At 46.2% G+C, this 284,974-nt stretch overlaps 8 protein-coding genes, 4 non-coding genes and 1 pseudogene across 24 annotated transcripts; 5 read left to right on the forward strand and 8 right to left on the reverse strand.

Annotated features, from left to right (window-relative positions):
- The first annotated feature begins 29,015 nt into the window (after positions 1 to 29,015).
- On the forward strand, positions 29,016 to 29,087 carry Trnac-gca (transfer RNA cysteine (anticodon GCA)). The gene has a single exon. It is a non-coding gene; the product is annotated as a tRNA-Cys (tRNA).
- An 8,136-nt stretch (positions 29,088 to 37,223) lies between these two features.
- On the forward strand, positions 37,224 to 37,295 carry Trnac-gca (transfer RNA cysteine (anticodon GCA)). The gene has a single exon. It is a non-coding gene; the product is annotated as a tRNA-Cys (tRNA).
- Positions 37,296 to 39,268: 1,973 nt separating this feature from the next.
- Positions 39,269 to 39,550, reverse strand: LOC124991911 (small ubiquitin-related modifier 2-like; annotated as a pseudogene).
- Positions 39,551 to 42,704: 3,154 nt separating this feature from the next.
- Positions 42,705 to 42,776, reverse strand: Trnac-gca (transfer RNA cysteine (anticodon GCA)). The gene has a single exon. It is a non-coding gene; the product is annotated as a tRNA-Cys (tRNA).
- A 3,295-nt stretch (positions 42,777 to 46,071) lies between these two features.
- Trnac-gca (transfer RNA cysteine (anticodon GCA)) lies at positions 46,072 to 46,143 on the reverse strand. The gene has a single exon. It is a non-coding gene; the product is annotated as a tRNA-Cys (tRNA).
- A 5,809-nt stretch (positions 46,144 to 51,952) lies between these two features.
- On the reverse strand, positions 51,953 to 68,834 carry LOC124990442 (zinc finger protein 777-like). 2 transcript variants are annotated; one of them, XM_047560564.1, is made up of 7 exons: positions 68,641 to 68,834; positions 65,730 to 66,083; positions 64,796 to 64,922; positions 63,636 to 63,740; positions 60,271 to 60,375; positions 58,809 to 59,420; positions 51,953 to 56,774 (listed from the first exon to the last, which is right to left on the reverse strand). In XM_047560564.1, the coding sequence occupies exons 1-7, from the start codon at positions 68,662 to 68,664 to the stop codon at positions 56,755 to 56,757; spliced, it is 1,347 nt and encodes a 448-aa protein (XP_047416520.1). In that variant the 5' UTR covers positions 68,665 to 68,834; the 3' UTR covers positions 51,953 to 56,754. The 2 variants fall into 2 exon arrangements, with proteins under 2 accessions (XP_047416520.1, XP_047416519.1); XM_047560563.1 differs by lacking the exon at positions 51,953 to 56,774 and having other exon boundaries at positions 58,162 to 59,420.
- A 317-nt stretch (positions 68,835 to 69,151) lies between these two features.
- Positions 69,152 to 80,516, reverse strand: Znf783 (zinc finger protein 783). Its single transcript, XM_047560565.1, has 7 exons — positions 80,276 to 80,516; positions 76,761 to 77,159; positions 76,550 to 76,676; positions 76,270 to 76,398; positions 74,361 to 74,489; positions 73,207 to 73,317; positions 69,152 to 72,051 (listed from the first exon to the last, which is right to left on the reverse strand). Exons 1-7 carry the CDS (start codon positions 80,297 to 80,299, stop codon positions 71,216 to 71,218), a joined length of 1,755 nt encoding a protein of 584 aa, XP_047416521.1. The 5' UTR covers positions 80,300 to 80,516; the 3' UTR covers positions 69,152 to 71,215.
- A 4,368-nt stretch (positions 80,517 to 84,884) lies between these two features.
- On the reverse strand, positions 84,885 to 102,846 carry Znf212 (zinc finger protein 212). 3 transcript variants are annotated; one of them, XM_047560567.1, is made up of 6 exons: positions 102,716 to 102,846; positions 91,328 to 91,714; positions 91,080 to 91,206; positions 89,436 to 89,540; positions 87,987 to 88,658; positions 84,885 to 86,510 (listed from the first exon to the last, which is right to left on the reverse strand). In XM_047560567.1, the coding sequence occupies exons 1-6, from the start codon at positions 102,737 to 102,739 to the stop codon at positions 86,485 to 86,487; spliced, it is 1,341 nt and encodes a 446-aa protein (XP_047416523.1). In that variant the 5' UTR covers positions 102,740 to 102,846; the 3' UTR covers positions 84,885 to 86,484. The 3 variants fall into 3 exon arrangements, with proteins under 3 accessions (XP_047416523.1, XP_047416524.1, XP_047416522.1); XM_047560568.1 differs by having other exon boundaries at positions 84,885 to 86,585; XM_047560566.1 differs by lacking the exon at positions 84,885 to 86,510 and having other exon boundaries at positions 86,603 to 88,658.
- An 8,598-nt stretch (positions 102,847 to 111,444) lies between these two features.
- Positions 111,445 to 134,112, reverse strand: LOC124991799 (zinc finger protein 282). Its single transcript, XM_047562592.1, has 8 exons — positions 133,833 to 134,112; positions 131,222 to 131,641; positions 124,620 to 124,746; positions 124,031 to 124,150; positions 121,968 to 122,087; positions 120,167 to 120,280; positions 118,997 to 119,110; positions 111,445 to 113,915 (listed from the first exon to the last, which is right to left on the reverse strand). The coding sequence occupies exons 1-8, from the start codon at positions 133,995 to 133,997 to the stop codon at positions 113,038 to 113,040; spliced, it is 2,058 nt and encodes a 685-aa protein (XP_047418548.1). The 5' UTR covers positions 133,998 to 134,112; the 3' UTR covers positions 111,445 to 113,037.
- A 1,921-nt stretch (positions 134,113 to 136,033) lies between these two features.
- On the reverse strand, positions 136,034 to 171,127 carry Znf398 (zinc finger protein 398). 6 transcript variants are annotated; one of them, XM_047561508.1, is made up of 7 exons: positions 170,673 to 171,127; positions 167,929 to 168,324; positions 153,577 to 153,703; positions 152,971 to 153,084; positions 146,411 to 146,524; positions 143,961 to 145,080; positions 136,034 to 136,369 (listed from the first exon to the last, which is right to left on the reverse strand). In XM_047561508.1, exons 1-7 carry the CDS (start codon positions 170,694 to 170,696, stop codon positions 136,357 to 136,359), a joined length of 1,908 nt encoding a protein of 635 aa, XP_047417464.1. In that variant the 5' UTR covers positions 170,697 to 171,127; the 3' UTR covers positions 136,034 to 136,356. The 6 variants fall into 6 exon arrangements, 3 of the variants coding, with proteins under 3 accessions (XP_047417464.1, XP_047417465.1, XP_047417462.1); XR_007109844.1 differs by having other exon boundaries at positions 136,035 to 136,369; positions 143,784 to 145,080; positions 170,673 to 171,030; XR_007109846.1 differs by having other exon boundaries at positions 136,291 to 136,413; positions 143,784 to 145,080; positions 170,673 to 171,030.
- Positions 171,128 to 176,858: 5,731 nt separating this feature from the next.
- On the forward strand, positions 176,859 to 187,075 carry Znf425 (zinc finger protein 425). Of its 2 annotated transcripts, none has more exons than XM_047562826.1 (4): positions 176,859 to 176,936; positions 179,679 to 179,805; positions 180,602 to 180,739; positions 183,060 to 187,075. In XM_047562826.1, exons 1-4 carry the CDS (start codon positions 176,919 to 176,921, stop codon positions 184,988 to 184,990), a joined length of 2,214 nt encoding a protein of 737 aa, XP_047418782.1. In that variant the 5' UTR covers positions 176,859 to 176,918; the 3' UTR covers positions 184,991 to 187,075. The 2 variants fall into 2 exon arrangements, with proteins under 2 accessions (XP_047418782.1, XP_047418783.1); XM_047562827.1 differs by lacking the exon at positions 176,859 to 176,936 and adding an exon at positions 177,066 to 177,199.
- Positions 187,076 to 189,606: 2,531 nt separating this feature from the next.
- Positions 189,607 to 203,081, forward strand: Znf786 (zinc finger protein 786). Of its 3 annotated transcripts, none has more exons than XM_047561309.1 (4): positions 189,607 to 189,712; positions 195,029 to 195,155; positions 197,878 to 198,027; positions 199,470 to 203,081. In XM_047561309.1, exons 1-4 carry the CDS (start codon positions 189,695 to 189,697, stop codon positions 201,536 to 201,538), a joined length of 2,364 nt encoding a protein of 787 aa, XP_047417265.1. In that variant the 5' UTR covers positions 189,607 to 189,694; the 3' UTR covers positions 201,539 to 203,081. The 3 variants fall into 3 exon arrangements, with proteins under 3 accessions (XP_047417265.1, XP_047417267.1, XP_047417266.1); XM_047561310.1 differs by having other exon boundaries at positions 189,628 to 189,752; XM_047561311.1 differs by lacking the exon at positions 195,029 to 195,155 and having other exon boundaries at positions 189,612 to 189,712; positions 199,532 to 203,081.
- A 7,646-nt stretch (positions 203,082 to 210,727) lies between these two features.
- Pdia4 (protein disulfide isomerase family A member 4) lies at positions 210,728 to 231,710 on the forward strand. 2 transcript variants are annotated; one of them, XM_047560382.1, is made up of 10 exons: positions 210,728 to 211,024; positions 219,806 to 219,980; positions 221,491 to 221,696; positions 222,858 to 222,995; positions 224,805 to 224,942; positions 225,129 to 225,287; positions 226,471 to 226,622; positions 228,777 to 228,933; positions 229,379 to 229,612; positions 230,950 to 231,710. In XM_047560382.1, the coding sequence occupies exons 1-10, from the start codon at positions 210,937 to 210,939 to the stop codon at positions 231,363 to 231,365; spliced, it is 1,863 nt and encodes a 620-aa protein (XP_047416338.1). In that variant the 5' UTR covers positions 210,728 to 210,936; the 3' UTR covers positions 231,366 to 231,710. The 2 variants fall into 2 exon arrangements, with proteins under 2 accessions (XP_047416338.1, XP_047416336.1); XM_047560380.1 differs by having other exon boundaries at positions 210,735 to 211,024; positions 222,858 to 222,996; positions 224,820 to 225,025.
- Positions 231,711 to 284,974: the final 53,264 nt, after the last annotated feature.

A 284,974-nucleotide genomic window follows, 5' to 3' on the forward strand; every position in this document is an offset into this window, starting at 1 on the left:
GGGTTTCTTGACTGCCCTATTCCTTTAAGGTCAGTTAGTGATGAGGTGAGGGGCCATTCTGATGGCCAATATTTTTGAGAAATAACTGTGGCGTCCGCACCAGTATCTAGGATCCCTTGGAATTTCTTTCCTTCAATAAATAAGGTAAGAGTGGGTCTTTTGTGGGAGATAGGTTGGACCCAATACACATCAGAGGAACCTAAAGAGGCTGTGTTTCCTGGTGAATTTCCTGAATTGAGGGGAAGGAGTATTAATTGTGCAATTTTTGTTCCTGCAGGAATGGCAGCTACTCCATTAACAGCTGTGGCCAGTATTTTAATTTCTCCAGTGTAATCATCATCAATGATGCCAGGGAAGACCTGAACACCTTGTAAGGTGGTAGGAGCTCTCCCAAGAATAAGAGCACACATATGAGGTGGAGGGGGGCCTACAACCCCAGTGGGTATATTTGGGGTCCTTGCATAGAGTCTAATATTGTATCGGTGGAGGCACAGAGGTCCAATCCTGCGCTGCCTGGGGTAGCACGTTGGAGGGAGGTGATTGTGGAGAAGGACAGGGAGCCTGGATTGGGTTGGGAGTCTGAGAGGGAACAAACCTTATTGCCCCTGGGTTTGTTCTGGGGGTGGTCGGGGCCAGGGGCTGGCCCCGAGAGGAGTTTCCCGAGAAGTTAGAGGGAATAGGCTGTCCAAGGGCATTGGTCTTGGATCTACACTCCTTGGCCCAGTGGCGACCTTTACCACATTTAGGGCAAAGGGTGAGCGGAGGTGGTTTAGTCCCTGTTTGAGGAGATATGGGTCCTTGACCCAGTCTCCCTGTTGGGCAGTCTCGCGCAAAATGGCCAGGTTGTTTGCAAGTAAAGCAAGTACGTGGGCCAGGGTGGTGAAGGGCCTTGGTGAAGGCGGCACCAATGGCGAGACCCATGGCATGGGCTGTTCCTACCCCGGCACACAGCCTAATGAAGTCAGAAAGGTCCCCTTTATCTTTGTGGGGCCGAAGAACATCTTGACATATTGGGTAGGCATTTTCAAAGGCAAGATATTTTACAAAGGAGCTCTCGTTTTCACTTGGTCCAAGTAAGCGCTCCGCAGTTAGATTAAGCCGGGCAACAAAGTCACTGTAAGGCTCGTCAGGACCCTGATGAATTTTTGCTAGGGAGGTGGTGGCCGAGCCCTTTTGAGGGAGCCGTCTCCAAGCATGCAAACCAGCAGTTTGAACCTGTGCTAGGAGCCCAGTAGGAAAGCGTGTCTGTTTAGGGTTAGTATCAAATGGCGCATTACCCACTAGTTTAACATAGGTCCAGGATTTAGAGGAAGCCTTGGTTGAATTTTTTTGGGCAGTTTCCCGACAGTATTCCCTAACGTCTGCGTTCCACAACAGGAAGTCACCCGCACTGAGGGTGGCTCGGGCCAAAAATTTCCAATCATTAGGGGTGAGCCACTGTGTACTATGGTTCTCTAGCAAGGCCAGTGTATAAGGTGCAGTGGGGCCATACTGTGTACAAGCCTTTTTAAGTCTTTCAAGAAAGCGGAGGCTCAGCCTTTTATAAGAACCAAGGGCTCCACTCTGTCCAGAGGTGGGCTCCTCCTCATCCCCTGATTCCTGGTCCTCCTCTTGTTCCCTCTCTGGTTCTACCTCTTGTTCCTCCCCTGATTCCTCTTCCTGACTTCCTTTTAAATTCTCTGCTTCAGTTTGTGCGGGCTGATCTGCTTGACTGCGAGTGACTGGAAAAGCAAGAACAGGCTGACCACGTGGCTTCACCTTACGAGTATTGAGGGGTCTTGGGCCAGTTTGTGTTAACTCCGTGCCCAAGGCCAGTGAGCGAAGCTCGGCATCAAGGGCTTTTAGTTCTTTTAAAAGTTGGATTTGTTCCCACCTATGTTGGAGAGACTCGCGTAAAGGGGTTAGATTAGGCAAGGGAAGTGGGGAAAAAATGTCTGGGGGGGCAGTAGGTCCCTGAAGGGCGGAGCACGAAAGGCAGGGGGTGTATAAGTGGGAAGTGGATTTTTAAGAGGTGGCGGGTCTGGAGAATGGTATTGAGCCGCTGCCTCCTCCAAGGTAGCCTCCTCCTCTGGGGTCACGTCATCATAGGGATTTAAAACCAGATAAATCTTAGGGGGACTTTTAGGGGACTTTTTTGGTAAGGTGGGGTCTGGGAGGTTCCCGGGGTCTGGGTCCCAGGATCCTGAGAAGGCTGAGTAGGGGGCATTTGAATACTAACCGAAGGGCATGCCGATGGGGAGTGAGAGGTGGATTGCATTGCCTGCTCCCCAATCTTTACAAGTTTTAAAGTACCACTGTCAAAGGGTGAGCTTTTAAGAATCTCATTAATTAAATTCCAATAAGAAAAGGCAGTGACAGGCACCTTTTGAGGACCAAAAGTCTCATAATAATCTTTGAGGCAGTCTCCTACTCTGAGCCACCTTTTACCATCAATTGACCCCTCGAGGGGAAACCAAGGACACAAATCCTCTATGTATGAAAAGAATAATTTTAAGTCCTTTTTCTTAACACGCGCTCCCCGAGTCTTGAGGGGAGTCCTTGAGACCCGACAGAAACAAATCATGTGACGAAACTGCTTGTCCCATGGTGCGTCACTCACCTTGCGCTGGCCTCACTCTCCTCCTGGATCTGACTCCCGGTCGCGTCCACCGAGGCGATCTCGAATCCCGCTTGGCCAAGTCTTCCCCAGAGGGCAGCGTTCGCTTCTCAAACAAAGGCTCGAGCCAACCACGTTGGGCGCCAACTGTCCCGACCGCGGGACATCAACGCGGAACGGCAAACCTAAGAGAGAAGGAATGAAGGGACAAGAGACGCAGGGAGAGGCAGCAAGACAGGAATTCTGATCAAGCTGCAAATTTTTATTGTTCTCACGGGTATTTATGCTGAGGGAATGAGGGGTATGACGAGGTGCAGCCTGGTTGGTTGTATTCTTCTGCTGGGTTCCTGATAGGGTGCAAATTCGCGCTGGCGGGAAGGTGAAGTTCGCGCCGGCGGGAAAGTGTAGTCCCAGAAGAGAAGTCGTGGGCGCCATAGGCGCCATACTGTCAGAATTATCAGCCGGGGGGGGGGGGGGGGGGGGAGGGGCGCTGCTGTTTATTGTAAAGGTCAGAATGTTCTCAGAATGAGAACTTCTTGGTCCCTGACATTGTCAGTTCCTCAAACAGGGCTGGGTCTCTTGTCTTCTCAAGGTAGCACTGTTGCCGAAAGCTTGGTCCTTGTCCCCAGTGCCAATCCAATAACAAGGACACAGTTTTGAGAAAAAGGAAAAAGGTTTATTGCTTTGCTAGTAAGGAGAAACACAGGGGACTCCTATCCCAGAGGCTATGATTCTGCCCCCCTGTCCCAGAGGCTGTGATTCTGCCTTTCTGATTGTGCAGGAACAGGGGACTTTTAAAGAGGTGATTCAGAGAAAATGAGATTAGGGAGGAGAGATCAAGAAGATCAGGGAAAAGAAGACCAAGGGGAAGGTCAGGGAGAAGGTTGGGAAAGAGGAAAAAAATCATGTTAAGTCTCAAAGCCACCAGGGATAAAGTCAAAGCATCTCGTGAACCCCACTCCTTCACTCCCTTCACCATGACCTTCTCTGTTAGGTTTTTGGAGTGAGTGGCCAGACCTGATTTGTTGGATCTTCAGAGTCAGGCCTCTGGCCAGTGAAGGGTTATAGAAAATAATATTCCTGTAAGATAACTCCCCAAGAAAATGGAGGGATGGTGTGGCTCGGGGGAAGGGGAAAGGAAATTAAACCTCTCCCAGTGCATTCCTGGTAACAATGGGCCCTAAAGGAAAGGGGCGGATATGGAATGCCAGGCTCTAACCCTTGGCCTTCCCCCTGTCAACGTAGTTCTGAATGACAACAAGCAAGATTTGAATACTCATCCTTGGGATCTAACCCATACAACTAGCCCCTGATGGTCAAAACTGCACTACACGATGATTACATCACCCTCCTGGTACCCTATAAAACCAGAATCCCCCTGTAACTGGCGGCCATTTTCCCATACGGAAAGTGGACCCTGATGGCGTCTGAGTCTGCGAAGGAATCGAAGCTTCTCTGAATCCATGGAGGTGAGCTTCCCGTCCTTTTGTGCTTACAGCCAGGAACTCGGGTGACAGTCCAGGAAAGACTGAGACTAAACATTAGCAACATGTGTACAGATCATCTAGACTAAAGCAAAAGAAGCTGCCAACACGGGTTTCCCAGGAGTGGGAAAGGAATGTGAGGGAGAATTTCCACTGCACATTTTTTTGTTCCTTTTGAATATCGTCTCCTGTGAACTTTTGTAAATTCAGAATTCATTTTTTTTTAAATAGAATTGAAAATTGAACTGCATTAGGTCTCCCTGTAACAGTGGGTCCCCTTTATGTTTTGAATATAACCCTTGCTGCTCGGCCACTGCAACTTACTTTTAAAATGGACATGTTTCTTTCTCTTCCTCTCTCCCTGCTCCTCCCTAATCTCTCCTCCTCCATAATCTCAGGGAAACAGGATTACCTTTCTTCCCCATCTAGACCAAGTTATCAGTTCCTGAGCACACACCCACCATAGGAAGGCAGTAATCCAGACTTTGGGGAAGGTACCAGAAAATCTCAGAAATGACTGTCTCCCAAATTAACAAATGAATTACGACTCCAAGGAGAACATGTGGAATGTCACCTTTGAGTCACCTCTTTAAAAGCCCCCTGTGTTTCTCCTTTGCTAGCAAAGCAATAAACCTTTTTTCTTTTTCTCAAAACCACATCTGCATTATTAGATTGGCATCAGGGACAGAGAACCCAACTTTCAGTAACAATATAATCCCAATTTTTGGTTCTGGTGTTAGACGATGTGGGTTAATGAATTTCTCTCCACTTTGTCCTTGTTTGTAAATTGGGGGCAATCAGTACACATCTCACCGTGCAATTCCTGGAAAGCAGTTAGGAAGCCAGTCCCATAGGCACTGTTCTGGGAAGGATAGAGAGTCCTAGGGGAGGGAGAGAAGACACAGAGAAACCAGGCAGGAAGATGGGTCTTCCTGCCATTGGGGTAGAGCAAGGTCATGGACTAAGGGTGTCTGCCCCCTTGGGCTGCTCCCCCACCTCCTCTCCTGCAGCCAGCCAGGCAGGTCTTGGGTCTCTAGCACCAGAGGGCAGGGATGACACTGTAGAATGCAAATCATCAGTGCTTGGCTTTTAAGTCCCAACAGGCTAGTGGTGGGGATTCAGGGAATCATGGTTGGCGTGGAAGCAACCCAATGTCCTTGTATGGCAAAGCCATCTGGGCACAGCTGGGAGCACCTGAGGAAGGGACACCATGAGTTCAAGGCAGCAGGAAAACAGAAAAGCCATGCCTACAGGGGCTGGGATGATGTGGGGGGCAGGGCCATCCCCATCCCCACTGCTGTGACACACTAAAAGCAACTTCAGGATTGTGGTGCAGCACGTGGGAAATATTGGGGGAACCCAGAGTGAAGTCATTACACTTTTTATTTATCAATTATCATTTTTATTTTTTGGTGCCAGGAATTGAATGCAGGGGCACTAACCACTGAGTGACATCTCCGGCTGTTTTCACTTTTTTTTTTTTTTTTTTTTTTTTCAGTGCTGGGGGTTGAACCCAGGGCCTTGTGCTTGCGAGGCAAGCACTGTACCAACTGAGCTATCTCCCCAGCCTGTATTAGAGACAGGGTTCCACCAAGTGGCTCAAGGCCTCACTAAGTTGCTGAGGCACCTTTGAACTCTTGACCCTCCTGCCTCAGCTCCAGAGTCGCTGGGATTACAGATGTGTAGCAACACGCCCACCCAGATCATTACATTTCTGCCATACAGCTGGGCGCAGTGGCCCATACTGTAATCCCCGCAGCTCAGGAGGCTGAGACAGGAGGATTTCGAGTTCAAAGCCAGCCTCAGCAATTTAGTGAGGGCTTTAGCAACTCCGTGAGACCCTGTCTCTAAATAAAATACAAAAGAGGGTTGGGGATGCGGCTCACTGGCTAAGTGCCCCTGGTACTAAATAAATAAAAATTCTGCCCTCCAGCAGAATGGGACTTCAATTAGAAATCAGCTTGTTTTGTAAAAGAATAAGTCTATATCCTCCATCCCTCAATTTTACCTCACACAGCAGATCACAGGGCCCAGACACTAACAGTGACAATAATGTATAAATCCAGGGGGCCCATTGATATATAGGGATAAGTGGGCAACACTGAGGTTTCGGGTTAGCGGATGTGAGTAGGTATTCTGGCCCCTAGGGAGAGGACAATATTTTGGAACAAGAATCATTGATAATAATTTTCCACAGCCTGAGAAAACAGTCTCAAGAGCATCAATTCCATTTGCTCTGATTGCAGCCTCCCTAAGCAACCTTGCTAGCTAATTTGGTTTCCCAGGTAACCTGAAGGGCATTCTGGTTCATTATGGATCAGTCTCTGAGAGCCTAATTAGGAACATCTTGAGAGCCTGGTCAAATCAGGTTGCAGCTACCACTGGAGGGGTCTGTTCTGCAAATGGGAAGCTCAAGCCCCACATCTTGATGCCTAGGCTGAAGGTCTGCTGGCTCGGGATTTCTGGGTGCCCTTTTATAGCTAATTATTAGTACTTGGGTGAGGATGACGGTGAGGGGCAAAGTGACCATCATAATCCAGCAAGTACCATGGAGGCAGGGCTACCCCATGGGGACTACCAGAGATGGAGAGACCCTTGAGACTCGCTGTTGAGAACCGTGTTAGCGAGCGGCGTCCTCAGACCCTGCTACTTTCACTTTTAGGAATCAGTAAAATAAATAAATAAGATAAATAAATAAATAACCGCTTGCCCACGTTCTGAGCTTTCATTCCCTGTCCCCCTCTTCCTCTTCTCCCGGGATGGCAAAACTCCACCTGGGAAAATCCAATGACACTCTTACTCTAGGGGAAGACTCAGGTCTTGCCTATTACTGAAAAAAAAAAAAAAAAAAAATTACACAGTCCTGGTATGTTAGTTTGCCAGGACTGTCATAGCGAAAAATCACAGACTGGGTGGTTTGAACAACAGGATCTTAGTTTCTTTCAACTCTGGAGGCTGCAAGTCTGACATCAACGTGTTGCAGAGTTGGCTCCCTCCCAGGCCCCTCTCCTTGACTTATGGCTGACTGTCTTCCTCCTGTGTCTCCACACAGCTCTGTGAATGTGTGTCTGTGCCCCATCTCCTCTTCTACCAAGGACACTAGTCAGAGTGGACGAGGGCCACCTCATGACTGTGTCCGTGTGTGGTGCTGGAGATGGACCCCAGGACTTTGCATGTACTAGGCAAGTGCTCTCTACCACTAGCTACATTCCCAGGTATTTTTCTAAATTTTTAAAGGATTTTTGAGACAGAATCTCACTAAGTTGCTGAGGCTAGCCTCAAACTTGGGATCCTCCCACCAGCCTCCCAAATAGCCGGGATTACAGGCATGCACCACTTCACTGGCCTAGTGACCTGATTTTAACTTGCTTACCTCTGAAGAGACCCTGTCCCGAAATACAGACACACTTGGAGGTCCTGTGGGGTTCGGATGCCACATGTGATCCCCGGGGGACACAGTGCAGCCCATACCCCTGATAAGTAGCCCTCAAATCGTGAACTCGGCTCTCCACTGGGACACATCCTCAACCCTTTTAGTATTTTTTTAAACTTTTAAAATTTTTTAACTTGTTCCGATTGGTTATACCTGACTTTGACACATCATACATAAATGGAGTCTAACTTCTCCTTCTGCTTGTTCAAGATGTAGAATTACACTGCTCATACAGTCATATATGCACATAGGGTAATAATGTCCCATTCATCCTACTATCCTTCCTACCCCACTGCCCCTCCCCTCCCTTTACTCCCCTCTACCTAATCCAAAGTTACTCTAGTCTTCCCTAGCAGGTCCTCACCAAGTTGCTGAGGCTGGTCCCAGACTTGGGATCCTCCCGCCTCAGCCTCCCAAATCTCTGGAATTACCGGCGTGCACCACTGCACCCAGCTTCCTTGACGGTTTTGAGGAGTACAGCTTAGGTATTTCATGGAATGTTCCACAACTTGGATTTGTCTGATGTTTTTCTCATTACACTAGAGTGATGGGTTTGGGGAGAAGGGTCCTGGAGGTATAGGGTCATTCTAATGTTTATATATCCCTGCTCCTTATGTCGCCATATCCTTAGGTATCATCAACACACAAATGTTTACCTCAACCACCTGCCTTTCCATATTGGAAGGAAGTTGCTATGAACAGTTTTCACTTAAAGGAGTGAAGTTACATAAGCACATAAAAGTACCTGCATAAATCATTTGCAATTCTTCTACCCAGGAGACTATTCATCTATGAGACTATACTCATCTATTCTCCCCTATTCATTCATTCGATCATTTATTTATGCCATAGATATCTATTTTATACTCTGGGTCACAGTCTGATGCTATTGATTTCTTGCTTGCTCCCTCTGGACTCCTACAGGGACTCTGCACCAGTGCACAGCACAGGTGGGGACCACAGCCAGAGTGCCAGGCCCCTCAGAGATCTGCCCAGGAACACACTACCAGTGACCAGTGACCAGTGTGTTGTCACCTCCTCTCACCATAATAATGCAGAAGACAGATTTTATAATAGATTTTCTGTTTATTTTCAGGTAAAGGCTCCAATTGCTCTGGGAATCCAAACCTCAAATGTGGAGCCAGCACAGAGACAGCCCCAGAAGCCCCATGGGGGATCCCTGCGAGGTGAGCACCAAGTGAAGCGGGTAACCCAGGCGGGGCTGTCCTGCATCCAGGCTGGCACATAGAGGATCCACCCAGGTACCAGCAGGGCCCTGGACCACGGCAGGGTGCAGTAGCACTGTTAGCGCTGAGATGGAGGAGACCCCTTGGCCAGGCCTGTATCCTAGCCTTGTCTCATGTGCCATCCCAAACCCCGCTCGTGACCTGTGCTGAAAACAAAGCAAGTCACAATTCAACTTTCATTGCTTGCAAACCAGAAAGGGACATTTGCAATTCAAGGAATGGGCACTGCAGTAGAAAACCAGGGCCCAATTTGGCATTGGGAGGTGGTAGACAACGTGGCACTCGGGAATCATGGTGGTCACCTTTCCCTGCCCTCCAGGGCAGGGGACACCTACAACCACCATCCCTAGCAAAACCAAGCTGTCTGTGCCGGTGGCATGGCTCTGTCTGCTGGGGGATTCGAGTCCATTAGTGGGGTCATAAAAGCAGAAGAGTGTGGCTTCTCGTGGCCTTTCATAGTGTCCGGAGCCTAAGTGCAAACCTTAAATAGCAAACACGTGGAGGCTGCAGTCACGATGTGTAACTGGGGTAAGTAGCACACTGTGAGGGGGACAGGCTGTGGGAACTGGCGGACTCCAGGGGTCTGGGTGGAGGACACGCCACAGGCAGAGTGAGGAGAACCCCACAGGCTGTTGCGAGGCCATGACGCGTGGCCACATGGATCCCCAACAAGGGAACCCAGATCAACAAGAAGGGACAGTTGCTGACATCCTTCCAGAAATCTCCTTTGTGCCGGGCTGCGGTTTTGTGGAATCACTTGCCATGGTTCCTGTTCTCAGGTGCCTGGGGGATGAGCCCCCTCTCTTCATGGCCTCCCCGCCCTTGGTCAGGGCTCCACACTGGATGTCCCACCATGCTCACATCTGGATCCCAGCAGCCCCTCCCCTCCCTTTACTCCCCTCTACCTAATCCAAAGTTACTCTAGTAACCTGGCCTTTCCTTAGTGGGTGCCATGTGTCATCACAGGAGCGGAGGAACCAAGGACTGCAGAGCGTCCCTCCCAGCCAGGTGGCTTCTCTGGTAAGAGGGCTCACACTGGCGCTGCCTGAGCCCCTCGGCCCTGGCTCTGGTGGCTGTAGGTTCTCCCTCTGGGCGCGGACCCTGGAGAGCAGGATTGAGGGCTGAGCCTGCAGGGCTGGTGTGGAGAAGGGCTGGGAGGAGCCTCACTCTTGGGACATGGCTGGGCTGATGTCCATCTATGGCCAGGAGTACCAGGGTTGAGGACTTGGCAGAGGTGACACCATTTGGACACCGTTTGCAGTCTGTCCCAGGTACTTTCTGACAGGGCCCACATATGTGAGGAGAGTGCTCTGCCCCTGAGCCGCACCCCCAGCCCCTGTACCACGGCTTTCTGGCCTTCAGTCAAATGCTGTCCTGAGCCATCCTCCTGTCCTGCTGTAACTTCGCAGTTGCCCCCTTCTTGCTATGGGGACACACCCAGGACTTCAGGCTTGTTGGTGGCAGCTGGCAGTGTTAGAGGGCCGGGGCCTTCGAGAAACTCAGGTAATGCAAAAAGCCCCTTTGAACCCAGTTCTTACAACCAAATCAGAAAGATTTCAGACATGTCGCTCAGAGTAACAGGAAGGAGACACGAAAAGGGAAAGGGGACACCCTCAGGGGAGAGAGTGGGTCCTCTCAGAGAGGAAGGGATGACATACCTCTTCTGCACTCCAGTTTTATTGGGGATCCCAGAGAAATTTCCGAGAGTCCTGCCCAAGTCCACCTCTTGACTTTTGACTTACAGTGGGATGACATCAGACTTTCACGTCCCCACTGTCATGGCAACTCTCCGTCACACTGGTCCGTGCTGACTGGTTCTAACTGGATTCTTCCCATACAGTCCTACAGATTTTACGATCAGGGGGAACTATCTTTATCTCTCTGAGTTTCAAGATCTGATCACAAAAGGCTCCTGGGTTCCTCCCATCAACATTATCTTGGGCCTGCATTTCTCCTGCAGGTAGGTTAGTTTACTGAAGAATGTGATCTACCCTGTCCACTTAGGCCAGGCAGGGCTGGGGGCAAATTGCTTCCTGGAAAAGGAAACATGTGGGGGTCAGCACAGTGGGCCCCGCTAGTAGAATGATCCTCTTGGCCTCGCGTTCCCACCATCCTGTTCCCTAACAGCAGCACACCTCTAGATACTGCTCTTCCTTCCTGCCACGAACTCTCCATCCCCGTCCTCACAACTTCTCCACATGCGGTCCCTCGGCCCCAAGCAAAACTCTGTGCACCCTGTGTGGAGTTTCAGGTGGAAAGGCCACGTGATGCTCCGAGTGAGCCTCAACTCTCTTGTTCTAGCATCTCCTGGGGCCCAGGCTCTGGAGAGTGCACACGCGGGCTGTCTGGACACTTCTGCCTGACACATACCCAGAGCCTAAGGGAAGTAGTTACCACACAAGAGCAGGTGTGCTGCATGGAGTTGCCAACAAAATGTTTTCTAACATTTTGAAGAGGGGGCTGGGGCTGGGGCTGGGGCTCAGTGGTAGAGCGCTCACCTAGCATGCATGAGGCCCTGGGTTCGATCCTCAGCACTACATGAAAATAAAATAAAGGTATTGTGCCCTCCTACAACTAAAACAAAATATTTTTTAAAAGCCACAGAAGAGGGAGAAGGCGGCTCAACCAGAAGGGTGGGAAAAGTCTTCAAAAAGCAATGGTTAGGTCACTTTGGACTCCAGGGGTGAGTGTCTGACCAGAGAGTTGAGTTGGCGACCTGTATGAAATAGCAGATAAAAAGATAGGAAGGTCCACACGGGCAGCACAGGGAGGCTGCGGAGCAAGCCTGCACTTGTAGCCTGGGGGGCGGGGACGCGTGAGGTGCTGATGCTGAGAAAGCAGATGTCCCAGCACTCTGAGGGGCCCTGGAGTTTGGCTGTGCTTGGACACCGCCATTTTAGATATTGCAGGTCTTCCAAGCATTTTATGCAAAACAACTATATGATCATATTGGTTTCAAATAGTCTTTAAATCATCATTTTAAATGAATCCCACATGTAGTATTTTTATTATCAATCAAGGTACTTTTTTTTCTTTTAATTTATTTTTATTGTAAACAAATGGGATACATGTTTCTGTTTGTACATGGAGTAACAGCATACCATTTGCATAATCATACATTTACATAGGGTGATGATATTTGATTCATTCTGTTATTTTTTCATTCCCCCAACCCCTCCCACCTCTCTTTTCCCTCTATACAGTCCCTCCTTCCTCCATTCTTGCCACCTCCCACCCCCCATTATGTGTCATCATCCACTGATCAGTGAGATCATTCACCTTTTGGATTTTTGAGATTGGCTTATCTCACTTAGCATGATATTCTCCAATTTCATCCATTTGCCTGCAAATGCCATAATATTATTATTCTTTATAGCTGAGTAATATTCCATTGTATATATATATACCACAGTTTCTTTATCCATTCATCAATTGAAGGACATCTAGGTTGGTTCCACAGTCTGGCTATTGTGAATTGAGCAGGTATGAACATTGATGTGACTGTATCTCTGTAGTATGCTGATTTTAAGTTCTTTGGGTATAGGCCGAGGAGTGGGATAGCTGGGTCAAATGGTGGGTCCATTCCAAGTTTTCTAAGGAATCTCCACACTGCTTTCCAGAGTGGCTGCACTAATTTGCAGACCCACCAGCAATGTATGAGTGTGCCTTTTCCCCCACATCCTCGCCAACACCTATTGTTGCTTGTATTCTTGATAATCGCCATTCTAATTGGGGTGAGATGGAATCTTAGTGTAGTTTTGATTTGCATTTCTCTTATTACTAAAGATGGTGAACATTTTTTCATGTTTGTTGATTGCTTGTAGATCTTCTTCTGTTAAGCGTCTGTTCATATCCTTATCCCATTTGTTGATTGGGTTATTTGTATTCTTCATGTAGAGTTTTTTGGGTTCTTTATATATTCTGGAAATTCGTGCTCCATCTGAAGTATGAGTGGCAAAGATATTCTCCCACTCTGTAGGCTCTCTCTTCACATTGCTGATAGTTTCCTTTGCTGAGAGAAAGCTTTTTAGTTTGAATCTATCCCAGTTATTGATTCTTGCTTTTATTTCTTGTGCTATGGGAGTCCTATTAAGGAAGTCTGATCCTAATCCAACAAGGTGAAGATTTGGACCTACTTTTTCTTCTATAAGATGCAAGGTCTCTTAGGGAGGGGGGCAAGAATGGAGGAAGGAAGGACTGTATAGAGGGAAAAGAGGGGTGGGAGAGGTGGGGGGAAGGGAAAAAATAACAGAATGAATCAAACAACATTACCCTATGTAAATTTATGATTACATAAATGGTATGCCTTTATGCCATGTAGAAACAGAGAAACAACATGTATCCCATTTGTTACAATAAAAAAAAAAAAGATGCAAGGTCTCTGGTCTGATTTCAAGGTCCATTGTGAGTTGATTTTTGTGCAGGGTGAGAGATAGGGGTTTAGTTTCATTCTGTTGCATATGGATTTCCAGTTTTCCCAGCACCATTTGTTGAAGAGGTTATCTTTTCTCCATTGCATATTTTTGGCACCTTTGTCTAGTATGAGAAAATTGTATTTATTTGGGTTTGTGTCCGTGTCCTCTATTCTGTACCATTGATCTACCTGTCTATTTTGGTGCCAATACCATGCCGTTTTTGTTACTATTGCTTTGTACTATAATTGAAGTTCTCATATTGTAATACCCCCTGCTTCATTCTTCCTGCTAAGGATTGTTTTAGCTATTCTGGGTTTCTTATTCTTCCAGATGAATTTCATGATTGCTTGCTCTATTTCTGTAAGGTACATCATTGGGATTTTAATTGGAATTGCATTGAATCTGTATAGCACTTTTGGTAGTATGGCCATTTTGACAATATTAATTCTGCCTATCCAAGAACATGGGAGATCTTTCCATCTTCTAAGGTCTTCCTCACTTTCTTTCTTCAATGTTTTGTAGTTTTCACTGTAGATATCTATTACCTCTTTGGTTAGATTGATGCCCAAGTATTTTATTTTTTTTTTTAAGCTATTGCAAATGGAGTTGTTCTCCTCAATTTCCTTTCAGCTGTTTCGTCACTTGCATATAAAAATGCTTAGATTTATGCGTGTTGATTTTATAGCCTGCTATTTTGCTGAATTCATTGATGAGGTCTAGAAGTTTTCTGGAGGAGGTTTTTGGATCCTCTAAATATAGAATCATGTCATCAGCAAAAAGTGACAGCTTAAGTTCCTCTTTTCCTATTTGTATTCTTTTAATTTCTTTAGTCTGTCTAATTGTTCTGGCTAGAGTTTCAAGGACAATGTTGAATAGAAGTGGTGAAAGAGGACATCCCTGTCTTGTTCCCGTTTTTAAAAGGAATGGTTTCAGTTTTCTCCATTAAGAATAATGTTGGCCATGGGCTTAGCATAAATAGCCTTTACAATGTTCAGGTATGTTCCTACTATCCCTATTTTTTTCTAGTGTTTTGAGCATGAAGGGGTATTGTATTTTGTTGAACGCTTTTTCTGCGTCAATTGAAATAACCATATGATTCTTATCTTTTATTCTATTGACATGATGGATTATGTTTATTGATTTACAGATGTTAAACCATCCTTGCATTCCAGGGATGAACCCCACTTGATCGTGGTGCACAATTTTCTTAATATGCTTTTGGATACGGTTTGCCAATATTTTGTTAAGGATCTTTGCATCTATATTCATCAAGGATATTGGTCTAAAATGTTCTTTCCTTGAGGTGTCTTTTCCTGGTTTGGGTATGAGGGTGGTATTAGCTTCATAGAATGAGTTTGGTAGGGTACCCTCTTTTTCTAGTTCCTGGAATACTTTGAGAAGTATTGGAATGAGATCTTCTTTGAAGGTCTTGTAGAACTCAGCTGAGAATCCGTCTGGTCCTGGGCTTTTCTTGGATGGTAGATTTTTAATGGCTTCTTCTATTTCATTGCTTGATATTGATCTGTTTAAATTTTGTATGTCCTCCTGGTTCAGTTTGGGAGGAGCATATGTCTCTAGAAATTTGTCAATGTCTTTGGTAGATTCTATTTGTTGGAATACAGATTTTCAAAGTAGCTTTTAATTATGTTATGTATCTCAGTGGTGTCTGTCATGATATTTCCTTTTTCATCATGAATTTTAGTAATTTGAGTTTTCTCTCTCCTTCTCTTTGTTAGTGTGGCTAAGGGTTTTTCTATTTTGTTTACTTTTTCAAAGAACCAACTTTTTATTTTGTCAATTTTTTGAATTGTTTTTTTTTTTGTTTCAATTTCATTGATTTCAGCTCTGATTTTAATTATTTTCTGTCTTCTACTACTTTTGCTGTTATTCTGTTCTTCTTTTTCTAGGGCTTTGAGCTGTAATGTTAGGTCATTTAGTTGTTGACTTTTCATTCTTTTCTGGAATGCACTCCATGCAATGAATTTTCCTCTTAGTACTGCTTTCATAGTGTCCCAGAGATTTTGATATGTTGTATCATCATTCTCATTGACCTCTAAGACTTTTTTTTATCTCCTCCCTGATGTTTTCTATTATCCATGTTTCATTCAATAGCATATTATTTAGTCTCCAGGTGTTGGAGTAATTTCTGTTTTTTATTTTGTCATTGATTTCTACTCTCAGTCCATTATGATCTGATAGAACACAAGGCAGTATCTCTATTTTTTTTGCATTTCCTAAGGGCTGCTTTGTGGCATAACATATGGTCTATTTTCGAGAAGGTTCCATGTGCTGCTGAGAAGAAAGTGAATCCCCTCGTTGATGAATGGAATATTCTATATATGTCTATTAAGTCTAGGTTATTGATTGTGTTATTGTGTTCTATGGTTTCTTTGATTGGTTTTTTGCTTGGAAGATCTATCTAGTGGTGACAGCAGTGCATTAAAGTCACCCAGAATTATTGTGTTGTGGTCTATTTGATTCCTGAAATTGAGAAGGATTTGTTTGATGTACAGGGATGCACCGTTGTTTGTGGCATAAATATTTACTATCGTTATGTCTTCCTGATTTATGGTTCCCTTAAGCAGTATGAAATGTCCTTCTTTATCCCTTCTGACTAACTTTGGCTTGAAGTCCACTTTATCTGATATAAGGATGGAAACCCCCACTTTTTTACTGAGTTCATGTGCGTGGTAGGTTTTTTCTCATCCTTTCACCTTTAGTCTGTGGATGTCTTTTTCTATGAGATGAGTCTCTTGCAGGCAGCATATTGTTGGGTCTTTCTTTTTAATCCATTCTGCCAGTCTATGTCTTTTGATTGATGAGTTTAGGCCATTAACATTCAGGGTTATTATTGAGATATGATTTGTATTCCCAGTCATTTGGCTTATTTTTGGTTTTTAAGTTGGCTTGGTTTCTCCTTTGAGTGGTTTTTCTCTAAGGTAGTTCCTCCCTTTGCTGACCTCCATTGTTGTTTTTCATTTCCTCCTCATGGAATATTTTGTTGAGAACATTCTGTAGTGCAGGCTTTCTATTTGTAAATTCTTTTAACTTTTGTTTATCATGGAAGGATTTTATTTCATCTTCAAATCTGAAGGTTAGTTTTGCTGGGTATAGGATTCTTGGTTGGCAACCATGTTCTTTCAGAGCTTTAAGTATGTTATTCCAGGTCCTTCTAGCTTTTAGAGTCTGGGTTGAGAAGTCTGCTGCTATCTGTATTAGTTTCCCCCTATATGTAATCTGATGTTTTTCTCTTATGGCCTTCAAAATCCTATCTTTATTTTGAATGTTAGGCATTTTCATTATAATGTGCCTTGGTGTGGATCTGTTGTGATTTTGTGCATTCGGTGTTCTGTAAGCCTCTTGTATTTGATTTTCCATTTCATTCTTCAGGTTTGAGAAATTTTCTGATATTATTTCACTGAATAGGTTGTTCATACCTTTGGTTTGTATCTCTGTGCCTTCCTCAATCCCAATAATTCTTATTTTTGGTCTTTTCATGATGTCCCATAGTTCTTGGAGATTCTGTTCATGATTTCTTACCATCTTCTCTGTTTGGGCAACTTTATTTTCAAGATTCAATATTTTGTCTTCATTGTCTGAGGTTCTGTCTTCCAAGTGGTCTAGTCTTTTGGTGATGCTTTCCATTGAGTTTTTTATTTGGTTTATTGTTTCCTTCATTTCAAGGATTTCCGTTTGGTTTTTTTTTTTTTTTTTTTTTTTTTTTTTTTTGAGACTCTCTATCTCTTTGTTGAAATGATCTTTTGCTTCCTGCAGGTGCTCTTTCAGCTTATCGGTATTATCATTCATTGCCTGCATTTGCTCTCTTATCTCATCCTTCGCTTCATGAATCATCTTAATCATGTATAATCTGAAGTCCTTTTCTGACATTTCTTCTAACATACTGTCATTGGATTCTATTAATATAGAATCGAGGTTTTTTTGGATCATTTTCTTCCCTTGTTTTTTCATGTTGTTCATGTATCTTCCTCTCTAGCAGTGCAGATCTAGGGTATTGCAGATTTCCCCCTATAGGCTTATAGTGGCCCTATAGGTTTCCAAAACCCTTTCTTTAAGGTGAGATCAATATTAGCAGTGCCCAATTCAGACACTATGCAATCCTAGACCAAATAACCCCTATGAGGACAATAACAAAATTATCATAATAAACAGAATGAGTTAAAATATTATCTTCAATAAAACAAACAGATTTGCAATAAGGTCTGCAGTTTCTAGTGGAGGACAAAGAGGATGCAGAGGGATGTAGAATGTGGATGTTAATGGGATAAGAAAAGATTATACAGAAGTTCTAGATAATAGAAAGGGTGAGAGTGTAATCAAAAGAAATTGGATGTTAGCATACAAAAAAGGGAGAAAGAAACTCTGAGGGAACAGGTAAACTAAAGGAAAAGAGAGCAAGAAAAAGTAAAGAAATAAAAACTTAAACTTTTCAATAAGGAGAAAAAAGAAAATCTACAGTATAACAGTCATATAGTAATGAAACCTCCCAGTGTTCAGCAGCCTGATGCATGAGAGGTACCTGACAATGAGCTTCAAGCCTCCAGCAGGCGTCTCAGGATGGGATTTGTCCCACCTAAAGATCGGAGCTAAGGCTTCCAGGACGATCCAAGATGGTCACTCTGGCTTCGAAATGTGTTGGCAAATGGGGAGCTGCAGCTCAGGGTGTGGCTGTGGTCAGCAGGAGGTCCTGGAGGCGGGATGTGGTTGGTCAGGCAGGGGTCCTGGAGGTCCGGTGTGTCTGGTGTGGTTGTGGGATCCTGGAGGCCGGTGCAATCAGTCGGTCTGGGGGTCCTGGAGGCAGGGAGCAGTCAGTCGATGTGAGGGCCCCAGAGGCAGGGAGTGATCGGTCAGGCTGAGGGATCCTGGAGACGGGGCTCAGTCAGTCGGCCAGGGGTCCTACGGGGCCTGGCTGTTGTCTCAAAATGGCGGCAGCCACGTGTAACCAGAGCTGCAGGTACTGTGACAGAGAACTTCCAGGCAACAGCAGGCAGCTGGTGCTCCACTAGAGGTCGTCAATCAGTTTGCTGACTGTTGTCAGATGATCGGGAGGTGAACCTCGTGCACTGGGTGATGGATAGGGGTAAGGTAGGCGATGGACCGGCCAGAGGCAGGCAAATGGCGGATGATAGGCGCCTGACAGTGAGCAATCTGCACTCATAAAAGGCGTCAATATGCTGGCAGACTGCAGGTGATCACAGCAGACAAATGGGGTAAACACCAGGGGATGGATAAGCAGCAAAAACTGCCTCACCAAGAAACAGATATCCTCTGCTTGAAACCGGAGTTACGGAGCGACAAGGAACGCAGCCTCCCTCTAGTCCACCATCTTGGATCCCTCCAAAGTACTTTTTAAAACTTACTTCATTATTCGAAGCATTATAGTTGTACATAATGATGGGATTTTTTGTGACATGTTCATACATAAACTTCAAAGCACACTCTCACTGAAAGTTTTTTTTTTTTTTTTTTTGCGGTGCTGGGGATTGAACCCAGGGCCTTGTGCTTGTGAGGCAAGCACTCTACCAACTGAGCTATATCCCCAACAGAAAGCACACTCTCAATTCCAAAGATTTCTTCTTTGACCCAGGACTTATTTAGCAATGTATTTCCTTACTTCACCTGCATGGGAATTTTCTTTTCTTTCTTTCTTTTTTTAAGTACTGGGGATTGAACCCAGGGTGCTTACCCACCGAGCCATAGCCCCAGCCCTTTTTTTTTTTTTTAGACAGGACCTCACTGAGCTGCTTAGGGCCTCGCTAAATTGCTGAGGCTGGCTTTGAACTTACAATCTTCCTGCCTCAGCCTCCCAAGACCCTGGGATTATAGGCATGCGCCACCGCACCCAGCTCTGTATGGGAAATATCTAAGCATTGTTTTGAAACTGATCCCAGCTTAAATGCACTGTGATGAGAGAAAATATTCTGTATAGTTTTAATCAGATTCAATATTTTGAAATGTGTCAAGATTTTCTTCATAGACCAGTAAAAAGCTATTTTTCAAAAATGTTTCGTGTGAAATTCAAACAAATGAATATTCTGTAGTTGTTGGATACTGTGTGCTATGTATCTATAAATTAGATTGAATTTATAAATATTGTTGTTTTAATCGTCTACATCCTTACTGATATTAGTCTGCTGTTCCATCCCTACTGAAAGATATGTCTTAATATCTTCTTTTATGATTACATGTTTGTCTGCTCTCCTTATAGTTCTGTAATTTTTTTGCTTTATACATTTTGATGGTGTGTTATGAGGTCCATACAAATTTAGAAAAATTATGACATCCTGAAGAGTTTAATCTTTTTAAAAATAATATTGCAAAATGTCCCTCTTCCTCTGTAATCTTTTTGCCTTGAAGTTGATTTGTCTCATACTAGTAAGCTGCTCAGCTTTGTTTTCATTAGTGTTGGCGTGACATGTTTTTCAAACCTTTTACTTTTGCTTTTACCTATTGCTTTGTATTTCCGTTTCAGTTTCTATAAGGAGCATATATCTGTCTATATCTGTATCTCTATAAATCTAGATAACTAGATGTAGATACATAGATATAGACAGATATTTTATAACTTTGCTTTGCCAAATTTTGTCTTTTTTTGTAGGGGCAGGGCGGGTACCAGGGATTGAATTCAGGGGCACTCAGCCACTGAGCCACACCCCCAGCCCCTTTTTGTATTGTATTCAGAGGTAGGGTCTCACGGAGTTGCTCAGCGCCTCGCTAAGTTGCTGAATCTGGCTTTGAATTTGGGATCCTCCTGCCTCTGCCTCCTGAGCTGCTGGGATTACAGGCCTGCGCCACTGTACCCAGCCCCAAATTTGCCTTTTTTTTTTTTTTTTTTTTTTCTTTTTATTGTAAACAAATGGGATACATGTTGTTTCTCTGTTTGTACATGGCGTAAAGGCATACCATTTGTGTAATCATAAATTTACATAGGGTAATGTTGTTTGATTCATTCTGCCATTTTTTCCCTTCCCCCCCTCCCCTCCCACCCTTCCCCTCCATCTATACAGTCCTTCCTTCCTCCATTCCTGCCCCCCTCCCTAAACCCAACTCCAACCCCAACACTAACCCTTCCCACCCCCATTATGTGTCATCATCCACTTATTAGCGATATCATTCTTCCTTTGGTTTTTTTGAGATTGGCTTATCTCACTTAGCATGATATTCTCCAGTTTCATCCATTTGCCTGCAAATGCCATAATTTTATCATTCTTTATGGCTGAGTAATATTCCATTGTATATATATACCACATTTTCTTTATCCATTCATCAATTGAAGGACATCTAGGTTGGTTCCACAATCTGGCTATTGTGAACTGAGCAGCTATGAACATTGATGTGGCTGTATCTCTGTAATATGCTGATTTTAAGTCCTTTGGGTATAGGCCAAGGAGTGGGATAGCTGGGTCAAATGGTGTTTCCATTCCAAGTTTTCTAAGGAATCTCCACACTGCTTTCCAGAGTGGCTGCACTAATTTGCAGCCCCACCAGCAATGTAAGAGTGTACCTTTCTCCCCACATCCTCGCCAACACCTGTTGTTGGTTGTATTCTTGATAATTGCCATTCTAATTGGGGTGAGATGGAATCTTAGGGTGGTTTTGATTTGCATTTCTCTTATTACTAGAGATGTTGAACATTTTTCCATATGTTTGTTGATTGCTTGTACATCTTCTTCTGTGAAGTGTCTATTCATTTCCTCAAATTTGCCTTTTAACAGAAACATTTAGTTGAGTTTCATTTAATGTAACTGCTGGTATGTTAGTTTCAAATTTCCCATTTTAGAAGGTGCTTTTGTTTAAGCTCAGTGTTCTATGTTCTTTCCCCCCCTTCTTTGGTAAAAGAAATATTATTTTTATAATTCTATCTTTTTCTCTCTTGGCTTGAAAGTTATATCATTGTGTTATTGTTGTTGTTGCCTTTTTAAGCTGGTGATCCCAGAGGTCACAGTGCATGTCCTTGGCACATCCAAACCCAACAGTGATGGTGTGTCCACCCTGTTCCCAGGACGTTGCGAGAACCATAAAGTAAAGCACTTTAATTCTACTCACTCCCACCGTGACCCAGGTGATATTGCTGTTTTTAACTATATATTTTAAACTCAGACATTATTATTGTTATTTTATACAATCAGAATTCATTTATATTTATACACATATTCTTTTCATTGTTTTTCTTTCCTTGCATATCCAACATTCCTTCTGTCTTTTCTGGCTAAAGAATATCCTCTGATATTTCCTTTAGGGTGGGTTAGCTGATCATAAATATTGTGTTTTCGTTTGCTCAAAAAAAATCTCTGAATCATCTTCAGAAAGCGGGAATACAGATATTCCAGCACTCAGGAAGCAAGAAAGAAAAAAAGAAAGGAAGATTAACGGATGTGTTTTCCTGTATTAGAGAGGATTTATACTGAAAGAACAAAGAGAATGGGAGTTAAAATAACAGGTATCAGCATGACTTTGGAGTGATGACTGATTTCACAGATCGGGGAAGCTGAACCTAAATGCCTTCATGACTAAACCCAAGTGAGGCGTGAGTACCCCACCCCGAGGAACCCCAGCAGGGCTCAGGAGCAGGAGCAGTGGGCCCAGCCGGCAGGCCTTCATGGCAGCTGGCAACAGGAGCACCCGTTGAAACTATTGCCCCTGCAGAGAGATCCCAGTCCCTCAGCCACAGAGGAACCTTAAGCGGCTGCCCTCCTCCCGCTCTGGCAGGAGAGAGGCTTGCCCTGCAGAGTCGGATCCCGAGGGAGTCAGGACTCTGCAGCATAAGCCAGGAGTGCTCAACCGAAAACAGGCTTCGCTCTGCTGGGTGTGCACAGTGCAGCTGCCAGGAACGCGTCCACAGAACTAGGCAAAACCAAGTCCCTGTCCTCACGGAGCTCACGCTCTAGAGAGGAATAAGGCGAAGTCTACATGATAAATTGTGAAACCTCTCCATCTCCTGCCCCTATTGATGGACCATAGCCCACTGCCAGCCCTAACCAGAGATGGGTAATATCATTTATGTGTGATCTGCAAAATTATTCTCTTCAATCTGTCCCTATGATGAAGCCATTGACCAGCAAGGGCCACCCGTACTTACAGAGAACCCAATCTGCATTAGATGCCTCGCTACCGGGGAGTGAACTCAGGGGACTCAACCACTGAGCCACATCCCCAGCCCTGTTTTGTATTTTATTTAGAGACAGGGGCTCACTGATTTGCTTAGCGCATAACTGTTGCTGAGGCTGGCTTTGAACTCATGATCCTCCTACCTCAGCCTCCCACCCACTTGATGCCTCACTCTTAATTGATGCTTTTTTGTTCTGAATGGATAATGGAAGATCCCCAGGCAACATCTCTAATAGGAATGACACAGAAAAAATCAACCAGAAAAAGAAAATGAGACAATACTGGGCGCCCAAGAAAACTTCAAAAATACACATGAATCATTGTTGTCCTCAGAGAGAGAAGGGAAGAGAAGAGTTCTGCTTGACCGGGTCCTGTCGCTGAGGGGAGTTAGCTCTCAGATCACTGCATGCATGAAATAAGAACACGGTACCAAACAAACAAACAATAAAAGACTTCAAAGAATAAGAAAGAAGGCTTAGAAGTTTAAAATATGACAAAAGAAATAAAAAATTCAATAGAAGGATTAAAAGAAAATTCATCCAGAAAGTAGAACAGAAAGATAATGAGAAAAATAGGAAGGGGAAGCAGATTTAAAAATTGGAGGATACATCTAGAAAATCCAACTTTCCAACAACAGAAGTCCAAAAGGAAAGAATTCAGAAGACAGAGAGGACATTTCCCAGTGCCCAGGGGGTGAGCTTGCAGATGGGAGCAACCAACACCAAGATGCTCACCAAGGGACCACATCCCTGAAATTGTAGAATCTTAAAGGCTTCCATGGAAAGCAAGAGGGAAAGGGCAGATTTGGAGGCTAAGGAATTAAAATCACATTGGATTCTCAATAGGAACACTAAAAGTCAGGGAAAACGGATGTTAGTCAGCTTTCATTGCTGTGATAAAAGACCTGATGAGAACAATTTAGAGAGAAATTTTATTTTAGTTCATGGCTTCAGAGATTTGGTCCATGGTCAGCCACTCCATTGCTCTGGGCCCAAGGAGAGGTAGAATATCATGGTGGAAGGGTGTGGTAGAGAAAAGCAACTCAGGACATGGCAACTAGGAAGCGGAGAGTGTACCACTTCTCAGGAACAAAACACAAACCCCAAAGGCATGCCCCCAGTGACTTACTTCATCCAACCACACACCACCTGCCTACACTTACCACCGAGTTAATCCATATCAGTGAATTCACCCACTGATTATGTTACAGCTCTCATAATCTAATAGTGTCACCTCTGAATGTTCTTGCATTGTCTTACACATGAGCTTTTGTGAGATGTCTCATATCCCAACCACAACAGGGAGAAAAATAATTACCAAATCTGGGCATGGAATTTCACATCTACTACCAACCCAACATGCTTTAGAAGAAGGCGTCTGCTGAGATCTCAGGTCCCAGGGAACCACTGGAGGGCATGCCTTAGCAAGCTGATGCAAGACCACGAAGGGCAGTGGTGGCAGAGACCCCCAGGCTGGGGGGAAGGAGGGTCCTGAGTGACAGCTGGCAGCAGGCCCGCAGACCAGGGGGCAGTTCAAGCAGGAAGATGGAGCACTTCAGGAGGTAAGTCTCCAGGAAATGAAATAAAAGACACGAGTAGATTAACTGATGAGCGGGGCAGTGTGAAAGGAGACTTCCTCCTCTGTCAGAGTCACCGGAATGATTCACTGAGTTCATAAAAAGCAGCGAATCACAAATCCCCAGGCAAATAGAGTTATGCAGAGAGAAAAAATGCTATGAAACTCAGCAGTAAGAAAGTACTGACATGGACCCAATATAAATACCAAATAGTGAGTTGGAGGAGAGGAAGTGTGTGGTGTATGGTGTGTGTGTGTGTGTGTGTGTGTGTGTGTGTGCTGCATACACAGAGGTATGGTACGTGGACACGTGTGGTATGCGTACATGTGTGCGGAGTGTGTTTGTCAGTGTGCAGTGCCTGTGTGGGAACAGGTGTGGTGTGTCTCTGTGTATGTGTGTGGTGTGTGTACATGGTGCCTGTGGCTGTGTCCATGTGTGTGGCATCCTGGGGACAGGGAGGAAAGAGGCGTATAGGAGAACTGAATTCTTCCACAATACAAATTTAGATAAGATTCAAAACTTAAGTCAGAAGCCTGCCCAGCCTGTTCTTCCAAGCTGGGGCGCCAGGGCGGGCAGAGCCAAGCAGCTGCCCTGGTGGCCCTCGGCAGGTGGGCGCTGAAGGCACCTTTCGGGTTTTTGCAAAACTCTTGTTCCCTTCTTTTTTTTTTTTTTTTTTTTTTTTTTTTTTGTCATTTTTGATAAAATAGGCCTAATATGAAAGTTGCCATTGTGACCATTCAAAAGTCCGGGACCCCGGGTAGGAAGCAGGCGCGATGGCGCCGCCGTCTCCGGAAGGCCCGGCTCCCGACAGAAGCTCGGCAGCTCTCCCGCCTCGCGGCCTTTCGGTGCTCTGTCCCTGTGCCCCGGACAAGGTGCGGCGTCCGTGGGGTGGGAGGGGACGGCCTGCTCGGGACTGGCTCCTGTCTCTGGGCACTCGGTCGAGCAGGTGCCGGCACGCGCAGAACGCCCGCCCGTCACTGTCGCTGGAGTGACCTGGCGCTCGGCAGGTGCACGAGGGGAGCTTCCTAAGTGACGCGCGCCGATGGCTTTACTGCAGACAAACCTCCGAAGGACGCTGCGGGTCTGTCCTTTAGGAATCAGTGGAAAGAGGAAGCCGGGGATCCAGGGCCAGATTTGGGAGAATTAAAAGTAAAGGCAAAGGCACTTTCCATCTCTCTGTTTGTCATTGAAGAGAGGTTGCTGGGCACATTTTTATTATCCAGTAGATACATAGGCACACGCCACAAGGAGGAGAATGGACGCGGGGCTCACGGAGAGTAAAGAAAGCCCAGGGGAAGCCAAGGCAGTGAAGGCCGTCCTGGGAGCGCCGGCAGGGGCAGCAGGGGCGCAGTCCCAACTGGGTGAATCTGGGGTGGGTTACAGGGCCGAATTCAGACGGAGCCAGAGAGCTGGATGGTCTTGAGGGACACCTGTGACTTGTGGGGTGGCTTGGAGGACTCTCCCAGGCTCAATCTGGAGTCCATCTGTGTGGACCCTGGATAAACAGGGACATCCTCTATGTCCTAAAGCCACCAGAATTACTCAAATTAGACAATCCAAGACATTTTCCCATGCTTTTCCCTTGCCTTTCCCTGGAAAACCCCAATAAAGACTCTGGTCTATGTCTTCCCCTTCCTCCTTCAGCCTCCTGATCAAAACCCATGACTCCTTGTGTAGCTCTGTGTTACATGGCATGTCCTCTTCTCTTGGAAAATAAAAGGAATAAAAATATGTCAGACGCATTGGCTTCTCTGCATTACTGTCCACATGTTAAAAAGGGACAAGCACAAGTGAGACAGGACTCCAGCTATGTCAGCTGGTCATCTCCCCAGGGTCTCAGAAGCTGAGACCAAAGTGTCATCCGGACTGCATTTGTGTCTGAAGCTGAAGTTCTCTTGCAAGCTCACCGGTTTTGGCAGAATTTGTTTCTCTGTGGTCATAGGATTGAGGTCCCTCTGTCCCTGTGTCAGGTTCAAGCCATGTGGTCCTCTTACAAAATGGCAGCTGAGCACAGGCCAGAACAAAGTCCAGCACTCCACGGAAACAGATCTACATCTAGTATTCAGTCCTCTTTGAAGAAACACAGCCAAACTCAGCACCCAATTTTATATTTACAACATAAAATTCAAAATGTCCAGAATGTAAATAAAAATGGCCAGGAATACGAAGAAAGAAGAAAATGCGACCATATTCAGCAAAACAGATGCAGAAGACAGAGATGATGGAGTCAGCAGAAAAGGTCTTTAAAGTAGCACTCTTATAAATACACTAAAGTATGAAGAAGAAACTAAAAATGAAGAGAGTAAAGATACAAAAAAGACTCAAATATAACTTCAAAAAATGAAAATTTTCATTTGTGATGAAATGAAAAATAGCAAGAGTAAATATTATAAAAGAAAAGATCATTGAACTTGAAGACATAGCAATATAAGCTACAAACGGAAATACAGAGAAGACAGAAGAATGGAGCACAGGTTTAGTGAGCTGTGAGACAAGAAGTTTAACATATACATATCTACAATACCAGAGGAGGAGAGCAAAAAGAAAGGGACAGAAATAATTTTTAAATAGCCCAAAGTCTTTAAATTATATGAAAACTAGAAATCCACAGGTCAAGAATCTCAACAAACACCAAGCATAAGAAACACAAAGAAAATCAAATCAAAGCACATCAATGATAATATTCCCAAAAGCAAGTGATGAAGAGAAAAATATTAAAGACAGAAGTGAAGGAAATACATTTCACACAGAGGAATGAAAAGCAGACTTCACATTAGAACCACACAGTCCAGAGAGGGGGAAAAAGAACATTTTTTTTTTTTAAATGTCATTCATTCTGTATCCAATGAGTTCTATACTCAGTGAAAGTATCTTTCACAATGAAGGTAAATATACATTTTTTTTTCCAGACCAACAAAAACTGAAAGGATTCATCACTAGTAGACCAGGAAATAAAGGAAGTTCCCAGGCAAAGACAAAAGTAATATCAGATGAAAATATGGATTAAATTAATTAAGAATATGAGAAATGGTAAGTAGATAAATATAATTTTTGATTTTCATTTTAAATGTAAATTTTAATTCCCATTTTAAATTTCTTTAAAAGATAATTGAATGTTAAAGCAAAAATAATAGCAATGTAGGTGGGGCTTATAGAACACAGAAGAAGTAAAATCTATGGCATCAATAACACAAAGGACAATGTGGGGGAAAGGGGAATCTATGCACGATTCTTTGGCTGTCAGCCAAGTGGCGTTACATTGTGTGAAGGTTAAATGTGATAAATTAAAGATGTTGCTGTAATTTTTAGTGGTTGAGGAACCACTAAAAATTATAAAAGAGGAATAGCTAATAAGCTGGTGATAGAGACAAAATGAAATCATCAAAAATACTCAATCCAAAGTTAGGGGGGAAAGAATAAAGAACATACTGAATAAACAGAACCTAAATAGTAACGTGAAAGATGCAAAGGCAACCCTGCAGACAGTCACGTTAGGCACAGATGGTATCACATTCCAATTAAAAGTCAGAGATTGCTAGGGTAGATGTTTAAAAACAACTATATGCTCTCTATAACAACACCCACTTTAAATATAAAGACATATTTTAAATTAAACGGGAGAAAAAGATGTGCTAAACAAACAATAACCAAAAGGAAGATGGAGAGGCTGTGTTATAACAGAGTCAGTAGACTTCAGAATAAGGGAAATTGTCCATAATGATGTCCATAATGAAATTCCATAATGATGCCAAGATCAGCTCATCCAGGAAATATAATAGTCCTCAAGGTGATTCATTTATTAACAGAGCTTCAAAATACATGAAGTCAAAACTACTCAGACCAACTTTTGGTCACTGAAATGGGATCTCCATTTCTGCCTCAAAAAAATTAGCAAGTGGGCTGGGGATATAGCTCAGCAGTGGGGTGTGCGCTTCCCATGTGCAAGGCCCGGGGTTCCCTCCCCAGCACCCCGCGAAGAAACCAGCAAACCTTCCAGTGGTCTAACTGAAAATCAACTGAAGAGACAAATGAACAACATAGTAAAGAAAAGACAGAGGGGCTGGGGATGTAGCTCAGTGGTAGAGTGCTTGCCGTGCAAGCCCAAGGCCCTGGGTTCAATCCCCAGCACCGCAGAAAAACAAAAAGCCAGAACATGCCGAAGTGAACTCTCACCGTGTAAGAGAATACTATGGACAACTGCATTCCACTTTCATACGGGAAAATAAATCAGTAAAAATGACCCACAAAGTGGGTCACCTGAGTGGACCAGTAACAATGGACACATCTAAAAGACGTGGAACGCCTCTTCTCAAAGCCACCACACCTGGGGCTTAACTGCCAAGTCTTCCCCAACACATAGTGAGGAACAGGTCACGCTCGTGTTTTATAGAAGATTCCAGAGCATGGAAAACTGTGGAAATCTCTCCATATTATACTAGGAAGTTTGCGTGCTCCTGATACCAAAAATCAATTAAAAGACCACATTCGAAGAAGAGAGTCACAGGCCAATCTTATCTCAGAATAATCTGAACAAAAGAGTGGAAACCTTATCCCATAGCAGAGTTAGTGCACCATGCCCAAGAAGGGCTCAAAACCAAGTACAGTCCATGATGGCTCCAGACTGGGCCATTTGCTACCGTCAGGTCCTAGAGGTTCTTTGAGTTCCAGGGCAAGAAGGCTAATGCTCAATGGCCTGCAGCTTTGCTGACATTGGAGTTAACCTTACACACTCCACTTCCTCCAGAAACCTGAGGCTGCCCCTTAATTGGCCTGATGCTTCAGTGGGGCCAGCTGTGCTCCTGAGAGCCTCCTATGGTCCAGGCCTTGGTCCCTGCAAAAAGAAACCAACCCGGGAGGAAGCAAAGGTTCTCAGATATTAAGTGATGTGGGGAGATACCCTTGTACCTAATAATAATAATAATAATAATAATAATAAATAATAAAGTGGTCTGGGGAGAGAGATGCTCAGGTGGGCACAGGTGGGAATATTTTAGAGAAGGGGAGCAGGTTCTGGCAGATGTGAGAGCGGGTGAGCAGAATAGCAGACTTGGGTAACTCCCAGAGACACTGGATGGCCACAGCATAGCTTGAGAATGACTGTAGTTATGAAAGTGTTTTATTAAGTGCAGACAGCAGCAGGGGGTATAGCTCAGGGGTAGAGCATTTGACTGCAGATCAAGAGGTCCCTGGTTCAAATCCAGGTGCCCCCTGTATTACCAATCCTTTTTCTGAGGAGAGGTAACTCATGTTATCTGGCAGACCCAGCCTCCCAACATCAAATCTTTCCAACATTGGTGAACACTGAAGTGTTCCTATTGTGATATTTTTCATATTTCATTTATAAGTCCTCAGTCATAATCATTTCCTGGAGAGTAGGAGTCTGCCCTAGGTTTTCTCTCTCCCTCCTGCCTAATTAGTACTTTCCTGATTTTATTTGTTTATACCAAGCTTCCTCTTTAAAGAATTGGATCTGAGTCAGTTTACAATAAAGACACAATAAAATTCTCAGCAGACAAATATGTTTAAGAAGGAAAGTGCTGAATGCCTAGGAAAGAAATAGACATTTATCCCAGAGAGTTTGCACGAGAAGCTACTACTACTGTGAACACAAAGCCTATCTTGTGATTTCCTGAAAATCAAACAGAAATTAAAACATCCCAATTCATCAACTGAGAAGCATATTTTATGTTTCTAAAAAAAAGCAGACATTCACATAACAGGTCTTTATAGATGGGACATCAGAAAGACGATGACTATTGACAGGATAGTCATGCACAGCCACAGAGGTTGTGCATGACACAACTTCGCCAATTACATAATAATGAAACATAGTGACTCTGGATCTTTGCCTATTTTATTTATGTTTTGCCAAAAAAAAAAAAAAAAAAAAAAAAAGCCAAATGATGCTACACATGAGGGCTGCAGAGTGAGAAATGCGAGGTACTCCTGCAGCAAGCCTCTGGCCCTCAGCATCATGGCCATTGCTTTCCAGCTGATTCCCAGCAGCTAAATATGGCTCCTAACTGCTGTGCACGACTCTCCTGGTTTGGAAAAGGTAGGTCTGTGGAGGACTCAGAAGAGTGGGAAAGGCAAATCTAGCCACCAGAGGAATTCATTCAGCATATCCTGTGGACCGGTGCCAGTCAGGGTGTGGCCTATGAACTGGGACCAGTCACCAGCTCTCTGCTGCCCATCTGCCTGTGAACCATTCAAAAATTGAGAGTCAGTAATTATAAAATCCAGGACAATCTGCCATGGTCAGCTCTGGTGCTGTGGTGAGTCTCAAAGTCTGAGAGTCCGATAGGCTAGTATTGATCCTTGATAGATTGTAAGAAAACATGAACAAAGCTGACTCTTCACCAGGGACAGTTTGAAGAGCCCTGCTCTACAGCCCTCTTGGAAATCTGTTTCTCGGTCTTCCATGTGGAGTAGTAGGCACCTCGAGATTCGGCTCCCTGTGTCAGTCAGGGCCCCTAGGAACCAAGACTGAAGCTAGAGGAGGGGGTGGTTATTAGAAAGCTCCTGGCAAGTTCAGAGGTGTAGAGTGACTCAGGCAGCCTTCCAGGAAGGACGCCCCACACCACACTGCCAGCTGGCTGGTGGAGAAAGAACAGAGGCAGCACCTAGCACTGGCTGCCAGAGACCACACTCCTTCCAGAAACCAGCCAGGAGCCTCCTGTGTTCCAGAACCCAGGCCCTGACAGCAGGACACCAACAACTCCGCCCTTGCAGGCCAAAGGGCTCCCGCCTTCCTCCTCCCCCTCCAAGCCTTGAAGGAGAGCACCAGCTCCCTGCAGCCCCGGGCCATTCATAACCCTCTGCAAGGGTCCTGGAGAACAAGGTTATCTGGCTTTTATTTTGAGAATGCTGGTCTTGTAAGGAAGAAATTCCCCCACAGTAGGGAAGGTATTCCAACCTTCCGCACAGTCAGAGCACGTGAAAAAGTCCTCAACATCAGATTCTTGAATGCTCATTACGAAAACATGTAAAATATCTTGTTACTATTTTTTATATTAAGTACATGATGTAATGATAATATTTTAGATATTTTTGGATTAGGTAAAATATGGAACTAAGATAATTTTAATTATTATTATTTTAATGTGTCTACTAGAAAACAAAATTACGTGTGACTCACACTTGTTTGCATTATATTTCTATTGGACACTGTTGCTCTAGATGAAGTGTGATCTCAGAATATTAAGACCTGGATGGTGTCACCAATCAGTGGGCAAACAGTGGACTCAATAAAAGTACTGGGTTAATTGTCTCAAAAAAAAAAAAAAATCAGCAAGCTGGAGGTGTGACTCAGCGTTAAAACATTTGCCTAACAATGTGTGAGGCCCTGGGTTTGATCCCCAGCACTGAAAAAAACAAACATGACAAATGATCCCTACCTCACTCCATTAAGAAGAATCCAAATAAAGACCTAAATATGAACTCAAACTTCTAGAAAACACACACACACACATACACACGCACGCACGCACACTCATCTATGCATACTATGAAAGAGAAAATTATTCAATGATACTTAAAGCATGGTAAGGAAGACTCTATTCAGGACCATTGAGATGGGTACACGGACCACAGCAACCAGGTCTTGCAGTGAGGAAAGAGAGACAGGTTTCGACTCCAACATGGAGTAGAAAAGCATGGACAAGTGAAAAGGTATAGCCAGGAGCAGGGCGGGGTCAGTGCTGGAAATTTACTAAGAGGAGAAAGTGGGATTCTTGCAAAACCAACCTAACAAGATTCCTGCTGGAGACAGGACATGGGACCAGATATTCCCTGGGAGGCAGTAGAGGAGGACAAGGAACTTGATCAGATACACAAGGCGATCAGATATCAAGGATGGTGGTTCGTGCTAGACTGACTTAGCAGGGTTCTTTGCTAAAAAGGGATTTCACCAGGAAGTACACAAATGGGCCTAGGAGAAGGTTCAGGAGCTGGATTGAAGTTTGGCCAAGAAGAGGATATTTATTTATTTATTATTTACATTCATAAATATGCCCCAGAGAAGAGTTTCTGAAACACAAATCATGAACTATAAAAGATCATTTTGGGTCCCACATGTTGGCCCAGGCCTGTAAACCTTGGCACCTCAGGAGGATCGTTGAATTCAAAGCCAGACTCAGCAAATTAGCAAGGCACTTAGCAACTCAGCAAGACCCTGTCTTTAAATAAAATATAAAAAAGGGCTGGGATGTGGTTCAGTGGTTAAGTACCCTGGGTTCAATTCTCAGTACCAAAAAAAAAGAAAAAAAAGATAATTTTACATCCTTATATAAAAGATAATTTTGATTATTTCAAAATTTAGATTTTACATAACAAAACATTTCCTAAACAAGAAACTGAATTTTGCAACACATATGTTGGGGAATGGATTTGCACCAGAATATAGGCAAGATGAAAAAGTTCTGGAGATTGGGTATATGTAATGAAGTGTACTTAACCTTGATGAACTGCACGCTTAGAATGTTTAACATGACTAATTTATATCTTATGTTTTTATAACAGTTAAAGATTTTTAAATTATTTTTTTAAAAAAATTCCTACAGATCAACCAGAAAAGAAAAATAGTTGAACCAGCAAAACAATGGACAAAGACAGTATTAGTATTCACAGAAGAGGTTATTGTCATGCCCAATACATTTATGAAAAGATGCTCAACATTCTCAATCAGAGAAATGAAAACTAAATACAGCAATAAAGAGGCAGCACTGTTTTTATTCAAGTCAAGAAAAATAAAGTTGCTTTTCTACCCCGCCCCCCCCCAAAGATAAATCAAGGATCAACTAGATCAAGAGCTGGGAAAGGGGGAAGCTGTGTTTTCATCTGTTAGCGATGGTAAATTAATGTTGGCCGATCGGGGCCTCCACTGTGGGGGAAATGGCAATGGGTCCCACCAAGCGAGTGTAAGACGGTTATCTGGTTGGAGGTTAGAGGGTATTGGTGAGGAACACTTGCCCCTACTTTTCCAGGGGAAAGAGTTGAGGTGTTTCCCCTCACTTTGAGCCCAGGAAAGGAGCTTCGGAGAGTCCCACCTCAGACCTTGGTCCACGTGCCCTGGGGTCAAGGTGTGTGATGGAGGGATGCCCAGCCCAGACGCAGGAAGGTCAACTGAGCAGAGGTGGCCAGTTCTACAGGTGGAGGGGAGCAGTGCCACCCTTGGAAAGGTCCTGTCTGCCAGGCAAGGTGGGGACACCTTCCTACAGCTCACACAAGGGAGCCATTCTGGAGCCAAGTTAAACTTTGTCTAAGAAGATGGGTCACAGACCCCCCACAGAGAGAATCTGTGTGACACAGACCTGGAAAGCCAGGGGCTCAGGTAGAAATATTAGGCCCAGAAAAGTGTGCTGCCAGTCATGGAAGCAGACAAATGTTCCCAGTAGAGGCCACTGAAGAGTCCCCATGGAAATGTCCAAGGATATTTTTTTTTTTTTTTTAGCTCTGGGGATTGAACCCAGAGGGGTTTAACCACTGAGCCACCTCCCCAGCCCTTTTCATTTTTTATTTAGAGACAGGGTCTCACTGAGTTGCTTAGGGCCTTGCTCAGTTGCTGAGGCTGGCTTTGAACTTGAGATCCTCCTGCCTCAGCCTCTTGAACCGCTGGGATTACAGGCATGTGCCACTGTGCCTGGCCCAAGGATAATTTTAAAGGCTTGCAGACCCAGAGAAAGAAAATCTGCCTTAATACAGAACCAGTCGGGTAAGGGCTTTCTTATTTTGCCTTTCCTGTCTAATGCGAGGGATGATGCAAGGAGGGGAAGGACAGAGGAAGGGCCTGTCCCAACTCACCCACTTGTAGGTGAGGAGAGGCGCTGACATGACTCAGGAGGACTGATCATTACACAGACTAGACGCTTGAATTCTGAATTCAGACTGCAACCACGGGACTTTCTGTTACTATGAATGTCAGTAGTCACCTGGAAAAAGCTACTGTGCTGGCTCACTTGCTTCCTTCATTCCTCTTTCCTTTCCTTTCTTTTCTTCTTAGTCTTTCTTTTTTTTTTTTTTTTTTTTTTCGAGGGAAAACCAATTTTATTCAAGGAAGAGAAACAGAGGAGACCTTTTTCTTCCTCACATCTCCGTCTTCAGGGACTCAGGGACAAGGAAAGCTTCTCTTAGAGCAGAGGAGGCAGAAAGTGACCAAAAGCAGGAAATACACCTGCGCAGATTTAGCTCGGCTGCGTTGACTGGAAGCAGGTCCGGGCCCCTGGGCTCGCTGGCTCTTCTTTCCTCTTTCCCAGCTCATCACGAGACACAGGCTTCTTCCGCCCCTGCGCCTGCCCGTAGCACACCGCTGGGTGGAGCTGGCTGTGTGGGAGTGTTTCGTTTCACCGGACTTGAGCAGATTTCAAGTGCCTGCAACAGACGTGGGATCTGAAGGGGAGGCGAGGGGTCATCTGGGTTCCACGCCATTGTTTACTGGGAAGTGATGTCAGCTGAAAGGCGGGCAATGAAAGGTCCAGTCCTTGCTCAGAGAGCAGCATCTCCCCTCCGGGCCTGTGACCAAGCCAGGCACAGACTTCATCTTCAGATGGAACCTTCAGTGACCTTCCAGGCTGGTGCCAAGAAGCGTGTCGTCTTTTTGCAAAAGGAGGGTGATTATGCCATCAGGAGGTCCATTTGCAGTTGGTCAGGAGCCCGGCGCTCTGCGGAGGAAGAGCGAGCACCTGCACGGCTGCGGCCGGCAAGTGAGGAGAGGGACGAACGGTACCTGCGCTCAATAAAAGGGGGCGTGGCTGGGGCCGAGCCTGGCTGCAGGTCAGGAGCTCCCTCATTCAGATTTGGGTGCCCTCTTTGAAACGCTTTTCCTCCTGAGCCCAACTGACAAAATCAAGTTTTACTGGACTGGAGGCCATTCCCTAGTCCCCCACTGGGCTGTGCTTCACGCTGTGCGGAAGTGTTCATGCTGTGCCCGGCCTGAGTTAGGCATTTTAGCAACAATTAGAATAACTTCACACCTTGTTTGTACAAGTAAATAACCACCATCGGTCCAGATCAACCATAAGGCACAGACTGGTAAATAATTAATTCATGTCAATAAAGTAATTAATAAAATTAAATCGGGAGTACATGGGCACTTGGGCATATCAAATCCTATCAGAAACGTCAGACGCAGGAGTTTCTCAGTCTTACCAGACATAACCCCTCACCTAAGGCCCAAAAGAGGCGCACCCTGAGACTGGGCACAGCAGCACAGGATGCCATCACCTGGCCAGTTGTCACAGTCTTACCCAGGAGAATCACCACGGTGATGAACTTCCCACTGTCCCTGGGCTTCAGCTCAGCAGTTTCTCCGGCCAGTGCTGACATGACCAACTTCAACACGACACTTAATGCAGACGTCTTGAAATTGCCTGCTGTCTGGATCTGAGGATTGGTTAGACCTTTATCTACCTACCTGTAGTCACGTTCTACATTTACATTTGCTCTCAGCCTCCTGAAACTCTGTGAGCACCTTAACCTTTCTTAGCCTTTCTGTAATATATATATATATATTATATATATATGTAATTATCATGTCACATGCCATTGTGTGATGTATGATGTGTGACTTTAATCTTATAAATATTAGTAATTACAATCGGAGCAGAGTAAAAGAACTTGTGATTGCCATGGTCTCCTCACCAAGTGAACCATGAGTCTTTGGTGAATTAAAGCTGATGAAATTGATGTAGTTTGCAAATTAATTGTTATTCAATAAATTCTGACTTTACGGAAGGACACAAACATGTCTGGTCTATGTCGATGGTACAGCTTGCTCACCACATGCCTACTGAACAGCGCCCTTGTGGCCATTCCCTAAGATTCAGGACCCACCCAGGCATTCAGTAGTGCCTGAACAACCAAGGACAAAACCAAATCCATCCCTAATGCCATCTTTGAGGATCTGTTTCCTGGTGCCCCACTGAGATTTCTCTGTCATCCACAGTCCAGTTTGCAGATAAAGGAGATAAAACCACACCAGTTATTTTAACAGAAAGAATTCAATACACATAATGGCCAGTCCACATATCAATTCCCACTGTCTTAACAGGGTACCACAAATGGTTGGGTTGAAACAACAGAAATACATTGTCTCACATTCCTGGAGAAATCTGAGGTCAAGCTGTGGGCAGGGCCTTGCACTCTCTGAAGGCCCTGGAGAGAAGCCTTTCGTGCCTCCTCCAGCTTCTGGTGTTTGTTGAGCGAACTCGGCCTTCCCGGGCTTGTAGATGCAGCGCTCCCATCTCTGCCTCCATCTTCACGTGGCCATCTTCCCCCGAACATCTCTTTCCTCTTCCTATTAGGACATCAGTCATTGGATGAAAGGCCCACCCAACTCTAAGATGATTTCTTTCATCTTAGCTAATTACATCGGCAGTGACCCTGTTTCCAAATAAAATCATTTTGTGGCACTGGGGGTTAGGACTTCAACATGTCTTTTGGGGACTGGAGAGAACTGGAATGAGAGAATGAGGAATGAGAGAACTGAATGGGCAAAGGGGGGAGACTAAACAGCATGGAGAAAGTCCTCCAGGGAGCTACTGCCATCCCTAGCTCAAGGTACGAGGAGAAGAGCTTGAACCTGTGGTCTTAGAGTTGTCTCCGTGGGCCGAGGGACCAGGGCCCCAAGGAGGTACGAGTGTGTCCGAGCACACATGACGTACGTAGCTGGTCCTATGAGCCCTAAGCTGCAGTCTGCAGTCACTGTTGCTGCCGGGACAAACTGTCTCTGCCAGGGGACACGGACAAGAACTAACCATGCAGTGGGGAGGAAGAGCTTCTCCCTGCTCTGCCATTCCGGTCCCTCTGCAGCCCTGTTGGCAGGACCAGCCAGGAAGCCAGTGGAAGGATAAGCAGGGTTCACAGAGTTCATTTCCAGATCCCAGATCAGAGCACAGAAGGGCGCACTTGAACTTTAGAGAAAATCACCTCTTCGTTTTTCTCAGAGGGTTCCTCTCACCGAGCAGATCAAAGGGCTGAAGATCTGGATCTCTGGGGCAACAGAAGAGAGGGTCCGCTGCATCCTGGGTTGCGGCTTTGTGGAGAGAGCTCTGACCTGGTGTCCAGATGACAGAGGCTCTGTCCTTGAGGTACTGCAGGGTTGGCCAGCCCAGTGGGCATTTTGCATCTCTGCTGTGGGGTGCTCAGCCTGCCCTCGCCCGGGCGGAGGATAGAGAGTCTCTAACGCCGTGGGGGCGGGGAAGCCTGTTGACTCCCTCAGGCAGAGAGATGAGTTAGCGGGGGATCGGGCCTGGCAACTCAGAGACACAGCCTGAATCGGCACCTGGGACAGAGGCACTGGGTGTGGCTGCCCAGGGAAAGGGTGCTAACTGGATCTCAGCCCCATTGCTGGGGGTATAGCTCAGGGGTAGAGCATTTGACTGCAGATCAAGAGGATCCCAGTTCAAATCTGGGTGCCCCCTAGGGTGTCAGCCCTTAAAGGTGGTAAAAAGAGTTCCAATTTCATGATTTTTCTTCTTTAGTCTGTTACTGTGGTGAATGACACTCGCAGGTTATTGTAAAATTAAACACATTGCATCCCGATATAAATTCAGTCTGATCACGGTTTTGGGGTTGCTTAGCTCTCATAGTTTCAGTCTGAGAAACTGAAACAGGAGACAGCACCAGGCATGAGCTAACAGCACCTACCTCATGGAGTCGTTATGAGGACGGAATACATCAACACTGGTAAAGCATGCAGGTTAGCGCCTGCCACGTGGAAAGTTCTTTCTGGTAACTAGATTTTCAATTTCTTTTCTACATATTTGTTAACTAGATTTTCAGTTTTGGGGGTACACTTATTTTTTTCAATATTCCATCATCATTCTTTAACTCTGAAATTCTAAAAAATCTGCAGTTCTTCATTTTGATTCCTGACATTAGTTATTTTTATCTTCTTTCTTATTCTTATCAGTCTCACTAGAGGTTAATCAATCTTATTTTTCATTTTAAACACCAGATTTTGGTTTCTTTAATCCTCTCCATTGTGTTTGTTTTCTATTTGATTCATTTCTGTTCGGGTTTTATTTTATTCATTTCTCCTGGTTCCCTTCACATGTTTGTTGTTTTCTAATTTCTTAAGAAGATTCTTAGCTCATTTATTTTCTTTTTCTTTTTTCTTTTCTGTTACAGTGCTCAAAACTATGAAATGTCCTTAAGTGCTGATTTAGCTGTCTCTTATCAATTATAGGATACAATATGAATTATCATTTGTTCAAATTATTTTTCTAATTTTCATTATGATTTTTTGATTCGTGGTTTATTTACATCCATTAATTTCTATACATATAGGAATTTTCTTATTACTTTTTTATGTTTGATATCTAGCCTAAGTGCTTTGTGACAAGAAAATATACATTATCTGTCAATCCTTTAAAAACTGAAACTTGCTTAGTTACTCAGTATGTTATCAACTTTTCTGAGTGTTCCCTGTTTTCTTGAAGAGTGAGTGACCTTCAGTTGTTGGACTTAGTGCTCATTTTATTGCCTTGGGTTCATTTTGTTAATGGTATTATTCAAATCTTTTAGATTGATTGTGATATTTTGTCTCCTGTTAATTAATGAGTAAACTATACAAAAATTTACTACTCTGAATTTTTAAAAATTTCTCTTGTTATTCTGTCAAGTCTTTGCTTTATGTATTTTGAGGCTATGTTAGTATGAACATAATTATTAAAAATTAGAAATGTTTATATCTTCCTGGTACATTCAGACTTTTAAGAGATATCTTCTTATGTCCAGTAATATGTCATGTCTTTTTTTTTTTTTTTTGGGTGCTGGGGATCGAACCCAGGGCCTTGTGCTTACAAGGCAAGCACTCTACCGACTGAGCTATCTCCCCAGCCCCTATGTCATGTCTTAAAATCTATTTTTTTTTCTCATAGCAACATGCATCTACTTTTCTGTGTTAATACCCTATAAGGAATATAGATATTCCCCTTCAAGGACATACACACACGCACACACACACAAATATTTACTTCTTGGTTGGTGTCAGGGATCAAACCCTGGGCCTTGCATGTATTTTTTCATCTTTTTACTTTCAATCCTTCTGTGTCTCTAAGTTTTAAATGAGTTCTTTGTTAACAGAATTTAGTTGTTTGATTGTTCTAACCCAATAAGATGATTTTTGTCTTTTAACCTTGGGTATTTAATTTACTTACTTTTAATGTAATTGCTGATGTATTTGTATTTAAATATGCCACCCAACTTTGTATTTTCAATTTGTATCACCTTTGCTTTTCTTTTTTTTTTTTTCCTGAGATTTTTATATTTTATTATTTTATTTCTCCTTGCTAATTTTAAAACTACAAATACTATTTTTTTCTATTTTGGTGGTTACACTAGAAATTCATTTTGCAGAGTTAGTTCTGAAGTAAAGTAGCAGGTCCCCTTTTTAGTAGACACCTCCTGTCTGCTGCTGGAACACATCCATTGTATCTTCATCCTCCATTTCCAACTGTGCAGGTGTGTCTGTTTCATTAATTGGCTGCCCATCAATTCGCAATCTGATGTGCCTCATCGACAAACCCTGCCCAATAGGCTTTCATTAGTTCACTAAGTGGTGTCTGCCTCTTCATCTTACCCTGCACCACAGACCATCCTGCCCCGCCACCTTCAAGTTAATATGATCGTCATTCTCAGTCTTGACTCCTTCCTTGGGCTTTTCATTGGCCATGGGGAGCGCTGGAGTCTCCTCAGCTGCTGCTTCACAAAAGAGGTACCAGGCCCACACGGAACGAGCACACAAGCAGCCCCAGGAGTGGCAGAAGAAGGAGGCCTCTGAGAGGTCATTTATTTCTCTTAATATACTATATTATTATATGGCCCAATCATCCCACAGACACACACACTGGGAATTGAACCCAGGGCATCACACACGCCAGGCAAGTGCTCTCCTTCTGAGCCACATCTCCAACCCTTTTCATTTTATTTTATTAAAATATTTTTTTTTATTTTTACAGGCTGCATTTTGATTCATTATACACAAATAGGGTGCAACTTTTCATTTCTGTGGTTGTACATGATGTAGATTCACACCATTCATGTAATCATATGTATACATAGGGTAATACTGTCTGTTTTATTCTACTATCTTTCTGTCCCCCAACCCTTCCCACCCCATTGTCCTCTACACCATCCAAAGCTCCTTCATTCTCTGAGAACAAATTTTTATGTTGAAATGTTGAAATGACAGTATTTCAGGGTATGCGATTCCACTGCTTTCTGACTCTCATTGTTGTTCTTAAGAACTTAGTTGTCAATCGAACTGCCACCTCACTGAAAGTAGTGGGGTTTTGTTCTTGTTTGTTTGTTTGGTTGGTTGGTTTTGTCTTGTTTTTCATGATGACAGTTTCTAGTGATCTCTGGCTTTCTGCAAGTTTGCTACAGTCACTCTAGGAATGGACTTAATTTTGTCCTTCAAGCTTGAAATTCATGTCTTCCATTAGTTGCAAATTAGTCTCAGCCATTGTCTCCTCAATCTTGTGTGTATTTATTCTCTTTCATTTCTTCTCTCAGGACTCCAGTGATGCGTATGTTAGACCTTCTCACTCTATCCTCTACATCTATCTCTTTCTCTTCTGTGTGGCTTCTCCTTGCTTTTTAAGGGATTGTTTTACCTTCGAGTTTTCTAGTTCATTGATTTTCTCTTCGGATTAATCTATTCATTACATAAAATCTAGTCCTATTCATTGAGTTTTAATTTTAGTTACTGTGTTTTTGAATACAAAATTTCCATGTTGCTTTCTTTTCAAAATTTCTTGGTTGCTTTTCTTGCTTTCCGATTTTCCATTGGACTTCAAACTTGGCACAGTTAGCATTATTATTTTACAGTGTTTCTAGTAGTTTGTTTATTTGTGGTATTGCGTATCAAACCCAGGAGGTAGGATCTACTTGTCACTGACCTGGGTAAGGCACATAAAGTGGTAGGAGAGAAGTAAGAAGGAAGAATCAAGTGTCTGGAGTTTGAAGTACAGGTGGCACTCTTGTGAAATTGCCAGGACGGAGACCCAGGGGTGCTTTACCACTGAGCTATATCTCCGGCCCTTTTTAGTTAACTATTTTTTGGAGACATGGTCCCCCTAAATTCCCAGGCTGGCCTCATACTTGCAGTCCTCTTGCTCAGCCTCCCAAGTCTCTGGGATTACAGGCATGCACCACTGCACCTGACCAGAGACTGCTTTTGACATGGCCTTCAAGTCATGACTGCTACCTCTGGGAAGCATGAAGATGCACACATTCCTCCCAAATGTCACAAGGGCAAGACAGTGGGACAGCTGCACCTGCTTTCTGGACTTTGCAGTGAGGTCAAGGAAATGGGATGTCGAGAGAGAAGGTGAAGTCCGTGTGGGTCATGGAGGGAGGGGGTCTCCAGGTACCCAAGGGCTGTGCGGCCTATTTTGAAATGTCGCTTTTCCTGGAAATAGTCAGGAGAGGGCAACCGGCAGGCTTCATATCGCTGCAGTGAAATACCTGAGTCAACTAACTTAATAAAGAGAATTTGTGTATGTAGCTCACAATCAGGGGGATTCAAGTTCAAGATCAGGCCTTCTCATGGGTTTGGGCCTCTGGTGAGGGTCCTGGATAGCAATGGCAGAATCACATGTTGGAGCAAAGGGTCTCAACTTGAGCCAGGAAGCCAAGAGAGAATTGTTAGGGCCCCAGAATTCTCTTCAGGGGTCTTCCCGTGATGACCTAAGGACCTCCCCCAGGGTATGACCCCCTTCCAGTAGTGCTACCCTAGGGACAAGATTTAAACGGGACTTTGGGGCACTTTCAACATCCAACCAACTGTAGGAAGATTCTTGGTGCTCGTCCTGTTCCAGACCCTGAACTGGACAAAGCACCGATACTAATTCAATGGTCCACTGTGGGAAGAAGCAGCAAAAATTCCAGCACCTACTTCAGTGATTAAAAGGGATAACGAGAAATGAAACACCTGGATTTGAACCAGGGCCTCTGGGTCTGCAGTCAAATGCTCTGCCCCTGAGCTATGCCCCACCCTGCTAAGATGCCCTCCTTAGCACCTTTCCACCCAGGCACCACACCCAGGCCGCCTGTGATTTGCGATCCACTGTTTCTCGGCATGTTCTAGGGTCAGCCAGCTTTCTCCACTGTAGTCTGCCCTCTTCTCTTCATCTCCAACCTCAACCAGTCCTCTTCAGATCCTCCATCTCTCAGACTAGGCTGGGGGCACCACCTTTGCACCTGGAAGGGACACCTGATTCCACTGTTTTCCTAAGTCCACACACAGTGACCAGACAAGAGCTGCTGGTCCAGGAAGAGCCTCCTCCACACTCCAAGGCCTCGCGGAAGGGGCTTGTTACTTCACTCCATCACTCATCCATTCAACACACACTCACTGAGCTTGCTCGATCCAGGGCCCTGTCATCCAGGCCAAGGGTACAAAGACACGGAAGGCATCGTCCTTGTTCCTTAAAGTGTCTTAGTCCAAGTGGGAGACTAACCCATGAACGAAATATCTCTACACAAGGGGCAGGAGTCTAAGCAGAGGCGGGAGGGAGGAGGGAGAAAGCAAAGAGTCAAGAGGAGCTTCCTGGAGAGGTGACGATTTGGAGATTTGCCAGAGCAAAAAACTGGACTCCTCAACCCCACAGACCTCTGAAAAGCTGAATGGCCACCCAGTGAGGGAGCCTTGTGATCACTGCCTTGGAGGACAGCCTGTGCCACAGATGACGCAGATGTGGCCTAAGCAGAACCCAGAGACAAGGTGAACACACGCGGTTCCTGCCTGAGACAGGCTGGGGAGAAGGGCCAATGTGGATGACATGGCCATTATGTGACCCTGGCATGTAAAAGAGACACTAGCAAGGGGGCACCTGGGCTTGAACCAGGGACCTCTGGATCTGCAGTCAAATGCTCTACCCCTGAGCTACACCCCCACATCTGTCTTTCTGACCTAATTACACCCATTGAACTGTGCAACTGACGGCTGTTTCTGGACTCTTCTAGCCAGTCTCCTGGGAGAGCAGCAGCCCTGTGACAGCCAGGTTCTCACGGGCCTGACTCACTCAGTGACACTGAAACACCTGCTGCCATCTTCCGCCGGCCAGGCCCGGCCTTTCTTACCCCAGCCAGCCTGCTCTGTCTGCCCTTGCAGGGGGCAGGAGCCAGCTTGGCAGCTGGGCAGAACCCTGCTCCCTCCTCTGCTCCTGCATGGGGGTCTGAGGGGCAGAGAGGACTCTGCATGGGTAGAGGAGGGGGTCTGTCATATTCCAAGAATTCCAATTCAGAAATTGGAATTCTTTCTGAGGTTGAGCTCTAGTGGTGTGATTTTGAGTTAGGCAAAAATGTCTCAGATATGACACCAAAATCTGTTGATAAATTAGACTTCATGAAAATCAAGAACATTAGCTTATTTGGGGAGGCGTGTTCCAGGGAATGAACTCAGGGACAGGAACACTGAACCACATCCCCAACCCTATTTTGTATTTTATTTAGAGACAGAGTCTCACTGAGTTGCTTAGCACCTCACTTTTGCTGAGGCTGGCTTTGAACTCTAGATCCTCCTGCCTCAGCCTCCCCAGTCGCTGGGATTACAGGCCTGCGCCACAGCATAGGCACACATTTGCATTTTGAAAGATACTGTTAAAAGAATTAAAAGATCAGACTGGGGAGAAACTATTTGCAAATCACGTATCTGATACAGTGCTATGTCAGGGTCTTAAGCCCCCTTGCTGTTCTCGACCAGCGGCGAGGGAAGGGGACACTCCCCAATAAGGTCAGACCGGGATAGGTAGGGCCGACTGACCATCCGCACCCAGCCCTCCAGGCGGAGGACAATCAGAGGCGTCAGGGAGACCAGTCACAGCAGGAACTTGTTTATTGAGGAGGTCACACAGCTTTTATGTAGGGTGGAGGCTAGGGGGGAACCAATCAGCTTAAAGGTCAGCAAGGCACAGGGTTCACGCAGGCGAGAGTTCCATAGGACTATATGGCAAGCACGAGCTGATCACATTCGCAGAACTGTTGTTAACCAATCCCTGACGGTGGTCCGATTCATCGTCATTAACCTTTGAAACCGCCTTTGAGGCCTTGATCTTGCTCACCCGCCAGGGAGTAAGGAGTCAGCCTGAGTTAGTTAACGTGTCATTAGTCCCAACAGTGCTAGGGCTTCTAACAATGTAAAGAAATTCCAAGACTCAATCATAAGAAAACAAACAACCCAAATTTTTAAAAAATGAACAAAAAGATCTGACCCGACACCTTACTAAATAAGACAGTGATAGCAATAAGCCCAAGAAACTATGCTCGACATCATTGACAATTGAGGAAACACAAATTAACACCACAATGAAATACGACTTTACATGTCATTAGAACATCAGTCAGGAAGACTGACCATAACAAGCGCTGCTAAGGATGCCCAGCAACGGAAACTAAAATGCTACGACCCCTTAGGAAAATGGCTGGCAGATTCTCAAAAGGCAGAACATCTACCGTGTGACCCAGCTTCTCCATTGCCAAAGTATTTAGCCAAGAAAAGTTGAAAGCTTATTTCCTGGCACTTGTGTGTGAGTGTTCACAGGAATTTGATTTACTAAAGCAAAATACTGGTAACAACTCAAATGTTATCAATAGGTGAAAGGACACACTGATCATGGTACGTTGGGTACAATTCTATTACATAAAATTTTAGAAAATGCTAGCTGATCTGTGGCACAAGAGCAGATCAGTGGCCACTTAGAGGGCTGGTGTTTTACCTGGAGAGAGAAGGCAGAGGAGTGGGAGACCCAGAGCGCCATTGCATCTCTCCCCCTCTCCCGCCCATCTCCGTCTCCAGCACCCTGTGATCTCCCATCCCCCGTCCTCCATCGGTTCTGCTGTACCACCAGCAGAACGTCTGCTGTCACTGCTGGAAGGGGTGTTAGTGGCTCCTGGTCCTTACCAGGGAGAAGTGAGGAATGCAGAACTTCTGATTGGCTGCCGCCCAGGAAGCCTGGCAGCTCTGAGATCCAAACCCACGTCTCCCGGCTGCTCAGTCTGCACGTTGGCCAGCACCCCCACCTCTGGGATCTGATGTCCCTCCCTCCTTCACCTGGCCCTGAGCCTCTCGCAAGAGGCTCCGAGGGGCGGGTCAGATGACAGGTGAAATTAGCAGCCTGTCATGGAATCTACACACAACCTCACTCCTAGCCTAGGTTCCCAGTGCCCGTTTCCCTGCGGGCTTCTCACCTACACCACCCCTTCCTGGGCTCATTGCTGTCACTGTGCAGCTTCCAGGTATCTCCTGGAAAGTTTCGTGTTCTTCTACATGTTCTCATTCCTCAAAGCCGACGCTCAGCACCTAGACTGCACATCCCCTGTGCCCACCCCATCCCTGAGCAGCTTGGATGAGGACTTCCTGGGCTGGGATGTGGCTCAGTGGCGCGTGCTGCCTAGTGGTGCCATCCTAAATTCAATCCCAGCCCTGCCAGAAAGAGGCGGGCTCTCTTCTCAGAACTAGACCTGAAGAGGTGGGGAGGGGTTAGAGAGAGTGGAGGGATTGTGAAAGTAACTGTGGAGGTGGCAGAGGAGGAGGGTGGGACGAGGAGGGGTGACTGGGTCGCGCGTTCAACAGACCTTTATGAGCCCCTCCAGTCCAGTCTGTGCCGGGGACCCCTAGCCGATGGAGACTTCACCCTGCACCCTGGGAGCTCGTGGTCCAGAGGATGGTCACCAGTGGGACGTATCTGCCAAGGACAACTTGTTCATTGTCCTGGTCTCAGGACTTCAGGTAAGGTTTCTGCACCCAAGGTCAATGGCTTATTTGAGTGGACCAACAAACAGAAATTATTTTCTTGATAATTTGAGAAGTTACTGCTCACCGCATAGAGAAGGAAATGGAAGGTTGTTGAGGGTGGTGGGGCCAGACCTCCAGGTGAGGCAGATTAGTGAAGAGGAGCTCTTTGCAAATGTGACTGTCTTCTTCCTGTCTTTTGGCAGAGACCAAGCCCAGGGCCTTGCACATGCTAGGCAAGAGCTCTGTCACTCCTGTCCTGTCCTGCTGGACCACTCTCCTCCTTTCGCGTTTCCATCTGACCTATCACTCCCTCTGGTGGACATCTGTTGATTCTGCTCACCCAGTATCCATTTCTCCAGCTCCCTAAGATTCTCCCATTTCCCCAATCTCACCACCTTTCCCCTCCTCCATACCACTGGACCCCAAAAAGCCTCCATCTGCAGGTACAGAAGGGAAGGGGGCACCCGGATTTGAACCGGGGACCTCTTGATCTGCAGTCAAATGCTCTGCCACTGAGCTATGCCCCCTGCTGGCCCTGGCCTGCTTACTAATATCACTTCACTTTAGAAGCATGCTGTATTAACACTGGCTGTAAGTGGCGGTGATTAAATTCCAACTGCTAGAAAACAAAAGGAGGTCATTGGGCCACAACAATGAAAAATCAGAGAAGCAGCTGACTGCCAGGAATTCAATGCTATCAGAATTTACCCTGTCCAGCGTTCTTCGGTTCCTCTTAGGTCAGTCATATGTGCCAAAGCAGCCTCTCCAGGCGGATCCTGACTCCAACATTTGCAGGCTCACATCTCCACACTTAGGCAGACAGAGAGAAAAGATTTAAGTCTGAAAAACCTAGGGAAGAACTCTAGTCAGTTTGATCTGGACCATGACCCACCCCTGCAACCAGAGGACTGGATATGCAAGCAGAATAGCCATTTTGAGAGTAAGAGTATACCTGTTTCCACTCAGAATGTGTCTATAGCTTGGACAGGAAAGGTGGTTCTCCTGAAGAAGACCAGGATGGCCAAGACGAGACCACAGGGGGCCATCCCTGCAACATAGTGCCTTCTAGTGGAGACCACCCTATCAAGGTAGACCAGAAGTCTACTACTTCTGCTGCACAGGATCATCAGAGCCCTGCGTGCCCAGATTCCCTGGTGGTTAGCATTCATTCCTTCACTCATTCACCCAGAAAGCCTGAATATTTGCCTACCATGTGCCTGGCCCTAGCAACCATGCAGTCCCTGGTCTCGGGGGCACAGAGTCTAATGGAAATGCCTGATGTGACAGGCATTATAATAATATGACATGATAATAGCATGGTGTGAGCAGGTGCTACGGGAACATGCAGGAGAGAGCATTAGTTATAAGTTTGACTGGAGACTTGGGTAACGATGTGGGTCTTGCACTTTGAGGAGCTTCCTTAAACAGGAGGTGGAAAGGAAAGTGGCAACAACAAAGGAATCTGGTGCAGTCGTGGTGTCAGCCCGAGGTGGGATGTGGTGACAAGGTCCAAGGCCTGTTTGTGATACAGAAGGGCCCCCAGGCGGAATCAGTCAGCACTGTGAGCCCTGAGCGTGACTCCCCTGGAGGACGGGCGCATCACACCTACCAATGTGCAGGTTAGGACACTGGACTGCAGGAAGTGGGAACTCAAGGCCAGGCGGTCGCTCCCTGTTCTGGCTTTCGCTGTGAGTGGCCTCATGCCTTATTCACATGATAACCTGCTTGGGAGTTGAATCTGCACTCAGGGGGTGTCTTCACTGTGTGTGTTCTCCAAGAAGCAAGGTCTCTATTACAGGCTGGATTGTGTCCCCTAAAAACACTGGCTGAAGTCCTAATCTCTGGTCCCTGCGAATGTGATCTTATTCGGAAATATGGTCTTTGCAGATGTAATCAAATCAAGATGAGGTCATTAGGGTGGGCCCTAATTCCCTGTGACTGGTATCAAGTGATATAGACAGACATAGAGAGAATGTCACATGATGGAGGTAGATAGGAGAGGCCCGTCTGTAAGCCACGGAATTCCAAGGAGTGACAGCCGCCTCCAGAAGCTGGAAGAAGTGAGGAAGGGTTCTACCCAGAGTCTGAGGAAGCATCTTCTTTTCAGACTTCATTCTCAAGAAGTGTGAGAGAATAAACACTTGATGTTTTGAGTCACTGGCTCATGGCACTCTGTCATTGAAACCTTAAGGAACAAAGTACCCATGCCAGGGGATATGTGGGTCCTGAGTCCAGGGCAGGGACTTGACCTGCCTCAGAGGGCACAGTGGAGTGGTCACGTGGGGCCTCGGTACCTCCAGAATGTTAAGCACCATCTTCTTCAACTTTGCCGACTAGCTTGAATGTGGGGCGCCTGGGATCGCTGGGGCTGCGGCCTGTCTGACCAGGAAATAGATTTCCCTGGAGACATTTACTCCCCAAGGTCGTGGGAGGACCAAGAGAGTAAAGGAAAAATTCAGCTCGGATGAGGAGAAAAGAAAGGACACCCACAGCCTGTGATGAGCTGTGGCTCCCTCCTGAGGGGACAGCCACCAACGCCCGTGGTCAGGAGTGCTCACCATGGGGTCCACCGCTCGCACACAACACAAAGCCCAGAGGGGCCCAGGTCCTCCAACTCCCGTTCACCCCGCCCACCTGCAGGAGGAGAGCAAGTGAGCAGGAGGCTGTGGTAGCCCAGGAGGATGGTGGCAGGGCAGGTCAGCAGGACCACGTCACCTCTTTAGGATGGCCACCACCGTGGCCCAGCTGGAGTGGTGTGGCCACATCCTAAGGCGGTCAGCTGCACCGTTGCTCTCTGACCTGTCTGGGCTTCCTTCCCGTCGTCTGTTAAATGCCAGAATGAAAGATGCTCCGATTCCTTGGATCACATGAGACCCTTCAGGGCAGGGACCGGCAGACCACGGCCTCCACGGGTGCAGCCCTGTGAAGGATGGGCTTTACGGTTTCGTTTTGTTTTTCCCAATTTTATTGGTGCCTTACAGTTGTACACAACGGTGGGATTACTGTTACGTATTCACACATACATACGATGATGGAATCTGACCGTACCACTCCCCTGCACTGTCAGTTTTACATTTTTAAGTGGTTGGAAGAGAAAAGAAGATGGGACCTCATGAAATTTTGGAAGAAAATAAATGAAAGTTTTTTAATGATACAGAGTATGTGCTCATATTAAATTTCGCCTTACAAAACTATTTCATGGCACAAGAAAATAACACGAAATTCAAAAGTCAATGTCTCCAGTGTCATTGGAACACAGCCACTCTTGTTCTTTTCTTCAGAGTCTACAGCTGCTCCCCTGCTCCAAGGGCAGAGGTGAGCGGTTGTGGCAGAGACTGGATGACCCTAGAATTTAAAAAAATACATGTATAGAATGGCGTTTCTCAGAAAGCGTGTTGTCTCTGGGCTTAGAGTCCAGCAACAGCTTAGCAAGCAAAGCGCAGGGTCACGAGAGCAGGGAGCAAGCTCAGCCCACTGGAGAGCACAGAGCGCCCTGACCCGGGCAGTTTCCCTGGCTTCCCAGCATCGAGAGCTGCAAACCGCACTGTGAGTCTGGGCCTCATTCTCCAAGACCTCCAGGGAAACACTCCTTTTAAGATGCTAAAAGCTACAATCTGACCGTCCACTAGGGTGGCTTGGCAAGCCAGAACAGCTGTTTCTGCAGTGTGGCGGAAGTGTTCGGGGACACAACCACAGCTGCATAAGACAGCTGGCAGTAGCTCTCACAATTATAAAAGAATGTAACTTTGACCCAACAATTACGCTTCTAGAAATTTAGAGGGATATGAAAACATTTGGGAAATCATGTTTGTGTAAAATTATTCCATGGTTACATAATTCTTAATTATAAAACATTGGAAAGAACCCAACTGTCCATAATTTTAGGACTGGTTAAATAAACTATGGTTCGGGCAGCCATTTAGAAAATGATGAGGGCTGGAGGCATGGCTCAGTGGTGGAGCTCTGGCCTAGCATGTGCAAAGGCCCCGGGTTCAATCCCGGCACCGTGTAAAGAAACAAACAGTGGTGATGCTGTTGATGTACTGCAAAGAACAGACTGCCAAGAAAGAAAGGGACACACACACATCAAGACAACGCTTATTCACCATAGCATGCTATCAAAAAGAAGAGAAATATATTTACTTATTTATATGTGAAAACACTCTGCAAAGCTACATAAGAAACTGGCAACGTTAGTTGCTCACAGGGAGGGGACATGAATGACCAGGGAACAGGAGGGAGAATATGCCTTGTTGTACCATTCAAATTTTGAACCATATAAACACATTATTTTTTTTCAATATGTTGTTACCTATCCCAAAAGGAAGAAAGTGTAACAAGAACAAAAATCTAGTACAGTCCAGGAAATGCCTCTTGTATGACATGGGGACTCCTTGTCCCCCTTACCTCTGCCCCCTCCCACTGGGCTTCCATACTCCAGTGCACATGCATGTTCCTTTAGTACAGGAAGTAAATACAGAGCCAGGCACAGTGGTGCACATGTGCGTTCCCAGCTGCTTGGGAAGCTGAGGTGAGAAGATCCGTGAGCCAGGAGTTCAAGACCAGCCTGGACAGCATAGATCCCATCTCAACAACAACAAAAGCAAACATAAAAGTCATTGAAACACACAAAATGTCTTAGAGACACTAGGAGTAAAACATTTCCCAAACCCGGTTGATCATAAATTATAATAAAATACAAGTTAAAACAAGATACATACTTGGAACTTCTAAGCGCTCTGGGTTGAATTTGCTGAGACACCGGCTCCCCTTGAGCGTAGTCATTTGTCTTTACAGGAACACCCCCTGGACCAAGCACCCCGACGGCCACCACCAGGCCTTCTTTGTCCGTGGGTCTCCATCATCTAACAGAGAGCTTGCACACAGCTCGGGTTCCGGAATCACGCAGGCCAGTCCTGGCCCTGGTGGAGAGGCCTCTGCCACCAACGAGCAGAGCAGGCACCTCCGACAAGCCCTCGGGAGCACGCCCAGGGAGCGGAGGCCTGCCACCCTCTCCTGCCAGCCTGCAGCTCACCTCACGAACATCCGCGCCTTACCTGCTATCAGAGTTGACTGAATCTGGGTGGCTGGACATCCAAGACCGAGGGGTCAGCAGTCTTCTTCTCCTGAGGCCTTTCCTGATGGCTGGCAGACGCCCCCTCCTCGCTGTCCTCTCGTGGCCCTCCCTCTGTGCATGTGCATGCCTGGGGTCTCTTCCTCCCCGAGAAGGCCACCAGGCCCATTCCACAGCCTCATTTTAACTTCATCACTTCTTTTGAGAACTTATCTCCAAATAGAGTGACGTTCTGCGGTGCTGAGGTTTGGGATTTTGACATGAGTTTGCGGGTGGGATACACAAAAGCCAACCTAAGAAATTACTCCTCATGCTATTGCCTTTCAAACTCTTAGTCAATGTCACGGACTGAATGTTTGTCTCCCAAAATTCATGTGGAAATCCTAATCCTCAAAGTGCAGGTATTTGAAGGCAATTAGGTTAGATGACTGTGGGGTTCCCATAAGATCTGTGCTCTCATTAGAAGAGGAAATACTAGGGCTGGGGAGATAGCTCAGTTGGTAGAGTGCTCGCCTCACAAGCACTAAGGCCCTGAGTTCAATCCCCAGCACCCCCCCCCAAAAAAAAAAAAAGAAGAGGAAATACTAGTGCCCTACTCCCCACCTCCTCTGGGGACGCAGAGGGTGGTCACTCGCAAGCCAAGAGGAGAATCCTCATGAGGAACCCGATCTGTTGGCACCTCGTCTTGGATTTCAGCCACCAGAACTGTGAGGAAGAAGAACTTCCACTGATGAAGCTACCCAGTCTACGACACCATTACTGCAGCCCAGGCTGAAGAATAAAGTCCACGTGGTCATTTCAGCTGTTGTTTGGTTTAGATTTTGTTTGTTATCCTGACTGATATTTGAAGATAACAAGGCTGGTGAAACGGGACTTCCCACATAGCTTCCCCTGCACATCCCTTCTGGAACACGACTTGGCAAAACCATATTTATCAATTGACTCAGCCATACCACTTCTGAGAATGCACTTCAAAGAAATAAACGAAGCTGGATGCAAAGGTCTGTCCCTGTAGCCCCTGCTGAGGTGGGAGGATTGCTTGAGCTCAGGAGTTCAAGACCAGCTGGGAAAAATAGTGAGACCTCTTCTGGGGGGGACTGGGGAAGACAGGATAAAGAAAGAGCCATAGAAAATAACAAATCTTCGTCACGGTATTATTTGTAATTTAAAATAGAAAAAAAAAAAAAAAAAGCCCCGAATGTCCTGTAATAGGAGAATGGTTAACAACATTCACTCAATGGAATGCTATGAAGTCATTTTACAAGATCATTTAATTTTTATTAAGTACCTGCTATATGCCAGGCACTATGCTAAACAAGACAGACACAAAGATAAGAAAAGCAATGCTTGTTTTCAAAGAATTTACATTGTCATTCAAAACAACAGAAAGAAACTCTCTGGAGAATCCTAAATTTATCTGGGAATAAGCAGGAATTATAAGCTGGGATCTGTGTGCCACGATAGATCATAGGCATAACCAAGGAGGCGAGAACGAGGGGGAGCTTTTTAAAGCAGGAAGAAGTTGGAACAAACTGGAAACAAAGTTCATTAGTCACGGAGGGTCCCCGCAGGAGCTGTTGATGACTCGGTGACTGATGGTTTCCCGGGAGGTGTCTTCACAGAAATGTTCCCTGCTGTCAGACAGTTCTTGTAATAGTTCTTACCACAGGCCTATTTGAAGAAGGACTTGTGATACAAGCATGAGACCTCCTCTCTCATGACCTCCTGGTTCTCTGTGGTTTGGGTCTGATGTGACTCCATCTTGTCATCAAGAGCTTTCACATTTTCCCCTTTGATCAAGATCTTTGCCCCAAAGCATCACCAATGGTTTAACTTGTGGTTAGGTTGTCCCTCATTGCTGAGATGGACCAGTCCCAGTTGGTCCAATCTGAGGTCAGGGGAAATGACCAATAGCTATGTTAATGTCAAGACCCTCTTAGCCAGTTTTGAGTGACAAGGAGTCTTAGAGGAAGTGGCTCTCAGGCCAAGTCTGCCTAGAATTTACTGTGAGGTTGAACTTTGCTCTATAGGCATTGTCTATCATCTCTCAGTGCTGGGCCAGCATTATTCTGTTAGAAGTTGTACTTCTACAACAATTTGACAGGCAACAGGTTTGTATTTCTACAGAAATCTGACAGGCAACAAAGTTTTAAAAGTAATACAAAGTAATAATAATTCTATGACAACCCAGATTGTATAATAGTTTTTACATCATCAACTCAAGCCTGAAGGAACTGACTAAACAAACCGAATGACCTTCGGGAACTGCGAGACTTATTAGCAGATATGAGGGACAACTAGAAGAATCCATCGTCTACCCAGTCAGGTGGATAATAACTCAAAAACAGTAAACACAGCTCCACGCTAACACAGTTTTCCTTTGAAACATAATTCTTCTGTCTCTGGTTCCCCGTGAGTGACTCCATCTTGGCATCAGCAGCTTTCACAGCATTTTAGTGGAAGGAGACGCAAAACATTTATTTAATCATTCAAATGTTCTGTAGATATCTGTTATGTGCCAGGCACTATTGTGGGCACTGGACAGGAACAAAATAAAAACCTAGTCACATGGAGCTGACTATAGGTCAAATACCTGTGAGAAACACAGGCAGAGTAAGGGGAATGCACAGGGCCAGGGAGGCAGGGGAGGTTGCTACTTTAGATCCAGTGGTCAAGGATGACATGTGGAAAACCATTGTTAAGTGCACAGGGAGCGAGCTGTGTAGACATCTGAGGCGGGAGACCAGTGAGGGCCAAGGCCCAGAGGCAGGAGCATGACTGAGGGTGACCAGGTAAAAAGGATGATCCCTTCATCCTGACCATAAGGGGGCGCTGGGCAGCAGACCAGAGAACTGCACAAGCTGGGCTGTGAAGCGTGATGCTGGACAACCGGGGTGGCAGCAGAGGAGCCAGGGGCAGTTGAGGACTAGGGCATTATTCACACAATGGGGCGTCAGCGGATATTCAAGCTGCAGGTAACATGTCACATTTCATTTCAACCCATCATCCTGACAGATATGTAAAGGAGGGAAGGGGGAACTTACGAGAAGAGCTTAAATGTGGAAGCACCTACTTTATATGTGCATGTGTAAAAACACGGGCAGAAAAGACTAGAAGAAATGACATCAAAATTACAGCAGTGATTGGATCAGATGTTGCATTTATGAATTTTAAAAAAAGATTTTTTTTCCATATGTTTTGTGTCACATTTATGGCTTATTTTTATTTTTTATTACTTATTGCTTTTCCAGCACAGGTGATTGCTTGGCAAGTGGTCCACCCCTGAGTTACACCCTAGCTCCATTAATGACTTTAAAAAGGCCTGTCCACTCTCCGCTACTTAAAGTACAAAACTCAAACTCCTAGGTTTGGCAAGCAAGGCCTTTCACTTAACCCGCAGCTGGCGACACAGAACAGCAGCTGTCTTTTCATTGTACATCCCCAGCAAACGTGTGAAGCAGCGAGTGTACCGCTGTCAGCACCCCGGGCGGGGGTCTTCCTCATGCCGTTCTCCTGCGGGCGCCCTGACCTCCTGCTGAGCACGCACCTCACAGTCACACCGCGTGGCTCTGACCCGATGCTCACTCCTGAGCGTCATGCTCCTGCAGGCACGTCCTGACTTGGCAGTTGGTCTTTTCCTCTTCCGGCTTCTCCATCCACGCATATTCCCTACTTGCTGTCACCACTACTGCTTTGCAGTGGATGAGTGTTTGGCATGTCACTTGCACACACACCCCTCAGAGCACGGTCCTCCCCACAGCATTTACCACCCCATCTTACTGCCGTGCTACACTGGGCATGGGAAATGTTACTGAGTACTTGAATCCATCAACCCCAATCCTCCAGATTGCTGTAACCTCACGTGAAGAAAAGGGACTCTGGGCTGCGGTTGTGGCTCAGAGGTAGGGTGCTTGTCTAGCACTGTGAGGCACTGGGTTCCATCCTCAGCACCACATAAAAAAATAAAGATATCGTATGTATCTACAACTAAAAATATTTAAAAACAAACAAACAACCAGGGATTTTAAACCCCTGCTCTTTGGCAGTGCTTGGAACAGGTGAGGGAAAGCCCTCTCAAGCACCCTTAGACTAGGACCACTTAGGCATGGATCTACTCGAGGAAGGGCCTTATTTGGCTTAGTGTTCTACCATCGCCATCTTGAAACTCGAGATCTTGAACTTGTGTTTGTTTAGCCTTACTCTTCCCCAGGTGTGCCTCTAAAACCTCACGCCAGGCCAATGACCAGTCACTTCCCCACCCCAGGAGGAAATGATGTATGTGTCAAAGAACTTTGGGACCTGGATAAAGTACCACAAACCAGGGGGCTTGCAACAATGGAAATTTATTCTCCCACAGTTCTGGAGGCTAGAGGTCTCAAATCACGTGTCAGCAGGGTCACGCCCTCCGAAGGCTTAAGGTGAGAATCTGCTGTGGTCATCCTCAGTTTCTGAGCTGCATTCGTTGGCTGGTAGACACATCACTCAAACTCAATCCATTGTCATGTGATCGCCGCGTTGTCTCCATCTTCACGGTTTTCTCTTCTTACAGGGACACCAGTCTTACTGAATTAAGTCTTATCCTACTCTGGCGTAACTTCATCTTACTGAGATCTCAATTAGATCTGCAAAGACCTTATCTCCAACTTGAGCCACATTCTAGGTCTTGGAAGTCAGGACTAGAACCTATCTTTCAGTGACACAATACAACCCACAACAAGGTGCCATCAACAACTGCAGTCAAGCACTTGGGTCTGGACCATTGGGGAGGGAGTGGCTGTAAGACAATGGCCTAAAGTAAATGGAGTGGAAATTCAAGAAAGGAAGAGTAACAAGGAAGGAATTGGAAGCTTTTGGGAGTAAGGTGTCTTACTCAGCCCAGGCTGCCATAATAAAATGCCAGACTGCAGAGCCTAGACTACAGGAATTTCACAGCTCTGGAGGCTAAAGCTGAGGTCACAGTGCTACACACTTGGGTCCTGGTGAGAACTCTCCTTCTGTCCTGTACACAGTCACCTTCTCATCCCGTCCCCACCTGGCAGAGTTCTGATCTCTTCCTGCAAGGCCACTAATCCCATAGTGACCCCATCCTGATGATCTCATCTAAACCTAATCACCTCATCCAAAGGTCCCATCTCCAAAAACCACACTGAAGTCAGGGCTTCAACACATGAACTTGAAGACGCAATTCAGCCCACAGCAGAACGTTGGATGAATTTAGTACAGGAAATCAGAGAACCCACCACCTTTATTGTCTGAAGGTCCAGATAACCCGCCCTGCAATAGGTATGCACTTAAGGCCAGGGAGGCACTGGGAGGCCAGGGGGATTGTTGTCTGCAGCTTGGGTTTGGGGCAGGAGTTGCTGACACAGAACTGAACTCCCTGGTGCCAAAAGAAACCATGGGAATCCAGAAGGAAGAGGCAAACTCAAGAGCAGTCCTGGATCTGAACTGTTGGTAGCCCATATCAACAGAATAACAAAGCTATTGCTGGTTCACTTTTACACATTGAGGACCTTTGTCTAAAAATAAATCTTCTGACCTAGCATTGTCAAGAATAAATCTTGGTGGCAAACATATCAGTCACCTAGCCAGTTTTCACTTTGTAAAAGGACACCTCATGCACCTCACGTTTGCCAGTGTGGGAACATGTCTACAGTGGGACACACTTAACAGCCTGCATTAGTAACAGTCAGGATGAAATGGATGCATTTTTTTTTCCTTGCTTAGTGAAACAGAAAATAAAGGTGTGTCTTCCAATTGATGGAGTTTAGATTTGATGACATAGTTAATGTATAAATATTATTCCAGGTGGGAAATGGTAAAGAGGTGCTAAACTTTGCATTTCAGGTCAATGGCATTAAAATTGGGTGTGGTGCCACACGTGGGCCACTCATTCATCCCAGAGGCAAGTGCTGTCCAGGCGCAGACCCAGGGCTGAATGCTAAGGCCCTGCCCTCCAGGCCTACTTCACTCTGCCCGCCTTTGGAGCCCTGTCCTGGACTTGAGTCCATCTGGGACTTTTCTTCAGAACTTCAAAATGCAGCACAGTTGAATCAACTGTAGTTCACCACTGCTCATCAGAACCTGGAGTCAAACAGTTACTACATCGTAAACAAGAACAATCCCCAGCAGGGTCAGCAGGGGAGGGGCTTACGGTTCCACACAAATCTCCTTAGGTTTTAAGTGATTACGGTAAATTAGAACTTCCCCCAAACCCGACACTAGATATAGACACGAAAGCCAGGGGGCAGCACGGGAGCTGCCATGCTCTCCAAGTGCAGCCTCTAGTGCACCCACTCTGCTCCCATGTCCCCCAAAGCAAGGAAAATGGTAGAGACAGCACCACTCCTCCGGTGTGCATCCCTAGGAACGCACATGCATACTCCAAGTACTGGGGGTTAGGGGATAATCTGACAGCGGGGTCTCAGAACTCCTAGGGGATCTAGGAAGCCAGTGTGGGCTGAGATCTCCTGTAGTCGGGGAGGAACTTATCAAAATGACAGGGTTCCAAACCGGCCAGCTACCCATAAGCCCGACCTGAAAAGCCCATGTTGCTGGCCCAAATTTTTGAGATAGAGAGTGACCAAGATCTCAAGGGTCTCTTCTGCTGCTGGCAGGCCACATCCTGTTTCTTCCTTCCTTCCTCGCAAATTGCAGTGCTTCTGCCAACATTCACTGTGCCCATGCCACCTGCTGGCATTTGCGCCCACACTCCCGGTGCTACAGATGATGCGAGCTACCCTTCCTAGTCCCAGCAAAACATGACGAGGCCTTGGTTCTTCTGTGTTCATCCCCAGTGGGGCACAGGTCGGGTTCCAGAAAGGCCCCTTTGCCTGCCCGCTCCAGCAACAGCTTGAAGGCAAACCTTACACCAATTAAACGGTGCCTCATGGGGGCCAGCAGGGCTCTTTGTGAGCTCTGAGCCAGTAACCCCGGCCTTCTGGGACACTCTGGCTCACAAAGTTGCCTTTCCCAGGTTGGAGAGCAGAAAATTGGGAGCCACACAGAAAATCCCCATGAATTTTATGGCAACTCACCAAGGCTCTTGGTTCTGTACTGACGGGCACTTGGACTTGGCTATTTAAAGGGAAGCTAGGCTATTTCCACCTGAAGAAAACCCTTAGCATCTGCACAGTTCCTAAGAGGGGAGCCGAGGGCTGCTAGGAGGGCAAGCCCACGTCCCCGTGAGGCACTGAGCGTGACCTTGGAAGCAGGTCCTCCAATTTTACTCCCTTCCTGGAGAGGTCCCAGCAGGTCACTCCCTCCCCACCCAAGAAGTCCCTTCCTACAATGGGCCCTGCCTCCAATCCTCCGCAGAGCCTTCCTGCAGCAAGAAGTCCCCCAGGCACTTTGCCCACTCCATCCCTGGAAGAACAGCCTGGGCTGGGAGAGTGCTTCCCTCGCATGCACAAGGCCCTGGTTCAATTCCCAGCACCACCACAAAAAAAAAAAAAAAAGGGGGGGGGGGCAGCCTCCCCTGGGAAGCCTACTGGACAGCACCATGTCCTCCACAGAACCGGCAGGCTCCCCTTAGGAGAGGTAGCTTGGATTCGAGGGGCACCCAGGGTCTCTGTGTCCTCAGGGATCACCTGAGGGAGCTCTCTAGGTGCTACCTGGCATTCTCCATCTTCACACTGGAAAGAAAACTGTGAAGGGACCCCCGCAGCTCCTCCTGACCACTGCCACTCAGTTGCCTGCCCCCAGGGTGCACCCTGTGGTCCCACTCGGCTCCAGTGCCCTCAGATCTGGGTGGAACAGAAGGGTCACTGGGGGTCCTTCCCCACGGTGCACCTCTGAGGAGGCCCACGGGGGGCTCGTGGCTTGGAGAGCCCCTCTCACAAGCTGCACAAGCGGAGGAGGTGCGGCTGGCATGGCTGCCCTGGTGGCGCACGAGCCAGGAGCGACAGGTGAAGCTCTTGCCGCAGTGGCCACAGGTGAAGCGCTTCTCCTGCGAGTGGCCACGCAGGTGCCGCAGAAAGCTGGGCTTGTGTGCGAAGCGCGTGCCACACTGGGAGCACTGGAAGGCGCGCTCTCCCGAGTGCACGCGCTGGTGCACCGTCAGGTTGGCCAGGCGTGTGAAGCGCTTGTCACACTGCGTGCACGGGAAGGGCTTCTCACCCGTGTGCGTGCGACGGTGCTCCACCAGCGTGGACAGGCGGCCGAAGCACCGGCCACACTGCGTGCACGGGAAGGGCCGCTCGCCGGTGTGCGTGCGACGGTGCTGCAGCAGCGTGGACAGGCGGCCGAAGCGCTTCTCGCACTCGGCGCACTCGTACGGCTTTTCCCCCGTGTGCGTGCGGTAGTGCGTGGTGAGCGTCGACTGATGAACAAAGCTCTTGCCGCACTGGGCACAGGTGTGGGTGCGCTGGGTCGTGTGCACACTGCCGTGGCTAGTGACGGTGGCGGGCTGCGTGACGCTCTTAGGACACTGCTCACAGGCGAGGGGCTGGGGGTCACGGTGCCAGCGCTCCTGCTGTGCGCCGAGCTCCTTGCTGCTGAAGCCCTGGTCATGCTCAGCACAGGGCCAGCACTGCTCTGGCGCAGCCTGGCTCTGCGGACCTGGAGGGCAGGAGGTCACCTCTTTTTCCCTTGTGGCATGAGGCAGGTCTCCACAGGTGCCCCCCTGCACGTCCTCCTTGCCAGGTTCCCCTTCAGCTGCCAAGGCTGGCTCCAGGACCTCGGACTTCCCCTCCAGGATCCTCTTCTCTGCGCTGGCTGGCCAGGTCTGTGCTAGGAAGGGACAGCAAGCGGGTCACCTCTGGAGCCAGGTCACCCTGCTCCTTTGCTCTCCTGTTATCAGTAGCCTCCACCCCTACTCACGAGTCTATCACTAAAGGCCTCCACTCTGGCTGCAGGCTACCTGATCTTCTGCCTGCCTTCTGCCAGGTTCCCAGGCCGAGCTACTCTATGAAATGTCACCCAAATGCCCTGTTCATCCAGCTCTGTGCCTCAGCTCCAGCATCCTCTCCACCTGCAATGCCTCTCTCACCACGCTTCAGGGCCCTCTCTGCCTCTGCTCTCCCAGGAGTCTCCCAAGACCAGCGAAGTGGTATTTTCCCTGGAAGCACCTTATCTGCCACACATGGCCACAAGACGTCGCGTTTGCCACAGCTTAGCGGCAGCGCATCTTTGCCTGTACACTGTTAAGCAGATGTGCTTCTTCTTAGGATAACGTTCATCATTTTCACAAGATCCCAAGGGGCTCTCTGGTTCTCTTCCTCTTCTTCCTTTATACTGCTTACCTGTATTAATCGTCTCTCTCCCCCAACCATAAGTTCCTTGTGGGGACAGGGGAATCTCTATCTAATGCATCAATGAGTCCCCATAGTGCCCAGCACCATGCTGGCCAGTTTGTAAAATGAAGTTAGGAAACATTTTCAGGAGTAAAAGGAGAATGAGTTCATGCAACTCTACAGGAGGACACCCCAGCAAACAGATGAGGCCACACAGATACAGCACAACACAGGCTGCCTGACGCTGCCTCCCGCTTCAGGACACTCCTGCAGAAGGCTCTGCTGCCCCACGGGGCCCTCGGTCCAAGGCCCAGGGACGCAGCCTGCAGCCCTGCCCTGAGTCTTACCTGAGCACAGGTGTGCAGTGGCCTCCTGCAGGTTCCTCCCACATGCTTCTTCCTCTTGCTTGATCTGAAGCAGACCTCCCGGGAGAGAGCCCATCTGGCCTGCTTCTAAGGGAGAGGGGAGGAGGCCCTGAGGGCATCAGAGGTCTGGGCTTCCTTCCTCTCGTGGTCTGAGTCAGGGACAGCCATCAGCAGGCTCTACCAGCAGAACTATAGGTCCCAACAAGGGCAGAGCAGACACCAGGATCTCCAGGAACACTGGCCTGTGCTGTGGCAGGGAGCCAGGAGACCTGGGTTTGTGTGGCAGTGAGTGATCGGCTGCGGGCTGTGACCAGGTGGCTGGTAGCCTTCCACCACCACCTGCCTTACTCCTGGAGTAACGGAGGGCCTGGTGTTTGGCTGGGCCCACAAACCCCAGAATAAAGACCATGTTTCCAGGCCTTCCCTGCCAGCAGACAACTAACGGGATGTGAGGAACTCCACTCCACTAATCACATGACCTGACAATCTCATCTAGAACAGGAGGAAACAAAAGGCTGTCAGAGTTAAAAGAGCCTGATAAGAACAAATGTGTGTTCACTGAATGAGAAATGTGCTTTCTTAAACAGAACGGGCATCCCCTTCCCCTCTGGCTACCGCTTCGCCCATTTTGTCCCATCGTCCCAGAAGCAAAACACCTATACACACTTGAATTGGGAAACAAATACACCACTCATAGTAACTTCGAAATAATTATTTTTGCAGAACTGAAAACTTGTGAATTTAATGGGTTAATGGCTGTGACGTGGCAGTGGCCATGAGGACAAGACCCGCCCTAGGAAAGGCGAAGCAACAAGCTGGAAGGAGCCTAGGCCTGTGCCTGACCTGCCAAATAAGTCCTGTCAGGAGGAGAAACCAATCACTATCTAATTTAAGCTACTATCTCATTGTTTGAGTTTAGTTTTTTTCAGTCTCTGTTTTGGAAGCCTACATAACACAGTGTCCTTGGTAGGCGTACTTCAGGGGCCAAGTGTCCTCACGAATCTGCACCAATCTCTAAGGCCCACCTCAAAAAATAGAACAATCACTGTTCCTCCTTCCTACCTTGAACTTGATAAGGGTTAGGCATAATTTTTTGTTAAATAAATGAATAAATGGTAACATTCTAATCCACCAACATCCACATCACTCAACTATGGGCCAGGTTTTGTATTCAGGGGCACATACAGTCCCCTTCTGACGTGCCTGATGCACTCTGATCCAGTCACACGGAGCAGATGCCAGCCCAGCCACACAGGCCTCACTGCCATGTGGAGGCTGGCTCCGCAATGAACAAGGGCCCTGCAAACCATGTTTCTAACAGGTTCCTAGCAGCCCAGCCTTCAGAGAAGGAAGGGGATCAAAATGTCCACTTAAAGACATTTTGTCCTTATTCAGTTAAAGACAAAAAGATCCTTACTAAACACATACTGTTGACTGAAAACAGCAAGCTGTAGAGTGATATGCATAGTACATCTGTTTTAAAACCCTAGATTTTTCTACATACATGCATATATGTAAAAACATGAGAAAAAAGCCTAAAAGGTCTTATACCAAAATGATCATGAGGGCTATGCTGGGGGGAACAAGGACCAGGTGGGTGGCCAGTACAGAGCCCTTCCACTTCACACGTAACCTCTGTGCTGCTTAGTGAGAATGTATTCCTATAAGAAGGCATTTGCATGATTCATGTTTTAATTCATCTGCATCAGCAAAACACAGACACTCTCAAAGGTCAGAGGTTGGCTAGTTGCTGATCAGGGGATCTCTACAGCCTGCTTCTCAAATTCTGACTGCATTCGAACCACCGGGGACATGCTGAAATTGCAATGCCCAGATCTAGAGGATCCTGTTCACATCTCTCCCAGAATTCTGATAGGAGGAGCCCATGTGTGGAAACTTCTAGAAAATAAAGTACATGTGCACCCACATATCCTAGGCCCACTGGTCTGTGGTAGAGTGTGAAGACAGTTCCTAGGAACACGGCCCAGGGAGGAAGCAAAGCTCTCTCCAGATGAAAGTGGAAAAGCTTATAGAGAGTGGACTGCAAGAAACTGACTGCCAAGACAGCAGTGACCCAGGGCACAGGCAGCCCCCAAGTCCTGAGGACACCTCCTTTCATCTCCTGATGCTTACTCTAGCCTCCTTCCAAAGCAATCCCCAGCCCCATGGGAGAGCTGTAGGCACCTCCACAGGGGCACCTCCAGGGACCTGTAGGCCAGGCCCAGGCTGCTCTGCATCTGCCTGGGAGCAGCACAGCCTCTGAAGAGCCCTGTCCTGCCCAGACTGGCAGTGGGCACCCAGATACCTCCCTACACCACAGGGGAGGGAGCACCACCTGAATCTTGGAGTACCAGAATTCAGTGGAGTCACAAGAGCCACTGTCCACCAAGCCCTCACACTCAGCTCCGCAGCCTGCTTGGGCTGCCACCGGCTTCCTGCCACAAGGCCTGGCCCTTGACTTGGCTCACTCTCTGCAATGCCCTGCAGGGGTCCCAGATACTTTAGCCTCAGGCCTCCATGCCAGCCACTCAGAACTCACGTTACCAATTCCTTCTTCCTTGTTCTGGGGTGACTCTGTGACTTAATTTACCTATTCAGAGAGTCTGCTTCAAAACAAAGCCTTTCTCCACAAATAAAGAATTCAAAAGAAAGGAGTGGTGTCCTGGCATGATCCTTTGTGTTCTTGCATCCCAACAACCAGAGCTCCCTTTCCCCTGTTCTGTGTCTGGCTACCATTTGAATAAAGGATTCCACACCTTTTAAAAAAAAAAAAAAAGAAAGAAAGCTAGCTTTGAAATCTGTATTCGATCCACTATTATCTGAAAAATAATGAAAATTGAGCTCCTAATGTGGCTCACTGTTCATTTAGTAATCATTCATCCTTTATGATCCACGTATGTGTCAGGCACTGTGTTAAGTGCCATGAGGGGACATTATAGTAACACTCTGTCCTTTCTTGAGCACAGTGCAGCCTTAAGGAAGCTCAAGATGAAGCCTGCAGTCAGGAGCAGAGAGAGCAGGTGCCACAGGCCGTGGGGACAGAGAAGGTATTCAAAGTTTCAAAGAGGATCCTGCAAGTGCTAGAACAGCCCCTGAGTCTTTGGTTCCTAGGTATATGCTCTGCCCTCAGCCTATCCCCACAGCAATCAGGGTGGTTTCAGGCCATGGTGATGGCTTTAGGGGGAAGCTCAGGAAGCAGCCCCCACATTCCCCAGGCATCGAACACCTGGGTCTGCCCAACTGCGGGCTGTGGCATGTGGCAGCTCACTTCCCCCTCTGCCTCTGTATCTTAGGAAGGGATACTGACACCTGTTCCAGATAAAACCAGGAACAGCGTGGGGACTCACCAGTGCCTGGGTTCCTGTTCCCCTCTGCACTGGGCAGGCTGTGGTTGCCTACCTCATCTCCCGTCTCCGCTAGGGTCAGGCACTCTGGTGTGGTGGCTTCTTGGTCTGTGGGGAGAAGAGGGCAGTGAAGGGCTCCCTTCTGCAGGCTGAGAGCAGGACCTGCATGTGCTCCCTTCAAGATGCATATGGTATGGGGTATCTGGGACACTGGATGGAGTGGGGCGAGGCCTCCCAGTGCCCCTAGCCAGAAGCATGAGCAATAAGAACAGGAGGAAAGGCTTCTATCCTGCCCCTCTCTCGGACAGGAGGAGACCACGGTCACCTAGTCCAGCTGCTTCATGTGACATTGTGAGAAACTGAGGCCCAAGTTGGGGAGTCATTAAACGTGGTAGTCTGCTCCCTGGCCTCCTGCTGCCCTTCTTCCACATGCTCGCCCCTACCTGCTCTTGCCAGGCACTACCCCTTACCCTGCATTCCTGCAAGACACTGGCACCCTCTTCTAGAAGAGGAAGCTTGGTGCCAGGAGAGGGAAGCAAGGCATTCTTTCCTGTGCTTCGCTCTCCCTACAAGGCAAGAGAGAGGACACAGCCAACTGCTCATTTGCCCAAAGCACTGGGAGAATTCAGGTGCATGAGCAGGGTGGCAGTGGAGGAGGGGAGCCACAAACATCTGGACCTAATCAAGTCTCACCCAGGCACCTGTGCACACCTGCCTGGAAGACCCAAGGCTTAGGACTGGCCCTTATTTTCTGGACCCAGGACACCTTTTAAAGCTTGCCCACAATTAATTCTGCATTCAGCAGAAGATCGCTGCGAACTCCAAAATTCAGAGCACAGTTCAGGGAGTCCTAGGGTTGTAAACATGAGTAGGGGAGGCCCTGCTCCCCAGAAGTGAACTGTGCCTGTAGGAGCAGCTTTGAGACACATGAAGGGCAGATTCCAGTCTGTCTTTCTCTTCCCTGAGGTCTTGGAAAAGCCATTCAATCTCGGTGTGTTTCAATGCTTAAGACCCAAAAATGGGAAGAAAGGATACCTTTACCTGCCTGAAGGCAGAGGACGACCGGATGACACCAATGTACTTCTGCCTCTCTGAGCCAAGGGTTTCAACTAACTGAACAACAAAATGAAAGCAAGGTTTGGAAGCCCCAGCTGGCCCCTCACCTGCAGAGCCCAGCGTCTTGCGGCTTCCCTTTGCCACTTGCTTGCAAGGCCCCTTCTTCCAGTCTCGTAAGCTGCCCTCCTGCTGCTCTGAGAAACACATGGCCACCTCTTCAGCTGTCATGGGCACCTGGAAATACAAGTTCCCCAGGTCCGCAAGGAGTTACAACCGCTTCAGGGAACAACTAGAACCAACTGTACTCTCCCCTCCCTTCCCCCAAACCAGAGCACACTGTTTTTCAAACCACTGGGCAAATGCAGGTCTTCTCCATCACATCTGCTTCAGATAAGGGGCAGAACCAGGGGCTAGGGACCCTGGGTTAGGGCTCTTGAGGTCTACTACTCTCTTCTAGGCACAAATCTATCTTCTATTCCACATGTGGGCTTCATGGAAGGACTTTCTGTTACCTCTCACTCTCAGAGATCATTCTAGAATAAGATAACTCTTTTTTGGTAAAAGGGTTTGAAGCCAGGGGTGTTTAACCATTGAGCATATCCCCAGCCCACCTCATCCCCACTGGGCTTTTTCTTTTTAATCTTTTTTTTTTTTTAAGTTGTTGATGGACCTTCATTTTATTCATTTATTTATATATGGTACTGAGAATCAAACTCAGAGCTTCACATACAACAGGCAAGCACTCTACCACTGAGCCACAACCCCAGCATCCCCAGCACAATTTTTTAATATATCATTTTGAGTCAGGGTCTCACTAAGTCACTCAGGGCCCCATTAAGTTGCTGAGGCTGGCTTTGAACTTGCAATCCTCCTGCCAGAGCCTCTCAAGCTGCTGGGATTACAGGGGTACAGGGGTGCACCACTGGACCCAGCTTAAAGTCCAAGGGTGACTAGCATTGGGTGCCAAGAAATCAAGCTTCAGCAGCCAAGGGGCCTCTCTCCACTCTGCCTGTGAGGACCCTCCTGAGTCAGTTCCTGTACCTTGGGGACCTCGCCCTTGCTGCCGGGTGGCAGCCGCAGGACCCAGGAGCTCCCATTGCGCAGCAGGTTCTCCACGTTCTCCAGTCGCCTCTGCAGCAGCCCGTACTCCTGCAGCAGGGTCCCCAGCACGGCCCACTTGCCCTCCAGCTGGTTGCCGAACTCCACGGCCATCTTCTCATAGTCAGCCAGCTTCTTCTCAGCTGTCCCTGTTCGAACTTCCAGGCTTTGAAGCTGGGCAGCCTGCAACTCTGTCTTCTTCTCCACGGCCTGAACAGCAGCCAGGATGGCCAGAAGGGAGATCTCTGCAGACTGAATCTGGGCCTCTCGTTGGCAGTCAGTCCCCAGGTGCCAATCCTACAACCAGACACAAGGATGTGAGTCAGCTGCCAAAAGAGGAACCAATGCCATTTCCAGATACAAGAAATGCAGGCTCCTTTGGAATGGAAGAAACTTCTCCCAGGTGCCAAAAGTCCTTTCTGGTTGGAACACCAAACAGACCCAACCTGACAGATGGTCAAGTCAGCAGACCTTAGACTTCACAGAGCCTGTGTGTGAAGAATCTTGAACCATCCCTGGGAGCAGTGGAAAAAATGAAATAGCATGCATTATCATCATAAATAGAGTGTAATACCAGTTCTTCTATGAATACCAATACCAGTTCTTCTATGAACTTTTATTAGCCAATTACTTAACTAATCACTTTTTTTTTGGGGGGGGGGGGTTCTGGGAATTGAACCCAGAGGGGCTTAACCATTGAGTCACATTCCCCAGCCCTCCTCTTTTTAAATTTTTTTTTTTAGTTGTAGGTGGACATAATACCTTTATTTATTTATATTTTTGTGGTGCTGAGGATCAAACCCTGTGCTTCACATGTGCTAGGCAAGCGCTCTACCACTGAGCCACAACTCCAGACCCCCCTTCTTTATATTATTAATTAGAGGGCTGAAATCGCTGCCTCACCTTCTCCTCAAGTACACGGCACCCTCACCCGCCCACTACTAGGCTCAGAGGGAATAAGGACTGTTCTGACCTTGATAATCTTTTTTTTTTTTTTTTTTTTTTTTTTTTTTTTTTGTGGTGCTGGGGATTGAACCCAGGGTCTTGTGCTTGTGAGGCAAGCACTCTACCAACTGAGCTATCTACCCAGCACCCTTGATAATCCTGAAGGCCTGATACCTGCTGGTGTGTGATTTCCTGCCCTGCCTGGAAAACTGGGTGCTTGTGACCCAGGTGCCTAATAGACCAGCCTCCAAGGTAGTCACCACACTAGGAGGCCATATCTAGCTGCCAGGAAACAGGGGCCAGAAAAAGACAAAAGATAGCACCTTAAAGTAGTCAGAACAAGGATATAGTGAAAAAAAAAAAAATCCTGCCCATAGGAGGTGAACACTGTATCATGCATTACTAGAAATAACAAAATAAAGAGCCCAGGAATGCCTCAGTGGAGGCGGGGGCAGCTGAGGCATGACGGCAGGACTCCTGGATGGAGCGCTCCTAGATCTTGACCCACATCTAACCTGTCTTCCGAATGCTGTACACCTGGAGGTGAAGCATGCTACTTCTCTAGGGACATCGCGGCGCTGCTACCTCCTAAGGCAGTGGTGTGGATGGAGTGCATCAGAGGTATGGAAAAGCACTCGGGGTGTATGACAGCACCACTTGGCGTTCTACTGAAAACAGGCCATGGAACAATGGCCAGAATGTGTTCCTAAACAAAAATTGTGATTAATCCAATTTATCCCAAGACCTCTCCCCAAAAACAACTCAGTAAAAGGTCCCACACATACAAAGTACTAGTCACCAGATATCTGTCCTTCCTTCCATCTCTTACAGCATGATGGGTCCATCCCCGAGTCTGGCCTCTGACCCATACAATGTACAGCATAGCCAAGAGAAGGCAAATAGTCTTCATAGATTTGGGGCAAACATCTTTTATCTCTCTGCAGTGCCCTGCCACAAATCTGGCATGCAGGAATGTCAATAAAATTTCTGCAAAGCTATTGTTAACAGGAGATGCTCTTTATCTTCTGAGACACAGAAAATCCCAGCAGTTCAGTCACACCAGTCAGGGAGGGCCTAGGTCAAACCTGAGTCTGAAATACTAATCAAAAGTCCGGCACACCTGTAATCCTAGTGGCTCAGGAGGCAGAGGCAGGAGGATCACAAGTTCAAATGCAGCCTCTGCAAAAGCGAGGCACCAGTGAGACCCTGTCTAAATAAAACGCAAAACAGTGCTGGGGATGTTGCTCAGTGGCCGAGTACCTCTGAATTCAGTGCCTAGTACCAAAAAAAAAAAAAAAAAAAAAAAAATCCCGCATACATAATGCAGATCAGCTCCCAGCAGCTGTGTTAGGGATTGCCCGGGGGAATTTTGGAAAACAAGGGCAACCTCCCGCAGGAATCCATCCTGACTGGAATCAGAGCTCAGGTCTGGAAAACCGTTTTGGGACTCTCCAGGTAGGGATTCAAGATCGGCTCCCAGAAGGATGTGAGGGCCTGATGAGACAAATATCTCCTCCCCAGACCATGACTTAGCTTGGAAAAAGATTAGATAACGGGGTGGAAAGTCCCTCTGAGATGGGTCAGTTGTGGCGGGGGTGGGGGGCAGATCCCTGAAAGAAAGGTCCAGGAAAAGAAGCCTTGCAAGAGTCTCCGGAGTGAGGACTCCCACATCACCTCCCCCCACACCTGGTCCTACAGAGCCAGCGCTCCGGACCTCGGGCATCTCGCGGTGAAATTCGATTGCTCTCTGCTACCCGCGAGGAAACTGGGGCCGAGAAGGCGAAGGGACTTCATCGTGTGGCCCGAGGCGTCCTCCCCACTACGGAAGGTGGCAGACTGGGGTAGGGCATCCTGACGAATTCAGGACTCGGCTCCAAGTGCCCACATCCACCGTGAGGGCCGCCCTTACCGGAGCCGCGGCCGCCTGAGCCATGGTCCTGCGCTGTCAAGCCAGGCGGGAGTCACCGTCGCCGCCGCGCCCGGTCCTCTCCGCAGGCGGTGCGAGCCCGGACCTGCCTTCCCCGCGGACCCGGCGCGCGGCCGCAGGGACACGAGACGCTCGCGGACCCGGGCGGAAAGCCAGGTCCGAGCCGGAGCGCCGCTCTGCAGGCAGCGGGACCGCAGAGCCAGGCCACGGGCGGGTCCCGCCCCCTCCGGAGCCGGCTCCCCATTGGCCAGCCGGGAAGCCCGCCCCCGCCCGCGAGCGTTAGGCCGCAGCCCGGAGTCCGCCCCCCATTGGCTGGCGGGAAGCTCGGCCGCAGCGCGCGGGGGCTTCTGCACGGCTGCAGGTGTGTGCGCGGGGTGCGGGGGCTGCCCTTCCCAGGGCCAGCGACCCACGGCGTCGCCAACTGACTGACCAGAGCGGCCGCTCACCGCCTGCAAAACAGAAACCAGGTCACGGGCAGCATCATTTATGGCAACATGTTTATTAAGCACCGACTAAAGCAAGAGACTGCCACCTTCACAGTTTGTAAGGAGTCTTCGCGGCCCAACCACTTCTTTTACAAATGAGGACGTTGAGGTCCAGAGCTGGGAGTCTAGGACCCAACCAAGGCTCCACCTCCCGGTTGTGGGGCACGGTTGGGCTGCTGCAACCTAAGGAGCATTCTTTGAACACGTCCTCCTGAGTGACAGGGCAAACCCAATACGCCTAGCCCAGAGTTGAGCACTGAATGCTTTGAAAATATGGGAAAGACACCTGTGCCTTGCAAGTGAGCGCCTGCATTTACGGAGGGCATTTAGCACTTATAAAGCAGGCCTAGGACTGAGCAAAACTGAGCTCTGAGGTATCACCAGAATACCTGAGATGAGCTCTTGTAGCTGAGGGTTAAGCTCTGCGCAGCTACACTTGCATCACAGCCTGTGTGCTTGCTGACAGCTGCCTCTGGGGCTGGGGTCCAGACAAGCAGGAACCACACGCAGAGACGGCTGGTGCCTCTTCAGGATCCTGACTAACCTGTCAAACTCTTTTCCTTCCCTCGCCCTAAGGATGACAGCAACGTTACTATCCGATCCCAGCTCTGTTCAGGACTTTGGAAAGGGAGTGAGGGCAGCAGGAAATGGCACAGCCAGGACCCCAGCACCCAAGGTGGTGTGACCGAGTATGAGAAACCAGGCGTCTTCACCACTTCTCTGTGCAGCTTGACACTATCATCTGAACGCGCTCAGTGTGAACCGATGCTTTGGGAAAAGGGTGCCCAGATCACCAGCCTAGTGGGATGGTCTAATCTCTAACTGGAACCTTCACTCTCCAGAAAAGAGGGGTCCTTCCTGGGGGGTTCTGCCTGAGGGAACTGCAGGAAATCACTGAAGAAAAAGGAGGCCCTAAACTTGAAACTAAGACCACCACCAAGCTTCTTACTTGTTCAGTCTCTAAATTCAGGCCAACAGCTCCAAGGTGGGGTGATGCACTGGAGCTGTCACCCTCTGACACACAAGGAATGTGAGCCTAGAGTTGGCTGAAGGCTTCCCAACCTCCTAACCCAACTCAGCCCCAGAGCCCAGATTCTTTACCAGGAGAAAGGAGTCGTGGAGACAAGTCCTGCCAGGCTACCCAGTTTCTGTCAGTCTTCCCTTGGGGAAGGTCTTCTTGGGCTCACTCTGCAGCACCTCAAGGCATCTTCTGGGGTCCAGTCAATGGGTCATGCACACCCATGAATTCTGAGACCTTAGCGGGGAGACCATCCACTCCTGGCTTCCTTTCTCCTCTTGACTGATAGCAAAAGTAAACAGCAGATAAGACTGCTCTGTAAGGGAGACTCCAAACACTGGGAGTCACCCTGAGCTGAGAAACATACCTGGAGAGAAGCTTGGCTTCTAGGACAGCAGCCAAACCTTCCCCATCAAAGCCCATAGGTCCAGACTGAGCACCTCTTCCTGCCCTGCCAGCCCCACACAGAAGGTGGCAGAAGACTTCCGGCCCTCAGGAGTTCTTGGTCCTCTTTGCAACTACACACAACACTTACAAAAGCACTAGAAAGTCTCCATACAAAGGGAAAAAAGTCTCAAGGTAACAAAAGTACAAAATGCAAATTTCCAGCGTTGGGTCTTCTGTCCTCTCTGCCGTTTCTCAAGTGGACCACAGACAGATCTCTGTGCAGTCAGTCCAGTGCCCGAGGTCTCTATGGCCCGTCCTGAAAGGACCACAATCTCTGATCATCTTGACTATAGCACCAGTCAAAAGCCACACCAAAAACTGGTGTTCCTTAAGTCTTCAGGGATCTTTTGCAAGTCAGGAATGTAGAAAAAACAGCTAAGAGTGACACACTTAGGAAAGAGAAAACAGAGGCACTTTGTCACACATATATGCTGTCATCAAAAGGGCCACTGCTTTCCACATGAATAAGGGGAAAAAACAACTCTCTCCAAGTCATCCCAGAATAAGGGACCAGCATCAGGCACAAGGAAAGGTCCCAAGAGACAGAGCACAGGTCCTGCCAGGGATGCAGGTGGGCCAGAGGGTGCCCTGGCAGGCTCCTGCCTGGTCAGCCCTCCTCTGCATGGCTGTGACCCTGCGGGGGTGAGCACCCCTGGCCTGTGGAGGGCACAGGGAAATGCAGGCCCCCCCGATGCCGGGCATGAGTCTGCATGTGCACAGCCAGGTGGTGGTTTCGGTTGAAGGCCCGGCCACACTGGGGGCATTGGTAGGGCCGCTCGCCAGTGTGGATGCGCTGGTGACGGAAGAGGTCCGAGGGCCGGCGGAAGGCCTTGCCACAATAGGGACAGGCAGGCCAGCCCTGATTGTGGCCCGTGTGCAGGCGCTGGTGAAGCAGCAGGCTCTTCCGCTGCTGGAAAAACCTCAGGCACTCACTGCAGTGGTAAACCTTGGTGGCTGCTGGCCTCCGCCCCAGGAAGGTATGGCCTGCCAGGGAGCGGGGCCCCCCGCGATCCTCAGGGAGCCAGCGGATGACAGGGCCAGGCACTACCACTTCCCCGGGCTCCAGTGTGGAGTGGTCATCCCCCCACCCGGTGGGTGAGCCACCCAGAGCTTCCCTCTGCTCCTCTTCCACGTGAGTCCGTTGATGGATGGTCAAGTTAATCTTCAAGCGGAAGCTCTGCCCACAGTCAGGACAGGGGAAGGTCCGTTCCCGCCGGCGAGGGAGGACACGGGGTGTCTCCCCAATGGCTCCTGGTGGCCGGGGCTCCCCTGCCCGCACCCTTGGCATCCCCTGGGCATGATGCCGCCTAGGGCCTCCAGTCCTATTCCTGTGCCCTTTGGGTATTCTACACTTGGTCCGGCTTGGAGACCCCAGGAGGAGCTGCTCAGGCATCATCTCTTCCTCGGACTGAGCTTCTGTCTTGAGGGCCATGCCACCACCACCTGGCAAAGGAATCTATGTTGGTTCCAAAAGGACCACACAGTTCTTCCAGGTCACCCTACCCAGGGCTTGCTTCCAGGCTGCCACTCCCGCATCCCCTGAATCCTTTCTCTTCCAAGTGCTCACAGGGCCTCACCAGGCAGGCACTGCCCTGTCTCTGTCATTCAGTCCTGTTTGCTATCTTACTCCTCACTCCTGGGGGCTGAGCTAGGGAACCAGGAGAGAGGAAAGTAAGCCACAAAAAACAGCTGCCAGATAGCCCGTGGGGTCAGAGCACAGACTGGTGGGAGACAGGTGGGTGGGAAGGTGGAGGAGAGCCCTAGGCAGTGAGACACTTGGCCAAGGTAGAGGAGTAGGCAGGACCCTAAGAGTTCTGATGTCTGTAGTTATGGTCCATGAAGGACAAGGAACACATGGGCCCCAATTACCTCCAGACCAGGGGAGAGGCCCCTGCAGCCCAGAGAAGGCCAGTGACTCAACCTCACATAGGGTCACTCATCCACATAACAAATGGGCTCATACCCTGCTCTCAGAGCACCCTGTGGGGCAGCCTATGTTTCTGCCTGGGTCTCAATGCAGGTCTCCCCTGACTCAGGTAGGACTGAGGCAGGAGCTGCCAGGAAAACAGTGAAAAGTTCACACCGAGGCAGCAACAGTGGTCAGAGACGGGTCAAGACCTAAGACTGAAGTCTTCGCAGATGGCTTTCAAAAGTCCCTAGTGCAAGAAAACAAGGTTCCTGGCCCTGTGCCCTCAGACTCCGGCAGAGGGACTTAAATTTAAATTGTAGGCCAATACATGCCAAGTCCAAAACACCAAAGGCTGAGAGCCTGGGTCACCTCAAAGGGTTGCTGTGAGGCTGGAACCAAAGTGGAATGACTTTTCGGTCACCATCAGACCATAGCCTGGTGGCTTGCAGCCTATTTTCCAGCAGTACCTTCCCAGCCAGGTCAGACCACAAGGGAGAAGACTAGGACCACAGGCTGACCTGGGCCCTGCAGCCCACAGGGTCACACCTGGGGAGGGAAGAAGGAAGGAAGCCTCAGGACGGACGAAGCCCCTCATCAGGTCCCATCACCAGACCTTGCTACTCCCAAAGGGCCCTCTGAGCTCTGTGTGGCTCTGCCATGGTGACAGGTGCCCTTCTCCTTTTACTCACCTGGCCCCAGACTGGACATGATGTCCCTGGGAGGGGAAGCTGGTGACTCCCCCTCTGAAGATTCTCCCTCCTGTTTAACTGAGGACAAAATGCTGGTGGTTGCTGGAGACCCTGTGAGAGAGAGAATCCCATGGGGACTTTCCTGACATGGGGTTCCTGCAGAGAGACAAGGCCATCTCTTCAGCAGGCCTGCCAGGAATAGGGGCCCCCAGGCCTTGATCCAGATGACTTCAGAGCTAACAAGAGAGGTAGGAAGGCCACACCCACAATCCCCATGCAAGCTTAGGCTCACAACTTGTCCCTCTGCAACTGTCACCCTGATAGTCCTCAAAAGGAAAGAGGGTTTGGGGAGGCCTCAGCAGAGTCTCAGGTCTGCAATGGGCAGGGATACTGTCCTCCTATATGTAAGAAGGTCCCACCTGACTGATTCCATGAGCTGAGCCCAAACTTCTACACTGGCCAGGAAGGAGCACCTAGGGAAGGAAGGGGATTTCACTTCCACCTGCAGAAGGTCACACTCAGTGGGGGAGATACAAAGGAACCACGGGGAACAGGCAACACACGAAGCTGGGCCAGCAGCAAGAAGAAGAATAGGGAGGAGGAGCCAGAGTAGCCAGTGTGCGCTGAGACAGAAAGCGAGACTCGGGATTAGAGGCCCAATGCTCTGCACAGTGTCCTCTGAGTTAACAGTTCCAGTGCAGGATGGCAGGAACTGCCTGTGAACAGAAGCAAACACAACTTGGGAGAGGTGACTAAAGCCAGCCTTCCCAGCAGTCTCCAGAAGGAGGACATTTACTGAGAACTACAACATGCATGCCATCCCAGCGCTGTGCTGGGCGTGAGACATATACTGCCCTGGAAGAAGCCCCAGGAGGCTCCATCCACATCCCTCCCCTTGCTCCAGCCAGACAAGTGTGCCCAGGCCCCCAAAAGCTCCACGCAGATGTCTTCTTGCACTGAAAATCCAAAACCTACCTTCTTTGAGGTCTAGATCAGGAGCCCCTTCCCCAGGAACCCGTGCAGCTCGGCCCAGTCATATCCCCAGCCATCTCTCCCACCGAGCTTCTAGCATGGCCTCTCAGTGCCATGTGTTTGGAACCCGTGCACTGCCAAAAGACACCATTCACGGTGCTGTCCTGGCTGTCCTCACTCACCAGTGCCCACCCTGGGTGGGGTCACTCGTGCTTCTTCGTCTTGCTGATGTTGAGGGGCCTGCCCTTCTTTTGGCTCCTCCTGGGCATGGCTGACGGGACTGGGGACCTGCTCTGGATATGGAGGGAGACCTAGGGGATGCAAACCAGTGACACTGAGCACAACATGAAGATCTCCCAGCCAGATGGCCGGGGACCCTCTGGGGAGTGTGTAAATGCAGAGTCCCAGGATCCTGGGATATCAGACCAAGCACAGAGTGTGATGATGAGGTGGCTTCACCTGTCATCCAACTGCTATATTCTCTAGAGCCTCATGTCCAGAAGGACTGCATAGTGTGATAATCCACACAGGTTTCACAGCCAGGACGTGACAGAGGGCTGCTGCTTAGGGCAGGGAGGGGAAACACAGTATTGTCTGTCCCACCAGCCATCATGGTGGCTGCTGGCCTCCCCCTCCAACCCACTCTCCATAGCATCAGGGAGCCCAAAGATGTAGTCCCTTCTTTTTTTTTTTTTGCGGTGCTGGGGATTAAACCCAGGGCCTTGTGCTTGCCTTGCAAGCACTCTACCAGCTGAGCTATGTCCCCAGCCCTGAAGTAGTCCCTTCTGAGACAACTCTTCATCCCTACACCTGTCCTCCTCACATCCAAGTCTACAGGAAATGTCTGTCAGGGCTCGCCTCCCAGCATAGTCACAACGACCCAGGTGTCACCGAGGTTGTCAAACCATGAGCTCCAAAATGAGCACATGTCCCATGTACCCCTCCCACAAGAAATGGAGCTCTGGTTTTTTGGTTTTTGTTTTTAAGGAAAATACCTATGAAGAGGATGAAATACATCAGGAGAGAGCGCAGCAGGGAGTGACTGCTAATGGGTGTAAAGTTTCTTTTGATGGGACACAAAAGTTATCAAGTTAGATTGTGGTGACAGTTGCACAACTCTGAATATACTAAAAACCACTGAATTGTGTACTTCAACAGAGGAATTCTATGCTGTATAAATTATATCTCAAAGAAGCTGCTGAAAAGCGGGAGGACACAGGCCGGGGATGTAGCTCGGTGATACAGCACTTGCCTGGCCCTGGGTTTGATCCCCAGCACCAAGAAAAAAAAGAAGAGAGAGTCACTTATAAACCAAATGGAATGCACAGACTTTGAGTTATGAGATTAGGATCCAAATACCTACTGAAAATATTGTTGAGACAACCAGGGGAAAGAGAACAAGCACCAGGCATTAGATGGTTTTTTTGTGGGTATAAAAATGGTATTATGGCTGTGTGTAGAAAAAGCAGAGACCGATGAAGCACATGTAGAAAAATCAAGATCTTGTTGGGTCTTGGCAATAATCTGGAGGTTCACTGTTCTCTCTGCTCTCGTTTATTTTTTTTTTTTATATTCAAAAACATCCCCCAGGGCTGGGGACATAGCTCAGTGGTAGAGTGCTTGCCTGGCATGTACCAGGCCCTAGGTTCAATCCCCAGCACTGCAAAAAAAAAAAAAAAAAGAGTCCCCCCAGAGGATTCTGATAAGCAATGTCACCTTTGGACACTGGCTGTGGGAGGAGTTGGCCCCCGTCCTGCTCCCAAGGGCCCATCCCACAAAGGGACTCCAGTGCCACAAGAGCCTCCTGCTGCAGGAGGAGCTGGGAAGCAGAAACGGGCAGGTGGGTACAGACAGCACTGACGACACCAACGTTACTACATGGTCACATCAGCAACACTCAGCCCTACTAATTATGGAACGTACAGGTCATACACCACAGGGCTCTAAAGAAAAGCCCTCCACCTGCCCCTGCCCAGCGTGCCCTGGAGACAGCCCACTCTGGGATGAGGGTCAGTGCTCCCTTCGCAGTTCTCGGAAAGGGAGTGAGCCTGTGGTCACTGTGCCCAGTCACTCCCTCCTGCAGCCACTCACCAGCATCCAGCCTCCTCGGACGTGCTGCCTCCTCCTCACTCCCCTTCTCCTTGCCTTGCTGGTCTTCAGGACAAGGCTCCTCTCCCCTCTCTATCCTGGTGAGGATGTCGGGTTTGGAGATGGCATAATCTACGCACAGAACAGGGATAGGATGGGTAAAGAGCTGGGTCCCAGATACCCACGGACAGGCCCTGTTGCCCCAAAAAAGAAGCAAAGCAAAGATGCAGACTGCAGGAGGTCAACCCGGAATGGAGGCCCAGATCCTCCTACACACCCTTACCCAGGGAGACCAGCGTCTCGTAGTTGCCCCTCATCACGTGCTTGTAGAGCTCCTTCTGCCAGTCCTCCAGCTTGCCCCACTCGGGCTGGGAGAAGTACACGGCCACATCATCAAAGGTCACGGGCACCTGGAACCACAGTGTCACACTCGCTCACCCACACTTACAGGCACAGCCCCCAGTGCTCCCCACTCCAGGGTACCCAAAGGCTACCTTAGGGACCTCCCCCTTGCTGCCAGGTGGCAGCCGCAGGATCCAGAAGTTCCTGTTGCGCAGCAGGTTCTCCACATTCTCCAGCCGCCGCTGCAGCAGCCCGTACTCCTGCAGCAGGGTCCCCAGCACGGCCCACTTGCCCTCCAGCTGGTTGCCAAACTCCACGGTCGTCTTCTCGCAGTCAGCCAGCTTCTTCTCGGCTGCCCCGGTGCGTCCCTCCAGAGCCAGCAATCGGGCCAGGCAGGAATCCACCTTCTTCTCCAAGGCCTGAATGGCAGCCACCACGGTCCACAGCGTGATCTCTGTGGAGTAGAGGTACGAGTTCTTCTCAGCAGCTAGCTGGGGCGATGGAGGTGTTGGAGGCCTCTGGTCCTCTACTGGCTTGTCCCTCTCTGGAACCTGCTCAAAACAAGAGAAGAGAGAGATATTACCAAAATTATACAATCAAAATTTCCAACTCAGAACTTGGAATGACTCCTGCTCCAGTGCAGCTCCTGGAGACCCTGCCGGCCAGAGAGCTGGAAGAAAGGAGCCAGGATGTCAAGTAGGAGTCCAGTTCTGGTAACTGGAGATGGTGGCTGAACCAGGGTATTGGCAGGTGGCAAAGAGGAGGAAAAATGGCCATCTACAATCTCGGGTGACTCCCCTTCTTGGGGTGTTTCTCCTGAGAATGAAGGGACAAGGCTGGTTGCACAAGAACATGAGCCCAAGGAGCTCACAAGCCACAACCACACACTGAGTGACTTTAGGAAAGGTTTTTCAAATTAATTTCCACATCTAGAAAATAGAATGTCTAGAACAATAGTGTATACATAATAGCATTTTGAAAAAACAATGAGACAATCTTTTGTTCGTGTAATGTGTTGCACATAAACAATAGTGTGAGTCCTACGTTGTTGGGGCTGAGACGGTGATAATAGCTACAGACTGAATATCTATGTCTCCCCCAGATCTGCATGCTGAAGCACTAATCTCCAATATGATGGCATGTGAAGGTAGGGTGTTTGGGAGGTACACAGATGGGTGGAATAGGACTGGTGCCCTTAAAGGAAGAGACGTGAGAGCAATGAGAGCTTTCTCCATAGTGAGGCTCTGTTGAGAAGGTGGCCAACTGCAAACCAGGAAGAGGCCTCACCAGACACCAAACTGGTGGCACTCTGATCTTGGACTTCCAGCGTCCAGAACCATGAGGAGGAAAACTTCTGTTTAAGCTACCAGTCTGTTATACTTTGTTATAGTAGCTGGCTAATAACAATGATGTTGATGATGGCCATGCTCTGGCTCAGGAACACCCTAGGAAATAGTCGCATTGCCTTTTCTTCCTCCACCTTTTATTCCATCATCTTTCAGCAGTTTGGAAAAAAGCTTCTGAGGGCGTCAACTTAGCTGGAAGTCTGATGTGGAAGCCCTCACTGAACATGTGCAATGCCCCAGTCCTGGTTCATGTTGCTAAGAGCCTTCTGGACAGACAGACTGACACCTTGACCCTTTCATGGTTAGATCAACATCTAACCCCATTTGGTTGACTGCTGAAATTATCTCAGATCCACCCACTTTTCTCCTCCTCCACCACCACTGCCACGCCCCACCGCCTCACAGCCTGGGCCACTGCAATCCCACCCACCTGATTTCCCCTCTTCAACCTTGTCCTACACAATACATGTTCCACACTGTAGTCAGTAATCTTTTAAAACACAAACTAGACTATTTTGGTCCTTGCTTCAAACTCGCCAGTACTCCCAGCACACGGAGGTAACATCTGAACATCTTCATACCCAGCCAGCTCGTGGCACCTGACACATTCCATCATTGCTGCACTTGGGCCACGTGGCTCCCATGGCTGGGATGCAGCTGGCTCTCCTCCACCTTCTCCTGGGCTTTCCCATGCAACTCGCTAGGCCTGGTTCCCCTCACCTTTGAGGTTCCAGGTTTAAGCGCCACTTCACAGAGCCTTTCCCCAAGCGCTGCACTGACCCAAAGCCCATTAGCCCCTTCCTTCACCGCGCTAATAATGTGGACTCATCACCTGCCTTAGGTTTGTTTCCCCCATGTGAACATAGCCCTCCAAGGGTGTGTGTCATTACCACTGTGATCCCTGCTTTGTAGAGTGCCTCACCCACAGAAAATGCTTTTTAACTATTTATTGAATAAGTTAATAATGGAACAATGCATTCCTTCAGTAACAATAAGTGAACACCTATCATAGTAAATGTACAAAGGGAGGGAGTTGCACAAAAAATTGATGTTTCTTCTTTCTCCAGGAGAAAAATTCTGTATAGAAATGCAGCTGGCCCTCTGTATCTGTGGTTCCACATCCAAGGATTTGACAAAGCCAAATAAAACACTTGGAAAGAAAAAATTAGAATATGTCCATACTTTTTCCTTGTCGTTATTCCCTAAACAACAGAGCATAACAATTTACACAGCATTTCCCTTGTATTAGGAATTACAGGCAATCTAATTCCCTTGTATTAGGAATTACAGGTGATTTAGAGGATTGCTGTAGGTTATATGCAAATATTATGCTATTTCATGGCTACCAAGAGTTGAGTCTTAACAATGTAACAGGATGGGCTAACAAAGAGTCTGGGCAAATCTGTCCTGCTGCGAAGCTTCTTGGGCTCTCAGGTGCTGCAAGATGGCTGAGGGAAAGGTGTAGGTGAATAGGAAAGGCCAAGCAGTACTGAAGGTGGCCAGGCCAGGCGGGGCTGACAGGTCTTCTAGGGATTCTCTAAGAACAGGGTCATAAAACTGCAGTCCCCAGCCTGCTCTCTATTGCACTCAAACCCAGCAACAGGGAGAAAGTTCTCCTTAGGAGCACCCAGGAAAATGAAGGTCTCAGAAACTTGGCCAAGCTGTATCCGTAGTAGACATAACATAACTTAGTACTACATAAACGTCCTTTTCTAGTATGTCAAGGTGACCAAAGGGCTATTTTCTCTGAATTGGCCGTGCTGCACACTTCAAGCCAGCATTCTAAAACTATAAAAACCATCGTTCTTAAAAAGGAATGAAAACCTGTTGTAAACAGTAGCCAGTATCCTTCCTTCAGTAGAATCTGGTGGGACACTAGATACCCACCGGCCAGGTCCAGCCCGGCTCGACAGGACAGGGTAAGTGCGCAACCTCGGGCCAGCGCGTCTAGTCCCGGCCTCGGCCACCCACCCTCCCTGCCAGCTCGGGCCACAGGCCCCAAAAGGGACAATGGACGAGGGCACAGCTCCGCGGTTCACTCGCAGAGTCGGTGGCCGTGTCCAGGCGGGACTCCGGCGCCCGGCCTCGCAGGGGCCTGGAGCGGCAGGTCGCGGGCCGCGCGCCGTCGGGGCCCCGCGCGCGGGGCCTGGCGCTGGGCCGCCGGGTCGGTGGCCTGCAGGCGGCCGCGGGTGGCGGGGCCTAGCCACGGGGGCGGACCGGGGCTGCAGTGCCCCCCGCGGCCGGGCGTGCCGGGACCCTCGCGCAGGCCACGCGGCCGCGGCGGCCCTGCCTGGGCGGCGTCCGCCAGCCGGGGCGCTTACCCGCGCGGGCGCCGCTTCGGCCATGGCGGCCCGCGTCCTCGCTGGGCTGCGCTCCTCGGGCCGGCCTGGGGGGCCTGGCGCGGGCAGCGGCGGCGGAGCGGGAGCCGCCCAGCCCCGGAGCTCCTGCCGGGCGGCCGCGAGCTGCGTCCTGAGCCACGTGCCCCGGGGGCCCTTTAAAAAAGAGCTGCGCCTGGCGGCCGCGCCCGAGGGCGCGCACAGCGCCCCCTGCAGCCCGTAGGACCGCACGCCCCTCGGGCCCCCAGGCGGCCGCCGCCCCGCACCGCCCCGCGCGGCCTCCGCGGAGGAAGCGCGCGGGAAAGTTCAACGCTTGGGCCGAGCACCTGCAGGGGGAGGAGGAGCGGCCGCGCCCGCAGTGCAGGACGGACCAGGACTTGCTGTCTCAGCGCCTCCAACCGACGAGACGGACTTTCCTTAGATTGAGCAAAGTAGGTTTTTAAGGTGTTTGAACTTCCTTTTATCATTTCATTAAGTGAAAAGAAAAAAAAAAAAAAAGGGAAGCCTCTCCTCCCCCAGTCCTGTCCTGTAGGAGTTCACCTTCTCCGTATTTTTCTTATTTTTTTAATGTTGATAGACCTTTATTTTACTCACTTGTTAATAAGTGGTGCTGAGAATCAAACCCAGTGCCTCAGTGTGCTAGGCAAGCGCTCCACCACCGCCACGACCGCAGCCCACCTCGCCTGTTTCTGGGTCTTTCTTCATTCACCCTGGGACCCACCAGGCCAGCAGGTGTCTGGTGTGCCTGAAGCCCCTCTCTGCACCCAGCCTGGCCCTGCCGTCGCTCCCACCTGGGGATCCCGTTAGCCTTGGCTGCAGGCCAGGATCACAGCAAGTTCATGGAGCATCGGTTGAGGCCCCACTCCACCGGCCCATTTTCTTCCTCTGCCACGGGAGAGCCTTGCTCTGAAACACCAGAATTAACCCCGCAGATAGAGTCACGTGTTCTACGTGCAGCTCAGGGTTTTTCCTCCCTGCTTTTTCTGCATCTTCTGTTCCTCTTAATTAAGGTCTTTTGTCAAACAAGTCTGCAAACTCTTTCTGCTATAAACTATTTCAAGGCTTCTTTGTATGTTTCGATTTGTTTTTTGAGGGAGGCAGAAAATTATTTCCCCCCAATATTTTATTCTAACGTAAGTGTGGTCAGTTAACATAGTAAGTACATAAAGAAACATCCTCTCTACAATGCACCCCTAGAATTTGGGGCTAGGAGTGTTACTTTAAGGAAACAAAGTTCAAATCAAAGTATTATTCACTTTGGAGTTCTTTTTTTGTTGTTATTGTAGATGGACACAATACCTTTATTTTATTTGAAAGCAAATGAAAGAGAATACAAAAAGAAAAAAAAGGGGATAGACCTCAACGGAGCAGCGATGCTTTATGAAGCAGCGAGGGCACATTTTCAAGAGGGAAAATGGCAATGGGCTAAAACAAGGGTTCAGCAGGGCCAGGTCATGGAAGGAGTTGGTCACTTACTTTGGGCAGGCTTATTTTCGGTGAGCAGGAGGATTTTGGCAGATAAAGGAGATTGTGGCAGGTCAGATTCAGGAGCTCCCTTTTCCCCTGAGGGGTTTTGTAAGTCTCCATTTCCTTATTAATTATTTTATTTATTGTGCTGGGGATTGAACCCAGGGCCTTGTGCATATGAGGCAAACACTCTACCTACTGAGTCATATCCCCAGTCCTATTTAATTTTTTTTTATATGGTGCTGATAGTCAAACCCAGTACCTCACATATGCTAGGCAAGTGCTCTACTGCTAAGCTACAACCCAGCCCCATTTTGGAAATATTTGTTAATCCCATCTAAAAGACAAATTGTGAAGACATTAAGAACTTCACCAGGATCTCATCAAGGATCAGTGCAATAAAGATTATAAAATGCTGGTAAATTATCACATTATAAAATAATAATGGCTGGGATCGTGGCTCAGTGGTAGAGTGCTTACCTTGCACTGGGTTCGACTCTCCGCACCACAAAAAATGAATAAAATAAAGGTATTGTTTCCATTTACAACTAAAAATAATTTTAAAAAATAATGTTCAATGCAGTCTAGAATATGGATTAGAGAGGAAGAAAATGTTAATATTTAATGAGCTCTACTGAGGAAAGTGTGTTATAATTTTGGCAGCTGGTCTTAGTATCTTAGAAAGTTCCTCTAAGTCAGGGGTACTCAAATGTCAGTGTGCTTCCAGTTTGCCCTGGGTGCATGTTAAAAGAGATTGTTGGGCACAGACCTCAGTATTTCTAGGTCTGAGGCTGGAATGGGTGGGAATGGTGAGGATTTACAGTTCCCAGGAGATGGTTTACTGAGCCAGGGGTCATAGTTTGAGGATGAGTGCCCTTTTTATCAGCTCCCAAAGCCGCCTTCACTCCCATGCTGATTTTATAAATTTATTTTTAAAAGACACACTTTGTACCATAATGTAGTTTCCAGATGTCAGACCAGGTGTAGCCTTGATATAAATTAAATTACCTTCATTCTTAATTTTTTTTAAAAATGTTTTTTTAGTTGTCAATGGACCTGTATTTGTTTATATGCGGTACTTAGAATCAAACCCAGTGCCTCTACCACTAAGCTACAACCCCAGCCCCCAATCTGTCTCTTATGGGGTTGAATTTTTTTAAATCCATTGGCCAGGCCTGGGTACCTCTTAGGTGAACTGACAACACTTGGCCTTTTCAAGTGGAGGCCAAGACCCAGAACTCTAGCAGGGGTGACTACCAGCAAGATGCAGTCATCAAGGTCTGAGGGTCACCAGTCACACCTAGGATCAGAGTGGGGCCAGGCTGCTCAATGCTATTGTCCCAGGAAGAGGTAGGGGCAGCTCACAGAGAATTCCCAAGGCCCTCCTTGACATACAGTCCAGGCCTGTCACTGCAGTCAGGAAGCGGTCACACAAAGAATGATAAAGGTGCTAGCAGGGGAAGCAATAGCAAAGGGAGACTGGAAGAATAAGCAAGCCTCCCTTCTTCCATCATAGAACTCTGCCTGCCTGCTCTGTGATGCCCACTACGCTTGTTCATTCCACCAACATTTGATGAGCACCTCGTGTGGGATCCACTAAGACATGGTCCTGCCTTCCTAAGCATCACATCTGTTGATTCTGCTTTGGTAACCTTGTCTCCTACCTTCCCACTGCAGCTGCCCCAACCCCTCATTGGCTCCTGTTCGGTCTCTCTCAAAACCCTTCTGGGGTGCTGGGGCTGTAGCTCAATGGTTGAGTACTTGCCTCACACATGTGAGGCACTGGGTTCAATCCTCAGCACCACATAAAATTAAAGAAATAAAGATATTGCGTCCACTACAACTAAAAAAAAGTTTAAAAAAAAAAAAAACCTTCTGGGCTGGGGCTATAGCTCAGCTGGTAGGGTGCTTGCCTTGCAAGGCCCTGGGTTCAATCCTCAGCGCCCCAAGAAAAATAAGAATATGCATTAAAAAGAAAGAAAGAAAGAAACCCTTCTAACATATTCCACTCCCCACTCCACTCCCTCCAAATAGCATTAACTAATGTTCCCAAATCACAACTGGAATCAGGCCAGTCTTTGGCTCAGTGTTCCTCAGCTCCCCTTTATCAAGAAAATCCCAACTTCTCAGCTGGACTCCACTTCTCACACCTTGCCCTCTAGCCAACAGGATGGACTACTATGTGTATGTGCCCCAGTCTGTGTCGCAGGCTGTGTATACTTGCATCCTGCTTTGGTCAAGTCTCCTCCATTTAGAATGCCCTTCTTCCCACTTTTAAAAGGTCAGTTCAAAGACACCTCTCAGGGGAGCGGGGAGGAGGGAAAAAGGGAAGTTGCATAGTGGGTCCCTAAATACAGTTGCATAGGAGAAATAAGTTCTTATGTTCTACAGCACAATGGGGTGACTGTTGTTCACAGTATATTACCTATTTTATAAAGAACTAAAACCAAAGAAACAATGGTGGAAGAGACAGAAATGATAATTTCCCTGATTTGATCATTACACATTTTCTACTGTATTATCCCACTGTACTCCACAAATATGTGCATTGTCAATAGTCACTACTTGCAGTCTCCCCCAATGCCCCTACCCAGTTGTCCTGAATTCCTATAGCCCTTTGCCTCACTTGACATATTCTCAACCTTGCATTAGCTTCTCTTAATAGCATAAAGCTCCAAAGCAAGACCTGATTTATTCTTTTCTCTTGTAAAATACCGCAGATGGTATTCAGGAGTGCACAAATCTAAGGCAGAATGGAATGTCTAGTAGAGGACAGAGCTGTACAAAGGGGCAGGAGAGGAAGAAACCTGATTTTAACACAGCACAAACTCAACTATGGCCAAGTTGTTTTGTTCACCTAAGTATTTAAAACTGTCTAGATAACAGGTGCCATATATATATATATATATATATATATATATATGTTAAAAAATATATAAACAGGTGTATATACACACACACACGCACACACACACACACACACACACACACACACACACGATTTAAGAAACGGACGAGGAAGCATCCCCAGAAGGGGCTAATGTGCCAACTGTACACGTAAATGGATGGGAAGCAGACCTCCATGGATCCAGAGAAGCCTTTATTCCTTCACAGATAGAGAGGAGATTCTGGTTTTATAGGGTACCAGGAGGGTGATGGGATCATTGTATACGTGCAGCTTTGACCATCAGGGGATAGTTGTACAGGTTAAAGCCAGACCCAGGGGCTGGGGATATGGCTCAGTTGGTAGCGTGCTTGCCTTGCAAACACAAAGCCCTGGGTTCAATCCCCAGCACCACAAAAACAAAAAAGCCAGACTCCAATGAGTATTCAAATTTTGCCCCTTGTCATTCAGGACTACCAGGTCAATGGGGAAAACCCAAGGTTTAGGGGCTGACATTCTATATCCGCCCTTTCCTTTAGGGCCCATTGTTATCAGGAAGGCACTGGGAAAGGTTTAATGTTTGTTTCCCCTCCCACTTCTGGAGCTACACCGTCCCTCCACTTTCTTGGGGAGCTGTCTTACAGGAGTACTACTTTCCATAATCCTTCATCAACAGTAAAAACCAAATAGTGTTTAGTTCACCAAGGGCATTGGTGAGAGAGAAAGCAGGGCTTATTCAATAAGATGGGAAGCCCAAGCTGGCAGAAGCACACTGAGCGGGGAAGGGAAGAAACACAGGGTGGGTAGGCTGTGGAAGCTGCCAGTTCTATACCAAAACATCTCTATCAGTAGCTGGTGAATGCCATCGCAGGGTTCTGAGGAAAGTCCACATCCAGCTGTGCTCTAGAACAATAACTGGTAGCAGGAACATGTGAGGAACAGACTAGTTTGGTTACCAAGTAGCTCAGGTGAGGACCATTAGGACCTTAACTATGGGAACAGGAGGAGAGGAGACAGATGGATTAGGTTAGGGATGTCTGGCATTTGTCACCCTATAGTCTTTCCAGCTCAGTTCTCCCTAAGCTTCAATCCATTTCCTGTTTTCTTCTCAGTGCCTCCCTAAGCAGGCTTTCAATGCAGGACAGTTGAAGCAGACAAGAGGTTAGTTAATTTGTTGTGACTTAGGACAGTGCCCTATGTACATTTGTCACCTGGAGCTCTTGTTAAAATGCTGATTCGCATTTCCACCAAGTTCCCGGGGAGCCAGTGCTGCTGATGTGGAGACCACAGTTGTGGTATCAGGGACTTGGAATCCAGTCTTGACACTGCATAAGCTTAACCAACAGCACCTGGACAAGCGTGGGCTCTGAAGCACATGGTCTGCACTGACGTCCCCACTGCCACACCACACTGCTCAAGTCTCCTCCCACATCTCTTAAGTGAAACAGTGAAATCATACCACTCCAGGCTGTATGAGAACTAGTTTTTATAAAAAGAACTTAAAAGAGTGCCTCATGCATAAGTGCTCAATGAATGTTACTAGTAGCCCAACTGTTTGACATAATTATGTCCCTGCCCCAGGGGAGACTTGAATTTGTTGGAGAAACAGGACTGTGTTTTATACTTTATATTTTTTCCACTTCTAGGCAGGAAGCTGGCCACATTAAACCACTCAATAACTGGAACATGAGAATGATCAAGGATGGGACAGTGGCCATCTGGAGTGTAAAGGTTTCTAACAGCTGCCAAGTGCTCCCGTGATACCCGCCAAAATTCACCTACCTGTCTACCACCTCCCAGACGGTGTCGTCTCCACACGGGAGCTAGGGTCCCTGGGCTAGTCTCAGCCACACCCTCTTCTTGTCTGTCCTAGGTTTAAGTAAAAATGCAGGTCATGCTGTGCCTTCAGGGCTGCTACTGCTCTAGGTCAGGCACCTCTTCCACCTTGGCTCCAGGAAAGCATTTTGACAAATGGAGAAAAACATCAGATGTGAGTTTTTGTTGTTTTTTTTTTTAATTTTTTTTATTCTAGGCAACTGTAAACCATCCAAGGGGACATTCACATATGACTCAGGAGCCCACTGCCATCCCCACAAACGACAGTAGGGCAGGTGGTCAGTACTCCCGAGACAAGCATCTGTGTGCTTTTTCCCATCTCTGGGACAGAATTTGGAAGTGTAATGTGAACAACCTCAAGTAACAACTAATAGGTGCAAACTCAAATAACCACTGGAACACTTCGAGAAACGGAGTAGTCTTCCACCCGGGAGGCTGCACGAACACAGCAGGGTCAGGGCTTGAGAGGGGTATTTAAGACACCGACACTCCCAGGACCAGAACCCTACTTCCCACTCCTTCACAGGAATCCAGCAGGGGCTTCAGGGGCTCCCTCTCCTACTCCTTTCCTCTTGGTCCTTCTAAGACCATTAGCCCCAATTGAGAAGGCCAAGCACACCCACTAGAGGGAGCCCAGCACTGTGTCCCCGCTCTCTGACCTAAGTGTGGCTGAGCTAAAACGGCCCCATAAACTATTCCCTCTTAGAGGGGGTAGGCCCAGTCCCCATGTTAGGAACAACTTCTACAACTCTTGAAATTTTAAAAAAAAAAGTGTCAGGCTATATATAGTTTTTAAATCAACTAGAATCTAACTCCAAAAAAGGATCTTCAGAGCAGGGTTCATTTAAATTATTCCTTCTACTTGTTATTAATAAAGAGACTACAAAAAAAGAGGAAGTGAAGGGTTACTCTTCACCAAACTCCTCCTGTACCTGCTTGCCTGGAGCCCAACTTAACCCATGGGAAGACGTGCACTGCTGGGATTGGCCCTGGAACCAGCCACCAATCCATGTGGGGTCACAATGCCACCACCAGCCCCCAAGTATCAGATGGATGGGAAAACCAGATTTAACTGAGCCAAAGAGAGAGCACACCCAATGGCAAGGGTCAAGATGGCTGAGAAAGGCCAGGCCCTAAGACTCCTCTTCCATGTGGTTTTCAGGACAGCCTTGGGGCTCGGCCTGGCACTTGGTCAAGGGAAGGCAAATCAGAAGCAATGGCCCTCAGGAAGAAGTTAGTCCCTGACTGCACACAGTGTCTTTTCCGGGGGGACCAATGCCACGCCCCTCTGCCCCCGGACAGCGAGGGGTTGGCACCCTTAAAGAAGGCCATTGGGCCTTCCAGGGTCCAGGGTCAGTCCACCCCGCTCCCGCTGGTGGATCTTCTGGTGCTGCAGGAGGTGCTGCTTCTGGACAAAGCTCTTCTCACACTCGGGGCAGCTGTAGGGCCGCTCGCCGGTGTGGATGCGCTGGTGCCGCACTAGGTCAGACGGGTGGCTGAAGCTCTTACCACAGTACCCACAGATTAGCGAACTCCGGCTTTTCCTCCAAGGGATGTGGCCAGGCAGGGCAACCAGGCTGTTGGGTGAGAACCTCTCCTGGACGCGCGGGCTAGCACTAGGCCCCTCCTGAAGGTGGCAGCGCTGGTGAGTGATGAGGTTCACCTTGCAGCTGAAGCTCCTTTGGCACACCTCACACTGATGCAGCTTTGCCTTCTTGGCCGGTGGTTTCAGCCGTGGCCTGGGCCTGAGGCTCTCCTCTGGCTCTGTGGTGGGGAAAGACTCCCACCCCGAGTGGCTCTGCAGATGTGTGGCCAGTTGCTGCTTGTAGCGGAAACTGATCTCACACTCAGAACATTCATAGGAACCAGAAGTGTCCTTTTTCAGCTTCAGGCCCTGCCCACATTCCTGACCCAGCTGGACCTGCCTGTGGGATTTCTGCTTTGTGGAGCAGCCCAGAATTCTGTCACTGGTCAGATCTGTACTCTCCTCAGTAGGATCCTCGAGATTAGAGTCCCCAGGGCCTGACTCCAAGAGAACAGGTCCACCCTGACCATCCCAGAGCTCAAAATGCTCTGGGCCCAGGAAAGCCTGCTCTTCAGCAGCACCTGAGAATGTGCCAGGGAGGCCCACAGAGCCCTCCTGCTTGTACAGCAACTCCTGCTTGACCATAGCCCCATCCGCTGCAAAGAAAGAAGACCGAGAAAAAGATCACATTCTAGCACCTCTGGCCTCTTCAGAGTTGAACAAGTATCTGAGAATTCAGAAGGGCTCAAATCAAAGTCCCAGGGAAACAAATGAATTAGGGCAATCTGAAAGAAGATGTAACTAAATTCCAAGAATTATTAAAACCTAAACCTGTATTTATGTATAGACAAGTAACTGGAAATCTAATACATTATTCTCAAGAGAACAATGTTATAAAAGGTAGCTCTCCAAACTTGTCTACAAACTGATATTTCATCCCTGTGAAAAATGACAAAATATACTTCAACAAACACATTAATTTAGGAGAGTGTTAAAATAACAAATTTGAATAATTAAAGAAAAATACACTAGACCTACAGCTTAAAAGTTTTGTGTCCAGCTCTGTCCTTTCTGCATATTCTGCCCAAATACCCTGCTTACAAATACCTTTCCTATATTTCCTTCCCTCCTGATGCTCTGACCTGCCTCTCTGTATCATATTCTTATGAGAACCTATTACAGCCTCTATCCTGTAGGGCATGAAGAAATGTGATGTGTAGTCTTAAGAATCCACAGACTGGTAGGAGTAAAGCCAGACGTATGACTGCCATAATGGCAATCATGAAGGTGTCTAGAACCAATATATGGCAGATGAAGTTACTGAGAGTCAGTCAGTGTTTGGCAGTTCAGCAGTGGGAAAGCACCCTATAAGCTGCAGAGACACTTGCTTGGGAAGTGAGGGGGACAGGATAAAACATTCCAGAGCCACTCACCAGGGCGGGCACCACCAGGGTGGGTACCACCAGGGCCTTCCTCCTCCAGGTCACCCAGCATTTCTGTACCCAAGTCCGCTTCTCCCTCTGGCTGGCCAAGGACCTCTAGGTTGGAAATGGCAGAGTTGAGTTCAGGAGAGAGTAAAAGTTCACTGATGAACACAGGGACCACTGGCAGAGAGCAGATACTAAAACTTCAAAAGATTCAAAGGCTACTTACTATTATTGTCACTCTCTCAAGCGCTCTGGGACAATTAGACAATTCTGGCCAGCTAACCGCCAGCTAATTGGTCACCAATTCAGCTAGCTGCTGCCACCACTGCTCCTCCATGAGGGCTGCCAGGCTGCAAAGCCCCTGCAGTTCACCCAGCAGACCACCTCCCCACATGCATGGCTAAGGCCTCGTCAAAGGGCCTTTCAAGGCATATAATCTCATCCTTGCTGAGGCACTGCCAGGTGACAGACAAGGAGAGTGCCTTGAGGAGAGCACATGACCCAGCTAAGGTCACACAGTCACCTCTCTGGCCCACTGCTACTTCCCTCCCCACTCACTCTGGTCTAGCCACACTGGTTACCTACTCCTCCATGGGCCTACTTTTTTTTTTTTTTTTCCCAATTAAAAAATATATTTTTTCTTGACACATTCTGTAATTTTTGGTTAGCAGACACTATGAGACTCCAAACATGCAAACAATTTATCCTACATTATGAAAGAGCAAAGTCATGTGATAGAAATATAGTGAATAATAAAGTACAAAAAAGGGGTTAAGAATCAAGATATTTGAAAGTACTACATTCTTGAATTCAGTTCATTTTTACCCCAGCTTACTGTAGATCATTAAAGCCTAGAGCAATGAGCATAGGTAGGACTTAATTAGGAATACTGAACGCTAGATTTGAGGCATCTTCATGTTGGACACATGGGCCTACATTTTAAAAGATTTTATTTACCAAACAAAATATATTAGTTATGTAATAGTATGTTGGACATAAATATTTATACACATTAAGCAGCACTTCTATATGAAATATACACTGAGACCAAAATGACTGGCTAGGACTCCAGCCAAACTCCAAGAAAAAGGTTTTGGTCAGCTTGTGCTGCATCACTCATCCCAGGTAATGTAAGAATTTTTTTTTTTTTTGGGTGCTGGGGATTGAACCCACGGCCTTGTGCTTGCAAGGCAAGCACTCTACCAACTGAGCTATCTCCCCAGCCCACGTAAGAATTCTTTTGTGGTGCTGGGGATTGAACCCAGGGCCTTATGCTTGCAAGGCAAGCACTCTACCCACTGAGCTATATCCCCAGCCCCGTAATGTAAGAATTCTAATTGAACAGTCTTAACTATTAAAAACAACATGAGAAACCCCAGAAATATTACCATGGAAGTAGTAAATATTCTCAAGAAGTGGCTGTGTAACTGCAGAGAAGAAATATTAAAGGTACAACACTGAGACTTTTCCTAAGATTTTGTAGCTGAGAGGACCTGGAGATGCCCACTTCTTCTCCCGGCACAGGCCAACAGAGGATCCCAAGTCAACCGGAGATACAGGCGTAGTCAGAGGCACAAGCCGCTGGCCAGGAGCCATCAGGCGTGTGAGAGAATTCCAGGGGGAAACTGGAATTCTACTACTGCTACTCACTCAGAGAGACCAGCGTCTCATAGTTGCTCTCCATGACGTTCCTGTAGAGCTCCTTCTGCCAGTCCTCCAGGTTCTCCCACTCCTGCTCAGAGAAACACACACCATCATTCTCAAGTGACCTGGACACCTGAAACCACAAATGACACACAATGAGAACCTCCAAGTCATGACGGACAAGCCAGCAATTCAAAATCATGACCAGTAGAGAGCTGGGCTCCGCTTCTTGCCTAACTCAATCCTCTGTGTACCTTGGGGGCCTCGCCCTTGCTGCCAGGTGGCAGCCGCAGCACCCAGGAGCTCCTGGTGCGCAGCAGGTTCTCCACGTTCTCCAGCCGCCGCTGCAGCAGCCCATACTCCTGCAGCAGGGTCCCCAGCACGGCCCACTTGCCCTCCAGCTGGTTGCTGAACTCCACGGCTGTCTTCTCACAGTCGGCCAGCTTCTTCTCAGTTGTCCCGGTACGTCCCTCCAGGCTCTGTAGCCGGGCAGCCTGGGACTCCATCTTCTTCTCCACAGACTGAATAGCAGCCACCACTGTCCAGAGTGAGATCTCTGTGGTCTGAAAATACGAGCTTTTTTCTGTTGCTTGTGAAGGTGTTGAAGTTGTTAAAGGTGCAGAGCGCCGTTTTCGTCTATGCTAAAGGACCAAAGATACAGGGTCAGTCAGACAATGCTATTCCAAGCATCAAGTACAGAAAGCAACGTCCAAGTCTAGAAGGACTCAGAGCTGCCTACTTTCTTTCTTTTCTTTCCTCTCCCCCCCCTTCCCTCCTTTCTTTCTTTTTCTCTTACTTTATTTTGTTACTGAACATTGAACCTGGGGGCACTTGGGGCACTTTACCACCAAACTACATTCCTAGTCCTTTTTGAGACATTGTCTCACCAAGTTGCGAAGGTTGGCCTCAAACTTGTGATTCTTCTACCTCAGCCTCCGAAGTTGCTGGGATTCTAGGCATGTACCACCACACCTGGCTTTTTTTTGTATGTATGCACTTTTTAATTCTGATGTTGAAAATGTGTATATTGTAATGACTTTGGAGAATACCATAGAAAAATTATATAAACCGTGTGAACTTATGTAGATTATGTATGTAAGTTTTTTTCACCTTTTCTTTTTTTTTCAAAAAAATAAAAATCATAGTACATATTTTGATGCCTGTATTTTACACATAGCATATTTTATGAGACTTTCCTATATTAGAGTTCATTTTTTAAAACCAATTTCTTTCTACTTTATGTTTGGGACTATACGATAAATGATGTCATTTACATCCATTCTGGCTCTACATTCCTGCCAGACATCAATAGTTGATCAAGCAAACCTTTCAATGGCTCCCTATGATAAGAGAAAATTCCTTAGCAGGGCATACAAGACCTAACGCAATCCTTATTGTATGCTAGTAGTTGATAAGGTGAAATAACACAAATAAATCCTTAATAAACATTTGCTGAAATGATTGACTAAGCCTGCTGACATTTTCCTTATAATCCTCATTTTTATGATCATCCCTGAAATTTTGGCTGAAGCTCAAAATTTCTAAAACCAACACTGGGGAAGTCTTTCTGAAGCTGCCCTCTCACCCCACTGTCCTACTCCATTTTCACTTCAGTCCTAAGCCCCCAAAGCTTGCTACTCTTTCATGTGGCACACTTTATCTAAGGCTGCTTCTCTAACCTGGTCTGGAGGACAATGAGACCAAGACACCAAGAAGAAATTTCTCTAAAAGAACTGCTGGGGGGAGGAGTCACAGTCTGGAGAAAAGAGGGATAAAATGAAACTGACTGGCAAAGAAGAGAACACTTGAGTTTGATCAAGACCTATTTCAGCTATTCATCATAGAACACACAGACAAAAAGCTTACAAATCCCCCTAAAAAGATTTAAAGAAGATTTCAATGTAAGTTATAAATTCAAGTGAAACAAAACATTAGGTTGAATAAATTAACCTCATCACATTTGTTTTGCTTCTGTAAGCTTCTGAGTGACTGGTTTTTTGGAGGCTCATCTTTCCCCCCCGTGGCCACCATTCATTCACCACCTCGTTGCTTGTTAGTACTTCTTCCAGACAGGGGGTAGGTAAGGGTCTAAGAGGAGGAATAAACCCCTCCTCTTCCACATAATAAAAGTTTCTTATTTTCTTCCATTCTGAATTATCTAGCATAATGGAAAATTCAAATGTCCATCAACTGACACATGGATTAACAAATTGTGGTTCACTCATCCATATTATGGGTTGAACTGTCTGGTCAAAAAGACGCTGGAGGGCTGGGGTTGTAACTCTGTGGTGGAACACTTGCCTCCCACGTGTGAGGCACCGAGTTCAATCTTCAACACCACATAAAGTAAAATAAAATAAAATATATTGTGTTCATCTATAACTAAAAGTAAAAAATAAATAAAAAATAAATAACCTGAACCCTCACTATCTCAGAATGTTATCTCGTTTGATAAAAGGGTCTTTCTGGAGGAAATCAAGCTACAATGAGATCATTATGATGGGTCTTAATCCAATGACTAGTATCCTTATAAATTTGGGGAACTCTGGACATAGACACAAAGAAGGGCAATTATATGAAGATACACACAGGAAGATGAGCCGGTAAAAATGCCTGGGGTCACCAGAAGCTAGGGGAGTGGCACAGATCTCACAAGGAATCAGTCCGACATACACTTTGGTTTCAGAAGTGTAGACGACACTTCTGTTGTGTAAGCCAGTTTGAGTCAGTACGTTGTTACCACAGCCCTAGACTAGTTCTCAACAATTAAAAAGAACAAACTACTGACCTAATATTACCACATGCTAAGTCCAAGAAGTCAGACACAAAAGGCTATGTCCTGTACTCCATTTAGATGCCATTCAAGAAAAGGCAAAGGGCTGGGGATATTGCCTGCCTCGCAAAGGCTCTGGGTTCAATCCCTAGCACCACAGGAAAAAAAAAAAAGGCAAAACTATTGGACAGAAAGATCAGTGGTTGCCAGGGGCCAGAAATGGGAGAAGACAGATTATAAAGGAACAGGAGGGAAATTTCTGGAATGATGGAAATATTTTACATCTTAGTAATCTGATGTCTAAATATTTATCAAAGCTCATTAAACTATATGCAGAGAGTGAATTTTACTGTATATCAATAAACAAGACTTAAAACATCCAGGTAGGAGAAAATGTTAGCTGTCATAAAAGATACCAAAAACAAAATCTAAAAACAGAGGAGATACTGTGAACAGGATATGAAGTGGAGAGAACCTGCATCCAAAAATAAAACTGCAGAACTATAAAGTGGAAATGCAGACAATCAATTAACAAATGAAAAAACAACAGCCTTAGCAGTTAATGTGAATATAATCAAATGCAACCATTTTTCATCCATCAGATGACAAACATGGAAAAGGAATAACAGAGCTGATACTTTCATGATCCTCCTGGAAGTCATTAAAAATACTACAAACCACCTTAGTGAAGACCTCAGAAAAGTCACCTAGCAATACCACTCAGGGAATATAGCTTACAAAAAGAAACAGTACTTAATGACATACACATGAAGATAATTACTGGTTAAGACTCTTTGGAACAGTCAAAACCTGGAAATAACTTAGACATCTGTTAATAAGGGAATGGTTACATAAATTATGGCACAGCCCAAGATGGTATTATATAACCATTAAAGAAATGGGTTAGATGTGTATGTATGGTTTAGAAAACACACTGAGGGCTAGGTGCAGTGGCACATGCCTGTAATCCTAGTGGCTTGGAAAGCTAAGGAAGGAGGATCACGAGTTCAAAGCCAGCCTCAGTAACTTAGCAAGACTCTGTCTCAAAATAAAAAAAAAAAAAAGGCTGGGGATGTAGGTCAGTGGTTAAGCACCCCTGGGTTCAATCCCTGGTACGAAGAAAAAGAAAAAGAAACACACATTGATAAGGTTAAAAGATCAACTTTTAAGAAAATAGTTATTATCATCTCATTTTCCTAAAGAGAAAACATTGATGTATGTTTATTTCAGCACACAGAAAAGTTTAGAAAAATAGTCAACATGCACTTGTTAACAGGGTTGCACCTTCATGGAGTTGAGAGAAATGGATTTTACTCTTTCATTGAAAGTTACTGCCTGTTTGACTCTTTCTTTTTCTTTTTTTGGATACCAGGGATTGAATCCAGGGGCACTTAACCACTGAGCCACATCCCTAGTCCCTTTTTATATTTTATTAAGAAACAGCCTCACAAAGTTGCTGAGGCCGGCTTTGAACTTGCTATCCTTCTGCCTTAGCCTCCCAAGCTGCTGGAACTACAGGGGTGCACCACCACGCCCGGCTGCTTTGACTTTTTAATAAACATGTATTCTTTTGTAATTTTTTTAAGTTCAATATGTAAGAGTATTTCTGAAGGCAATGAAAATACAAAAAGTACATTTATGCTGACCATGCTTCTGGATTTTCTGGCCCAGTCCTGCCTTTGAATATCAAACAACTGACATGTTATGGTCCAAAACATTACCAAACATCTCAAGAGTTCCTATTGTTAAGAAAACTGCAGTTGTCTTGAGTGAATGCAAAGCAAATAACATTTTAAAGTGATAGTTAAGTTGAACTAGGTGATATCTAAAATCTTTCCCAACTAAGAGATACTATTAATTTTAATATTAAATAGTTTAAAACTGACTGTATAAAATAGTGACAACAGTCAGGTGCAGTGACACACACCTGTATTCCCAGTGCTTGGCAGGCTGAGGCAGGAGGACTGCAAGTTCCAGGACAGCCTCAGCAGCTTAGTGCAACTTACTAAGACCCTGTCTCAAAATAAAATTCAAACAAGGGGCTGGGCATGCTCATGGACAGACAGGATTAATATTGCTAAAATGGCAATACTATCAAAAGAGGGAAGTGAGGGGAGGGGTGGGGGCAGGGGTTGAGAAAGCTGGTGGAATGAGGTGGACGTTATTACCCTATGTACAGGTATGAATGCAGGAATGGTGTGACTGCATCATGTACAACCAGAGAAATTTTTTAAAAGCTATGCTCCATTTGTGTACGAAGAGTCGAAAAGTATTCTGCCGTCATGTATAACTAATTAGAACAACAAGAAAAAGCAATACACAAATTCAATGCAAGCCACATAAAAATACAAACAATATTCTTCACAGAACTAATAAGACAGTCCTAAAATTCATTTGGAAGAATAAAAAACCAAAGCAATTCTAAGCCACAAGGCAAGACAAGAGCCATAACAATACCTGACTTCAAATTATATTTAAACTGCATGGTACTGGCGTAAAACCAGACTCACAGACCAATGACACAGAATAGAAGACACAGAGACAAATCCACACATCTACAGTCACCTTCCCCTTGACAAAGGTGCCAAGAACATGCATGCACTGGAGAAAAGAAGTCTCTTTAACAAATGGTGCTGGGAAAGCTGGTTATCCATATGTAGAATAAAACTGGATTCCTATCTTTCACCCTGCACAAAAAATCAACTCAAAATGGATCAAAGACCTTGGAATTAGACCAGAAACTATGCAACTCCTACAAGAAAACACAGGGTCAACACTCCAGTATAAAGGCACAGGCAACAACTTTCTCAATAGAACTCTTAAAGCTCAGGAAATAATGTCAAGATAAATGGGATGGCATCACATTAAAGTTTCTGTGCAGCAAGGAAACAATTAAGAATGTGAAGAGAGAACTTTCGGGATACAAGAAAATCTTTGCTAGCTAACTATTCTTCTGACATAGAACTAATATCTAAAATATATATAACAAACTCGAAAAACTTAACAGCAAAAGAACAACTAACCTGATTAATAAATGGGTAAATGACTTAAACAGGCACTTCTCAAATACAAATGACCCACAAATATACGAAAAATGTTCAACATCATTAGCAATTAGGGAAATGCAAATCAAAACTACACTGCGATGTCATGTCATACCAGTCAGAATGGCAGTCATCAAGAATACAAACAACAATAAATACTGGAGAGGATGTGGAGAAGAAGAGCACTTTTACATGGGATTGTAAGTTAGAACAACCACTACAGAAATCAGTGTGCAGGTTCCTCAAAAGATTAGGCAGGGAATCACCACATGACCCAGCTATACCATTCCTTGGTACTTATCCTAAAAAATTAGTTATCGTGCTACAGTGACATATGCATACCCATGTTTATAGCAGAATAATTCACAATAGCCAAACTGTGGAACCAGCCTAGGTATCTATCAACAGATGAATGGATAAATAAAATGTGGTGTATGCATATATACACAGTGGAGTTTATTCATCCATAAAGAAAAATGGAATTGTCATCTACAGGAAAATGGACAGAACTTGAGACCATATGTTGAGTGCAATTAGCCAAACGCAGGTCAAGGATCATATGTTTTCTCTCATATATGGAAGCTAGAGAGTAAAAAGGAAAAGAAAAAGAAAGGTGTGTATGTAGGGGTGATCACATGAAAAGCAAAGGGACATCAGCAGAGGAAAGGGACCAAGGGATGAGGAAAAGAAAGAGGGGAAAAGGAAAAGAAAGATGGGGCAGATCTCATGAAAATCAAAGGCAGATCAATAGAGGAAAGGGACCAAAGGGTGGAAGGTGGAGAGGGATGCTGGCCAAATTAACTTGTCATATTGTTTATACATACTAAAGCGTAAGAATAAATCCCACCATTATGTACAACTATAATGTACTAGTTTTTAAAATGTGGAGAAAAAAATAAAAACCCAAAGAGCTAAGGATGTACAGTGGTAGAGTAGAGCACTCCTGGGTTCAATCCCCAGTACCACTCACACACACACACTCACAAAAGTAGTGACACTCACATAATCACCATTCAGTTACATATATATATATTTTTTCCCTTTAATGTCTTTTGTGTTACTCTATAAACTATCCTTGATTTTATCTTTTTTCTACTAATTGCCTTTTTCTATGTTTTTATCACATTTGTTTCCAAACAACTTATTCTTGAATTTTGTATGCTTTAGGACTTTAAATTGAATCACTCTCCTACAACTCCTGGGAATATTGTTACGACATGTGGTTATGATTGATTTTCACTGCTGTATAATATTCATTGTATAATACTGTTTATTTTTCCATTCCATTACTAATCTTTGTTTCTGTCATTACAACAGTGCTATGATGAACAAGACTACACATGGGTGTTGGGTCCCAGGTCCTAGGTGACACACATGAGCAAGTGTTTCCTTAGAGTTCTAGAAAGAAGTATTTCTATCACAGAGTATATATACATCCTGAACTTAAGTAGATAATGCCAAATGTTACATCTTTATATGTACTAGTTATTAAGATTTCCCCTTCAGTGAATTACCTGCTCAAGTATTTTATCCATTTATCTTTTGGGCTGATTTTTCCTTATTGTCTCAATTTCTTCATTAATTCTTCAAACTAATCTTCAGCAGAGATATGTTACAAATTTTCTCTTGTTTGTGCTTTTAGGGGTTTTACTTTTGTGTGTGTGTGTGTGTGTTACTGGGGATTGAACTTAGGGACACTTTACCACAAAGCTACACACCTCCGGTCCTTTTTATTACCAGACAGGGTTTTATGAAGTTGCTGAGGTTGGCCTTGAACCTGCTACCTCCTGCCTCAACCTCCCAAATCACTGGGATTACAAGCATGCATCACCATGCCCAGCTTACTCTTTATTATCTTTTTTGGCGGGGGTCGGGGGGCGGGGGGGTAGTATAGGGGATTGAACTCAGGGTACTCAACTACTGAGCAACACCCCTAGCCCTATTTTGTATTTTATTTAGAGACACAGTCTCACTGAGTTGCTTAGCACCTCACTTTTGCAGAGGTTGGCTTTGAACTCAAGATCCTCCTGCCTTAGCCTCTGGAGTTGCTGGGATTACAGGCATGTACCACCGTGCCCACCTCTTTATTGTCTTTTGATTAAAAGTCCTTGACTTTAATGTAGTTATGTTTTACCCGTGTCTTTTTTATGGTTTCACCTTTTGTGTCTGAGGTTAAAAAAAAAAAAAAAAAACAACTTAAATTTTATAATATTGTGTCCTAAGCTCTTTATAGTTTTGTCTTTAAAGTATTTGTCTTTTAATTTCAATTAAAATTCATATACATGTACAGCACAAAGCTTGATTTCCACATGGGGAATTGAGTCTTTTACCATTATAAAAATAGTAGTAGCCTTCTCTAGCAATATTAATATGTAATTAAGTCAACTTTTCATTAGTTTTGGCGTGGTACATTGTTTTCACATCCTTTTAAATTCACTTTGTCTATAAACTTATCTTTTAGTTGTACCTCTTATAAATCATACTTAGATTTTCCCCCCATTCTGACAATCTCTGCCTTTTAACAAGAACATTTAGTTCATTTATATTTATTGTGATTGTCGATTTACCTTTTTATGCTATTGATCTCACCTTTCATCTTCTTTCTTTTTTTTAAATAATTATTTTCTTATTCTATTATTCCCACTTCTAAGTTATATAGTCAATTTCTAGTATTTAACAATTGGCCTTGAAATTATAGGGAGCACACTTATAAAGACCTTTAAATACTTGAATTCTAATCATCTCTTTCAAACATCTATATCAATGCTGTAATGTGTTCTAATTCCCTTTAACTCTACAAAAAATGATTAGCTTTATTCAGTCAAAATTTATTTAGATTTACTCATTTTCAAGGATAATCACAGTTTTTTTCAATTTTCAGAATTTCCATTTGGGATAATTTTCCTTTTACCTGAAGTATATCCTTTAGAATTTCCTTAACGAAAAGGTACTGCTAGCAAATCGTTAAATTTTAATTTATCTGAAAATATTTTACCCTTGTTTTTGATTTTTTTTTTTTTTTTTTTTTTTTTTTTTTTTTGGTGCTGGGGATCGAACCCAGGGCCCTGTGCTTGTAAGGCAAGCACTTTACCAACTGAGCTATATCCCCAGCCCCTTGTTTTTGAAAGATATTTTTGTTGAGTATAAAATTCTCAAATCACAATTATTTTTCTTTCAGCCTACTGACAATATCATTCTACTGTTACCAGACTTACATATTGCTGTTGAGAGGCTGTCTCCCCTTGACTTACTATTGTTCATTTGAAAGTAATCTGTTTTATTTCTCTAGTGGCTTATAAGAACTCTCTCTGACTTGTATTTTGTACTTTTTACTAGTATGTGTCTAGGCAGAGATTTTTCTTTATCGATTCTGATTGATGGTAGATCACTGTTTCTATGTATTGGCATTTGTCAATCCTACTATATCATCAGTCATTAGCCACTCATCACATATGGCCTCTAGTACTCAGAGAGAAAGTCTGAGTGATGGCGAGTGTGTGCATGCAAGTGATTTCCTTCTAGTTCCGGTTAGATGAATGTTAGATTTTCTCATTCCATTTTTTTCTTATCTCTTATCTTCTTTTCACATTTTCCTTTTCTTTTACTTACTCTGCATTGCTTTCTTGATAATTTCTTCACCTTTGCCATTCAGTTGACTATCAGTGTGTCGCTAAGGAAGGCTTTCCACTGACTTTAAAGTTTTAATTATAGAGCCGGGGTCGTGGCTCAGTGGTAGAGCACTTGCCTAGCACATGTGAGGCACTGGGTTGGATCCTCAGCACTATATACAAGCATACATACATACATACATACATAAAATAAAATAATTATATCCATCTACAACTAAAAATATTTTTTAAATAATTTCTATTTTATTCTTTTTCAAATCTGGTTATATTTAGTCTCTTGACCCTTATTCATATTTGCCACTCTTTATCTTTAAACATATTAGCACAGTTATTTCATATTCTGTGTCTAATACCTCTAGTATGTGACATCTCTGATCTAATTTGTTGACCATTATTTTCACTGGCTTTTCTTCTCCTTGCTTGGTTGGTAATTTTTTTAAATTGTAATCTCATACTTCTTAGAATTTTATCCATTAGAATTAGTTAAAGTCTAAGTTAAAAGTAGATTCCTTTAGAAAAGATTTGAGTTTGTTTCTGAAAAGCAATTGAGAATTCTTTTTAAATGTTTGGCTTGGGATTTCTTGAACTACTGAGAAAGTATGAATTCAAGCAACAAGCCCACAAGAGGATCACCATAAATTCTCAAGGGAAACCCCACACCCATCCCTCAAGGTCAAGATTTATCTTTTTTTTTTTTTTTGCAATCACCTAAGGGAAAGTTTACATTTAATTCACCCTTAGAATATTGCCCTTTGAAGTCTCAACTTTATGGAGTTGGAACAGGAGGCTTCTCTATCTCATGCTCTGAGTTTTGTCTTCTAATTTCTAGGTCCCTTGAGGTCATGAAATACCAAAAATTAATGTTCAGAAAATGCCCTCAATGTTGGCCTCAGAACTCTGCTTACCTCTGAAAGTGTTCCCTCTTTCACTTACTTTTTGCAGTATCATACATTTCAAATACATCAATATCAGTCTTTTTCTTAGCATTTTTTAGTTGTTTTCATCAAGGCACCTACTTGGACTAGAGATACAGGATCCTCATCTGAAGAGATAACGTCTGAGAACAGAAACATACTCAAGAACAATTTGTTCTATGGCAAATCCATAAGCTATTTAAAGCCAGGTTTGAGATTTTGGCGGATCTTTAAGGCTTCCTCTCCACTAGGTCTGTCGATGACACGTAAGTAACCCTAGAATGACCAGTAAGGAGCAAGGTCCTCCTGCCCCACTGGAGTACTAATCTGGTCTGGAAAGCAAACCTGTGCTAAGTGTTCCAAATCCTCCCTTCCTGTCCACTTCCTGCGAGAATCAATCTAGTGCACCCTGCGCAGGTAAGGCGTTCACCGCAGGCTCTTCTTAGCGCTCCATTCTCACCGAAGACCTCACAGGCTTCTGAAAGGGCTTGTGGACCCACAACAGCTGCGCTAAGACCCAATGCATCCCATCTGCCCTTCCCACGGGAAAGCCCCCGCGGTGCCACTGAGCCACCACTACTCTAGAGCAGCACGCAGAATGTCAGCGCCAGAAGGAACCTAGAGAGCATCTAGCAACTAACCCAACACTTGCAACGGAGACCCAGAGGGCCAAACGAGTTGCCTAAAGTCGCCTGCGCTGGGCACCTGAGCGCTCAGTCAGCACCCCATCCAGTTTCCGGACTCCACACCCAACTCCTCGCAGCTCCATCCCTGACATTCCTGGAAGAGGGGCGGCTCCCAGCGGCAGGGCAGGACCGGGCTCCGACTCCTTCACGAACCCACCCGGCACTACTCTGAGTGACACTGGCCCCGACCAAAGGCAAACCCGCCTGGCCGAGACCGGTGGCTGCAGCCCAGCGCACTAAGTTGCACGAGCGCGGCAGGAGGGACGGCGGAACGCCGGGCGGAGGGCGCGGGTGGCGGGTAACGCGCCCGGGGTCTCCGGAGCCGGGGAGAGCTCGCCGTGGCCGCGGGCACCGGGTCTCTCAGGGCACGAAACCGAAACTGTGGACACAGGGACAACTCCGAAGCCAGCCTCGTCGAAGTTTCTGGGCGCCGGCGCCGAGTCTCCGGGCGGCCGCAGAGGGAGCTGGTGCCGGGGCCCCGCGGCGGGTCCCAGCCGGGCGGTCCGCACTCGCCCGGCCGGCCGCAGCCCGCGACGCCGACCCGCCCGACGGGCTCCGCCGCCCGAGCGCCCTGGCGGCCGCGGGGAGTCTCTCACCCGAGCAGGCGCTGCCTCCGCCATGGCGCCGGTCGCCGCTCAACAGCCGGGCCGCCTGAGAGCCGTCGAGCTGCGCGCCAGTCCGCCAGCGCCCGGACGCTCCGGGAAGCCGCCGCCGTGTTGACGCGAGGGGCACTCTGGGAGCCGGCCTGCCCGCCAAGACGGGCCTCAGCCGCCCGCCCGCCCGCCGCGCGGGTTCCCATCGCGCCCCCTGCGGCCGGAGGGCGAACGGCAGCGAGGAACCCCCGGCGGCGCGGCGCGGCGCGGCCCGGCCAGCCGGCTCGGACCTTGAGGTCAAGCACACGTTCCGAGCTTAAGGCGGACCCGCGGGCCTTTGCGTGTCTTTTGGGTGCCAGCACTTTGTTAAATGCTTTCCGGGATTGAAAAATGCATAAAACTCGGACTTTTCTCCTAGAGAGGAACATGTAACCTACTTGGGGAAAAGAGATATGGTCCCAAATGGCAGGTGGTCTTATACTAAAATCTCACCTGTCACCTGGCTTTTTAGATACTAGAACCACATTTCTATAGCAACAGTGAGGGGTCAAGGGCCCACGTCCGCCCATTGTAGCCTATTAATTATGTTCATCATATGCCTTGGAAAATCCAAGATAGACTTGCAGTCCTCCAGTTGCATGTGTGTTGGATGGTGTGTTCTGAGTTTGGGCTTGGAAAACATGGCCACGTTAACATTTCATCGCCATATATCCAAAGCCCAATACCAGCAACACTACTACAAATGTATTTACCTAATTTACACCATGTTGTCTCTCTAGAGACATGAGTGAGACTGAAATGAACTTCTAATGGCAGGCACGAAGTGCTTCCTCTGAGAAGTAAAGTCTTAAGATCATCAGAAAATTTGTTTCACTAGACTGGCTCCTTCACAGGAAGGGCTGAGCTCAGATTCCACTTCCTCAAAGAGGTCTTCCCTATCTACACTGACTACAGCCCAACTCTCTCCTCCATCCCCAAACTCAATCACCTCACCCTGCTGGAAATTGCACCCAGCATCTATCGCTCTCTGAAATAACCTCATATTTTTTCATTTGCTTCTCTGTCTCTTCCACAAAAATGTCTTTCCATGTTGTGTCTGCCACTTATTTTTCTTAGAAGTGCTCCCAAATGCTTTTGAATGACTAAGTAGTGAATCAGAGAGTAAGGACATGAAAAGTCATCTCAAAGAGAAGGTATGATTTCCAGGGCAACCAGATTGACAGGATCTTGATTAAATCATCAACAAATCTTAAGGAAGAATGGGCCAGCCTGAAGAGACTAATCAGCCATAGTACTGCCTTCTCTCAGGCCAATAAACACTTGCTGTCAGACTTAAGAAAGAAATGTGTCATTATTGTGGAGCCAGACATATCAGGACATAGGGCACTGAAGCCATTAAACAGCCCATAGCCCTCACCCCTCTTTCCATGTCTATGCTCACCAGGCTGCTGACTGCTAAGTCAGGTTTCCATGTAGCTGCTGGGAGACAACATGTGCTTAGACTGATGGGAATGTCAGTCCACCCCTGGAAATGGTTAAACTGATACTCTGGTTTGTCCATCAATCTCTAGAGTTAGCATGGTTCAGAATCCCTGATGCTGAGCCTGGGACCCTGGAAAAGAGTTTGGATTGAATTTCCAGCCTTCCAGGGAGGAAGGAGGCAGCACCAGGAACAGGTTGGTAGGTGCCTGGTTTTTGGGAAATGGGGTTGGGCAGTGATTTAGGAAGTGTGACTGGAGAATGAGACCATCTGGTCCTGGCCTAGCACTGCCACTCACTGGATGTGGACCTTGGGTGAGTCTTTACCTTCTTGGTGCTGCCATTTCCTCCTTATTCTTGGGGAATAATAATACTGTTTAGTTCACAGACTTCCTGTGAGGATTAAATGAGTGGATTCAAGGCATTAAAATAGCATCTGTCATGGAGTAAGAGTTCAGGGGTGCTCATGTTCATATGACAAGGACTTAGAGGCTGCTCTGGCTAAAAAGAGTGACCCTCGGGCCTGCAAATGTCCAATGGGAAACGAAAGGCAGAATCAAAACTTGGCATCTTTGCCTCCATCTTGCTCTGAGTCATTCTCTTTTGCAGGCAACCTCCATTCCAGGAGCAACAGGTCTGCTCCATAAACATCTTGCAATGAATTAAAACCACCCTCAGGCAACTGCAATTTTCTTACCCATGCTGACAAGATGTCAGCCTGATCAATCCTAAGACAACATCCAACCAGACCACTGTTTGACCGAGACTGCTCGACTATGCATGCTCTGTTTCCTGGTCTGTACACCTTGGGAGCTCATATCAGTACCCCAAGGACAGCTAAAAATGCCCCTTGTCTTCCTGGTATTGCTATACTCGTTGAAGTTCCTTTCCTGCTTTTCACCATCACCTTTTCTGCTTGGTTTTTGAGGCAAATGGCTAGATCTGATTTATTGGGATCCAGAATTGGGCCTCTGGACTAGGACTCTAGTAACAATCATTATTATTCTTTGAGTCTGACTTCATTAAATGACATGGTTTATGCCCACTTTGTCCCAGTGTCCTATCTTTCCACTGAGAATTTGAATACCTCATCCTAGAGTTGTTAATGGAACTAAAAGAAGTAATCTGTGTAAGTGCTTATGTGAATGCCTGGCATACAGCAAGCACTCAATATCAGGCAATTTCTTGTTTCTGCTTTGTGTTTGCTTTTGCAAGATCCAAGCCTGCCACTGCAATGAATTCGCCAAGATAAATGTCACTTTCTTGTGACTCTTAGAACTCACCCATTTGTCCTTTCCCACACTCAAATGTGCCCCTTAAAAAAACTTTTAAATGCAGTTTATAATTATTCCCACTGGCAGTGGTGGTATTAGAGGAATCGAAATAGACACTTAGAATTTGTGTCCTGTCATCTCTACATCTGTAAAACATGAACATGAAAGTGACATAAGAGCCCAGGGATGTGGTTCAGTGGTAGAATTCTTGCCTGACACGCATGAGGCCCTGGGTTCAGTCCCCAGCACCACACATGCATGCACACACACACACACACACACACACACACCACACACAAAGACCTAAGATATTATTTCAGTCATTTTTAGTGACAGGAAAAAAAGTCTTTGCATCACCAACAATATACATTGAGTTTAAAATAATGTTTGCAAAAAATTTATCTTTTCCCTTTAACTTGTCATTGTGTGTATGGTTTATAGGATACGAGTTAGCTTATTTATGTGCGTTTATGCATACCCTGTTTTTATTCAAGGAACTTTATAGACCATAACTTTAATTCCACTCCATTGGGACCCTTTATGTTCTGTTACCCTTACTAACCTGCAAACCTTTAGATGGCAGGAACCAGGTCTTCTGTGTTCCTTCCCATGCATCAATACCCCACCCCCACCAGCATCCAAGTCAGTGAGAATCCTAAAACAAACACCCCTTGACTCAGGGTGCCTCCTGTGCTGCCTGTGTGTCTGTAGTGGACCCCCATGAACATCGGCCTGGCATGACTCTTCCTCTGGGCATGGCACCCCTCTCCCCTTGGGAAATGCTCCTCCCTAGGCTCCAGTCACGTAATTAAAATGTAGGATGCCATCTTCTCGAGCGGAATTCCAGTCTGGTCAAAGGGACTGTTTGAAGGGTGGGTACCTAACTCAAGTCAGCCTAATCAGAGCACTTTAGCCTCCTGGCCACATTAATTGAGCCAGATGGGCATGTGACCTGAACTGGACCAATCCAAGCTCTTCCTTGGGATTCTTATAACTGAACTGAGGAACAAGGCTTATTTCCTCTCTGGGGAAGCTATTGATCAGGAGCAATCTTGTCCCCCATGTTTTGGAGTAAGCTGGTTTGGAAGAACGGTCCCAACACAGAGTGAGGAGCAGAGACGAGAGATTGTTGTTTTAAGTGTTCCTTTGAATCTGTGAATAATTCCAGATTTCTTCCAGAAAGTTCCTCATTCTTCTTGGTCAGTCATCTTTTGTTGCTTGCAACCAGAAGCACTTTGACTAATACAAGTATTGCAGTTCTTTGTTTACCAAACCAAATGGAAGTGGCCTAGAAAGTAAGGAGTGCCTCCTAGCCTGTCTTTTTGTCTTCCTCAACCACACAATTCCTTGGATTTGGAGCTATTTCTAAAAGTTCTGTAGGAAACTAGGAGACATAGCTTAGAGTGGCAGAGCAGTCTTCAGGAATGAGGTAGAGACAGAGCTGGGGTTTGAGAGACCAGGACTTGAACGAAGCTTCCCTGGCCCCGGTCCCCAGGAGAGCAGAGGTGGGAATTAACAGGGCAATTACCAGGGAATTGCCCATGCCTGGGCATGGTCTAGAGGCAGTCTGGCTGAGCACAGCGGGCAAGGGTGGGCAGTGAGCCATAGGCCCGAGAGAGCTTCCACTGAAAGGCTAAACATCTGAACTAAATGTCATTATAGGTACAGTAGTGTGGAGAAAGAAATGCGACCTTAAAGACTGCGGGCAATCAATAGGAACCTGGTGAAATAAATCAGGTTCGTCTAAGCAATGAGAAGTATGCATCTGTAAGGACAAAAAGGAAGTGTTTTGTTATTTTTTTTTTTCTGGGTACTGATCAAAATGAGCACCCAGTCTGACAGCTGTTTGTTTGTTTGCTTGGGTTTATTTGTTTTGTTTTGGATTTTTTGTTTGTTTTGTTTCTGGTGGCACTGGGAATGAACCCAGGGCCTCACACCCTCGGTCCTTTTGTTTTATTTTGAGACAGGGCCTTACTAAGTTGCCCAGGCTGGCCTAGATCTTGCAATCCTCCTGCCTCAGGCTCCCAAGTGACTGGGATTACAGGTGTGCCACTGTGCCTGTCATACCCAGATTCTTTAAAAAGGAAGAAGCAAAGTGAAAAACAAAGTATTGTATATGTGCGCGTGGCGTGCGTGCGTGTGTGTGTAAAGCAAAGTGTAATGCAGTACCATTTCCACAAAAAGAGGGAGTTGAAGAATATATACATGTATTTGTTTGTGACAACTGATAAATTGTAGGTTTCCACACAAGAGAATCAGGCAACCAGGTAATTGAGTTATGAACTTTTTTCTTTTTCTTTTTCTTTTTCTTTTTTTTTTTTTTACAGGACTGTCTTACTATGTTACCCAGGCTGGTCTGGAACTCCTGGACTCAAGTGATCCTCCTGCCTCAGCCTCTTGAATAGCTGGGATCACAGATACAGCCGCTACTCCTGGCCAGATTTCTTATTGCATCCTTTTTTTCTTCTCCCACATTTTGAATGTATTAATGTAAAATTTCTTCCAAATTTCATTATTTATTTGGTTAAAAACTGGTACAGAATTCCTCTTAGGGAAAGAATAGTATTTCATTTGGTCAGAGTTTTATAGGTCATTTTATTTGTGGAAGAGGCATAAAGGCATGGCTTAGAAGGCAGAGGTGAAAAAGGATAAAACCAAATTGCTCTCCATAAAGAATTAGGATTTGGGGATTTCCCTGCATATCCTGGGAGAAAGGGTCAGGGGGCCTCAGAACAGGGAGGAGAGCTGCTCCTTAGAAATCCAGCAGAGATGTGAGATGTGGAAGCAGGTGGCAAACTTTGAGCAAGTCCTGTGGGTGAGAACAGGTCCAGGTGTTTTAAGAGCAGAGACAGCTAATGTTTTAAGTCTAATTTGGTTTATTTGCTGTGCTAGGCAGAGATGAGACTTCTTCTCTGACTTCCACATTGTAAAGTCTACTACACATAAATGTGCAGAAGAGATCTCCCCTCAGCTGATAGTTTGCTCAGCTCCCTGTTTTTATAGCAGTAACAATCGGATGAACCAATATGGTACATTTTCAGGCATGGGCTTGTTAGTCCTGGTCTGGGGAAGTTTCCTACTTTTCCCCCTTTCTTGTTGACAATATCCAATACCCAGAGAACAGATCTCAGAGAACCAGTTACAGGACCTGAATCCTTGATTATAAGATAACTTTGTGTCTTTCATACAATTTTAATGTCTTCAATAATTTTTACTACATTTTTATTAATTTCTTTAATGATTTCCTAAGAGTTTCCTATATACCTCTTATGAAAAACAGCTTCAAATTTGTACTAACAACTCCAATGGTGGAAATGTTAGTTCTAGCCAGGTGCAGTGGCATACACCTGTAATTCCTGTGGCTTGGAAGGCTGAGGCAGGAGGATCACAATTCCAAAGCCAGCCTCAGTAACTTAGTGAGGCCCTGAGCAACTTAGAGAGACCCTATCTCAAAATAAAAAATAAAAAGGGCTGGGGATGTGGATGTGGCTCAGTGATTAAGCCCCACAGGGTTCAATTCCAGTATCAAAAAAAAAAAAGAAGGAAATATTAGTCCTACACAGTTCTATTTCCCTTTTCACTCTTTTTTTTGGGGAGTATTACTGTTATACATATATATATATATATATATATATATATATATACACAATTTTACATCTATAAATTGTTAAAAATTTAATAATGCATTGCATTTTATAATATAAATTTAAATATGATTTAAATATAAATTTAAATATAATTTTGTGTCCTTTAATGAAGTTGAGGGCAGAAAGGGGAGCAAGCATATTTTCATCACTTGTTATGATAACTTCTTTTTTAAAACTTATTTATTATTTCTGGTTCATCAATAAATTTATCAATCTTAAAAGAGAGAACTTTGTTCACCTGTGGTTTTTTCATTTCTGCTGGCATCTAGCTCACACCTGCCTTCTCAGGACTTCCGTTGCATTCTCTGTGGACAGCTGTGCACACGCTGCTTCTAAGGAGTTCCATGGGACAGCAGCACGGTGGCCCCTGGGCTCACTGGTGCCTATAGGACAATCTGCGTGCTCAAGGACCTCCGTGCCTGGCTGTGCCTCACCGACCGATTCCACCCCTACGGCTTCACCCCCTGGCTCTGACCACGCCAGCCCCTGCATCGTGATCCCCAGTGCTGCCGCCCCTTGCTTTGTCCTCAGCCCTGTGCCTCCTCCCTCCTTTCCCTCTGCCCCATCCAGCTCATGCTTTAAGTCCAGACTTCTTAGTGGAGAGTTGCCTGACTCCTAGAGCATTGTGAGCGCCTGCTCCTCGTGTTGACCCTTTCTTATGACCTGTTGTCAAGCAAACGCTACTGCCTGCGGTTGCCAGCTTCCTTTTCACATGGGTCAGTTTCCCAACTCCAGTAATGTGTACCCCAATAGTGCCCATCCTGACTAGTGTGCAAACACTCAAAAGATACTTGAACAAAATGCAAACACCAATGTCCTGATGGGTTCTGGGCTTAGAGCTTACTATGAGACACTCCTGGGGCCCCATCCTCGGGGTTGGGCGATGCATGGTACACCTGAGGGCACTTAGTGGGGCCCACCAAAATAGGATCCAGGAACCCAGACTTCATCTTGGCTCTCCCTAGCTCTGTAAGACTTCACAGAGATCCCACCTTTCTTAGTCTGATGTCCTGGGAGATCAGCGAGCATTTTCAGCTCTCCTCTCTCAGGCAGTCATATGCTTTCTAGTGGTTTTATTCTCACACATATCTTCTTTCTCCCATTTGGTATCAGACTCCTGGAGAGCAAGAATGGTTCACTAAACATTGAATGTGCCAAGCCCCACGCATCCTCTCTTTCTCCAAGCACCTGCTTTCCTCTTTCTACACTGTGACACGAATTGGCAAAAAGTAAAGGAATGAGCAGGGCAGGTGGCGCACACCTGTAATCCCAGCAACTCTGAAGGCTGAAGCAGAAGGATCTCAAGTTTGAGGCCAGCCTTAGCAACTTAGCAAGACCCCAAGCAACTTAGTGAGATCCTGTCTGAAAATAAAAAACAGAAAGAGCTGGAGATGTGTTTCAGTGGTAAAACGCCCCGGGGTTCAACTCCCAGTGCAAAGCAAAGAATTAGGGGATGAGGCCACAGCACCAAGTCTGCTGAGCCGGCCATCCGCTTCCGCCTGCCTTGCACCTCTGCGCACTCTTTCTAACACTGGTCTTTGCAGGACCTGCCTGTACCCAGTAGTCTGATGGCAATACAAAGGAATGTTGCAATCCAGACGCCCCTGTTGGAACTCTCCAGGCTGCCAGGGACAGGAAGTTCAGAAAACATATCCAGAGATGAGGAAGTAATCAAGTGTCTGGGAAAATACACAGGCCTGGAAGGACACAGAAGAACCTTGAGCAGTAGGTGCCAAGAGAGTCCAGCTTCCTAAGCACTATCTTCTTCGGTTGGTCCTGGGGATAAAACTTACTATTAGGCTTTCTGTGCCTGTGCTGCCATCCATGGCGCTCGGTGCAGGAGGACCCACCAAAGTAAGCTTCAGGAAACTGGGTCTTGACTTGACTAGCTCAGTCACTAAACCTCTTTGGGAATCAGCGCCTGGTGTGTAAAATAAAGGGACTAGACTCAAGCTATGTGCTCAGATACTTTAAACCTGTATCTCAGTAGTGATTTCTCCCCCTTTCTCGTACTTCAAATGGTCCAAATATCGAATCTTATTTCCATGATTATGAAAATATTAATTTTCTGCATATGTTTTTGAAAAGTAGTGTATCATCCCCTCTCAGCGGATGCTCAAATCAGAGGGTCCCCTTCTGCTCTACCAGCTCTCCTCTGAAACTCATCTATATGTTTAACTTCTCATCCCAACTGTTTTTCCTAAGATTCACCTCCTTAAAAAAGCAGAATGAAAAAAAAAAAAAAAATCCCAATTAATTGGATTCCAGTGCACGGAGGCTTTACTACAGGACGCCACGCAGAACCCTTCAGCTTTGTAACATGCAGTCTGCAATCTGGATACCTTTTATTTAATTTCGACAATTCCCTTTGCACGGCAAAAAGGGATCTGAGGAAAGCAGAGGAGCGCAGATGGGCGGAAGGGCGGAAGCAGAGCGCTCACAAAGGTGGTGCGGCACACACCCACAGTGCTGGCCGCCCACAGCGCGCTCCGGTGGCTGGGAGAGAAGCGGGATCCATGGGAGGAGCAGGAAAAGCCATTTTTTTTTGACACAAACAAGGGTCCTGGGGCATGCCACCCCACCCCAGTGCCTGGCCATGCAAGACGCTGAAATGGAGACTGTGGCCCCTGGGGCCATGGTGCCCAGAGCCACGGAGTGATGCACCAACACGTAAGGGAGTCCTTTGCGCGCTTCCCAAGGCGCCTGCAGGGCGGAGCATAGTAGTCTGTGTCCATGTCCATGAGCATGGTCAGGTAACAGATAGCACCAATTGGGAGGCCCAGGGCAGGAAAGAGACTGAGGCTCGGACTTAGCACCCACTTGTGCAGCACTCCTGGGCAGAGACTCATTCCTTGGTGGTTGCTGGGGCAGCAAAGGCCTCTCCCTCTCCCCTGTTGAACTGGAGTAAAAAATCATCAGGGGAGGTCTGACCCAGAGCACCGCAGTCTCTGGAGGGCCAGGCCTCACTGCTAGTGAAAAGCTGCTGCTGCTGCACCCAATTGAGGGACTGGAGGTGGGAAGGACAGGCTGGGGGTGAGTGCGCTACTGCCCAGGTGTCCTTCCAGAGCACAAATCTGGGCAATTTTGTAGCCAGTCTGTCCCCCATCCCCAGTAACCCAAGAGTTGGCCCCTGATGTTTTTAATTTGAGGGAAGGGGGTGTCAAGGGGAGGAAAGAGACTAGGAAGGCCAGGCCAGAGTGGTCTCAGACGACGGAGGTAGGCAGTGTGTGTGTGGTGGGGACACTGCGCTGGGCCGGAGCCCTTGTGCGGCTCCACCACGCTCTTCTCATGTGATCTTGGGTAAACCATCTCACCTGTGTCTCACTTTCCTCAGTTACCACGTCAGGAAAATCCTACCCCACCTATCAGAGGGATAGGCTAAGGGTGAAAATAGATAACGGATAGAAAACACTTTTAAAAAGTATAAAGCGCTATTCAAACGCGAGGCAGTGTTGTCATCTGAGGAGGTTACCCTTAGCACATCCCTCAGCTCACCAGTGCACCTTCGCTGCCTTTTCTGGGCATCTCCTAACCTTAGGACCATATTTCCTTATTTCCTTATTTGAGACTCCCTGGTCACTTCCCCTGATCACAATCTGCGGCCCCAGTGGCCAATGGGCACACTAGGTGGTCCAAGTGTGTCCAACAACTGCGGCCTCCTTGCTGTCCCTCTGGCATCTTCCCGGGCGGCTGGTCCACCCTATGAGATGAGGTGGGCTGTCCATTCTGGCTGGACAGGCCTAGGGTACCCCTGTCCAACCCTCAGGGGAACCCTGTCTGGAGTGCAATTCCTGTGCCCGATTTCCAGCAGGTGGTGAGAAGAGGGTGGGAAGGTGCACCAGAAGGATGGGGCAGGATGGTAGGTCCACAGGAGCCCTGCCGCCCCCGGCTCCTTTCTGGCCCTCCCCTGCCCCGCAGCCCAGCCCTAGTCTCGCTCTGGTGGTGCCTGGAGCGGTCGAGGGGCATTAAGGCTCGGGCCACCACTGTGCACACGCAGGTGGTCCTTGAGTGACTCCTTGTAGCGGAAGCTCTTCCCGCACTCGCCGCACGTGTAGGGCCGCTCGCCCGTGTGGATGCGCTGGTGCTTGAGCAGGTTCTGCTTGCGGATGAAGCTCTTGCCGCAGAGCGCGCACTGGAACGGCCGCTCGCCCGTGTGCAGCCGCTGGTGGTTCTGCAGGTGCTCCTTGCGGCTGTAGGTCTTCTCGCACTCGGAGCATTTGTAGGGCCGCTCACCTCGGTGCGTCATCTGGTGGCGGATGAGGCCCGAGTGGCAGTTGAAGCTCTTCTCACACTCGGCGCATTCGTAGGGCCGCTCCTTGGTGTGGCTGCGGTGGTGGATGATGAGGCTCTTGCGCACGCCGAAGCTCTTGCCGCACTCGGGGCAAGAGTAGGGTTTGCTGCGCGCACCATGTGCCAGGAGGCTCCGCCGCAGACCGCCGGGGCAGCAGCTGCCGCAGCCACCGCCTGCGCCAGTGCCACCACCAGTGCCGCCGCCGCCACCGCCACCGCCGCCGCCGCCACCGCCACTGCCACCGCCACCACCGCCACCACCACCGCCACCACCACCTCCACCTCCGCCACCGCTGCCTGCACTGCCTTCCCCACCTGGCTGCGCCTCGCCCACAGTGCGATCCCCGGGGAGTGCTGGAAAACCCTCATCCAGCAGCCCTCGGTTCCCGGGGCCACCAGGGTTCTCAGGCACTGCCAATGGAGGCAGGCTCTGCTGGTGAGGCTGAGGTTGGGGCTGGGGCTGGGGCTGAGCAGGGGCCTGGGGTGGGTTCTTCACCAGCAACAGGTTGTCACCTGGGGGGAGACAGGAAGAAGTGACTTACTAACAGTGCTCTCACTTGGAACCACACACATTGCTCCTGGGAAAGGGACCAGGTCACTGGCTCTCTGAGCCTCAGTTTCTCTTAAAAAATGAAGAGATTGGGCAGATGATAGACTGACTATATATGGCCCTCCACCTGCTGAAGTCACTGTGCTGGGATGCACTAGAAGCAGCCAGGCAGGTGGCAGAGCAGGGACAGGAAAGCCTTCCAGGATGCTGAGGCTAAGGGGTAGGGGCCTGCAATTCAAAAGCCACCTTGGAAGGTACACTGCCTGGAAATAATTAGATTTAATTGCAATCTGATTGACAATGTTAAAATTTATCTCTGGAGATTCTCTCAATGGTAGGAAAAGAGCTTGCCAGAATTTTCCAAAGTAAAAATCAGTCTAGAGGTCTAAAGGAATAGAATCCAGGAGTTAGGACTATAGCCCAGATGGATTTATAGTTGGTGCACATGGCCTGGCAGCTGGGTGGGGGTGAGTCCCACCTTGGCCTAATGGCCTAATGGCACCTGGCCCCTGACAACACTTGGAGTTCACCCACACAGTCTGCTGCTTTTCCTTACATGCTAGAGTCTCCAGGCCACTAGGCCCCCGCTTTCCACTGCCTTGGGGATCAGTGGGAGACAAAGTCAAAACCCTGAGGACAGTGATCTTAGCGCCCAACCCAGGAGGTACCCAAATGTTCCTTCTGTTTAGGTGTCTTCTTGTGCCTCCACTTCTGTCTCCTCCCCAATCTCTGGCTCCTGCCTGCAGGAGCCCCATCCACCACCTAGGGGCAGCTTGTGGAAGAACTGTGAAGAAGTTGGATCCACTCCCGCCTCTTTCTGGTGTCCCTTTCAGAGCTCCCATTTCTGCCCAGGCCCCAGCTGAAGCCTGCCTCCCAGACTGCATCTGCAATGTTTCCACCCCACTCTCCACACTCACTGGTGTATGCCCAAGACCGGCTCTTAATGCCCGTGACAGGTCAGGCCCAGTTCACCACCACCCCCCCATCCCAGCCATGCAGACAACTATCTCCATGGGACACTGGCCAGGGCCAGAAGCCAAAATAAATTTTGCTTGCCTCAATTCAGGATGTCTCAGGAAAGTTCACGCCAGCTCCTGGGCATTCTGTGGGATTGCCTGTGGCCCCGTGCAACTGCATGATCTTTGCTGCTCCCTCTACGCTGCTTGGCTACTCTTTATTCCTCCACAGGTGCCTTTCCCAAGATGTGGCAAGGAAACTATGTGTGCATTGACCTCTGGGGATGCTGCCCACGGAAGCCAACCTAGGGCATTCCTACTCTGACTAATCCTTCACACTCAGCATGAGCAGGAGTCCAGTCCTCACGGTCTTGCCATGTTCCACACTCCCAGACTTGGTTCTCTCTGCCTCACCTCACTCGGCTTCCCGCTCAATCCCTCCATGGCAAACACTTGGCACCTTTGCTCTTCTCCCAGGGTGCTTCCCTGGAGAACCCCATTTCTGGGACTGCAGAACTCTCACAAGAGGACCTCACACAGCACCATCCTGGCTTTTCTCTCTAGTGGGGTCTGCTTTTCCTTTCTGCCACAATTATGTCACAACACCTTTTCCAACAGTGGCCCCTCAGGCATGGCCAAGAGGGCTTCTCCTTGATTTCCTGCTAGTCATTAATTCAGATATAAGCATGTGATTGAGTTCTGGCCAAAGAGGTTTGAAAAGATTGCTTCTTTACTCTTGAAGGCAGTTCACGATGAGAACAATGGTCTAATTATCCCCCAACTTAGACCCCCCGCTGGGACCCCCTGTGCCCTGGGCCAGATACCTGTCATTTCATAGCCACATTCATCAAGAGTTACCTAAACTTGATTTTATCACTTCTTCACTTCCCTTCCTCCTTTCTGACAATTAGAGTCAGGCATGTGTCCCCATCACTCCAATGAAACAATACCGTCAAGGTCAACAACATCTCCAACTTGCCCCCCTGTGGTGCACATCCAACCTCTCCTGCCTGTGACACAGTCAGCCCCTCCCTCCCTGCTCCTCTCCCAGCCTTGGCAGGGTCTCTACCAGGCTCCGACTGAGATTTCTTTCATTCTTTGTCAACAGTATTCCCGGAACTCACACAGTCCTCAGGCTTAAAACAGCCCATGTGTACTAATTTGACTGCCTTTGTCCATAGTTCCTGGACCAGTCTCTAAATCCTTGGAATTTCCTGTGTTTTTGTTGCTCATGGCGGACTCTGATGGAGTGTTGATGATGAGGTGACTCATGGGCCTCCAAAGAGTTGACGTTAATAAGATGACTCAGGATGGGCTTGGCCATGCCAGAAAGATCCACCATGTGGGATTGGGACTTCCAGCACAATCTCCAGGGAGAGAAGGAGGGCTGGAGATTGAGTTGAACCTCTTGGTCAGTGACCCAGTCTATCATGGTTACACAAAATCCCCAAAGCACTGGGGGCACTGAAGCTCAGGGGCACTTCCCTGGTGGGCGACACTCTGCATGCTGTTACACATCAGTGTCCTGGAAAGGTGACATATCCTGACTCCACAGGAAGCAGACAAGGGAACTTCATGGTTAGGACCCTCCCAGACCTAGACTTAGGAGTCTTCCTTTGGGCTGGGTCTGATTTGAACCTTTTGGCTGTAATAACATCACAATTATAAATGTGGCGAGCTTCAGAATTCTGAGGCTTTATAGCACATATCTGAACCAGGGGGCGAGTGGGAACCCAAAATTTTTTTTTTTTTGCAGTGCTGGGGATTGAACCCAGGGCCTTGTGCTTGCAAGGCAAGCACTCTACCAACTGAGCTATCTCCCCAGCCCGGGAACCCAGAATTTGTAGCTAACTGGTCAGAAGTGAGGGTGGCCTGGGATCCCCATGCTGGTGGCTGGCACCTGAGGGGAGGGCAGTGTTGTGCAGGATGGTGGCCTCAACCCGTGAAGTGTGGCCCAACTCCAGTGGGCTAGTGTGAAGTCACTGCAGCTACAGCTCCCAAATTGATCCAGCCCCAAGCTCTCTCTTAGACTCCAGACTCCCATGCTCTTCTTCTGGACAATGCCAGTGGGTGTCACCTCAAAACCCAATAGATCCCAACTGGGACAGTCAGTTGACCACTACCTGGCTGTTCACCAGGGCTCCGCACTTCAGCAGGTGGCACTGCATTCACCCACCTCCTCAGGCCAGGCTCAGAAGTCATTCTGGGGTCCTTACCCCACATGCAGCTGTCATTCATGGCTCCAAAGGCTTCTCCCCCATGTGCACTGCTACTGGGCCAACTCTGACCAACCACCATCTCTTCACCAGAGCTATAGCAGAGCTACCGGTCCCCAAAAACACCTCCTCGTTTCCTCAGCTTCCGTTTAATCCACGCCCGCCCCCAGATCATGCCCAAATTGATTTTGTGAAGCTGGAAACCAAATCCTGTCACGATCTTGCTGAAAACCCTCTGCTAGTCTCCTTTCTTACTAGAATACAATCCAAACTCATACGTGGGTCATAGGTTCTGCCTGCCTTCCCACCCTCAGCCCTAAAGCCTCCCTCGCAGGGTCTGCTCTTGCTGACTGTCCACGGTCAGCCCCTTCTCAGGATCCTGAGCACACTCAGCTCTCACTCCCCTGGGAGGCTTTTCCTGAGGACTCTGTCCCAGCCCCACTGTGTCCCTTCCTCCTGTTTTCCTGGCTTGTCACCCTCAGGGCATCGTCACACCCTGGCTTTGTCCTGGCTGCTCACTGGCTTGTTTATTGTCCATCCCCTTCCCACAAAAGGAAAAGTCTTCTGCCCTGCTTGCTCTCATGCTGAGACCAGGCACAGCCCAGGGTAGGCACTAAGGAAACACTCTTAAATAAGCAGAAACTAGAGACAGTTGTAGCCCCAGACACTGAATAATGTGGGCTGAGCTCAAGGGGCTGCTTCCAAAGCACATTCTGTGGGTGTGGACACCTGGATAAGGCGGCCCAGCTCCAGGCTGGCAATCACTCCTTCTGGAAGTACATGGTAGTCACTGGGCTCCAAAGTCCCATCTAGAACTCCTGCTTTGCACATTAACTTTGGGTGAGTTAGAGTTTTACCCTGTCTTACACTAACTGGCTGAGAGTAAGACTCATTACAAACTTGCTAATAGATAAAATCAGAAATCTCTTTTACTAAATTCCAATGTCCACTTAGGTGGTGGTCTGACTTTATAGTCAAGCAGGACATGGTCCCTCCTCTTGCCTGGGCAGGGCTGGGGAAGAAGGCTGGCAGAGACAGGTCTCACCACCACTCTCTCCCCCTCTAACCCCCATCCACAAGACTCTTCCACATAATTCTAAGAGTCCTTCCAACTGTCCCTGGAAACCACCACACTAGGTTGGCTTTAAACCTCAAAAAAAAAAAAGACAGATAGATACTAGTTTCTAATTTCAATGTTAATAAGCAGGAGGCAGGCTCCCTTTGGAAGAAAGGAGAAAGGACCTGATAGGGACTAAAGTGACTGGCATAGAGAAGACATTTCCAGATACTCCTGTCTCTCTGATGCCAGGCTCAAAGGCCTCCCAAAGATAAATAGCACAAGGCAAACCATGCTGTGGGCTGTCATATCCAAACCAAAATAGGAAAATGGACTGGTCATTTGCAAAGCCTAGCAAGCTCTCCAGGGCCTTCCTAGATCTATCCCCACCCCATATGCTTCCAAGGAAAGGCTTCTCCATGCCCATGAGCTCATAGCCAACCTTGAAGAATCAGAAGGTAGCGGCCAGGACAATGGCTGGGGCAGAAGCTCCTGGCAGGGCCTGATGAGTAGCTGGTCTTGTGCCTTCAAGGCCAGAGCTGGGAGGGTGGCTGGGTTGGGGAGGGGGCTGCTGTTGCTCCCTCTTGTGTTTATGGTCAGTCTCCTGGCATTCTGTGTCATCCCACCATGACATCAGGTACAAAGAGTTCTGCTCTAAACCCATTTCAACCAAGGGCATGCACTGTTCCCTCCCATCCTGAGAGTTCCTCCCGTCTCTGAAAGGCTGCCACCAACATATCACCCCAGAAGGGGTAGGCTGAGGCAAGCCACCTAGTCAAAACACCCAGGGGTCCTGGTGGGGGTGCATCACTCACTGGGGCCAGAGTCCAGTCCAAGCTCTCCTTCCATTGTGTCTCGTGGACCCCAAGGGTATGGCTGCTCCTCCTGCTTGATCCAGGACAAAATGTCATGTGCCGAGATGAGAGACTCTATTGTCAGGAAAGAAGGTTCATTAGACTTTGTTCACTTCCAGCGGGTATCCCATCGATGGAAGGAAGACCACTGCATGCAGAGGCTTTGGCCATGTGGAAGGTGGAGGCTTGGGCATCTGTGTTGTATTTATGGGGTTCTTCTTGCTCTCTCAAGACTTCCTACATAGGTCTCACTTATTGCTATACATTTCAAAGCTGCCAGAGAGGAGGACATTCATCCCAAAGCCTGGGCAGCAGCAGAGTCAGACTGGAACCCAGGATTTCCAACTGTCCACTGAGTGATTATGGGGCCAGGTCAGGCCAGAGGAAAGCTGGGCTCTGATTGGTCTGATTCAGAAATTAATGATGCAGGGGCTGGGGAGATAGCTCAGTTGGTAGAGTGCTTGCTTTGTAAGCACAGGGCCCTGGGTTTGATCCCCAGCACCCAAAAAAAAAGAAAAAAAAAAGAAATTAATGATGCAGAACCAGCAGTCAGAGCTACTGATAAGACACATATGAAGCCAGAGGACTCTTTACCAGGGAGCTTCTGTTTCACCATCTACACTGGGTCCCTTTAATTTCTCCCTTGACAAGTTGAAAAATTACAAGGACCCTTAGACTTTGCTTCTCAACCTCTCTTCCTGGTATCGGGGCTGGGGCAAGACTTTGGTGACAGAGCTTCCAGAAGGGAAAACAGTGGAACTCCCCAGCTCTGCCAACATACACAAGTGCATACAGATCCCTGCTGGTGAGCCTGCGTCTGATTCTGTTAGGCCTCCTGAATGCTGGACCCTTCCCAGAAGTGTCCTGGGAGACATCTAATTAATATTCACTCAAAAGAAAATATGCTATTTTCTCTTGGACACAGAAATATACCCAGTTTTTTGAAGCTTTTTCAAAACTTGGTGGTAGGCTGAAGATGCAGCCCAGTGGTAAAGTACTTGCCTAGCAAGCATGAGGCCCCGGGCTCAATTCCCAGCACCAAAAAAAAAAAAAAAAAAAAAAAAATTGGTACTACATTGACACAATAAATTATTTTTTTGACCTCAATATTCATTCTGGCATTTTCCTCACCTGAATTGGGGTCCGTGGGAATATCTCTCTCTGCCAAATCCTGCTGGTCCCATACACACTGTGGTTCTTCCTGCTTAATCCGGGACAAGAGATCCTGGGCAGAGATGGGGGAGTCTACTCATGGGAACAAGAGTAGCAAAGGCGTTAGCAAAATGAAATCACCACCAGTTTTGAGTAAATCTCTGATTTCATGCAATTATCCGTATCCCATAAAAATCAGGCATGGATATAACTAAATTATTCTAATTAACCAAAGGGTCAAGTCACTCTGGTCACAGTAAATGTATCTGCAGTTGCAAACTAGTAGATTCCACAGGGGAATGACATAACAGTGACTTTAAGGTGATCCAAGAACGAGGTCCCCGCTCTAGTGTGACCACCATGGGAGGAGGGATCCTCATGAGGGCACGTCCCAGAAAAATGAACCCTTTCAGGAAGTCGTTTATCTTAGTCATTTGAACAGGACTTTTCTAAGATGAGAGAAAATATCCTACATTCTCTTTCTTCCACTAGTAAATCTAATTTACCCTTTACTGCCTTCTTAGCTCTTACAGGTCTTTCTAAAGAAAGCAATACCTGGTGCTTTCCAGAACTGCCTGATGCCTAGATGCTGTTATCACTTGCTTATGGGTTTGCGGCTTTGCCTAAGGGGGTCATGGTGTGGAGCTCTAAGAAATGGACAAGTAAGGACCACAGCATGTGATCCTGTCTTGTGATGGTTGCTTCAATGTATCAACCTGGGTTGGCCAGATATTTGGTCAAACATTATTCTAGATGTTTTTATGCATTTATGCTCTTTGAATGAGATTAACATTGAAGTCAGGACACTCTCAATAAAGAAAATGATCCTCCATAATGTGGGTGGGCTTCATTCAACCCTGAAGACCCTGACAGAACAGATGGAGTTTGCCCAGGAAAAGGAACACCTTCAGCAGATGGCTTGAGACTTAAGCTGCAGCATCCGCTCTTCTCAGGCCTCCAGGAAATTGTGGACTTGCTGGCCTCCACAACCACATGAGCTGATCCCTTAAAACAACCTCTCTCTCTTTACACACACACAGACACATACACTGTGGTTCTGCTGCCCTGCCAAACTCCGACTCACACACACACCTGCTACAGGGCCCGGCTGGAACGCCACCCACGAGCAACTCCCCCAACACCCGCATGCTACTCGGGAAGCAATGAAAGCTCTTCTGAGTCAGGAGCAGACTTACTGGCCTCTATATGCTGCCCCCACCAAGTCTAGTAAAGTGCCTTGCACTTAGTACATCAGTGGTGATACTATTCTTTGTTCTTTTTTGTTTTGCTTTGTTTTTGTTTTTTGTTTTTTGGTACTGGGGATTGAACCCAGGGGTGCTCAGTCATTGAGCCACATCCCCAGTCCTTTTTATTTTTTATTTTGAGACAGGGTCTGGCTAAGTTGCTTAGGGCCTTGCTAAGTTGCTGAGGCTGGCTTTGAACTCATGATCCTCCTGCCTCAGCCTCCTGAATCACCAGGATCTTGGATGTGCGCCACCTTGCCCAGTGGTGATACTATTCTTAAGGAAGGGGAAGGGATAGTTCAAACCTAATAATGCTAAGAAGAGAGGAAAGAGAAAAGCAAAGCCTGAACGTAGTGGTGAACTGTCAGTGCACGTCAGCGCCCCAGAGAGAACCTGCCTGGGCCCAGTCCTGCGCCTGCAGTGCTTTCATTGCTGGTGCAGCCTCTGGTCTGGCACCCAGCAGACACCCCAGAGTCCTGAAGTGCGCTCACCCTCTCCACTCTCATCTTGGGCTGGGCGGCTACTGGCTCACTCACCAGTGATGGATTCTGTGGGGATGGCTCTTTCCTCCAGGCCCCGCTGGCCCCGGACACACAGGGCTCCCTCTCGCTTCACCTGGGAAGACGCATCCTGTGCAGGCACCAGGGGTTCTGCTCCTGTAGATGGAGAGTCACACGGTTTATCTGTATACCAGTCACCAGTACAGTCTGGGGTCAGGAGCACTTGCAGGTGACAGAAGGGGCCTCGGGTTCTGGATGGAGTCATGGGGATCCTGAGGAACACAAGGTCTCAGCAGCAGAGAAGTGACCAACATTCAAGAAAAGGGGCAGGCAAGCGGCAAAATGGGGTGCAAGAAGGCTAGAGAGACTGGAAACAACCCCACACTGTGCAAGTGGGGTAATCGATCAAGACTTGGCCATGTGTTTGATCTCTGGATAGCAGTCATTTGTCCTTACTTTTCACTAAAGTAGCCAGAAACAGATATACACATGTGTGTTTGTGTGTGTGTGCATGTATGTAAATATATACACACATGCAAATCATACATATACATGGTTTGGTTAGTAGCAGGCAGGCTGGGCAGAGGCACAACCAAGCCTGGATCCTGGGTGGGTAACACACAGCATCCTCAAGCATAAAAGACAATACATCCTTTATGTAGAACCCAAGATAAGGCAAAAGGGCAGTTTCCTCTTCTGGTATTCTACTGTGCAATGTAATAGCTTCTGGCACGAGACACTCCGGCAACAGAAAGAGACTGGGTGAGGAATCTGAAGATGGGGATCCTGGTTTCAACTCTGCCACCAACTCAGCGCATGAGTCATTTCACCTCTCTTGGTTTCAGTCTACCACTTCTTCTACAAAACAGGCAAATGGTCCCTGTTCTCAGTCCCATGACGGTTTGATAACTCAGTAAAATTGTGGAGATTATAGTGCCTGAAATGTAAAAAGCTACCACATAATACTAGAGACTGTAAGTCCAGCTGCGGATCTTAGACATCTGTAGTGCTGATGAAGAGGGGGCAGGAGCCATTGAGCTGGAACGGCCACAAGAGGCAAATCCACAGAGACAGAGCAGATTCACAGCTGCCAGCACTGGGGCAAAGGGGAATGGGGGTGGCTGCTAATGGGTATGGGGATTCTCATGATGAAAACATTCTGGAATTAGACAGTAGTGACGGCTGCACCACTCTATGAACCACTGAATTGTATACCCTACAAGGATGATTTTTATTGCTCATAAATTACATCTTGACAAAAGAGCTGGGAATAGTAGTGTACACCTGTTATCCAGGCTAGTAGGGAGGCTGAGGCAGGAGGATTATGAGTTCAAGTCCAACCTGTATAACATAGTGAGATATCATCTCAAAAAAGAGAGAGTGAGAAAATGTTGAGAAAGTGAGGACTGTCGGGCAGAGGACTGGCTTGAGGGCCAGACTTCACCCCGTCAACGCTGCTGCTTGGAGAGCTGACGCCCTGGAGACAGACTCTGGGGCAGAGCTGAGACTAGAACCCTGGTGCCTTCCGTCCCAGTGAACACAGCCAGGTATGGTTCTCAGGGCACTGATTGATTTCTCCAGGACCTGAGGATCTTGGGTGCGTGAGGAAAGAGCATCACAGGTAAGTGTGCACAGGAGGTGCAGGTCTGGGCAAGAATGAGGTGTGAGAACACAGACCACAATGGCAACGAGCCTGGGGCCCAGAACTGGGCCTCCAGAGCAGACTCCCCTTTCACCTGTTAGCCTGGAGCCAGGGCAGGGCAGCTCTGGTGGGCCCCAGGCTTAGGCTCTCTGCTCCCCACAGGCCTGGAGGTGTCACAAGCCCAAACCCTTCCTTGACTCTCCCTGCAGCTTACCTGTGAGACCAAAGCTACACAGCTTTGACAAACCAAAAGACAAGTGTCCACGCGAGGTTTCAGGCCCTGAGACCTCCTCCTGTAAGTGACCACCACATTTCAACCGCAGCAGAACTGGCCCCCTGGAGGATTCAAGAGACACTCCCTCTTGCCCACACGGTAGTGCCCCAGCCTGGTGTGCAGGCGGCCCGGCCTCCTGTCCTGCCCTCCACTGGACCTGGTGCGCTCTCCAGCAGCCCTCACCTGTGTCTGCGTCCACGGGGATCTCCCTCTCTTCGGGGTGACGTTGCTCCCACACGCAAGGCTCCTCCCTGGGCTCCGCCGGGGCTGGAGCGTCTGGCTTGGGCACTGGGCCCTCCGAGTCTGGAAGTGAGAGGGAAGGGAAGGGAGGGCTGTGTGAAGTTGGCCAGTGACCCCAAATTCAGGGTAACGGGGGAGCTGTCCGCTAGCTACCCCTCCCCCTGAGCACCCCTCTGCAGGGTACAGGCATGTAGCAAGGTAAGTACCCTCTTAGGAAGCACCTGCAAGACCGGCTGACAGACTCCCAGACTGCTAGTGTAGAAAGAGCTGGCCTCTGAAAGCTGACATCACGGGAACTAGGCCTCATCCCAGGCTGCTGGGTACAGTGAGGTGCAGATGGGAGGTTTTCCTTTGTTCTCGACAGTACTAGTGCAGGGGGAATTTCAGGCGAGAGGCCCTAGGGCCAGGCTTTTTATTTTGGTCCTGTTATAAACTGTCCTACGTTCCTAGCACTAGAAGCAAATCGTTTCTTTCTGTTAGGCTGACACGCCCCTCCAGAAGGCTCACTCACGCAGAGAGGAGGCGTCCTTACCCAGGGACATCAGTGTTTTGTAGTTCTCCTTAACCAGGTTGTTGTAGAGCTCCTTCTGCCACTCATCCAGGTTCTTCCACTCGTCCTCAGAGAAGTAGACCGCGATGTCGACGAAAGTCACAGGGACCTGGGACAATAAGGGTGTTAGCCTGTGCCCTGTGCACTCCTCACTGCTCCCCTTCTCCTGTGCAGTACGGAGCCGCCTGGCCCCTGAGCTGGCCTGTGCTCTGTGCACCCCAGCCTGTGGATCCAGACCACACAGCCCACTTCCAGAGTCGGAATTCTCTCCTCTGGACCTTCTTGAGCTTCCAGTAGCCTTGATGGTCAACTCTGCCCACCCACTGGTTTTCCAAGTATTTAGCCATGTCCTTTGTTATTTCACTTCTACGTCAACTGGATTCCTAAAGGCAAAGCTGAAGTCAACATGCCTCTCTCAGCATACAGGATGACAGAGGTGTGGGAGGGTTTCAGAATGGCTATCGGTGACCCAAGGACAGTAAAACCCTGTAATGAAACCTGCCTTTCAGGTCAGGTCACCTCTGAGGGCACAGTTACATTTGTGTCACAAAAAAGCATGTGGAATCCAAAGCCATGTACGTGTGAAAGCTCTGAGTCTCGGCGTGTCTTGCATGAAGAAGTTCCACTGGGGCCTGCCATCGCTCACAGCAGTCACTGACCAGTCGAGGTATTCTGATCTGCGACATAGAGCCGTGGTTTCAGTTTGACCACGAGCCACATCTGTACTCATCTCAGCCTTCACCAGCTCAACCTCACCTTGGACCAAATTGTTCGAACTGGTTTCACTTCTGTGATCTGAATCGCTGGACTTCCCTCTCTGACCACACAGGCTTCCGCCTACCACTTTCACATCTCTGCTGCACCAGCCTCTCACTCTGACTCTGAAATCCAGCCCCTCAGCTCTCCTCCATTCGTAGTCCCCATCCATCAGTCTTTATACCTGTGATTACAGGGCCAAAGCTGGCCTGTATGGCACCTTGGTGCAAATTAGAAGGAGACAGCAGAGTCAGGTGCACAGCTACTGGGTACAGACTGGTGATGGGGCAGCACCTACATGCCACTGAGAAACGTTAGCCCTTGAGCCAGCGCACATAATTCCTGCAAAGGTGATATGCACAGCTATGCACAGTGGCCCTGTCCCTACCAACGGCTCAGCATCCATCTTTAAAATCAGGTTAGAACTTTTAACTAGACTAGCACTGACACAGCCCCCTTCCTTCATTTTAAGTCCCTGTTCCTAAATAAAACTCATGAAATTCTGAAGAGAACATCTACCATGAATTCACACCACACATCTTCGGCTGCCGGAAGTCTTTGGTGGCCTCTTGTTAACAACTTGCCATGTCCCTGTGGGAGGCTCTTTTCAAACTTTCCACTCCCCCTCAGTTTCTTCTCTGGCCTTCCTGCATCTGCCCCTGTCTTTGACCGCAGGCTGGCGAGCTCCTTCCTTGCCCTCCTTCTTGCCAAACCGACCTGCTGACAGGTGCCCTTCACTTCTCCTCCACCTTCCGCCTGTGAGGCTTAGCACAAACCACCTTAGCTCTTCTGCATGTTCGGCTCCTCCCTCCCACTGCCTTTCTCTTCAGGGTCAGCCCAGCCTGAGAACCTTCACTCAACGCTGCTACCCCTAGTCAATCTACTCTCAGTCTTCACTGGAGATGTTCCAAGGGACATACTCTGCTTGTGTCCTCCACTCTTTAAAACTACAGCCTGGAAGACCATCAGCCACCAACTGCTGCAATCCTCACTCTTTCAGACCTCTTTGAAGGTTAGACCATCTTTCTAGAATTTTTTTCCTGCTTGGTTCCCATAATAGTGTTGCCTGCTGACCAAATGGCTCATGTCTTCTTTACTGTTTCCCCGTCTTCCCCCAGGACCAAGGCTCTGTCCTTACCCCGCCCTGCTTCTCCACTTTTCCACTGGCTTTCTAAGCAGCTCCATTTAATTGTCTTTAAGTAGTTCAAACTAAATGTATCCAAAGCCAAGTTCACTATCTTTTCCAACACACCGGCTCCTCTGCCTCACTTTACCATTTCTTTGGAGAATCAAAATTCAGAATCCCATTTTCACAGCTGGGAACAGGCATCACTTTTTTTATGCCTTTATTTTGACAGGATATAGCCCAAGTCTGAGGCCTGGTCTGAGACTGCCAGGAGCCTATGATCCATCTAGACAGGAGAGACTACCCATGAATGAGCCAGGAACCAATTAACAGACACAACAGAACCTGACAGGCCCAAAGAGTCTCAGAGAGCATCCTTCCTAAATCCAGTGGATAAAGAAAATGCATCTTGCACGCCAAGAGCACACAATGAACTATAACTGTGGCCAGCAACATGCATTAACATTTTCATGGTGCTCTATAGTTGGGGTGATTTTCGAATGTCAGGAAATTTTTGATAGTTCCTTCAAAAGGTGGAGCTGAATTCTTCTCCGGAGTACGAGCAGGACTTGGTAACTCACTTCTAACAAATATATGCAGAAGGAATGGTACACAACTTCTACAACTGGTCAGAAAAGACACTGCAGTTTCATCCTGGGCTCTCTCTCCTGAGAGGGGGCATGGGTGTGGACATGTTGTGAGGCTGCTCAAGAAGTCCTAGTGGAGGTCCATATGGTGAGGGACCTGTGACAGCCAGGTGAGTGAGTCCAGGTGAATCTTGGAAGTAGACCTTCCAGCCACAGTCAAGCCTTCAGATGACCACATCCCCGACCAGTAACCAGACTGTAACTCCAAGGGAATGATCCAGAAGGTTCCAACTAAGCTGCTTTTGAAATCCTGACCCACAGAAACTCCAAGATGATAACTGTTTTTTAGGTTGCTACAGTTATTACATAGCAATAGGTAACTAACAAGGGCCTATAAAATGTTTTTCCATAAACGAAATCGATGAATCCTCACAACTCCATGAAGCGAGCACAGTAGTGTCTTCCTGATACAGACGGTTAACAGTGAGGCTCACAGCAATTAGTTAAGAATTTATTTAATTGCTCAGACTTCATTCTTTAGAGAGGAATTGAGGAGGCTAAGAGACCACGAAAACACATACTTAACCAAGAGTAGGAAAACCAGAAGTGGCACAGTCAAGACTCAAACCAAGTCCTCTGATTGCACACCCCATAACCACTCCAACATCATTCAGGGGCACACAGCAGTTGAGACCCCCAGACTTAGCCCAACACAGAGAACACACGGAGTGCTACACTCAGTTAAGACACGTGGTACAGACAGGAGTCGAGGGCAGGAGGTGAGAAGATGCTGACTGTGATAGACAAGCCACATATGCAAAATCACACTCATGTTGTACAGGAAACAAAGCCCCGGTTACAATCCAGCATGTGAAGCCTTGATAAACAAATGTCCAAGGGCAACTCTAGCCAAGTCGATGGGTTGGTCACCTCACCACATACAAAGACAGGTAAGACCAGGTCCCTTCCAGGGAGCTGTTAGCTCCCCAGCTGGAGGGCTACGACTTTTGGCACACAAACTCTAAGCCAGGTGCTGTGACAAACCTAAGGACAAAGCGCTAGAATCAGAGAATTTATATTCTGGGTGGGGAAAGCCAACCAGGAAGCCAAAAAAGATGTAAACATTTAAGATGCTGATGGTGTGAGTATTAGGAGAAGAGGAGGCAGGGACAGGCAAACCGGGGGCAGGAGGGACTTGGTTCTTCTCACAGGGTGGCTATAGCCAGGGGAGGGTCCATGATAAAGTGATGGCTGAGCAGACCCCCGGAGGAAGCGGGGAGTTTGAGGGGAAGCCTCGCCGATGACCAGGAGGTGTTCAGTGAAGGAGCTTCTCAGTGGAATGTCTCTGGATGGGGGTACATGCGTGAAGCTGGAGAACTGTCAGGGGCCAGGGTGCAACAGGGAGAGCAGCGGGGTGAGGTCAGTAGGTGGGGAACAAACAGAACTCACTCTTGATTCTGAATAAGATGGGAAGCCATTGGAAAGTTGAGGCATTTGTGACTGATTTACATTTTAAAGGAATCACTCTGGCTGCTCTGTTGAGAACAGAGTGTGTGGGAGAGGGGCAAGGATGGAGACCAGGGGACCAGTCAGGAGGCTGCAGCGACAATCAGAGGAGGTGAGGAGGTGAGGTGCGGGCATGCTGGTGTACACTGGACAGTGAGAGAGTAGGCAAGTGGCACTCCAAGGCTCGGGTCTGAGTGAAAGGTGGAACTGTCATCAGTGGAAGCACAGATGACTTTGAGCAGAACAGGCTTCAAGCAGGAGACCCAGAATTCAACTTGGTTATATTAAGTCTAAGATAATTCTCTCCAAATGGAGATGCTGAATTTACAGGCAGGAACATGAGTCTGGCATTCAAGAAGTAAGTCTGGACAGGACGGAGAGTAGAGGGGACAGAATGCGTTTGGGAGTTGACAACACACATCTTGCATTTAAAACCACGGGACTGGATGAAGTCATGAGGAAGTGATTGTAAATAAGAGCAAAAGGCTGCGATGAGTCCAAGACCACCGCGAACAGTAAGAAACAGAAGCAAACCCAGCAGAGCAGGCTGAGAAGGAGCAGCGAGTGGGTAGAGAAAGTGCAGCGAGGCGTCCTGGAAGCCGGGTGCTTTTAAGGATGGAGCGGTCACCCGCACACACGCAAATGATGGAGCCAGCGAGGTGAAGATGATTCGACCAGGGGCTTTAACACCGTGGACCTTGTGAGGGCCTGGGTAAGACCAAGGGGACAGAAGGTGGGAACCAAAGCCTGATCAGAGTGGGTTCCAGAGAGTATCATCCAATTTCCAATTTACTGGAACGCTGAGAATAGAGGAACATGCTCAGTGGGACCAGGAGGGATGCCGTCAGCAGAATCCAGAACATGGAACTCTAGACGGGACTGAGGCTCGGCTCCTTCCACAGACACAGTGCAGGGAAAAACAGGAGACGAAGGAGGAATCTAGAGGTTAAAAAAGACAATGTGCAGCCCGTATTTAAATTCTTATTTAAAAAAAAGAAAGAAAGAAAACAGAAAGGAAGGAAGGAATGATGAATTGAAAATCTGGACACCAACAGGACACTGGAGGAGGGTGAGGTTTCTCCTGTGGCAGTGGTGATAACATGAAGGTTATTTATTTTTATTAGTGCATTTTAATTTTAGAGAGTGGGCTTCATTGTGGCTTACTTGTTTACTTATTTATTTATTCGTACTAAGGACTGAACACAGGTGCACTTTACCACTGAGACATATCTCCAGTTCTTTTTCTTTCTTACTTTATTTTTAAAATTTTGAGATAGGATCTCTCTAAGTTGCCCAGGGCCTTGCTATTTGCTGAGGCTGGCCTCAAATTTGTGATCCTCCTGCCTTGGTCTCCTGAGTTGCTGGGATTAAAAGCAAGTGCCACTGCACCCGACTGGCATATTTATTTATTTATTTACTTTATTTATTTATTTTAATTTTTTATTTGTTCTAATTAGTTGTACATGACAATAGAATGCATTTATATGAGACATATTTATTTTTAAAGTCATTATCTTTCAGAATTAATACTGATATATTTGTGAACAAAGTGATTGACATCTGGCATTTGCTTCAGAATTAAAAAGGAGCAAGGAAGTGAATAGGCATTCAGAAGAAATGAGATTAGTCAGGACTAATGACCGTGGAAGCCAATGATAGGTACATAGGTTTCCATCATGCTAGTCTATCTGCTTTTGTATAAGTTTAAATAGTCTATAACAGAAAGGTGGGGAGACAAAAATGGGGGTGAGAGAACAGGAGATAACAAGTGTACACGACTATTCTAAAGAGTTCCGCTCTCCAGGAGAACAGAAAATGAGGTGCTGAGTGGAGGAAGACTCAGGGTCCAGGAAGGTTTTGGTTCTTGAGACAGGCGGGATACAGAATGTTCAAGTGCTGGTGTGGAGAACCGGAGAGAGAGGAGAGAGCTGCCGATGCAGACGGCACAGATGCTGGGGGAGCCTCCTGGACGAGGGGATGGGGGATGGACACCAAGCCGCAGTGGCAGTGTCTACGGGCACTGAGACAGCAGGTGGAAGAATGCGTTGCTGACCATGGAAGCCTCTTTTGAGTGACTCCAGACTCTTGGAGAAAGAGAAAGCAGGGCATCAATTTGACAGTGCAGTGCTGACAAGCCAGGAGAATAGGACAGCGGACAGGACAGAAGTGATTCCGAGCCCAAGAAGGGCCCCCCTGAGGTTAGCAATCAAGACTTGAAAGTGACTCCATTCACTGTGGTTTGGGGACTGTCTCCAGCCATGATTCGGACAAGCAGGTACAAAGACAGTCAATGACCAATAGTCACTGACCAATAGTCAGTGTCAAGTGGAAAAACCAAGTAGTGAAGAGCGGCAGGTCTCTGCGGACAGCCAGGAACTCAGGGAGGGCAGCAGTAATGAGACAAGGCTCCAAGACAAGCAGATAGAAGGACACCACTGCACGGGGCTGCGGGAGGGGCATTCAAGGCTAGGCTAAGGGGAGACAGTTCACGAGGACAGAATGAGACAGCAGGCAGCCAGGGCAGTCTGCGAGGCCTGACAGCTACAATCAGGGGTTTTGTTCCTGGCACAGTTGCTCACCTCCAGCCCTGCCCCTGGCCCACCACTTACCTTGGGCGCCTCCCCCTTGCTGCCGGGTGGCAGCCGCAGGACCCAGAAGTTCCTGTTGCGCAGCAGGTTCTCCAGGTTTTCCAGCCGCCGCTGCAGCAACCCATACTCCTGCAGCAGGGTCCCCAGCACGGCCCACTTGCTCTCCATATGGTTGCCGAACTCCACGGCTGTCTTCTCACAGTCGGCCAGCTTCTTCTCAGCTGTCCCCGTGCGCCCCTCCAGGTTCAGCAGCTGACTGGCTTGGGCGTCCACCTTTCTCTCCACGGCCTGAATGGCAGCCACCACGGTCCAGAGTGAGATCTCTGCTGTGGGCAACTGGGGCTCCCGCATCATGCGGTCAGGGAAGACAGGCGCCCTATCTGGGAAGGGTGGGAACTGAAAAGGCATTGGTCGCCGGGCATCCATGTCCCATTCTTGAGCCTGTGTGCAGAGGGAAAAGGTGACAGTCCAGGATGAGAATATGTGTGAGGGGGGAAGGTGGCCTGAGAACAGGGGACAACTAACCAAATGCTACAGATTGTCTTTTTTCTGCCAAGCCCTACTCCCAGCCAGTGTGCTCATTAATGTTCCCAGCAAAAGTGAGAGCGGTCATCTGACATCCACCTAAACCCTCGCCTGTCTCCTGCCTGGGGGAGTCAGCCTGGCCCCTAGTGCACCTACTTTGACACTTGGCAAGTCAAGGCTGTGGACCCCTGCCTAAAATGTCACAGACCCTCTCTCTGAATAGAGCAGCTGTTTACTTCATGGGCCAGATTTAATGATCAACTTCCTATTTGCCTCATGTTTTTTGTTGCAGGGTAAGATTTTCATGTAAATTGTCTGAAGCTAATCTTCCCAGCAATCTCTCAGCAGGTTAGGGCAAGAATGATTATCTCTACTTTACAGATGATGAAACTGAGGTATGGAGAAGCAGCTGGTCATTCCACAGTACCGCCTGGCACTGCCAACAGGCACACGTGTGGGTGCTACAGGTAATGCCAACACTTCAGGTCTTTTGCTTTTGCCACCATTTCTACTAGGGTTACAGCCCAGGGAGTCACCAGAGCGCCCAAGCTAGAGGACAAACAAGCAGGGGTTTTTGGTTTTTTGTTTGTTTTTTCCTTTTCCATATACAACTGTTCTTTCATAAATATGTTGTAAAATGAAAATAGATTAACTAAAAAATGTCACTCATTCCTCATTCAAGAGGAGGGACCATCCCTCACCCTCCACAAGAGCTAAGGGGAAAAGCTCTGCCCCCACCCCCCTGCTTCCTGAGAACAGGGTGTCCCATGGCCTGGGATCTCCCCCATCATCTTTCTGCACAGAATCCTCACCCCAAGAGTAAGGCCAGTGGGTGCAGGTTGGGAGCCAAGCCCTATGTCAAGAAAGGAGAGTGGAGGGTGGTCACTGTTCATTGGGGATCTGGGAACCAGTGACATACTGTGCTAGCACTCAGGGCTCCACAGGCTGAAAACCAATTCCTCCTGCATGAGACAGAAGGAGGTGTCGCTTTCTGTTCTCCCTGTTGCTGTGAAGAGGACCTCCAGCTGGAAAAGTGGAGGGCTTTGGCTTTGAGGTGGGCTGGACAGGCCAGTGACAAGCATGCCAGGTACTCTTGGGATGTCCCCCACAGTGTCCTGAGAATCCCTCCCCATGGGAGAGAGGCGAGCAGGACCCTGGGGATTCCTGGCCCTGCTGGGTAAGGGGACTGCCTTTCCATCAAAGCCATCCACAGGGCTGGGGGAGGCTGCACTCGGCCTAGCCAAAGAAGAGGGTCTGGGCTGACAGAGGAAGTTTGGCAGGTCTGAAGACCCGAAGCTGAAAACTGATCAGAGTACACAGCAGCTCCTGGCTGGCTCCTTCTGACCTGCTGAGGCCCAGGTGGGAGCAGAGGAGCCTCTGCGGCCGTCAGCGCAGGGTGGGCCACAGACCCCTCTGGGGAGGTGCTCAGGCCTCAGAACCTCTTCCCTGGGTTCTTGCCCAAACTGAGGCGCTGGTTCTCAAACGTCGCACCTGAGATCATGCATGAGCCTAAAGAATGACCGGCGCCCCTCTCGCCCCCAGGACCTCGGAGCTAACCGTTCTGGGACGCAGCTTGGGCGGCGTCAGTGGTCTAAGAGCTGCTCGTGCGATTCCAACATGCAGCCAAGTTCGCCGCCCCAAGACAACCCAGTCACCTCCCCACGGTCCCTTCCCCGGATCACACCCGGTGCCGAGGAAAAGTGGATGGCTCATTATACTTGGAGAGAGATGGCGTTGAAACATTTTGCAATCTTGTCGTCAAACTGGCTGCAGTGTGGGCACGGAGGAGGCGCTCGCCCTGCGGCGGGGCAGCAGGCCTGCCCCCCAGCCCTCGGCCGCCGCGCAGGGTCGCGGGCGCCAGGTCCCGGGCAGGGCGGCGGGCCCCGCAGCGCCGCGGGCGCAGGGCCGGAGCGCGCGCCGGCGGGACAGCGGCTCGCAGCCGCGCGGCACGGCCTGCCGCCCGGGGCCTGCGCCCGGGCCGCGGCGGGCCGCTGCGCCTCCCGCCGCCCGGGCCGCGTCCGGCGGGCAGGACGGGCGCCGCGAGGCTGGAGGCCCGGCCGCCCCGCCCCCACGGCAGGCGCGGCCATGGCGCCCGGGGCTCACCCACCTGCATGGGCGGCATTCCCTCGGCCATTTCCCCGCGCAGCGCCGGCTCCTGGTGGCAGACCTCCTCCGGGGGCAGAGCCTGGGCCCAGCTCCAGCTCCCGCTGTCCAGCCCCAGGCCCTGGATGCCCAGCTGCTGAGGCTGCGGCCGTGTTGACACAAACTGCATCCTGGGAGTGCTGTTCCCCGCTCGGGCCGGCCAGGGAGAAGAAGAACGTTTTCCAGGCGCCTTCCCCCTCGCCGGGGCCGGACAGCTCCATCTACAGCCCGTAGGAGCAAACAGTCCCCTTCGGCGGCGCTCCCCGCCCTCCGCAGCCGGCGCGCCAGCCAATGGCCTCGGAGCTCCTGCCCGCCCGCGGGGGCCGGCCGCGGCCACTCCAGGCTGGAGCCACCGCCGCCCTCAGAGCGATGTGGCGGCTCCGCCCGAGGTCAGGGGTCCGCGCGACGGCCTGCCTTCAAGAGCCAAGCTAGGCAGGGCCCTGGACCGTGGGCCTGTTTTCTGCTAATTCTGCAAATATATTGGGTATCCCAGGAGAAAATGGTGCCTGACCCTTCTGAAACCTTTACTGAACACCAGGTACTGTTCAGGCAAAGGGTGCAGCTCCACACTTGTAGACACCTGAGTTTAAATTCCAAAATTGCCACTTTGCTGGCTGTGACTTAGAGCAATTTAACTTCTCTGAGCCTCACACGTTTTCCTCCCATATAAATGAAAAAAAAAATAATGCCTACCCTGGTCTATTTTAATGCTGTGAAATTAGATGAGATGAGACTTCTGCCTGGCACACAGTGGGCACTCGGCAAAGATAGCTACCCCTCACCCAAGGAGAAGCCCCTGTAATTCTCCGCGACATAGTGTCTACTTTGTCTTCCTAAAGAACTAGTCCTTATCTTAAGAACAGAGATCTCCAAGTCTTATCACCCTACTGAAAGACAGACCTACTGGTGCCTGAGTTCCACTACCCTTAGTAAAATAAAGAACATTATGGGCCCAAGGGAGACATGTGTTTACAGTTCTATATTCAGAAGGGCCATTATCAAGTACATACTTTCTCTGCTAGGCACACTTCCAGGATATAGAATCCAGTATTTCATGGACTTAGTATTATCCTCAGGGAGATTAGGGACTGGTAAAGGTTATGCTCCCAGAAGTCAGTGATTTCCTTTCTTTCCTGGCCTCAAGCTGCCTCCCTCTGTTATAAATATAATGTCAATATTAGAGGAACCAGGCTAATTCAGTCTGAAAAGCTCTAGGCAAATTCGTTTCTGCCAACAAGTCACATCTCAGAGTACACACACTGACCTACAGCGCCATCTTCCCTCTTTCCTAGAGATGAGGAAAGAAGGACTAGTTAGCGCCAAGCATGCAAGTATCTTTTTAGGATAAAATTGTTAAGAGTTCTTCCCTTCCTTTTCAATAAGTTATAGCTACATCTCTTTATACAGCAAGATGGTGCATCGACTTCACTTTCTCCTTTGCAGAAGTTGGATTTTCACATGACCATCCACACCTTCACCACTGGTGACCAGAGTGGCTGCTCAGAGCTAGAGTTCACTGTTGTATATGAACAAAGCTACTCAACTCCTACAGAATTAAGTGCATAGCGTTCTGTGCTGGTGACCAGAGTGGCTGCTCAGAGCTAGAGTTCACTGTTGTATATGAACAAAGCTACTCAACTCCAACAGAATTAAGTGCATAGCGTTCTGTGCTGGCATTATTTTATGACGACCAAGTCTACTGACCAGATCATAAACACCTGTAATGGATATAAGTAAGAGGGTAGCCATTTGGGGTGTTTAAGGGGCACTTCCCCAAAGAAGAAAAAGGACACAATGCGGGGAGCTACTGAAGTCACACAGGTCATGGACCCTATTGCAGGTGCTCCCATGACAAAGGGTAATGAGACAGACACCCAGGGTGGAAACCATCCTGAACTTGGAGGTGTGAGTAGACTGGTTAACTGTGAGGCAGTTGTTCTTGAGGAGAATGTCAAATACCATGGTTACTATAGATTTCTTGAAAGGGAAGGCCTCATGTCTGGCCCCTTGACCTGCCAGGTAGACCTGGACACCCTCCTTCTCCTTGGAAATTCTACAGCTACTGCTTGGGATAGGGCATTTGAAGTGGTAGATGTTCAACTAAAGGATGCAGGAGAAGCCAAAAGAGAGGGGATCCATAAACTTTATTTGTCTACCATTTCCTAAAGATTTCTGGTGCTGTGTCGTTTCAACAACTATGAGATTTATTTGAGGGAAACCTCCGGACTCATTTTTGGCTAAGGGAAGAGGATAACCAGATCTGTGCTTCTGTCTTGGTTTCACTCACCCCTCATTTAACAAGCAGGTCAAGGACTACCAAGGTGGCCCATGGGACAGGGAAATGAGGACAGTCTCAGAACCTCAGGCTTTCTTCCCACTGGCACATCCATGTTCACAGGTTCCCGTCTTCACTTGAAGGCACTGTGCCTGTGGGCTGGGGTTGTCGCTCAGTGGTAGACAGCTTGCCTAGCACATGTGAGGCACCGGGTTCAATCCTCAGTACTGCATAAAAATAAGTAAAATGAAGGTATTGTGTCCATCTGCAACTGAAAAATAAATGTTTTAAAAAATAGAAGACACTGTGCCTAGCTAGAGCCACCTCCATGGGAGGTCAATGCCTTAGGCACAATGTCCAGCAGAGCATTCTGACCGGAGGGGTGTAGAAACTAAAGTGACAGAGCTCTAAGGAGGGTTGATGTGGGGTCACAGCCAAAGGTTTTGTGTATCTTTACGAAAGTTTTAAGGGCAATTCACTGTTGCCAATGAGTTTTCAGCATCCCTTTTACAGACTCACCTTTTGCTGACATTTTAACTCAAATATCCATCTCTTCCATAAACTTTTGCTTTAAACCTATGCAAAGTTTGGGGAAGATACTATTTCCCTCTTGAGTTTACTCTTAAACTTCTTCAGTTAGACATTTCATCTCCTTCTTTCCAAGTTTTGACACTATAGAAGAGTGACCTTCATTGGCTACTCTTGTTTTGTTTTGTTTGGTACTAGGCATTGAACCCAGGGGCACTTCATCACTGAGCTACATCTCCAGCCCTTTTAATTTTGAGACAAGATCTTGCTAAGTTGCAGGTTGGCTTCAAACTTTTGATTGCCCTGCCTCAGCCTCCAGAGTCGTTGGGATTACAGGTGTGCACCACCTACCTGGCTTCTCAGTTCTTAATGACTCCGTGATACCTTTCCTCCATCTTCCTAAACAGGTAAACCTCAACCACTGGAACTGGTCTAACTCAGCAGGAAAGCTTAGGAGCCCTTTATGCAGAAGGCATGCTATATGTGATTGCAGTGTGTTCTTCAAATGCTTTCAAGGGCTGCCCTCCAACTTTTAAGTGCAGGTTTAATTACTAAAGTAGTCAAAATTCATTCAAAATAAAGTCTAGTGTTCCTGACAAAATTTACTGGTTTTTCCAAATGCAAAAGGTATGATCGTTAATCCAAGTTGGTAATAATGTCACTAAAGTTCCTTGCTTTTCTGCAAGCTGCTCTTACAAGAAGATGCAACCTCAGGAGGTAGGAAAGTCTGCAGCGCGGGTGCTGGCACCCCTCCCACTTGTGTGCGTCCAGTCCCAGTCCCGCCAGCGCTTGGTCTCTGGACATGGCCTGCAGAAGGCCCAGCAGAAGCGAATGCTGCTTTCCCCAGGCCTCCAGCTCTCCTAACTGTGAAGAGAAGTCAGAACTTTTTTCAAATATCATTTCTATAGCCTATTTCCTAAAGTCCTCACAGGCACATTAGAATCACCTGGGGGAACCTAGACACACACGGGCTCCATCACAGACAATGAATGTCTTCTGAACCCTCAGGTTATTCTCATGTGCAGTCAGGAACTAACCAGTGCAACAGCCTCCTCATTTCCTTGTCTTGGCCCTATCAGATCATCTGGGGAAATGAAAATCCTAAATTACTTAATATCTAATAACATAAATATGATTGGTTAATTATTCTTATTCAGTTTTTATCCTCCTGTTTACTCACTGAGGTTGGCTAGCAGATATTGTCTTTATGACATCATTTGAAAAAATTATAAACTCAAGGCCAAGAACTGATTTATGTATGTAGCTTCACATGCACCTTAATTTTCAATTCTGCTTATTTAACCCAGTCTCTCCAGGAACGTGTCTGCCATCTTCCTGATGTTATAATTCTTCAACAACATAAAACTGGTTATTTAACAAAAGTTACTGGCAGAAGTCAACCACATTACGTAGGTCAATCTGGTATTTTCTACATTGAACTTTGTTTTTAATTTCTGCCCACATATAGTTGTCTCACTGCTCCCTAAATTGAAATCTCAGTCAGCTTCTTCCCAGCACAGGCAAGAAAACTGAAAATGATGAAAGGACTACTGCCCAGCCCTGAATGAAGAGGCGCATCCATGTCACCCAGGAGACTGATCAGCCAACAAGTAACTCTCCAGCACCTACATTAACACTTCCGTCTTAATCCTACAAGGTGCTTTATGGCACTTAGTCTTTCCTCTAGCTTCACACCTCAGTGAAGTAGGTATTTTCCTCACATTATGAGTGAAGACCCTGAGAGCAAGGGTGCAGCTCAGGCCTGTAACTTCCTTCCCAGGACCATTTCACTACAAAGATCCTCATTCTTACAAGTGTTTAAAAATGCTTTATACAACAGCACATTGTGTTACATGAAACTTACAGAGAAGACAGCCACTAAGCAACCTAGCACAAGCATTATTTTGGTGTGTTTTCTTCTGATTTTCCTATGTTTTAAAAAATGCAGTTAAATGTATGCTTCATAAGAATATTTCTAAAAAGTGTATGTTTTGCTAGAACTTTCTCAGTTTATGGGGCTTTGGAGTAACTATAATTAAAATTATACTCTTTATTCTGTAATGAATGCAAGCGTTTATTCTGCTGTGTTGAAAGCAATCACTAAAAGAACATAATCTGGGGAAAAAACAGAAAAGGAAAAGAGGACCCAGAAGTTAACTCTTAAATTCTGTAATTTTAGAGTTACAAGGGACCGTATTTTACCATCTTCTTCAATCTTCACATTAGAATTGGGAAAACAAAAACTTCATAAATTAGTCTGCCCCACATCAAGTATAGAATGTTATGCTAGGACCAAAATTCAGTTTTTAACTCCCACTCTAGTGGTCTTCCCACAGTAAAATTACTGAGCATCCCAATGCCTAACACCATGAGGCGCACAAAATGAAACGTGGTCTCTGTTCTTGGGTAGTTTTGTGGTGGTGGTTGTTGTTGTTGTTTTTGTGGTACTGGAGATGGAACCCAGGGCCTCTCACATGCTAAGCAAATGTTTATCGAGTTACACATCAGTCTTTGGGTAGCTTAATTTTTAGGCCAGTTTCAAGATTTTAAAGCAAATAATGGCTTTACTAGTAAAAACATAGCCACATAGCTCAGTAAGTTTTTATCAGACACTTTATTTGAAATGAAACCTGGCTATCCTGGAGAGATTTGCTGCACAATGCTTTTGCAGATTCTCTGTTTGGGTTGTATTGTTCTTCCTTGATGGGTGGTTAGTCTTAGAGGTGATGTTTTTGGAATAGGCAATTTAATTGACCAAGCTGACAAAAGCCATTGTGTGAGTCCACATGTATGTTTGTGGCCAGTTACTCATTTAAAAAGAAATTGGAGCAGGGCCAGAAAGGGATGAGTAACATCTCCCTTGACTCTTAATGTCAGTTCATGTTGTGAGATAAACAGCACCTTCCAGGTCCTTTACGCAAGGGACAATATGCTCTGGCCTATGACAGTGCTTATGAAGAAGTCTGAGGAAAGGAACCCTGTTAGAGATTAAACAGATTCTCTATCCTGGTAGTACTAGAAATGCTATTCAGTCACTGCTCTTTCCCAAGTGAAGCTACCAGCCCACAGAGTTTGGTGCAGCAGCCATAGGGTTTCCACTACTGACTCCAGCTCGCAACCACAGGGTTGGCTGGAAACGTCTGGGTCCTCATATAGGAAGAGGAGCTGGGCAGATTCCCTATTAAAGAACCTAAGAAATATCAAGAGAACCAGAGCCCCACAGGGTCATGGCACACGCAGAAATTTATGGGAGCTGGGAGATACAGAAAAGAATAGGCAAAAGATCAGCCTAAATAGAAGTAAAAGATGATAGGCAAAAGGCTGAGCTCCCAGTGACCATGTGTCCTGTGTCCAGTTTTTGACATTTGCCACCTCCAATTCAAGCTGGCTCTCTGACCTCCTCTCAGGGTGGTCCTGTAAAATCTTTCCTTTGTGTCATGGCTGTGTGCTCAACACCTCACGTAGGTTTCTGTTAATACCTCTGAGAAATAGGCCTCATGATCCATATTTTACTGATAAGGAAAGCAGGGTTCAAGGTGGTTAAATAACAGAGCTATTACTTATGATGGAGGACCTGCATCTAGGTCTGACCGGAGTTCTTGCCCTCAGCATGTTCTAACCCACACCCTGTATTCTTATGTCAAGGCCCTACGCACTTCCGGGCCCATCCTGTCCGCACACCAATTTGTCCTAACTTGAGTGTCTTTTGCTTTTAGGACCCTGAAACTTACCAAAACACAGAATGGCCTCTCAAAGACCTGTGAGAAATAACTTCTCCTTTGCTACAGATAGAGAACTAGAATGAACACAACAGGGCCAGAAGTGTTCCTCAAAACCACTGGAAAAAAGATATCTGATGACATCAGAGATCTTGTCTATAACCACCTTTAGGGGAGACTTGCTGCTTACAGCCCTCAGACAGCTGAAGTGACTTTGTTGCCAAAGAACCAAGACTCCTCTCCCCACAGAGGAAATATGAGCAGAAATTTAGAATTTCCATCCTATTTGGAAAGAATAAAGGGACTCGGACCCTTTATCAACAAGGTTTTTGGGGACTGAGACAGTAAGCATGTTATTGTCTAGCAAGCCACAGGGTTTGGCTGAGATTCCCGTCTCTTGAGAGAAACCCATCAGGGCACCCCACCAGGACCTCTGCAAGTTTTATTATCAATGATGGGGGAAGTTGTGTAGAGGGTGGCTCTAGCTGGAGTCCAGCTAAGGTGTCCCCAGTACCAAGTGTCCAGCAGAAAAGGCTGAGTCACCTTTCACTTTCTAGGCAATCAACCAACTTCCATTTATTCTCCTATCTGAGGCTGCACCAGAGGCACATCCAATGGTAACCATGGAAATGTTGTAAGCAGAGTGACTGGTTAGTCAACACCTGGATCCACCGTAGAGGAGAGGGTGCTTGCGTGCCAGTCAGAGGGACAGGTGAACAGCACAGCTCTGGGGTTTCCTCTTCCCTGTTGTGTCTGGTCGTGAGGACTGGGCCTCAGGTGCTTCTTACAGCATAGCTTCCCTCAAGAGAACTCGATGGAACAAGAATTTCTCCTCCACATGATGAAAACTTTGTTGGACTCTATCTCATCTTTCCCACTGATCCATTTCTGAACCTTTAGCAAACCCTTTAAAGGGGGCCTGATAGAGGGAAAGAACAGTGCGCACATAGTTGAACTCCCTACTTTGTGCCAGGGCTGAGGACTAGGTTTCCACATGCTTCGGTCTTTCTGGGATGGCCTGTACATTCCCTTCCATAAAGCTGTATGACTCTTGTTTCAGTGGCATTTGGATTTTGTTCGCTTCTTGCCACAGTTAGGTCCCTGTTGGCTACAATTCTTAGCAGAAAGGGCTATGGTATTTATCTGCAGCATTTTAATGCACAGGTCTCTCTTGTTACTAAGCTCTGTGTTTTCAGTGAATCTTTTGAGTCAAATGAATTTTAGATGTTGTCTGGTCCCACATCACACCTCATGTAGGAATCCCTTCTCCAGGGCACCCTGGCAGGTGCCTGAATCCACTCCAAAGGCAGCTCACCTCCTAAAGATGGTGTTTTTTTTTTTTTTGCGGTATTGGGGATCGAACTCAGGGCCTTGTGCTTGCGAGGCAAGCACTCTACCAGCTGAGCTATCTCCCCAGCCCCAGGATGGTGCTTTGACTCTATTCCCTTTTAACTGGGGGAATCAAAGTACAAATCAAAACTGAATCTCAAACTCAAGTTCCTAGTGTATCAATGAAGATGGAACCCTATTTTGGGATTCCCAGAACTCACAAGTTTTGCTGGTGGGCCAGATTGTGGTTAGAAAGCTCTTGGTCCCAATATGCCAGGGTTCTGCCATCATCCATCTTGTTCTGTCCCCTTGGACTTTTTCATTGCCTACAGACTAAAAGTTAAGACAGCAGCCCAGGTTTCACACACGTTTCTTATGTCTCCCATGGTCCCTGGTATTGTGGATGTCACCAAGCAGTGTTTTAAAAATGTGACTATCCTGAAGAGCAGCCTTTTCAGACAAACTTCCCAGGAGCACAGCTAGCTGGGCTCATGTCCTCTCCTAGCGGAGCTACACAGAACCAGGCAGGGTAAAGGTTGGATTCAGTGATAAGGAGAAAAACAGGTCCCTTCCTTACCACTTATCTAGAAAGTGTCCTGTCAAAATATTCCCAGACCTTGTCCTAGGCATCAGAGAAGAATCAGGAGAAACAAGAGGGTGCAGGAATAAACAAGTCTCCTGCTCAAGACACAGGGCTTCTGCATTCTCTCTTCTATCTCAGGCTCCAAGCACGAGCAAAACAATAAATCAGATCAATTTCAGTCAAGTTTCTGCAAGAATCTCTGCTTTGATTTTGCTGTCTTATTTAACTTCACCTGGACAGAGGCCAAAGACAGAAACAGGATTTTGGCAGGAGATGGAATATATCACAGGATTTTTTTTTTTTTTTTTAATTTCTAAAGGCTAACTTCCCCCCTTTTACCAGCTTCACTTTGCAGATGGAAATTTGAGAGCTATAAAGAGAAAAGGGCTTTTAACTAGTTGCAAAGACACTGAGGAGCAAAACCAGGATCAGACATGCCAAGTGACAGTGACCCCAAGGAAAAAAACATGGTAGCTGAGGTACCTAAAAGCACAACAGGCAGGACAGGTCATCCTTGTCTGCATGTGGTACTCAGCTCTCAGTGGCCTAGGAGGTGCCAGTGGGGTGGGGCCAGGTGCAGGGACCAGATGGCCTCTCTGCGGGCTTGAGAATGCCGCACTACAACAGTTATCGCACTAGTGAGGAAATGAGAGCCCAGAGCTCAGAGCGCTTTCTGAAACTCCTAATGCCTCTGGAAAGTGCTGTGATCTTTGTTGCTGATGATCATCAAGACAAGCAGATACCAGGAATGGAAAAGCCAGCTTACTGGCTTGGAAAAGATAAGGGAGAATGTGACATAAAACACTCTAAAACTGCATTTCAGGCACAGATTTTAAGCAGTTCAAGCAGTTCTATGATCGTTATGCCAGCTACTTCTTGGGATCTCTAGCTTTTAAAGCTGGGTTGAGAACTCTGCTTTTAACCAGGACCTTGGCAAAGATTTCTGGCAGTTTAAATACCAGTACAAAGGCTTGAATGCTTCAAACCAAGTCAGTAAAAGTTAAGAACTGTTCTCCTAAATAAGCTATTTAAGTCATTTTTTTTGTTCGCAGGTATTAGCAGAATGTATCAGAAGACAGTGTGGGAAAGCTAGGAGGCAGTCTCCAGTCCTCCTGCATCAATACAGGTGGCTGCACAGAGCTCAGTTGGTGTCCAGGAAGCAGCAACACAAACAGCGGTTAAAGGCCGTTCTTCCAACACCATCTCACCTGTGGAGAAATTAATGAAAGGCTTGGCACATTCTCATGCCTGAGGACCTGCTTCATGCTTGGGGGCTCTTCCGATGCTCCTTGTCTCTACCTAGAAGCAGTCCATCCTCATTCTGCTCTCCTGGGACAGGATAACCTGAGGTGGACTCTTGCTTCCCAACCATTCTGTAATATTTTTATGATTTTGGCTTTTGTGGTGTCTTTGAAAAGATGGGGCTGCTGGGCTCATTTCCAGGTCTTTCTGCATTTTAAAATGTGGTATTCTGGTACTTACGTTAAGTTCCAAAATATAAGCTGTCTCCAGTGGAGTGTAGAGGACACCAAATTTCTTGTGCGTCAGATAATAATTACTGTGAGTGGTGGAGGGGGCTTCATATGAACTTTCTGCCCTGTTGTGAGCACAGATAAACCGCGGATTTACAACCCACCCCCTCCACTCCCTTCGCCATACCACTGACTGGTCTCTAGACCTTCCGTGTTAACACCCAGGCCAGAAGTTTCGAGGCCAGCTAGGAGCGGGCCGGGTGGGTCGGGGGGGCGTGTGGCAGGGTCGCTTTCACCCACACAGCCTCCACTGTGACCTGAACGCAGGTGGTCCTTGAGCGTCTGCTTGTAGCGGAAGCTCCTGCCGCAGAGGGCGCAGGGGTAGGGCCGCTCGCCTGTGTGGATGCGCTGGTGCTTCATGAGGTGGTGCTTGCGAATGAAGCTCTTGCCACAGTGCGCACACTGGAAGGGCCGCTCGCCTGTGTGCAGCCGCCGGTGGTTGAGCAGGTGCTCCTTGCGCATGAAGCTCTTGCTGCAGTCAGTGCAGGGGTATGGCCGCTCGCCCGTGTGGATCATCTGGTGGCGGATCAGGGCCGAGTGGCCATTGAAGTCGATGCCGCACTGAGGGCAGGAGAATGGGCGCTCCTGTGCGTGCCCGCGCTGATGCAGCAGGAGGCTGATCTTCAGGCTGAAGCTCCTGCCGCACTGCGCACAGCGGAAAGGCCTCTCACTGGCGTGAGCCCGCCGGTGACTCGTGAGTCGCGCCTGGTCAGCGAAGCGCTTGGGGCAGTCCGGACAGGGGAAGGGGCGCTCAGTGCTGTTATGGACCCGAAGGTGGTAGGTGAGTCTTGAGGGGTGCGTGAAAGTCCGGGCACAATGTGGGCAGGTCGGGGGTGGCTCACTGGTATGGTCCTGGGAGGTGCTGCCAAGGTCCGTCTGCGGGGCAAAGTGCTTGGGGCACTGGGCACAGGGTAAGGGGTGATCGCCAGCGAGGCCACACTGGTGAGTCAGCAACATGTCCTGGCTTAGATTCTTACCACAGTGGTGGCATGAGAACAGCTGCTCTCCAACTGGAGGTGGGAGCGGATAGCTACCCAATTGAGTAAAAGTCACCTGTCCCTCTGAGGCTTCAGGCAAGTCGGTGGCTGCACGTCCAAAAGGTGTCATGGGTGCAGACTGCTGGTGTTTGAAAGCCACATCTGAAAAAGCATCCTTTGCTGCTGCTGGTGGAGCAGAGAAGGCAACAGGAACTTCAGGGCACAAGGAGGCTCCAGTAAGGCCTTCAGCTTTGATGACAAGCTCTTCATCTGAAAGAAAGGACTTGAGAGGTAAGCCCCTCAAGAGCTGTCTCACCAGCAACTCTCACAAGTTCCTACCCAGCTCTGAGCTGCTCAGATAAACAACACAGCAGAGGGCTGCTGTGATACTATCAAGCGTAGCATCCCTGTGGCAAATCAGAGAATTAAGGCTGTACTCTTTGATGCTCCCTGTTGAAATAGGAACGATCTTGGCATCGGTCTTCCCCAAGTTATTTTGTTTCACCTCTGCTCAAGAACTTGCTCTATTGCCTGTTGTGACAAAGTCTAAAATCACCTATTCATCTGTTCTTATTCTTCTCTATTTATCTATTCTTATTCTTCTCTGTTCCACCAAATAAATCCTTCACTATAGTCAGTTCTTTACTTCCTCTGAAAACAAAGTTCACATTTTACTTCTCCATGTTAACTATTCTCCCTTTTGCAGAATGCTTCCTTCTTCTCCCCTCTTCCCAAATTACATTCAGTCATATCAAACCAATCACCCTGCTAGGCCCACTTCTGGCTTCATGTCCTTCTTTATATCTTATTATACTGAAAATTAACTTGATGTGTATTCATCACATTTCTCACTTCTGTTGTGTTTATACAGCCCTGTCACATAATGACATATTGTGTACCCGGGGTCAGTTTCTTGAAGGACAGACACTGTCTTATTTTTCATTTGTACTTCCCTGAGTCTAAAGCAACATGGCATGGTAGATATTTTTTAAAAACTGCATTAAGTTGTATAAACAGTTGGGTAACTTCTGACCTTGAGATTCTCTTTTATAATTCAAGTGGCAAAACACAGATGGTGCTTCTTTCTTTAGAAGGAAGCCATTTCTATTTCTTCTCCCATCATTGCTGTTCCTTTCAATGACTGAGTGAGCAAGATTCCATTCCCTCCTCTCCAACATTCCTGTCTCCCTGCCCCACTTCCTATTTTTGTCCTATACTTTCTACATGATCTTCAAATGTTCTTCTGTCTTTTCCCATCTTCTTACTTTTGGTCCATCTGATTGCACTTATTTTTCTTCCTTTGACTATTCTAATTTGTTTTTTATTGTGGTGCTGGGGATTAAGCCCAAGGCCATGTGCATGCTAAGTACATGTTGACCCCTGAAATCCACCCCTAGTCCTAACCATTCCAATCTGTCTTTGCACTTGAGTGGTTTTCCCACTTAAAATTCATCTCAGCACCTCTTTGGTCTCAACTGACCATGCCTTTCCTTCTTTTCCTTCTCTCACTGCTTTGCCTCTAAAGCCGCATGCCTGCTGCAGCTGCTCCACTCACTCCTGGTGTGGGCTGGATCTGGGCAGGAGCGTCTGCGTTACTTACCTGCATGGGTGCCTTTGTACATGTCGCTCTCCTTGGACTCCTGTGGAGCCCCAACCGGAGGCTCTTCCTCTTGTTTAATCCAAGACAGAATATCTGATGTTGAAAGACCAGGCTCTATTTGTAGGGGAAAGAGAAGGCTTTCAGGGACTTGAATCAGAAGGTAAGATTGATCACACTGGTTTTAGAACACTGCATTTTGCCCAATTTTTATTTCTAACTAACAAAATAAGCAACTTCTAAGAAAATGCATACAACTCCAGAGAATCATTTTGAAATGAAACCAAAATGATTTATTTTATATGATATCTCACCTTGATTCTCTATTTTCAGTGAGGTTATTAAAAAACAAATTACAATTTTTATTTTGGAGACAATATTCTGAAATGATCTAGAAAAACAGTACCTTTAATTTCAGTAGCTCTCCAATTCAACATACTCTCACTTTTCTCTCAATTGTGAAATAACAGAGTGGGTAATATTTTCTCCTTTTAAGTAGAAAGGACTACAAGTTAAATAAATGGCCAATGAGGAAATATCTACAGTGAAGTGCCATATTATCAAAGATCTGCACACATAAAGAAAAAAAGCAACGAAAAAAGACTGGCCAAAATGGGTTTTTAAATGTTAATCAAAAGAGAAATATACTTCCGGAATTACAAAATCAGATCAGTTTAGACACAGAATCTGACTCCTCAAAAATATACTTTCCAGATTTTCAATTCGGGGCTTTTCCTGAGAGATCATATTATCTTTGTTTATTAAATGACACAAGCCATTGTGTCCTGGACCCGGGGAGGACACAGTCCTTCAAGCCTTGGGACTCTTTTGGAATGAACACAGCACTGCCTCTGAAGGCCTCATTTGGTCAGTGCAGACGCCGTGTGCTTGCTAGTCCAGCCTGGACCTAGGTGGCCTTTTTTGACCTAAAAGGACAAGCTGGCAAGGCCCAGAGTAAAGTCAAGCTCTCTAGAGTTCTCTCTCAAAAAAGCCTCGTAGGCAAGTTATGGTTTTATTTCTAGCAAATGAATAGAATTCACTGTTTTGTCCAGTGCCTTTAAATCAGCTGGAGACAGCTAGAACCTAATGTGTGCTAAAGCCCAAAAGAAGCAGTGGGCACCACACGTGTCAAACACTGCATTATGTGGAGACCCTGCCATGCAGGTTTGAGCACAGGCAGGGCTGTCTTCCCACTACTGCGTGGGCTGCAGGCATGGTGCCACACGTCACACAGTGCAGCTTTACCATTGTTCCCCCCCAGATGTAAAGAAGAAGGGGCAGTGGGTGTGAGGACCATCAGAAACATGGCTTTCATAAAGGTCTACCTGCTTCTCTTTCACAATTGTGCTCCAAAAACCTCCAAATGCTGTTCAAGTGGCTTTGCCCTTTTGTTTTTGTTGTTTATCATTACAAATTTAGATGATGTTATATATTTGATTAGCATCAATCCACTAAATCCACTAAAATAAGTCATTTTTTTTTAAGACTTAAATTGTCCCTTCTTTGGCCAATGGACTAGGCCTGATGTGCTTCTCACACAACTCCAGATGCCTGGTTTCCCTCATTTCTGGCATGACAATCTATAGCAGGCTCAGCTAGTAAGTACATTTTTTTTCTTTTTAATTTTTATTTGTTCTTTTTAGTTATACTTGATATTATGATGTATTTTGATATTTCATACATACATGGAGTATAACTTCCCATTCTTGGGGTTGTACATGATGTGGAGTTACACTGGTCATGTATTCATATATGAACATAAGAAAGTTATGCCCAATTCATTCTACTGTCTTTCCTATTCTCCTTCTTTCCCCCTACTTCCCACTGTCTAATCTGATGAATCTCTATCCCCCTCCCTATTGTACATCAGCATCTGCATATCAGAGAAAACATTTGGCCTTTGATTTTTTGGGGATTGGCTTATTTCACTTAGCATGACAGTCTCTGGTTCCATCTATTTACCAGCAAATGTCATAATTTCATTCTTCTTTACAGCTGAGTAATATTCCATTGTGTATATGTATCACATTTTCTTTATCTAGTCATCTGTTGAAGAACATCTAGGTTGGTTCCATAGCTTAGCTATTGTGAATTGAGCTGCTATAAACTGATGTGGCTGCATCACTGTCCTATGCTGACTTTAAGTCCTCTGGGTATAAACTAAAGAATGAGATAACTGGGTTAAATGGTGGTTTCATTCCAGGTTTTCTAAGCAATGTCCATACTGCTTTCCAGAGTGGTTACACCAATTTGCAGTCCCAACAGCAATGTATGAATGTGCCTTTTCCCCCACATCCTCCCAACATTATTATTACTTGTATTCTTTATAATTGCCATTCTCACTGGAGATGAAATCTCAAGGTAGTCTTATTTTTTTATTATTGTTTAAATATGTTTTAGTTGTAGATGGACACAATACCTTTATTTTATTTATTTTTATGTGGTGTTAAGTATCAAACCCAAGGGTGGGAGGGGTGGGGGGGAAGGGAAAAAATAACAGAGTGAATGAAACAACATTACCCTATGTAAATTTATGATTACACAAATGGTATGCCTTTACGCCATGTACAAACAGAGAAACAACATGTATCCCATTTGTTTACAATTAAAAAAAAAAAAAAGAATCGAATCCAATGCCTCACACATGCTAGGCAAGTGCTCCACCACTGAGCCACCGCCCCAGCCTGCAGTGTAGTTTTAATTTGCATTTCTCTAATTGCTAGAGATGTTGAACATTTTTCATATATGTTGACCGATCATATTTCTTCTTCTGTGAAGTATCTGTTTCTTTGCCCATTTATTGATTGGGTTATTTGGTTTTTTTGGTGTTAAGTTTTTTGAGTTCTTTACATATCCTGGAGATTAATGCTGTATCTGAGGTGAAGGTAGCAAAGATTTTCTCCCATTCTGTAGGCTCCCTCTTCACATTCTTAATTGTTTCCTTTGCCGTGAAGATGCTTTTTAGTTTGAATCCATCCCATTTATTGATTCCTGATTTTACTTCTGTGCTTTAAGAGTCTTGTTAAGGCATTTGGTTCCTAAGCCAACACAATGGAGATTTGGACTTATTTTTTCTTCTCGTAGGCTCAGGGTCTCTAGTCTAATGCCTTTGTCCTCCATCCACTTTGAGTTCTGTGCAGGGTGAGAGATAGGGGTCTAATTTCATTCTGTTACATATGGATTTCCAGTTTTCCCAGCACCATTTGTTGAAGAGGCTATCTTTTCTCCAGTGTATATTTATGGCACCTTTGTCTGGTATGAGAAAACTGTATTTATTTGGGTTTGTCTCTGTGTCTTCTATTCTGTACCATTGATCTTCGTGTCTGTTTAGGTGTCAATGCCATGTCATTTTTGTTAAGTGTTGCTCTGTAGTATGATTTAAGGCCTGGTATTGTGATGCCTCCTGCTTCACTCTTCTTGCTGAGGATTGCTTTGGCTATTCTGGGTCTCTTAATTTTCCAAATGAATTTCATGACTGCTTTTTCTATTTCTATGAAGAATGTCATCAGAATCTTAATAGGAACTGCATTAAATCTGTATAGCACTTTTGGTAGTATGGCCATTTTGACAATATTAATTCTGCCTATCCAAAAACATGGGAAGGGCTGGGGTTGTGACTCAATGGTAGAACACCTGCTTAGCATGTATAAGGCACTGTGTTCAATTCTCAGCACCTCATATAAAGAAATAAATAAAGGTCAATTGACAACTAAAAATAAATAAATAAATAAAACTAATAATAATAAAAAGAACATGGGAGATCTTTCCATCTTCTTCAGTTTCTTTCTTGAGTGTTCTGTAGTTTTCATTGTCAAGGTCTTTCACCTCTTTTATTAGATTGATTTTTTTAGGCTATTGTGAATAGTTTAGTTTTCCTAATTTCTCTTTCAGTTGATTCATCACTGATGTAAAGGACTGCAATTGATTTATGGGTGTTAATTTTATATCCTGCTACTTTACTAAATTCATTTATGAGTTCTAGAAGTTTTCAAGTGGAGTTTTTTGGGTCTTCTAAATATAGAATCATGTCATCAGTAAACAGGGATAGTTTGAGTTCTTCTTTTCCTATTTGTATCCCTTTAATTTCTTTCTTTTAATTGCTCTGTCTAGCGTTTCCAGAACTAGGTTGAATAGAAGTGGTGAAAGAGGACATCCCTGTCTTGTTCCAGTTTTTAGAGGGAATGCTTTTAATTTTTCTCCAATTAGAATAATGTTGGCCTTGAATTTAGCATATACAGCTTTTCCAATGTTATGTTCCTACTATCCCTAGTTTTTCTAGTGTTATAAACATGAATGGATGCTGTATTTTGTCAAATGCTTTTTCTGCAACTATTGAGATAATCATGTGATTCTTGTCTTTACATAAACTGATGTGATGAGTTATGTTTACTGATTTCTATACATTAAACCAACCTTGCATCCCTGTAGTAAGCACATTTCTTGCCCCAGGCTCAAAATCAGTTTTAGAACTAAATTAATTTTGGGTTATTCTAGAATCTTGGCTTGAGTCCATGGCTTCTATTTTTCCCTTTTTTGGTACTGGGGATTGAACCCAGGGTACTTTACCACTGTGCCACATCCCCAGTCCTTTTTATTTTTTATTTTGAGGTAGGGTCTCACTAAGTTGCTTAGAACCTCACTAAGTTACTAATGCTGGCTTTGAACTTGACATTCTCCTGCCTCCAAAAAGATAAATCCCGTCACTAAAGTGAACTAATGTTAGTATCCACCTAATATTTGTGTGGAGCAATCTTTTAATGACCAAATAGTGGTTAAATACTGTTCTCCAGTGAAAGGAGAAAGGAGATTCAAAACAGACCTCAGGTGCTGGCGATATAGCCCATCACATAGAGTGCTTGCCTCTCAAGCTGGAGACCCAGGTTCGAGGCCCCGGCACTGTTGGATTGTGGAAATTCAAAACAAACGAAACAAAACAGACCTCAGGGTCCATCCCTGACTAGCAAACCATTCTCTAACTGATTAAAAACTTTCCCTAAATGCTAAGAGTGGCTCACTGTGCCTAAACTATTTGTCAAACAGCATGGATTATACTGGCTGCCTACTTTTCTTCTGGGAGCCTGGAATTTGGGTACGGCAGAGGGTGTCTGTGTGACTGCTCCACTGAAGACCTTGGGCACTGAGTCTCTGATGAGATGCTCTGGTTGACAACATTCTGTGTGTTGTCATAATTCACTGCGGGGGAATTATGTGTTCTGTCAGTCCGCTGGGAGAGGAGCGAGGGAGGCCCACCCCTGCTTTCCTTTTCCCTCTGCTGATATCACGTTGTGTCCTTTTGCCATGACAAATCTTAGCTATGAGTGCTGGGCAACTTTGATACATTACAATCAGACCAAATTACTCACATCTTTTTATCCCCCAACAATAAAATGATACTTAATCTAGCCGAGAACTGTCAGGTAATTTACAATGTAGGCTAAAGAGATACATCTGATAATGAATCTTTCTATAATCAAATCACCCATCTTTATTGGGGATGTTATTTTAGACTCATTTATCATGATACAGACTAATCAAATTAAACCTGTTTCAATGCCTAAATACCATCACCCACATATTCTTAAAAATAACATGGCTGGCAGGTGAACAACCTTCTGCTCGAAACCCAGAGAAGGTACACTTAAGATGTGAACATTTCATTTTATGTAAAATTTACCTCAAAAGAAAAAAAAATATTGATTCCTGAACTACTTAGAGGGAAAAGTACGGATGTTTCTACTGATTTTACATATGTCAAAACAACAACAACAACAAAACAGAACAGATTGATGGATGAATGGCCAGATAGAGGGGTGCAGCAATAGACATGTGAACTGAGAAACTGTTAGTGGTAGAATCTTGTGCTAGATACCTTGGTGTTTACTGTAAAATTGTTTCAATTTTTCTGTTTGAAATTTTTCATAATAAACATATTTTTAAAAATGCCAGTGTAGACAGTGATCCAAGTTCATCTGATAAAGGTGTCTGGAGGGTGAACTTTCTGTGAACTTCTAGTCAGCAAAAAAAAAAAAAAAAAAAAAAAAAAAAAAAGACATGAGGATTTTCTGACAGCCAAGGCAGGACATGAGAGAGAGAGTACAACAGGACTCTGGCCTTCTCTGGCTAGCTCTCCAGATCTGGGAACATCCACACTGACCAGGTGAGTGACATCAGGGTCCACGGTTAAGGGCACTCTGGAGGGACTCTGTGGACTCCTAGGCCTCCCTCTGCCCCTCTGAGGTACACCTTCCCAGGGTCTCTGTATTCCACACCAGCACAAGTGCTTCCTTGTCATGTAAGTATGTTTGTGATTTTGGTAAATTACTAGGGTTTAGTACTTTAATCAGGGAGTGTAATCAATGCCCCTTAGACATGTGGTACTGACAGGTGATGGCACTGTACAAGGTGATCTACACACTCCCTGTTCTATATTTGCTAAGATATAAATGCCCATTCGAAGTCTAGTTGACTTAGCACTGAATGGCTCTGGAAGCCCTGAAGTCCTGCTTACTTAGTTCTGACCAGGAAAGGGAGAGGAAGAGTGGATAATCCCTCCTCCCACTTACCTTCACTGGGGTCTGCAGGAATCTCACTTTCCTCTGGTGCTGCCTGGTCCTCTGCATTATGTTCTCCATCTGGTTGAATCTGAGATAAGACATCAGGTTGGTTCATGGCATAATCTAGGAGAGGAAAAAGGGAGAGTGGGTATGATAGAGATAAATGAGCATGATGACCAATAGCCATTAAGGCTGAATATAATCAGAAGTTCTCCAGGAACTTCCTTTAGATTAAATATGGCTTCTCTACGTCAATTCACCTCCTACAACAGATGATGTCTGCTCAAGAAGGCAGGTACGAGCAGATGTACTGTGCGGGAAAGCACGCGTGCTAGGTGAGCTCTGCCCACTCTCCTTTCATGGGCCTCAAAAGGAGAACAGTTAAGTCCTTTCAATGTGAAGGACACCCAGGGTCACCAGCAGCTCGCAGACTCACAGCCCGGAGTGTCATTCTCTCCTAGGATTTGGCAAACGGAGGGATATGATTTCCTACTTAGCAAGAGTGAATTAACCTTTTTAGCTTGGAAACAGACTCAGAAGTGAGGACACTAGAGGAAAAGGAACTGTCTCAGCCCTCCTTGGGGCTGCTGCCACCTCATTCAAAAGGTGCCTCACCCATGGAGATGAGAGACTCGTAGTTTCCCTTCATGATATTCTTGTAAAGCTCCTTTTGCCATTCTTCCAATTTTTCCCACTCTGGAGTGGAAAAGTAGATGGAGACATCATCAAATGCCACAGGCACCTAAAATTACAATCACATAGGTTAGTCCCACCCATTGCAATTCAGTCATTCAATACCCCCCCTTAATTCCTTTTATTATAATTATTATTATTTTACATTCTCAAAGGGTTGGCAATGAATATTCTAAATAGTTCTGAAGGTTGTTCTTTTAATGCTCCACTTGTCATTAGTAATAATCCTCAAATCCCAACACTCCTGCAGCTCAACACATAGCTGGCACCTTTCTGGAGGCATATTTGGGTGATTTTCAAACAGTAAGAAAGCATCCCAATGCCACGCGGTAAAGTTCACGTTTTCCTGTGACTTTCATTTCACCCATTTGATCTGCTTTCTCCAGGAAGTTTTTCCCAGGAGAGTCAATTCCTCTAGGGTTTCCTGTTGTTTCTAGTTCTAATCTCCTGCCAAGCAGAAGCCCATCCCCTTGATGCTGTTCCTCACATCTATGAGGAAAGGAAAGTTCCAAGCCTCATGACTGAAAGCTAACAGGACTGACACCAAGAGTATGTAAGGAAACAAAATACAACTTCAAAATTCATTATGCCTTCTCTGTACATCCTTTAGGCTTTTTGGTCTTGCATATTCTTTTTGTTTTTATTGTTCTTAAGTTTATTTTCCTTCAAATTTATTGTGCTTTTCTGTAATGATGTAAAAAGTATTCCTTTTCCCTTGCACTGAGGTATTCAAAATTCTTGGTCCTAATCTACAGCTCTTTGATGTCTTATGTTCACTCAGTTTATATAAATATGTGCATATTTAGTATATAATATACATACTACACAGATATATATGAGCTTTTTATTCTCATCTTATCACGTGACAGTACAATTTTATGTTTTACACAGCTATTTCTTGGTCAAGTCATTTCCAAGAATGAGATGGTTTCTGAAGAAATCTGTTTGGTGGGTGAAGGATCCATGGAAGGATTCTCCTTAGTTTTTTGTCTGAATTCTGATCCACTGGACCGGGAAACGGGAAAGCTTTGTTATCACCCGCCCCAAAGACCACAAAAATCCTCACCAACTGTGTTCCTTTTTAAAGTGCTTGCAGAAGTGGCACAAAAGGCCCCTGTCACATCTTGCCTGGGGTTCTGACTGGAAGATGTTGTTCTCATACTCTTTCTTCCTTTGGACAGAATCTGCTGATGTCCTCTAATTGCATCTGACTCCTTACTTCAAGAGGTCTTTCCTTTTGGGACATCCACCAAGGTCCAGACTGCCCTGTGGCCTAGCCTTCCATATCCTTTGAACGGAACACTTGGTCTTTTTAATGCCAGATTTGTTTTGAATCCTTCTCTACAGGTCTCTAACACTTCCGCCTTCTCCTTCCATCTCTTCAACTTGTTCATGAAGGGATTTCCCTAGGCAACTGCAGCCCCTGCAGTTCCCCTCCGGCTGAACTGGATGCCTGTGTCTTTCTTCAAACACCATCTTTCTTTTCCTCTTCCACTGTCTTTTCAACTCAGTTGCACTTTTCCAACTTGGCTTCTTAAAATTTGGCATTCTTAGTTCAGCCTCTTCACCGTTCCCTTCGGCATTTGATTTGAATTCACTAAATCCACTCTCTGTGCAAGGGAGATCTTGCATCTGCAAACAGCAAACTCCTTTGCTGTTTCAGGTCAGAATTTTCATTTTTCCCTTTCTCTGCATTTTCAGGGTTCACAGTTTGTTGATGGTTTAGCCTTATACCATGAAGATCCCTTCTGGCCGACTCTTTTGTCACGTATGGAGCAAATTTCTCTTCACACACATCGTTTTCAGAGAGCTTCCAGACACCAAGTTCCACTTTTAATTTTCTCTATTATGCTAAATTGTTCTTGAACTCCAGCTTTTCATTTTGTTGTGCCTTAAATTTTTTATAACCTAATTCTTTGGCAGCTTGTACTTTATATATTAATTTAGGATCATTTTTTTCTTTCAGAGATGTGGTCTTGCTATTTTCCCCTGGCTGGCCTTGATGTCTGGGGCTCAAGCAATCCTGCTGCCACCTGCTCCTACAGAGCTAAACTACAGACATGTGCCACGGTGCTGCTGTGCTCCTTTCCTACTGAGAGCACATGGCACTCAGTGGCTGATGGGAGAATCCCAACACTTTTGCCCCAACAGTTGGGGCAAACCCAGGAACTTTAAGTCCAGTGGCCAGGTGTTCAACTACTAAGCTCCACCCCCACCCAATTATAGCTTTCTTTCCAAGAATTCAGCCCAATAGTTTTTCAGTCTCCAGGGATCTGAATGTAGCCTGAATATCTGCCAACCACCACACCTGTATTCTTTAGCCATTTTCTACCTGAGCACCAGCATTCTCTTTTTCAGCCCTTAATTCTGCTGTCTGCCTCTTAATATTTTAATTTCTGAAACAAGGAGACTTTTTTTGGACAAGCCACTCCATTCTGGTGCTGCCTCTTGGAGGACCAACATCAGTTCATCTTTCTCCGGGTTTGCAATCTCTGACTCATATTTCTTTTTTTCTAAAACACCTTTAAATTCTGTTTTTGGTGTTCAGGTTCTGATTTGAGAAACATGTCATGGAGAAGCTGATAATATTCAACTCAATACTTTTCCCCTTCACCCAGATTCCAAAAATATACTCTCACTGCAGTTTCTAATTCTTGTTATATTTGGCTCTTAACAAGTTCATTTTCTGTGGCGTTGATATGTGCAGCTTGATTTCTCCTAAGTCTTTGGTTTTCTCTTCTAATTCCTCTCCGAGCTCTTGAAGCACAGTTGAAATTTTTCTTGGTGTGTTTGCTTTTTACTTAACAGGCACTTGAATTCATTGTAACTTAGGTATTCATTCTGCAACCTTGTATGTCTTGCTTTCAGAGACTAATGACTAGTTTTATGATGTACACATCCTTACCTTTCATTGGTTAACAGCTTGAGTGCAGGTTGAGAATTTGTCAGCGCACTGGACCAGAAGGGGGAAATATTGAGGAAAGTGTCCACTTTGGAAAGTGAGCTAACAACCACATAAAACTAAGCTCTAGCTTTCTTAATGTCCCAGTTTTCTTTCCAGGAATATTTTCTTTTCCTCTGCAGGTCATAATACCAGACTCAGGCTGGGGTTGTGACTTAGTGGTAGAGTATTCGCCTGGCATGTGTGAGGCACTGGGTTTGATTCTCAGCACCACATAAAAAAGCAAATTAATAAAATAAAGGTATTGTGTCCATCTATAACTAAAGAAAAATATATTTCTAAAAATACCAGACTCATACACACTCCTTGCAATGAGTACACATAACACTTAAGAGCAAGGCTGGGGAGCTCAGTGGGAGAGTGCTTGTCTACCTTGCACAAGGCCCTTAGTTCAATTGCCAGTACTACACATACAATGCTGATCTGTGTTCTGGCTGGACTTGCTATAGGGGACACTTCCATAGCTCTGACCATTGACATCCACTCAACTCATCTCCTAGAGGCACTGGGATTAAGAGATATGGTCCCACACTCAAGGTGTTGGCAGAGCCCACAACACCTGGCAGGATCCTTAGCAAAGAGCAGCAAAGAGCAGGTGGAGCAAGAAGGAGGAGACGGCAATGAGGTGTGGAGGACAGTCAGACTTCGAACCTTGGGGAAATCCGAGATATCCCATGAGAGCCCTGAAAGCAAAGGGTGGCAGGCACTGAGAAAAGCCTCTCTCCTGTTCAGTGGACTGCCTTATCAGGGATGTGGGGCCAAGACATCACCTCAGATTGCTGCCCACTCCCCCTCAATCAATCTTTTTTTTTGGGGGGGGTGCTGGGGATCGAACCCAGGGCCCTGTGCTTACAAGACAAGCACTCTACCGACTGAGCTATCTCCCCAGCCCCAATAAATCTTTTTAAGTGTCTTCTTAGTTGCAAAATACTATGTGAAACAGTGAAAAGATACAGGAGAAACTTAAGGCAGAGCCTAGCCTCTAGTTCAGATGCTCCCAAGGAGGGAGGTGATAAACTCTAGGGCTGTGTTTGGGAGGGTGCGTCAATTACTTGTAAACAGTCATTCAGAGTTAGGAACAACTGCAAAGCAGTGTTTAACTCCCACAAGAAAAACTGAGTATCCTTTATGTATAAGGTTCTCTCTAAGCTCCAAGATTATTAAAATATGGTTTCTTCCCAAAATGGGCATGTAAATTAATGACATGGAAAAGAAATTTTAGATACACAGTTATAATGGGGCTGGGATGACTCTTGTGAGATGGAATTTTGGCTAGTCCTAATAAGAATGGGATAAGCATGTAAACAAGAAAAATGAGGAGTGCATTCGGAAGACAATAATGAATTCCACCTACCTGGGGGTCAGAGTTTTGTTGAGAGAATAGTCATAAGCAAATGGAATCCCTCACCTCCCAGGCAGACTGGGCTAAAGCTAGATAATTCTCCTGCAGCAAAAACAGGAAGGCTCTGGGAGACTGAGCCACCCAGCCTGGACACTAGTACCTGGTGTAACACACACCACAGTGGCTGGCTCTTCTACCATGCAGCAGCTTTGTAGTTTTATTCTTTTTTTTTTTTTTTTTTTTTTTTTAGTATTTTTTTAGTTGTAGATGGACACTATATCTTTGTTTATTTTTATGAGGTACTGATGATTAAACCCAGTGCCTCACATGTGCTAGGCAAGAGCTCTACCACTGAGCCATAACCCCAGCCCTAGATTTATTTTATTTTATTTTATTTTTGTGGTGCTGGGGAGTAAACCCAGGGCCTTGTGCTTGCTAGGTAAATGCTCTGCCAACTGAGCCATATCCCCAGCCCTAGTTTTATTCTTAAATATGAATTAACTACTAAGAATCAGTGACCTCTTACAGAAAGCCTGTGATATGAACAAGGAAATAGGAAAAAGGAAAAAAGAATGAGTGGGGTGGAGGGGGAGTAATAATGAACAGAATTATTAAGCATATAAATAAAAAAATACTTCTCTAATTAGTATTACCATAAATATTTGAGAAAACTTTTTACCCATAAAGTAACAACAGGATGCTGTGGGAAAAGGACAGTGAGAAAACAAGAGACTATTGTTGCTAAAGTAGGTATATATATTTATATGTATATGTATGTATGTGTACTTTTTTTCCCAAAATTAAAATTTTTTTCACAAAACCTTAAAATGAGCTAAAATACCAATCCCATATAGAATTAAAGACATTTCAAACATGCAAGGATGAAAAAAGTCCCTACGCATCTTTTCGTGGTAAGTTTCTTGAGGACGTAGAAAGGGTTAGGGTTAGGGTTAGGGTTAGGGTTAGGGTTAGGGTCAGGGTCAGGGTCAGGTTAGACCTGAGCCGGGAACACGAGGCAGGAGTAGGCGGAGTCGTCCCAGGGAGGGAGCTGCGCCACAGGCTAGGAAGGCCACGGCCAGGTTGGACTTCAGGACGACGCAGGGAGAAGAGGAGAGGTGCGACTCAGCGGAGGGAGACTCGAGAACACAGCGCAGGCAGCAGGCAGAAGAGGGATGTGCCTACTGGAGGACAGGAGCCATGACCCCAACCCTGAGACAGAACTGTGATCTGTCTCACAGCACAGTGGTCTCAGACCACTGTAACCTCTTAAAAATTATTAAGCTAGCATTTAAATGTCTATTAGTATTTACTATATTAGAAAAAGAGAATTTTAAAAAATATGCATTAATTCAAAATAACAAATTCACCATGTGCAGTGGCACACGCCTGTAATCCCAGTGGCTCAGGAGGCTGAGGTAGGAGGATTGGGAGTTCAAAGCTAGCCTCAGCAATTTAGCAAGGCCCTAAGCAACTCTGCAAGACCCTGTCTCTAAATAAAAAATAAAAAAGGGCTGTGGATGTGGCTCAAGTGGTTAAGCACCCCTGGGTTCAATCCCTGGTACCAAAAAATAAAAATTTAAAATAAAATAACAAATTCATTGCAAGTTAATTTTCATAAGATATTGTGCTAAGCAAAACAAATTAGTGGCATCATGAGTTTTTGCAAATGTCTTTAATGTTTGAATTAAAGGAAAATCATTGGATTTCTGTATTTTATCTAGTACAATACATTGTTTGGGTTGAAGTATATGAAGAAAAGCTGGACTAACAATGTGAAACTAGAATAGAGTGGGAATATTAAAAAATCTTGTAGTTGATTATGTATATTTTTTCCCCTGAATTCTACACCAAAACTCTACAAGTGCTAGTGTCTAATTATTAGCTACAATGCAGAATCTGAAGCAATATCAAATGAACTTTTGCCTATTTTGCACTTTAAATGACCTAATATCCCTTTGTGATTTTATAACAATCTATGCTGGTCATTTGGAAAATACTGATTCTCTGAGTTAGGCAGATCTTCCCAATGGTGACATATTTCAAAAAAAAAAAAAAAAAACTTTAAATGACATTAATTAATATGACTACCTAAGTTTTATAAAACTGTTAAGTTCCTGGCAGTGAATTCTAATTTTCATTTGAAAGAATTCTAATTTTACATTATCATTGGTAATAATTATTTTTCTTGAAAGAACTTAATCATTTTCAAGAAACTGTCTGCTTGTGTGTCAGTTACTCTTTCAAGCAGAAATGTTACATGGGAAAAAAAACCAGTTAGTTCAGTTCACAACTGAAACAACTGCCCAAGTACTTTTCTTAAAGACAATTAATTATAAGTTGTTCTGGGTATGAAGGAGAAATGTGTTATGTGTATTTCCATCTCGTCACACAGAAAATTAAAAAGACAGATATTCAAGGGTCAACATGTAATAAAACTAACATATTTACTACTCATCAAGCCATTCTTAAGTGAATTTTTTTTCATTTGCTTTAAGTGCACAGTGGTGAAGGACTTCCAGTAAATGTGTTGCATCTGCCTTGATTTGTGCTGTCAGCAGTTTTACCCACCACTATTTTTGGACTGTCAGTGCAAATGCTGATGGTAAAAGAGATAAATGATGTCCCGATATTATTATGAAAACAATTTTGCCCTCTCTGACCCTCTGGGATCTGTGGATCACACTTTAAGAACTGCTTTGATAGGAGCTGGGGTTGTAGCTCAGTGGTAGAGCACTTGCCTAGCACGTGTGAGGCTCTGGGTTTGATCCTCAGCACCACATAAAAATAAATAAATAAAATCAAGGTATTGTGTCCATCTATACCTAAAAATATCTCTTTAAAAAAAGAAATGCTTTGATAGAAAAAAAATTGGAGTAGCTACCATATGCATAGTCCAAAAGAGGCAGGAGCAAGTCTAAATCAGAAAGTCTTGAGCTTATAGGCTATTAAGGGAACCTAACACAAGGTAGAAAATTAAGTGGAGTCAAAGGGCCATATAAATTCAAAGAACAATTATTTTAGATATGGGACACTAGAGAAGGCTTTAAGAGAGGTGACTTTTGCACTGGTCCTTAAGGATAACAAGGACATTCTAAATGGAGGGGACATCACCAAAGTAGGAGGTGTCATGGGGCTTGTTCAAACAGCACTCCATCCTATTGGCTGGAGGGCAAGGTGTGAGATGTGGAGTGGGAAGTCGGGCTGGGGTTCAGCTGAGGAGCCAGTGAGGACCTGGCTGGGTACAACTGCTGTGGGGAGAGAGGAAACAAAGTCACCTAGCTAGAATCAACAGATGTGACACTTGGGTTTTTTGTTTTTTGGTAGCAGGGATTGAACCCAGAGTCACTTAACCACTTAGCCAACATCCCCAGTCCCTCCCTCCCTCTCCCCGCTTTTCTTAATCTTTGAGGCAGGGTCTCACTAAATTGCATAGGGCCTTGCTAAATTGCTGGGGCTGACTTTGAACTTGCAGTCCTCCTGCCCTAGCTGCCACCTATTATAGGTGTGTGGCCAGATCCAGCCAGGTGTGACTCTTTGGAAGAGAGGGACCATGACTTAATCAAATCCCACATGAGGTCTTCACCAAAATTTTTCAAATTGTTGATGGACATTTATTTCATTCATTTCCTTATATGCGGTGCTGAGAATTGATCTCGGTGCCTCACATATGCTATGCAAGTGCTCTATCACCGAGCCATCCCAGCCCAATCAAATGTTTGTTGAGTGAACACGCGTAGTGGGCACCTGTGTTGCCTGCCTCAGGGAAGCCTTCTTGGAGGAAGGGGACTTGCTTATGCTTCCAGTCTCCGTTATTGCCTGCCCTCCTAACATCTTTGTCATTCTTTGACCACTTTCTGACCTCAGTAACATGCCTTGGGAATTCTCTGTGAGCTGCCCCTACCTCTTTGTGGGATAATAGTGTTGTGTATCCTGACCCCACATTGATCTTAAGTGTGACTCTGATGGCCCTCAGCCCCTGATGACTGCACCTTCTCCAGCAGAGGCTGATGGTTAACTGTTTCAGAGTGACCTACACCTTGCTGGTAGTCACCCCTGTAAGAGATCAGGGTCTCCCCACTTTAGAAATCCAATGCTAGCCAGGCATGGTGGCACGTGCCTGCAGTCCCAGCTACTCAGGAGGCTAAAGCAGAAGGATTGCTTGAGCCTAGGAGTTCAAGACCAGCTTGGGGGCAATACAGCAAGACACCATCTCAGAAAGAAAGAAAGAACAAAACAAAGAGAAACACCTCCAAGGGTACCAGGTCACCCAGAGATACTCAGGCCTTTGGGATATGATTTAAAACCAAACAAACAAACTAAAAAAACACTCAACACTCAACTCTCAACTCCACAAGGGCAGATTGATTAAGGATAAATGTAATTTTAATTTATATTAGAACTACATCTGACTTGACACTCAGGCTGGCTTGTTCAGGAGTAAAGTGTCATTTAATGTTTATACACAGAGCAGGTGAGCTGGCTGTTCCTAGCAACAGTCATGCCTTGCTGCAGATGACAGATCCTCTGCCATTTACTCTAGAGAAACCACGCTAACAAGTCAACAAGACACTTCAATTCAGCTGAACACATACTAACTACTCTACGCCACTGTCCAGACTGTATACTTTACACTGGATAGTAACTTATAAGATCACAACTCACTGGTATTTTATAGGTCTTACACTCCTTTCATAAATTTAATACAGCCTTTAAGGTCCCAAGGTCTATATGATGCTTATAGCTATTATTTAGCTATAAATAATATTTTATTTTTTCCTAGTTGCTTCACTTGTATCAACATTTTCTCCTTACTAGAAATTTTGTTCCTTGGGGCTAGAACAATAAACCACTTATCTTCACATCCTGCTCGGTGACAAAATGGGGTTGACAGTGTAGACTTGTAAATTTGATAGTTTGTTTTTATTTAACCTATCTACAAAAAAGATCTGCTTTATCTTACAGCATAAAATACATAAAATAATGACAAAAATTAAGGATCAAGACAAGATTATTGTTCCAAATTTTTAACTAAATACATTTTTCCCCTCTTTTTCCAGAATTCCACAGAAATGGCAATAAATAAGGTTGGAAGGGATTAGATCCACAATCACACAAAGAATGAGTTGGACAGCCCATCAGCAGATCTGTTTTTGATTAGATTCTCACGGAGACAGAGGCTGAGACAGTTGTTAGGTCTAAGTGAGGCAGCTGTTCCTCTAACTATGCACAGGAGAAGCCAAGGAATTCAGAGATACTCTGAATCCAAAACTGGCAGACACTCTGAATAGGAGTAAACCTGGTTATGAAGCGTGGTTTAAAGGCCTATCTTTAGCACAGGGACCTGTCCTTTGCCACATCGGCCCTGCCCGAGAGGGGTAACAACAGCATTTCCCCAAATCTGAAACAGAGCCCTCATCTCTAAAGAAATTTAACCACCTGCCTGGAGACAGCGTGGACTCAACAGCTAAGGGTAGCAGTGGCTCCTTCTGTCTGGACCGTCCTGCCTCTCTGCTCCCTGCCAGGGAACCTTAATGTGAAGTCCACTTATACCAAGCATCTGTGGAGAGTGCCCTCTCCTACAAAGGGCAGATCCTTTGGCTAAACAGGTCTGTATGGTGGCAGAGACTTCCTATTTCGAATTATTAAACAATCTAATTCTTTTATTATGACTATGAATAAGGAACCAAGGATTACCCAATATTCAGAAATGCCTAACTGCACCAAGATGAACAAATGCTACAAATGATACCAGAGGAAAAATAAACCCAAAACAAACCTCTGATACACACACTCAGAGAAATTCAAGCATACCTTGCATTCATTTAAAAAAAAAATCAGACTGCTTTTAAAAAGGAGTAGAAAATAAGCATTTGAAAATTAAATGTATAATTGATAAAATAAAAATTAGGTCAAGGAAAGATCAAAGAACTCTAGCTAAAAAGCTAAAAAAGATAAAGTTAAGAGATAAAGATAATAATCCATTATCCATGGCTGGAGTTGTAGCTCAGGGGTAGAGCACATGCCTAGTATGTGTGAGGCTCTGGGTTCGATTTTCAGTACTACATAAAATAAAGGTATCATGTCCACCTACAACTAAATGTTTTTTTAAAAAATCCATTATCCAATGATAGTTCCAGAAAGAAAGGAGGGAAGAAAAGAGGAACAGCAAGGTGAAATATAAAAACAAACTACAAAAGAAAACTTCTCAGAGTTAAAAGTCACCAAGCCACCAATCATCTGACTGAAAGATCTCATTAAGTGTCCAAAGTAAATTTTAAAAGACCTATATCCACACATATTCTCAATACATTTAGAAAAGCAACTATAAACACTTCCAGAGAGAAAATATAAACAAATGAGAATAGATTTGGTATTAAACTTTTCATCAGTGGCCTCTGATGACATGAGACAAAGGCCCCAAAGACTTTAAAACTCTGAGGGAAATGAACTATTTCTCAGTCTCAAAAGGCAGGCCATCCGGCTTGCGCTGCAACATGCATCAGCCACGAGGTCATCGTGCCAAGTGAAGTAAACGAGCACAAGAGGACAAGTGCTGCGCAGATCCCTAGAGTCCTCAAGTCACAGGCACAGCAGAATGATGGCTGCGGAAGATGGGGCACAGGGAAAGGGGAGTTAGTGTTTACTGAGCACCGAGTTTCAGTTTGGGAAGATAAAAAAGATCTGGGAATAAATGAGGGTCATGATTACTCCCATGTGAGTATAGTTAATGTCACTTTAGTGACATTAAGTGACAATTGGTTAAAATGGTAAATTTATTCTACATATATTTTACCACATTAAAAAAATAAAATAGGGGTGAGGGTGCCAGGCATGGTGGTTTACACCTATAATCCCAGCAACTCAGGAGGCTGAGGCAGGAGATCACAAGTTTGAGACCAGCCTCAGCAACTTATTCAGGTCCTAAGCAATTCAGCAAGACCCTGTCTCAATAAAAAATGAAGAGGACTGGGGATGTGATTCAATGGTAAAGCAACCCTGGGTTCAATCACTCGTGCCAAAATAAATAGGGCTGGGCAGTGTAGTATAGCTCAGTGATAGGGCACAAGCTTAGCATGAGCGAGGCCCTAGTTTTAATCCCCAGCACCAAGAAATGAATAAAAATTCAAAAACAATGTTTAAAAACTAATGAAACTGATAACTTTGTCCAAATAGACATTTTGCCTAGTAGAGTGGGAAATAGGAGTAATACACCCTTCAATTGACTTTAAATGTGTGGACAACTTGGAAGATCCTTTAAAAGCTGGAAAGAATAAAAATAAATTAAAAAAAAATAAGAAAGAAATTTTTGAGGGAAAATGATTTTGGATCTAGAACTGAGTACTCAAATATACGGACAGAATAAGGTCATTTTCAATAAAGCAAGGATACAAAAGTTTATTTCCCATATTTCAATCTAGTTAATCTTCAGTACATTTTGACTAGCTATAATGCATTTAATTTCATGAAGAAATCTTTAAAATAAATCACTTTATATGAGTTTGGAGTTTAAGATGAGCAGTTTTAATGTTAGCCACTTACCCAGTAAGAAAATAACTTGAACTTACTTTTACCTTTCTATTAAAAAATACTAAATTTAAGTGACCCCAACAACCTCTGGAGAGGTTCTCAAGACACAGATCGGATGTGGCAGGAGCTCCCTATCACACGGACTCTGACCTTCCTCTGCCCCTGCACAGACAACCTGATGCTCTCCAGCGAGCTCCTGTCCTCTTGCCACTCACTCTGCACTGCTCTGCTCGGCCTCCCAGCCCTACTTCTCCACTCACACAACTCTTGTCAAGGCTCCTGTCCTTATCTCTGTGGACCTCCCAGGAGCACAGTCAACCTCAAGGACAACTCTGACCTGGAAGTATGCTTTCCTCTTTGGCCTATGATACCACCCACCTCTGTGTGTGTGTTTTCCCTGCCTTCCTGGCCTCTCCAGCTGAGTGAGCCTCCTCTGCTGGCTTCTCCTACCTCTGGAACTTTGTTCCTGGACCCTTTTTTGTTTATCCATTTCCTCTCCTGGGATAATCCCTTCTACTTGCATAACTGACAATACCATCTGTCAAAGACTCCCAAATATTTCTCTCTCCCTTGAGTTTCAGTGTCCACTTAACATCTCTCTGGAATGTATCACAGACCTTTCAAACCTCATACTGCCCAAGGAGAACTCCTAATTCCTTCCCACTCCAAGGCCACACCTCCCCAAGGTATTCCCCTTAAGGAAAGGCCAACACCATCTATCTAGTTCTTCAAGACTAGAGTCAAAGACTCAGTGAATCTATTCTCTGGAGTCAGCTCCATTAAAATACAACTCTGTTATTTACAGTTAGTAACCATATAACCTTGGGCAAATTAGGGCTCTTGTGAGAATTATATAATTTAAATACTTAGAACACCAAATTCTAAGCATCTTACCCCCGTGAGTGTACCATCGTTGTTCTTAATTTCTCATTTCTAATTTCCATCAGTAGGCAACACTGTCAGTTCTACTGCCAAAACCCCCAGCTTCTGTCTACTCCTCCCCTCCACCCCTGCTGCATTCAAGCAGTCCTCGCTCTATTACAGCTGCCTCACTTTTCCCTCCCTCTTCTGTTCTGGCCCCCAAGATCCATTCTCTACAAAGCAGCCAGTGATTCTTCAAAATATAAACCAATACAATTCCTCTGCTTAAACCCTCCAATTTCTTCTCATTACACTGAAGTTTAAAATCCAAATCCCATGCCTTGTCTTAAATGCCTTCCATCAGTCATTCACAATCCTACTCATGTATTAGGATTTCTAAGGGGCTTTGAAAATTACCCATGCTTGGGCTCCATCTAGGTGTGATGCCAGTCAAATTGTAAAAGCCCACCAGCTAATTCGTAGGTACAGCGAGGGCTGAACAACTCTGCCCTAAGAGATCTGACGCTACCCACTTCTCCTGTCGTGCTCCTCCTATTCAAGCATGCAGCCAGCTCACTGGCCTTTTTCCTTTTCCTGTGCTCCACATCTGTGTGTGCCTCTGGGAGTTTGCACCGGCTATTCTTTCTGCCTGGAAAGCTCTTCTCAGATTTCTCATAGTTAGGCCCTTTCAGCCTCAGCTTAAATATTGTTCCTTAATGAGAATTTCTCTGATAACCGCTTGAAAATAGATCACCAGATAGCACTTTGCTTTACTTTTGATCAAAGCAAATATATTTGTTTTGATACAAATGTATATACAAATATAGATGTATTTGTAGTAGCTTCCTTTCCCCAGGAAATTGTAAGTTGAGCTTAAGTGAGCTGTTTACTGCTGTGTCCTTCATAGAATGTACAATGAGCAAACTGCAAGTGTTCAAGAGATACTTACTGAACAAATGAATGAGGAAATAGGCATGTTTGAAAACTAGCTGCCTCAAGGTTGTCTTCCACAGCTTTAGAATAATATTTACCTCCTTATGTTTTACGGGCTATTTCCTCCAGAAGGGCCATGGGGCCCTAGCATCCCTACATGCTTCTTCTGTAAAGATGCTAAAGGACAGGAGCTATATCAGTCCTAATCTGTGGATAATCCCCAGTCCTTACATTAACCATCGGACTGTATATCCCTTACCTTGTCCCCTCTGGCTTTTCGCCAAAATCAGGAACAAATTTAAATGGATTGATATTGGATTTAATTTCCTCATCAAGATTCTGGCACATAGGTTAACGGAGAAAAGTGACACATAAGGATAGGAGAAAGCAAGAAAGAAAAAATCCACCTACCAGATAGCCAAATTTGGCTAGGATAGTTTTCCCATCTGAAGCTTGACACTGTAAAAGGGCACTAAATTAAATACAGAATACTTCTCAAATAAACACAAAACAGCTTCATGGTTCCTTCAACCTAAAACATTTTTAGATTGTGAAAGGAAATAAGAATATCTAAGTAACCGACCAAGCCATTGCTTACTGCCGTGTGAAGTCTAGAGTACTATCTCAACCCTAGAAGAGGAGGTATTACCTTTGGGACATCGCCTTTAATACCTGGGGGCAGGCGCAGGAGCCAGAAGTTCCTGTTTCTCAATAAGTTCTCCAGGTTCTCCAGCCGCCGCTGCAGCAGCCCGTACTCCTGCAGCAGGGTCCCCAGCACGGCCCACTTGCCCTCCAGCTGGCTCCCAAGCTCGGTCACTGTCTTTTCACAGCTGGCTAGCTTCTTCTCTGCTGTCCCTGTCCTGCCTTCTAGGTGTAGGAGTCGCCGGCTGTGGACCTCCACCTTCCTCTCTATGGCCTGCACGGCGGCCACCACTGTCCACAGGGAGATGGCTGCGGTCTGCAGGTGTGCCTCATTTGCTGCTGGGGGTGTAGGAAGAGGAAGGGGCTGCAAGGATGTAAGGCACTCGGAATCCCATTCAGAAGTCTGTGTGCAGTGGAGAGATGGGACAAGACAGAGTGTTAGAAGGAACCCTGGACCGCAAACTAAAATCTGATAAGAACTGCTTAATTGTCCAGTTGAGATTAATCTACATACAGTTTTAGTGCAGTTTTAGAGTGCTGGCATCAGTCTCATTGTTCTGGAGGTCATTTTGGTGGTTCAGGGATAGAATCAGAAAGACTGTGAATCCAACTGTTTTTTTAAGACCAAGTCCGGCACATTTCCTCTAATATGAGGCCCATAGACTCAGGGTGCTGCTGCCTTAGCTATCTCTGGAACAGGCAAAACTGCACAAGGATTCTTTCAGGTTTCACTGAGCTTAGTGTCCTGAAGCAAATCCCTTAAAAACTCATGCTCTCGCCCTGTCCACCACCCTGTTTACACACCACAACCATACATTCAGGAAGAAGTGAGCAAGCTGGGGATGTTGAGTCTACAGAAAATATGATGGCTGTTCTCAAATATTTGAAGATTATAAAACAGAAGACAGACGGGCTTTTTTAATCTTATATTGTGTTACTCCAAAGGGCAGATTAGACCCAACGTGGGAATTTTCAGGCAAACTCTGACCTGTAATAATTTTGAACTAGATCTTTCCACAAAAATAACAGGCTGCCATATGACTGAATGTACTTTGAAAAAAAGAGTGGCATAGAAGGAAGACATTCCTACAACAAATAGGAGGTCGAACGAGGATGACCTCTGCAGAGCCTTCTAACTCCACAAACTCCCCTCTTTCGGCTTCACATACCACCATATTCTCACTTCACCTCTCCTGTGAACTACTGTCTGCACATCAACAGGCTAGTCTAGCTCAGTGGGGACAACACTGCCTGGTGCTCTCCAGGCATCTTTTCCCATTCCATAAAGCCACTACAAACTCTCAAGTTAACATGCCTAAGAATCATCTGTACTTAAAACACATGTTGATTCAGCAGGTCTGGGAGGAAAATGGAGATTCTTAGTTTTTAACAAGCTCCCAGGCGATGGTGCCTGGGAACACAGCAGTGAGCAGAAAGACTTTTCAGTTGGCATTGCAGTCCCCTCAATCTCAGGAGATGACAGGGCTTCCTACTTTGAGATGACAATTTGAGTAGTTAGAACTAAACTCTCTCAACTTTCTCTTTTTCTTCACATTGTTTTCCTCTTGAGACTCATCAGTAATTCCCTCCCAAGGGAAAAAGTTTCATCCTACTTAAAGCCAGTCTCTCCACTTATACTCTGAATGCCACCAACCCCTTCCACCATTTTAGGTACATTGTTTCTTTTATCACCAACATGCCAATCCCTACAGATTCTTCTCCATTAGATAGACCTGTCCTGTTCAGTACCAGTCACTGGCTACACGTGGCCACTGAGCACTTGCAGTGTGCTCAGTTCCAGTGATCTGTGCTGTATATAAAATACATGAGATTCTGAAGACGTGATATGGAAAAAGCTGTAAAATCTCATTAGTGATCTTGTATACTGATTCTTGTTGAAATATTATTTTTCATACATTGGATTACATGTTTTTGATAAAAGGAAAAACAGCCGCAAGAGTAAAGATGGCATTCCCCTCTGCTCTATTCTCCAACCCCATTGCTGCTGCTCCCTCTTTTTTCCTCTTCCTTTTTCCACTTTCAAGCCACTTCTCAGTGGACCAGTCTGGCTCCACTAAACTGCTCTCCGCAGGGAGCCAAAGGCTTCTTCCGTGGCAAGTCCAGGGAACTCTTTCCAACCCTTCTGCTACTGACCATTCCCTCCTGGTTCTCAGTGGCCGTGTGCAGGGGCTGTGCCGGCCGCCTCCGTGGCCCCGGCAGTTGGGAGGATGCCGGGCCCACTGCAGGCCCGCAGTACAGGAGCGCTCGCGCGGCCCGCGCTGGCCGCAGCCGCCGCAGGGCCCGGCGCGTGAGCGCGGTCCTCACGCAGTCTGCGGAGCGCACACCTGGCTCCACCTCCTCGCGCGCAGGTGGCCGCACTGGGAGGACTAGGTGACGACAGCTCCCGCGGCCGTGAGAATGGCCGGCGGACCACAGCAACAGCCCAACCCAAGCGCGCTCCCCGTTTCTGCAGGCTGACACCAAACGGGGCAGCCCCTCTCGGCTCGAGGCCGCCCACCGGGGGTGCCCGGGGCCCCACCCCGAGGACGCGGGACCTGCGGACCCGAGGGAGAGCCGCGGACCCGCGCTCGAGCTCGCCGTCCGGGTGGCGGCCCCCGAGCGGGCTGCGGCCGCGGAGCCGGGCGCGGGCGACGTGGCGGCGGGCCGAAGAGGAGCCTGCCGGCCCCGGCCCGCCGCCGCCTCCCCCAGCCGGGGCCCTCCACGCTCGCAGCCCTCGCCCGCCGGCCTTACCGGAGCCGCGGCCGCCTCGGCCATGGCCCTGCGCTGCCCGGCCCGGCCCGGAGTCGCCGCCGCCGCCGCCCCACGCGGGCCCCGCAGCCCGGTCCTCTCCGCAGGCGGCGCCGGCCCCGCCCTGCCTTCCCGCACGCAGGGGCTCGCGCGGACGCGGAGCTGGTCCCGAGGCAGCTTCCCGCAGCGGTCCGCAGCGGCGCTTTGTGGGCAGCGAGTGCGCGGGGAGCCGCGCCAGCCTAGACGCGCCGCAGGCTCGAGCCGCCCGCCCGCCGCGGCCAGCGCGCCCCCTGGCGGCCCCCGGGGCCAGCGGGCCCCGCCCCCGGGTCCGCTTCTGCGCGGCCAGCTTGGCAGTGCCCAGCCAGAGTGCGGGCGGCCTCCGCACGTTCCCCCGAGAAGTCCAGCGGACGGTAGTGTAGCGCCCAGCTGCGAACAAGGGCTCAATCTGGGGAGCGCTTTTCTTCATGAAGGTCCAGTGAAGAAGCAGAGCTTCTGCTGGATGACCTTCCGATTTAGCGAGTTTTGGAATCGCGAAGAGTGCGAGAGTCAGGTGGGAGACAAGGCTGGAGTGCGTCTGTGGGTAGAACCATGACGAAGCCGTGTCATTTGCAGAAATCACAGATGTGGCTGCTAAAGCGCGCGGTTCACCTCTTACGTGACCCGAGTTGGCACCAGATTTACCCTACGTGGATTATTGACTCTCTGGGGCTTGGTCTGGAGTGACATACTTGAGGCTCGCAGAAATAAAGCTTGCAGTTATGGTTTGTTGGGTCTATGCAAAGGAACGGGTGAAAAGAAAGTTAACCATGGAGGTTGTGTGTTGAACGGTGTGTTATAGTAATATAGTTAGATAAACCCGAGTTTCCAGCACACTCCTCCTTTCAAATTCGCATGACTCAAAATCCTCTCAAACCTTTTGCAACAAGTCAATCAAGTCAATGTCAGTAGCAGTAAACGTATCTATAATTAATGAAAGTTATGGGGACCCCCTGTTGGGACACCTACTCTTGGACATACTATTATATCTAGACGGTAGTTACTTATGCAGTATATAATTTGAGATCTACCTGAGTGTACATCTTGGTCAAGTGGGGAATATTTGAAAGGTAATATTAGCATTCTCAGAATCCAATATCACCATAGAATGAAACTTAGAAGATACGAGAAAAAAATCTGAAATTCTTCCCAATAAAATTATTTTATACTTTTATTATTAAAAATGTAGCTGTTATAATTTAAAAGTTTGACCTTATAGGGCAAGAGCAGTAATTTCAAAGCCCTGTCGATTGTTAGATGGTCCTATGATTATTAAGCAGGGACATGTGCAACACTTATCAAGACACTTTTCAGCTGAACTCCACAGAGCAGGAAAACTAGCTCTGCCTATATGATATGGTAATATTACCACCAACTTATTAAATATTTCTTCCTCTAACAGAAATTTATGGCAAAGACTTTCTTCCTACTTAACTCTTGGTCTTGATTTTGGGATGGTAACAGCATTTCATTAAGCAATTTTGTTGACTAAAGTTTTTATATTATTTGAAGAAACAATATACTTTCAGAAGCAGATTTAAGATTGTTGTACTCTTGTTTTTTTAAGTTTTAGATAGACACAATACCTTTGTTTTATTTTATTTATTTATTTATTTATTTATTTATTTATTTATTTATTTTGTGGTACTGAGGAATCTAACCCAGTGCCTCCCACATGCTAGGCAAGTGCTCTACCACTGAGCTACAGCCCTAGCACTGTATTCTTATTTTTATTTTCTAATTTTTTTGCTGCTATGCAAATAGAGAAAAATTTGGCCTTAAAGTTGGGATCTAGAAATGTGACAATGGAACAATTTAACTGGTTTTCAAGTTAACTAAATAATCAGTTTCTACCTGCAGCTCGGCTTTCCTTGCATGCACACTGATTTCAGCATCTTCCTTGAAGCAGGGTCAGCAGAAGATCTTTTCAACAGAAATTGTGGAAAATATATGTGCACTCTTTATAAATTTATTCAGCAAATTCAGACAAACTTCTTTCTCTGCAAGCAATCACTGGTTATTAGTAAATCTTGATACACTGGTAATCTTTGCTGGAAAATACAAAATAAAAACTTTCATTTATTACCTTTGAAAGCTGTAATAACTTCTGTTCCAGCTTTTTAAATATCTTGCAAATGTATGTGACAATTTCAAATATTTGTGTATCAGATAATTTGTTATTAGCTGAAGAAAAAAATATGGAAATATTTCTGCTTACAGCCAGTAATTTTCTATTAAAACCAACATAAGCTAAAACCATTCTCTGAATATAAGACTTAAGATGTGAACAAACTATAGTGTATATGTGCTCAAGGCCTTTCTCATGTTTATTGTGTAGGCAATGAGAATTGTGTGCACTTCCCCTTATTGAAGAGAAAATATTCGATAATTTTTTTGAGGTCAGATTTATTACATGTGTGATATCCAGGAATCTCTCATTAAGTAGGGAAAGCAGAAGTACATTTGAATTTGTCACTAATATTCCACATGGTGAAATCTTTGATTCTTCATATTCAACTGTGCCATATGCCAGATGCTGTGGTAGCAAATTTAATAATTAACATTTTGTGCATAATGGATATAAATCACAAAGTTTTAGGAATGTTTTTAAAAAGAAATCAATATGTAGAATTAATAGCTTGGGCAATATCAAAAAGTTTGTTCTCTTTACTTGAAAATGGTTACTAGCATATAGTAATTATTTCCACAAGCTTTAAAAAACATGAATGTTTACAGATTCCAAACAGTGAATAACTCATATTAAAAACACTCCTGTAGGGGCTTGGATTGTGGTTCAGTGAGAGCGCTTGCCTAGTGTGTGTGAGGCACTGGGTTTGATTCTCCACACCCCATACAAATAAATAAATAAAGGTTCATCAACAACTAATAAAAATATTTAAAAAAAAAACACTCCTGTAAAGCCACTGTTTAGAGAACAAATATGTTTGGGGTGCCTTATTTTAATCTACACTTTCTACTTTTCTTTATCTCTTCATATTTTTAATCTTGTCATATCTCAAACATGATTTATCGTGTGTATGTTGCATGTTTTTTTTCTCCTTGTGAAATTTGAAGGTAACCAAGTTGATATTCTGCTTTTATTTTCCTAATTTGTGAAAAATTACCAAATAGTGATTTTTAAAATGATTCACAGACTAAATGAAATTGAATAGTTAAACATTAGTTTCTAAAGATTGTTTCCTGGGGCTGGGGTTGTGGCTCAGTGAGGCACTGGGTTTAATCCTCAGCATCACATAAAAATAAATAAATAAAATAAATAAAGGTATTGTGTCCATTTACAACTAAAAATTATTTTTATAAAGATTATTTGTTTCCTCTTATGAAGAAATTGTACCAAATAATTTTATAGTAATTACAGTAAGGATGTCTAATCTTTATTACATAACCTGTGGTAGCATTTTTTTTTTTTTTGGGGGGTGGTGGTGGTACCCGTAATTGAATCCCAGTGGTACTTTACCACTGAGCTACATTCCCAGCCCTTTTTATTTTTCATTTTCAGACAGGATCTTATTAAGTTTCCCACATTGGTCTCAACCTTGCAATCCTCCTGCCTCAGTCTCCCAAGTCACTGGTACTATAGGAGTGCACCACCACACCTAGCCTGTGGTGTCATTTACATTTTTATAAATATTTGTAGGCTCAGAAAGGAGGTAATGTTCTTTCTAAAGTTATTCAGATATCACAAATTCTTAATATTCATATTGTCAATGTATTTTAATTGAAAGTTCTTGCTTATTACACAACATTCATACCTTTCATAATCCTCAATAATTATTATAGCAATACTTGTAATATATATGTGTATATATATGTATACCTACACACATTCATAATATTTCAACTGTTAGAATTTCAATATATAAAGCACATTATCAGATTTTGCACTACAAGTTACATACGGAATTTAGAATACCTAAATTTAATTGTAGATATTCAGTGGTACAGACCTGTAATCCCAGCAACTCAGGAGGCTAAGGCTGGAGAATCACACGTTTGAAGCCAACCTCGGCAATTTAGTGAGGCCTTAAGCAACTCAGCGAGAAATTTAAGTAAATAAAGGGTTGGGTTGTGGCTCAGTGGTTAAGTGGCCCTGAGTTCAATCCCTGACACCACAAATAAATAAATAAATACACTCAGCTATTAACAACAAATCTTCATACTCTCTCTGTATGAATGAGCATATAAATAGTGTGCATGTTCATGTCACTGGAGATTGTTGCACTGAGGAGATGTGATGGTGATCTACACATTCACATGTCATTACCCACTCACAGGATGAAGAATGCCATAAATGGCATTTAGCTATTCCACCTTTCAATGGCCAAGGCTGAAGCAAAAGCTGAAGATCAGGATGTGGTCAAACACTGATCCCAAATCTCAAAAGAACAGATGAGGAAGGGCACAGCTGCTCTTAAAAATGGTTTACCACTTGGTTAGGGGTTTAGCTCAGTGGTAGAGCACTTGCCTCAGACCCTTGTTCAATCCCCATCACTGAAAAAAAGAAAAAAAAGCTTGCCACTGACTGGTAAAATCAAACATATATTTACTACATGATTCAGCAGTCCCACTCCTGGGTATGGGTATTTTTCCTAAATAAAAGAAGGTATATATTCCTACAATCCTTACATGAACGTCGACAGCAGAATTGGGAAAACGAAGTATCCTTTAATGAGTAAATACACTTTGGTACAACCATACTGTGGAATAATATGCAGAAATTAAAATAAACTAGTATTACAACAGTGTGGAAAAATTAGAAAGCATTATACTTTTAAGAATCCGGTTGCCAAAGGTTACACATTTCAATTGCATGCCATTTTCAAAAGAAGAAAATAGGACGCAGAAGGAATAGGTTCTTGGCAGAGGGGGGATGTCTTGGCGGGGGACAACTACACAGGGGTAGTTGGGTAGTTGGGGAGGGATTTGGGGAGTGACAAAACTCTGTTTTCTGATCATAGTGGTTATTACATGTATCCATACGCATGTTAAAATTCATAGAACTTTACACTGAAAGATAAAAGTTAATTCTCTTATAATTTAAAAAATAAAAATTTTAATGGCATAAGAGTACATTTCATTATTCCATCGCCCACTTATTCCACATACACGAGGCCTGCTGTACTTCTCTCACACGCACCCTCTCTCCCATCTGCACACTTTCCCTTGGTTTCTTCAGCTTGACAACCTAGTTTATCATCCGGATAGAATCTGAGGCTGATGTCTGCAGACACCTGCCACCTTCCTCTCTCTTCTTCAGTCCCCTCTCCCCCATCTTATCCCCTTCCTGTGTCACTCCATCCAGCGCTCTTTTTTTTTTTTTTTTTTTTGGTTGTCCACGGACCTTTATTTATTTACTTACATGCGGTGCTGAGGCTCCAACCCAGCGCCTCACACGCACTAGGCAAGCGCTCCACCGCTGCGCCACAACCCCAGCCCTATCGCCCTGCTTTTGTCTCTTTGTTTCTCACTCCCCGTTTCATCCCCTCTCTGTCCCTCTGTCCCTCTGTCTCTCTGTCCCTCTGTCTCACCGAAGATGCTGTGCGCGCCCTCCCTCGCCCCGAGGGCAGCTCCCTGAGGCCTGGGCGGCAGCGCCCACCTGCCTCCCCCGCGAGGGCATTCTCTGGCCTGCGCCGGGGGCGCCACGAGCCCTCAACCCCGAGGCACACGACTCGTGGACCGGCGCCCAGCCCCTCGCCCTGCCCGGGACCAGCCTGCGCGCGCGCACCGCAGCGTCCCGGCAGGTGGACCCCTTGCGCAGGGCCAGCCTGCTCCGAGGGTCGCCCTTTCCCGGCCGCCTCCTCCTGCCGGGTCTGCCCCTCCCAAGTCCCGCTTGATCCACAGATGGTCCCCGGAGCCCAGGGCTTGGCTGCAGACCCGACGCTCCTGTCTGCGTCTGTGGATGCGTCCGCGGCCGCTGCCTTCTCTCTCCATTTGCACCTTCCTCCAGTTCTTTCAGGGAGTCTGCGACGGAGCCCCTCCCTGGGACACCCCCGGAGCGTCCGGGGCGCAGCAGGGACGCGCGTTCTGCGGCCGCCGGCCCGGAACCCTGGCTGGGGGCCGACGGCGGGCGGCGCCCGCTCCTCCGGCCGCAGGGGGCGCTGCTGGGCAGCGCCGAGTCCCAGCGTGCAGCGCGCGGCCGGGCCGCGGGGCGGGGCGGAGCGACGCGGCGGGGCCGGTCCCTGCGGAGCCGTCATGGCCCAGCTGTCTTCGGTAAGAGGGGCAGAGAAGGAGGCGCGGCTTGCCGGGCTCGTCCACGCCGCGGCCGCTTGGGTCCCGTCAGGGAGCGCGCGGTGCGTTCTGGAGGCGGTGCGGGCGCAGGGCTGCGGAGAGGTGCGCGTCTCGGCCGGTGTCCCCCGCCCCGCTGGGCGCCTCAGCGCGCGGTCTTGGGCTGAGGGCTCCGTGTGGCCGCTCCGGGGTCTGCTGCGGAAGGCCGCGCGGGGAAGCGCATTGGTGCAAGCAGATGAGAAGCCCAGGCAAGGAAAGCGAACTGGGAAGCTGCGGAGAGGGTGGAAAACCTAAACCCACTGGAGTGGTTATTCAAAGACATTTACCGTTCCCTGTTTGCTTTGTACTCTTCCCGTCTGCTTCCCACCCTCTGTCCGCAGCCTCTTTGGCAGGTGTAAATTTCGTTCCATTTTTGTCCCTCCTTCTGCTTTTATAACTGGTTGAAAATGTCCTTCTCCGTCTTTGGAAGTGGTGATTGGTTTGCGATGGCGACTACTTTGCTGTTGCATTTTATAGGATAAGCGAGGACATACCATTTTCTTGACTTTCCTTTTCATTAGGCCGGTTCATTGCCAATTGTGAATTTGCCCACAATTACCAATGGAGCAAACACATGGGTGAAATAAAAGAAAACTTTAGTTATTTCCTTGAAATTCCGTTATAAAGCCATCAAGTTTCGACTTGTTATAATACTTGATATTTAAGCTCTCAGGGCCTATAGTAGTTTGGGTAATAGAATTTTATCTGTGCTCTTTTTTTCCATGACCCTGTGTGTCAAATAGCCTTGATTGTCAAGTCTCTAGATTCTCTTACAGGAGAATTTATTTCATAGATGGTGTGGCTAATGTGTTTTATACACTCGGGTACAGTCCTAGCTGTCTTTCAAGGTGCCCGGTACTTTACTATTCTTGGTAGGCTTTCATCTACGTTTGTAGCACAGGATCTGAACACAATGAAAATAGTTTTCAGAAGTCATGTCTGTTTTGTTCCTTCCCTGTTGCCACAGTGCAACTGTCCTTGAATCCCTCGAGAGAATGGCCCTGACTTATCAGTCCACATCAGAGGCTGTAAATTGATGGTCCCTGAGCCAGTCCTGGTTTATAGACATTTTATTTAAACCATTCCTTGAGTCTAAAATTGTGAATTTTAATTGCCAAGATGTAAAAATCAGGAGAGTACACATAAAACTATATACATTTGATTTTCTTTCTTTTTTTTAAACCAGGGATTGAACCCAGGGGCACTTAACCACTGAGCCACATCCCTAGCCCTTTTTTATATTTTTAGAGACAGGATCTGGGCCTCACTAAGTTGCTGGGGCTGGTTTTGAACTCAAGATCCTCCTGCCTCAGCCTCCCTAGCCACTGGGATTACAGGCATGGGCCACTGCACCCAACTTCTAGTTTCTATTTATAAACCAACATTTTAATATGAAATGGAAGCTATAAAATCTGTAGAAGATGACACAAGAGACAACCTTTGGAACCTAAGGCATGTTGAAAAGATTTTAGATTTGGCCCTATAGCACAATCTGTAAAGGAAAAAAGTGATGAATTAAACATCAAATTTTAAAATTCTCCATGAAATTCTGTTAAGAGTATAAATAAACAAGATAAAAGCTGAGGGAACATATTTGCAAACCACATCTTTGAAAGAAGACATACCTATGATATATAAAGAACTGTCATGGGGAGAGGTGGGGTTGTATCTCAGTGGTGGAGCACTTGCCTTGCACATGTGAAGCACTGGGTTCTATTCTTGGCACCACATAAAAAATAAATTAATTAAAATTAAGATATTTTACTGAACAGGAAAAAAATCTAGTTAGAAAATAGGCAAAAAACAAAGAGACATTTGACCGAAGAGAATATGTGCATGGTAAATAAGCATAGACAAAGATGTTCTACATCATTACTCAGGAAAATGCAACTTAAAACCGCAGTGAAATATTACATGTATCAGAACATTTAAAATAAAAAGTAGTGAAACATCCAAATGTTGGTGAGGATGCTGAGACATGCTCTCCCATGTATCACTAGTAGGAATGTAAAATAGTTTTGCCACGCTGGAGAATAGTCAGGCAGTTTCTTTAAAAACGAAATATGTACTCACCATACAACACTGTATCATAGTTCTGGGTAGTCATCCCAGAAGAATTCAGAAGAATGTGTGTGTCTGTTGAAAATCCTGTAGGTTTATATCAGTTTTTTTTTTTTCTTTTTTCTTTTTTGAAACAGATATCCTTCAGCAGGTGAGTGGTTAGCCAAACTGGTGCATCTGTGCCATAGAATACTAACTCAACAATTAAAAGAAAGTGAAATACTGATTATTACATGTACAATATGAGTTTCCTGGGTTTGATATTGTACTGCAGTAATGTACAATGTGAACTTTGGGGGAAACTTGGTGAAGGGTACATAGGAACCTTTTGGTACTATGTTTGCAGTTTCTATGAATCTATAATTATTTCAAAATTAAAATGTTTTTGAAAATTGAACACATCCAGTCTTGCCTAGCAATGATTTGTTACTGCTTGGGATAGGACCCTATTTAGGTGGAGCATGTACTCACAAGACCTGCTCTTCATTCGCTTTGCTTTACATTTGTGACTCCTTTATTATATTGTTTATTATATGGTACCATCTAGAGATAGCTAAAAAGTAATGAACATTGAAAAACAAAGTAGCCATAAAGTAAAATGCATCTATATACTGTTTGTGATTCCAGGTTACCATGAACTTTGCTGATGTAGCCTTATATTTCTCAGAGCAAGAATGGGAGATCCTGGAGGAGTGGCAGAAGAAAATGTACCAGCAAGTGATGAAGGCCAATTATGAGACCCTTGATTTCCTGGGTATGATGAACTTTGAATGATTTGCTTTGGGGGAACCAACCTAATCTTCTTCCCTATATTAGCTGTTAGCTGGTGCAGAATGATGCTTTGCCAAATTTACATTCACAATGTTTTCTTCCTTCCCATAATGGCCCAGAAATATATAACTTGCCCTATTTTACTAATGGCATCTGTGCCTTCACTATGTGAATACCCTAGATTCTCTACCTCCCACCCCAACCCTCCTCCATTTCTCTCACATTTAGAATTATGAAGTAATTTAACTGCCTCTCTTTTAAGTGTGTTCTTTTATTTCTTTGGTGGTTTAGTGCCTGCTTATGTTGCCAGAATAATATGAATTTTCTATTTTTAGCCGAAATGGCTCTCATGAAGGGGTCATATTTGTTAAATTAGGATAATCTGGGACACAACACAGGGCACAATGTGGATACAAAGGGAAGAAAGGTGGCCTGGATAAAGAAGAGTGGGTGGGACACTTAGGTGTGCCTCCAGGAAAATATTAAGGAGTAGATTAAAAGAAATTTGAGGAAATGATACTTTGTAGCCTTTCCAACTTACTCTATCTCATTCTCATGTCATTAAAACCATTTCTTCTAGTATCAATTTAATATGTGATCTTAATCTAGTTGTTGGGGGTTTATAACTTACTTTAAGATATAAATGACAAATCATCCTTATGAAACTGGGGAGAAGATAATTCTAAGCGGAAGAAAGAACTAGAGCAAAGTCAACCGTGAAAATGATTTTGAGTTAAATACTTAGTAAACTGAGGTGAGTCTGTCTGAATGCTTCACAGGCTGCGCTTCTTCTAAGCCAGAGTTGATCATCTGGATGGAACAAGGGAGAACGCTATTAATCAGTGATCAGAAGTGTTGCAACAAAACAAGGACAGTTAGCCCTTCTGCTGATGAACTGTTGGACTCGAAGAAAACAGGCAAGTTGCCATGTTTTGGTAAGATGGAGATAAGGTCATGAATTATTGAATTTTCCTTGCTTTGTTTCCTGATCTTCCTGGAGAGTTGGTTGACCTAGTTAGTAAGAAACATTGTTCTAATTTAGAATGTTAGAATGTTAATTTTTCTTACTCAAAGGGGTAGCAAATAAGAGAATGTATTACTTTTCTAAAGAGAGAAAAATGTATGTGTATATATCCCTGAGGGAAAAAACCACCTCCATTACACATTGTGTACACTTGAATACAGAGAAATGAAATCCATCTAATTACGTACAATATTTTTTATTGTACAGATGTTTAAACTTGAGAGGCTTTATTTCTTTTGAAGGAAAAATATTTGAAATATCTTAACACTTTTCATACTTAAGGAAATATTTCACCTTTTTAGTATGTTAATGCTTTCCTAAGCCCATGGGAGTCAAGTAACTGCTGTGACAAAAGGGGGAATTTGAACCTGAGTTGCAAGCACAAAAGATCGGGAACCAGAGCTCAAGAGATTCAGAGAAGCCTTTATTCCTTTGCGAACTTGGGCACTGTTGGGGCCCATTTTCTAGATGGGGAAAATGGCCGTCAGTTACAGAGGGAATTTTGGTTTTATAGGGTACAATGATGTAATCATTGGGAGCTATGTATGTGCAGTTTTGACTGTCAGGGGCTAGTAGAACAGGTTAAAACTTTAATTTAGGAAGGTAGTTGTAAAAAGGTTGAAACTCATTGTCTGGGGAGGTAAGAGTCCAGATCCCAGAGATGAATACTCAAATCTTGCCCATTGGTATTTGCTGTGCTTCGGTTTGAAGACTAATTAGCCATGGGGGAAGGTCATGGTTTAGGGCCCAGCATTCAATATCCACCCCTTTCCCCCAGGGTCCATTGTTCCTGGCTAGTTTCCCCTCTCTCCTCCTGAGCCACACCTCTACATTTTTCTTTGGAGAGCTGTCTTTTAGGAATATTATTTTCCATAACTCTTCACTGGGGAATGTGTCCAAGCTCACCAAGAGGATAAAAGAGGGCTAAGAATGTCAAGGCAGATGCTCACCTATTGAGCATAAGGCCCTGGGTTCAGTAAGGCACTATCTATTAAACAGTGTTGCGTACCTATCATAGGACTATATTAGTGTTACTTAGTCCAGTGAAAACACACACACACAAACACACAAACACAAACAGTCCTTACACTCTAGATGTTTATTGTCTTACTGATGTGGTAGTCAAGTTTGTTACATTGAACTATTGATTTAGTCAACTCTAAAATAAGACTGCATATAATTTGATAAAATAATAAGTAGCTATGATAGTGCTACAGGGATTTAGAGGAGAAAGGGCAAAGGAGAAACAATATCCCAAGAGGACTTCAAAGGAATTAGGACTTAAATGGCAAAAAATGTGCAGATTTGGTTAAGGAAAGAAGAATTGGCTGGGGTCCTACATGAGCTGAAACTTGAAGGTGGAAGAGATCCCTTACATTCACAAAAGACAGAACACCCCAGCCTGCCTGTAGCTTAAAATAACTCTTGGGACATAGTGGGAAGGAACACATAAGTAGATAAGAAGACCACAGAGCATGAGAATACTTCTCTAGGGGAAGGACCTCTCAGCTTAAAAGACTTAAAAAAAGATGGAAAGTTGCGGGGAGGGACCTGGGCTCTATTATCCAGTGCCATAGGTCAGTTAAGGAAAAACAGCTCTGAAATATGCTGGCCTAGGTAAAGGTCTGCCCTAGGGTCAGGAATAGTGTGATAGCTCCATTTCCTGTCATAACCTTTATGCTTTTACTTGGGGAACAGTAGTGATTGTGCTTTTAATAAAAGTATCTTATAATGCAAAGTTCTTTAGAAAAGGAAACAATTTCTACAGTGTTTTTATGAATCAGCCACTTTGACATTCCTAAAGAAGATATTTTCTACTTGCCTTTCTTCCAGAAAATTTTCCTTGATAACTAATCAGGGACCCTACGCCTTCCTAATTGTGCTATATACTTCTGAATTAAGGAAATACTATGATGACACAGTAAGATTCTTAGAGCAGCTCGTTTTTGTCTTGAACTTCTGCTTACCTGCTGAGGGTCATCTATAAGGTTCACAAGATGAATTAGCTCATTATTTTCATGCTCAGCCATTTCTTAACATATGGTGAAAGGAATATAAAGGTTGCATATAATTTACCTGCAGGAGGCAGATTCACGAAATCAAGGAGATCCACTTCCTTTCCCACTATGCCTGACCTGAAGACAGTTCTTGTTTCTCAAGAACGCTCGAGTAGAGGTGTCACTGATGATAGCGATTTTTGTTTTCCTTTCCAGATAACCAGGGGACTCTCAGGACAAAAGAGCAAGAAAGCCATTTAAATGGTCTTCAGAATCAGGACCTGTGTGCTACCTTATCAGAAAGGGCCACCTTACAATCTCCAAGCCTCCAAGAAAAAGAATTTCCAAATAAAATGCTCGAAGTCCCAGAGTCTAATCATGACAAGAAAGATCCAAGGCATAAGCCTCTGAATGTCCCACTAGACATGGAAATTCCTCCAGGGCCAAGATTGTATTCCTGCTTTGTCTGCGGGAAAGCCTTCCAGATAAAGAACGCCTTGGTAAAGCACATTGGTAGGCACTCCAGGAACGCTAAAAGAACCTCTCAAAGTCCAGAATACAAAAACAAATCCAGAGGGAAATCGGAACTGGCGTGGACCCGGATGTTCGGCTGTAAGCAGCGGTTCCAGTGCAGTGAGTGCGAGAAGAGCTTCCACCTGAGGTGCAGCCTCATCAGTCACCAGCTGGTCCACAGTGGGCAGCGGCCCTTCGCGTGCCCCGAGTGTGGCAAGACCTTCCGCTACAAGGCCAACTTGAAGAAGCACCTGTGTTTGCACAAAGGTGAGCGGCCCTTTCGCTGTGGGGACTGCGGCCAGGGCTTCGTCCAGCAGTGCCAGCTCACGGAGCACCGCCGGCTGCACAGTGGGGAGGGGCCTTTCCCGTGTCCCCAGTGCGGCCGGGGCTTCCGCCTGCGGAGAAGCCTGCAGGCGCACCTTTGCCAGCACGGCGGCCAGAAGCCCTTCGGCTGCCTCGAGTGCGGCAGGGCCTTTGCCCGGAAGGCCGCCCTGCAGGCCCACCAGAGGACGCACGGCGGGGAGAAGCCGTTCTCCTGCGAGGCCTGCGGGAGGAAGTTCGTGCACAAGACCAAGCTCGCCGAGCACGTGCGGGTCCACACGGGCGAGAAGCCCTTCTCGTGCCCCGAGTGCAAGAAGAGCTTCCGCCTGAAGAGGAGCCTGAAAGCCCACGGACTCCAGCACCGGGGGCAGAAGCCCTTCCAGTGTCCCGAGTGCGGCCGGAGCTTCTTCTGGAGGAACGCCATGAGGGCCCACCAGCGCCTGCACAGCGAGGAGAAGCCCTTCTCCTGCGCCGAGTGCGGCAAGAGGTTCACCCGGCCCTCCAAGCTGGCGCGCCACGCGGGGGTGCACGCCAGGCAGCGGGAGTTCACCTGCGGCCAGTGCAGGAAGACCTTCCCGCTGCGCTCCAGGCTCACGCAGCACCTCAAGAGCCACAGCGCCGAGAAGCCGTTCTCCTGCGCGGACTGTGGCCGCGGCTTCCGCCGCCGCTCGCACCTCAGCGAGCACGCCAGGGTTCACGGTGGACAGGAGCCCTTCCAGTGTCCTGAGTGCGACAAGTGCTTCTTCTGGAAGGCCTCCATGCGGTTCCACCAGCGCATACACAGGGACGAGCGGCCCTACGCCTGCAGCCAGTGCAGCAAGACCTACGCTCAGCAGTCCCAGCTCACGGAACACCTGCGGGTCCACAGCGGGGAGAAGCCCTACCAGTGTCCCCAGTGTGACCGGAGTTTCCGTCTGAAAGGAAATTTGAAGAGCCACCTTCTCCAGCACAGTGGCACGAAGCCATTCTCGTGCATGAAGTGTGGCAAAAGCTTCACACAGCAGTACCGGCTCACGGAACACACACGTGTGCACAGCGGGGAGAAGCCCTTCCAGTGTCCCGAGTGTGACAAGAGCTACTGCATCCGGGGAAGTTTGAAGGTCCATCTGCACACGCACAGGAGAGAGAAGCCCTTCCGGTGTCCCCAGTGTGGCCAGGGCTTCCTCCAGAGGAGAAGTTTGAAGACCCATCTGCATCATCACAACCAAGAAAGGCCCTTTTCTTGTGAGGAGTGTGGAAGGAGCTTCACGTACATGGGGGCACTCAACACCCACATTGCCATGCACGCCAGGGAAAAGCCCCCCATTCTCTAGGGCAGACCACACAACCCTTGGTGACAGCTCAGTTGTCTCTAGTTTGGCAGAGCAAAGTTCACAGATTGGCTATAGGCACCCTGGCCAGATGCATAGTCAGCAGGACCTCATGGCTTTTGGACAAAAATTCCAGATAATCTAGGCAAAGAGAGAAAGATTGCCAGTCATGGCAGAACAGGTCATGGACATGGAACCCAGGGCCTGCATGCTAGGCAAGCACTCTACCACTGAGCTACATTCCAGTCCTAAGAAACATGTTATACCAATCTGCTACTTCAGCAGCTTCTGTGTCACCCAAGTGGTTTCCTTCATTTTTAGAAACCAGCTTTTCTGTTGCTGGGCCTCCATATTTAAATTCTCATTGAAATGTTCAGTTTTCTCTCTTAGTAAATTTTCATTTTCTCTCAAATGATTGAGGGGTATCTGTTTCTTTGGAGGCATGGGGTTCTCTGTATTGCTAAAATAAATGCCATTGTTCACCATCCCGTGTGAGGCTTATGTTTTACCCCCACTTATGTATAACCCACGTTCCAGTGTTCCTTCTGGAGTGATTTAAATCATCCAAAAATCCATCATTGTGAGCAATAAGCATTATTACTAGTCTAACTACTCTGCCTTTTCAACAGTTATGTTGATTCTTAATGAAATTTGCTTAATTGTCTCTGAGGTAAATACCAAAGGAAAATTTTTGTCAGTCCCTGTGATCATTCCAGTTTTTGCTCTGCAGCTTAATCTTTTACTGTAAGTTAATTTCCCTATGCCATTCTAGCAAACTTTCACAAATATATGGGACTCTCAAATCTCTTAACATTATTCCTAAGAAAACTTACAACTTTCCTTCCTTAGGAAATCACAAAATGTGGTTCCTTAATTAGAATCAGAATCAGCCGGGAACGGTATTACAAGACTCAGTGTCTAACCAAAGAGAAAACCAATCTGTGGTTGCTACAGCCCTTTGGGTGCAAGCCTCTTGAGCTGATCGTGACTTTTTGCAAAAATAAAAAATACATTAACTGGGGTTAGGAGTGTTGCTCATTGGTAGAACCCTTGCCTAGCATGTGTGAGGCCCTGGGTTCTGTCCCCTCCACAAAAACAAACAAACAAAAACCATGACAGGGCACATGTGGACCGGAATTCAGCATTCATTTACCTTTTCAATGTTCCTTTTGTGAGGTTGGGCCCCACAAATCCCTGGGGTGATTGTAGGGCTACCTCTTGGAAAAGGATTGGCTTCTGAAGCATTAGCCACAATTGCATGAAGGGTTAAAACTCCAATTGAGCTGGAATTTTCCTGATCCTAAATGTGTAGTTCTCATTTAACAATGGGCCTCTCATTTGTCCCACTTTACAAGTGATTAGATCAAACCAGGTCCAAAACAACTTGATGTCTCCATGAACTGAGCTCTCATCACTAAGGACTACAGACATCTGGCAACTGTCTTTTCAAGAAATAGAATCCTTGGCAGCATAGTGGTTCATAGGTCACAAAACTAATTCTATCAGTTCTACTCAAGCAGAACTAAAGCTGTCACATTTTCAAAGGTATATATAAGAAGGACATCCTATTTGGTTGCTCTGTGGGCTCCAAAGTCCTTTATTATCTTGGCATCGTACAAATTCTGGTACTTTTTAAGTCATCCTGATGATGAGGCTGAAATATGAGTATGGGCTATTTTCTCTGTTACTCCAATATGCCCATCAGTTTCTGTGTCTCCTTTCTGGTGGTGAAGGCTTCAGCAACAAAACCATACTCTTGCAGGTATAAAACCTGTAAGAAGATAACCTTGAGTACATTGGTATAACTGCTTCTGAATCACTGGTCAACATGTGATTGATATGACAATTAGCTTCACACATTATGATCACCAGAAGAAAACAAGAACTTCTGTAGGAGAACAATGACAATGAATAAATAAATTCACATTCCTGCCAGGTGAAAAAAATCAGTAGTCAAGACGAAACAGTATTGAAAAGAACACACTTATCAGTCAAAAGGGTGTTTTAAAAAATGCATTTATAAGATTAACAACCACATACAATAAAGGGATGATATAGAAGGACTTTCCAAAAAAAAAAAAAAAAATAGCCCTGGCTATTCATTTTCTTTTCTGAAATTGACAGTTATCAATTCATACTGTCACTATAACTCTTCTACTTTTTATATCTGTCAACCCAGAGTTAAAGGGAGAAATAGTTTGTACTTTCTCTGGTTTTCCCAACTTTCGTATGTCGAAATTTATGTCTCCGGTGGCTGGAAGTGTATGTGCTTAATGTGTTCAAGGCCCTGGGTTCAATCCGCAGTGTTTTCCTAAAATTAAGAACTTTCATATTTATGATTTTTGTTGGGTGGGGTGTTTCAAAGGCTCCCATTTGACATGTTCAGTTGTCAGTGCCCTGCACTGTAGGCTTTTGCATCTTAGGACAGCTGATAATACCAAGTGCTACTGAGAATGTGGAGCAATGGAACTCATTGCTGGTGGGAAGGCAAAACAGTAATGCTACTTTGGAAAATGGTTTGTTCATTTCTTATAAAGTTAAACATACCCTCCTGGGTATCTATCCTAGGCAAATTAAAACTTATATTCATACAAAAACCTGTACATGGATGTTTGCAGCAATTCTCATAATTACCAAAATCTAAAAGAACCCAGATGTCCTTCAATGGGTGATGGATACATCCATGGTGTAAATGCTACAGGTAGCACTGAGTAAAAATGTGGATGATTCTCAAAGGCATTTTGCTGAGTAGAAATATGTAACCTAAGTTTCAAATGTTACATACTTTGAATCCATCTATGTGACATTCTCAACGGTAAGACTATTGGGACAGAAACAAATCATTCCTTGTTGGGAGTTATACGGGAAAGTAAGTGAAACAAAGATGGTACAAGGGCATTTTTGTGGTATGATGAAACTGAATAGCTGAAGAATGGTCATGGTTAGGTACCCTCAAACTTGTATTATAATTTATAGCACTATGCACCAAAAGGGGTCAATTTAACTGTATAGTTTTTAATTAAATGATTTTAAACAGTAAAATATATACATTTCACTACTCCATAGCAAATATCCCCCCACTTATTCTACATACAGAGGCTACTGTACTTCTCTCACATGCACCCTCATCCCCGCCCCCTTACGTTTCTTCAGATTGACTCCTAGCTCCTCCGGATAGAATCTGAGGTTGATGTCTGCAGACTCCTACCATCTTCCTCTCTCTTCTTCAGTTTCTCCCTGTCTTATTCCCTTTCTGTGTCACTCCATCTGTCGCCTTTTCTAAAAATTTTGGATGGTGAAGTGTTATGGAAAATAATATTCTTGCAACATAGCCCCCAAAGAACATTGGAGAGAGGTGCGGCTCAGGAGGAGCAAGGGGGAAACTAGCCAAGGAACAATGGGCCCTGGGGGAAAGGGGCGGATACTGAAATGCTGGGCCCTAAACCATGACTTCTCCCTTGGCTAAATTATTCCTAAATGGAAGCACAGCAAATACCAATGGGCAAGATTTGAGTACCCATCCCTCGGGATCTGGACTCTTATGGCCCCAGACAATACCGAGTTTCAACCGTTTTACAACCACCCTCCTGAATTAAAGTTTTAACCTGTTCAACTAGCCCCTGACGGTCAAAACTGCACCTACACAGCTCCCAAATGATTACATCATTGTACCCTATACAACCAAAATCCCTTCTGTAACTGAGGGTCATCTTTCCCATCCGGAAAAATGGGCCCGAACAGCGCCTGAGTCCATGAAGGAATAAAGGCTTCTCTGAATCCGTCGAGGTTTGCTTTCTGTCCTTTTGCGCTTACAGATGGATCTTTTATTTTATTTACTTACATGCGGTGCTGAGGCTCCAACCCAGCGCCTCACACGCGCTAGGCAAGCGCTCCACCGCTGCGCCACAACCCCAGCCCTATCGCCCTGCTTTTGTCTCTTTGTTTCTCACTCCCCGTTTCATCCCCTCTCTGTCCCTCTGTCTCTCTGTCCCTCTGTCCCACCGAAGATGCTGTGCGCGCCCTCCCTCGCCCCGAGGGCAGCTCCCTGAGGCCTGGGCGGCAGCGCCCACCTGCCTCCCCCGCGAGGGCATTCTCTGGCCTGCGCCGGGGGCGCCACGAGCCCTCAACCCCGAGGCACACGACTCGTGGACCGGCGCCCAGCCCCTCGCCCTGCCCGGGACCAGCCTGCGCGCGCGCACCGCAGCGTCCCGGCAGGTGGACCCCTTGCGCAGGGCCAGCCTGCTCCGAGGGTCGCCCTTTCCCGGCCGCCTCCTCCTGCCGGGTCTGCCCCTCCCAAGTCCCGCTTGATCCACAGATGGTCCCCGGAGCCCAGGGCTTGGCTGCAGACCCGACGCTCCTGTCTGCGTCTGTGGATGCGTCCGCGGTCGCTGCCTTCTCTCTCCATTTGCACCTTCCTCCAGTTCTTTCAGGGAGTCTGCGACGGAGTCCCTCCCTGGGAGACCCCCGGAGCGTCCGGTGCGCAGCAGAGACGCGCGTTCTGCGGCCGCCGGCCCGGGACCCTGGCTGGGGGCCGACGGCGGGCGGCGCCCGCTCCTCCGGCCGCAGGGGGCGCTGCGGGCGGCGCCGAGTCCCAGCGTGCAGCGCGCGGCCGGCCGCGGGGCGCGGAGAGTCCGCGGAGCTGCCAGGACTGTGCGCGTCGCCGGGGCCCAGGCCCGGGTACTCCAGGCCGGCGAGACGGCGTGCGCCATGGGCGAGCGGGCTCCGGTAAGGGGCTGCGGCGCGCGGGCGCGGGTTTCGGGCTCAGGTGGGTGGCGCCCGCAGATGGCGAGAGCGGCGAGCGGCCGGCCCGGTGCCGTGCCGGGTCCCGGAGCCACCCCGGCGCCCCGAACCCCGAAGCCGCAGAGCGCGGGCCACCGGGCTGTAGGGAGCGGGTGGAGAGGGTCCGGGCCGACCTGGGTGCTGCACTGGCTGCGGCTTCGCGTTGTGGGCACCGAATGCAGAGCTAGTGTTCCCAGGATGCAAGACCCTGGGCGGTCGAATGAAGCCTGGCAGCCGCGGATGCGAAACCGCGAGAGCGTTCGCTGGCCTCGGAGGAGCGAGCGGATGGCAGCGGCTGCAGAGCGCGCATTGCTGTTCTAGGTTTTGTGGGAGCCACGGTTTAGAGGGGGTGGCTAATTTTTGGTCATATTTTTCTAACTTTTCTGTTGACTGTTCTTGCTGAATATTAAATGATTGAGATCATCATAAAACAATTTTTCTAGGTACGAAAGGTATTGTACACTTTTATGGAGAGAATTTTAAATGAGTGTCAGATATGACGTTCCCATAGATGAAAAAACTAAGTATAATACAGATTACAGATTTATTTATAAAAATCGCTGCAGTTTTATCAAATGGCAGTAACATATTTGCAAATGTAGATAAAGTTCAGTTGGAAAAATAACAGTACACATATATTCTACCACCCCCAGTGGATGCCTGAAGGGGGGGGTAATATCAAACTCTACAATGACTTTGCCGCCTTAACTAAGCCCTTATTGCACATTGCGACTGTAACTTTTACAGTTTAAGCAGTGACAGCAAAACTAGTGTAAGTTTCTTTTTCCCTTACAACTTCACGGATTCAAAAATGAGTTTCTGAGGCTGGCTCTGAACTTGCTATCCTCCTACCTCAGCCTCCTGAGCTGCTGGAATCACAGGAGCGCCTCAGGTCGTCTGACTTTTTTTTTTTTTTTTTTTTTTTTTTTTTTTTAAGGGAGCCCATTACAGCTTTTCTTTGGTAGTCCTAGCACTTTGGAACCAATATTAAGTAAAGTAATTGTTACCTGAACACAAAGAACTTTGATACTGTAACAGTCCATCTGATAATAGAAATGAGAGTAATCGGCAAATAGCATGGATTTGCTGGACAAAAGGATGATTCCTATCCTGGGTGCAGATTTCAGCAGGCTGCTCAGAATAGCACACAGTTTAAAACTTATAAATTGTTTATTTCTGGAATTTTCCATTTAATATTTTCAAACTGGAAAGTAAACCCTCCAATAAAGGAAAATAAATAAAGGTAAAAAAATTGTATGATTCTGAAAAAAAAGAGCAAAGAAATCCCTTTCAGATGACACTGCAAATCTGTAGAATTAATACAGTTTTGTTTTGTGCAGGACTGACAGTAGTAGAAACAGAACAGTGAGCCCAGAAGCTGACTGTATGCTATGGTGAATAGCTGTCCCCGACCCAAGTCCATGTCCCACATGGAACCTCAGATTGTGACCTTCTTTGTAAATACAAGTTTGTAATTGATTGATTAAGATGAAGTCATGCTAGAGCAGGCCCTTAATCCAATACGAAGCGTGTCCACATAAAAAGAGACAAGCACAGCGACTTGGCCTTCCAGATAGAGTGGGAACACCCAGGGTGAAAAGCTACCAGGAAGGCAGAAACAGATTCTCCCTAGAGCCTTAGAGAGAGCCTGGCACTGCGGACTCCTTGATTTCAGACCTCTAGCCACCAGAACTATAAGAGAATAAATTTTTGTTGTTTGAAGCCACTCAGTTTGTGCTACTTTGTTACAGTAGCCATAGGAAGAAATACACAGACCTTCAAAAGTAGTAGTTGGATGATTGACTTTTACATTTGAAAAAAAAATTATCAGATTACTGCCTCATACCTCACAAAACTTAAATTCTAGGTACATTAAAAATCTAGAGCTGGGTGAGGTGTCCATGGTCCTAGCACTTGGGAGGCTGAGTTGGGAGGATCACTTCAGCCCAGAGGTCCAAGACCAGCTTGGGCAACATAGTGAGACCCCGTCTCAAAAAAATCTAGACAAGAGGCTGGGGATTAGAGTGCTTGCCTCACAAGCACAAGGCCCTGGGTTCAATCCCCAGCACCGCAGGGGGAAAAAAAATCTAGACAAAAAGCAAAACTTGAGCTTTTGGGAAGGCAATGTGGTGTATCTTTATGAATTCAGTGTAGAAAAGAATTTCTTGAACAAGACACAAAAGAAGTCAAGTGTGGTGGTGAATACCTGTAATCCTATTGACTCAGGAGGCTGAGGCAGGAGGATTGTGAATTCAAAGCCAGCCTCAGAAACTTAGCAAGGCCCTGAGCAACTCAGTGAGACCCTGTCTCCAAATAAAATACAACAAAGTGCTGGGCATGTGGCTCAGTGATTAAGCACCCCTGAATTCAACTCCCATTTGCCCCCCGAAAAAAAAAAAAAAGAGACACAAAAAGGGACTTTTAAAAAGATTTACATATTTGCATTAAAATTGAAAATTTCATACAACATAAAAGAGCATAAAAAAATTAAGAGGTGAACCAAAGACCAGTGGAAATTATTTGTAACCTGTATCATCAACAGTCAATATACATATTGTATGAAGAATACTAGAAATGAAATTATAAGTGACCCAATAAAAATGTGAGCAAAGGGTATGACCAGGCACTTCAGAGAACTGAATAGAAATGATCTGTGGGGAAAACAAAAAGGTTAAAACACTGACATATTAAGATAATAGACTACTACACAAAATTAAAATAGCTATATATATGCATTCATATACATATATACATACATATACACAAATCTCAGAATGTTGATTGGAAATGCAAGTTACATTATAAAGCACTTATGTATAAGATATACAAAGAAATACTATATATCACTTGTGGATGCTTATGGGTATTAACTTTGAAATATGAACTGAGAAGCTTCCACATTCATCGTGTTTGCCTCCTCAGAGGGAATTCAACTGGAGTGAGCATAAGAACAATATGGACTGAGACAGACATCATTACCCTGTGTACATGTATGATTACACAAATGGTGTGAATCTACATCGTGTACAACCATAGAAATGAAAAGTTGCACCCCATTTGTGTACAATGAGTCAAAGTGCAGTCTGTAAAAAAGTAAATAAATAAAATAAGAACAATATGGAAAAGTGGTATTGCTAAATTATATTGTATATTGTGTGCATGCACAAATATGTAACAACCACCCCATTATTGTTATGCACAACTATTATGTACCAATAAAAAATGTGGGAAAAGGGGCTGGGGATATAGCTCAGCTCAGTTGGTAGCACACTTGCCTTGTAAGCACAAGGCCCTGTGTTCAATCCCCAGCACCAAAAAAAAAGTGGGGAAAAAAAAGAACAATAATGAAAATAGGAATCAAGAGAATTTAAGTTTCATCTGTCATGTTCTGCTTATTTCATTAAGAGAAAAGATGAAGAAAAATAATTAAATTTTGATGAATACTAGCATAAATTGAAAATTTTAAAAGTAATAAGCAAGAAGTCTTTTTTGAGAATTTTTAGAAAATATTTTTAAAGTAAGTAATCAGGTGAGAATAAGTGTATTTAACAGAAATAAAAACATACATTCAGTTATGTCATGCATTTCTAAAAATTCTAATGCTATGTGAAATTGTGCAGTAAAATCATAGTTGGCTGTCTTTCCCTCTGGTGGTGGCCTGTGTTCTTCCTTGAATGTTTATTCCTTGCTTTACCCTCAAAGGTGTCTCTCCCTCTCTCTCTTTTTTTTTAGATGTTGATATACCTTTTTTTAATTCATTTATTTATACGCAGTGCTAAGAATCGAACCCAGTGCCTCACACATACTAGGCAAGCACTGTCCCACTGAGCCACACCCCCAGCTCCAAGGTGGACATTTTTGACACCAGTTATAGATGGGCTCATCACACAAGGCAATCTGAGGTAGCCGGTAGGCGTGCAAAGGATGTTTGTATGCATTTGCTTATCTCAGCTCTGTGCTCTGTTCACATGTGCAAGGTTCCTCACCCTTGCCACTGTGGACATCTTCTGCTGGATGATTTTCTGTGTGAAGACTGTCTTGTGCATTGTAGGGTGTTTGGGGGCATCCTTGGCCCGTACCCTCTAAGTGCCAATAGCACCCCTCTTTATGACAATCAAAAGTGTCTGCAGATTTTGCCCAGTATCCCCTGGGGGACAAAATTGTCCTGATCGAGAACCTCTAACCTTGTTATTTCTCACAAGCAAATTCTCTAATATATCAGTCACAATGGAACAAATTCATACAAGTGTTATAGCAGAAATGTTTCATTAATTAAAAGTAATGGATCTTATTTAAATGTAAAGAAATAATTCATTTTAAAAACCCTAAATGTCATATTTAATATAACAATATGAACATAATTTAATAATAATGGAAACAAGTATACTTTAATATCCGTAGGAAATAAACCTATGAAAATAACAATTGAAGTTAAACTGGGTTTAAAGAAAATGGTTCAGTAAGATGCAGGATATATAGTTACATAACGAGAGCCTTTTAAACAAAAAAATACATAGTTCTAATTAAGAACCACTGATTTTCAAGTCAACCATAATAAACATAAATATTAATTTTAGGCTGGGGATGTAGTTCAGTGATACAGTGCTTACCTAGTTTATGCAAAGTGCTGTTTGATCCCTAGCACCACCCCAAGAAAGTTTTAAAACTGAAGATGATGAGCTGCAGCTATAGCTCAGCAGTACGGCGCTTGCCTAGCATGCATGAGACCCTGAGTTCGATCCCCAGCAGCACAAAAAATAAAGAATAAACAGAACTGAAGATGTTTATACCTTTTGACTTGGTAGTTCTCATTTTTAGACCTTATCCTACAAAAGCGAAAGCACTAATAGGTAAGGAAGCACATGAGGGCATTATTTCTAAGAGAATGGAGACAGTGGAGTTTATCCCATCATTGGGGCACGCTTAACTCGTAGAACACAATGCAGTTTACTGAAAACGAGTTTGCCTCTTTGTCTTGACCTGGGAAGATGGCCATGACATACCAAGTGAGTGAAGCTGAACTGTGGTTTGTTCCCACTGCATACCACAGGCACCTGTCCCTAGCTTGAGTGGGCGGGAAGAAGGTGTTGGAGGGACTGTGGTGGTGAACAGGGACCCACATGACTGCATGGGGAAGAGGAGTTCCCAGAGAAGAGGCTGCTGGCAGACAGAACAGTTGTCCACTGCACAGGTCTTTTAATTTAATGAGAAGGAGCTGGAGTCATCTTGAAGCACTCACAACTGTGTTGTGTGTTATTTCAGTTCCCTCTGACCTTTGAGGATGTCGCCATTTGTTTCTCGGAGCAGGAATGGCAGAGTCTGGAGGCATGGCAGAAGGCGCTCTACAAGCACGTCATGACAGCCAATTACCAGACTCTCCTCTCCCTAGGTAAGAAGCGGTCAGCTGTGGGGGTAAGTTTTGGAACCAGGTTCCGTGAGGTGTCTCTTGGCGTTCGTCTTTGTGAGGTAGGGAGAGTCCTCACAGGTTAACTCAGAAAGGCTTTTTACCCCATATTTTTTGGTAATACTTCTGTAAACATTACGAGTCCTCACTGGGGTACATGTTGCTATGTAAGAATATTTCTGACAACACATACAGGTGACCAGAGGTGATTAAATACATGTCAACACTTTGACATCATAATTTAGTCCCGGGTTACCATGATTTTCCACCTAGGAACACACCTGGCTCACACCCATAAATACCTGTGTATCCTTATCCTAGGAATGGCCTCCTCATAACCTTCCCACGGAGTTAAAGCCATCAGGAGGCTAGTGGTCTTCCCTGCAGGGAGATTCTGGCAGGGTGCACACTGAGGTGTTTAAGAGTAGCTGATTCTGTGTGGTTTCAGTAATGAATAGTCTTTTGCGTCTTTTTCCTTATTTAGTCTTTATATTTACTCTTCACTCTTTTGGGGTGGGGTGGATTGGGGTGGAGATTAAACCCAAGGCCTTGCACATGCTAGGCAAGTGTGCTACCAGAGCTACAACCTAAGCACCCTTATATTTCTTCTTATTTATCAAGTAAGAGTTTTTAAAAATCAGTCTGTTGTTAGGCCTGGGGTTGTACCTCAGTGTTAGAGCACTTGCTGAGCACATGTAAGGCCCTGGGTTCCATCTACAGTACCACAGGGCGATAGGGCTGGGGTTGTGGCTCAGTGGTAGAGCACTTGCCTAATGTGTGAGGCACTGGGTTTAATTCCCAGCACCACGTATAATTAAATGAATAAAATAAAGGTCTATCAACATCTAAACTTTTTTTTTTAAAAAGATAACAAAATCATGCTGAATTTTAATTTGCTTCACTGTTAAGCCATGACTTTTTTAGATTCAGATCTTTAATTACTTTCTTCTTTACTCATGCTTGCATCATCCATATGCCTCTGATTATCCCTCCTCTTAACCATACAGTCCATTTGAATGAATCTTTCTGTCAGTTCTCCTCAAAATAATCTATGCATCTAAAGCAATTCCAGCCTAGATTCCAGTAGGGCTTTTTATGGTCTGTAAGCTGATCCTAAAGAACACGGTGGAACAAAGGACCAAGAACAACCAAGACAGTTTTTTGGAACAAGATGGAAGGTGATTGTTCTCTCAGATCATGAGATTTCTATACAGTACTATGTTAGAGGGAAACATCTGATAGTGCCCATGTCGTCAGGATGTGAAGCAAATGAGGCTGTAATTAGCACAATCACTCCGGAGAGCACTTTGGTGACATAGGGTAAACTCGAAAACATACGTGATGCTGCCTGCCCTCCACGTGGAGGAAAGTAAATGCCTGTGATGTGCTGGCGTGAGACGTGCCTGTGAGCGGGAGGCAAGGCAGGCGGAGAGGCATTCATATACAGATGGCGTCAAGTGAGTGCTGAAAACATTTAAAGAGGAAGGAAGCAAGTTACAAATGATATGGTAACGTTTGTAGAGTGTTTAAAATCAACAACTATAACATTTATCTGTCTGTACATGTTTAGAAAATAAAAACGCCATAGCTCAGTAGTAGGATGTCTACTTATATACAAGCTCTGGGGCTAATTTCCAGCATCACAAAAGCATAAAAAGTAAGAAAGTAAAAATAAAGCATGAGAATGATAAATAGCAAATTAAGGGTTGTGCTTACTTTGGAGATAAACACCAAATCCAGGGGCTTAAATTATATAGTGTCTCTTGGCTCTGAAAACCCTGAAGCAAGTATGTCAACATGGTAAGATTTGACAAAGTTAGGTAACACCCAGGCCTTTCATATTTTTCTTCTTTTCATGTGCTAGAAAGATTTTTAATAAAAAAATTAAAACTTTGTTTCCTAAAACACTGTTTGATGAAATTTTTGCCTCAGCCAACTTGCTTTAAAATTGAACTCCTAGCCTTGTGCAGTGATCTACACCTGTAATCCCAGCAACTCGGGAAGATAATGTAGGAGGATCACAAATTTGAGGCCAGCCTCAGCAACTTAGCGAAATCCTGTCTCAAAAAATAAAAAGGGCAGGGGATGTGGCTTACTGGTTTGTAGAGTACCCAGCACCCAGTGAATAAATAAATATTTAATAAAATTGAACCCCTGAGACTGACTGTTAGTAAATGACTATTAAGAATATTGGGTCTGGGTGTGTTGCTCAGTGGTAGAGTGCTTGCCTAGTATGTGTGAGGCACTGGTTTTGACCCTCAGCACTGCTTAAAAGTAAAATAAAGTATTATGTCCACCTACAACTAAGAACATTTAAAAAAAAGAATATTGTAGGGGAGTGGTATTGGTCAGAGTATATTGTTAGGTGCATGTACAAAGATGTAACATCAAATCCCATCATTATGTACAGTTATAATGTACCAATAAATGTGGAAAGAAAGGAAAAAAGAACATTGAATCATTTGCCATTTTGTTTTTGGACCAAATACAGCATTGCTACACACATGGGGACCTCGACAAAATTAAAACAGCCCAGCTGATCTAATAGGTTTGGACAGACTAGGACACCCATTAGATGGGTGGGCAGTTTTGCTTCTCTTCATGTAAACCGGTGCCCTATCTCATACATTGTCCAGAGGCGAATTTTGAGAAATCTAGAAACAGTGTGCTCTAAATACAAACTGCCTTGTCTGACTTCTCCATACAGATGATAGACTTCCCAAGCCAGAACTAATATCCTGGATTGAACAAGGGGGAGAGCCCTTCAAGAGTTGGGGAGAATCACAGAAACCTGGAAACATGATTCACTCTGCTGATACACATTTTGATCCACATATTGAGGGAGAGCTGTTTGGAGGTGAGTATTAAGAAATCAAGTGCTGACCTTAAGATACTGCATTCAGATTTCTTAGTTTGCGTCTCTGATCTTGTCTTCCTGTTTGGTTGAGCTGTGGCTTGTATCTCACATATTCTATAGAAAGGCAGTAAAACATAGTAGTTAGGAGTGTGGGCTTTGGAGCCTGAGTGTGCTTCTTGCCTTTTCTGGGTGACCTTGGGCAGGTTATTGAGTTTTTCAATATTTTAATTCCTGATCTACAAAATGAAGGTAATGAAAATATAATTTTGGGATTCTTGAGGTTTTTTTTTTTTTTTTAAGCCAGGGTCTCACCGTGTTACCCAGGCTTGATCTTGAAATCCTGGATTCAAGCTAACCTCCCACCTCAGCCTCCCAAGTGGCTGGGATTACTGGCATGTTCCACAACACCATCTCAGTTTGGGATCCTTAAATGTCAGTATTAGACTGCTGAATGAAAACGTCAAATAGGAGCATTACTCCAGGAAATCTTGTCAGATAGTTCGTTTAAGTTTTTAGCTGCTGCTTTTTTTTGGGGGGGGGGGGGTAGTACTAGAGATTGAACAAAGGGGTGCTTTACCACTGAGTTGCATCCCCCGCTCTTAATTTTCCAAGTTGCTTAGAGCCTCACTAAATTGCTGAGACTGGTCTTGAACTTGTGATCCTCTTACCTCAATCTCCTGAGTCACTGGGATTACAGGTATACATCTCTGCACCTGGCTAGCTGCTGCCTTTTGGAGAGTAAAGGGTATTTATTTAACAAATTATTTCACTTTTTATTATCTATTATTAATTTTTCAATGAACTGCTTTAAAACATTGGTAGGGGCTAATGCAATTCAGTAGTCAAGCACATACTCTGAGTTTAATTCCCAGGGTTTGAAACACACACACACACACACACACACACACACACACACACACACACAGAGGCATGAGTAGGGGCAAGGGAAGAAGAAGCAGAGCTGATCCTTGCTGCCTGGTCTTGGGGACAGAGAAGCACACAGATGACATAGAGCACTAGTATTAGTCAGGGCTCTGTTAGGAACTTACTGTCATCATCACCTTGTGACTTCAGGCATGTTTGTACATAAAATGGGTTAAGTCTGATGTTCCCAAATGTGTAAGCATGGTCAGCAGGTTCAGAGGACGTGATGTGCTGGCACCATGCTTATCACCTCATGCACGTACCTCATCACATTCATAATGCTCTTACATATGTGTTAACATTTCCCTGTTTTTATAGGATAAGGAGCAAAGCCAAAAGAGTTTAGTTTCAGCAGACTGTCACCAAACTCCTTTAGGTCATGAAATGGAAGCACAGGACATTGTTGGGTAATTTAGTGGAAGCAGGGTTCTCAAGCCACCCTGATCACTATTATGGATCATTTTAGTCATTACTCATGCCATGGATGAGAAGACTGAATTTTTTGTTTTCAATTTCAGGAAGCCAGGAAGCTGTCAAATCAGGAGAAACTAAATGTCCTTTCCAATTTGATCCTCTTCAGAGCCAGTATTCCTTTGGACTGTGTTTAGGAGAAAGGGAAGATGTTTCCTTCCAGCCTGACCATGGCATTACCCTCATGAATCCAAAGACCCACGACACCCTGGCTCTAGCTGCAGTGGTCCCCAGCTCCAGCGAGTCTGCGCAGAGAGAAGAAACCCCAAGTCACAGAGCTCTGGGTCACCCTGGCTTGCAGGAAGCCCCCTCCTGGCAGAGCACCCAGCACCTTTGCCCTGTCTGCGGAGAAAGGTTTTGGCAGAAGAACCACTTAGCGAAGCACCAGAGGAACCACTCCAAGGATGCATCACGTAGGACCTGGAAGAAGTTCAACAAACCAGCTGATGCACAGGAGCAGGGAAATGTTGCCCGGAAACAGAGGCACTTCCGGTGTCCTGAGTGTGGGAAGAGCTTCCGCCTGAGGCAGTATTTGCTGAGACATCTGGCTGCCCATACAAGGGAGAGCCCGTTCCAGTGCCCTGAATGCAAAATGTGCTTCTGTCATGAGCAGACCCTTCACAGCCACCACCTCGGGCACAAGGGGGAGATGCCTTCCCAGTACCACAAATGCAACAAGAGCTACTTCTCTACGAACAGTGTGAAGGCTCCCCGGTCCCAGCACAGAGGGGAGAGGCCAGCCTCCTGGAGAAGTGGCATTGGTGTGCACTCAGGACAAAAGCCAGGAGCTGGTCTGGACTTTGAGGAGCACTGCCCCTGTGGGGACTCAAAGACTCAGCAGTGGGACCACAGCCATAGTGGGGAGAGGCCCTGGTCCTGCATGGAATGTGGCAGGTGCTTCCTCTCAAGGTCCAAGCTGGTCACCCACTTCGGAGTGCATGCGGGAGAAAAGCCCTTCCAGTGTCCAGAGTGCAAGAAGCGCTTCCGTCTAAGTGGCCTGCTGAGGGTCCACCAGCGCATGCACAGTAGGGAGCGACCATTCTCCTGCAGGAAGTGCGGCAAGGGCTTCACCAACCCGTGCAAACTCACAGAGCACACCCGAGTCCACAGCAGCGAGAAGCCTTTCTGGTGTGCGGAGTGTGGCAGGACCTTCTGCCAGAGGGGCCAGCTGCTGAGGCACCAGCGGCTGCACACAGATGAGAAGCCCTTTCAGTGCCCGGAGTGCGAGATGAGCTTCCGCCTAAAGAGCATGCTGAGAGCTCACCAGCTGCGGCACGGCGGGCAGAGGCCCTTTGCCTGCAGCGAGTGTGGCAGAGGCTTCACGCACCAGTGCAAGCTCCGCGAGCACCTGAGAGTGCACAGCGGCGAGCGGCCCTTCCAGTGCCCGGAGTGCAGCAAGAGCTTCCGCCTGAAGGGCATCCTAAAGGCGCACCAGCGCACCCACAGCACTGAGCGGCCCTTCTCGTGCGCCGAGTGCGGCAAGGGCTTCACGCGGCAGTCCAAGCTCACCGAGCACTTCCGCGTGCACAGCGGCGAGCGGCCCTTCCAGTGCCCGCAGTGCGACAGGAGCTTCCGCCTGAAGGGGCAGCTGCTCAGCCACCAGCGCCTACACACGGGAGAGAGACCCTTCCAGTGCCCGGAGTGCGACAAGCGCTATCGCGTGAAGGCCGACCTGAAGGCGCACCGGCTGCTGCACAGCGGGGAGATGCCATTCACGTGCGAGTGTGGCAAGGGCTTCGCCAAGCAGTCGAAGCTGGTGGAGCACATCAGGACACACACCGGGGAGAAGCCTTTCCAGTGTCCAAAATGTGACAAGAGTTTCCGCTTGAAGGCACAGCTGCTCAGCCACCAAGGCCTGCACACAGGGGAGAGACCTTTCCACTGCCCTGAGTGCGATAAAAACTTCCGGGAGAGGGGACACATGCTCCGGCATCAGCGCATCCACAGGCCTGAGAGGCCCTTTGCCTGTGGCGACTGTGGGAAGGGCTTCATTTATAGGTCTAAGCTGGCGGAGCACCTCAGAGTGCACGCGAAGTCCTGCCGCGCTCCAAGGGAGCCTGACACCAAGAAAAGGCGTAGCCAACTGTTCGCCATGATAGAGGCTGATTGGAGTTGAAGCGGGTTGGGACCCCAGAGCAGTGAGCAGAGCTGATGTTGCCCCAGAATCCTCAGCAACATGGGCTAAACCCACCAGTAGACAAATTTTAAGAACAGGGTTCTACTCTGAGCAAGAATGTAATACAGGTTAGGAATATGGGAGACCATAAAGGATTTTCTCTTCCAAAACATCAGTTGACTGGAGATGGAGCTCAGTGGTAGTATTGTGCGAGGGTCCTGGGTCCAATCCCTGGAACCTGGAGCAAAGAGAAAAAAAAAGAAAAGAAAAGAAAAGAAAACCATCAATTATATATTTCCTATCCATAGATAAAAAGAGATATTTGTTCTCACCTTCTTAGGTAGTAATTTTTGCCCAAATGCTAAGCTAGCTCTATAAGACGCCAGCTTTAATTACCATGTAAGAAAATCCCTCCAGTACTATCCTCTGAGAGGATGGGGTATCTAGTAAATGTCATTTCTACTTTTTACATTTTTCAGAATATGATTCAAACTGTTGGTTAAGTCCAGGAATTTTGTTGCTGGCTTGATATGCGCTTGGATTTGATTTTGGCTTATTTATTTTGAAACTGTTAGCCATAAGATTAATTCTCTGAATCTTTTGTCTGTTTATGTGAATGCTGAAGGTCTCAGTAATTATACATGGTTCCTCCTAAGGAAATGTTGATGATTTTAGCAAACTTGTGGCTAATCTGAGAAGAAACAAAAAACTAAAGGTGCTGAAAAGTTTAGTCAGGAGTTAGATCCTTGGGAATTCCAGAAGAGATGCTCCTTGAAACTGAGAGAGTGAGTGAGCCTCCCAAGAGTGAATATTTGAGCAGTTGATTAAAGGCTGATTTATGACAAAGTAATGAAGTTAAACAGCTAAACCAGGAAGCATTATAGGCAACAACAGTTTAGGGAGTTTCCAAACAAATGTTGACAGTAATACAAATATGTCCAGGAAAAAGGTGAGGGCTACCCTGTTTGCCATGTTAGACGAAAGACATGTGAACGCCAAGTGTACATACTTAGGGCAGAGTCATACTCTATACAAAGAATTCAAGTGTACTTACTTAGGGACAGAGTCGTACTCTATAGAAAGAATTCCTAATTTTCAGAGAGCTGACCTGAAATTCTGAGGGATGGCGGAAAATTAGATTTATCAGTAGTAGACTTTACTCCAAAACAATGTTTCACAAATGATTTTCTTTGGAACCCTAGCTTCAAAGATATTTTGTGGAGAAGAATTATATGGTCAGTTACACAAAGATCCTAATTAAATAACTGTTGCTGCTTTCTAAATGTGAATGAATACACAAATATTATCAAACTTTTTTGTGTGTGTGCTGGGGATTAAACCCAGCTGTACCAATGAGCTATATTGTCTTTTTTTTTTTTTTTTTTTTTTTAGCATTTTATTTTGGGACTGGGTCTTGCTAAGTTACTACGGGTTTCCTCAAGTTACTGAGTCTGACCTTGATCTCAAACTACTTACAATTCCCTTGCCTTGGCCTCCCAAGTCACTGTGATTGCAGGCATGCACCACCATGCCCAGCAAATTATCCTGCATTTGAAGAAAAAAAATTTTTCTACCTGAAAAAGAAAGACCAAGATAAGGGGGTTAAAAAAAAAAAAAAAATATATATATATATATATATATATATATATATAATTTAATTCAGGAACAAAAACTAATTAACTTTTATTTATTTATATTTTTTATTTATTTTTTGGTGGTACTGGGGATTGAACCCAAGGCCTAGCACATGCTAGGCAAACACTAGCACTGAGCTAACCTCTAACCCCTTTTTAAATTTTATTTTGAGATGGTCTTGCTAAGTTGCTGAGGTTGACCTTGAACTTGCAATCTTTCTGCGTCAGCCTCCCGAGTATTTGAGATTATAGGCATGTGCTGTCATAAATGGACAAAAGTTAAATTTTAACAAGACCTATTCAGAAAAGCTGGAGAAGCTTTTTTTTTTTTTTTTTTTTTTTTTGGGTGCTGGGGATCGAACCCAGGGCCCACTCTACTGACTGAGCTATCTCCCCAACCCCTGGAGAAGCTATCTTTATCATAAAACCAAAATGTAGTTTTATGAAAAAGGAAACATCTAGAAATAAAAAGTCCTAAGGAGTTTTTAAAACTGTGATTGTTAAAATCTTTAAAATCTCAGTAGAATTAGTTGGTTCTCCCAAAAAGTAGAACAGAAGATCCGGTAGGTGGAAAACAAGAGAATAAGTAGAAGATGAATTGTGCAGATGCTAGTTATGCAATTTTTTTTTTACTGAGAATTCGATCCTCTTTTCCCTTCAGTTTTTTAAGATTGCATGTATGTGCATATGTGATGAAAAGGGGAAGTGGGTGAAATAAATGAAAGTGAGAAAAGTGTACCCCCACAAAAACCCAATGTGATCACCTTTTTGCATTTATATAAAAACATTTGTGTAATAACAAGGAAATTTTGAAATTTAAAAAGTAATATAGAAAAATGAAGTTTAAATTTCACTGCCCCAGAGGGGCCTGAAGACTCCCTTTAATTCTTTTTAGAATGTATAGAGCATAAAATCTTTATAAATTAGGTACATAAAATATATAGAAAAATTTTAAATTCTACATCCCTTCAGAATTCTAAGATGCAAGTAGGGGTTTTTCTCAAACTCTAATATTACAGAGAAGGAAACAAAAACCACAATAAGTGCCTCACCCACAGTCTCAGACCTGGTTAGGGACCATGCTGAGGCTCTCTGCAGGTCTGATTTCAGAGAAGGGATTCCTGTCATTGCACTTAATTTGGAAATCCAGGAAATATGTGTTCTGTGGATAAGAAATGCCAGGTGCTCAGACACCAAAGACCAACACAGTTACCTAGGCCAGTTACTTTGTTGCAGAAGTAGGGTGGCCTGGGAGGAAAATGTCCAAATATGAAAGAAAAGCACAGCGGGGGGAAATGGGGAAAACTAGGTGTTCGGTGTAAAAATCACGTAAGCCCAGGTGATTCCTGGCATCATCTGGAAGAAACAAAAGGTTAATGAAAGAGATTCTCTGTTTAGGAAAGAAAAGTAATCCAAAAACTAATGCTTAGGAATGAAATGGACACTTCCTGCAGATTGGATGCAATTCATTGCCTCATTCTACCAAGACAGTTTTTGAGGGAGGTTCCTGTTACCCTAAATTAGGCAGTTTGGAGTTATTAAATAGATAAAAATGCAGAAACTTAGGTGTAATTGACAAAAGGCAGTTTGCAGATGTTTTAAAGTGAAATGGGAACAAACCACTCTAACAGAGACTAGAGGACTTCTTAACTGCGACCCCACTCTGTGAGAACAGTCGCGGGAGAAACCACTGCCTGATGAGAATCTGCCAGGGAATGTACAGAAAGGCCAGGCTCACAAAATAGGTAAATGAAAGGTTGTTGAGGGAAAGGCAAAATTTCTGAAGGAAAGAGCATTTTTGGTGTATTGATAGGAGAGAAAGATAGGATCTCATCATAACTATTTGGATGTCTATTAGATGGTCTCAAATTCAACATTTCTAAAACCAAATTCCCATTTTCCCTCCCTTACTCTATTCCTTCTATCATCAGTGAAAGGAAACTCTATCTTCTAGTTTCTGAGGTCAAAATGGTATTGTCTTTGACTTTTCTTTTTCGTTCAAAACTCTCACCTCATCTATCAGATCTTGGCAGCTTCTTCATCTTCAACATGTATTCAGTTTTCCCCTTCTCACCATTCCCTCCAAGACACCTTGTTCAAGTCAGCAACATGCATGTACTTGCGAGGCTCAAGCAGCACTCAGAGAAATTGGAGGCTTGCCCTCAGACAGTAAAGTCATATTTTAAGCAGCCGCTTGGGTCTGGGTGCCAAAGGGTGGCCACAGTGGTCTCCGGAAATCTTACAAGGTGAGAGATTCATTCCGTTAGCCTTTGGCATCCATCCATCCCATTTGAAAGATCTAATGGAATGCTTCAACAAGATCCCTGCAATAAAGACCTTCTTAGACTGAAGGCCTCTTCCCACTCCCACCAAGTCTTGACATTGAGTGATTCAACACCCCTTTGGAGGGCAGTGAAGGTTCCTGGTACATATTTGCACGGAACAAGGCAGCAGTATGGATGCCCCTGGTGTGATAGCTCAAAATAAGTCTGGGATAAAGTAGTCGGAGGAGAAACAAATACATGGTGTCGAGGCAGAAAAGCGTTTGAGAATTAGGTAATGGTCACCAGTGACAGAACGGGGATCAGAACTAAGAAAGCACACAACAGGCCAGTCGGCAATCACTGGCTCTGAAATCACTGGCTCCATGAAGGCCTGAGACCTGCTTGTGGCCAATAGCACCTCCAGCATTAACTAAGGAGGACTTTAAGACACCTGCTGAAGGATGCAGAATCTTATCACCGTTCCTCACCAAGGTCCTCAGAGGAAAGATGGAAGAGACCAAATCTTTCCTGAACCTTGGAAAACCACCATCGTGAATAGGTGAGTGATGGAGGAGTGGATGAAATGGTGAGTTGACTGTGGAACGACAATTCCACTTTGAAGGCAGTACAAAGTAGCAAAAATTGAGACACAAAAAGACGCTAGCCATGATCCAATTTCCTTAGTTGCATACAATTTCAGATCCGATCTTGTGTAACCCAAAGAGGAGGAGATCAGAACTGTGGTTATTTCCATCTTCTGCGCCAGGAGAGAGTCCCAGCGAGATTCCGACGCGGTTTGGGGCAGCGTGGGCTCTTGGCGCATCTTGCCCGCAGGCGGCGCTCTAGGAGCCTCGCCCAAGCAGCGTCTACGCGCAGGAGGCAAAGTTCCCAAGACCTGAGTGTCTCCATGGCAACGGCCTCCAGGGGGGTGGGTCCAGGGCACAGGCCCCGCCCACGGAAGCGGCTCCAGCTTCGCGAGCATCTCCCCAGCGGCTCCAGTGAGGCCTCTCTGACTCAGCGGTTCCGTGTCGGCCTCAGGCCCTTGCTGGACAGGCGCGGGAGGGCTCAAGCGATGCGGAGTCTTCAGGTGCCACCAGAAAACTGAAAATGAGAGAAACTTCCTAACTATTGAGGCCAGCACTACTGTCGTATCAAAACCAAAGATAAAATAAGAAAACTAAAGACCAATCAATGTCTTTTGTCAACATAGATGCAAAAACTTAGTAAAATTTTAGCCAGTCAAGCTCAACAATATGTAAAAATAATAATACGTCATAACCAAGTGAGATCTCAGGAATGCAGTGGTTACACTTTTCAAAATCAACATAATCCATAGTAACAAATTTAAAAAGAAAAACCATATGATCTATTTCTGTTTAAAAAAAAAAAAAAAAAAAACTCTCAGGAAACCAGGACTAGAGAGTAACTTCTTCAACTTCACAAAAGGCATCTACTAAAAATGTAGGGTCAGTATCAGATATAGTGGGAAAGGCTGAATAAGGAACAAGGCAAGATATGTCCACTCTCCTCAATACTCCTCAACAACATTACATACAGGTTCTGGCCAGTGAAAGAAAGAAAGAAAAATAAATGAAAGGAATTCACAACGAAGAAGAAATAAACTATTTGCAAATGACATGATTGGTATAGAAATAGAATCTACCATTGGAATCGCAGCAAAGCTACTGAACCAATGTGAGTTTAGCTATGCTGCAGGATACAAGGTCAGTGTACAAAAATCAGTGTCACTTCTGTTTACTTGCAATGAGTAATTGAAATTTAACATTTTAAAAATTTTCCTTAAAATAGTACAAAACATGTATTGCAAAATACTTGTAGAAGTAGGCTCTGCAAACTACTTGGCACATAGTGGGTGTTTAGTAAATATTGAATGAATAAAGTGGTAGAGTCTAAATTCAAAGCCATGCAGCCTGACTCCAGAGCAACTGCTTTACCCCTTCACAACAAATACAATAAATAGTTCTTGTTTCTAATATGAGGTTCTGGTTTTTATTTGTTTTATTTTGCTTAGTTTCTTTAAATCCCAATAGTGTTAGTAACAGTACCAAATATCTGGTATATTCTATCATTTGGTGACAGTGCAATTGAGTTCCAAGAGAATAATTTTATTTCAAATCTTAAAATATTTTCTTAAGGGACTGAGGATGTAGTTCAGTAGTGGTAGGGCATTTGCCTAGCATGAGTGAGGCCCTGGGTTTAAGCACCCAGCACGACTACAAAAAATAAAAATCTTAAGAATTACTTTACCTCTGAATAAGAGAAAGAATGGCTAAGACCATTGGTATAACCAAAATAAATAAATAAATAAAAAATGACTGGTTACCTATTTCTGCAAACTTTTGTAAATAATTTCTCATCACAGGCAAACCTCTGCAAAAATGTCAGGTTGGCCACCACTGTATGTGTGAATACTGCCCTTATGGAAGTTAGTACTCAAAAGTTATTGGAAGATGCAGTAACTCATACACCATTATATTATAAAACATGATAATAGAATCTGAGTAAGAGTTTATGCTTCTTAACTCTAGAATGGAGTTAAACATAACAGACATTCTCAGGTAGATGCTTGAGTAGCTGGAGTGTGGGTTTAGGACCTCATTTCAGTCTGTAATCATGAATCAAGGTGGGTCCTTCATGGGAGAGTGATGTTCTCTCAGAAGACAATGTAACAGCATGGTAAAATGATCATGATGTGATATTCAGTTTAAAATGTAGGACATAAAATTATACATAGATTGTATTTTACAGTTACATGGTTTTTGTTTTTTGATGGAGGGTTTCTCTGTGTTGCCCAGACTGGCCTTGAAGTCCTGGGTTCAAGCACAATCCTTCTGCCTCAACCTTCCCAGTAGAGGGAAACAGAGGCATGCACCACCATGCCAGCCAAAAGCAGAGATTTCTGAAAATTAATACACTTTTGGAGCTTTTCCCATTTTTACTGAAAAGGAACTGAATCATAATCAAGGGAAGGTAGTACCATTCCTAAGATCTCCAGCACATACAAGAAATTGTTTCAGCCTTGGATAGGATGGACTAAAAACTCATGGCCGCAGGTTGTGCAGCTGTCTGTCTCAGTGTAGTTTTCCAACCATATAAGCTCAGTTTGTGATGGCAGACATAGGCGTCAAGAGGGTCACAGATTCATCTAGAGACAATCTAGATGGGGACAATTACTTCCCTGTAGGCCATTCCCCAAGGACTGTGCAGGAGTAGAGGAAAACACATGTTCAAATTGACCTATAAACCTAGCTTAATAGTGTTAAGTGGCAGCCCAGGGGTCAAGTCGGGGGAGTTCACTTATATGAATGAAGTTTCCAAACTAGGAGCCAGTTCTATTAACAGTTGGCCTCTATATAATTATAACTAGTTATGGAGATCTTGATTAAAGTAATCATCTCTCTCTACTGTGGTCCTCCTCCCAGTGATCTCCCAGTCTGCTGTACCCATAACCAAATTCGATGAGATTTAGAGATGAAGAACAAGGAGCTTCCCAACTTGTTAAAGTCATATTTTACTTTTGAATGAACTTCTACTGTTGTAATCTAAACGATCTTATTATTTTTCATTTCTGGTACTGGGCATTGAACCCAGGGGCACTTTCCCACTGAACTATATCCCCAACCCTTTTTATTTTTTATTTTGAGTCTCACTAAGTTGCTGAGGCTGGCCTCAAACTTGCAGTCTTCTTGACTCAGCCTCCCAAGTCACCCAAATGCTTTTAAAAAGAGTGTTATCAACTATAACTTCACAACGTGTGTGTGTGTGTGTGTGTGTGTGTGTGTGTGTGTACACATAGTTTGCACTTTGACAGGTTTCCTCCCATATCTGTTATCAGCAAAGGTTCTTATTGCAATTGGTTGCCCCACATCTGGGCAAATGAAGCCTTCATTCTTCTCAGTTTAGTAAAAATTCATAGTAAACTATGAAGAAAGAAAAATTCTGATTGGGCTCCATCTTTTTTTAGAGTTCTTTAAAATAATACTGAATTGTTACTCTACACTCATCTCACTGTAACAAATCACTTAGTGTATACTCTGGTGTTAAAGTTAGTTGTGGTATGTCTTTGTGCTCTACAAAATTAACATAGAACCATTGGATTCATAATAAAAATTTTATTAAAATTTCCTATTTCTAGTATCTTTTGAGTGACCTCTTTCCTTTCTTTCTCAATAATCTATATACACAAGAAACCACTACTGGACTCTTGGATTTTATTGTTTTTTTGTTTTTTTTTTTTTTGTTTTTTTTGTTTTTTTTTTTTTTTGTTAGCTTGTTTTTCCCTATTTGTCTTCTATAACTCAGGCATATATGCCCAGGTGTTAAAAAAAAAAAATTCTGAAACCCTAATACGCACCACAGATTTCTGACATACAAACCTAGTTTTCTTCTCCAAACAGCCAAGAGAGAAAGCCTCAAGGCTACATCTAGATCTCTGTAAACCACTAGATTGCCTATCTGGTATTACTCATTTTTTGAAGAAAATCACTGAAAGAATAAGTAACATGGGCGAAGTTTAGACAAGAATCTGAACGCGTGCTCATAGTTGAAATCCCTATGACCAGGAAAGATGTGCACTCCCCCCCCCCTTTTTTTTTTGTACTGGGGATTAATTAAACCCAGGGATGCTTAACCACTGAACCACACCCCCAACTCCCCTCAAGATTTTTTTTATTTGCGACAGGGTCTTTCTAAATTGCTCAGAGCCTCGCTAAATTGCTGAGGCTGGCTTTGACTTGTGATCCTCCTGCCTCAGCCTCCCCAGATACTGGAATTACAGGCGTGTGCAACCGCACCCAACTGCAAACTTTACATGTGGGAAAAATCTGAGACGAGAAACCAGGAAGCCCACGACCATGTGGGAGACTCGGGGGGCCGCCCTCTGTTTTTCCCACAAGAGACAGGCTCGTGCTCCTCTGCTTTGGTCTTCAGCTTCTCCAGGCCCCGGCAGGCTAGGCTAAGAGCCCCGCTCCCACAGCTCCCCTAAGGCCACGTTTTCTTCCTGCCGTGCGCGGGGGAGGCCCAGCCCGCACAGCCCACCCAGCAGGCATTTCCCAGGCCCCGCCCCTCCACGCCCACCACGCCGCCGGCCAATCACGTCCTGAAACATCGCAAGGCCCCACCCCCTCGAGCTCGGCCGGCCACCTTTGTTCTCCCCCGCTGGGTCTCTCCGCCTGTGCGCTCCGCGCAAACCGAGTGGCAGCCGTTGATTGGTGGCCGCCGCGCAGCCAATCGGAACGGGGCACCTCACGTTAGGGCTCGGAGTTTTAAACGCGCGTCTGGGGGCGCACCGGAGGCGGTGCGGAGCCTGGGCGGGGAGTGGGCCAGGACGCAGGCCCGGCGCAGCGGCCAGCGCGTCCCGCCTCGCGCGGGGATTGGCCTACCGGCGGCTTCCCCGCCCCGTCCAGTTGCTGGGAGGACTTCCTGGAGTGCTTTCTGCGCCCCGCGTCGTTGGGGAGGGCCGCGCTCCGCTGCCGTCGCCATGAGGCTCCGGAAAGCCTGCTTGCTCGTCTTGCTCTTGGCGCTGGCGCAGCTGCTGGACGCGGCCAGCGCCGGGGGAGCGGACGAAGGTGAGCGGGGCCTGGCTGGGGAGGGCGCCGAGCGTCCACGAGGCTGGGAACCGTGGGGAGCCCGGGTAGTACGACCTGGTGACCCGTCGGGCTCCACGCAGATCCCTGCAGAACTAATGACGGGCGTCGCTTGCGGTGCGAACTTGCTGGGCTTTCAGGGAAAGGGCAGGGGCGCTGGACAGCTTTGGGGATCCCTGAGTGGAGACGACCAGGAGGCCGGGGCTTGGACCTCATGAGCTCCGACTCGCTGGAAGTCCCTGCCACCGAGGCTGCGGCGCAGAAAAGGGTACAGACAGGCTTCTTTGCAAGACTCCTTCGTTTTCATGAGCTCAGATTTTCTTAGGTCCAAGCTGATTGTTCTCTGCCCTGGAAGGAGGATCATGGTGGAACTTATCAAAACTTCCAGACGCACACGCCCAGAGACTGTGAGGGGAGAGGGGCCCACTGTGTCCAAACAGGTTGTAGAGAAGATGCGAGGGCGGGAAGATTCGTGGGAGCTCGCAGAGGCAGCCGCGGGCAGCAGGCATCTTCTTAAAAATGGTGTCTGTAGATTTGGAAATAATTAATGCACAGGTTCTGGTTTGAAGGTGAAAGGAAGGTTTGCGTCTCATGTAAGTAGGAGACCCTATCTCTTCTCTCAGCATTTATTCAGCATCTACTATGTGCCAGTCTGTGGCTGCGTTCGAGGAGTCAAGTCTAAGGTGTGTGGTCCCCACCCTCAAAACCCACAGTCTGCTAAGGACAGGGTACAACACCTCACCATGCTCCTGCGTTTTTCTTTGAAATCAGCTACCTGGAAACGTAAGAAAATTTTGAAAACTAAGAAAGTATTAGTTACAGTTGCAGTTCCTAGAGAGCTGGGCATCCAGTGTTGGTCTTAACCTTCTTCCTTTGTGTCCTTTCTCCTGACCACCAGCTTTTACCTACTAAATTTATTCCAATATAAATAACCCCACTTTAACGATATTAGTGTGTAGGGGAATTGTGAACTTTATACTTTTTCAAATAATTGAGTAACTTCTGTGTGGGTCAAATTCAAAGTCTTTGCCCAGTAGAAAAGGAAGTAAAACCCAGAACTCGGTGAAAAAAACACCTGCTGAAAGGAACCAGGTATCGATACTGCCCACAAGTGTGTCTTGGCACTTTTATCCAAATCACTTGGGTGTTTATTTAAATACGAGGCAGGGCTAGGCCTTTGAGTCTATATTTTAAACAAGTTTTTCACTTTTTCATGGGCAGAATAAACTTTGGACATTTTTTGGAACACAGCTGGAAAGTACGAGAGCATTCTCTTTGTTTTGATCCACTGGTTTTGGACTTCAAGGACTTTTGGGACCACCAGGTTTATAATGGGGTCGTAGGTCACTAGAGCTGTATTGTCCCTGGGAAGCAGTTACTTCTAGGGTGAACCAGGTATCCCTGAGGTGTTCTGATCAAGGGCAGCCCTCCCAGGGCATCTTCCAGGAGTAGGGCTCCTAGCCTTCTCTTTGACTCAGCCTATCACATATGACATGGTCAACAGATTTATTTCAGATCTGTGCTAACTCCTACCTCTGATGTTCCAAGTCTTTTTGTTTATTTTGTTTTGTTGTACTGGGGATTGAACCCAGGAGTGCTTTACCACTGTGCTACAATTCCATTCCTTTTTTTTAAATTTTGAGAAAGGATCTCACTAAGTTACTAAAGCTGGCCTCGAACTTGTGATCCTTCTGCTTCAGCCTCCCAAATTGCTGGAATTACAGCCATGCACCACTATGCCAGACTCTAAGTCTTTAGACCTTTCTTTGGTTTCTGTTACATGTTAGGTTCATCAGCACAGTGATATCTGGGCACCTAAATGCTCCCTCCCCCAGTGTGGTTGCTAAGTAGGCCTTAAGCCCTATGGTCTAAGCCTCAGGTGGCAGGGCTTTCCATGTCTTGGATTAGAAGTTGCCTGGACTCTTCCAGCTAAAATAGGAAAGAAAACCCTACATGGTGGTGCATGAGTGTAATCCCAGCCACCAGAAGGCTGAGGCAGGGGATTAAAAGTTTGAAGCGAGGGCTGGGGATACAGCTCAGTTGGTAGAGTACTTACCTTGCATGCACAAGGCCCTGGGTTCAATCCCTAGCACCAAAAAAAAAAAAAAAGTTTGAGGTCAACTTCAGCAATTTAGTGAAACTTTGTCCCAAAATAAGAAATAAAAAGGGTGTATGTAGTTCAGTAGTAAAACACCCTTGGGTTCAATCCCAGTAGTCCCTACCTCCCTGAAAAAGGAAAAATATTTTTGCTTACTTTTATTTAGGGCTGATTACATTTAAAAGTGGAAAATCACTTGCGTATTGTGCTAGGAAATTGATACTCTGCCTTCCTATTCTTTCCTAAGAAGTCATTTTCAGAGTCTTAAAAAAGTGGAAGACCAAAATGATTTCACCGGAACCCTGTATTGGGAAGAAAGTCTGACAGTACAGCATACCAGTTAGGTGACCAAAGTTCCTTGTGCCTTAGTTTCCTCATCTCTAGAGTTCAGGTAACATACTTCCCTCAGGGAGTAAAATAATGTCTTTTAAGAGTTTGGCACAGTGCCTGGCACATAGTTAATATCAACAGTAATGATTTGATCCTTAATCTGATAACAACTTTGTCCTTTTCTCATTTACCATAAACTGTTAAGTGTTGACTTGATGGTAGTTCATCCAGCTGTTAACAAGTGTGTCCCTGGTGGGAACTGGAATTGACCAGCTGAGGAGGTAGAGAGAGAGCATCCTTATGGTAGCTGCCTGTATCTGGGCTGGGCAGGGGAAGGGTGCAGAGTTGTCCTCAGCTGTGTTCCTGTGTTCGGTAGGGGATTTCAGCCACCTGGTTAGATCCCCACATTTCCAGAGTGGCTTTCTCCTGTGGGGTGAGCAATGTGGAGATGAATGTAGGAGGCTTCATTTGCCTCAGGCTAGAAAACTCCTTCAGGTGGTGCTGGAAACTTTTGATGGATGTTCCATCCTAGAATGTCCAACCTTAAAAAAGTGAAACCCAGGGGAAAATAGTCTCCCCATTAAGTTATGATGTGGTTAGCTTGCAGGGTTGTGTAGGTTTCTAGTATATGGGAGATTTAGTCAGCTTTTTTGTTGCTGTAACTAAAAGATCCAATAAAAGCAATTTTAGAAGAGGAAAAGTTTATTTGGGGGCTCACGGTTTCAGAGGTCTCAGTCCATAGACAGCTGGAGATGAGGCAGAACATCGTGGAGGAAGAGTGTGGTGGAGGGAGGTAACTCACATGCTGATCAGAAAGCAGAGGCTCTGCTCACTAGATATGAAATACATACTCCAAAGGCATGGCCTCAGTGACCTGCCTTTTCTAGCCACACCCTCCCCACCTTCAGTTACCACCTATAATCCCATTTGAGTTCCCATCAGGGGAATCAATGCACAGATTGGGTTAAGACTCTCATAACCCAATCATTTCTCTAAACCTTCATGCATTTTTCTCATCCAAACCATAACCAAAGCTGGTCCCCAAAAGCTCATGCCCACCTCACAGTGGAAGATACATTTAGTTAATTTCCAAGAGTCCCCATAGTCTCAGCAGTTCCAAGATTGCCCAAAAATTCCAGTCCAAAGTGTCCTCTGAGATTCACATCATGAGCTCCTGTAAAGATCGTAAACAGTTTACAAGTGTCCGGTGTAGAAAGGTACAGAGTAAACACTTCCATTCAGAAAAGTAAAAGGGACGGAACCAAAGCAAGACCGAAGCCCAGCTGGGCAGACACGTTCTGTAGTTCCGTGTTGGCCTCTGGGGCACATGGCAGCTTGACGTTTTTTCCCAAGGGCTTACGTAGCTCCTCTCCTGTGGATTTGCTGGTTGCAGTCCACATCCCTCTCTGTTGTCTCGTCTCTGCTCAATTCCCACAGCTTTCCTTGGCAGACAGACGGGGTCTCCACTGCAGCTTCGGCTTCCTCCTCACGTCTCCACACTTGGATTTCTCAGGAGCTGTCCACAGGGACTCAGACCCTGATGCACTTGCCTGGCCTTCCAGGCCTTCCTTTGAAATCTTGGTGGAAGCCTCCATGACCCCCTAACTCCACCATCCTGCATGCCTGAACAACCAGCACCACATGGTTGATGCCAAAGTCTGCTGCCATCTCCAGCAGTAGTAAAGCCTTCGGGGACCCTGGGTGGCTGAGCACATTGAAAAAACTTCCTAGGCCCCCTTGTGCAAGGAGGGTGCCCTACTGGTCTCAAGAGAATGTTTACATGGGCTGGGGATATAGCTCAGTGAGTAGAGTGCTTGCCTTGCAAGCACAAGGCCCTGGGTTCAATCCCCAGCACCGCAAAAAAAAAAAAAAAAAAAAAAAAGAATGTTTACTTTTACTCCCTTGAATTTGAGATGGGTGTGATCTTGCCAATTCCTGAGACCTTCAAGCCATCTTTCTTATTGTCTCTGGACACTTTTTAGCATTTCTTCAGTGGCAGTAATGTTTTTAATAACTACAACTTTCTAGGCCCCAGTTTTACACCACTTTTGAAATCCAAGTTTTTCAACTCTCTCTGCTCTGCTTTCTACTCCTTAATATCACAGTAAACTTGGATAAAAGCCACCAGCAACATTCATGCTGCCACCTGAAAACTATACTGCCTAGAAACTTCTGCCAGATTAAGAAGTCCCTTGCTTTTAAAATCAGCCTCACAGAACATCTCAGGCCATGGGCAAAATGTAGACAACTTCTTAGCCGGTTGTCTACTTAGCAGGAATGCCTCTAGTCTAAGTTCTAATAGGGTCCTTTTCCTCTGAAAACTCACGAGCCCTTTCTTTACTGTCCACAGTCAGATCAGCTTTGCCCAGTAAGATCCACTTACAGCATTCTAAAGCTTTGCCAGCTTGCATGGCTAAGCTTTCCAAAATTCCTCCCACAAATTCTAAACTCTAAAAGCTTCTAAACCAGATGGTCAGGTTAGTCACAGCAGTGACCCCACTTCTGGTACCAATTTCTGTTTTAGCTTTTTTTGTTGCTGTGATTCAGACATCCAATAAGAACAATTTTACAGGAGGAAAAGTATGGGGGGGGCTCACAATTTCAGAGGTCTCAGTCCATGAATAGCTAGTTCCATTCCTTGGGGCTTGAGGTGAGGCAGAACATCATGGCAGGAGAGTGTGGTGAAGGGAAACGGCTTACAAGATGATCAGGAAGCAGAGAGAGGTCTCTACTGGCCAGATACAAATATACTTGTAGCCACGCCCCAATTTCCACCTCCAGCCACACCTGCCACTTCAGTTCCCACTCAGTTAATCCCTGTCGGGATTAATTCACTGATTCGGTTAAGACTCTCACACCCAATCAGTTCTCCTCTGAACCTTCCTGCATTGTCTCACATGTGAGCTTTTGGGGGACACCTCAAAGTGCCGTAGAGCACTTGCTAGTGTGCGTGAGACCTGGGTTCTGTTCCTGGTCTCTTCAACCTGCAGAGAAACAACTAGGGTTTTCTGTGAGTTTGGAGGAATGGAAAGAAGGTCATGCCTTAATTCGGTGGAGAGTGCTTAATTATGTAGGGCATGTTCCATCATTTTGTTTTATTCTTTAAAACGAAAATACAGTTCATTGTTTCTTTTTCATTTTATTAGAGTCGGGGTCTCGCTCAGTTGCATAGGGCCTTGCTAAGATGCTGAGGCTGAGTTTGAACTTGTGATCATCCTGCCTCAGCCTCCCAAGTCCCTGGGATTACAGGTGTGCACCACCACGCCTGGCTCAGCTCATCATTTTTGAATGTTACCACCACGCCCGGCTCAGCTCATCATTTTTGAATGTTAAGAAATAGGTTGCCTCGTTGGAATGTGCTGACCCACTAGGAGTGTTGAGTCTGCTTCAGGCTGAGCATAGCAAGAAAACATCTGTGAAGGTCCTTTTTGTAAAATTCACCCTGGAAGAGACTTGCCTATGTGCAGACTATGCAGTTCTGCTTCCTGTCCTCCCATGGCTCCTAGCTTGAGGAGAGGAAGTTCCCTAATGCCTTCTCTCCATCTATAAGCTAGTAAGTTCCATTCTGTGACGGGGCTGAGCAGCCAGGCAGTGCAGGGTGGGATGGTGCACACTGGGCAGAAAAGCTCCAGAACATCCCTGCATTAAGCCCCCAGGTCACTAGGGGGACACTCAAGCGAGAGCCATTCAGGTGTTCAGCGAGCTTTTTGGAAAGCCACTGTGACTGCTGTGCCGCTGGTCAGCCCTGTCGGTCCTCCGTGCTTCCCCTCTGAGGGGCTCCTGAAGTACCTGCAGCAGTGAGCCCTGGGAGCCAGTGTTAAATTCCAGGACCCCGAGGGCGTGAGGTCCTGTGATGCAGGAGGACCAGGCGGTGTCACATCTGGCCCTGCCAGTCACATCTGGGAGGAACTCGGTCTGAGGTGCATGTAAAGGAACAAGAGTGGGCCACCAGCCCTATCATTGACAGGTGGACCGCGTCAGTCTGTGGCTTCAGAGCGAGATGTGTATTTGGACCTCGTGAGTTTCTTTCAGAGAAACGTGTCAGTAGGCCAGGCTTAATTTTCTGAGCCTCACAGAGCAGAGACTCCTTCCTTTCCCCGCGCCTCCTCAGTGGTCTAGAAAAACTTGAATAGCAGGCCCGGAAAACCCTGGGAATGCAGGGTTATTCTCCAGGGTGAGGAGGCTGCCCTCTCCCTGGGGGAACTGTCCACAGGCTTGTTGCCTACATGCTGCATGAGCCCAGGCTGCCCTGCCTGTGCGCCCCTGGAACCTGGCCTCTCGCGTTGCGCCAGCTGGTGCCTTGCCGATGGTGCCCAGTGGCTCCCGCTGCCCAGGAAGGAGAGCTGTGGCCAAGAGAATTGCAAAGCTAGCTTGGTTTCTGGTCCTGAAAGTGTAGGGCTTTTAGAGGGGTTCCTGTGCCTCCCACAAAAGAGGAACACAGGCCTACGTGGGGAAAGGAGTGTGGCGAGGATGGAGGTGGAGATGGGGTTTTTGTTGGCTTGCTTTTTTTTCTTGGTACCAGGGATTGAACTCAGGGTTTAGAGACAGGTTCTCACTGAGTTGCTTAGTGCCTCTCTGTTGCTGAGACTGGCTTTGAACTCGAGATCCCCCTGACTCAGCCTCCCAAGCTGCTGGAATTATAGGCATGTGCCACCTTTTGTTGGTTTTTTGTAATTAGTTTTTAGATTGGTAGTTTTGTTTGCTTTTTAAACCCAGGGGTACTTTATCGCAAGCTGTATCCCTGGTTGGTCGGTCGGTCTCTCTTTTTTTTTTTTCTAAGTCAGAGTCTTGTTAGGCTGCTGAGGCTGGCCTCAACCTGCCATCCTCCTGCCTCAACCCCCTGAGTAGCCGGGATTACAGACATGTACCATCTTGCCCGGAAAGATTATAGATTTTAATAACAATGATGAGAGCTTCCCCATGCTCCCAGAACGTCTGAGTGCACTGGAGAAGTGGAGTGATGGCTCCACTGTTCCAGCCGCAGAGCCAACACTGGCTTAGTAGAGGCAACGGGACCCAGGAGTCCCAGTCTCCGGAGGGTGGCTCACAGGCCATGAGTGCACCCTCATCCCCAAGCAGCTAGCAAATTGAGTGTTCCCGAGAAACAACTCCAGAAAATAATCGGCCCCTAGAAATATTCTGGCCTTGGAGTTAACGAAATTATTGTGCTGGTTGTGTTCAGTTCTGTTTGCTGCTGTGACGGCAGCTGGAGAAACTGGTCAATAAGAACTGCGGGAGGCTGGGCTGAGGCTCTACAGTGGAGCACTTGCCTAGCACGTGTGAGACCCAGGGTTTGATCCTCAGCACCACATATAAATAGATAAAATAAAGGCACGCTGTCCATCTACCACTACAAGAAAACCTAGAAATTAAAAAAAATGGAGTTCTACAAACACTTGAATCTGTACTGTAGTTTGGCAAAAAATCAAACTTGAGGGCTGGGGTTGTGGCTTAGTAGTGGAGCACTTGCCTAGCATGTGTGAGGCACTGGGTTCGATTCTCAGCACTGCACATAAATAAAATAAAGGTCCATCAACAACTAAAATATATGTACATATAAATAACTTTTTAAAAAAAATCCAACTTGACAGGTTCTACTCAGTTTCCTGCATTCCAAGAAGAAACTTTGCTTCCAAGCAGAAGTGTAATTTGTTCTTGTTGTTGTTGTTGTTGTTGTTGTTTTTTAAATGCATATTGACCCCATAAATTTCTAAGTTTGTCATCACAAAATATTTTCCACCTGGGTATTATGCGGAGGTGACTTTGTAAGTAAAACATGATTCCTCACCTTCTTCCTCTTCAGCCTTTCCTTCAAGGATGGTAAAAGCCGTGGAAGTATTTTTTATGACTACAAGGTAAGATGCCACTCCTTCAGAAGCAGAAGTCGTCCTCCAGAGTGGAAAGGCGAGAATGAGTCCTTGTTCCCCGTTCCTACTATTGGGGGCCAGGCAGGTACTTTGTTCACAGGAGGTCACACCAAGGCCCTGTTGGTGGACAGCAGAGCAAAGCAGAGGCTGCCAGCCAAGCCTTTCTGAGGCATTTGCTCTGTAAGTTCTTTATTTTTTGGCCTGGGGAGTACTGGGGATCAAACCCAGGGCCTTCCTCATGAAGAGCAGCACCCCAGCCCTGAGCTCTGCCCCCCCAGCCCTTGCTCTTTAAATTCTAGGACAGGTTTTCAAGCACCTGTAGCCACAGCCTCCCTTACATGCAGACCCAGAGCAGAATTGCTGGGGCGAGGGACCCCACAGGACTCGTGACACATTTTGAGGCTTTGGGTTCTAAGAAAGTTTTGAAGACAAGAATCATCAATTTCCTAACCAGTATTTTCCACTCAGATTCTTCTGAAAGAGAAAATGCTATTGAGGATGAAGAGGAGGAGGAGGAAGATGAGGAGGAGGAAGAAGACTTGGAAGTTAAGGAGGAAAACGGTGTCTTGGTCCTGAACGATGCGAACTTTGATAACTTTGTGGCTGATAAAGACACGGTGCTGCTGGAGTTCTACGCACCCTGGTGAGGACCGCGTTCTGCTTCCTCTGCAGCAGGTGCTCCCCTCGGGGCCGTCTAGGGCCCGCTGGGGTGCGGAGGTCTGGCCAAGGGAGCTTGGGCTTTTTTTTTTTTTTTAGTTGTAAATGGACTTAATGCCTTATTTTATTTATTTATTTATGTTTATGTGGAGCTGAGACTTGAACCCAGTGCCCCACACTGCTGGGCAAATGCACTACCCCTGAGCCACAACCCCAGACTGAGGAATGCCAACTTCTGGTGTAGGAACACAGAGCTGGGGCTCGGTTCTGCCGGTTGGCATTGAGCAGCCTGGAGCCGCTCTCAGGGAGGGCACCTCCGGGGTTCTGCTGGCTGTCTAAGTGCAGGCTGTTGGCTGTGGGGGATGTGGGGGATTTTTTAACATACACAGGCTCTGGGGAAAGAGTCACCCCACTTCCTTTCCTGTCTCACCCCTCCTAGTGTCGTCCCTGCTGACTCTTGTCTTCCTTTCGCTCTCGTCTCTTCTCTGCTGTTTTGTAACTCATGACCCCTTCTGTTTCCCTCTGTCCCCCCGTCCCTGTTTCATTCTGAGAGAAAATAACCATCGTGCCCATGCTGTCTGCCCAGTGCCTGGCAGGTACATGCTATAATTGTTTTTGTTTTTTTTTTCTTTTGGTTGCAAGATCCCTGAACTTTTAAAACGTGAGAACCCCAAAGAGCTTTTTAAGTCAGGTAGCCTTTAGAAAACCCCACTTTATACTCAGTGTGTGTCTTACTTAAGGGATTCTGACTTCATAGACCCCCTGAAAGGGTCCACTGGACCAAACTTAAGAGACTTATACAGCTGTCCTTTGGACTCCCAGGGAACTGATCCAGCCTCCACCATCCCTCGCGGACACCACAATACACAGACGCTCAGGTTCCTTCAGAAAGTGATGTGACTGCATGTGACTATGCGTACCTCTTGTATTTGGGGGATTGTTCTGTGCGTGGTGCTGGGCTGGAACCCAGGACCTCACACATGCTAGGCAAGTGCTCTACCCCAGCCTTTTGTCTTCTATTTCTGAGACAGTTTCACTAAGTTGCCCAACCTTTGATCCTCCTGCCTCACCTCCTGAGTAGCTGGGATCACAGATGTGTACATCATCTCCATATTATTTATAATACATAACACAAAGTAAGTGCTGTGTCCATAGTTGTTCTGCACCGTTCAGGGATAGTGACAAGACAGGTCCGTACGTCTCAGTACAGGTGCGAGGGTTTTTGTTTTTGATCCACAGTTGGATGAACTTATGGATGTGCACCATGTGGATGTGGAGGGCTGACTGTAAACAGAAGGAATCCTTTAGGTCGAGGGTATTTGGAATTCAAGCCTGGATGTCTCAACTTGGAGCTCTTGGGCCTCCCTGTGGTGTTATGTGGCGTCGTTCCGCTTCACTTCAGATACTTCCTTAAGCCCCGTTTTTTGGGGTGGTGTTGGGTTCACACCTGCATGGGTGCAGTGACCTGTTCCTCCTTCCCTAAATCTGACCCTTAGGTGTGGACATTGCAAGCAGTTTGCTCCAGAATATGAAGAGATTGCTAGAACCTTGAAGAGTAACGATCCTCCCATTGCTGTTGCGAAGATCGACGCCACCTCGGCGTCCATGCTGGCCAGTAGGTTCGATGTGAGTGGCTATCCCACCATCAAGATCCTGAAGAAGGGCCAGGCTGTTGACTACGATGGCTCCAGGACCCAGGAAGGTGAGCTGGGACCTGAGCAGCGTGAGGGGAGCAGACCCTGGGGTGATCCAAAGGAAGGAAAGGCGAGTGCCCCAGACCGGCTCCCGCAGAGCACCAGCCGCTGGAGTGTCAGGGGCTGAGGTTGGTGGGAGGCTGTTTTCACTTCCAGACCACGGCAGCCGAGATCTGGAGCAGGAGCGTTAGAGATGACACCAGAGGCCTGGGCCCAGAGGTGTTCCAGAGCAGTGGCTCTTGGTGTTTAGAGGGCTCGCTCAGACAGATGGCTAGTAAGTTCAAGGTAGCCAAGTAATTGGCACCTCTCAGAGGCGCCCAGGGCTTGCCTGTGCTGTGGTGCAAAACCATGCGCAGAGAGCAGAGTCCCTGGCAGCACCTGCTTTCAGGCCTGTTGGGCTCTTGCTTGCTCACATGAGGCACCTTGGAAGTTTTATCAAATGAATAAACAGATAAAAAAATGTGGTTTCCTTAGCAGGGGCATACTTCTACTTTGTGTGTGTGTGTGTGTGTGTGTGTGTGGTGGTGGTGGTGCTGGGGATTGAACCCAGAAACATTCTGCCTCTGAGCTACATCCTTAGCCTGTTTCAGCCAAATTGCTATTATTACATGCCTGTGCCACCTTACCCAGTGGCATATCATATCTCCCTTGTAATCAGTTTTTTTTTTTTTTTTTTTTTTTTTTTTAAGATACTGCCACGGGGCTGTGGAGATAGCTCAGTCAGTAGAGTGCTTGCCTTGCAAGCACAAGGCCCTGGGTTCGATCCCCAGCACCCAAAAAAAAAAAGATGCTGCCGCATTTTCCATTCAGCACGTGGAATGGTGGAGAGAACAACTGAACAGGGTTCAGAGGTTGGGGGGTTTTTATATGATACAGGAGAGGGAACCCAAGGCTCTTGATTTTTGCACACATTTTGTCATGCATGTAATACACTAGTGTTAGATATGTATGAATAAGTATATATAAAGCCTGTACACATTAAGGGGACTTTCCAAAATTCTATTAGGCATGTTTGATCAAAATCAGTTGGTACATAGTCCAGGAAAAAGGAGATCATGCATCCAGTAGGTCTTCTGCCTTCTAGAGGAGAGGAGGCTCAGGTGGTGTATGTAGTGGTGGAAATGTCCCACATGCTCAGCCTTTTTTTTTTTTTTTCCCCTCTATTTCAGAAATCGTTGCCAGGGTCAGAGAAGTCTCCCAGCCCAACTGGACACCTCCCCCGGAAGTCACACTTGTGTTGACCAAAGATAACTTTGATGAAGTTGTGAATGATGCAGACATAATTCTGGTGGAGTTTTATGCCCCATGGTGAGATGGGGGTCTCAAGTTTTATGTTACTGATTATTCAGCACCCTGCTGGGCTTGGGTGGAGGGTGCAGTGCAGGTGGAGGCAGAGGCACCAGGTCTTCTAGAAGAGAAGAGGTCGTAAGGGTGCCACCAGGGGCATGGTCACGGAAGGAAGCAGGTAATCTTTCTTAGGGAAAAGGGGACCCAAAGGAAAGTAGATACCAGAAAGAAAGGGGGAGAGGGTTCAGGCAGCTTTTGTGAGGTCCCCAAAAGCTTGTGGACCAAAGTGGCTGTTGTCGACAGGCTTCATGGGGGTGGGGAGGAGGCATGACCAATTGCAAGGATAACCCAGGAGGTAGGATGGGGGTGACAAAGTGGGCAGAGCAAATTGGAGGGAAGAATTTTCAAAGGTGAATGAGTATACCTGCAAGAGGGCCATCAGCCTTCTCCGGAGATGACCTGAGGCACTGGGTGAATTTGTCTTGGGTCAGCCAGTGGTTCTGACTCCTAAGTAGGCCTAGCAATTGTCAGAATATGCCTGTGGACCAGGGTAGAGACCAGTGAATGGCGAGTCAGGAATGTGACTGTTGGGCCAAGAAGAGTGGCCTCAGTGGCTGTTCTGTGGACGAGTCCTGAGGAGTCGGTGGGCAGGGAAGTGTGTGGGCCTCAGATCAGCAGGCGGAGGCTGTGCCTGGTGCACGGCGAGAGCCCAGGGCACCCAAGCCCTGTTGAGGCTTTCTGGGCTCTGCAGGAAAAATCCTGCACCTAGTCATTATGGGCTTGTAGGAAGGAAGTGAGGAGACAGACGAGTGGTACAGAGGGAAAGGGATTGGGAAGTTCGAAGCCTTGGTCCAGGAGCAGGCAGGCTTGACCCCCTCTTAACCCTTCAGTGATGCTGGGGAGATGCTGGCCCTGTCCTGCTGCAGAAGTGGCCCTGGCTTGGTGGTTGGGGAGTGGGAAGAGGAAGAGCAACAGGACATTGCACCGATGGGTTGCTTTAGGGATTGTATTGGCAGACGGTTCGTTGCCCCAGCGCGCTCGCTGTTTGTGGTGCAGTTTGTTTGGCTTATGATGCCCTGGAGGACGGTTACCTTTTACTTTCAAATAGTTCCCATGTTGCAGAAACAGTTCTTCAGGTTTCTTGGGTGTCCTAAAGGCCAGGGCAAGACAGTGTTTAACTGAGGCCTGAGAGCCTGTGACGCATGAGGCCCTGGCCAGCAGTTGTCAGGTCTTGTGGTGTAGACAGGCCGAGTTAGGCACAGCAGTCTGAAGTCTGGGTTCCTCTGAGGCACGCCTGTCTTCTCCTGCCCCGGTTGGTTTGTGTGAGTGTGGGTTTGTCAGCTCTTCCTCCTATCCCTGTCTCTGTTGATGTCATTACCTCTCCCCACTCTCAGGGGCTCCTATCTGGTCCTCTGCGTACCTCAGGCCCCAGCTCAGCTGTCATGGCCTCTCTGAAGCCATCACTGACTTGCATCCTTGTCAATGCTCATCCCCCCAACCCAGAATATTCTCTCCCCTCTTAGGACGTTGTCTGTATGGCCTTTCCCGTGGCTCTGCCTTCCCCGCAGATGCTCCTGTCTGCACACATACTTGTGTGTTCATGTGTGTATGCACGTGCTCGCGTGCACCTTCCGGTTCACAGATGCCATAGTAGGAAGCTCACATCTTCACCTCCTGGTTTCTCTTGGGGCCCGGCTCAGTGCCCACACCTAGGAGACATTCCGAGGTTTGCTGGATGCTACTGAGTTGCTTGGGAACACTGAATTGGTTTCTGTACCTCATTTATCTGGGAGATGAGTCCACGCTGGGACAGGCCCTTGACAGAACCGGCTTTCTCTTGTCAGGTGCGGACACTGCAAGAAACTTGCCCCCGAGTACGAGAAGGCCGCCAAGGAGCTCAGCAAGCGCTCCCCACCAATTCCACTGGCAAAAGTCGACGCCACTGCAGAGACCGACCTGGCTAAGAGGTTCGATGTCTCTGGCTACCCTACCTTGAAAATTTTCCGCAAGGGAAAGCCTTTTGAGTACAATGGACCACGAGAGAAATATGGTATGGCCACATCCTTTCCTCATCCCCTGGTGGGGCGAGCTCCGAGAGGGGAGTAGCGTGGGCAGCTCCAAAGCCCCTCCTCAGGCATGCGCTTTCCTCCCAGGGATTGTGGACTACATGATTGAGCAGTCAGGGCCTCCCTCCAAGGAGGTTCCAACCCTGAAGCAGGTCCAGGAGTTCTTGAAGGACGGGGACGATGTTGTCATCATTGGCGTCTTTCAGGGAGAAAGTGACCCAGCCTACCAGCAGTATCAGGATGCTGGTAAGTACTGGCCCGCTGTGCTGAACAGAATGACAAGCCCTTCGAGGAGTCCGAGGCTACTCAAAACAGGCAAAACTCATTTTGCACAGAACTCGAGGGTCATCACGTAGGAGATGGCTGGAGGGTCGACTGAGGTAGTCTGTGGAGTGAGCCTTCTCCCCTGGGGCCGGGTTGCCTCCCTGTGGCCTTCTTGCACATGGATGGTAGGATCATATACTAAGTGGGTGACACTGGCTGTGCCCTCGTCCCCCTGGCCTCTGAGCAGAGGGGAGGGCACAGTCCTCATCCCGGCGTCTGCCTCCCCCTCCCTGGGCCTCTGGCTCTGCCGGTTACTAGCACTGTGGCCACAGGTGCAGGGCTGCCTGCCATCTTTCCCACTCCCAGAGGCTGTCAGATCAGTTGGGATAACATAGATGAAGTGCTTAGCAGACAATATGGAGTGCCTCATAGACGGCTGGTCGTGCTGGTCTGAGAAGTGAGGCGATTGTGTACGACCGTCAGCAGCCCTGTCCTGGGAGGGTGGGGACAGGTGGCAGGCACCCCGCCTTGAAATCCACTGTCTGCCCAGGTCTGGCTCCTGGTGCCTGGGGACCATGTGCCAGCCTTCCTCTCCGTCCTTAGTTTCCTGAGCCCCTCTCCCCTCCACGTACCAGGCAGCTTGGTTTTCTATTTCACAGTGCTTGTCATCTTTTTTAAATTCACAACTCACCATGACACAATTACAAATACATGCACACCGAGTGAATTTATGTTGTAATAAAACGTACAGTAGAATTAGATGTGTTTCCTCGGTCTTTGTTGGTTAGGTAACCTTGCCATCCATTCTAGACTTGTCAGTTAGGAAGAAACTTGCAGGGGAGCCCCAGCTTACCCAGGGCTTTAGCTGAGTGCTAAAGAACTGCATTCAGGCTACAGCCCACCCCTCAGGAGAAGGTAAAACCCGCACCATGAGGACCCAGGCACGTGTGACGCTGCATGCCCTCTATGACACGCTGCTGGCCTCGATGCCAGTATGCTCCTCGTCACGGACGGTGGGGTTTAAGCTCGGGTATTGTCTACACAGAATTCATGGTGTAGTCGCTGTTTTTAGGGCATTTACTTTAGCCAGCATGGGTAACAAATTAAACCTCATTCATTCCAGCAGTCTAATAAATTGCATTTTATTGTATTATTAATTTGTCAGCCAACAACCTGCGAGAAGATTACAAATTTCACCATACTTTCAGCACTGAGATAGCTAAGTTCTTGAAAGTCTCCCCGGGAAGGTTGGTCGTAATGCAGCCTGAGAAGTTCCAATCCAAGTATGAGCCCAGGAGCAGCGTGATGGACGTGCAGGTGAGGGCTGTGCAGGGCAGCCTGGGCACCCAGCAGGCGTGAGCATCTGGGGTTGGAAGCATGGCGGGAGTTTTGTCCTGTGCTCTGCATCTGGAGTGCCTTTCCCAGCCCTCCCTCCCTACCCATTGTTAGCTGGAGGGAGTCTCAGCCCAGTGGCTCAGGGCCCAAGTTTGCAGGAAGGGCGGGGCTGCCACATACCTGGCAGATCGTGGGACCTGAGGCCCCAGTGAAGCTCCGTCTGCTTTTGCCAAAGCAGTTGTTCTCTTTATACTTTCTGGCAGGAAGCTCCAGGCGCCTTTGGTGCCCAGGCTACTGTGGTTTGGCCTGGTGTAGCTGGGGTGTGCTGGGTCAGAACTGAGTCTCGTTTGCTGGCAGGTAGCTCGGGTGTGGAGGCTGTGATGCGCAGTGGGCCCTTCCCCTTCCTGGGTGGAGCTGATCAACGTACTTGCATTTCCCCTTTTTCCCCTCTGCCTGCTATCTATTTAGGTTAGCATGTTGCTCCGGAAGGGCAGGTGGCGTCCCAGCCCCGGGTGAGCCTGGGTCCAGCTCAGTGTTCCCCGGGCTTCAGTGGATGGGTCTGGTTTGGAAGACGCTTTTATGTGGCAGAGGCTGGCACGCAGAGCACGTGCTCCTGCACTGGGCCCCACGGCAGCCGGAAGTCCAGCTGAGAGGGAGTGCAGGTGTCCTGGGCTGAGCCAGCCCCACGCACCTTTCTCACTGGGCTCTGGGCTCTCTGGTCCTGGAGGAGGAAAGGATGAGGCGAGTGCGCATGGAGGGAGCAGCCACAGAGGCTGGAGTACAACAGAGCCAGAGAGGCTGTGAGCCCTGAGGCTGTGACTTCCTTGTGCTCCCTCTGCCCTCGAACCTGTGGGTCCCAGTCCGCAGCCCACCCATCTATTTCTTGGCTCGTGTGAGGCTCAGGACCCTCTGCTTCCCTGAACTTAGGACACCTGCTGTGACTCCTCCCTCCCACTTCCCTTCCTTGAAAAGAGGGACTCCAGGAATCAGGCACAGCCCTGTGTGGGCCTGCGTGTTCCCAGGAAAGGGTCTGTAGCTTTCAGTAAATTCTTTAAGGCATTCCTGACCCTGGAAAGCTTACAGTCCGTGTGATTAGTCTATTAAGCCTGTCACTGCTGCTCTGCTCTTAAATTCTCCTCCAGAGCACTCCTTTCCTGCGTTTCCAGCATATTCCACCCATCCTGTACATAGACCAGATCTTCTTGGCACCTCATCCTGCCTCTGCCCTGCTGTTCCTTTCCCAGTTGGCAAGGCCCTCCTGTCCTTCAGTGCCACTGGGAATACCTGGAGACCTCCCTGGCCACCCCATCTAGGTGGGAACTTTGGACCCACTGCTTCCTGTCAGTACAACGTTGGGCAAACTGGCTGTGCCTCAGTTTCTCCAGTTATAAAGTAGACATGGCAGTGCCCACCTCTGGTGGTTGTGAGGGTGATGTCTGAAGGGCCCAGTGTAAGTCCTCACTGAGACCTAGAGACACCTGTCCGAGCTGTGTTTCCATTGCAACTGCCCCTGTGCCCAGCTAGTCACAGGTACCATATAAATGTCAATTGGGTTTGCTTGACACTGAGACACCCCACAAGCCATCCTTAAAGGCCACAGTGCTGAGACTTCAAGAGCAGCCATCTGTGCCCAAATGTGCTGAGCCCTCTGCACGTACAACCTCCCAGAGAAGAGGGGTGGTCTCAGCGGCTGAGGAACTTACCCCATGTGGCTTTGACCCACATCCTAACCCAAGACTACACCCTGCCAAATATAAGGTGAATCTCATAGGCTGTTGTGAAGATAGTGGAGCTAAACGTGGGAAGTTCTGCACTGTTGAGACTACTTAGTGGCTGTTGCCATCAGAGAGCCAAGCCTTTCTTGAAAAGTTCCTCACTGGGCCTGGCGAGCCCTGGCCTTGCCTGAGAAGTGCACTCGTGTGGACAAGCCCCAGAAGACAGCAGGCAGTTACCGGGTGTGCTTGACTGGGGCCCAACCCAGAGTGACCTGAGACCCATGCCCTCCAAGGTCTCCACTGTCCCACCCCATGCAGATTTCCTCTCGAAGCAAACATCTGTCGACAGTGATGGAGAAAAGAGTGTTAGCTAAAACTCCTTTTCTATTGACTGGTCCCACCTGTGCCCTCTTTGAAACAGGGTTCCACAGAGGTGTCGGCCATCCAGGACCACGTGGTGAGACACGCTTTGCCCTTGGTGGGCCACCGCAAGACTTCCAACGACGCCAAGCGGTATGCCAAGCGCCCCCTGGTGGTTGTCTACTACAGCGTGGACTTCAGCTTTGATTACAGAGCTGGTAAGGGACCCGCCAAGACCCATCTGGAGCTGGGGCTCACTCACAGAATCCTGCCTTGGCCCAGCCTAGCAGATTAATGGAGCACGTGTAGTTTTTCCTTAGGGCTTCAGGGTCTTCAGGGTCACTTTTCTTTTCCCTTCTCTTTTTAGCAAGAAGGGAGCACAGAGTTGATTGAGCCCAGCACCCTCTTGGAGGTGAGGCCACAGAGTCAGGCCTGGGCCACTCGGCTGCAGGCACTGCTGTGTCCTCTGGGGCTTGCTGGGCTCGCAGCCCCAGGCACCTGCCCACAGTGGGGCTCTTTGAGGTTTGCTTCTGTCTGCAGTGGAGGTGTATCTGGGACTTGTGCACTGTGGGAGAGTGCTAGCGACAGTCTTAACCTTACCTCAGGTCTGAGCTAGAACCGTTGCCGAGCCCAGCCCAGCTCACAGCGCTTGGTCCATTGCAGCTACTCAGTTTTGGCGAAACAAAGTCCTGGAAGTGGCTAAGGACTTCCCCGAGTACACCTTTGCTATTGCTGATGAGGAGGACTACGCCACAGAGGTGAAGGACCTGGGGCTCAGCGAGAGTGGGGAGGACGTCAACGTGGCCATCCTGGACGAGAGCGGGAAGAAGTTCGCCATGGAGCCAGAGGAGTTTGATTCTGACACCCTGCGGGAGTTTGTCACAGCTTTTAAGAAAGGTGAGCTGGGGCTGAGGGCTCCCCTCAGGTGGAGCACGGAACCTGGGCAGCCATGGGGTATCTGGTGCCCCACATGTGCAGGAGGAGGGGAGGCTGCTGGCAGCCTCTGTCCACTCCGCTCCCACTCCCAGTCCCGCTCACTCCCTCTGACTCCCCGTCTGGGCTGGGCCAGTGCTGACCTAAACACTGGGGCACCAAGACAGCATAGAGGTTTTGGAACACAGGGGATGTGTTTTGGTTTTGGTTTTTTAAACTGGGGATTTCACCCAGGGGCTCTTGACCACTAAGCTACATCCCCAGCCCTTTTTGTTTCCAGGCAGAGCCTAGTTGCTGGGGCTGACCTCAAACTTGGGATCCTCCTGCCTCAGGCTCTCGAGTAGCTGGGAACACAGGAGTGGGTCACCGTGCCTAACAACAATAGAACTTTATTTATTTGGCTGTTCTGGGCATGGAACCCAGGGCCTCGAGCCTGCTAGGCAAGTGCTCTACTTCTGAGCCACATCCCCAGCCCTCTTCCATCGTTTGCGTTGAGAGTAAAAGATCTGGAAGACCATCTGAGGGCTTACTTAGCATTAGCCTCCAGCAGCTGAGATCCAGGGTTAGAGCAGGGGCAGGCAGAGGGGGCATCCAGAGAGGCAGCCCAGAAAGATGGGGCAGCGTATGGATTCAGGTAGCTCCTCTGGTGGCAGAGCTGTTTGTTGTCGGTCACTTGCTTTAATGAGTCCAACCCTTGGTTCCTGTACCTGAAGGATGAGGGATAGAGACATTCTAAGTCTTTTTTCTTCTTGTTCTTTTTGTTTCTACTTCTTTTTTTTACAATCAGAAAAAGGGTGGGCCTTGGAAATTTTAAGAAGCCTTTCCTAGAAACTCTTTGAAACAGGCTTTTGGATTTAGAAATAAGTTTCATGTACGTGGAAAACCTGATTTGATTGATGTGTTGAGCAAATTATCCAGTCCTAGTGATGGCTCACCAGGGTACCTGTCAGTCTTCAGCATACCGCCCCGTATGTGGCTTTCAGGCCCTTGGTGCCAGCACTCTGTAGCTCCTCTGCACTGGGCAGCATCTCTGGATGGTCAGGACCTAGTGGACCATTAGGCCAGTAGGGTGACCTGCTCCCTCTCTGGCCTTTGCCAGGACTATGAGAGTAAAAGATGAGCGTTCCTGTAGCAGTGCTTATTGCTAGGGTGAGGTCTGGGGACAAGGTCTTTCCTGTCCCCGGCAGCGTGGGACTCACCACTACAGTGTCTGCCCTATTCCTGTGCACCGAGCTGCCTCGCTGCCGGGTCCAGGGCCTTTCAGCACTGACGCCTTCCCCCGGCCTGGCTTTCCTTGGCAGGGAAACTTAAGCCAGTCATCAAATCCCAGCCGGTGCCCAAGAACAACAAGGGGCCCGTCAGGGTGGTCGTGGGGAAGACCTTCGACAACATCGTGATGGACCCCTCGAAGGACGTCCTCATCGAGTTCTACGCGCCCTGGTGTGGGCACTGCAAGCAGCTGGAGCCCGTCTACACCAGCCTGGCCAAGAAGTACAAGAACCAGAAGAACCTGGTCATCGCCAAGATGGACGCCACCACCAACGACATTGCCAGTGACCGCTACAAGGTGGACGGCTTCCCCACCATCTACTTTGCCCCCGGAAGGGACAAAAAGAACCCGATTAAATTTGAGGGTGGAAACCGAGATCTGGAACATTTGAGCAAGTTTATAGACAAACATTCCACAAAATGGAGCAGGACCAAGGAAGACCTTTGAAGGCCTGGAGGTCTGCAGAGGGTGGGAGAGCCAGACACTGTAGTGGCCAGTGGCCACCAAGTGAGCCCTGAAGGCCGAGGCCGTTAATGTAATGGTGGTATCTCAACTTTTTCTCTTTTGTTATTTTTTATACTTCGATATGTCACCTTGTGCTCTGAATACTGATTAGCCATGAATGCAATAGTTTAGGCCAGATTTTTATGGAGGATACATCTATTTTTATCATTTGGGGTCTGATTTTTTTTTTTTTAACTTTAATATTTTCTCAAAGCAGATAAGTTGAATCTCTGTGTGAGAATGTTTTCTTTTTTAATTTAAAGATTCAAAAAACTTTGCCAAATCATGTCGAGCTTGCCTTTTATCATTGTCCGAGGAATTGTTAGTCAGGATGTGCCCGTCGGTATGCTTTGGTTTGGGGTTTCTTCTTGTGTCAGCACAGGCGTGAGAGTTGTCGCTGAGCACCTGCCCGGATGACGTTCCATCCCGACTTCCCAGCAGCGCCCAGTCCAGGATGGAGCATCCCAGGCTGTACAGGCATTGCCGTCCCACCGCCTGCCACAGCCTGGGCCACACGTGGAGGATCATGGCCCCTGTTCCCCAGCTCAGTCCCTCTGCTGGAGCAGAAGTGTTCTCGGACACACAGAGACCTTGAGGTTGTAGAAAAGGTAGGGTAGAGTCAGGTGGCACACGCCTAATCCCAGCAACTTGGGAGGCCAAGGCAGAAGGATCACAAGCTTAAGGCCAGTCTGGGTAACTCAGTTGAGACCCTGTCTCAAAATGAAAGTTTTTAAGAAGTAGGGAGTAAGGGTGCTGGGGATGTAGCTCAGTGTAAAGCACCTCTCGTTCAGTCGCCAGTACCAAAAAGAGAGAGGGTTGGGTTGCATAATGGAATTAAAAAGTTATTAAAAATTAATTTGAATAACTATGTTAGAAAACATCTCTGTTCTACAGGCATTAGGGTTGAATGGACTTGATGGAGGCCTGGACCTGGGCCTGGTGGACAGCCATCCAGCTGCAGAGCACATGTTGTCTCACTCACCCCTGAGAAGCCCCAAGGGGGCCATCCTGGCCTGGGCACAGGGCTTCCTGCTTGGAGTAGGCTGCCGTGCTGGGGAGGGAGAGACGGGAGGTGGCCCCCAGCGCTGCGCAGGGGCTGAAAAGGGAGGGTGCTCTGGGGCCTGGGGATCCGCCGTGAGTTCTCAGCCTGGAGTTCGAGATGAGCCACCTCCCCGTTCTCGCCCATCTCCTCTCCAGCACTCACCTGACTTTGACAGAAACTGGAGAGGCTGCTCTTGAGTAGCGCCTGGGCTGATGGCAGGTCTCACAGGAAGGTGGGCTTTTCCACATCTGTTGTCAGTTGTTTGGCGGAGGCAGAGGGACTGTGGGTGGGCGTGGAGACTGAGTCCTAGGTCTCTGGAGCGTTGAGCCTGCTGCCCCCAAACCCCTTCTACTCTGGGCTGGGCTTCTCCTCAGGAGTGTGGCTGCAGTGCTCAGAGGCCTGTCCTTGGAGGGAAGGTCACTCAGCACTGCCAGGGGAGCAGAGTGGCTCCTGCCCTGGGGGGCTCCCACCGTGTGCCAGTAGGAAGGCCAGGAGGAGGGGGCTGGTCTCCAACAGGGAATGGGGGTGGTAGCCTTTCAGCCAAGGGCCAGGGTCCCTTCTGAAGTCACTTAAGCTGTGACCCCAAAGATGATTTGGCTGGAGTCAGGCAGAGAACAGGGGTAGGTGCTGGGACCCCCACTTTCAGAGTACCTAGTTAGTTGTCAGAAATGCAGAATTTCAGGCCAGCTAGTCCTACTGAGCCAGTCTGTGTAGAAGATCCCAGGAGATTCACATGCTCACTGTATTCTAGAAACAGGGTAAACCAGTATCCTAGGCATAGACAGACTCATCCACCAGGACTGAGAGGCAGCAAGATCTCCAGGATTCTGAGGCTGATCAGAGGTTGAGGGTGAGTGGACCTGAGAAGGCTGGCTTGAATTGAGGGGTCTGTTATTTAACTATGAAACTTCCACCATGAATCAATTAGGTGCCTACAAGGTATGAGGGACTTGGCATCCATTGTTTACCAAAGCCTTAATCCAGGCTTGTTGGACTGTTGGGCTGTGTGACTTTGGGCAAGTTAACGAGTTTATTTTCCCATCTGTGAAATAAAGATAACAAGCTTCACAGAGTATCTGTAAATAGATACGTGTGTACGGGGTTTAGCACGGGGCTGGCAGCAGTACCCATGGGCGGGGCTGGCTCACGGTCACATGGAAGCTGCTGAGTCCCAGGTTTGGAGTTCTGGCCAGAGGCGGCACAACTCCTCTCGTAAATGGTTTTCTAACCTAGTGTGTGCTGAGTTGGTGACGTGATCCTCTTGCTTGGAGGAAGACACTGAGACACAGGACGCCAGCCGCCAACCCGAGCATCTGCAGAGCCCTGGTGCTGCACCTGAAGGCCTTTCCCTTCGGTTGCAGTTGCTGCCTGCTGTCTCCTGCCTGCTCTGAGGGGCCAGCCCTGGCCATTGACCTAGCACTGTGCAGACACAGGTACACAAATGTGTATGAAGGCAGATTCCTGGATGTCAACCCTGGCCTACTGAACCAGCCGACAGCCTTGGAGCCAACTCCCAGATGCCCCCACGTTCTGCCCCTATAATGCAGGCAAACAGGGCTTGTCACCTCCATCCTGGAGAAGTGGAAGAGGATGGAGAGAACAATTCCCTCCCAGACATTGGTCCATATATTGGGAAATCAGAACTAGAACTCAGAACCAGTGTTCTTTCCCCAGCACCAGCACCACCTAAATGTGCAGCAGATATTGTGGTGTAAATGTCCCCAGCAAAGCTCATGTTGAAGTTTAATCCTATGACACGCTTAGATGGGGCTGGGGGGGTGGGTTCTTAAGAATGATTGGTCCTGAGGTTTCTGCTGTCCTGAATAAATGAACCCATTCATTGCTTATCTTGAAAGGTTTGTTATAAAATCCAGCTTGGCTTTTTATATGTAGGGCATACGCCAGAGTGGGCGGAGCTCCGGTGAAGGCCATTGACCAGCAAGGGCTCCAGGAGCCCACCTGACGCAGCACAGCCTCAGCAGTAACAGCTGTACCTCACCCCACCTCCTGAAGGGCTGGCCAGAGTGGCAGAGATCAAACCCGAGAGGACACAATTACTGTAATTACTTGATTACTTTTATATCAAAGAGGAACTCAGTCCATTTTAAGGGATACAAGGTAAAGCAGTTGTGCTCACATTGTTGCTAACTGGGACTGGGAAGAAAGGGAGGCAGGAGGCCCGGGCGCTGGGCCTTTAAATGATCACTGAACACCTTTAAATGGATCACTGCAAGACTGCAGATCCCTGGGGAGACCAGGCCTTGGGGCAGGCCGGGAGGGGCTCTCCTGCCCCCTGAGCATCAGCCTCTCGCTCGGCTCCTCTCCTCTGCAGGAGCACAAAACAAAACGAGCTTAGTTCTCCAGTCAGTGTGTTCAAGTCTTGGGTTACCAAGATACTGTGGAGAGGGAGAGGAACAAAGGATCACGTGTTAGTAAACAGACTGAGCAGGAGTCCTGGAGGAAGCGGCGGCTGGGCCTGGAGAAGGAATGGAGTGAGAAAGGCTAGCCTTGAGTTTTCTCAGATGTATCAACAGACAGGTGGGCTCCTCTTACCGTTGAAAATGGAGGCCTTTGGATTCTCCTGCTCTGCTCTTGCTACAGAAGCCTCCTACTTGGGGAGCAGAGATAGTTGAGGCTGGTTGGAAATTTCAGAGACCTTCAAGGCCAGAGTAACAGGCAAGGAGATGGGAGGAAAGGCTAAAGGAAGCACTGGTGAGCAGGGAGCGCCTGAGGTCCTACATCTCCCTGGACGGGCATGCTGCCTCTGATCGATCACCTCTGACTTTTCAAGAAAAATCAGGCCTTTTTATGAACATCAGCCAAATTTCAAATACCAGATCTAATTCAAATTGCTTTATCCATACTGTGTGGTCCAGAGGAAGGGCATTTAAGCACTGCATTCAACTGGGAAGTTCTGACTTCAGTCAAACCCATACCACCACCAACCCCAGTGACGATATAATCACAAGCAACAAACCCAGGAGGAGCTGGAGTTCTGGAGTTAGAACGGGGCTGCCGGGGGGCAGGCGTCTGACGGCTCCCTGGGGGCACGGGATGCTTCAGCCACATCTGAGGGCGGGGATGGCTGCCTGGCAGGCAGATGTGCTCCATCCCTTGGTCACAACACCATGCCCAGTGGACCTTTCCTGGCCAAGCCCTTCCTGTTCCCTAGAGCATGCCCCACAAAGACCCTCTGTGCCTCATTCTAGGGGGCCATTTCTTTGTGATGGCCTTTTGGTCACCACAGGAGTGAGTTAATTATAGGGGCTGCATGAGTCTCCTGGGGCAGGGCCATCTGCCAACACTCCCCTGAATCTCCAGTTTGTTCCAAAGCCTTGATGCTTCCAACTCCTTTTAAAGAAACTGAGTCCTGAAGAAGGGACAGGCTTGCCCGAAGCACAGAACTTACCAGGATCCTTCCAACTACAGCAGCTCCCCCTTATCCATGTGGGATATGTTCTGACCCCCAGTGGATGCCTGAAACTGGATGGAAAGGAACCCTAGAGTACATGGCTTTTTATCCTATACGAGCATGCCTATTAATACAGTTTCCAGGGGCTGGGGTTGTGGCTCAGTGGACGAGCGCTTGCCTACCATGTGTACGGCACTGGGTTCCATACTCAGCACCATATACAAATAAAGAAAGGTTAAAAAATAAAAGAATGCTTTAAAAAATAAAGTTTACAAATTAAACAACTAATGATAAAACAACAATTATAACAACATGATATATAATCCATATGAATGTGGTCTTTCAAAATACGCTATATTTATCCTGCCTGTGATGTGAGGTGATAAAGTGCCTGTGTGATGAAGTGAGGTGGACAATGTCCGTGTTGCAATGTACCAGGTAAGGGTTACTTGAACACCAGCACTGGGACAACGCATGTCCTGGATGAGATGGAGTGGGACAACATGAGATTTTATGCTACTCAAATCAGCATGCAAGTTAAAACTTGCAATTGTTTACTTCTGGAATTTTCCATTTGATATTTTCAGATTTCTGGTGACTGAAGCTGCAGATAAGAGAGGAACTACTGTATTCAAAACTACCAAGGGGCATAGGGTGTAGCTCAGGGGCCGAGCTCTTGCCTAGCATGCACAAGGCTCTGGGTTTGACCCCCAGCACTGCAAACATAAACCCACCTACACAGGGATAGAAATCTGGAGGTTTTGAGGCTTTCTGCCTTATTGCTGAATTAGTAGAGGGTATAGACTCTGCTTGTCCCCTTAGCTGTCACCAGTTCAAGTTCCTGATGCCACCATCTCATGGCTACCTGGCAGTATCCCTCATGTGGCCCTACAATTATCTTCCTGATCACAGGTAAGTTATCTCTTACCCCTCCTTCCTGATTCCCCTCTGGGCTTAAAAACCCAAGGGGTGGAGGGGGCCTGCTGCTTTCAGAAAGGGACTATTTACAATACACACTTGTCACACGGAGGTCAAAAAGACATGGGTCTCCCTCCTAAGAAAGGCTGTTTAGAAAAAAATACCCAGCTAGGGCCAGGCTGGTGAGGAAAGTAATATCCCTTAAACCTCTCCAGGGGCCCAGCTGGCTCTGGTCCTATGAGGCTCTGTTTGTAAGGAAAGCAGAGGTGGGGACAGAGGCGGGTTCCTTAAAAGGGAGGGTGACATCTGTGTAGGAGAAAACCCAGAAGCCGGGGCCATGGCACGAGGCAAGCAGGCCAGGCTAAGTCCATTCCAATGCTAGAGAAGTCAGAGCAGGGCTGTTTCACAGGGTTTAAATTCTCCTTCCTGACTTAGCAAGCGCTGGGAGGAAGTGGTGGACTGTATCCAGGGAACCCCGGAAAGGCACCTTGACGTCACTGAAAACACCATTCCCACGCCTGCCAAGGCCACCGCATCGGCAGGCAGCACCTTGGTGGGGCCGTGGGGAGGCGTGTCAGGTCCCTCTGTGTGCTGAGCGACTGAAAGGAGGGCTACCACGCCAGGGACCATGCTCCTCAGGGAGGGAGGGGACACGTGCTTCTGTGTCCCTTGGGCGATGGTGCCAGGCCCAGAGCTCCAGGGCTGGTCACGCTGGGAGTGTCAGTTACCTGAAAAGAAAGGGGCAAGACTTGCAATCCTGGAGGCCTGGGCAGGGCGCTCCCCGGTGGGCCAGTCCGTACTCCAAGGACCCCTGCAGCCTGTGCTGCCGTCTAGGCCTTAAAAATCACAACCAAGCAGGTGCCAGCTTCTCAGTTCTGGCCCCATGAACTCACCTCCTTGATGGAACTGTGGAAGCCCTGGATGTCTTTTTATCTCTATTGTCATTTTTAGCTTTATTTGCTCTAACCTCACCTCTCCAGATGAATGTTCAGGTGCATCATGGGAAAAACGCTGACTTCCTTGGACCTGTTTTGGGGGTTTGTTTTATTTTTTGTAATCATACAATTTTAAATGCCATTTCCCCAGGTGTTTGTGCTCTTTGGCCTCCTATTTCCCTGTGATCCAGGGCAGTAAAATATGAGGAGGCTGAGGGAGGCCCGACACAGGAGGGGTCAGGGCTGGGTGGTTCTTGTACTCCCAAACCTTCCCAGCCTGCTTGCACCCTAGCGACTCTGTAAAAGCAGGTGACTTGAGACAGCCTGCAGAGGACACTGGGGAAAGCAAGTGGCAATGACTACTGCACCCGGGGGGCAAATGACCTTGGGCTGCGGAGGTTACAGATCTGGCAAAAAAATGGCCCCACCACAGTGGATTTCAGCAGGGAGAGGGAGGGTGGAAAGGGTTGGAAACAGGTCACCTGGGCTGGAAGGGCACACAGATGAGGAAGAAAGAACCTCAAAAGCACCCTGGGGGGGTGTGGGGAGGGATTATGATGGTAAGATCAGGGGAGGCTCCCTTCCCTTTGCCTGCTTACTAGAGTCAACGTCTAAGACAGACAGGTTTTCAACAGGCTCCTTCACTGTCAACTTATTAAGAAGCAAATCTGTGTCACCCACAGGGCTCTGCCTCTGCAGGGATCCTACCTGGTGCAGCCCACAGACTTGACACCTGGGGAGTGGTCCTGCCTTGCAGCACCACAGGGCTGACTGTGGCGCAAGGGCAGGACCTCTGCAGATGGCCTCAAAGTGCCCTCGGCCTCTTCTGCCCACTGTCCACAGAGCCACGGGATCTCCGAGGAGGGTGCTGAGCCAGCAGGACAGAGTAAAAGGGATGCCACTTGGGCCTGGAATCAGGGACCTGTTGTTTGAGCTAAGCTGCCACCACTTAGCTTATCAACTGGGCAAACCTCCCAGCCTCATTTTTTTTTAACCACAAAACTAGAAAAAATATTACCAATCCTACTCCCTCCACAGGATTGCCATGAGGGCCAATCAAGTAGATAATGATAGCATTATTTTAAAAAAATTAGGGTGGAGTTTGCCAATTTAAAAAAAAAATAGTTGTAGATAAATACCTTCATTTTATTTATTTATTTTATATAGTGCTGAGGTTCGAACCCCATGCCTCATGCACTGAGAAGCAAGTGCTCTACCGAGTCACACCCCCAGCCCGAGTTGGCCAATTTTTTAAAATTAATCATTTTATTGTACAATTCATAGGCATTTAGTACATTTTCAATGTTGTGCAACCATCACCTCTACTTCTAAAACATTTTATTCGCCTCTGAAGGAAAGCCCACACATAAGCAATCACCCTCTGGGCTGTCAGTCACCAAGCTCCACTCCATCTCTATGGACTGTCTTATTCTGACATTTCCTATAAGTAGAATCATTTAATATACAACCTTTTGTGTCTTCTTTCACTTACCATTACGTTTTCAAGGTTCATCACACAGCTGCATGTATCAAACCTTCATTCCTTTTTAAGACGAATAATCTTCCATTGGACATTATGTATCATGATTTTTTTTTACACCCATCTGTGTATTGATGGACACCCACAGCCCACGCAAAGACAGGGAAGATGCAAGCAATTTAGTACAATCAAGCTGTGCTACTAAAAACAAAAGAAATTAACCTATTTTGGGTGTGTAACTTTTCCCTCATTAATTTCAAAGTTAGCTCCTGATGCACATCTGCTTCGTTCTTAGTCCACGCTGGAATTTTGCCAGGCAGCAACATCAGTTTAGAGATTGTAATATTTGAAACGCTTACTCTCGTTATCCCTCTCTTTTGAAAATCAGGACTCTTACCTATGTCTAAATTCCTGGGGCGAGTCATGCCCTCGGCCTCATCCACTCATTCTTTGCAGACGTTTATTGGGCACCTGCCACGCCCGGGGTATGGTCCCAGCTACCAGGAGGAGTCAGAGTCTGCGATCCTCCTTCCCCAGCTGGGGGTACTTGGGGCATTTAGTCTGGGCCCGAAGATTTGACGCCCGGGGGCGCTGCCTGCCTTCCCTGCACCCCGGCAGCTCGGGGCTCCTCTGCTGGAGGAAGAGCCCTGGGTCGTCGGGGGCAAGTGGAAGCCGGGCACTCCGGGCCCTGAGGCCCGCCCCGCCTCGCTGATCCGGACACGGGCCTGCGGTCCATTTGCTGTGGTTGCGGCGGGCGAGCTCCGGGTCTTCCCGAGCTGTGCCTCTTGGGCACTTCGGGGACACCGGTTCCCCTTGCTTCTGCCCCTCGTCCTGGTCGAGTCTGCCGTCCTCGGGAGCGTCCAGGCTGCTGGCGTTTGAGGCGACCCTCGCCCGGCTGCCCTCTGCCGCCCCGCTCTCCGCCCGTTGGGGCTCGTGGGAGGCGCTTCTGTCCTGCGGGGTCCCGGGGCGCGGGGCTCGGCGGCGCTTGGAGGCGGAAGCGCCGCCCTGCGCGGGGCACGTTCCCCCCGCCCCGCCGCCCCGGGGGTCTCACGGCAACCACAGGCCGTCAGCGCCGAGGGCTGCTCTCCCGGACCCCGCGGCGGCTGAGCCACGCAAGACTGGAGGCGGGAGACTGGTGACGCGTGCTAAATTTGCATGTCTCTTTCCCAGGATGCTCAGCAAGGCGCAGCAGCTTCTGCTCCTTGTTAAACACATTCGTCTCACCTATTGATAAGTAGGTACTCGGGGGAATTCCCACCTGAAGGGCAGGTAGCACGGCTACTATAAATACAGACACGAACACACGACTGTTGAAATGTCACCACAAGGGAAAAGTGTGAAAATATTTGGGCTTTAACTAGTTCCAGCAGCAACGCAGTTTCTTGGCTGGTCCGAAGGTAGTGAGTTATCTCAATTGATTGTTCACAGTCAGTAACAGATTGAACTCCTTGTTCTACTCTTTCCCCCCTTCTCACTACTGCACTTGACTAGTCTTTTGTTAGCTGTCCCCTCCAGGCGTTCCACTCATTTTATTCTTAATTTGAACATTTAAAAAGTCAATACCATCAAGTACCAGTACTGTGTTTCTATTATTGGGTGAGGAAGTGGAACTACAGGAAAAGAAAAAGTAAGGAAACCACTCTGCCCTCCTGTCCTAGGAGCTAACAACCAAATTTGGGGAAACCCATCACAGACCAAAATAAAGACACCCTAATAGATACTACAGAGCCTTGACTGGTGAAGTTGGTAAAGAGATCAAAGAAAGGAAATGGGTGGGTGAATACGCTGTTTCTTTTCTTCACTTATTAATATAGTAAGGGTTTTATTTAATTTCTACCATCTTTAAATGATTTGCAAAAAGAAACAAACAAAAGCCTTTGCAGTTGCAGAAAAATTTTGAACTTTTAATTTAGTTGGCTAAAAGACTGATATTTGACAATATAATAACACTCAACAGACAGAATTAGGAGACATTTCAAAGTTGACAGTGTTGGCATGTTTTAAAGATAGAGAGGTGAACACTTTCAGAGAGAAAGCATTTTGAAGGAAGGAAAATCAAGTCTGAAAAGGGAGAAGAGAGGAGAGGGCAGAGTATATTGTGGGATGCCCAGGTCAACCATCCTCTGATTTTCTGATCCTGGCTCTCCTAGGACCTTGGGGAAGCCAGGTCACCATGCTGGTCTTCCTTCCCACTTTGCAGGTGTGAACTTCCTACCCTCAGAGACAAGGTGTTGTGCAATAAGATGGCAGCAGTGTCTCAGGGCACTGTGGCTACCACAAGTGTGTCTATGACAAGAGAGAATTCATAAGGTGCACACAACTTCAGGTGCCTTAAGACCATGTTTGGGTTTCCCAGATGCTTCCATGGATGTCCACCTATTTCAGTCAAGGTGACCCCACAAGAGGGGTCATAGGGCACACCCTCAGGAAGCCAAGACTTGGAGCACCCAAGGGCTCCCCATGGGTTTTCTCAACCTGGACCCTGGGACCTTTCCTGAACAGTCCACTTTTTCTTCTGCGATGGACCTGAGAAGATGACCATCTTATTGCAGTGTACTGCTCAAGTCAGTTGATGCTGCTTCACCAGCAGTCAACACAGGACTGTCATTGTAATTGAGGAATAATGAAAATAAATGATGCACAAGAGAATAAAAGTCACAGGCCATAGTCAACATTTGTCAAAGAAAACCTTTACAGTTGTATTATTTTTATAAGGTGCAAAGTATTTTCATATTGTTTCATATATTTACATTATTTTGCCATAATGGGAATGGAACCAGGGCTCCGCAAGTGCTGTGCCATTGAGCTGCACACCCAGCCCATTTTATTTATTTAAAATATCTTTTGAGCGAGGGTCTTGCTAAATCACCCAGACTGGCAGGACACTCATGATCTGCCTCAGCCGCTCCAGTAGTTGAAGTTCTAGGCATGCAGAAGCACCCTGTTCATTTAATAGTCCTTGCAACCTGGTTAGATCAGGAGGAACAATATTACCATTTCACAGATGGAGGAAATGAGCTTCTGAGAGATTACATGGGCAGCTCTCAAGCCAGCCATGAACTTCGTCACTTGCAGCACTACAATGACTTCTCTGCTTCAAGAGTATTGTTTCCCACAACCAGAACCCAGCAACGAACCATGGCAACAAAGCCATGGAATCAATTGCTGAGGTGTCCCAGGCAGTAGAAGCATTACAAGAAAACTAGGATAGGAATAGGTAGATTCATCTCACACACACACACACACACACACACACACACACACACGGTGTTTTGCTATGTGGAGTGAAAGAATCATGCTACACAAATTACTCTGCACATGCAAGGCTTGCTCTCTCTCCAGTTGTGCTGTCGCTCACTCTCTCATGGCCGACACCATGGACAAGGAGACGCCTGAATATGGCTCAGTCATCAGATCACCTAAACCTGTGGCTTCCCCTGTTCTCCAGGATTTGTTGGGAGAGAGCTAAGGGAACTTCACTTTTCAACACTGTCCATTAGGGAGTCCTAAATAATCAACCTCACTGGCAGGTAGGGATGCACCATGTCATGGCAGGACCTAGTACTTGACTGTCCCAAAGGGAAAAGAACCAAAAGTGTTCTGTCTCACCGACAAAAGGCTAGTCAAGTGAAGCAGTGGGAGTGGAGAAGGAACAAAGAAATCTGTAACTGGTTGTGATCAATTAGTTGTAAACACCACTGCACTCGGACCAGCCAAGGTTAGATGTTGTACAACTACTTATATAAGCCTCAAAATTTCCGCTTCTTTCTGCTTATGGTAACTACTTGGGGTTAAATTTATTCCTAATATATAAACCTATATTTTAAATATGAATCACATATTTAAAAATAAAGACATCAAATAGATGGATTCTAGGAAAAAAAATCCTTACTTCCATGGAATTAGAGAAACTCCGAATAGTCCCGCTCAGAGCATTCTGGGTGATTTGCATGCAAAACAGCAGCGTCCTGTGCACCACAGACTCCAGAAGGTGGGTCCCGGCCGTTTTTTTAAGGCGCGATGGAGTCACGTGATTTGTTTTAGACCTGAAAGGGTCCCGGGGTCTGGCGAACCCGAGGCGCTTTCTTAAGGCAGAGGCAGCGTCGCAGCGCGGCCCCGGGAGACAGAGGTGCCACCGAGACGGCGCGGGTGTGCGCGGTCGGGCAGCTGCGAGTCCAGCCAGGAGGAAACGCTCGGAAGAACAAAGACGAGTCGCGGACCCCGCTGTCGCCCGCCGTGCTTCGGAGGCGCTCCTCTGGTGCTTTCGCCTGGCGACTGCCTTGACGGGTGCTCTCCTGGACCTGGCCAGCGCTTCTATTGCAGAGGACGGAAGGGAGCAGGGGATCCCGTCCAAGCAGAAAAGGACCCGCGTGCATGTTGTCCACCGAGGCTAAAATCAAAAGTGCAGAACTGGCAACGTCAGTTTTAGAAACAGAGCTGTGGGAAAATAAGGCGCAGGGCGCCGCAGGCAGGGGTTCTGCAGCTTGCAGCCCCCAGCTCTCTGCCCTGGAGCAGGCCCCGCGGTGACCTTGCAGTCCACCACATGCACACACCGGACCACACCAGTTGCGGGGGTCCTGGGATAGGAAGCGGGTGGTGACAGTGGCCCCGGACGCAGCTTCGGCGGGTATCAGCATTTGCAAGTTTAACCTTGGGATGGTCAGCCCGAGCCCCCAGGGGTCTCTGTGGACAACCCTCTGTCGGACAAAATTATTTTCAATAAAGTTAATGTCATAATCAGCGATAATCTTTGTTTTTCAATTCATTCTTTAATTTTAAAATAAGCAACTAACAATTTTTAAAAAGACAGTTCCATTTAATTTTTTTTTCAAGTTCAGGAAAAGATTTCACATATGAAGGAAATTTTGCTTATACAAATGATAGTGTCACATTTTGCAATGTCCTCTGTCTCCCTGTTTTAAAGATTGTGTTTTTAAATTTGCAATTAAATTTAAATTTTAAACCAATGTAAATCTATTTTCAACTTTAAAATTTGAATAAATTACTTTTAAGTTACACCTTTAACAAACAAAAATCCCAAGTGGTGACATAAAATGACAGAAACAAAGTAGCTCAAAAGTTGGGTTTCTTGTGTGCACAATTGTCCTATAGAGATTACTTTGTTTTTATCAACTGTTTTTCTTTTACTTTTCTTTTCTTTCTTTCTTTTTTTTTTTTTTTTAGAGCAGTTTTAGATTCATGGCAAAAATTGATCTGGAGATGGAGAGATTTCCCGCATATCCTCTGCACCACATACCACTGGTGCCTGGTATATTAGTTCTCTTGTGTCCAGCTTATTTCACTTGGAGTAACCTCCTCAGGGTTAATCTGGGTTGTAGAAGGTGTATTTCCTTCCTTCTTAAGGCGAAATAAGATCCTATCTGATGGACATGGCACATTTTGTCCATTCTTTACTTATGGAGAGCAATGATTTGAATGGTGGTCTCTAATTGCCTCTGGCTGCATTTGTGCTGGGAACTTCCTTTGCAAAGGTGCAGATCAAGATGGCCCAGTCGCTTTGGTGACACTGACCTGAGGAGGTTCCCATGCAAAGCCGCAGAGCTGTATCAGTGGGGACCTTGAGCTAGGCACCAACACCCCTGGGGACAGAGAATTCTGGGCATAACAAGATAACCTTGATTTCTCGCACGCTTCACTGAGACTTTCAAGTCTGTCTGCTTTGCTGAAACTTCTACAAATAACCTTTTGATGACAAAACCTATATAATAAACGTGCTGAGTTAGCTCTGGGTCTTTATACCTCCATCAGAGGGTAATGTCCCACCTGGCCCCAGCTTTTTCTCTGGGTGTGTCTGTTTATCTTTTCTCCATTCCCCATCGCCCCTCTCTGGTTTTCTGAATTAACAGCCATGCTGGTTGTGGCACTTTGTCTTGGAAGAACTCTTGGTTGCTTCTACCTTTTGACGGTTGTGAATTGTGTTGCTATAAACATAGGTGTGCCAGTCCCTGCTTTAAATTCTTTTAGGTGTATACCCAGAAGTGGATTGCTGAACCACCTGGTAATTCGGTTCTCATTTTTAGGAGGAGGTGCCAAAGCAGCTGCGCATTTTACACTCCCACTAGTAGGACATAGGTTCCATTTTCTCCATGTTGAGGGATTGACTTTAACCATCTCTTTGCCCAGGTGTTGGTCTTCTAACTGCCTTTGCATAAATCAGACAAGGTGGGGTTAAAGGCTTCTTAAAACACCTCAAAACAAGTGCAATCCAGCAAGGAGTGGTCAACTCGTGGACCTTTGCCTTTTGTGGCTGGGTGTGTCTGATGTTCTTCCAAAGCAATTGGGATGCAAGATCTTCATTCTTGAGATCAACTCCTTGGAAAAGAGAGCAGGGGCATTTTCACACAGGGGAAAGTTGAACTTTAACACAGATCCAAACACTAGTAATCCAGGGCAGAGCTTTAGAGCAAACATTGCCTATCAGGGTTCAAACTAGTTTTCTGTTTTTATTTTTTGGTGATGCTAGGGATTAAATTCAGGATTTGTGCACATGAGGCAAACACTCAACAACCCTGGCCCTTCAAACTCATTTCTTAAAGTTTTTGAAAAGTAAAGGAAAACAAGAACAGGTATTTGTATAGCCACGTCCACAGCAAACTTATTCTCCACAACCAAAGGGAGGAAACTCCCAAATGTTCCTTGACAGATGAATGGACAAACAAAATGGGATACACACTTACCATAGCATACTAGAGTGGTCAAATCCAGAGAGCAAGTAGAACCGCAGGGCCAGGACTGAGTGGGGAGGGGTGGGGAATTGTTTAATTGGTGGATTTTCGGTTTCAGAATATGAAAAAGTTATAAAGATTGGTTGCACAACAATGTGAGTAAACACTACCGAACTATCCACTTAAAATGCTCAAGGCAGTAAATCATGTTATTTGAATATTTTTAACCATATTTTTCATTTTTTATTTTTGGTACTGGGAATTGAACCCAGGAATGCTTAACCACTGAGCCACATCCCCAGCTCTTTTATTTATTTGTTCATTTTTTTGCCTGTTTATTTGTTTATACTGGGGATTTAACCCAGGGATACTGAGCTAAATCCCTAGCTTTTTTTTTTTTTTTTTTTCCCCAGCCCTTTTTATTTTGTATTTTAAGACAGGGTCTCACTAAGTTGCTTAGGCCTGCCTACATAGTTGAAGCTGGCCTTGAACTTCTGTCTCAGCCTCCAAAGTCACTGGGATTAGAGGCATGCACCACCAGGCCTGGCTCCCCAACCCTTTTTTATAATTTATTTAGAGACAGGGTCTTGCTGAGTTGCTTAGGGCCTCGCTAAGTTGCTGAGGCGGAATTTGAACTGACAGTCCTCCTGTCTCACCCTGCCAAACTGCTGGGATTACAGGTGTGTGCCATCATGGCCAGCCTAACCGTAAATTTTAAAAAGAGAGGGGAAAAAGTTAAAGACATGTGTAATGCATTAGGCTCCGGGACCGGTTTGGTCAGGACTCTGGCTCCGTCTTTCTCAGTTCTACTTTCTCGCTGGGCCTTGTCCTTATTTGGTCTTCCATTTCCACAGCTGGGACATTATGCTTACTTGTGCATGTTCAGCAGGAGAGGCGACTCCCCTAGCCACAGGAACAAAAGTCTTTCCCATCAATAAGAAGGGACCAAGTGCCCAGCTTACCAGCAAGAGCAGATGCCAGGTCAAGGCCACACACTGATGGGCTGAATTCCTGCCTCAGTTCCTGGCAGGTTTGTTAGGATGAGCGCATCAGCGTGGTCTACACTGGACCATCTCCCTCCTCCTAACCCTGGGGGTGGGGTGCTCCTCCTGGGCCAGTGGGTTCCATGAAGGAGGTGAGGAGAGCTGAATGAGGGCCTCCGTGAGGGCAAGGAGAGAGGGAGCTGATAAGATTTTTCCAGTGCCGGGGATGGAATCCATGACCCCACTCATGCCAGGCAAATGCTCTGCCACTGAGCCACATCCCTAGCCCCCAACTTCCTCTTCCCTAGCAACTGTTCTTCCCCAGTCCCACCCTTATTTATGCCAGCGTTTCATATAGTCACACACTTTGGTTGTTTTAAAATTTTTTTCCATAGCTTTATTGAGGTAAAATTGAAGTCAAACAAAATGCACATATTTGAAGTATGTAATTTGATCAGTTTTGACATGTAGGTAACCAATACGAGCAATATAAAAATCATTACCATTTTTTTATTTGAATTCATGCAGACTGTTTCCTGCATGATTTATTACATTAGAATTCAATCACCTTAAGATATTTAGAACCCCACCCCCACATGTCAGCTATTTCAAAATTAAATGGTACACTTATAAATATCTCAGAGGTCAAGGAAGAAAGCACAAGAAAAGTAAACACAAAGTGCTTTGAACTAATTGATAATATAAGTTCAAAATATCAGGATCTCTGGGCTGAAACAGTAGTCAGGTGAACATTTATAACTTAAAGTACTTGTATCAGAAAGAAACTAGAATAACAATAAAATTATTTTCAAATTATGTAGTAGGAAGGAAAAATAAGAGTAGGAGCAGAAATAGATGATATAGAGAAGAAATAAAACAGCAAAATTTCATAAAAATCAAACAATTCTAATCAAGAAAAAAGCAAGAACACAAAGATGAATATCAATGGAAAGGGAGCTTCAAAATAACCCTACAGGGGTAATTGAAGCAGGGGTTGTAGCTGAGTGGTAGAGTGATTGCCTAGCATGTGTCAGGCACTGGGTTTGATCCTCTGCACCATATAAAAAATAAATAAAATAAAGTTAAAAAAAGAACACTACAAATATATTAAGGTAATATTCCAATTATATGCCAACATATGTGATAGCTTATGTAACAGGGTTCATTTTAGAGAAGGATCCATGTGCTGCTGAGAAGAAAGTATATTCAGTTATTGATGGATGTGATATTCTACATATGTCTGTTAAATCTAAATTATCAATAGTATTTTTATTTCTATTATCTTCTTCATTTAGTTTTTGTTTGGAGGATCTATACAGAGGTGATAGAGGCATGTTAAAGTTATCCAGTATTATTGTGTTGTGGTCTATTTTGTTCTTGAAATTGAGAAGAATTTGTTTAATGTACTTAGATGCTCCACTGTTTGGGGCATATATATTTACAATTTTTGCATCTTGTTGATGTATAATTCCCTTAAGCAGTATGAAATGTCCTTCTTTGTCCCTTCTGATTAAATTTGGTTTAAAGTCCACTTTATCTGATATGAGGATAGAAACCCCTGCTTGTTCATGAGATCCATGTGAGTGATTCGTTTTTCCCCATCCTTTCAAATTCACTCGTTGAATGTCTGCCTATGAGGTGAGTCTTTTGGAAATAGCATATTGTTGGGTCTTGTTTTTTAATCCAATCTGCCATTATGTGTCTTATGATTGATGAGTTTAGGCCATTAATGTTCAATGTTATGGAGTTATGATTTGTATTCCCAGTCATTTTGGTTTATTTCTAGTTTTTAATTTGAATTAGTGTCTCCTTTGATTGACTATTCTTTTAGTTTAGTTTCTCTCCTTGCTGGTTTTCACTCTTTTTTTTTCTCATTTCATCTTCATGGACTATTTTGTTGAGAATATCCTGTAGGGTAGGCTTTCTAGTTATGAATTTTTTTAACTTTTGTTTATCATGGAAGTTTTTATTTCATTGTCAGTTCTGAAGCTTAATTTTGCTGGGTACAGTATTCTTGGTTGGAATCCATTTTCTTTCAGAGCTTGGTATATTTTATTCCAAGACCTCCTATCTTTTAGGGTCTGGGTTGAGACATAAGCTGATATCCAGTTTGGTTTGCCTCTAAGTGTGACCAAGTGTTTTTCTCTAGCAACTTCAAAAATTCTATTCTTATTCTGTATCTTAGGCATGTTCCTAATAATGTGTCTTAGTGTGGGTCTATTGTAATTTTCTGTATTTGGGGTCCTGTAAGTCTTCTGAATTTGATTTTCCATTTTATTTTTTAGATTTGGGAAATTTTCTGATTATTTCATTGAAAAGATTGTGCATTCCTTTAGTTTGTATCTCTGCACCTTCATCTATCCCAATAAGTCCTAATTTGGTCTTTTCAAGTTACCCCATAGTACTTGGAAGTTCTATTCATGGTTTCTTAACATCTTCTCTGCATCGTCAACTCTATTTTCAAGATTATCTATTTTATCTTCCTTGCCCAAGATTCTGTCTTCCAAGTTGTCTAGTCTGTTGGTGATGCTTTCCATTGAATTTTTAATTTGGTTTATTGTTTCCTTCATTTCAAGGATTTCTGCTTGTTTTTTCAGAATCTCTGCCTCTATTAAATTGATCTTTCACTTCCTGTATGTCCTCTCTGATTCCATTTCTAATAGTCCTTTACTTGTAGATCAGTTTTACTATGTACATTCTAAACTCCTTCTCTGACATTTTTTCCACTGTGATGTCAATGGATTCTGTTATTGAAGTATCTTGGTTTGATTGGGGCAATGCGTTCCCTTGCTTTTTCATGTTGTTTGCATGTCTACCTATCTAACAATATGGATCTGAGGCAGTCGAGTTTCTACCTTGTGGACTTAAAGCATTCCTGAAGGTTTCCAGTACCTCACTATTTAGGGGGAGACAAATAACAACAACCAATGCAAACAATTTACAGCATTTTTTTATTGTAAACAAATGGGATACATGTTGTTTCTCTGTACATGGAGTAAAGGTATACCATTTATGTAATCATAAATTTACATAGGGTAATGTTGTTTGATTCATTCTGTTATTTTTTCCCTTCCCCCCACCCCTCCCACCCCTCTTTTCCCTCTATACAGTCCTTCCTTCCTCCATTCTTGCCCCCCTCCCTAACCCTAACTCTAACCCTAACACTAACCCCTCCCACCCCCCATTATGTGTCATCATCCACTTATTAGCGATATCATTCGTCCTTTGGTTTTTTGAGATTGGCTTATCTCACTTAGCATGATATTCTCCAATTTCATCCATTTGCCTGCAAATGCCATAATTTTATCATTCTTTATGGCTGAGTAATATTCCATTGTATATATATATACCACAGTTTCTTTATCCATTCATCAATTGAAGGACATCTAGGTTGGTTCCACAATCTGGCTATTGTGAATTGAGCAGCTATGAACATTGATGTGACTGTATCTCTGTAGTATGCTGATTTTAAGTCCTTTGGGTATAGGCCAAGGAGTGGGATAGCTGGGTCAAATGGTGGTTCCATTCCAAGTTTTCTAAGGAATCTCCACACTGCTTTCCAGAGACAATTTACAGCATTAAACCAAATAGTTCCTACTGTGACATCTACAATGTTAATAATCACAATAAACAGAAATGATATGATCATTTATTACCTACAATAAAAATAGCAAGTTTGCAAATGGGTTTATAATTTCAAAAGGTGGAGAGGGAGAAAACAGAAATGATTCAGGATGTGATGATTATGAGGGAGGAGGAGAGAAGAAGTAAAAATTAAAGGAAGAGTGAAAGACAACAACAGAGATTGGCTGTTAACAGAAGAAAAGATAGAATCAAGGGGAAATGGGTAGGAGAAAATATTAAAGTAAATATTAAAAAATTAAAAGAATACAAACAAAACTAAAATATACTAATCAAACATCCTAGCTCACAAAAATCTAATCCACGAAAAATAACTGTTTTCAAAAATGTTAGAAATGAGAAAAAACAAATATGAATATGTATAAATGTCCATGTACCATTAAGGTCACAATTAAATAGAGAAGAAGAATAAAAAAAGATCTTGATGAAAAGTTAAAAAAGTCTTTCCGTTGGAGTTCAAAAGCTCCTCAGCTTCTCGTCTCAGCAGTCTTAGGAGGGTCATCTGGAGGTGATGCTCCACCCCCTGGACTGGGGGGTAATCCTGTAGTCAGAATCCCTGAGGTAGGGTTTAGGTGTGGGTGGGCTCCAGGCCCTTCACTGAATGCCAACTGGTCTGGAGATTTAAATCAGCGCACCTCCAGTGTCCAGCACTTGCTGGTCCACACTGAAACACTGTACTCCAGGGATCTCCCCTGGGTTCCACTCATGTGGTGCAGGACCCAATTCTTAGTCTCCTATGTCACCTTCTGACCCCATGTTTCTGGTCTCAGGTTCAGTCTCCAAACAATCTCTCCCACCTCACACTTCCAAATTCCTGGCTAGATGTGGCTCTCCCAATTGATCCTGCAAGCAGTCAGATTGGAAGGGGGAGGGATAGAGTCAGGTGGGTTTCTACCACCAGTTGTCCCCTGTGTCAATTTCTCTTCACATTTGATTTTCTCCTGGTCACTTAATCACACTCTGTGTCTTGCGATGTGTGTTTACTGGGCCTGTATTTTAAGCCAAATTAGGGTTTGCCAGGAATTGACTCCTTCAGCTGCTGGCCCCTGTGCAGCTGCCTGTCAGTTTCTTCCCAACACAGTTATTGTGCAGCGTTCTTTCAGGTTTGCAGGGCAATGTCCTTGATCTCATAAATGCTCTGTACCCAGACACACCTTAGGCCTCTCCAAAATGTGGATTCCTTTCATTCCCTTATGCCTCCACTATGCTTGAGGAGGGATCATTTGGCTGGTGCTTCTGGCCTGGCTGTGGCAGTGGCTATGCCACTGGATTTCTTCCTTATTATATCTAACCTCTTGAGTCTCTGATCTGCTTTGAATGTCCAGTTTTAAATTCCAGTAAAGTGCCCCTGACACTTTCTTTGTTCACCCACCTTGCTGAGAAGCTGCCGCCTGCTTTCTTGGTTTCACTCCATGGAGCAGCCTGGAACGCAACCTCCTCTATTCCGCCATCTTGAAAACCTCTAGTCACATATTCTGAAATCAGTGTAAATAAAGAAACATATACTTGACCCACAGCAGGTGCCCAAGTTAGACTCCTTGCTTATTTGACGCAAATTACATGCCTTTTTGAAGAAACAGTTTGGCTGTTTACTGAATTCAGTAGATAACGGCTAAATTATCTGAAAATTTCACAGTTTCAGTGGTTTAGTCCTTAACAAATAAGCACAGTCAACACTGACAAAGTGCAAATCTACATCTGTACTCTTGCTGTCAGGTGTTTTTTAACATATGTAATCAATTCTCTGTGAAATCAGGATGCTCAAATGGTAAATCAATGATAGCGACTGCACACCAAAAAAACCCCCCAAGTAACTCAATTAATAAAAGGGCAAGTGAATTAAACAGACACTTCTCAAAAGAAGAAATATGAATGGCCCACAATTTTACAAAATAAAACGTTAATCATCATTACCAATTAGGGAAATGCGAATCAAAACTACCCTAAGATTTCATATCAATCACACCAGTCAGAATTGCAGTCATCAAGAATATACACAATAATAAATGCTGGAGAGGATGTAGAGAAAAAGAAACCACCACATGATCTAGCCATACCATGCCTCAATTTTTATCCTGAAGAATTAAAGTTGCAGGCTTAACCATGTATACATATAGCAGCACAATTCACAGCAGTCAAATCTTGGAACCAGCCTAGGTGTCCATCAATGGATGAATGGATAAAGAAAATGTGGTTTATATACACAATGGAGTTTTATTCAGTCATATAGAAAAATGAAATTGTCTCATTTGCAGGAAAATGAGTGGAACGTGAGACCATTATTTTAAGCAAAATATGTCAAACTCAGAAGATCAAGGATCATACATTTTCTTTCATATGTGGCAGCTAGAGAGGAAAAAGGAAAAGAAAGGTGGGGGAGGAGCTCATGAAAATTGAAGGAGATCAGTAGAATAGAAGAAAGAGACCAGGGAGAGGGAGGAGGAAGAGAAAATGGGAAATACTGGGGATGATGTTGGCCAAATTATATTATTATATTCTGTGCATGAACGAGTATGTAACCACAAATCCTGCCATTATGTACAACTATAATGCACCAATAAAAAGAGAACAGCAATTGGAGATGACAAATTTAATCCATCACAGAGAATTTATATAGGACAGAGCTTTATTAAAATCTAGGCATTCAGCCAGGCCTGGTGGTACACGCCTGTAGTCCCAGGGACTCAGGAAGCTAAGGCAGAAGGATCACAAGTTCAATGTCCACCTCAGCAATTTAGCGAGACCTTGTCTCAAAAATAAAAAATAAAAATGAATGGGAATTTAGCTCAGTGGTAAAATATTCCTGGGTTCAATCCTCTGTACTCAAAACAACAACAACAACAACAAAAATCCAGGAGTCAGAATGGCTTCCTAAGAGTAAATTGTCACCGTAAAGTGCACTTCTGAATAGATGGTAATTGTGTGTTCCAGCACAGGGCAATACTGTAGGAGCAGCGCCATCTGCAACTCAGTCCATCTCTTCTTCTCTCTCCATGTCCTGAGGAGGTTCTGCCTTTATCTGACCCACAGCAAGTTTTCTTAAAAGAAGAATTGGTTTGCTTTTTGCTTCCACTATCAAGATTCTGGAAGAAAGGAATTTTAGAACTGAGGAGATCTTGGAGAACTCTGAGTCTGGGGTTAACAAAGTCAGCGCCATGTTATCTGGAAGGGAATTCTCTCAGTCAGTCTCAATTTCCCCTGTTAATTGCCTTGTAACTTCTCTGGCATTTACTCACTGTCTTGTTCTCTGTCAGCTACAGTATTCACCAAAGGTGCAGGTCCTGACCCTGGGTCTGCGGATGGGCTTTGGTCAAGGTGGCTATGGGCCAGACCTGGCCGGGTCGTGTGAGGGGCAGGGAAGGAAGGCATCCTAAGCTGTCTGTCCTTCAACGCCAGCAGAGGAGGGAAGCCACGTGGAGTGTCGGAGATACTGTTTCTTCTTCCCATCGCTAGTGTTCTTCCTTCTCATTTCATCGTTCTTCTCCCCCTTTCTACAGTTCTTTTTGTTTATGGCCTAGGACTAGAAGGAAAGTATACTTTAAAATTTAATACGGTTGTGTGCTCTTGATGGTTTTTAAAAACATGTCAGAAGAAGGTATTACATTTACCTCTAACCAGGGGGTTACCATAGTTACTGGAAAGTACCAGAAGGGAGACAGTTGACCTGGTTGAATATTTTGCAACTTAACATTCTAACTTCTTGGGAGATAGGGGTTTACAATACTATCAATGAGATAGAACATCAGGAGCGTACTGAAACTGCAATTTAAGTGGTAAAGAATAACTTGCCATAAGAACCATTCCCTGGATACAGCCACCACCCACATCTGTAAGTTGGACCCCAAGAAACTGTATCAGCTTAATCACTCTTTATGGTGAGTGTGTCTGGCTCCTTCCACTTAGCATAATATTTTTAAGACTCATGCACTTGTAGCATGTATTAGCAGTTTATTCCTTCCTGCAGTAAGGTATTATTCCAGTGTGTGCATTCCCCATATTTTGTTCATGCATTCAGCAGTTGATGGATATTTGGTTTTTCATTTTCTTACTATTATGACTAATGAACATCCATGTACAAGTTTCCAGTGGTTCGGGAGTCAGAGGCAGGAGGATCTCATGGTTGAGGCCAGCCTCGGACACTTAGTGAACCCTGTCTCAAAATAAAAAGGGCTGGGAATGTAGCTCAGGGGTAAAGCACCCCTGGGTTCAATCCCCAGTTATTCAAAACTAAAATAAAATTAATTTGAAATAAAAGATTCTTCATGCCCTTCAAAATAAGAGAAGAGTTCACAGGGAAGAATAGACAAAATACTGATATGCATTTGTTGAGTAACTGAAAAAAAAAAAAGATGTAATGCAAAAAACCCGAATGATGGTAATGATCAAACACTTTCTCACTGAAAATATGTCCTCAGCCCTTTTTATTTTTTACTGTGAGACAGGGCTCACTAAGTTGCTGACGCTGGCCTTGAACATATTGATGGTAGATCCAAACGAATTAGGTACGAGAGGTTTAAATCATTCAACAGAGAGATCCGAGGGATACGATGGATTTAAAAGGGAATAGAGGAATCAGGAACATGTTCAGAAAACCTCCCTGTCACCTATATCACCCAGAGCCACATGACAACTTCGGAAGCATGATTCTCAGTACTGTCTGTACCCGGGCCTCGGTAAGAATAGTGCTCACCTGAGTTGTGCAGTGCACAGCCCACCCACAGTGCCATCCACCTGGTGCTGGGGAGTCACCTTTGGAGAAGGGCCTAATGTCACATTCTCAATAGGCTCCCCCTACTGGCTAGGGCCAGCACTTTCCTCATCTGTGCAGAGGGAGCTAAAAAAGCCCAGGCCTGATACCCAGTAGCACTTTTTCTATTTTAGATTAAAATCTGACCTTCCCGCAACCTAATTTCTTTCATGTTATGTGCCTTTGCTGCTCTGCATAAGGCATCCAGCCTTGCTCTGCAATGGAATCATGCCATCCCCACTCTCAAAGTTTCAACCAAATGATACTTTATATGTATAGATACTCTAAAAATCATATATGTTGTAAAACCCAATATTGAGTATTCTACAATGCATACATGTATATATTTATACAAAATATACATTCTGTATTGTTATATATTGGTTTATGCATTTGTATTATATTTTTACCTGTATTTGCAACACAGATATATTACATATTACTATATTATATGAAGAAATGTATTATATGTTTTTCTATAATGTACTGTGTAAGAGTTAGAACCTCATATATTCTAATATGTATTCTAATAAGCAGTGAGAGGTAATGACTTTAACCATGTAAATAAGCCCACCACCTCAGTGCTTCAAGGAGAGAACAATCATTTACTGCAAGAATACATCGTGTGTCTCCCTGTCCTATAAGAGGAAATCAATAATTACAGCATGAAACTAATTTTTCTATGAGTTCATTTTAAAAATTCAAGCATGGCAATTAGCACGTTGCCCAGGGATCCAATTTAGACTCCACGATACTTGCCAGCAGGCTCTGTTGTTTCAACTGAGCTGATAATTGTGTGAGAGATGGATTGATGTGGGGAGTCACCGCTCCATGTGTCGCAGCTGAGAGCGCTACAATAAAAGCCTCCTCTACAGCTCACCTGAGGTCACAGGGACTGTTCACCAGTGACAGCGATGCCCACTTGCCAAGCTCTTGCTGCACGTGGGCACTTACTCCCCATCTTCCCAATGCTGGCAAGACTCGGGAGAAAGCTGTCCACCGGGAAGGGAACTAAGATGACCTGCAAAGGAGCGTCTGTGACAGCAAGCGTGTGGTGGGGGTGTGTTCACAGAGGAGGAGCCACAGGACAAAGTGAAGTCAGGCCACCAGAGGAATGCAGACATTACAGTGAAACCACATTGGAAATGGCCCCAATCAACTTTCCACCAAAATGTGCATCATGGAATGGGAGAGAAGAAAGTGTGACTTTCAAGTGGAGAAACGCGGCACGAACTTCAGCCAGGCATTGGAGGTTTCCATCAGTGGTCAGGTGCCAGCGTAGAATCCCAACACCATGTCATGATGGGTCCTTAACCCCAAACCCTGGCACCCCAGCCTAATCATGAGGAAAATATCAGAGAGATCCCAAGTGATGAACATGTTATGAGATACCTGACCAGCAATCCGCAAAGCCGTCAGTGTCATCAAACACTGGGAAACTGATGAACTGTTACAGCCAAGAGGATGACGGACATCCACATCTGCCAGGGGTTCGTCAGGCATTCAGGGAACACACTAGTATTGCTGTGGTTTATATTCTTGTCCCCTCTCCAACTCATGTTGATATTCAATTACCAGCATTAAAACGTAGGGCCTTATGATATGATTAGGTTCTGAATGACATTGGCACCACATCTTCTGTCTTTAAATTGTGTTCTTAAATCAGGGATGTTGGTGTTACATGGGGTAACAAGAGGTGTCTTTTAAACTTTAAAGTAGGGAGATATAAATAAAATCACCCAATTGAAATTAAGTCATCAATTAGAGGAGGCCAAGGAACTGTTTCATAACACGATGGGGAAACTGGGGCATCAACCCAGGGAGACCAGGATGGGTTGTGGTGGTAACAAGCTGAGTGGAGCCTCAGGCTTCGGTCTTCTTCCTTGCTTGGGGAATGACTATGATCAGTTTTGGGAGGACGGTTCTGGAGCCAGATGAAGCAGCCTATGCAGCCCAGAGTGGGCAGGGAATACTCAAGAGCTAACCAGAGACAGTATGGCAACTAGGCCCAGGCTCCCCAGATTCCCCACTCCAGTATAGAGTCACTCCTGGCTCCCTGCAATGGACAGAACTGTGTCCCCTGTAAAGGGAGATTGAAGTCTTGACCATGCGCCCCCAGTACCTGTAAATGGGACCTCACTTGGTAATAGGACCTTCATGGACTCAAGTTAAAATGAGGTCGTCCTGGATCAGGGTGGGCCTTTACAGTCTGTGTCTCCATTACAGGATAGAGTGTCCTGTCACAGGATATGTGTCACAGACACACAGGGCATGGGGAAGGCCATGCGATGACAGAGGTAGTTGCAAGCCAAGGAGCACCACGGATCCCCAACAACCACCAGGAGCTAGGAGGGATGAGGGAGGGTTCTCCCTCTGAAAGCTTCAGAACTCGGCCCTGCTGACATCTTGATGTGGGACTTCTGGCCTCCAGGACTGTAAGAAATCAAATTCTGTCCTTTTGAACTGCCGTTTGTGGTGCTCTGTTACAGCAACCCAAGGAGACTAAGGTGCTGCCGAGAAACTTTTCCTCAGTGTCCATTTGCCTGGTAGATGGAACCACTCGCGTTCTGGCCCATGCATGTGTCTTAGTATGTTTATTGGTTTATTCTGGGTGGATGGACGAGATCATGTTTCTGAATCTACACGAAGGAAGATCAGTCCCTGGCCTGTGATGAACTCAAGAGGAAAACGTGGACACCCTTTGCCAACACTGTCGCATCTCCAGGTGCTTGTTATTCAATCTCAGCTATGCAAAAACATGCAGAGAAAGATCGGGAAGAAAGGCATCAGATGCTTTGAGTGGGATAGTGCTTGTTTGTTTGTTTTTTGCTTAAAACCAAACCTATCGGGCAGGAGGCCAGCCTCAGCAATTTAGCAAGGTCTAAGCGACTTAGTGAAACCCTTTCTCAAAATAAAAACTAAAAAAGGGCTGGGGATGTCGCTCCACGGTAAAGCGACAATCCCTAATACCAAACAAATAAACAAATAAAACCCAAACAAAATAATTTTTCACGCCTCCCCCTGTGCCTGTATGTTTTTATAATCTGAAAAAAAAAAAAAATCCAATCTGTCCTTTCTAGCTGGGAGGTATGAGTCTGGAGTTTGCTTCCACTGCATCCTGTAACGAGCGAGTCTCCCACTCCAGATGCCCCCAGTTGCCCCCAGCACCTGAAAACACACATCAGTCTTAACCATCTTGGAAAATTAGGATTCCTCCAACGCCTTGTCTCTCCTTCCACGCCAGCCTAATCTCTGACCCCCTCCTGCATCTGCCAGGGGCCCGTCAGGCATTCAGAGACCACACTAGAAGGAGACGTGGCTGAGGGGACCGGGCAGAGCAGGGCCACTGCCACATTGGGTTCATGGCTGCAGTGGTGGTTCAGAAAGCTAGGAAATGTCCGGTCCACCCCGAAGGGGTTGCCACTGACATCACAGCTGCCCAAGTTGCCATATGCTGCCATCACTGCCCAAGAAGAAATTCTCTACCTCCGGGATGCCATCAAGATTCCCTCAGCAAAACCCAGACTGTCCCTGGAACCTGGCTGGCACAAGACTGTGAGATGCAATTTCCAGGTACTCAGCATCTGTGGTACCCAGGAGAGCTGGGAGGGGCGGTGGGAATGTTGGCAGATATGCCCTTTTAACTTCTGCCCAACGTGCCCTCCTTCCTCTGGCGGCACCGGTTCCTTCTGTCTTGACAAGTCCAATGACTGAGGCCTGGTTCTCCGCCAGCGGCACCTGTCCCCGGGACTCCTTCCTTGAGACTCCGCCTCCTCCTGGACTCTGCGCTCCTGAACTGCTCTTGCCTGTCCCTCCAGCCGCCTTTTGAGTCATCACATTCGTCTGTCCCCTGGCTCCAGCTGTGGCCAGCATGCGATCTCTGGACACTTCCACTCGAACATCTCAAGAGAGCCTGAAACAGCCAGCGCCAACCCGGTCCTCCCATTTGTGTTCAAGGAGAGCTGGCCCCCTCCGCCCCTGCGGAAACCTTGGTGCCTGCACGAGGGTCCTCGGCCCTGTCAATCCCTCGCTGTGCCTGGTGTGCTTCATTGCTTCTTCTGTGTGTCCTCGCCCGTTTCTGTCTGAGGCTGCTCCTCTCCTCAATCACAGCAGCAGCCTTAGTTAGTGACCTTGCTCATTCATCCTCTGCCCCCACCAGAGACTGATCTGCCCTCTGCCACCTCTTCCAATCTTCCTTCAATACCGTGTTCACCAAATAATGTCTCAGTCAGAAATTAATAATGCTCCCTAGTGCCACAGGTTGTCCCTTCGACCAGGTTTCAGGGTCCTGCAGAATCTTTCAATCTTTGCAACTTTTGGGTACTGGGGATTGAATCCAGGGGTGCTCTACCACTGAGCTACAGTCCCAGCTCCCTTGCCCACTTTTAGAGTGGGATTTACATGGGGTAATTTATAAAAATATGGTATCACTCCTCCTTCCCCCAACAAAAAGCCCTCTTTGATAAGGAGAATCCTTGGGAACCAACTCATTATTTTTATAAGTGTAAAAAAAGGCAAAGACTCACACATGTATGTAGTCATACTGTACCCAGGGTAACCCCTGGCAGCAGGAAGGAGCTTCTCTTGACAAAGGATGCCGACTAATACATGAAGCAGAGAGGATACAATGAAAACATCACTGTCCTGCAATCCCTGAAGAATCAACAGATGGTGGCAACAATAAACACTACCGTTAACGCTGCAAAAGAGGTCATCTGACGTTACCCACCTTTAGCAGTTCGCAGTACCACAGAAATTAGAGTACCCGAAAGGCCAACTTGAATCTGGTCCAGACTCCAGGTCTGAATACCCACTTTCAGGAGTACAAAGCAGAAGGACAAGGGAGAGAGGGAAAGGGAGGGGAAGGGAAGGACCCACAGATTAAAGGAGAATCAAGAGACAAAGTAGACTGTGTTGCCCAGAGCTGGAGGGTAAGAGAGCTAAATGGAGAGACAGCTAAGGAACATGGGGTTTCATTTTGGGGTAATGAAAATATTCTGGAATTAGGCGGGGTAAAGGCTGTATTGTGAATATGTTGAAAATAACTGAATTTTATACTTTTGGAGGATGAATTTTCTAATATGTGAATTATATCATAACTGAAAAATTCTTTTAAAGCTAATTAAGAGCCATGCTAACCATCTACAACGTATGAATCTCATTTGTATTTTGATTCAAAATTAGAAAAAGTTTTATGAGACAATTAGGAAAAATCTGAAGGTCGAGTATTTGATGAGATTAAGGAATCGTTGTTACATTTTAAGGCAGGTAATAGTTTCTCAGTGTGTTGTTAAGAAGTCTTCAAAGAGGTATTTTCCTTTAAAAAGTCTATGTTGCAGTTTTGCAGTTGAAAAAAAATCTGCTCTCTGGGATTTGCTTCACATAATCTGGAGAGAGGAAGGATGAAACAGGAAGGGTCATAAATGTCAAAGCTGAGAGGTGGATACAAGGAATGGCTTGGGCTGGCTTCTCTATTTTTGTGGATGTTTGGGATTTTACTCTGACAAGAAATGTCTAAGTCCAGCTAAGAAATCATGCATTTTGCCGGATGCAGTGGTGCCGGATGCCATGGTGCATGCCTGTAATCCCAGCTGAGTCAGAAGCTGAGGCTGGAGGATTCCAAGTTTGGGGCCGCCTCAGCAATTAGCAAGACAAAAGCAAAAGGAAATTCTGTGCTTCTGTATTTTTTTTTTCCAGCCACCGAGAGTTGTTCCAGCCTTTCTGGCCTCCCCTCTCCTTTTCTTTCCTATTTGTCCTTTCCAGAACGGGTCCTACCCCAAGCCCCAAAGATGAAATGAGAAGAGCAAAGCAGGAGGAGTCTCTGGGCTCAAGGAGACCCCACCCGGCAGAGGCAAGGAACATTCCCGGCCACTGTGGTGGAGTGGCAGGGCCCCTTTCTGCCACCGGTGCCTGCAGGCTTCTGTTTGCTCATGGACGGCTTCCCTTCCTGGTACACTGAGTCCTTAGGGGCAGGAAGGCTGTGTTTGATACTGGGAGGCTCCGCACTCTGGTGAGGACAACTGTGGGCATGTTCTCAGAAGTACCCTAAATCTTCTTGGTTTTTTTTTGTTGTTGTTGTTTTTGTTTTGCAACCCCATCGTGCTGGGGATGTACCCTAAATCTTGATGCTCCAAATCCCAATCGGTAGCTGGCAGGAAGTCCAGACCTTTCCCAGTAAACCTGGGAAGCATCAGGGACTGCTTTCATAGCCAGTACTGATGTTTCTGGGACTCCCAAAGTTGTGGAACTAAACAAGGTTATCTATGTGTTTGTTCATTTGTTTGTCTTTGCTTTGGGGTTCCTGGGGTTCACATGGAGAGGGAGTCTTCTTGTATTACTTTGATGCCTTTGTACTGTCACTCCTGTGGCTCTGCTGACCCTTCAGATCCCAGTTCTCTGGTAGGCTTCCCCCTCTCTCTGGAGTCTCATGTAACTAGTTTCTGTGCTTTTTTATATAGCATTACTGAGATATAATCTACCCACTACACAGTTAATTCATTTAAAGTGGAGACTCATTCAATTAACTCTGCAATTTTAGAACATTTCATCACCCCAAAAAGAAGCCTTGCACCCGTTAGCCGACCCTTCTCACCTTCCCCCTCGCCCGCCCACCTCCAGCCTTAGGCAACCACTAATCTACTTTCCTTCTATTAGGGCCTGGATGTGAAGTGTCCCCCAAGCCTCCCATGGTGAGGGCCTGGTCCCCAGTGCAGCAGCGTTCAAGGTGTGGCTTTGGGAAGTGATGGATGTCGAGGGCTCTGCCCTCACTGTGGATTAATCAGCCGAATGGACTCCTGGTGAAAACTGTGGTTGGTGTGGCGTGTTTAGAGGAAGTAGGTCTCTGGGGGTGCGCTTGGAGGGTATTTCTTGTCTCCCACCCTTCCTCTCTCTGTGCTTGCTGGATGCTGTGAGCTGAGCAGTTCTCCTCCGCTCGCTTCCACCACAACGCTCTGCCTCACCTCAGGCCCAGAACAAAGGAGTCAGCGAACTGTCGACTGACACTTCTGAAGTCTGGCCCAAACCTTCTTCTTTAAGTTGTTTACGTCAGGTTGTTTTGGTCACCTTCTCTGGTTTCCCTCTTCGGATACATCTTATAAATGGACTCATACTATGTAGTCTTTTGGGTCTGGATTCTTTCACTTGGCATGATGCTTTCTAGGTCTTTCCACATTGTAGTATGTGTCTGTACTTCTTTCCTTTTTATGACTGAATACTATTTCATGGTGCGGATATGCCTTATTTTATTTACCCACTCACCAGGTGATGGACATGTGGGTTGCATAGATCTTTCCTCTATATCAAAGCTCTCTCTGCCCACATATATGCCCAAGTCAGGGAAGTAAAGCACAGATGCCTAACCTCACCTTCAATGGCCAGATCTCATGCCCAGTCTAGCCCCCAGGTCAGATGTATTTGTTTATTTATTTATTTATTTATTTATTGCTCTGGAGGACTTTTTTTTCTTGCAGTTATCTTCCAGATCTTTAAAAGATTAGTTTTTCACAGTGCTCAGTGGTGTCATGATCTCTGAAGGAAGTCACACATGAGTCCTTTAGGATCTAAACTTTGGTGCAGTCAAAATACAGTACTTCTTTTATGTCTTGCAGTGTTTCCTGGGGTTGCCTTAGATACTGGGTTCTTGAGTTTTGTGCCCAAATTGCCCATGTTTTCTAGATTGATCATCTGGTCCTCATTTTCCTGACTTTCATAATATATATTTTTGTTTCATAGTTCAATGGTAACTATGTCTTCTATTAAAGCTTCTCAAGATCTTTGGGGTATAAACAAATATGACTTTTGTATCTGTCAGAGTAACGTAATAAAACTCTGGGCACAAAATAGGCAGCCAATGAATGTGTGATAAAGATTCATGAGCAACCATGCACATGGACTCAGCAAAAAAGCTGGAGTATCCATCCTCATTTCAGATAATGTGGACTTCAAGCCAGTGTTAGTCAGAAGGGATAAAGAAGGACATTTCATACTGCTTAAGGGAAGCATAAATCAGCAAGATATAACAATCATAAACATCTATGCCCCAAACAGTGGCTCATCCATGTAGGTTAAACAAATCCTTCTCAATTTTAGAAACCAAATAGGCCATAACACAATAATACTAGGTGATTTTAACACGCCTCTCTCACCACTGGACAGATCTTCCAAACAAAAATTGAACAAAGAAACCATAGATCTCAATAACACAATCAATAATTTAGACTTAACAGACATTTATAGAATATACCATCCAACCAAGAGCAAATACACTTTCTTCTCAGCAGCACATGGATCCTTCTCTAAAATAGACCACATATTATGCCACAAAGCTAATGTCAGCAAATACAAGAAGATAGAGACACTACCTTGTATTCTATCAGCTCATAATGGATTAAAAAGTTAGAAATAAATGAAAGAGTAAAAAACAGAAACTACTCCAACACCTGGAGATTAAACAATATGCTATTATATGATGAATGGATAACAGAAGATATTAGGAAGGAAATTAAAAAATTCTTAGAGGTAACAAGAACAAAGAAACATCATATCAAAATCTCTGGGACACTATGAAAGCAGTACTTAGAGGAAGATTTATTTCATGGAGCGCATTTAATAAAAGAAGTAAAACTCAAAAAATAAACGACCTAACACTACAGCTCAAAGCCCTAGAAAAAGAAGAACAGACCAACACCAAAAGTAGTAGAAGACAGGAAATAGTTAAACTCAGAGCTGAAATCAACGAAATTGAAACAAAAGAAACAATACAAAAAATTGACAAAATAAATAGTTGGTTCTTCGAAAAAAGTAAACAAAATTGATAAACCTTTAGCCACACTAACAAAGAGAAGATGAGAGAAGACCCAAATCACTAAAATTCGGAATGAACAAGGAAATATCACAACAGACACGACTGAAATACAAAACATAATTAGAAGCTATTTTGAAAATCTATACTCCAACAAAATAGAAAATTTTGAAGACATCAACAGGTTTCTAGAGACATATGAATTGCCTAAACTGAACGAGGAGGATATACACAATTTAAATAGACCAATTTCAAGTAATGAAATAGAAGAAGTCATTAATAGCCTACCAACAAAGAAAAGTCCAGGACCAGATGGGTTCTCAGCCAGATTCTACAAAACCTTTAAAGAAGAGCTCATTCCAATACTTCTCAAAGTATTCCATAAAATAGAAGAGGAGGGAACCCTTCCAAACTCATTCTATGAGGCCAATATTACCCTGATACCTAAACCAGACAGAGACACATCGAGGAAAGAAAATTTCAGACCAATATCCTTAATGAACATCGACGCAAAAATTCTCAACAAAATTTTAGCAAATTGCATACAAAAACATATTAAAAAGATAGTGCACCATGATCAAGTGGGTTTCATCCCAGGGATGCAAGGTTGGTTCAACATCAGGAAATCAATAAATGTCATTCACCATATCAATAGACTTAAAGTCAAGAATCACATGATTATTTTGATAGATGCAGAAAAAGCATTTGATAAAATACAGCACCCCTTCATGCTCAAAACACTAGAAAAAATAGGGATAGTGGGAACATTCCTTAACATTGTAAAGGCCATCTACGCTAAGCCCATGGCTAATATCGTTCTAAATGGTGAAAAACTGAAAGCATTCCCTCTAAAAACTGGAACAAGGCAGGGATGCCCTCTTTCACCACTCCTATTCAATATCGTCCTTGAAACTCTAGCCAGAGCAATTAGACAGACCAAAGAAATTAAAGGGATACGAATAGGAAAAGAAGAACTCAAACTATCCCTATTTGCTGATGATATGATTGTATACTTAGAGGAACCAGGAAATTCCACCAGAAAACTTTTAGATCTCATAAGTGAATTCAGTAAAGTAGCGGGATATAAGATCAATGCACATAAATCTAAGGCATTTTTATACATAAGCGATGAATCTTCAGAAAGAGAAATCAGGAAAACTACCCCATTCACAATAGCTTTGAAAAAAATAAAATACTTGGGAATCAATCTAACAAAAGAGGTGAAAGACCTCTACAATGAGAACTACAGAACACTAAAGAAAGAAATTCAAGAAAACCTTAGAAGATGGAAAGATCTCCCATGTTCTTGGATAGGAAGAATTAATATTGTCAAAATGGCCATACTATCAAAAGTGCTATACAGATTCAATGCAATTCCAATTAAAATCCCAATGATGTACCTTACAGAAATAGAGCAAGCAATTATGAAATTCATCTGGAAGAATAAAAAACCCAGAATAGCTAAAGCAATCCTTGGCAGAAAGAGTGAAGCAGGGGGTATCGCAATACCAGATCTTCAACTCTACTACAAAGCAATAGTAACAAAAACGGCATGGTATTGGTACCAAAATAGAAAGGTGGATCAATGGTACAGAATAGAGGACACGGACACAAACCCAAATAAATACAATTTTCTCATAGTAGACAAAGGGGCCAAAAATATGCAATGGAGAAAAGATAGCCTCTTCAACAAATGGTGCTGGGAAAACTGGAAATCCATATGCAACAGAATGAAACTAAACCCATATCTCTCACCATGCACGAAACTAAACTCAAAATGGATTAAGGATCTCGGAATCAGACCAGAGACCTTGCATCTTATAGAAGAAAAAGTAGGTCCAGAGCTTCAACATGTCGGCTTAGGACCAGACTTCCTCAACAGGACTCCCATAGCACAAGAAATAAAAGCAAGAATTAATAACTGGGATAGATTCAAACTAAAAAGCTTTCTCTCAGCAAAGGAAACTATCAGCAATGCGAAGAAAGAGCCTAGAGAGTGGGAGAAAATCTTTGCCAATCATACTTCAGATAGAGCGCTAATCTCCAGAATCTATAAAGAACTCAAAAAACTCTACACCAAGAATGTAAATAATCCAATTGACAAATGGGCTAAAGAAATGAATAGACACTTCACAGAAGAAGATGTACAAGCAATCAACAAACATATGGAAAAATGTTCAACATCTCTAGTAATAAGAGAAATGCAAATCAAAACCACCCTAAGATTCCATCTCACCCCAATTAGAATGGCGATTATCAAGAATACAAGCAACAACAGGTGTTGGCGAGGATGTGGGGAGAAAGGTACATTCTTACATTGCTGGTGGGGCTGCAAATTAGTGCAGCCACTCTGGAAAGCAGTGTGGAGACTCCTTAGAAAACTTGGAATGGAACCACCATTTGACCCAGCTATCCCACTCCTTGGCCTATACCCAAAAGACTTAAAATCAGCATATTACAGAGATACAGCTACATCAATGTTCATAGCTGCTCAGTTCACAATAGCCAGATTGTGGAACCAACCTAGATGTCCTTCAACTGATGAACGGATAAAGAAACTGTGGTATATATATATACAATGGAATATTACTCAGTCATAAAGAATGATAAAATTATGGCATTTGCAGGCAAATGGATGAAACTGGAGAATATCATGCTAAGTGAGATAAGCCAATCTCAAAAAACCAAAGGACGAATGATATCGCTAATAAGTGGATGATGACACATAATGGGGGGTGGGAGGGGTTAGTGTTAGGGTTAGAGTTAGGGTTAGGGAGGGGGGCAAGAATGGAGGAAGGAAGGACTGTATAGGGGAAAAGAGGGGTGGGAGGGGTGGGGGGGAAGGGGAAAAAATAACAGAATGAATCAAACAACATTACCCTATGTAAATTTATGATTACACAAATGGTATGCCTTTACGCCATGTACAGAGAAACAACATGTATCCCATTTGTTTACAATAATAATAATAAAAAAAAAAAGATTCATGAGCAAGACCAGGGTAGATTTTGGAGATTAAGTTTAAAAAGAACATGGAATGTATTTTATCAGAAAACTACTTAAAACTCTGCTCTAATCATTTAAAACTAATATGACTGGAATCCTGGATTTCTTATAAATTGATTTTTCTCCTGTGACTTCTTTTGTAGTCTTTAGGAAAAAGATATGAAGCACTGAGTCTCTAGTGGGGTGAGAGACCACATTCTGGGTCAGTTTTGGCTTACTGTATCTCTGTTTTACAAACCAGAGAGTAACTTATCCATTCCACTCTGCTATATCTTTTAAACAAGTCGCTGATGAAACAGACATGAATAAGTTGGTCCCTGTCCTCAGGATGCTGAATTGACCCCCTAAGTTATCTCAGTTTAGGGCCAGCTCTGCCTCCAGGGACTGGCTTAATAAATACTAGTCAGGCAGTGAAGAGACTCCACTCCTTCGCACTCCTGTCCCCAGTGGAGACTCCAGTGCTCTGTGCAGCCCCGTGTGGCACTACTACTCAGGCTCAGGGCTCACTGTGTGTGTCCAGGGCCTGCCTGCTGTTATCTGTGCTTGGTGATGAGGTGAGCAAAGCTTCATAAGGTCTGCAGTCCAGTGTGTGAGTTAAGAGATGTGCCTAGAAATTTCTAATCCACCTTTCACCATTAGGATGGTTCTTATAAACAAACAAACCCAGAACACAACAAATGTTGGTAAGGATGTGGAGAAATTGGAACCCTTGTGCACCACTGTTCAGAATGTCAATTCATGTAGCCACCGTGGAAAACAGTGTGGCCATTCCTTAAATTAAAAATAGTCACCGAGCATAGTGGCACTAGTCCCAGCTACTTGGAGGCTGAGACAGGAGGATCACTTGAGCCCAGGACTTCAAGGTTAGCCTGGCAAAGTAGCAAGACCCTGATCCAGCAATTTCATTTCTGTGTGAAATTCCAAAAGAATTGAAGGCAGGGATACGAACAGACACCCATGTTCATAGCAGCACGATTCACAATAATCAAAAGGTGGAAGCACCCACGCATTCTCCCAGGTGAACAGATAAAGAGAACATGGAGCAAGCACAAGTAGAATGTCATTTGGCCTTAGGACCCGCACCTCAGAGTTGATGAGGACATTACTCCAAGTGAAATAAGCCAGACACAAAAAGACAGATACCATACATTGCCACTCATCTGAGGTCCCCACTGGACTTGAATTCATAGAGACAGAAAGGAGGACGGGGGCTGGGGAGAGCTCAGTTGGTAGAGAGCTGGCCTTACAGTCACAAGGCCCTGGACTCAACCCCCAGCACGGAGGGTAAAAAAAAAAAGGAGGAGGATGGGATTGTTAGGAGACAGGGAGGGGAAGGTCTTCAATGGGTGCAGAATTTCAGTTTTGCAGAATGAAAATGTTCTGGAAAATGTTTTACGACAATGTGAATATACTTAATACGACCAGACTGTACTTAGGACGGTGACGATGGTAAATATGAGGTCGTGTGCATTTTACACTTTAGATATAATTGTTTGAATTACAATTCTAATGGGAAACGAAAGGCTTGCCCTTAGATCTAGGGCGCGGTGGCGGGGATCCTGCCAGAGCCCTCTTCAAGCTGCACTGACCCTCGGTGCCCAGGAGCTGCCCAGGAGCGGGGTCGGTGAATGCACCCTCCTGGTCACATGGGTTTGGGGGGAGAACGCTGTGTGGAATTCCCTGCTGTCAGCACCCTCCCTCGGCCAGGCCCGCAGGCCAGTGCCACGCTGCGGCACTCCAACACACTCCGGGCTCCAGTCACAAAAGAACAGGTGTCCAGCAAGCAGGAGTGCGCCTGGGCAGGGCCCGGGAGGCCACGTTCTGAGCCGATGCCTAGAGTCTCCAGGCTCAGACTCTGCAGAGTCTCCGAGGCTTCGCTCACTGCTGTAAACCACCACGCTTCCTTGGGTTTTGTCCTCACCGACATTAATGCCACTTCTCCAGCCTCTCTCTTCAGGCGGGCCTCTGGGGCTGCACACGTTCCCCAGCCTCCACAAGCCGGGGGGCGGCGCCATCCCGGCCCAGGCGGGGCTCCCCTGTCTGACTGGTGCTTCTCAAGACTGAACTCTGGCAAGAGATGAGAGGGGTGACCTCTCGCCTGGAGACCAGGGGTTCCTGACCGGGATCCCTGGCGGAGCTTCAAAGGCGCATGGTTACTCCTTGTGTTTTATAAACCGTCTCTGTGGCCGCTAAATGCACATGTGTGTTTTCCTGGGAAGAAGATCCACGGCCCCCTTCCCTTGAGGTTGGTGCCTGCTCTGAGGCTGGGGACTGGGGACTGGCAGCTGCTAGTGAATCCAGAAATTCACCAAAATGCACCTGCCTCTCCCTTCCCTGCAAGTCTCAAAGCCACAAGCACTTGACTGACCTCCAGGGTCCCAGAGCAGTTGATTCTGATAGTTTTTTTTCTTTTTTTTTTTTTTTTCCTTGTTGGTTTGTTTGCTTTTTCAGCTTTCAATGGACTTTTACTTTACTTATTTATATGTGGAACTGAGAATTGAACCCAGGGCCTCACACAGGCCAGGCAAGTGCTCTACCACGGAGCCACGATCCCAGCCCCTGGTTCTGACCGTTCTTGACAGTTCAGCAATTACTTCTGTTGAGGGACCTATTCCCGAACCTCCCACTCCCACAAGCAGAGTTGTAAAGGAGTCCTCTGCTCCCGGCCTCCCCCAGCTCCCCTGCTGAGAGGCTCCTGTTCCATGAAGGAAGAGGAGGCACCACCCCACTCCCCTCCTCACCCAGAATCCCTCCCCGTGTGGGGTCTGCATGCTCTTGGACAAAGTTCTTTAAGCCACTGTCTCAGGATTATATTTGTCTGTTTTTTAACATGGAATAGTGGTGACTGCGACAGGGTCTGCTGCCAGCTGGTGGCCACACAAGCCACAGTGCTCAGAATCTCCCGCTCCCAGCTTCGTCCCTGGCAGCACCTGGAGACACAACCGCTTTCTGGGCACTTCTGTCCCTTTCCACCCAGGCCTCTGCTCTCGCCCTGTGGTGCAGCAGGACCTTCTGCGGAGATGGAAGCCAAGAAGGACAAGGAGAAGGCTGGATTCTAAAACCGAGCTGAGGGCTGGGGAGGCCGCTGCGGAGCCACCATGGATGGCAGAGCAGAAAATCCAGACACACCAGCACTGTCTATTTTTGAGTGGTTTTTATTCCGGAGATGAAGTGCGGAGAGTATTGTAAATAAGTGTGAGATGTGGGGTTGTTAAAATCACCCTCTGAAAAGGCACAGCTTGCAGGAGAACAGGGACCTCCTTGTTTTCTGACAATGGCCTTGCTGAGGCCCTGGGCTGACGGGTGGACTGACGGGAAGCAGTGCCAGGGCCTGCCTTTCACTTTGGGAGGTTGCGAGGGACTCAGGGAAGTGCTTTGAGCTGCTTCTGGGGTCAAGAGAGGGGCCTTCTCCATGGCATGCACCTGGTCACCACGGCCATGTGCACAGGGACAGCTCAAGTCCTATCCCAGGTGCTCTCACAGAGCTGTCGGCAGCCAGGCTGGTTCCACTTTGCCTTGATTTCCTCCCCCTCCTAAGAATCCCACTACTCACTGACTTTCCACCACCTGCGCCGGCTCCCAGGGGGCCACTGGTGTAGCCCCTTGATTCGGAATAAACTGACTTCTACACCAAGCCCCCGAAAACTCTGTACTAGTCAGTGCTTATTCACCCAATTGTTCATTCATTCCCCTGACACTTATTGAGTTCTCGGAAGTGGGAGCTCGGGTGCTAGGCACAGGGACACATGGGTGAGAAGCACTCAGGGAACAGGAGACAGGAAAGTGGATGGATAGGCCACAGGTGGTAAGATGGAGGAGGCGCAGGGAGCCTGCGTTGAGGGAGGGGGTGGGGGGGCAGTGTGTTGCCAAAGGCACTGACTGGGTGCATAGAAATGGGGTAGGGGAAGCAGAGAGTTAGGCCCTGGAAGCGGGAGTTCCTCCAAAGCATCAGTTTCTACTCTGGCCCCTGGAGAGCAAGATGTTGGATATCCTGATCAACACAATCGCATGTTCTCAAGGGACCCTGCTCAGGAGACAGCCCAGGCTGCTGTATGCTGTGGAAGGTGCCTGTGCAACACTCTCCACAGGCACACTTGCTCCAGCTGTTCCAGTCTCTAGAACATTCATTCCACACTCACACGTGGCGGCAAGAGCCACAAACCAAGCCACCGAGAGCACATTATTCAGATGTGAGGCGAAGGGGTCAGGTGAGCAGTGCAGAGTCTGCCTACGTTATCCAGACATCTGCTGTGCTTCCTCACCTCCTGTGACCACGTCTACTAGTTGAAATCACAATGCAGTTTGCACTAGAGATCATCTGATGTGGTATTTCCGGGGACTTAGACTATTTCATCTATTATACACACATTCATACCTCAGAACTTTTGAGAGTGATATCACCCTTGTTGATTCTCTTTGCTTTGCTCCAGTGGCTAGTCTCATTCTCTAGGGAAGGACTGTGCTGGGTTTATTAAAAAAAAAAAAAAAATGTTATTACTGTTTTCTTTAAAAAATTTATAGAGAGAACATGGTCAAGGGAAGCTGTGAGCAGTTTCCCCTTTCTGCTCCACACCTCCCATGCTTAAACTCCTCTAAGTGAAGAAGCTAGGCTGAGAGACACTTACAGAGAGGTCCCTGACAAGAATTTGCAATCATAGATGACCATGACAAAAAGAAGAGCTTATCCTCAGAAGAGACACCATGAAATCTGTTCCTCTCTTCTGGGCAGGTGAGCAAAGTCTACCTATGCAGGCCCCCTGGGCAGCCCTCCCCTTCCCAGGCTGCCCCGAAAGGCTTACCAACTTGTCAGGGATGCACCCTGGCTGCATCTCCACCAGCAGAGAGGTGATGGAGAAGAGGTGCACTCCAATCCCCAGACCCTGAAGTACAAAGGGAAGGATCAGATCTGCAGGATACCATTTTTGGTGATTGCAATGAAAATGAATGATGTCCTCGCATACTTATGTTCCCCCCGCCCAAAAGTGAATCTGTTGTAAAGTTAGCTTTTTAATTGAAGATAAATCAAAGGGTAAAAAGCCAGTCAAATTTAGCAGTGGGGGGTTGTATATCAACTTTAGTGACACTAATGTTAATAAGTTCTGATAACCCACTACCATCGGACCAGCCGGAAGAGCCTCTTTCACTTTCAGTATATAAATCTCTGAAGTAGCTACTCTAAATAACTTAGGATGAGTTATTTCAATAATATTCAGAAAAGTCTGAAGTTATATAACCCCTACCACATAATGCTTCAAAAAGCAATACAACTTCCTGATTCTTTTGCTTGGATTTTAAAAAACTTAACACACATTGATATTCAAAAATGAATGTTGTTGCATGATGGGAAATAGAAACAAATTACCAAACAGAAGGTTTGAGTCCTTCACAAATACCTTAAGACATTTGTGACCCACATGCACAAAAATGAACATACTTGTGCCAAATGCTCAATGATAGAAACATTACACATTTAATATCAACGAAATGAGCTTTAATTTTTTTTTTTTTTTTTTTACCGTCTTCCTGCTTATGATCTGAAGACTGTCTTCTAGATCCAAGGCGGCAGTAGATGGCAGTAAGACACAGAGTATCCACAGTCCCCCCACCTTCTACCAGAGCTTTGCTCGGGAGTCTTCACTGGAGAATATATTTGTGATCATACTTGCTGTTTTTCGGACTTTTCCTAAAAATCCCTACTAGTTATAATAAGCCAGACAGTTATGCCAAGTTTAATATGACCAGACCTATGGAATGTCTCTTTGGAAGCCAAATCCTAATCAATAAGCATCCTCACTAAATTCCAGGTGAGTAATCCCTCTCTAACCAGAAAATAAGGAATAGAAAGGATTAGAAATGTGGCCAATACATCTTAGTTATTACTAGCTTCACTTGTTAAGTCTTAATCTTCCAGTTTTAAATCATCTGTATTTAAAAATACTAAATGTTAAAATATTGGCAAGCTTTAACTGACAGAAGCAAATGCGTGTCCACGATTAGGATTCACTGGGGCAAAGGAGAAAACACTTCCTACAGGGTAACTTCTGCCAACATCATATGCAGTGAGTTCAGGTATTTGTAGGAAGGTTGTTAAGTAATTGGAATGACAATCATAACTGCTCTGTGACCTGGGCTTAAAGAAGGGAAGGGTTGAGCTTTCTGGGGAGAGAGTGAGGAAGAGAGAGAAGTTTCTTACCCTCAGCTTTACAGTTTCTTAGGAGTGATTAGGACCACTTGCCAAGGTAGACTAGCTGGGATTTCCTGGAAGCCTGGCCAGTCTAAACTTATTTTCACTTCTCCCACATTTCTCGGATTCTTCCCTTCGTTAGGATGGAAGGCTATTCAGGTCTCACATGCCTCTTTTATAAAAACCTAAGAAACCAGCTCCCACTTACCATAGCAGGAGGAGCACATGCCTTTGCCTGAATTCCTTCTCTAAGCCCAGTAAAATCAGCATGAAATCATAAAAAGGAGGCTACGAGGAAGAAGACACATTTGTATGGGTTTCTTTCTTCCTGGAATGGAGTTCGGGGCCTGAAGCTAGAAAAGTCATGCTGAATGAGAACAGAAGCCCTCTGTCAGGCTGGCTTGGGAGAAGGAGAGAAGAGCTGGGTGCATTGGTGACAGTGGGGCTCCATCCCTGATTCAGCTTATCTTCGTGCTTGTTGTGACATGAGGACAGTAAATTGGCGCAGGTGCTATGGTTTGAATGTGGTTTGTCCCCTAAGGGTTCTTGTGTTGGAAGCTTAGTCCCTGTGTGGGATGTGAGAGGCGGTACGGACCTTTAAGAGGTGGAGCCTAGTGGAAGAATCTTAGGTCATTGGAGGCGGTCCTTTGGAATGCATTAAGGGAGTTTTCAAGAGTGAGTTATTCTAATGGCACTCTGTCACTCCTGTGTGATGATGTGATCTCTAGCCCCCCCAGGAACCCCTCCCATGTGGTGCCATCCACCAAGAGGCCTTCAGAGGAGCTGAGCCATTTAAAGCACAATAATAACAAAGTAGCCTGCCTCAGGGGTTACATTATAGTAACAAAGAAATGATGGTTTAAGCCCCTACTGCACACAACTCAGCACATTCCCAACTTATAGGAAGAATGTACCTAAAGCGGGTAATATGGATCCTTGGATCACCTGTGGGTTATGAGAACTTTTAGGTACACTTTATATGTACTTAGCTTTAATGACATTGCCTCTCATAATGAGAAAGTCATTCCTTCCCGACTCTCCTTCAAAACTTCTGATTATATAAAGATGCAAAAAGATCTTAGTTTAATGACAACAGGCCTTTAACACTTGCTAAACTTCTTTTTTAACCAAAAGGAGACTGACTGCATTATGCCCTAATTTATTTATTTTTATTTATTTTGAGGCTAGAGGGGATTGCTGGCAGGGACATGAGGGGCAGGCAGAGAAAGCAGGTGGGAGGAAGGGGCTGGCAGGATGACATTCTGATTGGTCACCTTTCCCGTTTTGCTCAGGACTACCTGTGAAAATGGCGATTCTTCAGGAAGATGGGCCATTTGGCTACAGGGGTCATGGAGGTGAATATTTTTCATGTTAACTTGGGCTTTTCTTTGGAATATGCTAGAAGCCTTTCTATGGTTCCCTGCTGCCTTCAGAAGATGTTTAAATCCCCTAATTTCTCCAATGTCTGTCTTCCCTAAGTTTACCTCTGTAATCTGTCCTCCCTCATGTCCCCGTGCCCCCTACTCTCCAATCTGACCAAGAACCCCAAAGAGTTCTGCCCTCCTTAATTTAAAGGCCTGGTTTTCTCCCATCCATCCCAATTGCAACCACAGTTCCGTGTTTGAAGGGAAGAGAAGGGAAGGGTAGGAAGGGAACCATAATTCAAGGGGAGCCATGCTGTGGACAAAACCTTTTGGGCCAGTGTGTTGGGCAGTTCTCCAATGGCATTTCTCTGTTTACAAATCTCTGTGCAGGGGATATACACAGATGCCTCTTCCAAAGTGCACAAGGAGAATATAACTATAAAGAACAGTGGCAACAACCTAAATGTCACCTTTGGGCAAAGATCACAGAGGAATATGACAAGAAACGACAACTCTAGTGTCATGGTGGTAGAACCCAGGTGGATCTTTCTTTTGAAAAGTTACTTGTAAAGGCTGGGCATGGTAGCACACACCTGTGATCCCAGCTACTTGGGAGCCTAAGGCAGGAAGAACTCAAGTTCAAGGCCAACCTGGACAAGTTATGGAGGCCCTGACTCAAAATTTTAAAAAAACATTACTATTATTATTATTGTTGTTGTTGTCATTGTTGTTTTGGTACCCGGGATTGAGCCCAAGGGCGCTTTACCTTTCAGCTACATCCCCAGTCCTTTTAATATTTTGAAACAGTGTCTTTTAAAGTAGATGAGGGTTTCACAAGCTGCTGAGGCTGGCCTCAAATTTGAGATCCTGCCTCAACCTCCCCAGTCATTGGGATTTCAGGCATGTGCCACCACACTCAGTTCAAAATTTAAAAAAATTTTTAAAAGGGGCTGAGTTGTAGCTCAGTGGTACAGTGCTTGCCTAGCATGTGCAAGCCCTGATTTACAATCCCTAGTAACACACACACACACACACACACACACACACTTGTGTATGAGGCATTTTGGGGAATGATAGAAATGTTCTAAAACTAGAATATAATGATGGTGGTACAACTCCCTAAATTTACTAAAATTTATTGAATTTTATAGCACATAAATTGTACCTCACTAAAGCTGTTGAAAAACTTGAGTTCTTATTTTACCAGTGAGTAAAATTGGGAGTTTAAAAAGCGACTCTTACAGGATTCCAGTGCTTTGTTATTTCCATTTCCGTACATGTATTGTGGTACACATACTTGGAACACTTCAAAATGATGCCGAAAACCTAACCTCCAAGGAGCTTAATCGAATGCCTAATTCATAAACTCTCAGCTGAGCCCAGGTTTAAGCGCCCTCACTTTGATCCTGTCTTCTGCTTGCCGAGCTCCTTCAGGTGAGTAATCACCAAGTTCTGCATCAGCAAGAAAGGAAGAAACCCAGTTCGAGGCCAGCCCTACCCAGTTCAAGTGCCTTCCCAGGAAAGGGAGGCACTACCTGGCCCGCCTGGAAGGCTGGGTGTCGGCATTCTGCTATTGAAACAAAGATGTCAGACAATCAACTTATAAAGTTTGGAGGTTCCAAGCCATGACTGGGTAGATTCGTTGCTTCTAGGCCTCTGATGAGGCCACATCAAGGCAGGAGAGCCGGGCAGAGCAAAGTTACTCACCTCATGGCCACTGAGCCGAAGAGAGCAAGAGGTAGATGCCAGGCTCCCACAGTCCCCCTCAAGTATGTACCCATAATGGCCAAGAGACCTTTGAGTGGCCGCACCTCCTCAAGGCTCTGCCACCTGCCAATCAAGATTCCCTCGGGGAGCAAGCCTTCAACATATGAGCGTGTGAAGGACATGCAAGACCCTAACTATAGCAAAAGACTAAGCTGTGTTGGAGCTGGGAAATATGGGTAGTTCCTTGTGGAACTTGAGAACCCAGAACAAGAGTCTTGTGTTTGGCCGTGTGAGGGACCTAGGAGGTAACTAAGCTACAGGTAATACAATGAAGGTAGCAGCTTTGTTCATGAGGTTGTGTTTTTAAACCTGAAGCCAGCTGGTCCCACCCTACCTTCCCTCTTTACTTCATACACACCTTTCTTTTTTTTTTTTTTACGTGCTGGGGATCAAACCCAGGGCCTCATGCTTGCAAGGCAAGCACTCTACCAACTGAGCTATCTCCCCAGCCCCTCACACTCACCTTTCTGCAAACCGTGCCCCAGCCAAACGATATCAACCCATATCTTACACCATTCTCTAAAGATGTCTGAGATTTCATTTCTCCTGAGAGCCCCCACCCATCTGAGCCTCTGCTGCCTGCTAGGGATAGGTTCCTAAGTACTCCATCACATGTCTTCTGGGATAGCAGGAACTGGGTGACCATAGGAGCCTGATCGTGTGAAAGTTTTCTCTTAAAGTCAATAGTTCTTAAAATATTTTCAAAATCAATTAACACCTTGAGACTCTGATGACAGTTAAGTATCTAGCTGCACAAACTTGCCCACATTCACACGTTCAAACGTTGTGTGTATGATTTCAGGATTTACTCAGACTGCCAAGCCTGAAATGAACTCCAGGTTAAGAAAACTTAATGTAAATCTAAAAAAATGTTTGTCCTCTTCTTCCAACCCTTTCTTTACTTTTCAGGTTCCTTTATCCCATCCACAGCCACGCTTGGGAAGCTGGGACCCAGCTTCCAAAATTACTTTCCCCCTACCCTCAAGGCATTAAAACCCACAGTCCTGCAGATTAAAGACACAACAGGAGATCTTTCCTCATCTTTCTCTCTTTCCTCCTCACTTTCTCTATCCTCCTGCCTTTCCACTCTCTCTAGCGCGCGCCCTTTCTCTTTCCTTTCTTTTCCTCTCACTTTCTCTCTTACCCTGCAGGGAGACACTCTGTTTGCTTAATAAACTCCCTTATGTGATTAAAAAAAAAAAAAGACACAACAGGAAACATGTGAAGTATATATTTTTATATAACTGTTCAAGAGATGAGAGTTCTGCCGATTTAAAGTTGAAAACTACAACTGAGCAGAACAAAGGAAAGTTCTCTCATGAGAGTTCAGTGAATTAGAGAAGAAGAAGGGGCTCAGGAGTGGGAGGAGAGGGCAAGGAGAGGTGAGAGGTGGGGTGGGTATGACACGCCTTTGTTATACGCATGTACTAATATGCCACAATGACACCTATTATTCAGTGCAATCAAAACGCACCAATAAAAATTAAGCTCAGTGAAAAGACAAAATGAAACCATACAGTGCTCACAACTGCAGGAAAATTATATGGGAACAGAGCAAAGCAAACTAAAAATCAGAAGTTTGATGTAGGGGTTACCAGTGACTGGGAAGGGAGGGGACAGGGAGAGGCTGGTTACAGGTACAAAGTTATAGACAGGAGAAACAAGTTTAGTTGTCTGTAGTTGTCTGTGAGTATAGTTAACCACGATTTGTTGTACATTTCAAGATAGCTAGAGGAGTGGATTTTTAACGTTCTCACCACAAAGAAATGATGACCATGCACTCTGATTAGATCATTGCGAAGTGTCTACTTGCACCAACATCGCACTGCACCCAATAAACATGAACAATTATTATATGCCAATTAATTTGTTTTAAAGTTTGATGGATTGTGATAGCACCTCTTTTTTCTTTGCACATCTGTAATCCAATAAGGAACAGTAAAAGTGCTGTTTGTGTCATTAACAAGAAACCTCGTTCCTTCTTTGCAGCCAACTCAGCTCTTAAGACTCAAAGCAACAGACAGGAAGTTCCCATATGATGTAGTGACACCACAGAAACTCAGATCTGATTTGCACGGGACTCCTCAAATCGAGGTGAACCTGCAAAGGAACTTTGAGCAACCAGAACGTGACGGGCCTCCACCTGTCACTTGTGCAAAGCTGAGCGGCGGGGTTCCTCACGTTGCTTTCCAACTTGGAAAAGGCAAACCGCAGACGTTAACGTGTCCCGGGTGTGCCTTCCAAGTTAATGAAGATTCCTCTTGGGGAAGCTTGGTTTTTGAGGATGGCACTTGTTATTCCCAGGCTGGAATCCTTGAGGAGATGAGAATCAGGGACATGGACCTGGGAAATTCCATCAGAGGGGCGGCCTCGGGGGTCCCGGACGCTGGGGAAGGGCTTCAGAGGGGTGGTGGCGCCTGGCCGTCCCCTTCCCGCGGGAGATGGGCCCCTAGGGGTCCTCTCCAAGACCGCTCCGCCCAACCCGGGACGCAGCAGGGCGGGGGGAAGAGGCTGCCAGGCGAAGACGCACTGCCGCAGGTGAGGTGGCCGCGGCCCGCAGCTGCTCCGCTACCGGGGGCGTGCGGGTCCGCGGAGCCACCACCCGCCCAGACGGGCGCGCTCGGTGCCCTCGATCTTGGCAGGCGACGCGGCAGGGACTTCTTTCCCCTCTGCACGTGTTCTTTCTTTCCGTCCAAGTCCGCTGCCTCGTTCCGGGACAAGCCAGCCTTTCTGCAGGGTCCCTGCGCTCCCGCGCACCGGGACTGGGTTCTGGGGTCTGGTTTTGCCCCTACTCTGTGGTCACTTACGGGGCACAGGCCGTCTCCTGTCTGGGTCTTACTTTCCTCCTTTGTAAAACAGGAAGGAGTCCTTGGAGGCCAGGTGGACACGTGCGGTGCCCCCTGTCCCGACTCCTGGCTTGTTCACAGTGCTTACTCATCCTTCTCCCTTCTGCATAAATCCAGCTGGAAAGGTGCCTTATTCAGAAGGCATCACTGAATACTCAGTACCCGGCCCTGCCCCGCCACCCGACTTGTATCTATGTCCCAAGAACAACCCTTCACGCCTCTCTCAGGACTCCTCCTAGGGAGGTTTAAAGCGCTGCCTCGGGGCTAAATGGTGGGACCATGAGGTCGGGTCCCAACCCCAGGCTGGAGAGGTATAGAAGTGGGGCACCTGAGGCCTGTGCGGGAAACCTGGGTTGGTGGATGGGAGGCCAAGGAGGGCCAGGGTTGGAGGAGCTGAGTGAGAATAGACTTGAGAATTAGGAGCAGGCGGAGGTCCAAGGCTCCCCATCCCCTCACCCACCCCACATGTGCTTTGGGCTCTGGGATTGGGTACGAGTTTTTTATCTGTCCCTAAAATCATCACAAGGAGTCAAATAATACTGTTTAGAATTATTTCATTTATACCAAAACAATTTTCATCTCTCCAATATAAAAATATTGTGCTTATGAAATAAAGAGCAAGTAATAAAAATCATTGTAATAGTGAAATAGCATTAAATGAGCCATTGTTGATTAGGGATGGCTAAGCACAATTTTTAGCCTCCTAATCAGTCTCAGAGGCAGTATTATTATAATACCCACTTTCATAATCAGACAATAGAGCCTTAAAAGAGTAACTTGGGCACACTCATTCTGCTGGTGAGTAGCAAAAATGAGTCTAATGAGGAGTATGTTAGTTCTGGTTGCTATAACAAATAGCCCTTAGCCAGGTGGCTGAGGTAACATTTATTTCTCACCATTCTGAAGGCTGCAAACTCCAAGTTCAAGGTGCTGGCCCATTCGGTTTCTGGTAAGGGTTCTCTTCCTGGTTTGCAGACAGCAGCCTTCTTATCATGCTCTCAGGTAGCAGAGTCCAGGTCTCACAGGCTACTTTTAATAAGGGCGCTGATCCTATTCATATGGGGCCACATTCTCACGACCTCATTACCTTGCAAAGGTCCCATCTCCTAATACCGATACATTGGGGATTAGGGTTTGAACGTATGAATTTGGGGGGAAGGGGATACAAACATTCATTTAGTCCTGAGTAAGGTGGCAGTGTGTTTTGGTCCTAACATACCACATTCCCTAGGTGCTCAGCTTTTCTCCTATGTCTGTGACATTTAGATCCAGACACCTGTAGCACCTGGGCTGTGTGGAATGTAATTTTCATTTAGTAAAGTATGTCATTGACAAATGGCAATAACACATGAGCCTAAGGTAAGAAGTGGTAAAGCAGGGTTTGTTGCCAGGTTAACTGTCTTCACCTGTGGTGAGGTGACTGTGTGTTGTTTTAGAGACCATCTTCCTGCCATGTAAGTCCCTCTACCCTGCCCACCTCTTCCAGTCTCCCCCTAACTCACATCCCGCCATTAGTACATCCTGGAGCCTGAGGCCAGCCTGGGCCAGTGGTGTGAATTTCCTATTGACATTTGTCAGTCAAAAACTGTGAATGTTCTCAGAAATAGACTTTCACATTAACCTTCATCACTAAATATAGATGATTATAATTTTAGGAAGCTTTTCTTTAGTCATTTTCACAAAATGAATAAACTACCCCATAAATCAGATTATATTTACAACTTTTTAAAAAAAATGCATAAAAGCTCTTTAGCTAAGCCATGGAAGTTCCTTGGAAATTCCTCAGGCTGAATGTATATTTTCATAGATTCAACAAATTTGGGGGGGCAGAGACATTGGGTTTGGCAAGGCGTGTCCTGATTGGATCTCCTTGAATCTGTGCTTCTTTGGGCTGGTAGCCTGACTTCTCCAATCCCAAGTTCCTTATTTGTAAATTGCATTGCAGGCACCTGTTCACAGATTGGGGGAAGACTGAAATAGGTAGCATAGGACTGGGGATGTAGCTCAGCAGGACAGCCCTTGCCTAATCATGTGTGAGGCCCACAAAAAAAAAAAAAAAAAAAAAAAAAAAAAAAGATATGTAATATTTGCCATTCCTTTAGTCCATTTGTCATCTCACAATTTTATCCCACCTGCTGCTTCAAATAAGACAATTTTTTCAATGCGATTTCACATCATACTTTGGTTACCTTGTGGTGCGTTAGTTTTTGTTGTTGTTTTTGTTTTTGTTTTGTTTTGTTTTGTTTTGAGAGACAGGGTCTCCTATGCTGCCCGGACTGGTCTCATACTCGTGGACCCAGCCATCCTCCTGCTGCAGCCTCTTGAGTAGCCGTGACTACAGGCACACATCACCTCACCCGGCTTCCTTGAGGCACTTTACAGAAACAGCAGCAGGAAAAGCTCATTATTTACTGGGTTATGTGAGGACAGAGATTGTTTCTTTTGTGTATTCCTTGCCAGAGTTCTTGCCAATCACAGCAGCCAGGGACTGTTGACACTTGTGTCGATGGCTTCATGTAAAGGCCAGGAAGGGAGGAAGACCCAAGGGTCAGGAGGTGGACACCTGGAGTCCCGTCTGAGTTCAGGTTCTTGTGCCAATTCATAGAAATTCAACCATGATTTTTGAGTAATGGCATCCAACAATGAGTAGTTTGAGAATTCATCCAAGTGTTTAAGTTCCCTGCTGATATGCAATCTTGCTGCTGGGTTTTGTCAGTATCCCTAACAGTTCAGAATCTTTAAAGGTTGACTGAGCAGCTTCAAGATCAGAGATTGGGCATCTTCTTGTGATTACCTGATTTTGAAGCCAACTAGATCTTGCTTATAGTTGATAACATGGTCCTTGGAAGTGGGAACCACTACTCTGTAAACATGTTTTTTAAAAAGTCCATATACAAGGCATTGGAAGACGAATAAAATGAACAAAATTATATGCCCAGCTCTGAAGAGGTTATCATCTACCTGGGGACATATGACACATCTGCAAAATGTTAGAAAACAGCAAAGGATATGATAAGTGGCAATGTACAAAAAAAGTAAAAAAAGAGTCCTTTTGGTTCCTGGGTTGGAGGAGTGGATTAAAGGGAGAATATTTGGCCCCATGCAACTGTGATCTGTCAAGGACCTGCCTTTTGATTACACTCAGCATGACGAAGAAGAAAAGAAGAAGAAGGGGAGGGGAGGAGAAGAGGAGAATGGAGGAGGAGAGGGAAGAGGAGGAGAGGAAGAGGAGGAGGAGGAGGAGGAGGAGGAGGAGGAGGAGGAGGAGGAGGAGGAGAAGGGATTCAGAGGGGAGGTTATTGGGAAGGGAGCCCTCTGAGTACCTTGGTGACTCTTTTGAAGTCTCTTTTTAAGAGTTGGTGCCTGCCATAAAATGGCTCATTTCAGAAGCCAGACTACAAATCCCACATGAGCATTGCCAACTTTGCTGTCAGGCATATCAGCAGCAGCTTAGATGAATGAGCAGAAAGTTCTAGTCTAAGTCTGATAAGTTAAAAATTAAAAAGAAAAAAGATCAGATATTACAAAAAGACAGAAATCTTAATTTGTTCCTTTGAGCATGTGCCTTCCTAGTTTTGACCAAAGACAGTTACTCTGATTCATTACTTCTTTTACAAGAAAATGCATGAATGAACATCAGTTTGATAGTTTGCACATTTCCTAAACCTATCAATTTGAAATATTATCTGAGTAGAGGTGAAGTTTTATTATAATGACAGTTAAGGAACTCACTGTTATTGTCTTGAACATGTTGTTGTGTGAGACATAACTAGAAAACAAAGTGAACAGGGAAGATAGCTTTGTAGTGAGGAGCAAAGTCACAACAGTCAAATTGCCTAGATTCGAATCCTGTTCAGCCATTTCCTGGCTGTGTGACCTTGGCCATGCCTGTCTCTGCTTCAGTTTCCTTATCTATAAAACAGGGGTAATAGCACCTACTGCACAGAATTATCACCAGTAGGAAGTGTCACATGTTACATAATAAAGACAGCACAACTTAATCATTGAGTCATAGATGCATTAATATCCAAAGTGTTAAGTCTTTCAAATAATCACTTTGGAAGAATTGTTCCAGTGTTATAGTTATTGGTATGTTCACAGCCCAGGTTTTCATGGAATACTGGGGTGGTGGGGAGGTACTGGGTTTGAACCCTGGGGCACTCTACTACCACTGAGGTAACTAGTTTGAGCTAACTTCTCAAACTACTCCCCAGCCCTTTTTATTTTTTATTTTGAGATGGAGGAGGGAGGCTGTTGGAGATGAACAGGGGAAAGATCTAGCTAATTTGCTCAGGCTGGCCTTGAACTTGTGATCCTCCTGCCTCAACCTGCCCAATAGCTGGGATTAGAGGGGTGTGTCACTGTGACCAGCTGGAATACTTGTTTCGTGTTCCTCCTGGCAGTGAATCTCCTTCCTTTGGGAGGTAGATTTGCTTTCTCAAAAACAGTCCATCATCCATCCAAGTCAAAGATGTGGAAGCTGAAGAGAACAGGCTTGGAAGCACATTCTTGGCAAAAATGAGATAATTTAAGGCCAGCGGCCCAGTTTCGTGTGTGTATCACACTTTGACACTGAAGGAGACTTTCACAACAGAAGGTTCCAGGTGTGCTTAAGCAACAGCAGCACTTCTTGGTAAAGTGCATGTAGCACTCATGGATTGCTGCACAGCAAATTCACCCAACCCTTAGCAGCTGAGGACAACAGCGTTTGTTTTCTTGCAGTAGCTGTGGCTCAGCAATCTGGGCAGGGTTAGCTGCGTGCAGGCACAGGATTCTCCCAAGGCTGCAGTGAAGGTGTCTGTGGTCATCTGGAGGCTCAAGTCAGGAAAGCTCCACCCTCGGGCTCGCTCACAGGGCTGCTGGCAGGCTCCAGGCCTTGCTGGCTGCTGGCTGCTGGCTGCACAGGCAGTTCCTTACTTCTCTGTAGGCCTGCTCACTACGTGGCAGCTGGCTTCCCCAGAGCAAGGGAGAGAGAGAGTTTACTTTCGCTCATTCTATTCCTTAGAAATGAGTCAATAAGTTCAGGCCACACTCAAGGACAGGGGATCACACAAGGGCATGGATGGTGACTACCAGGAGGCAGGATCATGGCCCAGTTCCCTGAAAGGACAAGGTTGATGGTGGAGCTCAGTTGCACAAGGTCTCTCTCCCTCCCTCTCCCTCCCTCCTTCCCTCTCTCCAGCACATAAATATGTGTGCATATACTTTTATATGATTGTTTTTACATTTTTCATTGTTTTGTAAGGATGCTATTTTTTTTCTATGATATAGATATTCGTGTGAAAAAGCTGCTTGACATTACAACAGGGTCTCACTGTCACTCTTGGGCTTGGGTCATCGTTTGACTTCACATATGCAACAACTTGGTTCTAGTCCATTTCCTTCACAATGACTTTATCTCTAATGAGATTTTTTGGCATCTGAAACAGATATTGAAGTGCCTATCAGTTTATAATGTTGAACAAGATTCTGGCGCTCAAATGCTTCTAGAATACCAGCCATTCTAGAAAGTGGGGACTTTGTATCTCAGGGTTTTTAAGTTGAGGATTTAATTAAGTATCAAGAGTTCAACAAGGCTGGCTGACGTGAAGGTGCGTAGCCCAGAGCTCACTGGCAGCCCTCAGTGCACCAGCTAAGAAAGGTCCTTGTTGACAATGACGCTCTTTCGGTTGTCAAGGTTTAGTGAAGGGGGCTCTGCCTTCCAGTTTTTTCAAGGTTTAATTTGTTGTTGTTGTTAGCA

The sequence above is a fragment of the Sciurus carolinensis genome, chromosome 8 (genome assembly GCF_902686445.1).
Source record: "Sciurus carolinensis chromosome 8, mSciCar1.2, whole genome shotgun sequence".
Lineage (NCBI taxonomy): Eukaryota > Metazoa > Chordata > Mammalia > Rodentia > Sciuridae > Sciurus > Sciurus carolinensis.

Coding starts and splice junctions, on each gene's coding strand:
- Znf398 (XM_047561506.1), bottom strand. CDS start 170,696: ATGGCCGAGGCGGCCGCGGCTCCG. Junction 168,325..170,672: donor CCGAGGCGGCCGCGGCTCCG/GTAAGGCCGGCG, acceptor CACTGCACACAG/ACTTCTGAATGGGATTCCGA. Junction 153,704..167,928: donor TTAAAGGCGATGTCCCAAAG/GTAATACCTCCT, acceptor TTGTAATTTTAG/GTGCCTGTGGCATTTGATGA.
- Znf212 (XM_047560566.1), bottom strand. CDS start 102,739: ATGGCGGAGGCAGCGCCTGCTCGG. Junction 89,541..91,079: donor TGAGACGCTGGTCTCTCTGA/GTGAGTAGCAGT, acceptor TTTCCAACCTAG/AGGTCCTTGGCCAGCCAGAG. Junction 88,659..89,435: donor CCCTGGTGGTGCCCGCCCTG/GTGAGTGGCTCT, acceptor CTTTCTTTGCAG/CGGATGGGGCTATGGTCAAG.
- LOC124991799 (XM_047562592.1), bottom strand. CDS start 133,997: ATGCAGTTTGTGTCAACACGGCCGCAGCCTCAGCAGCTGGGCATCCAG. Junction 122,088..124,030: donor CCCCGTGGACGCAGACACAG/GTGAGGGCTGCT, acceptor CTCCATCTACAG/GAGCAGAACCCCTGGTGCCT. Junction 119,111..120,166: donor TCCCACGGACCCCAATTCAG/GTGAGGAAAATG, acceptor TCCTGACAATAG/AGTCTCTCATCTCGGCACAT.
- Znf786 (XM_047561309.1), top strand. Junction 195,156..197,877: donor CCAGACTCTCCTCTCCCTAG/GTAAGAAGCGGT, acceptor TTCTCCATACAG/ATGATAGACTTCCCAAGCCA. Junction 198,028..199,469: donor TGAGGGAGAGCTGTTTGGAG/GTGAGTATTAAG, acceptor TTTCAATTTCAG/GAAGCCAGGAAGCTGTCAAA.
- Pdia4 (XM_047560380.1), top strand. CDS start 210,937: ATGAGGCTCCGGAAAGCCTGCTTGCTCGTCTTGCTCTTGGCGCTGGCG. Junction 221,697..222,857: donor TGGCTCCAGGACCCAGGAAG/GTGAGCTGGGAC, acceptor CCTCTATTTCAG/AAATCGTTGCCAGGGTCAGA. Junction 222,997..224,819: donor GTGGAGTTTTATGCCCCATG/GTGAGATGGGGG, acceptor TTCTCTTGTCAG/GTGCGGACACTGCAAGAAAC.
- LOC124990442 (XM_047560563.1), bottom strand. CDS start 68,664: ATGGCTCAGGCGGCCGCGGCTCCG. Junction 63,741..64,795: donor CAAGACGCTGGGCTCTGCAG/GTGAGGGGCCAG, acceptor TTCTCCCCACAG/ACCAAGAAGCCACCACACCA. Junction 60,376..63,635: donor GAACAGGAACCCAGGCACTG/GTGAGTCCCCAC, acceptor CCTCTCCCTTAG/AAGCAGGCCAGATGGGCTCT.
- Znf783 (XM_047560565.1), bottom strand. CDS start 80,299: ATGGCCGAAGCGGCGCCCGCGCGG. Junction 76,677..76,760: donor GCAAGGGGGAGGTCCCTAAG/GTAGCCTTTGGG, acceptor CTGTGGTTCCAG/GTGCCCGTGACCTTTGATGA. Junction 73,318..74,360: donor CCCACCCAGGGTGGGCACTG/GTGAGTGAGGAC, acceptor TCTCTCTCACAG/GGTCTCCAGCAACCACCAGC.
- Znf425 (XM_047562826.1), top strand. Junction 179,806..180,601: donor TGAGACCCTTGATTTCCTGG/GTATGATGAACT, acceptor AATGCTTCACAG/GCTGCGCTTCTTCTAAGCCA. Junction 180,740..183,059: donor GTTGGACTCGAAGAAAACAG/GCAAGTTGCCAT, acceptor TTTCCTTTCCAG/ATAACCAGGGGACTCTCAGG.